This window comes from Schistocerca nitens, chromosome 2, assembly GCF_023898315.1.
Source record: "Schistocerca nitens isolate TAMUIC-IGC-003100 chromosome 2, iqSchNite1.1, whole genome shotgun sequence".
In the NCBI taxonomy this organism is placed as follows: Eukaryota; Metazoa; Arthropoda; class Insecta; order Orthoptera; family Acrididae; genus Schistocerca; species Schistocerca nitens.
Genome location: NC_064615.1, coordinates 1107856385 through 1108144742, shown reverse-complemented (window position 1 = coordinate 1108144742; position 288358 = coordinate 1107856385).

The window sequence follows — 288358 nt, the reverse complement described above, 5'->3', positions numbered from 1 at the left end:
GAATACAGCAATGATGCATAGTCCTTTTTTCTTCATGCGCGTCTAGATTGAAGCCGTAAATAACCACCTTCAGTGCATTAGACTCAGTTATAACTGAAAGACGTCCCAGCAGTATCATCACATGACTTTACTGATGTACAGGCAGAAGGAAACTGAGTTTTTTGTAAACATACAGTCGTTGTAAACAACAGCCTCAGCTTCCTTCCACCTGCACACCAGTAAAGTCGCTTTGTGACATCTACTACTGGGCATAAAAAATGATTGGAACTGTGACTCATTGCTGTATTCCTATTCTTCCTTCAAAGGCCTTGTATCTCTCAGGTCCTCAGTCACCTCGATTAGTGTGGAGTTGACCCTGTGGTGCTCACGAAAACGGCGCTCATATCTGTCATGTAACTTGTAAAATGGGAAAATACTGACTTGATGGTAACCATAACAGGGTTTAAATCTCACGGACAGGTAAAACAAAGCTTATTTTCAGTTGAATGGGATAAACACCTTTCACCAGCGAAAAGTTGAGCACGTCCGCTATGACTGGTAATAATTTATCCGCGATATTCTTTATCATGGTAATGCTGTGCCGATGTCTATCGCTTCAGAAGAGATTTTCATAACTGCTTCTCTTGTTTTTTTATTGTAACATGTTTTAACCAGAATGTATGATAGATATGTAGCCGGGGATTCTTCCTGGTGACGGTTATTTGCAGCATTTATTTCGTCAGGTGAGACTTGAAAAGCAGCTTCTGGATCGTCTGTCTCATATCAAAACTACGGAAAGCTTTAAAGAGAATGACAGGGCTCGTATCTCTGCACGGAATGAACCAACGTGACTGATTTGCCCTGTCTGGCAGCTATCTGTACTCTTGGCAGCGCGCAGGTTTCGAAACTGACATGAAATGTCCGGAGCAGCATCCCTGTCGGTCATTACTTAATGCAATTTAGCTGTCAGCCAAAGAGCAAGGGTTTCTCGCACTCCGATTGTGCGCACGTTTATTTTTGAGGGCCGTGAATCATCGTTAAATTCATGCATTTTGACGTCAGTTGTGGAATCACTGATTATTTGGTGTCATCTCTTACTGACGAGTCTGGTGGTAGATCTTAATGATCTACATGTTTGATGTCCTTGCAGGTTAAGTGACGTGATTTGACGTTTGAGAATTATGAAAAAAAAGGTCATCTGCAACAAATCGTATGCTGAGTGACCTGCAGCCGAAGTATTGCCAATATTTATAACAGGAAACGAAAACTGAATCCCCTCATTGACAGTTTATTCCTAGTCTATAGAAATAACCTAAGTGCGGATATTATTCATTTCTCTAAGTCGTTGCTGTCACGTAAACGAACCGAAGGCTAGCTAGGTGAGTACCGGAAAAAGTTATGTTTTAACTGTTTCCTGTGGGATCTCAATTCTTTTTCGAGTACCAATGATTTTTGCAGCAGCATACAGGGGCTTCTTCTGAGTCCCTAAACATTCTCTCTCAATCATCTCGTGAAGCAAGTCTCGCTTTCACTTTTTTTTCAGCCACCAGCGTTATTAAAGATAATTTGAACTAGGATGTAACGTGCCGATGTTTTTCCAAAACTTCTGAACCGATTTTTGTTGTGACCTTCGCTAGGTAATTTTACTCCCCCCTTTCGTCGTACTTTATAAACTCCAGAAACAATAAGTATGAAGAGTTCTACGTTATGCCTAAGTATGTTTGCACTATATTGACCATTAATTGTGAGATGTAATAAATAATAATAATACGGTTGTAATAATAAAATAGTTTGATCGACATATACTGTACATTATTTCGTTCGCCGGTGTATATCTCTAAACGAAAATCTGACAGTGTCGAAATTGAGTAATGAGGTATTACATCCAAAGACAACACAAATTGATTCCGTTACAAGTGATATTAAAAGATGTGACGTGCCATGGCTTTTTGTGTAACAAAAATTAGAATGTCTACAGCAGGCACGCCTCCTCCAGCTTTAACTTTTCAACACGCTGCACCAATGATTCATTCACAAAAAAAAAAGAAAAATACATTTTCGAATGGTTTCAACGTCTGAACATGTGTTGGTATTCCCCAAGACGAAACAAATCTGCTGTCAAGTAATTTGATTTGTGTTATAGCGCTACCCTTACTGCATCTGGTGTATGCAGCAGAAAGTTCACTTCGAATTTTACCTGAGGTACTGGACTTCGGGTCAATTTATTGTTGCCGATGTGAAGTTTTTAAGTACAGACAGAGCAATTTTTCGCTATTGTGAAGTCGCACATAAATCGACGCACTATTGTCAGACGTTTAATGGATTAAAAATAAAGATGTGTATTAATCTTTATTATTGATTTATGGAAAATAGTAAGATTAGAATATTGATGGACATTATACACATCATTGTCGATTTGTAGCAAACGTCATTACATCCACTGATAGCTATTCTTATGATCCATGCCTATAAGCCGAGATGCTGCGCTAGTTAGTAGTTTGATACATTGATATGTTTCCCGAACTTACAAAGTAGGGGACAAAACGTCGATTGTACACAGATTTTCTTCTTGTTCGATATCATAGACGGGAGGGACTGTAGTGCTGTTACATAAAACTGATTATACAAGTAAAGTAGGGTTTTTTTCCGGTCAGTGCAGGTACAAAAACTACAGAGAGACCCAATAGTTAGTTACAATGATCAGGCTAAACAGGTAGTAAACAGGTGCTCCAACAACTTTTCTGAATATGCCTGTGAGAGCACGCTCCAAATGAAGCCTAGGGCACCACAGATGTATGGTTCACCAAAGCTCCACAAACCAGAAGTGCCAATCTGTTGTGTGGTATCTGCAATACAAGCTCCGGTACACAAGATTGACAGGAGGATCAACACCATCTTGAAGAAGAACTTCAAAGGCGAATATAGCATTAAGAATAGTTTGGATTTAATTAACAAGTTAACAGTTGTTAAGGTTCCAACAAATGGAAAATTAGTCTCTTTTGATGTGTATAGATTGTTCACATATATTTCAGTGAGAGATTGTGTAGATATTGTGTCACAATCATTGTATTCACACAACATTAATCCAGAAGAGCAACTCAACATTGTTAGTACAGTAGAATGTTGTTAAAACCAAATTTGTTTGTTTTCAAGGGAGCTATTATCAGCAAGCAGATGGTCTGGCAATGGTCTCACCTTTAACCCATTACTAGCTGAAATGTTCATGGAAAAGTGGGAGACTGATTTTCGTAAGAGAGAACCACTGGCAAAATACGCTGTGTATTAGTACAGATATGTAGAAGATATTCTTTGTGTGTGGAAAGGTTCCAATAGACAACTCCATAAATTGGTGGAAAATATGAACCAGTGACACACTAGCATAAAGATCAGCATGGAGTTAGGGAGGGGGGCAGTATAAATTTCCTGCACATTAGCTTAAAGATAGAAAGATAGAAGACAGTAACCATAAATTTAAAATTTACCGAAAAGACTCCTTCACTGACACAGTCATTCCAGCTTCTTCCCAACATCCTGCAACCTACAAACACGAAGCATTCTACCACATGATCGACCATCTCCTTTCTATCACTTTGTCCCAAGAAGACTTTGACCAGGAATTTAACACAACAAAAACAATAGTCGCAAATAATGAATTTATACCCAACATCATTGCTAAATTTTTAGGTAAAAATGTGAAGAAGCAAGCCACGTCACTACTATCCCAAATGGTGCAGATTACCTTTTACAAAGAAAACATCAAATAGCATAAGCAACATTTTTAAGGCAAAGGGTTTCACTGTGTTTTGCTATGTCGTTCAGGCAATAGGTAGTTGCTTGCTCAATGCAAAAGACAAACAACCAGCCATCCCAAAAAGTGGGGTTTATAAAATCACATGCTGCGAGTGTCAGTCTTGCTTCATTGGACAGACGGGGGGGTCAATCTGGACCAGGCTCAAAGAACACCACAGAAGCTGGAGGTTGAAGAAGCCTGATTCAGCTTTTGCAGAACATTGCCTGAAAAGTAATCACAAATAACAACAGATGTACGTCTTACAGACAGAGGAAAAGGTGGCTAAACTCCACGAATTAGAAATTTTAGAAATTGAAAGACAAATGTGTACATCCCCACACCTAATATTAAACGAGCAACCCAATTCAATTATTCACCTCTCCTAGATCAGATAAAACCCCAGGATAGAAGCAAAACATTGGTCGCCAGTCCATCGTACTTAAAACGTTCTTGGCCGATGCGTAACTTCAGTCCTGTCATGTTAGTGTAATTGATGAATCGTGTAATTCGTATGTAATTTGTTAAAAAATGGTCATTGACGCAATTTTACATTAAGCTATGGATCGATACCTTAAGAAGTTGAAATGATTATCTGTGTGTTGTCATCATGTTTATCTGTGCTTTATCATCTTTGGGAATCAGTAATGAAAATCCGAAACCTAGGTTGTGCAGCAACATTAACAATAAATTTGGGAAACAAGGCGAAGAACTAATTTACAATGTTTCAACAAGAACCCACAGTTGATTCAATTAAAATATACATAGTTACGGTCTTATTTTATAAATAATCTCCGCATCCGAATTTCGGGTCGCCCCCTTGCTGTCGCGTCGAACGTCATCTCCGCTTCCTACTCGAACAACACTCGCCAACTCCTGATTCATTTAAGATCATCCGACGTGACACAACTCCAAGGTCTTTGGGACGCCGTGCTTGGGAACGCTCGTCCAGTGATTTCAACAGCTAATTGCGGTGAGTGAATATCTCTCTGTAAAAAGAATCTGGTAGACTTAGTGCTCCCACTTAATAAAAGCAGTGCTCTGACGAAAAGGGTGTGTCTCGCCGATCATGATCAGATCGGAACTGGGGAACTGGGCTCACGGTAACAAAAGTGACGTCCCTCCAATGGCTCGGTCTTACTCGCAGTGTCCTGTCCACTTAGGGCTCCGTTCTTTCCAGTGAGTCATCCTGGTATAATACGCACCTTGAGTGTGGACGTTTTGTCCCTGCATTTTTATTCTCTGCGATGAACCACCTCACGCCCCAGAGAGTTGCAGTTACCTCATCGACACATTCAGATGCGCGAAACGGACACATTCAGTCAATAACAGATAGTTATCTGTGATCCGAGACCTTCCCGGCGTATATGCTGCTTTCATGGTTCTCGTGTACTCTACCAGGCCCGACCTTTTATGGTTCTCGAGTGTACTACCAGGCCCGACCTTCGAAATTCCACGATATTTCGGCGAGGAACCGTCCCACCTTCATCAGGTGTTGCTGATGGAAAGGTGTCTTCTGCGGGTTCGTAGTATTTACACCATAAAAATAATCAGCGATTACAGTCCTGAGCTGACACAGATTTTTAGACATGGTGTGACATCGAATTTTTTGTTTTGAGTGGACAACACTATGAGTAGACCGATGGCGCAGCCATGGGAAGCCCTCTTCACCAGTTGCAGCTAATCCGTTCAAGGAGTACTTAGAGGGCAAAGCACTGTGAACTGTTGAACTAAAACCTCTTCGTTTCTTTTGGTATGTTGACATTTTTGTCTCCTGGCCACATGGGCACGAAAAAGCTACAAAATTTCTTAGATCATCTGAATTCTATCCGTGAAAATATCCAGTTTACCGATGCAATAGAAAAAGTAGCAAACGTCCTTTTCTCGATGTCCTAGTTCAGCGTAGGCCTGATTGATATCTCGTCCACACTGTACACCGTAAACCAACGCATACGGATTTTTACCTCTACGCCTCCAGTTGCCACCAACCCTCGTAGCAAAAGAGGATGCTCAGTGCTCTAGAACACAGTGCATGCTCTATCTCAGACGAACAAAGTTTGATTTCAGAGCTGCGGCAGCTGGAATGTATCCTCCGCGAGAGTGGATACAGCTGCCGACAGATTCTCACGAGTCCCAAGAACGACACGGAAGACGAAAATATGCAAAGAACAATAATAAGAATGATTTCATACCGTCTGTATCGTCAGAACTTGTCAGATTACTTCGAAAACACCACATAAAGCCAGTTTTTCGCCCTCCAGACAAAACACGGCCTTTATTAGTGGCAGCGAAAAATAACGTGGGTCTGAAAAAAGCTCGTGTGTAACAAACTCCTCCTAATCGCGGAGAAACGTATATTGAACAAACGATCCGCCTATTTCAAGACTGATGTGTAGGACATGAGCGCCCCACTCGTTTACTGCAGCCCAGGAAATCAGCAATAGCTGAACCTAAAGTGAGTTATCAGCAATCGAAAGCCCTGACTACCACAGATATATTTTGGAACTGCACTTTCAAAGAACCAATTAAAATTTATGTGACGTATTGTCATCAACACGGAAACTGTCTTCCTACCGGGCAAGATATGGGAGGTAATACTACGCTCCACCAAAGCATAAAGTAACACCCAGAAACTTGTGGGTCACCGACGGCGGATGGACGGCAACTGAGATTTCTCCCTCCCTCCGCCCCCCCCCCCCCCCTCCCAATCACCACTGTCGCTCGCACCTCCACAAACGAGCGCAGCGCGGAGCCGGCGAGGCCTGAACTGTCAGCACCACGTAATGATTACGGGACGGTTGTCCGCCAAAATATCGTGGAATTTCGCCGACCCGGCAGTAACACTTGAGAACCATTGAAGCAATATACAGCTGACTTAAACAATGCTGACCCCGATTTGATTGCACTGTACGAACATACTTGTTGGTAAGGCTGCGCGCAGAGAGGAATGCCCACACGGTAAAAGTGTCGCACTTTCGTATGGCGTCCGTCGAGTCTTTTAATCCACTAGTCCGAAAGCCTGCGAAGACAGTTCATGCTAATAGACAGGTGATTTAGGTATATTTGATTCGTCATGAAGCACTGTAATACCTTTTCTGTTTGCAATGTGTGACAAAAGAAAGTAAGGAACGTAGAGCAATGGTTAGAAGCTCAATACTGGCAGCCCCGGGTTACAGTTAATCGAAACGAGAGCGGCTGGAGGTTTAGCCGGCAGTGGCCAATGGAGGGGATGGGAGGGGTTGGAGCGAGTGGCCGCTTAATCCAGGCGGCCATTGTCCGCAGCTCAAGCAGGACCGGGCCGCGGCGGCTATATGAGACGCGAGGTGGCGGGCTGCGGGTGCTTCTGCCGGCTGCAAACTCTGGCCGCCGGACGCGGATACGTACTGCTCGTAAGGGACAACTAACTGTGCCGGAGGCCCGACGTGGTTCACATCACAAAGAGCTATTATGTTCACGTCTCGTTACAAAAGGCGTCCAGAACGCGCTCGGCTGCCGTAAATGGCTGGCTCTGAGCACTATGCGACTTAACTTCTGAGGTCATCAGTCGCCTAGAACTTAGAACTAATTAAACCTACCTAACCTAAGGACATCACACACATCCATGCCCGAGGCAGGATTCGAACCTGTGACCGTAGCGGTCTCGCGGTTCCGGACTGAGCGCCTTAACCGCGAGACCACCGCGGCCGGCGGCTGCCGTAAACTCTTTCATTGTGGCCACGTTAATTCGAGGGCCAAGTGGAAACAAAAGTTTACTGCGACTGAGAACAACAGCTTGGTGATGCGTATCCGAGGATACAGTCGAGAGGAGGGTGCGTTTTTCACGCATAACATTTCGGCGGAACTCCTCCGCAAGCTTATGGTTCGCGTCGCCGCGTTCCAAGCAGAAAGACCGGTCTTTGATTCCTCGTACCTCCTGCGATTTTGATTAGATAGGGAGGTCTCGAACGTCGTCCAGTCGCCAGGAAACCGCACGTTCTTAACATCACCGAGTTCGTAAAATTTATGGTAATTTGGCTAGAAACGTAAAGAGACAAAAATTGAGGCTCCAAAAATAAAATAAAAAAAAGAACGGCATTTTTGTCGAGGAATGGGCAGTTTATGTTAGCTTAGTATTTTGATAACTTTTGGCACAGCGCGAGGCGAACGAAAAGGTTCATTTCTGAATTATCAGAGGCGTTCGAATCTACATCAGTGTGCCTCTCGGAAAATAGTGGAAAGGTGTTGCACCGTCTCATGGGGAAACAACCAGCTGGCGCCTAAGCCGTAGGGCGGGGAGCAGGGAGCAGCTACACATGCATCACATACATGCGAGAATTTACCGTAAGTGACGCAGTACCTTAGTGCTGACCTGATGTTTAGCAAACTGCGACTCCGTTCCGGCCACCTGTTCTGTGCTCAATGCCAGCATTCTCCACAGGCACACTTCCTTTTAGCGTAACGCTTTCGAGGGAATTGCGTGGGGCACGAGAGGGAGAGTCGAGGTGAAAGAAATCGTTATCCTTGAAAGAGAGCAACCGACTTCAAACAGTGCCTAACAGACTACTAAGTAACGATTATTAAAGAGCTACGTTCTGAATACATGAGCGTAAGGGTGGAAAACTTGGAGGCTGAAGAACGCGGAAAAAATACAGTTTTCAAGATGACGTGTTGGAGGATAATGTTGAAGAGACCATCTACTTACAGAATCTAAAACTAAGAAATGCTGAAAAATGCGGGAGAAATAAGGATCTCAGTACACACAAAATGGGAAAATGTAAAATATAATCCTCAGCTGCTCTGGGACACTCTCTCTCACAACCACCCTTCTACAGAACACCAACAGACGTACGGCACAAGGAAGTTTGTGACTGAAATACACAGACCATAACTACACATCTAAACTAGTGTAATAAAACACACCGAGCGAGGTGGCGCAGTGGTTAGCACACTGGACTCGCATTCGGGAGGACGACGGTTCAATCCCGTCTCCGGCCATCCTGATTTAGGTTTTCCGTGATTTCCCTAAATCGCTTCAGGCAAATTCCGGGATGGTTCCTTTGAAAGGGCACGGCCGATTTCCTTCCCCATCCTTCCCTTACCCGAGCTTGCGCTCCGTCTCTAATGACCTCGTTGTCGACGGGACGTTAAACACTAATCTCCTCCTTCTCTGTAATAAAACAACAGTGCCTGGCTGAACGTTCGGGAAATAACAGATGAAGCAGTAAAAGAGGAAATACCGAGTGGATGACAGGAGGAAAAATGTACCAGCGCTCACCTGCAGCCGCTGAATAAAATCGTGGAACCACCGCGAGAAATAGACGCCTGGGCATAAAAGCAGGCGCCAGCAAAGCCTCCAGCTTGCGCTGCAGTATTTGGCCAGCAGCGGCACTTCTTCGTGCACCAGTCGTGGTCAGGACAATGTTCTCTGTAATTGTCAGTGCGTCAAGTAGGAGTTACACTGATTTCGAAAGTGGGTAAATTACCAGTGCTCGTATGGTGCGTGCTTCCGTAACCAAGATAGCCAAAATATTAGGCGTTTCAGGAGGTAAAGTATGTAAAATTAATACTGCATACAGGGAAATCGGAAAATAATCATCCGCTAAGGGATAGCGCGGACGCAAGTGTGTGTTGAATGAAATGATACTGACAGCCGCAGACTGAAAAGGTTTGTGATGACAAATAGGTTGACGATACGTGCAAATGTCGCTGAAGAACAGAATCACCCTCGCGTCCTCTGCCAGCAGTAAAACAACACGAAGGGAGCTATACAAGCTGGGAATTGCTTGGTGAGCAGGAATTCCAAAACTACTCCTCAGTAATGCAGGTGTCTGTAACAAGAAAACGTGTTGCCGAAACCGTAACAGGTGGACTGTGGTGCGGCGGAAGAATGTCATTTGCTCGGATGCATCTTGCTTCCATCTTCTTGTCGATATTGCGTCACATGTGTAAATATGGCAGGGGATCGATGACGATGTAGGCAACTACATCGTGATATTTCATGGCCACCACGGCTACTCTGGAAGGCCGCATTACTATCAAGGATTATGTGACTATTTTGGCTCATCAGCTCCATCCCTGGTACAATATTTGTTGCCCTACGATGAAGATGTGTTCCAAGAAAGGAGCCCTGTTCACGTAACTCCCTAGTTTTGTGAGCATGAGGGTGAATTTTTTGTATCTGCTCTGGCCACCAGTCACCAAATCTAAAATATTATTCAGACTCTGGGTCTGCTTTGGAGAAGGCGTTCCGTGGTTGCTATCAACCACTACCATAGTTACCTGATGTATGGCATAAGTTTCTCCTTAATACGATACCGCACGTGTATTTATCCATTACGACAGGACGGGAAGCTATTTGGAAAGCTAGCGTTTCACACACGGTGAGTAGTGTCTTTATGGTATTTCAATATTTCTGTCCAACCCCTGTACGTACACCGCTTATTCATCCCTGCTGACTAATCTAATCGAGAGAGAAGACAGAACTGAAGAGACAATAGTTCATGGACGAATTTAATCTGGCAAAAGATATGAGGCCATAAAGAGACTGTAATTCAAAAAGCGTCATAATGATCTCTCCTTTGGCAAAAGATTCCGGAATAGTCCCCCATTCAAATCTCCGCGAGGGGAATTTCAAAGGGGAGGTCACCGCGAGAAAAAGACTGAATAACAAACGGAAGGATAACTTTCTACGAGTCAGGGCGTGGAATGTCACAAGCTCCAAAGTGGTACGGAAGCTATAAAAGCTGAAAGGGAAATCCAACGACTCAGTCTAGATAAAGTAGTCAGAGTAGTGACATGGAAAGAAGATAAGGATTTCTATTCAGACAAGTATTGGGTAATATCAACAGCAGCAGAAAATGGTATAACGATAGTAGGATTCCTTATGAATTAGAAGGTAGGGCAGAGAGGGTCTTATTGCGGACACTTCAGTGATGGGGTTGCTCTTATAAGAATCGACACCAAACTAACACCGACAACGATAGTTATGGTATACATGGCGACGTCGCAAGATCAAGGTGAAGAGTTAGAAGAAATATATGAGGATATTGAACGGGTAATACAGTACATAAGTTGAGACGACAGTATAATGCTCATGGGGGACTGGAATGCAGTTGTAGGGGAAGGAGTAGAAGAAAAAGTTACTAGAGAATATGGGCTTGGGACAAGGAATAAAAAGGGTTAAGACTAATTCAGTTCTGTAAAAAATTTCAGTTAGTAATAGCGAATACACTGTTCAAGAATCAAAAGAGGAGTAGGCATACTTGTACCGGGTGATACTGGAAGATTTCACTTAAATTACATCATTGTCCGACAGAGATTGCGAAATCAGATACTGGATTGTAAGGTGTACTCAGGAGTAGATATACCTTAGATACAGATGGCGACTCAGAGGCGATGACTGTGCTGCCTAACAGGAAGCTGGAATCCATGGAGGCCAGGGCGGCTCGTCTCATTCTTTGTCCGCGCAATTTCTGCCACTAACTCTTCACTTGGTTGCTCTTCACTATTCATCTACTTCTGCGGAAGTCCATAGTGAGACAGCGTCCGTATGGATGACTCTTACGTGAATTTGATTTACAATGATCTTTCAACCCTCTTAGTAACAAAAATGGTTCAAATGGCTCTGAGAACTAAGGGACTTAACATCTGAGGTCATCAGTCCCCTAGAACTGAGAACTACTTAAACCTAAGTAACCTAAGGACATCACACACATCCATGCCCGAGGCAGGATTCGAACCTGCGACCGTAGCGATCGCGTGGTTTCAGACTGAAGCGCCTAGAACCGCTCGGCCACACCGGCCGGCCCTCTTAAGTAACACTGTCGTTTATATGACCTCAAGAGCACATTGGATACGAATATACCTCTCTTGTTCCCAGAACAGGTTAGATACTGTCCCTCAAGTGTGGTATAAGTCTCATGAAGACTTTCATTAGAGCTGTTAAAATGGTATTTAACATATAAATCTTCTATATCCGCAACTGCGATAAAAAGAGGCCGAGAAACAAAGAAGACAACATTTATATTATTTCAGAAACATATGATTTTCTTCCCCTAACTCAGTTGTATCCACAAAAGTTTCATTCATTTTTATATGTATACCGCATTAAACCTCTGAGGTCAGTATGACCCCAAATTAAATAGTTTGTTTCTTCCTCAAATGCAACAATTATGAAAATAGAATGATGAATTTTATGTTGAGCAGAAACATCAGCATCAATGAAAATATTATTTCCGTCTTACTTTTGTAACTACCGTTGGGGTTTCATGGATCAGCTGTTGTTGTACGCTTCCTAGTACCACTTGAGGTTATATGACCTACATAAGCACATAGGAAAATCATATCTGCCTTGTTTTAAAAGCTGTCTTTTCAAAATATAGAGTAATTAAAAAAATAATCATTGGATCCTTTTACCGACCTCCCAACTCAGATGATACTTATGTAATTGCAGAATGCTTCGAAGAATACTTGAGTTCAACTTCAAACACGTACCCGACTCATAAAATCATGGCTAATGGTGACTTCAGTTTACCCTCGATATGTTGGCGAAAACATCTGTTTAAATACGGTGGTACGCAGAAAACATCGTCCAAAATTGTGCTAAACGCAATCTCTAAAAAGTATTTCGAGCAGTTACTTCAAGAGGACACTCGAATAGTAAACGGTTGCGAATACATACTTGAACGCTTAACTACAAATAATCCAGAGCCAACAACGAGCATCAAAAGGGATACAGACATTAGTGAACACAGGGTTTCCCTAGAGAGACTGAATATTGTGTCTCCCAAACGTTCCAAAAATAAACGAAAAATATAACTATTCAAAAAAGCAGATAAATATTCACTTGATGCCTTCCTGAGAGACAGTCTCCACTCCTTCAAAAATTAACAATGTACAGGTAAGTGTAGACCAGATGTGGCTTGAAGTTAAAGTAATAGTATCGACAGCAGTTGAGAGATTTATATCAAATACGTTAACGATGGATCTGATCTCCCTTGAAATACAAAACTGGTCGGAACACTGTTACATAAACAACCAAAGAAGCATGCCAAATTTAAACGATTCCGAATCTCCAAGAATGCCGATCTTTGACAGAAGCTCGAAATTTAGCGCGGAGTTCAAAGCGAAATGCTCATAATAGTTTCCACGGCGAAACTTTGTCTTGATATCTGGCAGAAAATACAAAGCCATTCAGGTCGTATATAGAGTATACTAGCGGCAAGAAACAATCAATGTCATCTCTGCGCGACAGCAATGATAATAATATCGATGACAGTGATGTTAAAGCAGAGTGAAACACACCCTCCCGAAATTCCTTCAGCAACAAAGAATGAGTAAATGTTCCAGAATTTGAATCAAGAACAGCTGCCACCATGAGTAACTTGGAAGCAGATATCCTCCGAGTAGTGAATAAACTTAGATCACTTAACAAATGCTATTCTACCGGTCCAGACTGTATACCAATTAGGTTCCTTTCAGAGTATGCTCATGCAATAGCTCCATACTGGACAATCATATACAACCGCATGATCGACGAAAGATCCCTACCTAAAGACTGGAAAGTTCTACAAGTCACGCCGATATCCAAGAAAGGTAATAGGGATAATCCAGTAAATCACAGACCCTTATCATTAATATCGATTTGCAGTAGAATTTTGGAACATACATTGTATTTGAATATTATGAATTACCTCGAATAGAATGGTCTCTTAACACAAAGTAAACACGGATTTAGAGAATTTTGTTCAAGTGAAACTTAAGAGGCTCTTTACTCACACGAAATGTTGAGTGCTATTGACAAGGGATCTAAAATTGATTCCGTACTTCTACATTGCCAGAAGGCTTTTGAAACTGTACCTCACAAGTGGGATCTAATGAAATCGCATGCTTGTGGAAAATCATGTCAGTTATGTGACTGGATTCGTGATTTCGTCTCAGAGAGGTAACTGATGGAAAGTCATCGAGTAAAACGGAAGTGATTTCTGGCGTTCCCCAAGCTAGTGTTGAAGGCGCCCTGCTGTTCCTTATGTACACAAATGATTTAGGAGACAATCCGGGCTGCTGTCTTATGTTGTTCGCGAAAAATATTGTAATTTATCGTCTAGTAGAGTCGTCAGAAGACAAAAACAAACTACAAAACGATTGAGAGAAGATATCTGTACGGTGCGAAAATTGGCAACGAATCCGTTAAACGTCGGTTACACGATAAGTCAGTCAACTCTCAAAGCCCTAAATTCAACTAAATGGCTAGGAATTACTGTTATTACCCACTTAGATGTGTAGAACACATAGACAATTTTGTGGGGAAGGTGAACCAATTATGCGTTTTATTGGCAAGGCACGTAGAAGATGCAACTAATCTGCTAAAGAGAGTGCCCACACTATGCTTGTCCGTCCTCTTTTGGAGTACTGCTGCGGAGTGTGGGGCCCTTAGGATAGGATTAAGGCACGACGTATAGAAAGTTCACAGAAGAATAGCTCGTTTGGTATTATCACGAAATAGGGAAGAGAGTGTCACGGACTGATACAGGATTTCGGGTGGTCACCATTAAAACAAAGGCATTTTTCGTCGCGCCGGAATCTCCTAACGAAATTTCAGTCAGCAGCTTCTCCTCCGAATGTTAAAATATTTTGTTGACGCCAATGTACATAGGGAGAAACGGCGTCATAATAAAATAAGGAAAATCAGAGCTTGCACTGAAAAAATATCTCTTCGCTTTCTTCTGCGCACTGTTAGAGACTGGAATAAAAGAGAATTATTGTTAAGGTGTTTCGATGAACCCTCTTCCAGGAACTTAGTGTGATTTGCAGAGTATTCATCTAGACGTAGATCTTCTCGTTCTGTGCCATTTTTATCATATTATGTTTTGTTCAGTTTTACATTTACAACAGATGGAAATTTACCCTAGGTTTTCTGCACTGGGTACCACTGGTGTCAGTATGACCTCAGTCAAAATTTCTGTTCTTTTCCTGAGCGTAATATTAATGAAAATAGTATGACTGTTATTACTTTGAATAACTGCAGTGAATCCCTTTGTTTTAATTCATCAAGACACTGTCAATGTATACGGTGCAAATTACTTGGTATCTATATGACCCCAGTGGTACTCAGTGAGACAAGAAAATCCTGGTAGTAGGAGGGTTAAGGAACACACTACTACCTTGCCCTCTCGCACGCTGCCTCTCGCCATGCGGCACAGAGATCCACGTGGTCAGCACTCCCACTCGGCTTTGCAGAGTTTGGAGCCTCTACTTCTCTTTCAATTAGCTCATCAGCTGCCAGCAGGGGTCAATCCCGGTACGGCATATTCCTCCTCAGTGCTCCACACAGCACTGACACGCGCTGCCCACCCAGGTACGGAGACAGACATTTTGGTGACTCTTCAGCTGTTGTTCCTCGAGGACGGATTATGATATTTTCGGACCTTGCGGCAGGTAGCTTGCTGTCCGCGCAGCAGAAGAGAGATCCTCTTCGGCGAAGATAAATTACTGGCCGAGGACAAAGAGGAGCCGGCTGAGGTGGACAGGTGGAGTGGGCAGCTGTCGGCTCATGTGAGGAGGCCGCCCTGTGTGCGAATGCCGAGCTCGTCACGCATAATTATTCGCGAGGCGCCGTGGCAGAGCCGCCGCGCCATTCTTCCAGAGCACAAAGACCGGCTCCAGTAATGAGGCACAGCCCGTGCTGATAGGCGGCGTTCCGTCCACCGAACAGGAGGCTGGAGCGCGTCGCCACAGCCTTGAGCACACATTGTAAGGACGGAAATGGGTCTGACGTTAGAGGCACAACGGATCCACCTGCTTCTGGGAGAATGTGGAATATTGTTCACTCCCTCAACCAAATCAAAAGTTAGGAATTACGGAGGCGTTGTTATTTCCTCTCTGTTTCTAATATAATTGTTCATAAATATAAAACGGTAACAATAATGATGAAAAGTCACGCCCAACATTTTCATTGTTGGAGCTGCTGGGATCTACTTTCATTGATATTCATCTAATTGTGCTTGGTGGTGAAAAGCTACCCTAAAAGCAAGAAAAAAAATCTCTATCCAAATTGAGTAAAAACTATGGTGAAAAGCAAAGAAATGACAATAATAAAGCCAGAGAAATGTTATCGAAACTAACCGTTCTCACTATTACTATTTACCAGTGCGATTACGCAGGACCGAGTATGTCGTCGTTATAACTGAAGTGCAGCTACCACGGAGGTCCGGTGCGGCTGTAATTATCGTATGCCAACGAAATTTGCTACATATGGTAATGTGTTATCGTGGAAGGGATTTGCGCTGAAAAAATATTATTTTCAGTTTTGGCCATGAGGTGCAAATTTGGCGCTGTACACTGTTTGTATGGCGGTACGACTTCCGCGCTGTCATTTGACATGCCATAACAGTATCTTTAGTGAGAAAAGAGACTGTGCAGCGTTAATAAAATTGTTTTATGCTAACGACAGCAATTACAGTGCTGCACCGACAGGGCATCGCCAACTGAAAGTTCCGAGAAGAGACCCCATGTCATTAAATGGTTTGAAGAAGATGACAAAGAAATATGTAAAGACGGGTGACCTTGGTCTGGCAAATGGGAGAATAAGGTGTCCGACCCCGTTGGAAGTTATTAACGAGGGTGCTGTGGCAGCATGTGTCTTACGTAGCGCTAGGGCTTGTGCAATATCGCAAGAATTGCCCTTTGTTTGCTCAACAGTACAAACAGTTTCCCGGTGCATTTTTTACTGATACCCGTAAGAGATACGGATGGTGATGCAACTGAACTCTCGTGATCTGCAGCAACTTTCTCATTTTGTTCTCCCGTTTCCGGCACGGTTCGAAGTAGATGACACGTAGACGGGCAATGTTGAATGGAGTGACGTGGCACATTTTACACTGTAGGGTGCATTGTATACACAGAACTGCAGTTTTTGGGGTACTATTAAACCGCTTGTTGTGCACAAAAGCCATTGTATTCGCCGTCTGTGGCTCTGTGTTATGGACTCACAAGCACCTTTATTCTCGGTGCGGGGTAGCCGCGCGGTCTTGGGCGCCTTGTCACGGTCGGCGCGACTCCCCCCGTCGGAGGTTCGAGTCCTGCCTCGGGCCTGGATGTGTGTGTTGTCCTTAGCGTGAGTTACTTTAAGTTAGATTAAGTAGTGCGTAAGTCTAGGGACCGGTGACCTCAGCAGTTTGGTCCCATAAGACCTTACCACAAATTTCCAATTTCCTTTATTCTCGGTCCGTTCTTCTTTCAAGAGAGTACATCGAGTGGGCCCGTCAGGTGTACCGTGACGTCTGCAAGTCAGTGAAACCCTCTTGTACAAAATGATTTTCTTGCCTTGGAAGATCCCAACTGTGTGGGAACTATTGCTTTCATGCAGGATGGGACAATACTTCATAGCGATCACCCAGTGAGCCGGCCGAAGTGGCCGTGCGGTTAAAGGCGCTGCAGTCTGGAACCGCAAGACCGCTACGGTCGCAGGTTCGAATCCTGCCTCGTGCATGGATGTTTGTGATGTCCTTAGGTTAGTTAGGTTTAACTAGTTCTAAGTTCTAGGGGACTAATGACCTCAGCAGTTGAGTCCCATAGTGCTCAGAGCCATTTGAACCATTTGATCACCCAGTGAAAGGTCTGCTTAGTGGAACCTCCACGTATGTAAAATCTCATGAGTATTTTAAGATTCATGGCCTGCAAGATAACCTGATCTGAACCACGTGAGTTTTGGCCCTGGGGATATGGAAAAGAAAGCTTTTACTAGAGATACACTCGGTCCCTACCTAATCTGAAAGCGAGTACACAGAAGCACACTGAAACACACTGCTCGGATTCCACCGGAACCTCTGTGAGCAATTGTTGATCACGTCGTGTTACGGATGCACTACCTCGTCTACGTCTCCTTTGCTCATATTGAATATATTTTACAAGCGGTGGCTAACAATAAAATAAACATAATGCTTTTCTCACTTGTTTGACCTTTTCTTCCCACATCCCGTTCCTAATCCAGTGCATACGCAAACATTTCTGTACGTCCTTCTTGCATTCGCAGCACCAAATTTGCATCAGGTGGCCAAAACTGAAATTTTTTTTTTCAGAGCAGATCTTTCCCAAATTAACGCATTAGAATGTCTACCACGTTTTCTGTCATACGATAATTACACCACTATGAGGAGCTCCACTTCAGATATAACTACCCGGTATACCTTTGCTTGACTCGTGAGAACTTATTTACCAGTGGCGCCACGCCGACTTAAACGGGTGGGTCGCACTCACGGAGCCAGTCGTGCGCTGCAGTCAGTTGGGAGATTTTCACTGGTGATGTGGCAGAGGCGCTACATAGCCATATGATTCCGAGCTGTGGCTGAGTAGGAAAATCCAAGTTAGGGCCTTCGACTTGCGATGCGGTTCCCGCAGTCCAGGCGTGGCTGCTAACTTCGAGAAGCGCTTTACTAAGGGATTTAGCCTAAGAGGATGAAGTGCAAGAGTTGGGCCCACACAATCGCCGGCTAAGAAACCGTTATCCCCTGTAGATCACAAAGGAAAACTATTTGGTGGGAAAGTTATGCGAAAATTATCTACAGGAGCTCACCGGAAAATTACCCGGAACATTCACTTATTGCTGCTTATTAGAATTAACACTTCATGTGTGCATTAATATTATTTACTATGAGTGATTGCGTCCGCAGCTCGTGGTCTTGCGGTAGCGGTCTCGCTTCCCGAGCATGGAGTCTCGGGCTCGATTCCCGGCGGGAGTTAGGGATTTTTACCTGCCCGAGATGACTGGATCATGTTGTGTCGTCTTCATCATCATTATTAATCCCCAATACGATCAGAGGAAGGCAACGGCAAACCACCTCCATTAACACCATGCGTAGTACGGCGGTGCGGGTGTCCCGCATCGTTTCCCTACGCTCTGTGAAGAAGCATTGGACTTCATTTCCATAAGTCATTACATTTACTTTATCTCCCTCTGGGTCGAATGATAATGGCTGAATTCTGCAATGAATATTTTAATTTTCACCTCAGCTGGAGACTTTTGGAACCATTTTTGTTTTTTCTTCACGTATATGACAAAGCAGGATATAGTTTCTACACTATAACTACTCTTTATTTGTATTACGATGCAACCTTTAAATGTTTCAATGTATATAATTGAAATTTCACGTATCTTGGTGCCCAGACCTAATTAGTTGTTTAAACTGGTGTTTCTAACGATATAAATGCTCTTTTATAAATGTGCTTCTCTCTCTCTCTCTCTCTTTTATATTATACTGTTCCGCTATTGAATTGAATAAATATCCTTACTGATTACATGTTGAGACTTGTTTTTCAAGAAATTCTATGTTGTTATTTTGGTAGAAGACTCAGCTAACAAAACTTTGGCCTAATATCCTGGTCAAAATTACCTCTACCACCTTAGCACTTACAATTCGCTGTCACCTACCGATTGACCATCTCGGCCTAAATCCATACTCTGCAAAATGCTGTGAAGTGCGTGACAGAGGACGTTACCCATTTCAACAGTCTCGGGGTTTCTTCCGCTCTATTCACGTACGGAGCTCAAGAGGAATGAATGCTGAAACGCCTCTATGCGGGATGTAAATAGTCTAATCTCGTCCCCATTTTCCCTTTCGTAACGATGTAGATGAGGTTGTGGTATATTATTAGATTCACCTCAAAGATGTTTGTTGATCTTGATCAGTCTTGGTATATTGCGTCATCGAGCGGCTGTTATTTCTGATTTTTCAGCGTCTCCGCGGCATTCTCCCGTCGGTCAAACAAGCCTGTGACTATTAGAACACATTTTTGTACTGTATGTTGTGAGATAATGTACAGTTCCGCTGTCCATCTCTAACGAGTGCTGAAATGTTCTTGGATGAACCGCTTGAACATTGTTGGTGTTTTGGCAAAGGGTGTATAACACAAACATCGTTTAATACTTCCTGTTAGATTTACTTTGATTTACAAATGAAAGTAAGAAGAAGAAGTTACCGAAACCAAACAATTTGTGGTAACTTCACTTAAATTTTGCTTACTTAACAGTGTATGCCACTTTTTGAAGCAGTCTTCTGCTATATTACGCCGCTATCGAATCTGACATACAAATGGACGGTGACTGCCGCCATCCTAGGCTGGTGCTTGTCTTCAAAACGATGAGTGTGCGCGTAGCGCTGCATCAGCCACGACTGCCGAATAGCAGTTTCCAGTTGCAGTAACTGCCCTGATGGTTTCTGGAGGTACTTCAAATGGAAGCGAGGTAGCAGGCCCCTCACAGGTTATGCAACCGGGTGACACGGGACGAATGCCAAGCAGTATGATACACGTGCTGTGTCCACATATACGAGCGACATGCTCGCGCGGAAATTTCTGAACCTCGGCTGAGCATTTTGTGAAGCACATTGCTCGTGAGCAACAGTGCCATCTTGGCTTAACCGGTGCTCGGAGAAAGAACCGGCAACGCGCGGGATGCGCCGAAAAGCTCTTGGACAGCTTGCGACCTAAACACGTACTTGTGAGCAAGCAGAGAGCCGCTAGACTCAAAAGTGTGGCACAGGCTGCCAGTGACGGCATAAAATGCTGGATACGATGGGATGTTGTAATAAGCATGCTATTGTGATGTTGCCTTTACTTTAAAGGTTTTTAAAGGATGACTCTTCAGTCGCCAAACAACTTCGGTGTACGGTTATTATCAAATACTTGCAACGAATACAAGCAAATCTGCCTTTACTGCGACACGGTATGATCTAAGGACATGGGGTAAGGCCATAAAGCAACGATTCTCCTCGCAGATTTGCCGTTGACAATAATTTACCTAGCGAACACAACGCAGTGAAGCTTGTACGTGAGAGGAACGAACTCGTATAACGTTCAAAGAAAACTGACCTTCTTCCAGCGTATTTGTATTCAGGGGAACTGATGGTGGTCAGTGGAGGAACACATAGTTCCAAATACCTACCCCAAGATGTTTTCTCTGAGTTAGTCCATTATCTGTAGAGGAAACTACGCAGTTAAATATGATCGTTAGTGAAAAGAATGGAATTTTTTAATGTGGATTTGCCTCGTGAAAGTCGAAAAAGTCCGTACACACTGGGTTGTCAAGACTTGACGGAAATGTTTATATTTGAAGATCTAATAATTATGGGTGAAGCGTAGTTTATTTCATAGCTGAGTAAACGCGTGCATGAGACATGCAACTTATTGTAAAGCCGTTGTTTGGATGTAACAGATCTAATAACGTAACAGCACAGTAGAAATATCTCTCAACGAACCTCCTTTTCTCTGTGTCTCTGGTCTTTTATATGCTCCTCTACACTTTAGTTCGGTTTTACAACATAATAAACTATTTTAAAATTAACCATCGACGAAATCAGGAGTCCATGAGCAATTCATCAAAGTATACCTCTCTGTTATACAGTTTAATACAAGCCAATGGTCCAATGTCTAGTGGTAAGACATTTGACGTTTTAATCTTTCTTTCTTCCTTTAAGGGCAAATACCAGCCTCGAAAATTTCTTCCTGCAGTACTCGAAGCAGCTGCTACTGAATCGAGCCCCACAGCGCAGACGTGCTGTAGCTACCTCGGCTACGAAGACAGGAATTAAATATATAAAAAAATTGAGTACTATTTTCAAAGGAGTTTTGTTACCACCCCACAAGCGAGGCTAGGGGAAAGCACAGTGAAAGCATATAACTTGAGTTGTCGAAATGGAAAGTGCTATACATTGCAATTTGCTGAAAACAAACACGTATCATCATAAAAGAGTACGTATAGCGAATGATGACTAATCACGTGTGGCAATACGATCCCTAGGAAGTCTTGTCGATGTGGGACACATTAAAAACGAATTAATTGCGTTTTGAGATTCACAACTAAAGAAGGTACGAATATCTCTGAGCACATTCGTTGGAGATGGTACACTCTTATTAATTTGGAGCGCTCTCTTTGTTTCTACTTTATTCCCTCATGCCAGTTTCCTTGACTGTTTCTTAAGTGATTAGGATAAAACAACAAAATCACAGCCCAATAAAACGGTAATCTAATTTCACGTAAAGGAATGAGCACTCATAAGCAAACAGGGGTTAACTTGGTGCAGCGTATACAGCGTTCGGACATGTTACGGATAATTGAATAATGTACAACGTCTGCTACTCTTACTCATTATAGAACTGCGCTGTTTGCAAAATGTTGGGGATGCTCGAAATTATTTTGTATAAACAGAAAATACACTCCGGGAAATTGAAATAAGAACACCGTGAATGCATTGTCCCAAACATGCTCAATGGGGGACAGATCCGGAGATCTTGCTGGCCAGGGTAGTTGACTTACACCTTCTAGAGCACGTTGGGTGGCACGGGATACATGCGGACGTGCATTGTCCTGTTGGAACAGCAAGTTCCCTTGCCGGTCTAGGAATGGTAGAACGATGGGTTCGATGACGGTTTGGATGTACCGTGCACTATTCAGTGTCCCCTCGACGATCACCAGTGGTGTACGGCCAGTGTAGGAGATCGCTCCCCACACCATGATGCCGGGTGTTGGCCCTGTGTGCCTCGGTCGTATGCAGTCCTGATTGTGGCGCTCACCTGCACGGCGCCAAACACGCATACGACCATCATTGGCACCAAGGCAGAAGCGACTCTCATCGCTGAAGACGACACGTCTCCATTCGTCCCTCCATTCACGCCTGTCGCGACACCACTGGAGGCGGGCTGCACGATGTTGGGGCGTGAGCGGAAGACGGCCTAACGGTGTGCGGGACCGTAGCCCAGCTTCATGGAGACGGTTGCGAATGGTCCTCGCCGATACCCCAGGAGCAACAGTGTCCCTAATTTGCTGGGAAGTGGCGGTGCGGTCCCCTACGGCACTGCGCAGGATCCTACGGTCTTGGCGTGCATCCGTGCGTCGCTGCGGTCCGGTCCCAGGTCGACGGGCACGTGCACCTTCCGCCGACCACTGGCGACAACATCGATGTACTGTGGAGACCTCACGCCCCACGTGTTGAGCAATTCGGCGGTACGTCCACCCGGCCTCCCGCATGCCCACTATACGCCCTCGCTCAAAGTCCGTCAACTGCACATACGGTTCACGTCCACGCTGTCGCGGCATGCTACCAGTGTTAAAGACTGCGATGGAGCTCCGTATGCCACGGCAAACTGGCTGACACTGACGGCGGCGGTGAACAAATGCTGCGCAGCTAGCGCCATTCGACGGCCAACACCGCGGTTCCTGGTGTGTCCGCTGTGCCGTGCGTGTGATCATTGCTTGTACAGCCCTCTCGCAGTGTCCGGAGCAAGTATGGTGGGTCTGACACACCGGTGTCAATGTGTTCTTTTTTCCATTTCCAGGAGTGTACTTCCACAATTTACAGTGGCATAGCGTTAATATCTTAGATCAAGATACGATTGTTCAACCCGTATTTATAATCGCATTAAAAACATTTACAGCATTTAGTGGTTCCCTAACATGCAGTAGTTTTAGATTTATATATCAGAAATGCACTAATAGGGGACGAACTGAGGAAATCGTTTGTGGCAAAGAAAAGTTATTGCTCTCTCGCATTCATTGCAGGTATACATAGAAAACATACCTTTCTATTATGTACTGTCACTATGGTAAAACGATGTTGAGCGAATGGGGAAGCAGTACCAAGACCAGACAGACATTCTCCGATGAGCACGTCTGCTCACTTACCCAGTTCAACGAGAAGTGATTAGAAAACAACACCACTAGGCAAACAACCCTTCTGATCTTACGAGCGGGGAAAGAGATTAGTTGAATTTGAAGTGTCCAACGAAAGTCTTTCGATCCCGTCCCTATTCTCATCATTGTCGGAGCTTGTCGTCTCCTGTGTTGCGTCTACCACCGCAGATATCGGAGCCTCTGTTCAAAAAGTAGAGGGGATTGGAATACCCAACCACCTTCTTTGTTCACAGGCAATGTCCTTGCCACAGTGGATACACCGGTTACCGTCAGATTACCGAAATTAAGCGCTGTCGGGCGTGGCCGGCACTTGGACGGGTGACTATCCGGGCCGCCACGCACTGTTGCCATTTTTCGGGGTGCACTCAGCCTCGTGGTGCCAATTGAGGAGCTACTCGACCGAATAGTAGCGACTCCGCTCAAAGAAAACGGGAGAGCGGTGTGCTGACCACACGCCCACGCCTCTCCTACCCGCATCCTCAGCTGAGGATGACAGGGAGGTCGGATAGTCCCGATGGACCACTTGTGACCTGAAGACGGAGTGCTTTTTTCTTTGTTCACGCTTTGTTTCTTTTATCCTTCTCGTGGTCTTTCCCTCCCCTGTCGTATCTAAAACGACGCAGACTTAAGAACGATTACTCTGTTTAAAAATAGTATTCGGGAGTGGGGGAAAAACGATTCGTTGAATTTGAAACTCACAAGCAACTCTCTCGACTTTGCTTGTCATTCATAATTCCTTTATCTGACTCCACGCAACCTGAATTTTTAAAATATACTCGATGATTCAAAGAAAGTCATTCATATTATACAGGACAAAGGAAACTAAAATAACATATACAGAAATAAATTAAATAAAACACCTAGCTTGGTCCAGCCTCAGAGGCTCAATGGAATTTTGTCGAGGTAAAAATTAGCGCGGCGGACTAGATAACAAGGCAATAAGTGGCAAATTAAGGGACGCTACATAAAACGTACCGATGTACTCGTTTACTTTTGGAGGACGGCGTCTACTGTGGACTTGCATCAGGCGCAATGGAGATCATAAACGAGAGTGACAGGTTCCAAAACAGCATCTATTCAGACAACAACATGATGCTCCAGCGAACAGTGCAGATAATAAGTGTGTCTACAGCGAGCAGGGTGTGCTGCTGAGATTAGATACGTTCTGTGTCGAACCACCTTGGACACTGCATCCGCGGACCACTACGTATCATTGTTTAAAAATGCAAAATATTCAAAGTAAATTGTGACAATCTGCCTTTTGCAGCCACAAAAGCATTAACAGACAGATACCGAGGACGAGCAAGACGTGGTTCACGACCAAGCGTAAACGAAGCTGTGGTCTCCAATGACGTTTTGCACATCCGACCGATCACAGAAGTTGAGCTTCGTACGCCACGCCGATAACATTCATCGGCCTTACACCAATATCAAAATCTGACTTCGTTCGTCCTTTATACACTCCTGGAAATTGAAATAAGAACACCGTGAATTCATTGTCCCAGGAAGGGGAAACTTTATTGACACATTCCTGGGGTCAGATACATCACATGATCACACTGACAGAACCACAGGCACATAGACACAGGCAACAGAGCATGCACAATGTCGGCACTAGTACAGTGTATATCCACCTTTCGCAGCAATGCAGGCTGCTATTCTCCCATGGAGACGCTCGTAGAGATGCTGGATGTAGTCCTGTGGAACGGCTTGCCATGCCATTTCCACCTGGCGCCTCAGTTGGACCAGCGTTCGTGCTGGACGTGCAGACCGCGTGAGACGACGCTTCATCCAGTCCCAAACATGCTCAATGGGGGACAGATCCGGACATCTTGCTGGCCAGGGTAGTTGACTTACACCTTCTAGAGCACGTTGGGTGGCACGGGATACATGCGGACGTGCATTGTCCTGTTGGAACAGCAAGTTCCCTTGCCGGTCAAGGAATGGTAGAACGATGGGTTCGATGACGGTTTGGATGTACCGTGCACTATTCAGTGTCCCCTCGACGATCACCAGTGGTGTACGGCCAGTGTAGGAGATCGCTCCCCACACCATGATGCCGGGTGTTGGCCCTGTGTGCCTCGGTCGTATGCAGTCCTGATTGTGGCGCTCACCTGCACGGCGCCAAACACGCATACGACCATCATTGGCACCAAGGCAGAAGCGACTCTCATCGCTGAAGACGACACGTCTCCATTCGTCCCTCCATTCACGCCTGTCGCGACACCACTGGAGGCGGGCTGCACGATGTTGGGGCGTGAGCGGAAGACGGCCTAACGGTGTGCGGGACGGTAGCCCAGCTTCATGGAGACGGTTGCGAATGGTCCTCGCCGATACCCCAGGAGCAATAGTGTCCCTAATTTGCTGGGAAGTGGCGGTGCGGTCTCCTACGGCACTGCGTAGGATCCTACGGTCTTGGCGTGCATCCGTGCGTCGCTGCGGTCCGGTCCCAGGTCGACGGGCACGTGCACCTTCCGCCGACCACTGGCGACAACATCGATGTACTGTGGAGACCTCACGCCCCACGTGTTGAGCAATTCGGCGGTACGTCCACCGGCCTCCCGCATGCCCACTATACGCCCTCGCTCAAAGTCCGTCAGCTGCACATACGGTTCACGTCCACGCTGTCGCGGCATGCTACCAGTGTTAAAGACTGCGATGGAGCTCCGTATGCCACGGCAAACTGGCTGACACTGACGGCGGCGGTGCACAAATGCTGCGCAGCTAGCGCCATTCGACGGCCAACACCGCGGTTCCTGGTGTGTCCGCTGTGCCGTGCGTGTGATCATTGCTTGTACAGCCCTCTCGCAGTGTCCGGAGCAAGTATGGTGGGTCTGACACACCGGTGTCAATGTGTTCTTTTTTCCATTTCCAGGTGGGGATTTTAAATCTTGCAAGGATTCCCGAAGTAATTTCATGTCAGGCGACTAATTCATATTCCAAGAACGTTTTAATTTATATCTGTCATTTCGCAAGACATTTAATTTGAAAAGGTATCTAATTTTTTATGTAGGATAAGCAATGTTGAAGGTCTTGCGACAGGAGTTTAAAATCAGGAGTTTTTTCTTTTCGAGATTTTAAAGAACAAAGTATGTGTTTAGAAGTCGAAATAATTTCTTATATTTTCAGGTAGCTCGGTGGCGCAGACTGCAAATACATGTTACTATGATTCAGTCCGCGTTCCGTCTCAGTATATTTGGTGGCTCTTATCACTTCTTGCAGCTTTAATAGTAGTTTATTAACGTGAAAAGTGCCAAACTGCGTTATCATTCGGAATCCATTTTAAACTGCAAATCCTCCCATAAATGGCTGAAGAGGTAAGTTAAAAGACCCTGCGCAGTGCCTAACAAAACAGTCGTATGTACTTACTCATTGATAATCTTCACTTACTACATTTAGCTAATTTATCCTCATTGTTTGTACACTGGAAGGAAGTCCGTATCTTCCACGTAAATGGGAAAGCTATAGCTAATGAAACGTAAGGAAGAGATAACATTTCTGATATATATATATATATATATATATATATATATATATATATATATATATATATATATATATATATATCAGGAGATAAAGATAGGGAAACTGAAGGAGGAGACCGAAGTACAAACTTAATTATGTACAACGATATTTGACAATAATAGCGGATGTTTCATTGGCCAGTCTTTGTATGGAACACCACTTCGACAACGCCTGTCCCTAACCACCGCAGTTACACAACTAACAAGACTGCACTGACCTACAGTTTAACGTGGAATTCAAACCACTTGTTGTTTCTTGAGACTCCTCACATCGTTGAGAGGTGAACGCTGGGCTGAAATGACGACTGAAAAATCTTTGCTCTGACGGGGATTCGATCGCGCCACCACTCGACAGCCGGACACGTGCTTTACCACACTTTTTTCATACGATGAAAACCGCCAAAATGAAAGTCCACGATGGCTGCCTCCCCCAGATCTCATCGTTAATCGGAGAATCTGTCTCAACCTACGACCGACTCGACTCCTCATATCGAGGAAACGCGCGTGTTCGCGCTTTTTTTTTATTTTTCTCCAAAACTAGAAACCTTACAACTTGATACTCTAAACATAATGTATGAATCGGAGTTAAATCTGCATTGTACTGACACTTTTAAAATAGCCAAACTTAAAAAAAAAAAAGATTTCTTCCCTTTCCAGTCGTTGCCTGCAATTATTTTTTTAATAAATAAGAGAACCAAGACTAACAGGCCACAAAAATGAAACAAATTGTGAAACAATACTCCAGCATTCTGTGACCTCATACTGGTGGAAGCCGGGGGGGGGGGGTTCCTTTCCACCCCCTCCATCTACAATGTAATGAACATAGTGGCCCAACAGCTACTCAGTTTTATGTGATTATACCTTCGGAAAGGATATCGCCGATAAGGCAGTCTCAACAAATCGAGTTCGAAATGTTAATTCTTTATACGCCAGAGCCAGTTCGCTTCGTGACCATTACAGATAAACTTCTGTTGTAACATGTCTGTAGCAGGACAGAGACTGCAGTAATCCGTTACACTGAATCCAATGCGTAATAGGCACCCAATCGTTGAAAGCAGGTTCTGTGTCACTTTATACCACGAGGACGCCCCCACCATTGGTAGAACTGGAAAAGTAAGACGAATCCATATCGTCTTTCAAGAAGTTTGCGGAGATGCCCGTTTGACAGGCGCCGTGTAGACAGTCCCTCCCCTGGGCATTAACAAAAATTTAGTAGTGAGATACAGCTTCTGCAGAATATCAGCTACCTACAAACTGACAGCAATAAACAATTCACGGACAAGTTTTAACTGGAAACTAAATAGACCAACATCGACCGGGTCAGGACTGCGCGGCAGCAGAGCAGACAGGAAAATAACCGATATGTGAATGTGTGGATTGCGTGAGGGACAGTCAGCACGACGCGCCGAACAAATAACGCAGACGCTTTCCTTTGAATATCGGAAAGCCCCAGACCCCCGAGAGAACGCGCACGTTATCGCGGTAAGGAGAAAAATCTGAGCAGTGAAGTACGCTGTGAACAAGACGAAGGTATCCAGGATCCGAACTTTCTGAAGCGGGTTAAGGGAGCGGCCGTTCATGTTTCAGGATAGCACCTTGTCTTCTCCGTAACAGATTTCCAATTAAGTATATGGAGAGAAGAATATCGAGCATCGGCGCTCACGAAATGACAGCATTATCAAAACCCCGTAATTTTATCAACCGACATTTGTCTTCATTGACGTAGGTCGCAGATACAAAACATAAGGCGTTCAACAGAGCCTTGAGCAATAGTATCTCAGTAACACTTTCACATCGTCCGGGTATGCGCTCACCGACCTCGACTCGCCCAAGAGTCTCCATTTTTGTAACTGATCGTCAGTACTTCGAACAAGAGGTTCAAGTGACGACATCCAATGAAGGCTTCTCTGAGGAAAACCAATACGGATGGTTTCGGGGGTTTCAGTTGGACATTGACAGTCACCGAAGCTTGGATATCCTGAAAGGGTACAGTACCGCCCGACATTGAAAATAGGTACAACATTCTTCGTTATTCTTGTCAGAACAACATATTTTTTCTAATAATAACTCAATTTCAATTAATACAGCGAAGCCGGATACCAGTGTAGGAAAGAATGACAATTTATTTATTTATTTGATTACATGTGCACTCCCACAAAATAAATCCATACATCCAATTTATTGAGATCTGCGAAATGAATGAATGTATGGTCGTCTGCTAACCGCAGATAGTGAATGTGCAATATATGATCACCTTTGAGATGGTCCTTTGCTCACCTTTGGTGGAACCAAAGAGATGAAATTTACCTGAGCTTTGAGCGCCTGAAATGTGGCTGACCAATATGGTAGCAAGGTGCTCCCCCACCTTGACGGAGGTGCGAGCTGACCTGAAGAACGGCCATGTTTCAGCACTCTGCCGCTGGATCTAGTGTTGGTAAGACCTGTCTTAGGTGTGCTCCATACAGACAAAAGAGTGGATAGAATGGTATGCATGTGGAATACTTAAGAGTAGTTTGGAGTAATAATTTCTCTATATCAGGAATTTTTGTGGGGAGAATTAAATGTCGGGCAGGTAATATTAAGGGGATAGTAGTAATCTTCGGAAGTGACCAACGGCCACAATGACACCACGTGTAGCAATAAGTTGAAATACTTCAGAGTGCTTAAGTTAAGCTGAATTACTAGCGTGTGTACTATAAGTTGGAAATATTTAAGAAATGACGTGTGCAGGACTTGAAATTAGAGACGAGTACTTCCACGTGGTGAGTACTGTGTGAGTCTCACTCTGTGTATGAGACAAAGGATAAAGAGAAGTACTCGCCCATGGTATCAGTTGAGGACTCGCGTGTGTGATGAATATGTTCTTAATATTACTTTGCGTGATATGTTTCCGTGTGACGCTTGATTAAAACTATAATACTATGAGAGAGAAGCAAGGTGAGTCAGCCGTCTATCCAGCAACGCCACTTGGCTTGCATTGCACAGGAAGACGTGCATATATCCTCCAAAGTTCGTAGTAGGAAAGGAAATCTGCGAAGTGGGGCAGTGTCGTGTGAAACTGGGATGAATTGTAATTGAAGTGGGAAAGCTGAAAGTGATGTGATTATAGCGTTGTGACTATTCCTTGTATTCCATGTTGCCAGTGTGGTGTATTTCATACAATTTAAGTATGTATGGTTTGCATGGGAGAGTAGCAAGATAGGTTAAGAGGCAGTGGGTTATGCATGTTCCTTTTGTACCACTCGGTCTGGAGGAAACTTTCGTGATGATGGGTGTGAGAGTCGAAGTGTGAGATATAGCAAAAGATCCACCATCCTATCCAGAAAGTGCACTGTAGTGTTAGATAATTACGAGACCATAAGATAGAGAATCACCAATGTAAAGCCATGCCCACTGGGCTGAATTTCTCATGTGTTATTGTTGTAGGTTATAGAATTTGTGTGTTTAGGTTATAGAATTTATCGGAATAAATAAGATAGTGAAAAGAAAAAGATTGGTGGCCTTTTCTTTCGAATAGTATGTTGTCATGATGTCCCGAATTTATAATGTGTGCGCCATTCATATTCAGTGCGATGGCCACTATGTTTTTTTTTACTATGTGAAGTTCTGTCACTGAAGCTGCTATTTTCACAGATCCAGCAACATCTACATCTACATCTATACTCCGCGAGCCACCTTACGGTGTGTGGCGGAGGGTACTTATTGTACCACTATCTGATCCCCCCTTCCCTGTTCCATTCACGAATTGTGCGTGGGAAGAACGACTGCTTGTAAGTCTCCGTATTTGCTCTAATTTCTCGGATCTTTTCGTTGTGATCATTACGCGAGATATATGTGGGCGGTAGTAATATGTTGCCCATCTCTTCCCGGAATGTGCTCTCTCGTAATTTCGATAATAAACCTCTCCGTATTGCGTAACGCCTTTCTTGAAGTGTCCGCCACTGGAGCTTGTTCAGCATCTCCGTAACGCTCTCGCGCTGACTAAATGTCCCCATGACGAATCGCGCTGCTTTTCGCTGGATCATGTCTATCTCTTCTATTAATCCAACCTGGTAAGGGTCCCATACTGATGAGCAATACTCAAGAATCGGACGAACAAGCGTTTTGTAAGCTACTTCTTTCGTCGATGAGTCACATTTTCTTAGAATTCTTCCTATGAATCTCAACCTGGCGCCTGCTTTTCCCACTATTTGTTTTATGTGATCATTCCACTTCAGATCGCTCCGGATAGTAACTCCTAAGTATTTTACGGTCGTTACCGCTTCCAATGATTTACCACCTATGGCATAATCGTACTGGAATGGATTTCTGCCCCTATGTATGCGCATTATATTACATTTATCTACGTTTAGGGAAAGCTGCCAGCTGTCGCACCATTCATTAATCCTCTGCAGGTCTTCCTGGAGTACGTACGAGTCTTCTGATGTTGCTACTTTCTTGTAGACAACCGTGTCATCTGCAAATAGCCTCACGGAGCTACCGATGTTGTCAACTAAGTCATTTATGTATATTGTAAACAATAAAGGTCCTATCACGCTTCCTTGCGGTACTCCCGAAATTACCTCTACATCTGCAGATTTTGAACCGTTAAGAATGACATGTTGTGTTCTTTCTTCTAGGAAATCCTGAATCCAATCACAAACCTGGTCCGATATTCCGTAAGCTCGTATTTTTTTCACTAAACGTAAGTGCGGAACCGTATCAAATGCCTTCCTGAAGTCCAGGAATACGGCATCAATCTGCTCGCCAGTGTCTACGGCACTGTGAATTTCTTGGACAAATAGGGCGAGCTGAGTTTCACATGATCTCTGTTTGCGGAATCCATGTTGGTTATGATGAAGGAGATTTGTATTATCTAAGAACGTCATAATACGAGAACATAAAACATGTTCCATTATTCTACAACAGATTGACGTAAGCGAAATAGGCCTATAATTATTCGCATCTGATTTATGACCCTTCTTGAAAATGGGAACGACCTGCGCTTTCTTCCAGTCGCTAGGTACTTTACGTTCTTCCAGAGATCTACGATAAATTGCTGATAGAAAGGGGGCAAGTTCTTTAGCATAATCACTGTAGAATCTTACGGGTATCTCGTCTGGTCCGGATGCTTTTCCGCTACTAAGTGATAGCAGTTGTTTTTCAATTCCGATATCGTTTATTTCAATATTTTCCATTTTGGCGTCCGTGCGACGGCTGAAGTCAGGGACCGTGTTACGATTTTCCGCAGTGAAACAGTTTCGGAACACTGAATTCAGTATTTCTGCCTTTCTTCGGTCGTCCTCTGTTTCGGTGCCATCGTGGTCAACGAGTGACTGAATAGGGGATTTAGATCCGCTTACCGATTTTACATATGACCAAAACTTTTTAGGGTTCTTGTTTAGATTGTTTGCCAATGTTTTATGTTCGAATTCGTTGAATGCTTCTCTCATTGCTCTCTTTACGCTCTTTTTCGCTTCGTTCAGCTTTTCCTTATCAGCTATGATTCGACTACTCTTAAACCTATGATGAAACTTTCTTTGTTTCCGTAGTACCTTTCGTACATGATTGTTATACCACGGTGGATCTTTCCCCTCGCTTTGGACCTTAGTCGGTACGAACTTATCTAAGGCGTACTGGACTATGTTTCTGAATTTTTTCCATTTTTGTTCCACATCCTCTTCCTCAGAAATGAACGTTTGATGGTGGTCACTCAGATATTCTGCGATTTGTGCCCTATCACTCTTGTTAAGCAAATATATTTTCCTTCCTTTCTTGGCATTTCTTATTACACTTGTAGTCATTGATGCAACCACTGACTTATGATCACTGATACCCTCTTCTACATTCACGGAGTCGAAAAGTTCCGGTCTATTTGTTGCTATGAGGTCTAAAACGTTAGCTTCACGAGTTGGTTCTCTAACTATCTGCTCGAAGTAATTCTCGGACAAGGCAGTCAGGATAATGTCACAAGAGTCTCTGTCCCTGGCTCCAGTTCTGATTGTGTGACTATCCCATTCTATACCTGGTAGATTGAAGTCTCCCCCTATTACAATAGTATGATCACGAAACTTCTTCACGACGTTCTGCAGGTTCTCTCTGAGGCGCTCAACTACTACGGTTGCTGATGCAGGTGGTCTATAGAAGCATCCGACTATCATATCTGACCCACCTTTGATACTTAACTTAACCCAGATTATTTCACATTCGCATTCGCTAATAACTTCACTGGATATTATTGAATTCTTTACTGCTATAAATACTCCTCCACCATTGGCGTTTATCCTATCCTTGCGGTATATATTCCATTCTGTGTCTAGGATTTCGTTACTGTTCACTTCCGGTTTTAACCAACTTTCCGTTCCTAATACTATATGCGCACTATTTCCTTCAATAAGCGATACTAATTCAGGAACCTTGCCCTGGATACTCCTGCAGTTTACCAATATTACGTTAACTTTTCCTGTTTTTGGTCTCTGAGGACGGACGTTCTTTATCAACGATGCTGATGTTCTCTCTGGTAAGCCGTCAGGTATTTTATCGTTTCGCCCAAGGGGGGGTCCCTCTAACCTAAAAAACCCCCGTGTGCACGCCACACGTACTCTGCTACCCTAGTAGCTGCTTCCGGTGTGTAGTGCACGCCTGACCTGTCTAGGGGGGCCCTACAGTTCTCCACCCAATAACGGAGGTCGATGAATTTGCAACCATTATAGTCGCAGAGTCGTCTGAGCCTCTGGTTTAGACCCTCCACACGGCTCCAAACCAGAGGACCGCGATCGACTCTGGGCACTATGCTGCAGATATTAAGCTCAGCTTGCACTCCGAGTGCGATGCTGGTTGTCTTCACCAAATCAGCCAGCCGCCGGAAGGAACCAAGGATGGCCTCAGAACCCAAGCGGCAGGCGTCATTCGTTCCGACATGTGCTACTATCTGCAGCCGGTCACACCCAGTGCGTTCAATAGCTGCCGGAAGGGCCTCCTCCACATTACGGACGAGACCCCCCGGCAAGCACACCGAGTGCACACTGGCATTCTTCCCCGACCTACCCGCTATTTTCCTGAGGGGCTCCATAACCCGCCTAACGTTGGAGCTCCCTATAACTAATAGGCCCGCCCTCTGTGACTGTCGGGACCTTGCCGGAGAATCGGCCACTGGCCCAACAGGCGAGGCATCCTGTGGTGGCTCGGAAACGATGTCATCACCACTAGGAAGCACCCCGTACCTGTTGGAAAGGGGTAAGGCAGCTGCCACGCGGCCAGATCCCACCTTCGCCTTTCGGCCAGGCACGCGCGAGCCCACCACTGTCCGCCATTCACCCTGGAGTGATGGCTGACCGGTAAGATGCTCACTGCCGGAAGACGCAGCGACATCAGGGGTTCCATGTGATTCCAAGGCCACCGAAGTAGGCATAGGTCTCACCACAGTTGCCCCAACGCCACTACGAGCCGACGCCTGCGCCTCGAGCTCGATGAGCCTAACAGACAAAGCCTCCACCTGCCCCCGAAGAGTGGCCAATTCTCCTTGCGTCCGCTCACAACAACCACAGTCCCTACACATGACTATGTTTACCCTACTCTATACGGTGACAAATTCCCAAGATAATCTTCTGATGAGCTACTCTGATAATCAAGAAACACTCACTGAAATACGAGACGCGAAAACTACGCTAGGTTTTCCCAGAAAAACTATTTAAAAGCTAAGCGCAGCAAATAAGTACAAAATGTGTTGATCAAAGCCGTTAAATAAGAAAGAAAATGTGGTATTGCCAGTTCGTAGTGAACAGTCAGAGTTGTGTAAATTACTAATAGTCAGATGTGCGTTTCCGTTTCCGTTGCGTAATATTCAAACAGGAGAATAACTTGTAACTTAATTGTGAGTACTAGAGTTCATGTTACTCGATAAATAAGAATGAGTCCACGCGCTTGGCAGACCACTCATCTTGCAGGCCTGACTGCTTGATGCCACAGCATGAGCAAGGCATGTGGGTGCCTCTCAATCCATAAACAAATTAGAGAAGTCAATTGTGAAAGCAACTGCATCGAGTACCTCCAGCAGTAAGCCATGGCTCACCTGGCCGAATAGTAAAAAATTGCGCCCTTACAAGCCTGATGTCTGCAGTCTGTAGCGGAGCCTGATGAACACCTTCATAAAGCTCACGTAAGGGAGAGAAGTATAATTCTTTTGTTCTCCGGAATTAACGTGCCTTATCAGCCTAGAATCATATCAACATTTTTCGGAGCCTCGGCTTGGTTAGTTGAGCCCACCATTCCAAAATGGTGTCGTATCACGCAGTTGAGTGGAGATTACGTTCCCATACTAGGACATTCAAAACGAGAGATTAACCATCCAAGAACGCCAAATTCAGCATCCAAGGCGGTAGAAACAAATTCACTGATTGTCTCGTGTGACTTAAAGTAACAGTCCATGCACAGTGGTCTGTAAAGCTGTCGGGGCCGGCCGGTGTGGCCGAGCGGTTCTAGGTGCTTCAGTCCGGAACCGAACGACCGTTACGGTCGCAGGTTTGAATCCTGCCCCGGGCATGGATGTGTGTGATGTCCTTAGGTTAGTTAGGTTTAAGTAGTTCTAAGTTCTAGGGGACTGATGACCTCAGATGTTAAGTCCCATAGTGCTCACAGCCATTTGAACCATTTGAACCAACCAAAGCTGGCGGGGGGCGACATCACCAGCAAAAACCTTTCACGAGTCCAATCAGGTAAATGAAATCTGTCAAGATTGAAGTACCAATAAAATCTGAGAAGAATGAGATATTTACAGACTGAAACATCTTGCGCTTTCAAGAACTGAACAGAAATTAAAACTTCGAGACTGATCTATAGGAGGCAACGCACAGTTAATATCACCTGCTAACAACATAATCTGTGATAAATTCAGGCTCAGTTCAAAGTGTCTGGTGTCGGATGGTGCAAGAAGCAGAATAAAGATCAGGTGAAGAAAAGTACATCCCGTTCTTGGAAGACACTTGGAGCCCATGTCCGTATTATGAGAGGCCTACGCCGCTGCCAACGGACACACACAACAAACAACGCTACAGACCAAACGACGACGTGGCATACACGGAGACACAAACAGGACTGAGGGAAATCTGTACAGGCGAGCGAAACATTGCGGTGGGGCGCTAAGATAACGGCATTCCCACTTGGCGCTCGAGGTGGAACTACAACAGCTATACCACCAGACCCCGACATACGTATAGGTAGATAATCTTCGGGTTTTAATGAGTGAGTTTGCGAGTATCAACATTAGTGACACATGTGACCGCTTCTTTTGACTGCATTGAGTTACAAGTTTGATGTATTTACATCACCAATGGAGTATAGACTTCAGTATTTGATATTAATTTCAGTTTGTTACGTCTATCTGTTCGTGAGAACAATCTGTCTAAAGTGATGGACAGGCGGACACAAGAACAACAAATGGCAAAAAATAATTTTAGCATGAATCAGTTATACACTGCCAAGGAATCGTGCACCTTAGTTAATTGTAGACTTTAATACGTGCCATAAAATTCAACTGGTTACTTCGATCCGTTCTTCAGAAACAGTAGTCTTAACAGTCGCACAGACAGACAGCTAAGTGATCCTATAAGGTCGTTTTTACCGACTGTAGTAAGGAACCCCAGAAAGGAGGGCGGTAATTATAGTGCAGTTCAAACGTAAATCACTGTTATCCAGACCACCTGTAGCGCATTTTCTTACATCTCATTTCGTTCGTATGTTAATGTCTTAATGGGAGCACAACCATAATTTTCTCCAGTTTCTGACGCGTCAGTAGTGGCAAACCATTGCAGAAACACAGTCGTAATGTTGTACTTGTCTGGCTGTTAGGGTGTTAACAACGGCAGCTCCAGCTTGCCCCAGATGCAGCCGCGATGTAAGTACATCATGCCCCAGGGACTAAAACTGGCTGCCGTCCAGGCACCAGCAAACGGCGGACTCAGGTTCCTGCAGTCTTACAACGGGTCGCATCTGTGATGTTGTCTGTCGGCTTACGGTAAACGGGTTGGGGTTGTTTTGGGGGAAGAGACCAAACTGCGAGGTCATAAGTCTCATCAGATTAGGGAAGGATGGGGAAGGAAGTCGGCCGTTCCCTTTCAAAGGAACCATCCCGGCATGTGCCTGGAGCGATTTAGGGAAATCACGGAAAAGCTAAATCAGGATGGTCGGACGCGGGATTGAACCGTCATCCTCCCGAATGCGAGTCCGTGGTCCTAACCACTGCGCCACCTCACTCGGTTTACGGTAAACCTTGTCACCCAGGGTACATGAACCGTACCACGACAACATATTAATAAAGCGTTCGATGCAGTTTCGTAAAATTTCATAATGAAGAAAATACCAACTGCCGTATTATCGGACCATATTTGTAATTCATAGCAGGCAGAAGTCATCGAATCGCCCTTGACGGATGTAATATTCTAAATTTCTTTAACGTAAGGAGAACATCGAAAGTTGCGTTAAGCTGTTAGTGGACGATTCTGTTGCTTATTGGAATTGGAATGCTTCGCCTGACACATAAGCGAAGCGCTAATCAAAAGATTTGCATACTGTCGATAACTGGTACACAATTGGTCTTCTATCGAAATAAATATGACGTGTGTGCCTAAATAGACGGAAAGACAGTATTGGTGATAAACCTCTTGAGGCTGGTAAAAACCGTAGTTCAGAAAAAGGAGATGCCGGTCTGAGATTCAGTGGCAGATTCCAAATGAATTGATATTCATGCACGAAAGAAAACATGGCTTGCGGAGTATAGACGTAGATGTAGTTTTCGACCCCAAGCGAGATTCTTCCTTGCATCAGCAACACAAGTTTAAAGGGACTATATGGAAAAATAACTTTTGTAGGAAGAGTAACACGTTTGCCTTGACTGATAGTGGCGACCGCATTTCCTACATCTGTCTTTTCCTGTTGTGTGGCGAGATGTCGGCGACAGCAGGTATTTCCACGCATCGGCGTTTAGTGTGTAATCCGCGAGTGCGTAAGCGCGGGCCGGGTGGGATAAACAGCAGGTGTCGTGTCCGCGCGGTAACAGCAAGCCGCTCTGCTGGTGCGCTCTAGTCCAGTATGCTAATGCAGCGCTGTAGGCGGCTATCTCGACAGCGCAGCCAATAATTCTGCCCATCGCTGTAGCCAATTAAGGGGTCGCGATAATGCGGGAAGTCGGCGTTGGGGCGCGTACGCTCCTAAAATAGGTTTTTGTTCTCCTCTGTGGGAAACATCGAGGATTAGCTGAAACGTTGCTCATCGCTCTGCAACCGGCGTTAAAACAGCTGTTTATTCGGGTAATTTCGTCTGTTCTACACAATTAACTATTGTTTTACCACCGTCTTCTCCCCTCGATTTTGTGTAATTTGTAGTAAACCAGTATTCTTTCCATCATACTTGCAGCCAACCGCATTACCTTACAATGGACTACAGACAGTCTTGGCAGCAAAAATTCTTATTTCGATGATAATCGGTTTCGTTTATTATTTGACCATATCATGGTTGCAGTTGAAGTTAGTGCAGTTACAACACCGGCTCCATTCCGCACTTCTGCCTACCGTCGCGGTATAGTGGTATGACCGAAACCGGTTACCGTCCAAATAAATGTTTTTTTGCGGAAGAGGCTGTCTGTAATCCTCTTTTAAAGTACTTTTAGCCAGACCGCTTTTTCTCCACAAGAAATGATCTCAGAAATTTCTAACGACAATACTACTGTCCCGTAAGTAAGTCTAGACTGGTGATTAATACTATTTTCAGTGCATTACTGCCGCTTTCTTCGAAGTGATACACTTAGGAATGCAGAGATTCCTGGGAAGATATAGAATTTACGTTATGTAGATGACAGTTAGATAAAAACAATCTGAGGAAAAGTCTCGAATAATGACGCTGAGAGCTGGAATGGGAACTGGTAACGAATCAAGGAAATAGTTGTGGCAGAGCTGAAATGCTCTGTCTCGTAATAGTTTGATGCTATTCGCGGTGTATTTAATGTGACTTATACAGACGATATAAATTAACCGATTGCAGCTATGCCCGCCAGATCTGTGGAAGGTTGAAGTATTCTGAAAACGGCAAGAACAAAAAAGAAAACTGACTAACATGTAAGAAAAGACAGTACAGCAGAAAACAGAACAAAACTTCCTGGCAGATTAAAACTGTGTGCCGGACCGAGACTCGAACTCGGGAACTTTGCCTTTCGCGGGCAAGTGCTCTACCATCTTCCAGGAAGTTTCATATCAGCGCACACTCCGCTACAGTGTGAAAATCTCATTCTGGAAATATCCCCCAGTCTGGCTAAGCCATGTCTCCGCAATATTCTTTCTTTCAGGATTGCTAGTTCTGTAAGGTTCGCAGAAGAGCTTCTGTAAAGTTTGGAAGGTAGGAGACGAGGTACTGCCACACGTAAAGCTGTGAGGACGGGGCGTGAGTCGTGCTTGGATAGCTCAGTTGGTAGAGCACTTGCCCGCGAAAGGCAAAGGTCACGAGTTCGAGTCTAGGTCCGTCACACAGTTTTAATCGTCCAGGAAGTTTCATATCAGCGCACACTCCGCTGCAGAGTGAAAATCTAATTCAGAAAACAGAACGTCAGTACAATTCGAAAGGGTGGCTAATATGAAAAACATCGACATGTTTGTCGAGTACTGTGAAAACAATAGATTTAAAGCTACAGCCGTAGTATGGAAATAGTTTTCTTCTAAAATTAAAGCTTACATCACTTGCACAAAAGGGTATGCATACAACGATAGTATACACTCCTAAGAAAAGTATCACTTCTTCGAAGTCCCGTAACTGTCTCCCACTGCGAGGCTAAGTTTGAAATTTGGTTCAAAGGTGCCTACAACTGCCCTCAGTAAATGTGCAAAAGCGTGGAGTGCTGTGACGCAACTTCTGGGTCGACGACGCTTCGAACAGCAAGGTATTGACACAGAGCAAGGTCACAGCTCAGTTCACTTGTGGCGTGATGTTCTATTGCCACCAAATATCACCACAGTCCTGTCCAACGCCACTGCGGAGGTGCCACACGATGGCAGGGTCGCCCCACACAATGTTGGCTTTAGGGCAGGAACACATTCGTCACTCCTTTTCAGTGCTTTTCAGTGATCCCCAGTGGTTTCACTGTGTATATCAGAACAAAAGCTTCATTCGCCCTACACTTCATGAAACAGCAATCCATGTATGTATGTGTGTCTGTCTGTATGTTCGTGTTTGTGTGTTTGTGTTTGCGTGTGTGTGTGTGTGTGTGTGTGTGTGTGTGTGCATACGTGTGTATGTGATTGAGCGCGCGCGCGCGTGTGTGTGGTTCAAATGGCTATGAGCACTGTGGGACTTCTAAGGTCACCAATCCCCTAGAACTTAGAACTACTTAAACCTAACTAACCGAAGGACATCACACACATCCATGCCCGAGGCAGGATTCTAACCTGGGACCGTACCGGTCGCGCGGTTCCAGACTGTAGCGCTTAGAACCGCTCGGCCACCACGGCCGGCCGTGTGTGTGTTTTGGTATTTTTGGCACTTAGTGTAACAATTTGGATGAATAGGTAGATACCCTAGGTGGGTTGAGTCTCTGTGTCATTGTTGGATGGTATATATATATAAAAAAATAACAAACCACACCGGCTTATAAAGCAAAATGAGCATATTTCTATGAGTATATTTACATATGTAATATGGAAGAAATACATGCGTTGTCTAAAGCGGCCCCACCTCCTTGTCGAGATAACCCGGGCTGCTTGGCTATCGTGGCCTAAAAAATACGTTACACATAGATGCCTGCATCTAGATCTCAAGCCTTACAAACAACATGTCTTGTGATCATTGACTTGAAATTCAAGGAATGACATGAATGCTGGTACGCTTCCTGAGCATTATTGATTGCTGAAGGGGTGGAATACTGTATTCAAAAAAGATTTAAAAGCATTTTAGTAGTGACAACAATATTTCAATTAATACGGATCAAGAGACTTTATTCTTCATTAGAGCTTTGAAATAACAAATCAACAATTATTCTATAGTGCTAATGGCAAGACAACTTCCAAACTGTATGTAATTTTCTTCTTCTTCTTTTTTTTTTGGTCATCAGTCTACTGACTAGTTTGATGCGGTCAGCCACGAATTCCTTTCCTGTGCCAACCTCTTCATCTCAGAGTAGCACTTGCAACCTACGTCCTCAATTATTTGCTTGACGTATTCCAATCTCTGTCTTCCTCTACAGTTTTTGCCCTCTACAGCTCCCTCTAGTACCATGGAAGTCATTCCCTCATTTCTTAGCAGATGTCCTATCATCCTGGCCCTTCTCCTTATCAGTGTTTTCCACATATTCCTTTCCTATCCGATTCTGCGTAGAACCTCCTCATTCCTTACCTTATCAGCCCACCTAATTTTCAACATTCGTCTATAGCACCACATCTCAAATGCTTCGATTCTCTTCTGTTCCGGTTTTCCCACAGTCCATGTTTCACTACCATACAATGCTGTACTCCAGACGTACACACTCAGAAATTTCTTCCTCAAATTAAGGCCGGTATTTGATATTAGTAGACTTCTCGTGGCCAGAAATGCCTTTTTTGCCATAGCGAGTCTGCTTTTGATGTCCCCCTTGCTCCGTCCGTCATTGGTTATTTTACTGCCTAGGTAGCAGAATTCAAAAAATGGCTCTGAGCACTATGGGACTCAACTGCTGAGGTCATTAGTCCCCTAGAACTTAGAACTAGTTAAACCTAACTAACCTAAGGACATCACACACATCCATGCCCGAGGCAGGATTCGAACCTGCGACCGTAGCGGTCTTGCGGTTCCAGACTGCAGCGCCTTTAACCGCACGGCCACTTCGGCCGGCGGTAGCAGAATTCCTTAACTTCATTGACTTCGTGACCATCAATCCTGATGTTAAGTTTCTCGCACTTCTCATTTCTACTACTTCTCACTACCTTCGTCTTTCTCCGATTTATTCTCAAACCATACTGTGTACTCATTAGACTGTTCATTCCGTTCATCAGATCATTTAATTCTTCCTCACTTTCACTCAGGATAGCAATGTCATCAGCGAATCGTATCACTGATATCCTTTCACCTTGTATTTTAATTCCACTCCTGAACCTTTCTTTTATTTCCATCATTGCTTCCTCGATGTACAGATCGAAGAGTAGGGGCGAAAGGCTACAGCCTTGTCTTACACCCTTCTTAATACGGGCACTTCGTTCTTGATCGTCCACTCTTATTATTCCCTTTTGTTTGTTGTACATACTGTATATGACCCGTCTCTCCCTATAGCTTACCCCTACTTTTTTCAGAATCTCGAACAGCTTGCACCATTTTATATTGTCGAACGCTTTTTCCAGGTCCTATGAAAGTGTCTTGATTTTTCTTTAGCCTTGCTTCCATTATTAGCCGTAACGTCAGAACTGCCTCTCTCGTCCCTTTACTTTTCCTAAAGCCAAACTGATCGTCACCTAGCGCATTCTCAATTTTCTTTTCCATTCTTCTGTCTATTATTCTTGTAAGCAGCTTCGATGCATGAGCTGTTAAGCTGATTGTGCGATAATTCTCGCACTTGTCAGCTCTTGCCGTCTTCGGAATAGTGTGGATGATGCTTTTTCGAAAGTCAGATGGTATGTCGCGAGACTCATATATTCTACACACCAACGTGAATAGTCGTTTTGTTGCCACTTCCCCCAATGATTTTAGAAATTCTGATGGAATGTTATCTATCCCTTCTGCCTTATTTGACCGCAAGTCCTCCAAAGCTCTTTTAAATTTCGATTCTAATACTGGATCCCCTATCTCTTCTAAATCGACTCCTGTTTCTTCTTCTATCACATCAGACAAATCTTCACCCTCATAGAGGCTTTCAATGTGTTCTTTCCACCTATCTGCTCTCTCCTCTGCATTTAACAGTGGAATTCCCGTTGCACTCTTAATGTTACCACCGTTGCTTTTAATGTCACCAAAGGTTGTTTTGACTTTCCTGTATGCTGAGTCTGTCCTTCCGACAATCACATCTTTTTCGAAGTCTTCACATTTTTCCTGCAGCCATTTCGTCTTAGCTTCCCTGCACTTCCTGTTTATTTCATTCCTCAGCGACTTGTATTTCTGTATTCCTGATTTTCCCGGAACATGTTTGTACTTCCTCCTTTCATCAATCAACTGAAGTATTTCTTATGTTACCCATGGTTTCTTCGCAGCTACCTTCTTTGTACCTATGTTTTCCTTCCCAACTTCTGTGATGGCCCTTTTTAGAGATGTCCATTCCTCTTCAACTGTACTGCCTACTGCGCTATTCCTTATTGCTGTATCTATAGCGTTAGTGAACTTCAAACGTATCTCGTCATTCCTTAGTACTTCCGTATCCCACTTCTTTGCGTATTAATTCTTCCTGACTAATGTCTTGAACTTCAACCTACTCTTCATCACTACTATATTGTAATCTGAGTCTATATCTGCTCCTGGGTACGGCTTACAATCCAGTATCTGATTTCGGAATCTCTGTCTGACCATGATGTAATCTAATTGAAATCTTCCCGTATCTCCCGGCCTTTTCCAAGTATACCTCCTCCTCTTGTGATTCTTGAACAGGGTATTCGCTATTACTAGCTGAAACTTGTTACAGAACTCAATTAGTCTTTCTCCTCTTTCATTCCTTGTCCCAAGCCCATATTCTCCTGTAACCTTTTCTTCCACTCCTTCCCCTACAACTGCATTCCAGTCGCCCATGACTATTAGATTTTCGTCCCCCTTTACATACTGCATTACCCTTTCAATATCCTCATACACTTTCTCTATCTGTTCATCTTCAGCTTGCGACGTCGGCATGTATACCTGAACTATCGTTGTCGGTGTTGGTCTGCTGTCGATTCTGATTAGAACAACCCGGTCATTGAGCTGTTCACAGTAACACACCCTCTGCCCTACCTTCCTATTCATAACGAATCCTACACCTGATATACCATTTTATGCTGCTATTTGATATTACCCGATACTCATCTGACCAGAAATCCTTATCTTCCTTCCACTTCGCTTCACTGACCCCTACTATATCTAGATTGAGCCGTTGCATCTCCCTTTTCAGATTTTCTAGTTTCCCTACCACGTTCAAGCTTCCGACATTCCACGCCCCGACTCGTAGAACGTTATCCTTTCGTTGAATATTCAATCTTTTTCTGATGGTAACCTCCCCCTTGGCAGTCCCCTCCCGGAGATCCGAATGGGGGACTATTCCGGAATCTTTTGCCAATGGAGAGATCATCATGATACTTCTTCAATTACAGGCCACATGTCCTGTGGATACACGTTACGTGTCTTTAATGCAGTGGTTTCCATTGCCTTTTGCATCCTCATGTCGTTGATCATTGCCGATTCTTCCGCCTATAGGGGCAATTTCCCACCCCTAGGACAAGAGAGTGCCCTGAACCTCTATCCGCTCCTCCGCCCTCTTTGACAAGGCCGTTGGCAGAATGAGGCTGACTTCTTATTCCGGAAGTCTTCGGCCGCCAATGCTGATTATTCAAAATTTAGGCAGTGGCGGGGATCGAACCCGGGACCGAAGACGTTTTGATTATGAATCAAAGACACTACCACTAGACCCCTTTTCTTTTTATTTGTTATTAATTTTTTTTTTATCTCCTGCTTACATGGCAGACGCTCTATCCATCTTTTTTTTTAAGACCACTATTTTATTGTATTTATTTTTTTTTTTGAAGGAAAGCAAACATTTGCTCCAATTTGTAATGAGAATAGAATGAACAAAGTAAATATCATTTTTAGGCTGCCGTTGCGCAATATAAGAAATGAAATGTCTTCTTGAGTTTTGTTTTGTTTTGTTTTGTTTTGCGCCAAGTAGTAAACAGAAATTTTTATGGTGCACAAAAGACCATCACTTCGTAGTTGAAGGAAAGTTGCTCTGCGAGAGAAGGGAAATGTGAAAAAACGAAAACGGGAAAGAAAAAAATGCCTTCTGCATTGGTGAGCATCTGAATAGTATCGTAAAATTCCGACAAGAACTAAAGTCCCAGGAAGCAAATAGGATTCATACATACAGGTCCTGGCAAACTCTGCTATCCGAAATATTGTATTTGAAGCGTTTAACCGTTAATTATGATTTTCAGCATATTTCCAAATATCCTCCTGTAGTCACAATGTTGTCTCATTTTAAAGTGTTCAATTTCTATTTAAGAATAATAGTCGAGGAAAGCAGCATGCCTATTCTGCATAACAAACGATGCTGTGTGGCCCATGATCCACGTTGCAGCGTTGTTTTTTGCTCGATATCTCAGTTTTTGTGGCTGAATGTTCTCTAAAAGGTCTAAACCACAGGGCGTCGTACGGTCTATCACCGACAATCGTTGACGAAGAAATGTAGTAATTTCTTCTGCAAGTCCGCACGTGAATCTATGAAGAAGCGTATCGACTCTTCCGCATGCGTCACAGTTGGGCGTTAGATGAAGGCCAATTTTATGCAGGTTTTCATTCGTTGCTACTTTATCGTTGACTGTTAGATACCAGTCGGCTATGACGCGTCACGGTAACACGTCGCTGTGCACATTCCGCCATACTATAATCCAATGTGTATGTGGATGTTTTTCTTCGAGACGATTCCTGTGGTTTGTTGTCATGAGAAGGCCATAAAGCTTCCTGTTCGTCAGGCTTCCGTTATCGACGATGTTGTGTCGAATGTAGCTCATTTCCATGTAGTACAGTCGCACATGTCGGTAAGAAAGTGGAATGCCGGCGATATTAACGGGTGGGTCAAGGCTATGAGGCTTCCACCGCTGAATGAGGTTTGCGATGATACTGGTCCTCCGGGTACGGAACTCCTTCCTGATGCGATTTAGGAGCAGGGTGACACATTTTTTGTGTACTTTAATGAGGTTAAGGCCACCTTTGAACAAAGGTAAGGTTAAGGTATCGAATTGAACTTTGAAAATGTGCCCCCTAAAAAGAAACCAACATAAAGCTTGTTGTATACTCTTTGCGGATGGTCGGAGATTGGAAGAATTTGCGCCAAATAATTCATCTTGCTCGTAATGGCGATCTCGATGGTCTTAACTTTCTGTAGTATGTTCAAGTCACGGTCGGAGTGAAGTATCAGAGCAGCACGTAATTTATTAAGCATGTGTGACCAGTTCTTCGTCAGGAATTTGTCTGGTTTGGCCTCAAAGGTAACACCGAGGGTTGTGTGATAATCCTTCACCTTGCACCAGGTAATATGGGATATGTCTCCGATACCGCCACCGATCTGCAAAGCTGTGGTTTTAGTTCTATTTAGTATTGCTCCTGAAAGAAATGTGAATGTTTGTAAAAGAGTTTCCGCTGACAGAAGTTGTTGCGATGATGACACAGTTACGCACATATCGTCAGCATACGCAATGCATGGGATAGTGACAGACTCGACGCTAATCCCGATCCCGCTATGCGCTAAGTTGTTCAGTAGCGGCTCTACTGCAATGGCGTACAAAATCATTGACAGAGGACAGCCTTGGCGGATGGATTGCTCAATGGAAACTTCTTTTGTAAAATGACCATTAATGAGAATCCGTGAAGAGGCGTTTGTAGTAAGTTTGCGAATTAATTCTATGAGATGAGGTCCAAATCCTAGTTTCTTCATGCTTTTAAAGAGGAAGTCATGACGTACACGGTCATAAGCCTTCTCAAAATCTAGAAAGATCAGAGCGCCCTGTCCTTTGGTTTCCGCATATGAACAGATGATGTCCCTCAAATCGCAGGCAGCTGAGATTGCACTTCGGCCTGGCACTGCACTGTACTGGTAACTGCCCAAAACCTTGTACATAACTGTTTGCATCCTTAGCTTAATCGATCTGGTGATGATTTTGAAATCGGCATTCAGGAGTGTGATGGGTCGCATGTTTTCGACCTTCCTGCTGTTCCCTTTTTTCGGTAAGGGCAGGATGATACCTTCCGTAAATGCCTTGGGTATAACGTCCAGGTGCCAGAGTTCATTCGCTATATCGAGGAGTGTCGGACCGAGGAGGTTCCAGTAACGCTGGTAAAACTCAGCGCTGAGACCGTCGGGTCCTGGGGACTTCCCTTTCTTTGCACTGTGGACCGCCAGTCGGATTTCGTCCTCTGTGAAAAGAGATGCCAGATTTGCATTATCCTGTTGTGACGAGCGACAGCTCAAGGTCCTAAGAAAATTGTCGCACGAGTGTTCATCAACGGATTGCTTCTTGTAGAGTTGACTGTAATAGTCGTAGACGTGCGAGATGATGTCGCGTTGCTTCGTGATGGCATTCTCAGCGTCATCAACGACGGCTTCAATCAACATGGCTTTACACCGTTTCGTCGTTCTCAGGATGTGGTACAGAGAGGCCCGTTCTTCGGCAGCAACGTCCTTGGAATGGGCTCGCACGATGATGCCTTGCATTCGTTGGCGTTGTATCGCCGTGATTTTCGCTTTATATCGTTTGATCTTTACGTCGATATCGCGAGAAGGATTGTTAGAGCGACTGTACAGTTCTCTCAAACAGCGATAATAAAACTCAACAGTCTGTTTCTGCCAATAGCTTTTTTGTCGGGCGTAGCTCATGAGGGTGAGGCGTAATTTAGGCTTAGCACACTGAATTCACCACTGGAGAACGCTATCGTAACGACGACGTTGCCGCTGGAGTTGTTTCCACGTTATGTTCACCTCCTCTTCAAGTTGGGCATCCTGCAGAAGGCTGACATTCAATTTCCAGTAGCCTTTCCCGCGGTATATTTGCAGGCGTTGTAGGTTAAGGTAACACTGATACGCACAATGGTCGGAGATGTTGACAGGAGCTATGTCGCAGTTCACAGTGTGTCGCTGGAGGGCATCGGACACATAGATCCTATCCAGCCGACTGGCAGAATGACTGGTTACGAAGGTGTACGCTACCCGTTCAGCGTGCAGTTGTTGCCATGTATCGTGAAGACGCATGCCATGAATTAAATGTTCAAGTTCGATACATCTGTTCGTGTTAGGAGTTTGGTCTCTGTCGTTAAGCACACAATTGAAGTCACCGCCGAGGATGAGATGTGCACGATAAGCGCTAAGAAGAATGGGAACCTCGTTTTCATAAAATTTTGAACGATCTCTCTTATGAGTGCTACCTGAGGGGGCGTACACGTTAACAATCTGCACACCATTCACTCGAAGAGAAATGCCAGGACCACTAGGCAGCCGCTGCACATCCGTAAATGGGATACCGTCGCGCAGAAGTATGACAGTGCCTACAGCACCCTGGAGATTGATGTTATCAATGAGAACGTATCCGGGCACTTCTAAGACTCTGACTACCTCCTGTAGGACGGCAATGTCAACGCTGGTACCATACAAGAAATCAGTTAGCGAACGGAGTTTCACCGCACTTTGAATTCTATTGACGTTAAGTGTGGTAACGTTGTAGGTTTGGCTATCGCACATGATAGTTCAAAGGACAATGAGCTCTGAGTGTTGGATCGTCCTTCTCGACGGCTTTGAACAAAAACTCGTCGGGAACGTCTGGAGTACGAAACGAAATGTCAAAACCAATAACGGGTCAGGGAGTGGACATGTCGCAGCGCGATGGTCATACGTGAGAGCAGCTACTGCTGCATCTCCTCGTTCTGCGGCCACCCCGGCTCATTGCTGTCGGGGTGTTTCGCGGTGCGCGCGCCGCCCTGCCCGCCACCGCCGGCTGAGTCTGTCAACATGGTCGCGTCCGCCTGGCCACCACGCGGGGCTGCGACTGACGTCACCGAGTTCCTGCGGGAGCGCTGCTGCAGCTGCTCGCTACTCTGTTCGCTCTTCCTCTTAGCCGCTACGGTGCTCTGTTCCCTCTCAGCGCTCAGTAGTGCCTTCAGGTGTTTGGTTTGTTCACGGATGCGGTCTTGCCTCGCGGTGTCCTCGCAGCGCACGGAGCAAGAAGATTGAGGTTCAGTCTCGCTGCCACTTTCTGACATGTGTACGGGTCTCAAATCATCCGACTTTTCCTCTTTGCTACTATTCCCTTTGCTTCTCCTTCGGCGGCCTTTCTTCGTTTCTGCTGCAGTCTCTACCGATAGGGGTGGTTCAGGCAAACTGATCTGCACCCGCTCCTGTATCTCACACGGCTCAGTTGCAGAGGTGGCTGGCGCATCGTTGCTATCCAGCGGTAACTGCCCCGGTGAGGATGACGGTGCCGAATTGACGTCCGTCCTACCGCGAATGTCTTTGGCACTGCATTCCACCTGAACTGGCATCTCCGCCTCGCTAACACGTTCCGACTGCCGGGGTGGTTGTACAGTCCCCGCGACTACCTCACTCAATAGCGGAACAAGCTTTTCACTATCGTCTGCAGGACGTTCCCGTGGAAGTTGAAATGGACGTCGAGGTGTACAGGTCATTCACAGATGTTCTGTTGAATGGCAGATCGAACAGGTAGGGGGTTGTCCAATGTAAGTTACCTGTGCACGACAGCCGCCAATGGTAACATACGAAGGTATATGCTTTTTTAAGTCTACACGTACACTTCGCACCCCGCTGTTAACTTGGTAGCGATATGCACTCGACCATTTTTCGTTTGTAACTGACAAAACAGCGCCGTACAGCGACAGAGAACGTGCAATCAGGTCATTAGGGCACTCAGGCGGCACATTACCCTGACGGTTCTCACTCCGTATCCCGAAGGCACGATTTGGACATTACTAATACTGCCATCATTATGACGAAATGGTCTCACACCAGCATGCTCCTCAACGAATTTCTCATAAGTGTCACTCGAAATAAATTTGATAAATAACGAGTACTGCACAAAGTCCAACTGGAACGTGTCGACTATATCCTCAGTCAATTACAGATCCTCAAAGATCCACTCATGAATGTCAAAAGCCGTCGGTCGCAAGGCAGCGCGATCGAAAACACACTGAACGCTGTTCGCTCTGTTAATTGTCGACACCTTACTTACAACAGTTATACAGAAAGAAACGTTAACAGCGCTCGCACTCGCTGCTCAGCTCTCCACCTCAGCACTGCTCGCGACGTAAGCACTGGCCCCGCGCGACCGCCCGTCACCGCGCGATGTGCACTGGCCGAGTGCCGGAAAACGACTGACGGCGAAGCGAGTACGCACGGGCACCTCCTTGTAATTTAACAACGATTATTATGCAGTTTTGGACTGTACAGGAATGATAACCAAATTTACCAATCTCATATCTGAAAGTGGAAATGTCAAATGCTCCTAGAACTGTACCAATGTTAAAATAAAATTTTACCAACAAGTGCAGTTACCGAATAACAGCGGTATCATAGATACAGTAACATGAGAATTGGTGCAAACCACGTTAGCCGCTGTGGTGGTAGTATACCATCACGTTCGGCGCCGAGAGACCAATGGATCCGCCGCCCTGACATTCAGGCTAAGTATGGATGCACAAAAGCTGTATAACGTACAAAGCAGACTCTTACTTACACATAACTACTAAATACCAAATGAGGACCCCAACTGCAAAATCTCTCGAACAAAATCTTAAGCTGAGTATGCTAAGAACGCAATGAGTAATTAGTGTTGAGGTGTTATCTCTCCCTCTTTTTCCGAGCAGAGTAAACGACTCGCGAGGAGCTCCAGCAGGAGCCCAGGGTCAGACTAACGACAAAATTGAACACGGGAGAAGAGAGCGCATAAAAGTAGCAGAAAATGTCAAAAAATTTAAGCAAGCTCGAATTTCTGGTGAAAAGGAAGCAAGTTCTCAACAGGGTTACCCCAAGTAAGTAGGCACAAGTAAGATGCACAAATACAATAAAATCAACGTCCACAGCCTTACACCGAAAATAATTAGCAACGATAATACGACCGGGACCGGCAGCTTAACGGCCAGGTAGGAGGGGCAGTATGATCTACCATACACAAACTACCTCAGAGTGGACCCAAGAATCGCTAAACCGGAAACACTTACAATACAGGGAGGCTGAGCAGAACGACTCTGCAGAATTTGGTCAAATATCGGCTACCGACAGTAGAACTCACGACCATTGTGGTTCTGGCAGGAACCGTTACTGCGGAGCCATGAACTGACCATCGAATTTACCTGAATCGATCACAGCTTAAATACAGCGCAGAACACGGTGTTTCGTGCTGTCTGTGGCGAAATAACTATTTAGTTTTCAGCTGACGTTTCTTATTGTTTCTAATGAAAACGTATCAGTAAAATTTATATTCACTGTTTTAACTTCGTTGAGTATTCCAGTGGCCGCTTGAATTTTTGGTTTTAGCTAATAAATTTTGTGAAGTTTTGTTGGTACCGGTATTTGTTGCGGTTTCGTAGTATTATTAAAAGTTGTTGCTTTCTCAGTAGACAGAGAACTTCGAGACCGCTATTGTTAGTTCTATAAATAGTTGTACAATTGTAACTGAATTTAGGTAACGTAGATGTTTAGTCTTTTTCAGTAACTGTAGAATTTTACCATGAGTGAGAAGTGTGGGCTCTTTCGTAGGTTTGTGAGTAGAGGGTTACAGTGTGGGATTTGTTCAAAGTCTTTTCATTGGGTGGGGGGGGGGGGGGGGCGGTGTGCAGGAGGGAAGCCAGCGGGCATTCTAGCAAGATCCTCTCGTGGGGGTGCAGAGTCAGTAGTACAAATAAGTTGATAGAGGAGCAGGAGCGTAAGATCTGTGCCCCTCATGTGCAGTTAAAATACGCAAAGGATTACTTCGATAGGTTGAGAAGGGTGAATCGTGCTGGGGAATGGGAACTGGCAGTTGGAAAGAAGGCAGCTAGGAGGAAGAGATATTCAGACAGCTGTAATTTGCTTATATGCAATAGATTTGACCAACTGTCAGAGTTGAGCGGAGAGGATCCTCTTGTAGCTGTAGGTGTAGGAAACACGCAGCAGTCCCCAGAAGTTAGCAGGCCTAAGTCAGCTGCGAAGTCCTACAGAAAGAAGAAGGTTCTGCTGCTAGGTGGCTCACACGGTAGAAGTGGCGGTCAGCATTTGCAGGAAGTGTTGGGGAGTGAGTACCAAGTGACCAGCAGTATGAAGCCTAGTGCAGGGTTGGCTCAGATGACTAACAGCATACGGGAGTTATGTAGGAATTTTGCGAAGGAGGATTAGGTAGTGATAGTGGGTGGAGAAGGGCGTAGTCTTGATAGGGGCGGGGAATGTGATGTGGGTGGTGACCTGGTAAAGACAGCTACTCAAACTGCTGGCACTGATGTGCATATCGTGCAACTGTTTCAGCGCCATGGTCGGACTCATCTTAATGCGGCTGTTAGGTGCGTTAACATCGAACTGGAGAAGGTACTGATGGCAGAGGGCATGGGTCACATTGCAGTGGTACCAGTTAAGTCTGTCAGTAGATCAGGTTTCACTAGACATGGCCTGCACCTCAGTGGGTACGGAAAGGGAAGGCTGGCAAAGATTATAGGTGACGGTGTAGTGGGTGGCGGTGGGACCACTCATGGAAAAATTCCTGTTCTAGTTGGTATTAGTGCTGCAGCTTTTGTAGGTTGAAGTCAGCTTGCTTAAAGGAAGTCACTCTAACAAAGTAGAGAAGGAATTACTATATTTCATTAAAATATAAGAGGGGGAGTGACCATGTACGTAAAAAACGGTATTTCATTTGAGTCAATAGACGTATCACGGCACTGCACTGAACAGGTATTTGAATGTTGTGTAGGGTCAGTTCAATTTAGTGAAACAAAATCTCAAACTTTTGTTGTATATAGATCCGCTAACTCTGACTACAGAGCATTTCTGCTCAAGCTAAAGAGCGTTCTTGATTCGGTTTATAGGAAGTACAAGGAATTAGGTACATGTGGTGACTTCAGTATTAATTTTTATATGAGTGTGGAAGACAAGGTATGTTGGCAAAACTCCTAAATTCATATGATCTGATGCAGGCTGTGTTCTTTCCAACTAGGGTGTAGGGGAACAGCAGCACAGCCATAGACAATATTTTTATTCATTATTCATTTGTAGATGGGCATTCTGTTAGTAAAAGGGTGAATGGCTTTTCAGACCATGATGCACAAATTTTAATACTAAAAGGCTTTTGTACTCAAACAAGTGTCACATATAACTACAAACTATGTGAGCTATGGCTGGCTCGTGTTATGCTTTGCAATAAACCTTGGTTGTTATTCTGTGATTAGTCTCCCGAAGCTATGGTGTTCTTCTCTATCTCCGCGAGTGGCAGCAGCAGCGTGTATTGATATTCGCACCCTTGTACTATCTTTGGCCTCGCGCTTGTACGAGGGCAGTTCAATAAGTAATGCAACACATTTTTTTTCTGAAACAGGGGTTGTTTTATTCAGCATTGAAATACACCAGGTTATTCCCCAATCTTTTAGCTACACAACACTATTTTTCAACGTAATCTCCATTCAATGCTACGGCCTTACGCCACCTTGAAATGAGGGCCTGTATGCCTGCACGGTACCATTCCACTGGTTGATGTCGGAGCCAACGTCGTACTGCATCAATAACTTCTTCATCACCCGCGTAGTGCCTCCCACGGATTGCGTCCTTCATTGGGCCAAACATGTGGAAATCCGACGGTGCGAGATCGGGGCTGTAGGGTGCATGAGGAAGAACAGTCCACTGAAGTTTTGTGAGCTCCTCTCGGGTGCGAAGACTTGTGTGAGGTCTTGCGTTGTCATGAAGAAGGAGAAGTTCGTTCAGATTTTTGTGCCTACGAACACGCTGAAGTCGTTTCTTCAATTTCTGAAGAGTAGCACAATACACTTCAGAGTTGATCGTTTGACCATGGGGAAGGACATCGAACAGAATAACCCCCTCAGCGTCCCAGAAGACTGTAACCATGACTTTACCGGCTGAGGGTATGGCTTTAAACTTTTTCTTGGTAGGGGAGTGGGTGTGGCGCCACTCCATTGATTGCCGTTCTGTTTCAGGTTCGAAGTGATGAACCCATGTTTCATCGCCTGTAACAATCTTTGACAAGAAATTGTCACCCTCAGCCACATGACGGGCAAGCAATTCCGCACAGATGGTTCTCCTTTGCTCTTTATGGTGTTCGGTTAGACAACGAGGGACCCAGCGGGAACAAACCTTTGAATATCCCAACTGGTGGACAATTGTGACAGCACTACCAACAGAGATGTCAAGTTGAGCACTGAGTTGTTTGATGGTGATCCGTCGGTCATCTCGAACGAGTGTGTTCGCACGCTCCGCCATTGCAGGAGTCACAGCTGTGAACGGCCGGCCCGCACGCGGGAGATCAGACAGTCTTGCTTGACCTTGCGGCGATGAAGACACACGCTTTGCCCAACGACTCACCGTGCTTTTGTCCACTGCCAGATCACCGTAGACATTCTGCAAGCGCCTATGAATATCTGAGATGCCCTGGTTTTCCGCCAAAAGGAACTCGATCACTGCCCGTTGTTTGCAACGCACATCCGTTACAGACGCCATTTTAACAGCTCCGTACAGCGCTGCCACCTGTAGGAAGTCAATGAAACTATACGAGACGAAGCGGGAATGTTTGAAAATATTCCACAAGAAATTTCCGGTTTTTTCAACCAAAATTGGTCGAGAAAAAAATGTGTTGCATTACTTATTGAACTGCCCTCGTAGTTTCCAGCTGTGCCGTGTGCGGGCAGTTGGTCGGCTGGCATAGAACAGCGAGGAAGTCTCCGTGCCGCGTGTCTGGCAGGGCTCGCTGGCTGCGTCCACGCGCGGCCGGAGTGTGAGGGGCTGTTCCCATTGCTACGAGGTCCGTGGCTCACCGATCCTGGACACGAAAGTTGACTCTTTACTTTATCTGCCAGCCAGTCCTAACTGTTCACATGGTGTCGTTTGAATTTCGTTGTGGACTGTTGGGACATTCCCACGAGCAACAACGTGTGTTTTCAAGTCGGCGAAATTCTAGCTGCCCTCCTGTGGAGTTTAATTTAATTTGATTATTTTGAACTGAAGTGCACCAGCGGAATCTTCGTCCCTGTGGCCGTTAACGGTGCTGTTACCTGCCCTCGCCATTGACGTAAATTCAGTTAGTGTGCTTTCCTCATCATGTTGTGGCTGTCCAACACAGCGTGTAGTTTGACAGCTGAATGTGTAATACGTTGTGAGCACCGATACCTTCTGCGTTGTTCCATTGAACTCCCTGTTGTGTGCTAGTCAGGTGGAGCAGAAATTATCGTGTCGCTTGGTCCATTGAGCGTCTGTCGGTTGTGTTGCCATCGGATTGAGAATTGTTGGGGCGACCGCCTGTCTCACCTAAGCGAGCGTTAGTGTTTGAATTCCAGGCCGACCCTTGGAAACTTCTTAGCGCCGTTTGATGTTCTGCTTTTTCTTATTTTCCTTGTTGTCTGTTTATGTACGGCTTCTAGCCGCTTTTAAATTGAAGTTGTTTGCCCTTAAGGCGTGAGATTGTGTGGGCCTTCAGCCGAATTTAGAGAAATGTTTTTAGATATGACCTCCTGCCTTTTAAATTCAAATTCCTGTTTTTGAGTCTTAAGTGATTGGCTTTCAGCTGGTTTTAAATTAAAGTTTTTTTTGCCATGGATGCGTGATATTGAATGGCGCATTTAGTCGGGAATTAAGTTCTTAAATTAAGTTTGCCTTGCTCTGTTTTTAATGTTTTCTTTACTCTTGTAATGTTTGTCAAATGAATAAAGTAGTATGTTCGAGTGCAACTGACAGCCACTCATTTTGGTCCCTTTCCACAGATTAAACTATCTGTACTGTCCTGCGGGTATAGCAGGGGATTTTACTATTTAGGAAAGTCAACCCAACGGCAATAGAGAGTTTTTTAAATCTCGTCATGGAACAAGAGTGGTGGTATGTTTATAGTGCCGATAACATAAATGACAAATACGAGTACAATGATTTGCTTAACACATTTCTCATGGTCTTTGAGAGATGCCTTCCATTAGAACGTTCTAAACGGGGTATTAGCAGTAAAAGACAGTATGGGTGGCTGACTAATGAGATTAAGATATCATGTAAAACAAAGTGGGAATTATATCAAAATATTAGAAGTAATCACATTTACGCTACAGTTGCCCATATGGTCAGTTGTGAAGGAAGTGCCTGGTTAGCAGCACATGATCGACGATGTAAAGTCAGTTCGTAGTAAAAATATTTCTATTACTGATAAGTCGGAATATGAACAGTATTTAACAATCATTTTTCGAGCATTGCTGGTGCATTAAATAAAAATTTAGTTTCTACATGGAATCATGTAACTCTCTTTGCAAATGCCTTTCCGACATTGATCACTGAAATACTCCTCTGTGATACAGACAAGGGGGAGAATGGGTCAATAATTAAAGCATTTAATTAAATCACTGAAGACTAAGGAGTCTCGTGGATATGATAGACTGCATATCAGAATATTAAAGTACTGTGCTGCACATGTTAGCCCTATATTTAGCCATATTTTTATTTTTTCCTTTAGGTATGGTCAGTTTCCTGAACGATTGAAGTACTCAGTAGTAAAGCCGCTTCATAAAAAGGGAGAAAGCGATAATGTACACAATTTTAGACTTATTTTTGTATGCCACCAGTGGTTTTTGAAGTTATTGAAAACGCTGTTTATGTACGAGTAATTGATCATTTTATATCACACAATTTGCTATCAAATGTAAAGTTCGACTTTAGAAGCCGTTTAACAACTGAAAATGCTATATTATTTTTCTTCTGTGAGGTACTGGATGGGTTAAAAAAAAGTTTCGAAATCTAGGCATAGTTTTCGATTTAACTAAGTCGTTTGATTGTGTTGATCACAAAATATTGCTCCAGCAGTTGGACCATTACGGAATACGGGGAGTAGCTTGCAATTGGTTCACCTCTTACTGTAGCAACTGACAGGTCATTGTTCAGTGTTGAGAATGGATGTGATGTGGGGTCTGAGTGAAGTAAGGTCAAAAGGGGGGTGTTGCCCCATGGATCGGTGTTGGGTCACACCTGTTCCTTATTTATATAAACGATATGTTCTCTAGTTTTACAGGTAACTCTAAAATATTTGTTTGATGATGAGACTAGCTTGGTAGTAAAGGATGTTGTGTGCAACATTGGCCCTGTTTCAAATAGCGCAGTTCATGAGGTAAGTTCAAGGCTTGTAGAAAATAAGCGAACGCTAAATCTCAACAAGACTCAGTTTTTACAGTTTCTAACACACAGTTCAATAAAACCCGAGGTTTAATTTCACTGAATGGGCATATGATTAATGAAACTGAATAGTTCAAATTTCTTGGTGTTCAGATAGATAGTAAACTGTCGTTGAAAGCATACATTCAGGATCTTGTTCGAAGACTTGATGCTGCCATTTTTACTATTGGAATGGTATCTGAAGTAAGTTATCTTTCGATACGAAAATAAATTCTACTTTGCTGATTTTCGTTCGTTCATATCGTATGGTATTATATTTTGGGGTAACTCTTCCCATTCTAAAAGGATATTTTTGGCTCAGTAACGGGCGGTTCGGGCAATAAGTGGTGTAAGTTCACGAACCTCTTGTCGACCCCTGCTCACGAGTCTGGGTATTTTGACATTGGCCTCTCAATGTATATATTCTTTAATGTCATTTCTTGTTAACAATATCAGTTTAATCCAAAGAATAAGCAGCTTTCACTCAGGTAATACTCGGCAGAAATCAAACCTTGAGAATGGCATCTGCTCCATCTCCACCGCTCGCAATTCCAGGCTGTTAACTGACACCGCAGACATTGTACAGTCGTTCCTGATGTTGTTCTGCTTAAACGATAATTACAATGTTGCAGTTCATAGTTCGAGTTTCTTTGATACGACGTTCAGCACCTGCTTTTCTATCGTCAGATTGGCAGTCGCGCTAGACATCGCAGCCCATTCCGCTAGCGTAATTACTGCTTGTTGACGCGATTTACCGTCGTTAGGTGATTCGTTTTGTATTTGCGGATCCCTAATCTGTCTTCCTAGCTCTCCTTGCGAGGGTGAAAGTTATTCTTCCATCCGGTCTTGCCTAACCTCATAACGGGAAGTCACTGAGGCACTCTGCACTGTGCTTCAATTTGATGTTTTCTTTGTTGCGTTTGGGCCATAATTTCATTGTTATTGCTCATGATGTAGTCTAAACGTACAGAAACTCTTGATTATATGGCTTGCCGTGCGAGGTTGCCTTGGGAACGGAAGGACTGGGCCAAAGGGGTACTGAACATCATTCGTAGCACCAACAAGTTTTAAAACATATTTAAAGACCATACAACACCCAAATCATTTAAAACACTAGACATTCCTCTACAATGATTATAAGGATTGACACAATACGTATCTCAAATATAGAATGATTAAAGTATATTCCACACAAAATCATTAAACCCATGCTTCGATTTAAAACAATTATTAAAGGAAAACTATCGTGAAGGTTAACACCTGCGAGAGCAACCAGTTTTCTTGAAATTTGGTACAGGAAAGTCGTTGAAACGTTACTAGTCAAATCAAGTTATTCGACAGATCGCAACAACAGGGAGAAATATGTACATAAGTAAACTCTGCTCGCGAGTAAGCCACCCAGTTGCTGATAACAAGCCCCGATGACGCCCAAACTTTTGGTACGTCTTACAGACAGTAACCCCCAGTGACCAGGAACCACCTCACTTAAACACAAACACCAACAGATCACAAACATGAACATTTACAGCCGTTGCGGGACCCGTCCCAAGGACCATTTAACCTTAAACGACAACAAGCAACGAAAGACCAAAGGTCGGCAAGTTTTCTCAGCTCCAGATCGGAACAAAAAATTTTTTTCCAACCTAATTAAATGTGTCGAAGATTTTTACAACGACTTACTTTTATTCTAAACATTGCGGGACCCCGCAATGACAAAGTTAACGTAACACACGCACATGATAAAGGCAAAACAGAACAGTAACTACTTTGAAATGTAAAAACTCATTAAGCAAAAACCAGCTCAAAGATCGGCGCCACAGGCACCTAAAATGAGAGATCACGGCATTAATAATTAACTGAAGCCCGCAGATGGACCAGTTCCTTTTGAAAATTTCGCAACTGTGAAATGCACTCCAAGCCAGAAATCATTATTGATTCTTGTAAAAGTCTGCAGTCTTAAATGGCGATATAAGCGCTGGCCAGGCTACAAGGCAACACAAGAAAGTAGTTCACTCAAACGTTTGAAGGGACTATTAAGAATTTTCTACAAACGTACATAAGACGGCTCACATAACAACGAAACAGTTTCAAAACCTCGCCTCTGGCACGAGTGAACCGGCCTCGAGTAGCCACACGCAACCCGTAATTAAGACCATATCAAGCTTACCGAAATATAACTGCTGCAAGATCTCACAAGACTGAAAGTACACAGGAAACACTTCCAGAGATCAATCGGCCAAAATACACGATAAACATATAAACGGTTTTCCTCTCCTTTAAAAAAAATCGAAATCGAGAGCTTCAAAATTAAAGGGAACATAGGCGGTGATGATGGTACTGCAAACGTCCACTCGAAAGAATACACACACGTGCATAAAGATGCCGCGTGAGACGCGTTAACGCCAAACATGAACGTTTACAAGGAAAAATGTTCTCAAAGTTGCACACCCGGAATAATGCAGAAAAGTGGCGGCGGAGAGGAAGCACATGAAAGAGGCCAAGCGTGCTCCCATTTGCTCAGGATAAACTGCTTTGCATAGCATTGTGCCAGGGAAGAATTCCGCAGAGAAACGGAGGATGTTTTCCTGCTGACCGGGCGGCTCCAACTCAATCCGTTTACGTTGCCTTCGTTAACCGTTAACGAAACACGCCCCGCTTACTCGGACCGGCACCAGGCAACGAACCCACCAGGCCCACACGGTCACGGCACCGACGCACTCCACCTTTTCTGTCTCCGTTAAGAGGAGGAGGAGGAGATCAGTGTTTAACGTCCCGTCGACAACGAGGTCATTAGAGACGGAGCGCAAGCTCGAGTGAGGGAAGGATGGAGAAGGAAATCGGCCGTGCCCTTTCAAAGGAGCCATCCCGGCATTTGCCTGAAGCGATTTAGGGAAATCACGGAAAACCTAAATCAGGATGGCCGGAGACGGGATTGAACCGTCGTCCTCCCGAATGCGAGTCCAGTGTGCTAACCACTGCGCCACCTCGCTCGGTGTGTCTCCGTTAAGCCACTTCCTCTCCGCGCGCTACGCCGGTCACTACTCAAGCCACCACTTAACGGATACACAGAGAACTGTCAGAAACATTAAACTAAAAAAAGAAAAGGAAAACACAACTCGGCCCATCGGTCACTGAATGACTCTCTTGACTTGCTGTCCGTAGCTGGTGCTTCCCACTGCGGTATGGATTTAGGAGCAGTCAGATAGGAATAGTACGATGCTTCTTTATGTGTACTTAATAACATTTTAATAGAAAAATTTTCTATAGTTAGAAAGCGTTATTATCCATTTTATGTTGCCTGAAAATCTCAGCAAAATAAATGATAAGCCTGATTATGTAGTACCTGAATATTTTATGTAACTGGAATTATTATGACGCTAAAATCAGATAATCCGACTTCTTCTCAGAAAAATAATCCTACTTCAGAGCTGGTAAATACACTTTGTGGTTAGAAGTATGCAGACACACCCAAAAGCCGGCCGAAGTGGCCGTGCGGTTAAAGGCGATGCAGTCTGGAAACGCAAGACCGCTACGGTCGCAGGTTCGAATCCTGCCTCGGGCATGGATGTTTGTGATGTCCTTAGGTTAGTTAGGTTTAAGTAGTTCTAAGTTCTAGGGGACTAATGACCTCAGCAGTTGAGTCCCATAGTGCTCAGAGCCTTTTTTTTGAACACCCCCAAAAACACACGTTTTTCATATTGTGGTGCCACCTACTGCCAGGTCCTCCATTCCAGCGATCTCACTAGTCACTGAGAGAGCAGAGTGGGGTGCTCCGAGGAAATTACGGAATCGAACGTGTTGATTGGGTGCCACTTGTTTCATACGTCTGTACGCAAAATTTTCGCATTCCTAAACATCCCTAGGTCCACTGTTTCCGAAGTGATTTTGAAGTGGAAAAGTGAAGGGACACGTACAGCACAAAAGCGTACAGGCTGACCTCTTCTGCTGACTGACAGAGACCGCCGACAGTTGAAGAGGGTCGTAATGCGTAATAGGCGGACATTTATCCAGACCATCACACGAGAATTTCATACTGCATCAGGATCTACTGCAAGTACTATGACAGGCGGATTTCATGGTTGAGCGGCTGCTCATAAGCCACACATCAAGCCGGTAAATGGGAGACGACGCCTCATTTGGTGTAAGGAGCGTAAACATTGGACGATTCAGGAGTGGGAAAACGTTGTGTGGAGTGAGGAATGATGGTACACAATGTGGCGATCCCATGTCACGGTGTGAGTATGGCGAATGACCGGTGAACGTCATGTGCTAGCGTGTGTAGTGCCAACAGTAAAATTCGGAGGCGATTGTGTTATGGTGCAGTCGTGTTTTTCACGGAGGGGGCTTGCACCCCTTGTGTTTTTGTGTGGCACTATCACAGCACAGGTAGATATTGTGTTTTAAGCACCTTCTTCCTTCCCACAGTTGAAGATCGATTCGGGGATGGTGATTGCATCTTTTAACACAATCGAGCACCTGTTCATAATACACGGCCTGTAGCGGAGTGTTTACACAATAACATTCCTGTAATAGACTGGCCTGCACAGAGTCCTGACCTGAATCCTATAGAACACCTTTGGGATCTTTTAGAACGCCGACTTCGTGCCAGACCTCAACGACCGACATCGATACCTCTCCTCAGTGCAGCACTCCGTGAAGAACGGACTACCATTCCCCAAGAAACCTTCCAGTATATGACTGAACGTCTGCCTGCGAGAGTGGGAGCTGTCATCAGGGCTAAGGGTGGGCCAACACCATACTGAATTCCAGCATTATCGATGGAGGGTGCCACGAACTTCAGCCAGGTGTCCGGATACCTTAGATCACATAGTGTATGCCCATGTCTCTAGGAACACTATTCTCTGTATGAACGTTTAGAAACGAAAGAGCAAAGTGTGGCTGTGTAACTGTCACTCTAATTATAGACTACGCGCACAGTATTTAGAGGGTAGTTCCAACCGGCATTTGCATCTCTTCATTTGTCTTAGGACAGTGGGAAACGGCTTACCAGCAGCTATAGAGTGCCTCAAGGGGACCCGTAATCGACAGTAGAAAATAAATGACAAGAAAAATAAAGATGAAAACGAAATAAGACAATGTGTCTAAATGGACGCTAGGCCGTAAGGGATATGCCGCAGCTGGTGGCTGTGCTGTATAAGGTGAATCAAGACTCCACCGTCAAACTTCCAGAATTCGCTCAGCGATACATTTTTAGTATTCAGGTGTAAAGTCGCATAGTCTCTTGCTGCTCGTTTCAGAGTTATTTCTTTTCGTTTGGTTTCTTTCCCTAATTGGTATCGTATCTGCATTGTACTGCAAGTGATGGGCAGCGGTGCAAACGTCGACGACATGTGGTGTGTGTCTTCTTTGGAAACAAAATTTTTCCATTCGCTCACGGTACCTGCCGTTGACCAGAGCAATGGCCACTTTACGCAACGCCTTCACATTTCAGTTGAGTACTGTTATGTTCTGTCTCGCTTTTTTTCTAGTAACGTTAGTCCTGTGCTAACAGTGATACACAGGTGTATACATAGGTTCAGTGATAAAAGAGTGGGCCGATATGCACCTGGTGAATGGGTTCACTGAATGCGTTGGAAGAGCAGCACAACGCTGATTAGTACCCGCAACGATGGCAGCGATTACGTTATTACTGTAAAGGTTGCCAGAGATTGCGGGTCCCTGATACCAAAATACTCAGAAGGTATTCCTGAAAAACATTTGAAAGTTTGTCGGTGGAGTCATGGTTCACCCTGTGTGTTACAGCTTCGGTACTGTGCACGTCAGTAGCACACGGCGCAACAAGTCGGAACAATTGACTGACGTGTCCTGCATGCCGCAGTGATGAAAGACTCACTACGATTTCTGCGAGACTCATACTGGTTTATGAATTACCCGCCGCGTTGTGCTGACTCAGAGGACTGCAATGCTGACATTTCCAGGAATATCTGCACTTTGTGGTCTCAGTAAGAACCGCGCAGAAACTGTTGACCCATTCTACGACAGTATACATACATGGCTGGTTGGACTTTGCAACTGGACGGCGCATTCACCTGCACGAGGTTAACGTGCATGCAACTGAAACGTCCCGATACCGTCCGTCTGCTTCGTCCCATAATGTAATGGTGTTGTTGTGTGTGTTGTCATACGTAATCAGGTAGAAATATAACTGAACACTCATAATTTTGCAATTTTTTCTTCTGTATTATTTTTAAGAATGCAGGTTATGATAGAAGGATCTGTAGCGTAGCGCTAACTATAGATCCTGTTCAAAACTGACAATTCGGTTGCGAGTTGGCGGAGCCAACGAAAGTGAATATCAAATCTTAATTTTGTTCCTGATCAAGAGAAGTCTACTAGTATCAAACATAGGCCTTAATTTTGAGAAGAAATTTCTGAGAATGTCAGTCTCTAGCGCAGCATTGTATGGTAGTGATCTACTACGAGAAAGCCGAAGAGGAAGCATTTGACATGTGGTTGAGCCGTGACTTCCTGCGATGCTCTTGGCAGTATAGTTTCTCTGTCCAAGTTACGCACTTTGCGGCGTCCTGGTTGGCCAGCGTCCTCTATTTAGGACGGCCGCGACTCGCGAGGTGAGACTCGGTCGGGGGCAGTGACAGAGGGAAGACAGCACACGGAGCATCGCGAGTAGTCAAATGTTCAAATGTGTTTGATATCTTACGGGACTTAACTGCTAAGGTCATCAGTCCCTAAGTTTACACACTACTTAACCTAAATTATCCTAAGAACAAAGCGACACACCCATGGCCGAGGGAGGACTCGAACCCCCACCGTGATCAGCCGCACAGTCCATGACTGCAGCGCCTTAGACCGCTCGGCTTAATCCCGCGCGGCGCGAGTAGTCAGTCGGCGCTTGGTGTACTGCGAGGTTGCAAGGTGTTGACATTCCGGCGCCAGGGTCTGGTGGCGAGCGGAACTGGAGTGTGGAAGCAGTCACCGGTCAACATGGGCTCTGCTTAAGAGTCGTGTCTATCTCTAACCCTGAGGAGAGCGCGGGAGTTTACCCCACTTTAAGTGGTGAGCCATTTTGTGATGGAGCTTTTGGATGTCATTGCTTCGTGTAGCCACTTTTATTTTTCGCTAATCATTCCATAAACAACTTGGACGTGGGTCCGGAATATTTCGTATTGCAAGTGTATGTAACTGCGCTGTGCCCTGGTTCTGTTGCATTACAAGTGTGGCCGATATTCGGCGATTCCTTCTTTATTATTATTGTTAATATTTTAAATGATCAGTTTTATAAATCAAAGTTTATTCTCTGTGTAAAACTTCAGTTGCCAATTTAAATTGGAATTTCCAACTTCTTTTTTGTTGGCAACTATAATAGTAACTATTTTGCACCGTCAAAAGATGTTTTGGTGTTTAACGTTGTGTGCGGTTTGTCTGGTCATTGTCACCTTGAACTAGTTGTGGTTCATAAATTTATCAGCTGAAATTTCACGTCATCGGAGATTGCGTTATGCACTATTGCTTTAATAGTAACTTCGGTTGTCACACTGTAACCTTCAACGTCTCTTCCTGCATTTGCCGCTACCCATTGCTAGGCTGTTGGTTTTAGTATTTCAGTGAACTGTGTATTAATACTGGGTATGTGTGTTCTAGAAGCCGTTATTGGTGTGCGCAGGCCTTCTGTCCTGTTGTTCTCACATGACCTCCCGACCTCGGAATTCAGAAGCACGGCCGATGTGAAGGCCAAATGTCGAGAATGGTCTGATTAATGGGTAGATTTTTCAGGCTATCATAACATCATATTGCCGAATGTTTTCATAATAATTAATTCACGTGTTTAAGAGGTCTTGCTATTTGATTTTTTTAACCTAATAGCTTTTATTTGTTATTTGATAATTGACTAGTGAGCTCAAATCTGTAGTTATTTTAAAGTTATATTTCTGTAAAGTAATTTTTTATAATTAAAATTGGGACCATAAGGATGTTTTTCTTATTTAGAAGTTTTTTGAATTTTCTCATTGCCTTTATATAATTGTATAATCGGTGTAGATCACCGCAATTTGCAAATACTAATTAATCATTATGTTATTACCAGTATTCACTTTTAATTAACGTGGTGAAAATAAATTTTGGTATCCTCAAATGCCCCCTCCCCCCATGAACCATGGACCTTGCCGTTGGTGGGGAGGCTTGCGTGCCTCAACGATACAGATACCCGTACCGTAGGTGCAACCACAACGGAGGGGTATCTGTTTAGAGGCCAGACAAACGTGTGGTTCCTGAAGAGGGGCTGCAGCCTTTTCAGTAGTTGCAGGGGCAACAGTCTGGATGATTGACTGATCTGGCCTTGTAACACCAACCAAAACGGCCTTGCTGGTACTGCGAACGGCTGAAAGCAAGGGGAAACTACGGCCGTAGTTCTTCCCGAGGGCATGCAGCTTTACTGTATGGTTAAATGATGATGGCGTCCTCTTGGGTAAAATATTCCGGAGATAAAATAGTCCCCCATTCTGATCTCCGGGCGGGGACTACTCAAGAAGATGTCGTTATAGGAGAAAGAAAACTGGCGTTCTACGGATCGGGGCGTGGAATGTCAGATCCCTTAATCGGGTAGGTAGGTTAGAAAATTTAAAAAGGGAAATGGATAGGTTGAAGTTAGATATAGTGGGAATTAGTGAAGTTCGGTGGCAGGAGGTACAAGACTTCTGGTCAGGTGACTACAGGGTTATAAACACAAAATCAAATAGGGGTAATGCAGGAGTAGGTTTAATAATGAATAGGAAAATAGGAATGCGGGTAAGCTACTACAAACTGCATAGTGAACGCATTATTGTCACCAAGATAGATACGAAGCCCACGATTACTACAGTAGTACAAGTTATATGCCAACCAGCTCTGCAGATGACGAAGAAATTGAAGAAATGTTCAAGAATCATAAAAGAAGGCTATATACATGAAAGAAGCTTGGAGATACTGACAGGTATCAGATAGATTATATAATGATAAGACAGAGATTTAGGAAGCAGGTTTTAAATTGTAAGACATTTACAGGGGCAGATGTGGACTCTGACCACAATCTATTGGTAATGACCTGTAGATTAAAACTGAAGAAACTGCAAAAAGATGGGAATTTAAGGAGATGGGACCTGGATAAACGGACTAAACCAGAGGTTGTACAGAGTTTCAGGGAGAGCATAAGGGAACAATTGACAGGAATGGGGGAAAGAACTACATTAGAAGAAGAATGGGTAGCCTTGAGGGATGAAGTAGTGAAGGCAGCAGAGGATCAAGTAGGTAAAAAACGAGGGATAATAGAAATCCTTGGGTAACAGAAGAGATACTGAATTTAATTGATGAAAGGAGAAAATATAAAAATGCAGTAAATGAAGCAGGCAAGAAGCAATACAGACGTCTCAAAAATGAGATCGACAGGAAGTGCAAAATGGCTAAGCAGGGATGGCTAGAGGACAAATGTAAGGATGTAGAGAGTTATCTCACTAGGGGTAAGATAGATACTGCCTAGAGGTAAATTAAAGAGACCTTTGGAGAGAAGAGAACCACTTGTATGAATATCAAGAGCTCATATGGAAAACCAGTTGTAAGCAAAGAAGGGAAAGCAAAAAGATGGAAGGAGTATATAGAGGGTCTATACAAGGGTGATGTACTTGAGGACAATATTATGGAAATGGAATAGAATGTAGATGAAGATGAAATGGGAGATACGATACTGCGTGAAGAGTTTGACAGAGCACTGAAAGACCCGAGTCGCAACAACGCCCCCGGAGTAGACAACTTCGGAGAGCCAGTCGTGACAAAACTCTACCATCTGGTGAGCAAGATGTATGAGACAGGCGAAATACCCTCAGGCTTCAAGAAGAATATAATAATTCCAATCCCAAAGAAAGCAGGTGTTGACAGATGTGAAAATTACCGAACTATCAGTTTAATAAGTCACAGCTGCAAAATACTAACGCGAATTCTTTACAGACGAATGGAAAAACTAGTAGAAGCCGACCTCGGGGAAGATCAGTTTGGATTCCGTAGAAATGTTGGAACACGTGAGGCAATACTGACCCTACGACTTATCTTAGAAGCTAGATTAAGGAAGGGCAAACCTACGTTTCTAGCATTTGTAGACTTAGAGAAAGCTTTTGACAATGTTGACTGGAATACTCTCTTTCAAATTCTAAAGGTGATAGGGGTAAAATACAGGGAGCGAAAGGCTATTTACAATTTGTACAGAACCTAGATGGCAGTTATAAGAGTCGAGGGACATGAAAGGGAAGCACTGGTTGGGAAGGGAGTGAGACAGGTTTGTTGTCTCTCCCCGATGCTATTCAATCTGTATATTGAGCAAGCAGTGAAGGAAACAAAAGAAAAATTCGGAGTAGGTATTAAAATCCATGGAGAAGAAATAAAAACTTTGAGGTTCGCCGATGACATTGTAGTTCTGTCAGAGACAGCAAAGAACTTGGAAGAGCAGTTGAACGGAATGGATAGTGTCTTGAAAGGAGGATATAAGATGAACAAAAGCAAAACGACGATAATGGAATGTAGTCGAATTAAGTCGGATGATGCTGAGGGAATTAGATTAGGAAATGAGACACTTAAAGTAGTAAAGTAGTTTTGCTATTTGGGGAGCAAAATAACTGATGATGGTCGAAGTAGAGAGGATATAAAATGTAGACTGGCAATGGCAAGGAAATGTTTTCTGAAGAAGAGAAATTTGTTAACATCGAGTATAGATTTAAGTGTCAGGAAGTCGTTTCTGAAAGTATTTGTATGGAGTGCAGCCATGTATGGAAGTGAAACATGGACGATAAATAAGTGAGACAGGGTTGTTGTCTCTCCCCGATGCTATTCAATCTGTATATTGAGCAAGCAGTGAAGGAAACAAAAGAAAAATTCGGAGTAGGTATTAAAATCCATGGAAAAGAAATAAAAACTTTGAGGTTCGCCGATGACATTGTATTTCTGTCAGAGACAGCAAAGGACTTGGAAGAGCAGTTGAACGGAATGGATAGTGTCTTGAAAGGAGGATATAAGATGAACATCAACAAAAGCAAAACGACGATAATGGAATGTAGTCGAATTAAGTCGGATGATGCCGAGGGAATTAGATTAGGAAATGAGACACTTAAAGTAGTAAAGTAGTTTTGCTATTTGGGGAGCAAAATAACTGATGATGGTCGAAGTAGAGAGGATATAAAATGTAGACTGGCAATGGCAAGGAAAGCGTTTCTGAAGAAGAGAAATTTGTTAACATCGAGTATAGATCCACTAAATAGTATCTTCAGAAACTGTTTTCGCCAGTTTTTGGATTTTGAGAATCGGTGAAACAGACAGCATTCCTAAGTTATAGTTGTATGGGTAGTCCTTGGCCACAGCCTGTAATGCCATTTGTAAACCAGAGCGCCGCAACGAGAACGCTTCCTCATACATCTAGCTATGGTAGTCTGAGTACCAGATTAGTCATCGATATGGAGGCCACTACAGAGTGTAGCTAATACAGCTGTTTCATTGCAGGACACGACTGGTGCCTTTGTACTCGTATAACTAATAGTTAAGCGCAAACTGTGGAGAAATATGTCACGTGGGATGGTGATGGAAATTTTCGGATTCGATCATGGCGGTACAGCCCCACGGTAGTTCTCAGCCGGCGCCTGAACTCTGTTCTTAAAGTTCATCCCAGTTGGAATCGTGATATATCTGGGACGTGTAATTCCGGGAGCTGATCACGGCGCGGAAGACTTTTACTGCAGTTCCGGGCAGCGGCGCAGAAGAAAGAGATCTGGCGACCGTAAAGCCAGGCGGGGAAGTTGTGTGGCTCAAGTTTCCGGTCAGGCGCGCTCACAGCCAGCGTGACCGAGGAACAGCGGCGGAACAAGTTTCCAGGACCGGACCCTAAACACGTCAGACTTACTCTGCGATGCGCATACCGAAATGCTTTGAGGAAATGAGTATCGCGCTAAACATAGCGAACGAAACGGGTTAAGAGAGGAAAAGCTTTTGAAGCGATTGAGACTGTCAATAGTTTAAAATCAAAACATGTCTTAGTACTGCCTTCCTGCTTTCAATGGAATAATTGGTTATATCTATCAGACGTGTAACCGAATAGCTTTCCAGAATTCAATGAATAAATAATTGTGTTCTCCTACTGATTTAAGTTGAGAGATAACGCCGTGCCAACTGGGGTGGTGGCCAAGAAGTATCAGGACTAAAGTTAATTCTACGCGGATGTTGTATCCAGTCATACTGACGGCAATTCTTTTTACATAAAGAATGAAAGACCTATACCTAATCATGCGTCAGCCTCAATCTTTCCACAATGTTGTCGAATGTATGATAAGAGTCGAAATTTGACGACATGAGAAATGTTTTTACAAACTTTAACAAAGTTTGCTTTTCTTAGCAAACTGGGGCGGACAGAAAGCGTGTTCAGAAAATAGCTGCAGTCAGAAAATATCTAATAATTCCCACTTTTTGCCGCTCATCATTTTTTGTGTTAATTGTGAATCTTCTTTTGTAAAACCTTGCAGTTTGGGACAACAGTAACGTAAACTATTGGCTTGAGAGCATTAGCTTTCAGTGGACTGGTTCTTATGCTGAAACTTCGATTGCAAAGTCGATCATCTTAAAATTGTGCAACATTGCGTGTCAAGCACAGAATATATCCAAAATGATTGTGGTAAGATAATCCAAGATTTTAAAATTTTGTGGTTCTATTTTGAGACATGTAGAATCTCCCTTAAAAAAATAAAAATAAAAACTACAAACTGCTCCTCTTGTCTTCTTGTCTTTGAATTTAAAAAGTTATCTGTGGAACAAAAGATGAGCTCTGGTCCGTACAACGTCTTGAAATTTAATCGTCTGCACCCGCACCTGAACTAAGTAACGCTGCTGTCCAATGCAGGGTTTTCAACGGTAAACTGGAAGTGTGGTGTCGTTAGATAATGTGAATGAAAACGTTACTTCTGTATCATGTTTTTATCGAAGCTAGAGAAACAAAAACATGGTTAAACCGCTCCATCTACTCCTTAAGTTTCACATACTTTCATCTGTAGAGAAACTTGCTTGTCATGACCACTTGGAGACAAGTACATTCGTCGAAAGATTTCATCATGAAATACAGTGAACGAACCAAATATTGCGTATTGCATTATTGTCAATACTGGACATATTAGGAAATCAAACTGGTTTTGTTCTGTCAGATACAGTCAGGAATATATATATATATATATATATATATATATATATATATATATATATATATATATATATATGCAAACGATTATATATATAAACATTTCAGTTTGATAAACGCAACCGATAGAACATAAATAGAATCTTACAAAAGATTCCACTACAAACACTACAGTTTCTTCTCACTGCTGTCTTGCGTGACACATCGTTTATTAACCAAATTGCCCTCTTCGTAATTGGAGACACTTTAGTGTGCGTTGAGGCATACTTCTTACCAAATCGTCTAGATAAGCATGTAAGATATTGCCCCATTCCTGAACAGCGGCATCTATGGCACACAGTGAGGTCCCTTGTGGGACATCAGACAGCTCATTTCAAAAAATGGTTCAAATGGCTCTGAGCACTATGGGACTTAACATCTGAGGTCATCAGTCCCCCAGAACTTAGAACTACTTAAACCCAACTAACCTAAGGACATCACACACGTCCATGCCCAAGGCAGGATTCGAACCTGCGACCGTAGCGGTCGCGCGGTTCCAGACTGACGGGCATAGAACTGCTCGGCCACTCCGGCCGGCTCGCTCATTTCAGCATTAACCTTGTTTTCCCAGTGCGGCTGAGATCTGGAGAATATGGAGGCTATTCCACTTCACTGATTCTGTGCTCCACTAGGCAGGTATTCACAAAATGATGACGATGAAGGCGTGCATTGTCGTCCATCAGCGTGAATCGCGTTCCAATAAGTTCACCAAACGGAGCCACAAAGTGGGCAAGAATGTCGTCTCGACACTTCAGATCAGCCATCCTTTTGCGTATGGGGGCAATAGGGGCCCTGCGGCTATACGTTATTACAACCCAAACCATAACACAGCCACTTAGATAAGGGTGGCGGAAAACGATACAGTGATGATGTAAACTTTGTCCCTGCTGTGCCCAACTATGAATATCAGTATAATCAGGGTGGAGAATGATACAGGCCTCATCAGGAAAGAGCGTTGTGCCCCACTGTTGCCTAACTCACAAGGAGTTGTTCTGTGTTCATGAGACAGATCCCCTCGTTGAAGCCAGTTTTGAGGAGGAGGTTTGTGACGTCTTCTTTCTCTTAGTCCCTGCTCATGGAGCCTATTTCGTACATAAGCGCTGAACCTGCCTTCCTTTACCTGACAGAACTGCCGCCATAGAAATGTAGCATTGTGTTGAGGGTTTTTGCTTCCCATTACGCGTATGTATCAATCATACACATCTCTTTCTCTTCTACGGTTAATTCTGTGACGATGCTCAACTTGATCCTGTCCCTAGAAACTTGCTCCAGATTCCTGAGACGCCACGTTGCCTCACAGTGACATTCGCTGCGACGTCTGATCGTACATTACTGTTGTCTGAACTATCCTGAAGCAACACAACTCTCTTAATGAAGCACAGCACAAGTACTATAATGTTTACAGGTGGCACGGTTGCCGTAGGACGCTCATATTGCCCCCTCACAGTAGAAACATGAATTTATTCAGCTATGTTTATAATATAACCAAGCGTGGTGAGAGATCACTGAGCATCAGTTAATTTAGATAACAGTTGGTGGCCACTAAGTGGACACATAAAACCACATTAATGATTGCTTAGAATAAAAGTGTAACTCCATGTAATAATTATAATGGTAAGCTTTCTAGTGAAATTGAGCCATAGGGCGAAATAGACTGATGCAACCTAACGGTGTGGTTCATGTGGCTACCGTGAGGTGGCTGCTGAACAATTATTTTCTGATCATGAATGCGATATCACATTATAAACTTGCAATTTTCTTATTGTACTCTAAGCATACTGCAGAATATTAGAGTTTGCGGCAAGCAGAAAGGCGTCTCTGCACTGCAACACATCCAGCACGCAGAGAGCAAGCAGCTCAGCAGCAGAAGTCAGTCATCTCAAACCGGCGCCCCAGAAGTAAGGGAGTGCTACCAACAAAATCTGCGTCATCTTTGCCGGTAAGCCCTCTAGCTGTAGCTGTTACCATCCCCACCAAGTCTATCACAGAGGCTTTTTTAAACCACGAGGCATTTCGATACAGAACTCTTGCGTTCAGTTATCAGACAATAGTTCATGCGGTATTGGCGAATATGCATTCACGAATAAAACATCACCCACCTCTCACACTATCATTTTTTATAACGTAGTCTCACATGTCGCATTCAGCCATTTAAGGACTGGTCCTGTTTCTACCGCTGTCACCCTCTTTTCGACTACTTCCGAATAAATCAGTACTACAGTGACTGCCACATGCTGTGCTGTTCGCTTCAGTGGGAAGACCGACTGTATGGTTTCCACCCGTGCCGCTGCTCAGAATTGTAGAACTGAAACGCAGAGTGTTATGAAGATGGACGCCAATGTGTACAGTATACAATTTACATTCCAAGTGCCGTCCAACGGTAGCCTCAGTTTGAGATGGGCTTTAGAGTGCCAGTTGCTACTCTTGCTTCAGGTGACATCGTGATCCTGGTGGTGTGGTCTATTCATCTAGCCTGACATATGGTGAAGCGTCAGATGTGCGCTGAGTGATGGAAGGGGAGGTGTTACTCGAGTACCTTTCGGCCTCTAGGGCCCTACCTTATGTCAACATTCCTACTGGTTTGTTTGCGATGGATAGAGATGTTGGCAGTATGATTCAGATGGCTCAAAGCACTATGGGACTTATTATCTAAGGTCATCAGTCCCATAAACTTAGTACTTAAACCTACCATAAGGACATCACACACATCCATGCCCGAGGCAGGATTCGAACCTGCGACCGTAGCAGCAGCGCTGTTCCGAACTGAAGCTCCTAGAACCGCTCGGTCACAGCGGCCGGCTGTTGGCAGTATGACATGGCGCTGAGCATCCCACCCCATCACATAGACGCATCTCTCAAACATAACCGTCAAAAACATCTGCCTCTAGGTAGCAATTCATAATACGTATGTGAAACTGAATGACAGAGTAAGGTGGTCCAGACGCTAGCACACTGGACTCGCATTCCGTAGGACGACGGTTGAAACCCGCGTCCGACCATCCTGATGTAGGATTTCCGTGATTTCTCTGAATCGCTACAGGTAAATGGCAGGACGGTTCCTGTGAAAGGGCACGGCTGACATCCTTCCCCCGCCTTCTCTAATCCCATGGGACCGATGACTTCACTGTTTCGCCAAGATGGCTGCTGGCTCGGTTGTGGATTGATGTGTGCTCCGTGTTGGAACGTAGTTTTCACGTGGTAGAAGTGGATTTCAACAACTGGTGTTCGTTGTCACAAGTGCTGAAAGTGACATTCGTCGTGGTGCGCGATATTTTAAAGAGAAACCAGGTGAAAATTAGACAGTCCGAGCGATAAAAGTTTTGAATTGCGATCGGTAACGCAAGTGTGGAGCGATTGTCGGCCTCCCGCAGTGGTCGTCGCGAGCCGGCTTACGCTACGTCACGCGTCGCATCGTCAGCCGAACCTGAGGGAGCGACACCGCAACGCACGCCGACCTCGGCGTTGCGTCTGACGTTCCCGGCTGCCAGCCACCCAGCCGTTACTGACAGCCGCGGGCCACTCAGCAGACGCCGTTTATAGCTCTACGGTAAGGCGTAGCCTACGAGACCCTGCCTGTAGGTATTCTCACCCAGCGAGCGACTGTTTAACGCCTGTGTATATGCACCAGGGCAGCAACTGTCATAGTGTGGCTCTTACTCAGCGATTTCTGTCTGGTGCGAGCTGTCTTTACGTCACACAGTGAGGTACTAGGACCACAAACATTAGACTCTCCATGAACCAATGTTAAAATAACGCTTATAAATTACATCTTTCCTCACAAAGTATTTGAGGTAGGAAGTTGAACTTTTTACAGATTATTTATTGGAATATGGGCTACAACTTAAAACAGGGATTTTACAAAATTTTAGTTCAGTTATTAAAGATGATTTTTTTTCAATTGTAATGAAAATTCACAACATTTTTTTGCAATTTTTTATTTATATATTCAAAAACATACAGTTTTTTGGAAAAAGGCTGTGTTAAATTATGCAGAAGGTACTGTGTAACATTTACTGAAAGTTTGAAACAAATATGTTTGGAAGATCCTTAGAAAACCTGTAATTAGTATGAGAAAATAAAAGTTTTGGGAATCGAGCGACAAAGATTGGATTAACTTTTTAGTGCATTCCAGGTCCATAGGATGGATTATCTTCATCCTCTGCAAACTCCTCCTCCAGCTTCCTCTTGTTCCTCCTCCTGTTTACTCTTGCTTGTATTTCTAGACTCTTTACAGCCCTGTCTGCAGCCCGAAGGCGTTCCTTGTCTAAAGCAAGCATCGCTCGTACCATGTTAGAACCTATCTTCATTCCCATATTTCTAAATACCTTTGGCTTTCCAACATTTCTCCTTTTCTTAAAAGCCTTCAGAGGATTTCTAATAACTTTACTTTTACTCATTATTATACTTCAACAAAACAGAGACTCAAGAAACAGAATTAATTACGAATATTTTCGAGATAACGACAGAGTAAATAAACATGAAACAATCGACAATCACACCAGCGATATATATTGAACCATCACAGGTTAGCCACAACACATACTTTATCTCACATCACTAAAATGTACCTGATGAACACGGACGTTAATAATAACACCATTTGACAGCAGTTTAACAGCGCCACAGTGGGTCACGCCGATGTAGAACTCATTTCAAAAAAAATTTTTTAAATAGTTGTAGTCTTCGGAATTGAATAAATTATATATCTATTAAAAGGTAATAGTCTGCAGATTCAGAAAACGCAAAAAAGTAAAAATTGAACTTTTCATGATTTTGTGCCTTTCCGGAGCCCCTTAATACGCAGACACTGGAAGGAGGTAAGATAGTATAAGCTGGCCGCAACAGCTGCAAATAGTGATGGCGCGATCTGATCCCCGGGTGTGAACATAACATACAGGTCAGACGGGGAGAACAACACACAGACCGGAACAACTAGCACGGAGGGGGAGGCTATGCCACGACGACCAAGCATGGAGAGAAAATTAATAGAAACTGTTGATGATATTCTCGCAGATCTCCAAGCTGAATTAAAACAAAAAGGCGTTTCCTCAACAACCACAGTGCCTGTTGAACAAAAAAGTTGGTCACTTGCTCTTGGTCAAGCCAAACTCGCAGGTAACAATGAGGAATTAAGAGTGGAAAACGTAAGGCTCAATTGCCGAACTAGAAGCGGAAATCAAGGCACTCAAGGGAGGCAATTACATTCGCCGAACAGAAATGCCAAACATCCCAATGTATGCTACTGTAGCTTTTGCTCCCAGTGTCACGAGACCTAAAAAAGAAATTTTTTGTATGTGCATCCTTTTGGCAGGGGGTCATTGGGACGACGGCCATTTACTATTGTGACAAAATAAAACACCTACAGCCGTCCTTATGATTCTATTTTGTTTTGTTTCAACCAGTCTCAGCTCTTCGCTGCGCCATCTTGAGGCCTGAATGCATAGAAATGTAACGATAGCATTATCAATTTATCAATCAAGCTACATAGAAACAGATTAAAAACATAATGATAAACAATGACAAGACTCTACAAGTGAATTTACACCAAACATTTGATAGATCGATCAGATACATCCACTGTCACATATCTAAAACATACAATAACAAATTTCCAATCAATACATTGTACTATTCATGACTTGTACTGCTCAGTCGGACATACATTATCTGCACAACCCACAAATAACTTGTTGAAACACAAAATGACTGTAGAAGGTGATAAATGGAAGAAAACAATATCTCATAAACAAATAAAGAGAAGTAACATGACCTATGTGTCGTGTCTAAGTATAAAATGCTACGTTATACACGGTTGATGAGCATACATTACGTCATATATATAAAATGAATGCCCAAGATGTGTTATAAGACCGAATATAAGCCCCACCTCAAATCATAACATATGTAGAACGTATTAAATACGCCCACAAGAAACTGTTCATGAGGAAAACATTCATGTGCGAATGCATCTACATATCGTGTGATTGTTTCATGGCAGTAGCTGTTGTATTTTGTCAGAATGAAAAAGAAATGGTTATCAAAACTGAGAAAGTAAAGGAAAACAAAACAGGTGTTATGTTTTTTAAGTCAACAAACTATCAGGACACAAGGGGGATACGAGATACATTAACTAAAATAATTAATCCAAGTCAGGATAAAATCAAAATAAAGGGGATGAGATCAACAACAAACATAGTGACTATCAAAACTGAGACGAAGATGGATGCCATGAAAATCGTAGAGGAAAGATGGCAGCTAAAGAGCATCACATGCAAAGAAACCCGAAAAAAATCGACTACTAATGGCCATATACAACGTCCCCACATCCATTTCCGACAAGGATTTCACGGAGGAACTGTACGAGATTAACCTTAGTGACGACGTCAGCAGAGAAATGTTTGAAGAAACAGTGAACCTTAAGTTTAGAAAAGTACCGAAAAACAAGCGTACGTTGAACAACATTACTGAGATTAGCCCTGGAATATGGTACGACGTTATGCAAAGAGGACGTGTATACATCGATTTCGAAGCACTTACAATAAAATTCATAAGGGTGCAGAAACAGTACCCTGTTGAGCGCTACATGCGAGACGCACCAGTCTGCTACAAATACGCCAAAGAGGGAGACTGAAAAGGCACTTTGTTGCATATCGTGTATGTACAGAAACTCTACTTGCAACAAAGCAGGCGGAATTCCCGAAGTATAAACAGTTACTTGAAAAACTGACACACACAGACTAACACGAACTACAGTAATCAAAACTATACCTACTAAGACCAGGATGTATCAAGAGGACCTTAATTCCATATATCTCGACAGTTCATACGAAGACATTCACCGCCAGAAACACAAGTCTCCAGCTATCTGGGCGAGGTCATGGCACCGTGTAATTGCATGGCGGCAACAAATGGGCTTCTTCCTGGAGACGTTCGATGATACTGAAATCCTCCCGTCATTTCTTGCCAGCGACGTGGTTAATCGTCATTTCTTACAGACAACGGAACACATCGATCTACTGAGTATGCAAGGTGCTATGGATTACGAGATAGCCTGCCACCTATAACGTGAAATGTACCAGTGGGCTACCATGCAGACATGCGTATTGTTAAGAATGGAAGAAGTGGAAATAGAAATATTTAGTTATGATTGTAGAAAGCGTAGACATCACAAACAAGAACAACACGAAATTAACGATAACATTTGCATGAACAACTACACAGTCCACGAAACTTGCACAGACACTCAAGGATACAACCAAAATACAGACACAGAAAACGGCACCGTGACAGGACACAAACACGACACGTGGAAACACATCAGGATATACAACACCGAAAAGTGCAAAACCTACATCAATCCAGTGACGTTCATCTCAGCGGTTCAAAGGTGCTTGCAACGTTCCTCTGTATCGATTAAAAAGCGTGGCGCCGTGTGCTATCAGCCTCGGGCTCGGCGATGCTTCATGCAGCAAGATGTCACCACATGCGGAAAAAAGGCCGCAGACAGAAGTTAATGTGAGGCGTAAGGCGGGTTAACGATGTCGCAACAACATTAAATTTCACAACAAATCTGCCCGAAGCCACCACAAACGTGCCACACGACAAGAAGGTCGTCACAGCCCCACATTTCACCCCTTATTTTTACGCCTCTGTCATGGAGGTGACAACCGCGATGTCCTGCGACCGTTCAAAACCATTCAATATGTACACGATCCTAAACAACAGAGGGTATTTGTATTTTTCCAGCTCTACTGTTCAGCTCCCTTCTGTGCTCCAGTGGCGTAATCATGGAGGGGTGCGAAAGAGACACACAAATGAATTAAATGGTAACAGGTCTCTCTAAGACTACCCCCCCCCCCCTCCCTTCCTCCACCCGCAGTTCGACAACACCACGGTACTACCTGCCTGACTATGTTGAGTACTTTAAAAATGCAGCTGCACGGAGACAAATTGTGACAGAGTCCTTGGCGCCTGCAGGCAGGCAATCCCTTGACAGCCCTCTGATTCTGAATTCCTACTACTAGTAGTGCAGCCTGGCTGCAGGCACCTAGAACACTCATCACTGTACCGGTACATATTTGAGGCACTCAACAAATGTGGGCGGGTGGTACCAAGAGTATGCCGAACTCCATGGTCCTTAAGGGAACCTCTGCCGTTGTATTCAGGTGTGCGGGTGACTTCGTCAGATCACGTCATGGGAGGACGCGAAAAAGTAGGACCCTAAAAGCTTCGATCCCTTTGTGCTTCAGATCACACCAAGATTTCGACGGATGGTTTTCAGAAGACTCTAGTGGTTCCAGTCTGTATATCAGAGCAGAAACTGGGGTTGCAATGCACTCTAAATGGTTCAAATGGCTCTGAGCACTATGGGACTCAACTGCTGTGGTCATAAGTCCCCTAGAACTTAGAACTACTTAAACCTAACTAACCGAAGGACATCACACACATCCATGTCCGAGGCAGGATTCGAACCTGCGACCGTAGCAGTCGCACGGTTCCGGACTGCGCGCCTAGAACCGCGAGACCACCGCGGCCGGCGCAATGCACTCTAAATTGGTACACGTTTCAGCGGCGTTGCTGGCTTGGACCGCAGTGTCCTTAGAAAAGAGTAGGATCGTCGACGATGGTGTGATCAGTTGTCAACAACGCAGTCGTTTCATCACTGCACAGACAACTGTGTGGGAATAGATGCCTCCAGGTAAAGGGTGATTTAATAGACGCCCTTTATGCTAAACGGTGAGGCCTTTTCGTGGTGATTCTGAGCTTCGCGGTTCTGATCTCAAAAAAAAAAAAAAAGTTTCAAATGGCAAATGGCTCTAAGCACTGTGGGACTTAACATCGGAGGTCATCAGTTCCCTAGACTTCTAAAACCTAACTAACCTAAGGGCATCACACACATCAATGCCCGAGGCAGGATCCGAACCTGCGACCGTAGCAACAACGCGGTTCCGCACTGAAGCACCTAGGAGCGCACGGCTCTGATCTCAGAGGCGGCCAAAGAAGTGGTGAATTGTCGGTAATGGGTGGAGAGGGGGGGGGGGAGGACATTCCCATTGTGTGACACATACACGGTGAACGTTGGTCAAATTTGGTGCCAGTGTGACATCATTAAGGTCATATAAGTTTCTGTACCGCAGGGCGCCACGCTGTTGCATCATTACAGAGGAAGTCTGTAGTCAACTTTGAGCCAAAATTTAAACTTCTGCGAGGCAGTGGGGGACAATTATGGCGTTTCTAAAAAGTGATCCCTTAATTTTCTTGCGAAGAGTAATAGAATCAAATTAGGCGATGTTGAAAAAATAAGATTAGGAAATGAAACAGTAAAGGGAGTCGATAGGTTTTGTTGTTTGGACAGTAAAATAAGTTCTGTGGTTGAAGTAGTGAATACATAAAATTGCAATAGCAAGGAAAAGGTTCCTGAAAAAGGAAAATTCCTGAACATATGATGTAAATTTGCATGTTAGGAAGTCTTTTCTCAAGTTATTTATGCGTTGTGTAACCTTGCACCGAATGCTAAGTTAACGTTAATCAGTCAGCTAAGAACTGAATAGAACTTTGGAATACGGTACTTCACAAGAAATGTGAAAATTCAGCGTTGAATCGAATACAAGATCTTTAAGCTGTGTACAAGGTTTTTAGATCTTTAAGCTGTGTACAAGTTTTTTTATTATTCTACTGGTGAGCGGGAATCAAAATTTGACCAAGGATATAATAAAGAAAGTTGATGGTTATGATCACAGTCACTATCTCAGGTGATAAAAGGAAATAATAAAAGTAGACATGTCTTACGCTGCACTAATCACATTCACCCAGGCAGGTGCGCTTGTTAGCGCCGCCGCTTCCGACACGAGAGGAAATGATCGCTGATCGAATAAGCCCGGCGGATTAACAACATGTGGTGGGTAAGCCGGCCAGGTACGAAGTGGTTTTTTGGCGGTTTTCCACATCCCCATAGGTGAATACCAGGCTGTTCCTCATGTTCAACTTCAGATACACGTTACACAAACATTTAGAACACTTTCTCCGACTTGTACACAGAATTTACTCTCTACAAAGACAGAATAGGCACACTGCTTCTGTCTCCTTAAAATCTTACTTAGTCTCATCAGCAGACCTAATCAAACGAACATTGGCATCATGCACGCTATCTAAGAAGTGCCAACGCTACTTTTCTCAGGTGGAAAACGTGATCAATCTAAAAAATAAAAAAAATAAAAATAAAACGTAATGACAACTGAGCATATCTAAGAAATGTAATCGCTTAAAACAAGGCAGTAGAAAATAAATTAATCTAAGAAATGTGATAAAGTAAATACGTCATAACTTGTTAAAATCACAAGGTGGAAAGGTTCCCAGTAGGTAAGTAGAGGATCAACTGTACTGAGTCCATCTATTCTGCGTCTTCGCGGTGGAAGTTGGTGCACCTATAGGCACCAAATGCCTGTCACATGAGAGGAGATTGCCCATAGAAACTACTATGCCATAATTTATATCATGCGATGACATTTGGCGGAAGTGTAGGCTCCAAATCTAACTGAATTCTTAAGCTCTGAGAACACGTTCCATTTCCTAATCTCTTCTCTATCTCTCTCTCTCTCTCTCTCTCTCTCTCTCTCTCTCTCTCTCACACACACACACACACAGAGACGACTAAAAACGTTACATCTCCACTGCCCTCACCCCGTCCCCGACACCCGAGACTGAAGGCCGCCTGGGGATCATCCTAGCGGTGAGGAAATACATTGACGTAAGCAACATTCACAAACGGCAGATTGTTACAGAGGGACAGATTGCTAAAGGGAGCGCCTTGGAATGGGCATCTCGGAAATGTGGAAACTGATAGTATTACTGTATTACTGCGGTGAGCATCTATGGAGAGCGGTTGGATGACGCTGAAGCCACGAGTAGGCGACTACGTGTTGGACGACCACCGATCAATACAGAAAGTGGAGCTCGAAGTACTGACCGCTCCGTAAAGTTGGACAGGCGGCGATGCCTGGTAGATCTGACGGCAAATTAAAATGCTGCTGCAGGTACAAGCGTTTCGCAGCACACCGTTCAGGACACATTGTTGATACTGGCTCTCCTCAGCAGCAAGTTTACATGTTGACGCTGTGGTATCGTCCAGAAATCGCAGTGCCACCTTAATCGATACCTCAGACATTGTTAGCACGGGCACGCTGCAATCCCCAACAACAATTGGGAGACACTCCAGATGACCACACCTCCCTCACGCTGAGGTGTGTACAGAGCATGCGAGCGCTCTGTCTCGTTCGTGACCTCATCTGAACCAGTCAGGTTCATAGTGTAGGATCAACGAGTTTTTTGTATTTCTGATAAAATATACTTTCGTAAATGTTGTTTGTTGTACTGCAGCAAAACAGTTTGCTAATCTGTGCGTCAAGTGATGCTTTCATAGTCAATGAGAATTGCAAATTGGCAAGCAATCCTGTGGCAAAGAACTTTATCGCACTTAAGTATATCACTTATTCATTAATGTAAGAAGGCATACTAACATTTTATGTGTTCTAGTTTGATGAGGCTTCTCCCAGGGCGAGAAAAGAGCCCACAGTTACGGCAGAACGAAAGTATTTTCGCCCAGTAACATCACAGACAACGATGTTGTCAATTAAGATCGTAGTGGGCAGGGAATCATTCAGACTGGACCGTCGATCGTTGGATGGAGACATGTCGCCTGGCAAAATGAATGTTTCCTCTACACCAGGTCGATGGTGGTGTCGGATACGCCGTCATTCAAGCGAACGGCTGCCAAAACATGCACTGCAACGCGGACACATGCCGTTAGGAGCAGTGTTCTACTATCGGCTACATTCGCCAAGGTCTCCCTGGGACCTTTGGCTTTAATTGAACGTATTCTAACAGTCGTGGACCACATAAATATTATTGTTTATCACCTGGTTCCCCAGATGCTTGACTTCTTCTCCAATAGCGATGGCATATTGCAGCAGCATGACTTTCACTCTGCAGCGGAGTGAAAATCTCATTCTGGAAACATCCCCCAGGCTGTGGCTAAGCCATGTCTCCGCAATATCTTTTCTTTCAGGAGTGCTAGTTCTGCAAGGTTCGCAGGAGAGCTTCTGTAAAGTTTGGAAGGTAGGAGACGAGGTACTGGCAGAAGTAAAGCTGTGAGTACCGGACGTGAGTCGTGCTTCGGTAGCTCAGTTGGTCAGTCTGCTTTCGGCTGCGGTGGGGCGAGGACGTCCGCTGCGCCCCGCCGTGCGCGACCGTGAGCGCTTGCTTGTGTTTACCTTCTCGCGGCGCGAGTTGTATTTGTTCCAAGTTCAGTGCGATTATGGCACACACATGGCGCCACGATACGATCAAAATTACTTTCCAACCAGATCACGCGCGTCCTCGAGCCTATGAAATAGAACAGTTCATACGCGACGATCTACGTTTAGATCCGGCGACTGTCGTCGGTATACATTTTTCTATAACGGCGAGCGTGGTTTATGTTAAAATGACCAGTGCAGAGGTCTGCGCGACAGTGGTTTCTAAATACTCGAACTCTCTCCGATTCAAACATTCTGACGGGCATATCGGTGCAGTGACGGTGGATCATGCAGGCATGGGCCTAAGGACTGTAAGAGTTTTTGAGCTCCCCTTCGAGGTCCCAGAGGAAGTTGTCAAGGACGCATTCCGACCATATGGCAATGTTATCAGCCACGTTGCAGAAAAGTGGCAAACTTTCTCGACGTATAAGGTCTACAATGGTGTGCGCCAAATTAAACTTGAGCTCAAGAAACATGTGCCGTCCTATTTGAACATCGGTGGCTGTCGTGCAATCATCATGTACGACGGTCAACCGCGTACCTGTTCCGGATGTGGGCAGGAAGGCCATGTTCGATCAAGCTGCTTACAACGTAGAATTACGCAGATACCAGTGGGAGACTCCGTTTCCCCGACGGGGACGACAATCCTGCCCCTCACGTACGCTCAGACGACGATGCGCACCATAGTCGAGGACGAAACGGGCGATCAGACACATCCATCGACGCCAGAATTACCAAGGGAGGAAGAGGAAGGACCCTCGGTGCCAACCCATATGTCGCCCCCTCCACAGCAACAACAGCAGCAACAGTCCCACGGACTCCAGACGCAACATCACATTCAGAACGCGATGGACGTGAACGCGAACATTGTCCCGACCGCGGCTTTCCTAGCGGAAGGTGATACGACGCTGGATTGCCTCCCACATTCGGATACGGATGTCCACGTTCGAAAGCAACGTTCGCCCCGACGACGCAAGCGACGTCGGCGGACCCCTTCTGACGATTGCCTCCTACACACGGCCGGTCAAGAAGGTGACATCTCATCAGACAGCATGGATGCAGCGCCTGCTGAGGATCTAAGAGGTGTAGACGGTTCACTTGCCCATACTACGAGTGCCCAGTTACTTCTTGCACCACAAACGCGGCAGGTCGCGTCGATGGATGGCGATCCGTCTACCTCCACCAAAGACGACGTACGTGAGAGAGATTTAGGTGCCGATCAGCCACACAGCATCGTGTTGCACCCACTTTGGTCGGACGATGTTGAGGAACTTCCTGAAGAGGGCACGGGTGACAGGGGAGGGGGCGGCATTGGGGAGGATGCCACTACTAGCGTGAAAGACTCATAATTTGTAACGGGTTTGGTGGGTCCGGCATCTCTTGCGGTTAGCTTTTATTGCCAAGGCGTCTACCCTAGGTGAAGAGGCTAGGCAGCACACCTTTCGCCTTGCCACAATCAATATCAACGCGATAAGGGCACCACACAAACTGACAATGCTACAACGCATGCTTGATGCGGCGGACATCGACGTGGCCCTCTTACAGGAAGTATGTGTCGCTAGTTTCCCTGACTTCTACGGATATACCGCCCACATCTCCCACGCCTCTTCTACCGATTGTGGTGTGGCTGTTCTGCTACGGGACAGTTTGGCGGCTACGGACGTACTGTACTTACCGAGTGCAAGAGCCATGGCAGTAACTGTCAACGGTGTACGACTCATCAATGTATATGCCCCTTCAGGATCAGGGAGACGGAGAGATCGGGCCCGCTTTTTTTCGGAAGATATTACGCGTCTGTTTATGGGCCACATAGACGATATGGTGATCGGAGGAGATTTTAACTGTACATTATCTCCATCTGATCAGCAGCCACATCACGTCTCGTGTGCGGAATTGGAAATGCTAGTGCGTGACCTCCACCTGATTGACACGTGGCGCCACATCCATGGCCCAGCTCCTGGTTACACCCATTATACAAGCCATTCATCAAGTCGGTTGGACAGGATTTACGTCACAAGCACCCTTTCGACGGCGACGAGAGGAGCAGAGCTCTGGCCCACTGCATTCACCGACCACACAGCCTATATTTGCACCATTGCCCTCAAACCTGCACGTGTGTGGCGCAGTAGGCCCCCCTGGAAACTGAACGTCGCCCATCTGGAAGAGCCGGCATGTAAAGGTGCTGTCGAAGAGTCGTGGAACGCGTCCTTACGGCGTTGTGGTCGTTACCGATCGACCCTCAGTTGGTGGATTGAATGTGCGAAGCCTGCTCTTAGACGCACCTTCATGGCTTACGGCCGGGAAGCAGCGGCATGGAGGAGGAGCACGGAAAACTTTTATTACACCGTCCTACGGGAATGTCTTGCTATGGAGCCCTCGCCTGACAGGCAGATCACAGTCAATCGCGCGAAAGCGCGGCACGTCTCCTTAGCACGCCATCATTTACAAGGCGCTGTTATACGGTCGCGTGCTCCAGACATGATACAATCAGAAAGGCCATCTATGCACCACGTGCTCATAGAACGCAGGAGGCGCCGTAGGGCACTGGTAACCGACATGATAACCGACGACGGTCGACATGTGGTAGAACAAGCAGATATAGCAGAAGCCTTCTATGGGCATTACGCTCAACTTTATTCAGCAGTGCTCCCTGATATGGCGACGGTAGACACCGTTTCAGCACATGTCCACGGTACAGTTCCACCAGACCTGGTACCGACTTTACTGGGAGAAGTGACAGAAGAGGAAGTGCTGGACGCCATTGGTAAAGGTGCTCCCCATAAATCACCAGGAATCGATGGGTTACCATTAGAGTTCTATCGAGCCTTTAAACAACTGTTGCTACCGTGTTTGATTGAAATTTGCCAGGAATTGATGTCCCCGGGTATAACATTGCCTGCACCATTCTTGGAAGGTCTGATTGTCCCCATCCATAAGCCGAAGGGACGGAATCATGTCCGCGACTATCGTCCCTTAACGTTACTGAACAGCGACTTCAAGATCTTTTCGAGGCTGCTATCGGAACGTATTCGCGGCACACTATTGCACGTCTTGTCCGCCGATCAGACGTCCTTGGGGGGACCCAACAACATCAGAACTGCGTTATGTCGTTAAAGAGATCTCATCTCCCTTGCACGGGTGAGACGTTTGCCGGCAGCCCTCGCGTCTATCGACTTTAGCCAGGCTTTTGACCGTGTGGGCCACACTTTCCTCACGGCCGTTCTACGGCGCATGGAATACCCCGACCCCTTTATCACAGTGTCGACACGCCTACTACATGGTGCAACTTCTCGAGTTCTCGTCAATGGAAGACTGACGGCACCCATGCCGATCCGCCGATCAGTACGACAGGGATGTCCATTATCAACATTGTTATTTGCATTGGCCTTGGAACCCTCGTTGTGTGGTCTCCGAGACAGGCTCACAGGGATACAGTTCGGCGGCTCCATCTATCGCTGCACCGCATATGCGGATGATTTGATGATCGTCATCCGAGGAGCTGACGATATGGCCGCGGCTTTGGACTGGATTGCAACCTACGGTACAGCTTCTGGTAGCCAAATCAACGTTGACAAGTCCGTCGCCTTGAGCATCGGGATTGGGCTACCGCAGGAACATATTGCCCCCTTACGCTTCAGTGATACTGTACGCTGCTTGGGCTTAGATTTCATGAACGACATGCGACGCGCGACGACGCTCAATTATCGACGCCTTCTTAACCAAATTAGGGGCGGAATTGCAAATCAGCGCTTGCGATCCCTCAACATCGTTCAGCGGGCGTATTATGCCAATGTATACCTTGCGTCCCGCATACCGCATGTCGCCCAAACGCTACCCATTCCGAAGCCCTTGGCTCGTAGCATTATGGCAGCGCTGGGATACTTCGTCACCGCTGGTATGTTACTGAAGATCAGATACGTATCTCTTACCCTCCCCAAGGAAAAAGGTGGTCTCGGCCTAGTTAACGTCCATGATAGGTGTGGTGTCACCGCTAGACACCACACTTACTAGGTGGTAACTTAAATCGGCCGCGGTCCTGTAGTACATGTCGGACCCGCGTGTCGCCACTGTGGGATCGCAAACCTAGCGCCACCACAAGGCAGGTCTCGAGAGACTGAGGAGACCTCGTCCCAGTTGTACGGACAACATAGCTAGCGATTGGACGTGCTAAGCCTTGCTCTCATTTGCCGAGAGATAGACAGTAGAATAGCCCTCTGCTAAGTTAAATGGCGACCACCTAGCAAGGCGCCATTTGTATCAGTGCCAATAGCTTACGAGTATGCAGGAGAGATGTATTCCAACAAGAGAATAAAGTTAAGTATTAAAAAAGCTACGTATTTTTCTTTAGTGCATTTATAAGTCTCATGTTCCAGACTTCACGCCCGTCTGCGTTAGCCTTGCGTGCCCTATCGGCTACAGCATTGTGTCTGGGCTGTATGGTCTAGACACAACAATAGGGCCATTGCCCTCTATGTTAGCTCACATTTATGTCTGCTGCGCCGTTGTCCTACGAGCCTCACGAGTCTGCTTCTGACGGCGCTACGTCCTGCTTAACTAAGAGCGCCGGTGCCACTACAGGACATCCCAGCGCCCCTCTTTTATATAGGACGTTTCTATTTAGAACAAAGTTATTGCAGTGTCGCGCTCACGACACCGCAAATGGCCACAACTCGACGCCTATATCATGACATGCTGCAACGCCGCCCCCTAAATGTGGTCGAACTAAAATATCCTGACGTACGGTGGCGCGTGGTGTGGAAGACTGTACACGATGCCATGCTCGATTCCGATGTTGTTTCTCAATGGTACGTCGTCGTTAATGGGAAGCTCGTGACGCAAGAACGTCTCTACAATATCCACATGACAGAATCTCCCAATTGTGTGGGTTGTAATACAGTAGATTCTGACGAGCACCGCCTCAGCTGTGGAGCGGCGGAACCGGTTTGGCACCTAGTGCGGCAGATGCTGGCTTATCTCTTGCGAGTTAGGCCGGAGCATGTATCTGCACGCACGTTATTGTTTCCGGATGAGACATTTTACCCCAAGACTCGAACCAACTCTGTCACCTGGATACGTGGACATGCAGTCCATTACCTCTGTCGTGACGGACACAAGGATTTCCTTGACTTCTGGCTCTATTTGAAAGAAAGACATCATGCTATTTCCGGGCATACCAGATATCGACAGTGCTTCGCAAACTACCTATGGAGTGCCTTTCACAGCCCGCCGTGTAGCTGGAATGTTCCAGGCAGTGGCAGATGAGGTCAGAATGAACTGCAAACGACCATATATTGAACAATCTTATCAGTGGGCGCAGTCGCTGGGAAGCCTCACTACGACGTGGTAGCTTTCTTTTCATGCTATTTATGTTTCATATCTTCGATGGCGTCTTCATTCTGTTTTAGTATTCCAGGCTTGGTTAACTGTGACCATTCGCACATTGATATATATATATATATATATATATATATATATATATATATATATATATATATATATATATATATATATATATAAACAAAAATAAAACGTGGGCAGGAGACCAGCGTTCAAATCCAAATAAATACACAAGAACAAAATAAGAACAAAATGAACAACAAATAAAATTTAATAAAGTATTTATACCCCTTCCATTTTTTTTTTTAATACGAAGTTCAGAGGCATCTTTAATTTTTGTTCGTTGGCGGAACCTGAAGTGGCGGCGAACGGCCGTCCTAGTTAGCTTTAGGATGAAAGTGGCGGTGGCACTAGCTTTGTTTTTGTTTTTAGGCTAGATAGGTTTTCGGGGGTAGTATGGGTGATAGGGGCCAACGCCTGAAGTGGAAGAGGTAATTTTCTTGCTTTATTAAAAAAAAAAAAAAGTTGGTAGAGCACTTGCCCGCGAAAGGCAAAGGTCCCGAGTTCGAGTCTCGGTCGGGCACACAGTTTTAATCTGCCAGGAAGTTTCATATCAGCGCACACTCCGCTGCAGAGTGAAAATCTCATTCTACCAAAGTCTAGTCAAATCTATGCAATTTAGAACCTTGCTGAATTGCACTCCGGAGATACATCAGCACAGTGTTGAGCAATGTATTTGGTGCGAGGCTCAGCATCATCATTTTCTCGGTTTTGTACTTTTCGCTCGTGTAATGACAACTGTACTGGACAGCAGTGGCGAGCGCGGACCACCGCGAGACGGAGCAGCAGTCAGCGCCCTTGGCTTCCGTTCCGAACGCGACACGCGCTGTGCTGTGCAGTGTCCACCGTTACAGGGCAGGCTGTGGGCCGGGCGGAAAGCGCTCGAATTATCGGCAGGCGTTGCAATAACTGCGCACTCGCAAATTGTTTAACAAAATGACGCAATTACTTTGAATTGGATTCCGCACCCGTATAAACTGCTGCGCCGCTGACAGCTGGCGATTGTCAGCGGCTGTGGGGTTCGCGGAAAAGTCCCGCGGCCAGTGCTACCGACACCGCCGCCCGAACACGGCTGCCTGCCTCATCACAAATAAATTAACCGCCATTGTTATTCGGGACAAACGGACGTCCGTATTTCTGCAGCGCTCACGAACTCCGACAGCACATCTGCCTGTACCTGTTGTGAATAACGTTCACGCGCATAGCGCCGTATATGAATGGAGGATGCTCGGCTGTTCTAAAATGTGTACAGCGAATGCGTTTGAAATACCTAACAAGATGTTGCGCGAAGATCGTCCTAAATTTTGTAGTTGTTGTGTAGAGAATTACGTTGAACACGTAGCGGTGATTTCCACCCTTTCAATCACTAGTACCAAATTCTGTTTGCCAAACAATGCATATCACACAAATGGTGACACTGGAGTGATTGATTTGATGCCCATAACGGATGGCTCAATCGGGCAGGTTTTCCTGTGTAGCCTTGGTGGCCGAGCGGTTCTAGGCGCTACAGTCTGGAACCGCACGACCGCTACAGTCACAGGTTCGAATCCTGCCTCGGGCATGGATGTGTGTGATGTCCTTAGATTAGTTAGCTTTAAGTAGTTCTAAGTTCTACGGGACTGAGGACCTCAGAAGTTAAGTCCCATAAGAGCCATTTCAACCATTTTAAAAGTCCGAAATGAGTTTCTCAACCGTCATGAAATAATTACCTTGACAGCTACCACGAAAGTGCCGAAGACAGAAGAACACCCAAAATTATCATTTTTAGACACTTTCCATTCAGTGCAAAGTACTTACATTAGATACTGCATGTTATGGCAGCGACGTGACTAAATTAAATATTTCAGCTCCTTTACGTACTAGCTGACGGCGTGTTACCGGCTATGGCACAACTACTGTACAGTAGATTACTATAGATGCCAACAGTTTCGACCTGTCATCCCACTTTAATCTCGACAGGTCCAAATTATACGTCGTGTTTATTGAGAGTGTTGTCAGATATTTTGATCCCTATAGATTCTTCTGTTATCTTACCACAAAAACGTTCGTCTTCATGATGATGGAGGTGACGCATAATCTAATTATATGTTCATTTTACAACATTCGTCTACCGCAATGAACACGATAAACAAATTTGCACAAGGTGGCCCAGCGATAAGTTCGACAGACGAGGCACATTGGCAACATTTCTTGGGAAAAATGAAGAGAAAACTGATACAGGCTGCAATCGTAACATTACAAGCTGACAGATGTGATAGACTTTCTGATCTATGAATTGTACCGTTAGATTAATTTACTTCAGGTGAGGAACAAAATCAAGTCACCCAACGTTTACACTATCTAATCAAATGCATCTGGACAAGTGTTAGTGACAATAATATTGGGTGTATCCACCCTTCGCGTTTATGGCGGGTTGACCTCTGCTGGGGTCACTTTCAGTAAGTTGTCTGAGTGGGGGCTGGCAGACCATTCTTTCTCAAGAGCTACGCCGTAGATGGTGACGATGTTGGGCTCCGCCATGTTGCGCGAATTCGATGTTCTATAAGCCGTCCCAAAGGATTTCGATTGGGTTCAGGTAATGATTCAAGGCAGATCAGTCATTTCCGGAGTACTGTTGTCCACAAACCGTTGCATCATAGGTGCTGCTTTATTGCAGGGTGCCCTGTCATCCAGTGCAATCAGTCATCGCCTATGAGCTGTTCCTCTAATGTACACAGTGGCCAATGCTTTAAAACATAGCCGCGCGGTTAGAGGCGCCATGTCACTGATTGCGCTGCCCCTCCCCCCGGATGTTCGAGTCGTCCCTCGGGCATGGGTGTGTGTGTTGTTCTTAGCATAAGTGAGTTTAAGTAGTGTGTAAGTCTAGGGACCGATGACCTCAGCAGTTTCGTCCCTTAGGTATTAACATACATTTGAACATTTTAAAAATGCATTCACAACTTTCCGAATGTAGCGTTTTCTTTAAGTGCAATGAGGCGACCAGGAAAACCATTCCCATACCACGTAAGGTGAGAGCTGTGTTTTAGATTTGATTTACGAAAGTAGAACCAGTAATGCCCTGATACGAACGATCTACACCTTATAATTAATTAATTGATGCAATAAGACTGTGAGATGAGCTCCAGAAAAAGTAACGTAAACATAAATTAAGATGACACTCATCTCTAACGTTCCATGAAAAGTGAACGTGTTTTAGCAAATAGCAGTCAGCTGGAGTTCACTGAGGATAAAAATCCAGTGCGGCTGGTCCCGGCGGACGTTCGAGTCCTCCGTCGGGCATGTGTGTGTGTGTGTTTGTCCTTGGGATAATTTAGGTTAATTAGTGTGTAAGCTTAGGGACTGATGACCTTAGAGGTTAAGTCCCATAAGATTTCACACACATTTGATTTTCGAACATAGAAATGCAGTCCACTTTGTGATCCACCAACTGCAACATGGTCACGTATACAAACAGTGATCCAGTACTGTCAAATGTTTTTTATTCCAGTCTTTGATCACAGTATGAAATATTTAGACGATGACCGGTTTCAGTCCGTACTGACTATCCTCAGATCTTTTTTACATCATGTCCCTAAGTGATTATAACACCCAAATACGGTACAGTGAATACTTACACTTCTGTAGAATCACCCATACAATAGAAAAGGAACATACAGTGTTTAGAATATGGAATGCCATCTGCATATGAAACAGTGGTCGAGAAATGCCAAATGCATCAATTATCAGAAACAACGGTTGCGTTTTGCAACAAGTATTCATGTAATAGTGGCACAATAGAAGGTGAAACGAGAGGATATATTTAAATTCTACGTTCTGCAATTAATTAAAAACCAATTGTCAGCGTAACATATGATCTCTTAGTGGCACAGAGACACGAGATAAGTAAACACACAGTATAGACTAAGTTATATACACAGCACAAAGCATTTAATAATAATCGAGGAGCTACTCACTTGACTTCTCTACTCTTCCGATTAAATGTCTAAATTCGGATCCAGTAGCAAGCCTGGTGGCTGCTGACCTCGTAAGATAAGGAACTGGCAGTGGCACCCGGAACATAGTTAATTCAAATCGCAGCATTCAAAGCAGCTGCAATACATAAATCAACGCGAATTTAACCACGAAATGCAAATACCTCGCGATTGCGTTACGAAATCAGTCTGCATATAGGCAGTGCCTACGGATAACCCCAAGAACAAACCGTTACTACGACACCAAGCAGCAGCCTGCCTCAGTGGCCGAGCGGTTCTAGGCGCTTCAGTCTGGAACCGCGCGACCGCTACTGTGGCACGTTCGAATCATCCCTCGGGCATGGATGTGTGTGATGTCCTTAGGTTAGTTCTAAGTTCTAGGGGACTGATGGCCTCAGATGTTAAGTCCATAGTGCTCAGAGCCATTTGAACCATTTGAACCAAGCAGTAAGCGCAGCGATCGGCTGCATTTAACCTGGCAGGTCTCACACGCACGCCGACCAGCACACGACAATCTCAGTCAGATCTCAGCCTAGTGTACCTTGCCCGGCGGATAGCCAAGTAACTGGCACCCTCAACCAGAAACCAAGCACACGATTTCCCGTAAGCTACAAGGACTGCACAAGCTAACCACATAATTTGTGCTATCGTTCTTGGTGCAGAATACCATATTTGGGTTACTTCAGCAATAATTAGTTGGCGACATAGAGTAATAGTGTAATTGCATTGGCTTTGCAGATCACGGCCCTGTTTGCCGAAGCAGTGGAAGAAACACAGGAGCAAATCCTTGATTCAAAGAAACAAGCAGCTAAAATAGACCTTCACATCTCTTTCGAATAAACTAAGATCACGTCAAACAAGAAAAACTCACGTAGCCACCTCAGATTCCAAGAACAAAAGACTGAAATAGTAAAAATGTTTAAATATCTCGGAGAGGGGATTAGTTGGAATGCTAGGAAAGCAAAGCAATGGAATCCAGAACAAATAAACTTCAACTGGCCTTCCTACTAACAAAAGATACATACCAAAAAAATCCCTATCATGGAAATTCAAAATTACACATTACAAGACAGTGTTTAATTTGTATGCAGCAGAAACACTAAACATGAACTTCAGAGACAAAATATAGAAACTTGAGGTAAAGACAATGAAAATTTTAAGGAAAATCATAGCACCAAAATTCCAATATCATAAGACAGTATGCATCAAGAATGACACTTTCTAAAAGAAAATCGAAAAACTTTCACATAAATTACGGAAAAGGAGGACAAACTTTTGTGGGTACTTCTCATATTGAACTCTAACAGATTAACAGCACAAACCTTTGTCTTTTTCTGTAACCGCGAAACAAAACCCAGCTGATTTAAAGAAACTGAGAAAGACCTAGGAGAACTAAAGTTTTTAGAAAAACCACTAATCTATCGAACAGCTAAATTAAATACTGAGGATGTAAGAATAAGGTTCCAAGACAAATCTACAAAAAACCCCATCACGTTTTGTGTACTCGGTTGGCTGAACAAGCAATTCAAAGATGCAGTATTAATGAGTTTTTTACAACAATGAAACTACAATACCTAAATTTGTCAGTGACACAGATGTGTCGCAATCGAAGTGCGACATAGAGAGTACAAGCGAAGTGAAGCTGGTATTGAACTTGGCCTGTCATCATTTTTTTCTTTTTGGATGTTGAAATACAGCTTCACCGGTGGCTCACAGTCTTACTGTCTTGGTGGATAGTAAAACTTTTCCACTCGACAATGATGTCATTCCAAAGACATCACTGGAATGCACGCTGAAGGTGGGGCGGTGGGACTTGAAGTCCAATAACACCTTCCGACGGTGGTTCACGTAGCAAGAAAATATTAACTAACTACGAACTACATTTCGTATCAACAGTGGTGTTTGACGGTGGTCGACACCCATTGAATGGTCAAGTCAACACTAACGCTTCATTAGTGGCCGTAACTGTGCTATCGTTAGCAGTGGTCAGAATCGGAATCCTCAAGGATGGTTACAGGGACAGTGTGTCGGCGCCAGTGCGTTCTGCCAATGTTTTGTCAGCCAGCGACCGTGTCGCGTAGGCCTAGACTTTGGCATAAGAGACGCCTTGACTTCTCTCGCATAGACAACTTGAGGGTGGCCATGTCCGTAGCCTCGTGGAGGATAATTACCCTCGTCATGCAGACTCCACAGAAGCACCTTGTTTTGCAGGCGCTGGAGTCTGCATCCTGGAGGCACCAATCGTAGCCCACGCAGTGGAGACAAAGGTGAGAGAACGGTGAACAACCATCCGGTGCAGCCGGAGCTTAGTGTCCAGGTTCAGTTCCCTGCTGGTGAACATTGGGTACAACACTTTTATCAGCTGGAGTCTTTTTTGGGTTATATATTCTGCATGGCGATGGAAGAGCGGTTTCTTATCCATTCGGACACCTAGGTACTTTGTATCAGGGAACCATGGGACCTGTCGCCTGCCACAGTGATGTTGTGGCGGAGGATGGGGCGCTGTTTAGTGTTTTGGCAGCATTAAGAGCAATCTTGCTGGAATGGCACCAGGTATCTGTCACGTCCAGTTGCCTCTGGAAGCGAGCAATGAGCTGGCCTGTGGTGTAGAGCGCCGTATCATCGGCGTATTGCGCCAGGGGTTGTCACCAGTCGGTCGCGGCGCTTATGTCCTATTCACACAGGGGACGCTGTTGTCTCGTTGTCGTCCTGGAGAGGCGCGGTTAGCGTGCGACTGGCTAACGTCATCTCACAGACATCTCTTCTCTAGCGCTGCCGACTGGCGTGCCGGCGCTTGACATTACGCCGTAACACACATCATCTCGGAAAAAGAGAGGAAAAGAAGATAAGAAAGAATGAGGAAATACTGGGCACTGAGAACAGAACAACACACAAAAATTCGATTGACCGAACTATCCCAAAAAGGATGAAACGAAAGAAGAAGAATATAAATGAAAACTGAAATTGGCTGTTCGGTAAGCAAGTAGGTAACTTCACCTCCTCTCTACTTCAGCGTCGGGACTTCACATTGTGACAGGTACACTCTCGAGGCATTCACAAATCCCAAGCCCTCTCATAGTACACTCACAGGTCATCCTAATTGTGACACTGTGCTGCTTCCTCACGTGCCATGACTTGATTTATGGCCGATGATGCGCGACCGCATTCAGCTGCACAGCTGTGGGAGCTGATGGAAAGAGAGAATATTCGCCGAATGGACAGGTCGGCCATTTCTCCCAGCCTAAATCCCTTCGAGCACATGTGTGATGTGGATGGCTTCAGGACAGTTTCTGATTGAAGAAGAGCGGCAGCAGTCTACACAATCGCCCAGAGAACTCGTCCATTGAGAACTGCTTTGCGGTAGCCGTGCATTGTCCCAAGGAGATTCCAGGATGTAATGAGGCCTGTTTGCGAGTACGTGACCCTGCGAAAGGGAGTAGATGCGTGCTTATTCAGTTCTTTTGTACCGATAGCACGGTCGGCTGCCACTCAGCTATGCGTAGTGAGTTGCAGGGGTGTTGTTCGTCGATGTGGCCCCTGCGTATTGTGGCAACGGCTACCCGCGATGCACCACTGTTATGCTGGAGGGCTACGACCGCCGACATGACCAGAATAGCTCCTTGAATAAGTTAACCATAGCAATATCTACAGATTTTCATGGTTTAACTATTATTAACCGCGTACTTTCTAGGTAGTTAATGATGTGTGAATGCGGTACAGAACCTGAAAATATCTTCCGTAATGTCTACATCGAGATTGGCGAATCTTTGTAAGCACTACTAAAAACATTAAAAAAAATACCAACGTCGTTCATTGTCGTTGAATTTTGTACGCAACTTACTTTATAAAGCTATACAGATGTGTGGGAAGGGTCCTGAACCCGAAAATATAAATACGACATTTGTTGTGAAAAGTCACCTTCAGTTACTAAGACTTAAATTTTGGGATTAGGTTTTACAGAAAAATTTGGAACAGCTACGGAATGTCATGCAGGAAGTCATTAAGGGCAATAAATATTTTTTTTTTAATTTTAAAATGTAAAGTACCGGAATAGATTACGATATTTTCAAACGTGGGTTCCATATTGTTAGGGTTAATACAATAGTGGCCCCCATTCAGCTCGTTGAGCTTTTACTGCTGGCGGGACATAAGTCTACTTACACACGTGCTCTCGCCGGTCTGTTCATCAAGACAGACAAACTTTCATAATAATTTTGTGCATCCCGAACGGAAAGGAGAAACGTAACGAAGTTGATAGAGCTGCACATTACATGTTATCTGTGACTAAACATTATCTGAGGCTGAGCTTTACCACTGAAGTATTACTGTGACATTTTATTAAAAACTTGACGAAAGTTATACCTGCCTACGATAGAATGCGGAAAGCATACGATATGGTTTACTGTACGAATATTTATATTTCCCCGGAAGTTGGTGTTCTGTACATCGAGGTAAATTAATGAGTATATCATGCGTTGCGTCCCAGTACGCCTACTTGCAGGAGGTATACTACCTCAGTTGAAAAATCTATGCCATTCATTTCTTCCAATGACAGCTATGGAACCTCTGGCGTGCGTGTCATTGCACATAGCAACACGTGCCCCGTGGGTTGTTCTGCATGGCGGGCTGCCAGTTTTCCGGGCTGGTGTCTGGTTAGCGCCACCAGTACCCTTTAACAAGCTCTGGACAGGCTTCAGCGACCACCGTGCAGCACGGCGGTGGAATGTTACGTGTCAAATAGCCAATATCACGAGGATTCTACAAACCTCTGTTAAAAAGAGGCATGCAATCTCGTGGTGGGATGAGCGACGATGAGTTTTATGGCTGTTGAGGCGGATCAGTCGTTGACGGGCTACACCTCGGGAACCTGCTGCATCTACATCTACATCACTATTCTGTAACCCAGCTGACGGTACGTGGTGGGTAGTATCACTACCTGATCCCTTTCCATGTTCGATTCTCGATTCGTGCATGGGTAGAATGATGGTCGGTTATCATTTGTATTAGCTCAAATTCACTGAATTGTTTTGTTGTGGTCATTCACGAGACGTATGTGGGAGAAAGTCATATATTGTCCGATCTCTTCCAGGAATTTCAGTGGCAAATCTTTACGTGACACGCAACACCTCTCGTGTAGCGTCTGCCACTGTAGTTTGTTGAGCATCTCTGTAACGCTCTACAGCCGACCAAACGATCCCGTAGTGAAACACGTCGCTCGTCGTTACATCGTCTCCATCTCCTCTGCCACTCCCAACTTGCAAGGGTCTCAGATACACGAACAGTACTCAAGAACATCTCGAAAAAGGGCCTTGTAAGCCTCTCCTTTAATGGATGAATTACATTTTCTATCGATTCTTCCTACGAATCTGAGTATAAAATCTCATTTTCCCAGTGTTTGCTTTATGTTGTCGTTCTACTTAAGGCCGCTCCGGACAAATACTCCTAGATATTTTGCGGTATTTTCTGTTTCAATAAATTTGCCATCAATAATGTTGTTGTAAAATAGTGGATTTCTTTTTCTACGTATGTGCAACATGTTGCGTTTATTTACTTTCAGGGACATCTGCCAGTCAATGCGCCATTCATCAAACTCCTGTGCGTGATTCTGCAAATTGTTGCTGTCTTCAGGCGTTGCACCCTTCTTGCAGTCAACCACCTCATCTTCAGCCTTAAAGAGCTTCGGACATATTCTGCTAGATCATTTCTGAGTAACCAGTTTTGAAACGATGCAGAAAGAGAAAAACTCTTCAGAATGACGTCAAATTTGAACAGCATGTTACTGACAAAGGAGAAAACGTAGTGGAAAAAACATTTAAATTTGAGCAATATAAGGCACTGTAAGCGTCAGACTACGTACAACAAGAGACACGTGGCACGATACTGTTTCTCACTTTGCGTCCAAGACGCCCAACATAGCTCTCTCCATGGAGGACCGCACACATATTCCCCGAACTCTTACGGAACTTGGTAAGAATGTCTTCCACGAGTAATGAGTGTGTTGGGGTGGAACACTACGAATGTAGTGTGTGGACATACAAGGTGAGAATGTGGGTCGCGCGGAAGGCGTGCCCTAGAGAGTCCCTGCAGTCGCGCTATCCACTGTACCCTAAGTGGCTCAGATGGATAGAGCGTCTGCCAAGTAAGCAGGAGATCCCGGCTTCGAGTCCCAGTCGGGGCACACAATTTCACCTGTCCCCGGTGATATATATCAACGCCCGTCTCCAGCTGAACGTATTAATATAATTCTAATTTCGTTCCAGACAGCTACAGGTCATCAATGGTGTCTCTTCTTTCGGACAAGTCCGAAAGGACACCATAGCCATATAAGTATATACTCTGTACAGTATGTCGTTGCGAGAGGGCGCACGCGGTAACATGCAGGCTCTTCTTAAGCCGTGCACAGGATTCTAATAGCTGCAGACCGGAAGAAGAGCGCGGAAGGCTGGTGGCTGGCTGCCGGATGGGACACGGGATGTGGTCTTCGCTGGGCCAGTGAGGAGCCAACATGAGGCAGCGCTGCTTCCGCCGGTAACGAGGGCGTACATCCCACCACACAGCGACCCGAACCTCGACTTTAACATAGGTAGCTGCCGCTGTGTACGCTGTGTCCAGAACATTTGTGTTGGTGGCGCGGTCGACTGTGGTGTGTACCTTTACCTCCTCCCTGCGTAATTGTTGTGGTATAAATTTAGTTATTTCGTGTAAGTTAGTGCTGATTGCTTCGTTTGGTTTGAAATAAACGCTCAGGTGTCGGTCACAACCCACAGCAATGATAATATAACGTAGCAGTTTAAACTCTGAACATTGTTTTTGGAACGCCACGTAAATTCTGAGTGCGAGTAAATGCGTCTTAAATATACGTAGCGTGACGTAATCTCAATACCCCGGCAAAAAGTTATTTATTGTTAATGGATATGTTACGCTCTCTTTTAACAAACGACAACGTAACGTAACCTACAACTAACCCAGAGATAATATAGCGCATGAAATGGTTTCTTTTCCCAGCAAATTAATCTAATGTTCCATAGAAAGAAAGAACGACACAACACCTGCGTATTATTGAAGTAATTGCAAGGAATTTCTTTAACTTTATCTCTTTAAGAATTCAGTTAACTTCCAATCCTTTGAATTAACTGAGAAACCAGTGGCGAAGCGTCACCAAAGTCTTGCAGGGTTAAATCTCTGAATAAGTTTCGTAATCAAAAATATTAACTAACTTTAATATTGAAAACTAACTGTAAAAATTCATAAAAGCGGTTAGAATTATTTTCCTTTGGGAGTGAACGTTGCAAACACTAAAATATTCTTTAGGACACGTAATGGCGGACTCAGCGCCACCGAAACAGTCGAAGCCAGATGGGCAATCGACTGTAGTGTTACCATCTTTAAATAAATTTCACGTGGAGGAAGAAGTATTTTTAAAAGGTAACATAAGATACTTTCAACTAACAATACATTGTGACTTTGAAGCTCATACAATTATACAGACAGCGAGTTATACACTTTTCATTTGGAGGAAGAAGTATTTTTAAAAGGTAACATAAGATACTTGCAATTAACAATACATTGTAACTCACAGGCGAAAAACAGAGAACAAACAAGGGCGAGGAACATGGCTCAGTTCCATGCTTTCATGGAACGTATTGAAATATCGTATTCTTAATCTTTGAGATTAATGGGAAATATTTACAATATTTGTCACAGAATATTATCAGACTCGACAAAATGCCTCATGATACTACAAGTATTATTACATTTATATCAGTTGAATAAATCACTTCATACATTATATAGGCTTCCAGGTCACACCACAGGTGTCACTCAAGTTTAAATCCTTCAAAGAAAGGTAAAAACCTACGCTCACGTCCATAATGTTCTGTTCTATTGACTGATTGCCTGTCTCATCATCGTTTAGCCAGGTATTGGTTCAAATGGCTCTGAGCACTATGGGACTCAACATCTTAGGTCATAAGTCCCCTAGAACTTAGAACTACTTAAACCTAACTAACCTAAGGACATCGCACACACCCATGCCCGAGGCAGGATTCGAACCTGCGACCGTAGCAGTCCCGCGGTTCCGGACTGCAGCGCTTAACCAGGTATTGCGTCCGTGATTTGATTCACTATTAAACTGTACACCATTACTTATGCACATTAGCTAAGATTAAATCTGTTTTCTTATTTATATGTGAGTTCCTGTGAGACACGTTTGAGGGAGTTCCAGATAAACATGATTTGCTTCAGTATTAAGCTGTGTACTATAACCTCCTTACGTTTGCTAAAACTTAATCATTTTGGTGTTTGTGTGCCATTTCTTGTGAGGTACGAAAGAGCAACATTTCGTGAAATGCAAGCTTACTGTGTTTTTTTTTCTCTTTTATAGACTTTGAATTGTATATTGCGTATCGTAAGGCGCCCCGGAGCATTGTGTTCCACACCGATGTGTTTTCTTTACGTACTGGTTACGAAGGTTGACTTCGGAGTGGTACGCCACCTTCATGAGTGACTGCCGCCGCTCCGTTTCTCTTAAAGATTATTGCAGTTATGTCGTGTGTTTAAATTTTGTGTCTAGATCAGGGAAGGTCGCTGAAGTTGTATTTGAACGTTCTCGACAGTACCTTAGTTAAGTTGTCAGTTATGCTTTGACGATATCACATAATTTATTACCTTTTGAATTTTTTACTACACTTATCGGTTGCTTTGAAGGTTTTTAGTCAGTCCACTTACTTTGAATTTAAAATCTGTTATAGTAATGCTCAATTATGATTAAAATTTTTAGTCAGTTTCCATGCCTATAAATTTAAAATAAGTTTATGCGCTACTGCCTTAAGGATTGCTCATTGGATTAAAAACTTCGCGGCTGCAATTACCAGTTTTGCCTTACAGATTTCGAGCTAATTAACATATTCTTTTCTGGAACTGCGTGTATCAGGTAATAATGTACGCAAGCATTTTATATTCAATAAATGGTTGTAAGTGATATATTAATGCAATGCCCAGCGGTTTCTCATCTACGGATCCCTGTTTCAAAGCTTTCCTGTTCAACCGCACTTACCTGGCCAGTAAGGTTTTTTGTGGTCAGTGGACTCACCGTGAAATTATTGTTAGCACGTGGTTTTTGATGAGCACAGGCTGTGTACTAGATTATGGAAAAAAAGGTAGTGCATTTCAGGTTTTGTCCTGGAAAATACACTCCTGGAAATGGAAAAAAGAACACATTGACACCGGTGTGTCAGACCCACCATACTTGCTCCGGACACTGCGAGAGGGCTGTACAAGCAATGATCACACGCACGGCACAGCGGACACACCAGGAACCGCGGTGTTGGCCGTCGAATGGCGCTAGCTGCGCAGCATTTGTGCACCGCCGCCGTCAGTGTCATCCAGTTTGCCGTGGCATACGGAGCTCCATCGCAGTCTTTAACACTGGTAGCATGCCGCGACAGCGTGGACGTGAACCGTATGTGCAGTTGACGGACTTTAAGCGAGGGCGTATAGTGGGCATGCGGGAGGCCGGGTGGACGTACCGCCGAATTGCTCAACACGTGGGGCGTGAGGTCACCACAGTACATCGATGTTGTCGCCAGTGGTCGGCGGAAGGTGCACGTGCCCGTCGACCTGGAACCGGACCGCAGCGACGCACGGATGCACGCCAAGACCGTAGGATCCTACGCAGTGCCGTAGGGGACCGCACCGCCACTTCCCAGCAAATTAGGGACACTGTTGCTCCTGGGGTATCGGCGAGGACCATTCGCAACCGTCTCCATGAAGCTGGGATACGGTCCCGCACACCGTTAGGCCGTCTTCCGCTCACGCCCCAACATCGTGCAGCCCGCCTCCAGTGGTGTCGCGACAGGCGTGAATGGAGGGACGAATGGAGACGTGTCGTCTTCAGCGATGAGAGTCGCTTCTGCCTTGGTGCCAATGATGGTCGTATGCGTGTTTGGCACCGTGCAGGTGAGCGCCACAATCAGGACTGCATACGACCGAGGCACACAGGCCCAACACCCGGCATCATGGTGTGGGGAGCGATCTCCTACACTGGCCGTACACCACTGGTGATCGTCGAGGGGACACTGAATAGTGCACGGTACATCCAAACCGTCATCGAACCCATCGTTCTACCATTCCTAGACCGGCAAGGGAACTTGCTGTTCCAACAGGACAATGCACGTCCGCATGTATCCCGTGCCACCCAACGTGCTCTAGAAGGTGTAAGTCAACTACCCTGGCCAGCAAGATCTCCGGATCTGTCCCCCATTGAGCATGTTTGGGACTGGATGAAGCGTCGTCTCACGCGGTCTGCACGTCCAGCACGAACGCTGGTCCAACTGAGGCGCCAGGTGGAAATGGCATGGCAAGCCGTTCCACAGGACTACATCCAGCATCTCTACGATGGTCTCCATGGGAGAGTAGCAGCCTGCATTGCTGCGAAAGGTGGATATACACTGTACTAGTGCCGACATTGTGCATGCTCTGTTGCCTGTGTCTATGTGCCTGTGGTTCTGTCAGTGTGATCATGTGATGTATCTGACCCCAGGAATGTGTCAATAAAGTTTCCCCTTCCTGGGACAATGAATTCACGGTGTTCTTATTTCAATTTCCAGGAGTGTAGTTTGAGTTTTGCCATCATAAGTCTGAATTCTGTGTGTGTAATGTTCGGGGTACGATGCCGGGCATGTGGACGAACCAGAGCGCTTCCAACTTTTGGAATTATTAGGACAGTTTCCTAAAGTGTTGGGATGTAGGTTGCGGTTTGCGGATGAAAGTCTGTATGAGATTAAGTTAACGGATTCGGTGCCGGTGCGTTAGGCTCCCTAACGTCTCTGGCCCCCTAAGATGAAGGAGAGCAGGAAGATAATGGATCAGTTGTTTAAAGATGGAGAGATAAGGCAGTCCGTTTCTCCGTACGCAGCGACTATCTTTCTCGTGCCAAATCCAACAGCGCGGGACCAAGGCCGGTTGTCGATTACTGAGTGTTAAACCAAAAGGTGGTTTGGGATCGCTCCCTGTGCCCGACCTGCACAACTTTTTTGCCTTGTTCTCCAGTACCGCTTCTTCCCCGTGATCGACATGAACCGCGCTTACTATCAGACACCGCTGCGGAAAGTTCCAGCCCATTAACCACCTTACATACTGGCTACAACCTATTCGTATTTAATAGTGTGTCTCTGGGCTGTCCGCAGCTGCACCTGTCTCATCTCGGCTTCCGTTCCGTTTTCGTGCTGGGTGACTTGAAGTTCAAGCGAGTCTATAACAGCCTGGATGACATAGTTATCTGCAGTGCGAACTATGAAGAACATCTTGAGTACCTCAAGTGGGTCTTACGGCTCTTGAGAAAAGCTGGTTTACCTGTTAAACCTACTAACGTCACGGTGGATCCCTCACAAATATTTTTGGGACATACTGTGTCCGCTAAAGGGGTAGCCATGGACAACTCACGAACCTGTGCTATCTGTAAGTTCCCGTTGTCACGTAATAATAACGACATAGCTGAGTTCGTAGGTGTGGTAATTTTTTATTCTTTAGAAAATTTTTGCCAAAAATTTGCCCAGCTCACTGCGCCTCTAAATCAACTACGGTGGGCCCCTGTGACTGAGCTGTTCTAGGCGCTTCAGTCCGGAACCGCGCTGCTGCTACGGTCGCAGGTTCGAATCCTGCCTCGGGCACGGATGTGTGTGATGTCCTTAGGTTAGTTAGATTTAAGTAGCTCTAAGTGTAGGGCACTGATGGCCTTAGATGTTAAGTCCCAAAGCAAAACTACGGCGAAATGTGGAGATGCTGAAGTGGGGCCCCTCTCAGCAATCAGCCTTGGTGCATTAAAGAGTGCGCCCAGGGCACTCAACCCAGTGTTGAGGATCAGTCCGTGGTCCAGACCGTACGTTGTCCACGGCGTACGCTTTGAGAGTGCTGTCCGGCTCCGTACATTTTTCTCACGAGCCTCAGGGCTTCGCTGTATTGTTTGCTCTACACAAGTCCAGATTCCACCTTGAACGAAGACGCTTTAAATTGGAAACGAGCATTCCCGCCATGAGCTGGATATAGGCTAGGTCACGCAGAACCGACCTCATAGTATGCTGATGTTTGGGGATTTCCGCATTCGAGTGTGATTCAGTATGTATCAGGGGAACAAAGAATCAGGTGACAGATAGGCTTAGCTGTATTTTCAGCGAGGAAGAGGGAGGGAAAAGGAACTGCGAGTGTCGGATTATGCTAAGGAGACAGATGCACCTGGTTCCCAGACGGACTCCGCTGTCGTGGCAGACATTGCCGATATATTTAACGATTTTGAAAAAGAACAGAGAAGGGATAACGAGTTCGGGGCTATCCGAAAGTAGTTGGAGTAAGGCGACCCATAAGAGATTATTTTTTTTGATAAGGGTGTGTTGTGCCACCGTGCTCGGTACGATAGAAGACTGAAATCTAAGGCCTTGTTACAAGCGACCTTCAGGTAGTTCCATCGGGTCTTCGTGCAGTGGGCACTCAGAGTTACAGAAAGCTAAGGCGAAAATCCGCGAACATAAAACCTGGAAGAGCACGAGGATGGAGATACAGGTACCGGTCAAGAGGGGTCAAGAATGGAAACTAGGGAAGGCACATACTGGTGCTAAGAGAGGCTTTGTCTAATCCAAATTCACAAGGGAGTTTCGACCCTCCGACAAGCTCTTTGTGGAATATCTAGGACCCTTACCTCGTACGAGGAGCGGAAATCATCTGTCTTACTAGATTTGTGTGGCTTATCTCAAGTAAGGGAACCATAGGCGCTCTCAGCATTCAACATCTGTCGACCATCTTCACTAGTTTCGGAATCCCAAGGGTAAGGGTTAATGATAATGTGGCCGCATTTACATCGTGTGAGTTCTGGAAATTTTGTTTCAACACTGGCATTAGCACGTTACTACTAGACCCTACCCCCTCCAGCCATCTTCGCTGTGCGTATTAGTAGAAACTTAAAATCTGCCCTTGTAGTCTGTAACTGTTCTATCGGTCTGAGCCACCGAGGGCACATTCTGTAACTCATAGTGTCAAAAAAAGTGGGGTACCTCTCTCGATTGGCTGAATCATCCGTTTAACACTGCGTGTCATTAGTCACATAAAACAACTCCTACCAAACTCATGTTTCACTTGCTATCAACTCTTCCCAAAGTAGTTTCTGATCGCTAAGCGATCTGTGGCCGGAGCGTGTCAGCCCGGGGGAACTGAAGTACAAATCTACATCCATCTACATCTACATGATTACTCTGCAATTCACATTTAAGTGCTTATGCAGATGGTTCATGGAACCACAATCATACTATCTCTCTACCATTCCACTCCCGAACAGCTCGGGGGAAAAACGAACACCTAAACCTTTCTGTTCGAGCTCTGATTTCTCTTATTTAATTTTGATGATCATTCCTACCTATGTAGGTTGGGCTCAAAAAAATATTTTCACATTCGGAAGAGAAAGTTGGTGACTGAAATTTCGTAAATAGATCTCGCAGCGACGAAAAACGTCTTTGCCTTAATGACTTCCATCCCAACTCGCGTATCATATCTGCCACAATCTCTCCCATATTATGTGATAATACAAAACGAGCTGCCCTTTTTTGCACCCTTTCGATGTCCTCCGTTAATCCCACCTGGTAAGGATCCCACACCACGCAGCAATATTCTAACCGAGGACGAACGAGTGTAGTGTAAGCTGTCTCTTTAGTGGACTTGTTGCATCTTCTAAGTGTCCTGCCAATGAAACGCACCCTTTGGCTTGCCTTCCCCACAATATTATCTATGTGCTCTTTCCAACGGAAGTTGTTCGTAATTTTAACACCCAGGTACTTAGTTGAATTGACAGCCTTGAGAATTGTACTATTTATCGAGCAATCGAATTCCAACGGATTTCTTTTGGAACTCATGTGGATCACCTCACACGTTTCGTTATTTAGCGTTAACTGCCACCTGCCATACCATACAGCAATCTTTTCTAAATCGCTTTGCAACTGATACTGGTTTCGGATGACTTTACTAGACGGTAAATTACAGCATCATCTGCGAACAACCTAAGAGAACTGCTCAGATTGTCAGCCAGGTCATTTATCTAGATAAGGAACAGCAGAGGTCCCAGGACGCTTCCCTGGGGAACACCTGATATCACAAGGAGAATCATCGCGCTCGCTCATTAGCGAAAATCCCGGAGCTATAATAAAGGGCGAAGCGCAGTGTCAGCAGCTGTGGGCGACATAGTATAAACAAAGAAACATTTGGAATAAGAGCAGCAGTGTCGAGTGGATTACGGCGAAAACGGCGTCGCTCTTCCTAAGTCCGTACAGAGTCGTTATGTTTCTGACTCCTTTCAGCTTCCTAGTCGAACATATGCAAACACATGGAGATATCCAGGCTAATCTGAGCCATCTTAAATTGAGCAAAGCTGAGATGCAGGTGCAGGGCTAACAGCATATGGTGAAGCCGTGGCGGTTCAGCCGTCCCCCCCCCCCTCCTCCACAACAATTGGGCTTCTAGAGAGGAGGGTTAATATGTTCCTTTTCGATTTATCGATCTTCAGCTTCGCTGAGAGTCTTTGCCTGGTCTGTCGTCGCGAGAGGGCGCGCGTGGCAATATGGAGGCCCTTCTTAAGACGTGCACAAGTCCGGAGTGAGAGATTCTGGTAGCTGCAGTTGTTAAAACGCTATTTGAAATAATGTAATGAACGTAATTTATAAAAATTTCTCTAAGTTTACAGAGAATTTAATGCCTTACGATTGTTAAAGTGGTTCTATGCAATTTGTCTCGGTGTGGTTGAGGAGAATATAATTTGTATGATGATGTGGTAACGATAAGTCGCAGTAGGTAGAGGGAAGTAATATGCTACTTTTGGATGTGTAATGTAGTCGAAGTATCTTTTTGGTTGATAGTAGCTTATTTCTACATATTTTAGGTGAGAAGATTCACTAAAACCACCAACTGTTCTCATCTGAAATGGTGTGTGTTAATGTAGGTTTGTTATATTTGTGTGTACTGCTATATTATTTGGAGCGTTGCATGTCAGGACACTACATTATATTCAGTAGTGGTTTGTTTGTCTAATTAATGGTAGTTGTGGTGTACTCTGTGTGATATTTTGATACATAAACACCTAGTTTTATGCAGATTATATACTGATTGAGAATTTGATTCACATAATCCCGGAATTTCAGCTTTACATAAGAAATAAGCTTATGGTTGTAAATTAATTAGCACAAATAGAATGTGGTTCGTTGCTACTTGAGTGCTGTATTCCTTAAATAAATTAATACATGAAATTTTTAGTTATATAGAAAGTTTATGCAGAAAATACATTTGATATATAAAATACATTGATTGTAGCTTTACATAAAGAAGAGAATAAACTTCTACCAACACATAATAAGACGAAAAATACTGATTGTGTACAGTATACTACAAACATTATACACTGTGCCGCTGGGGAGGAGGAGCCTCGGAATAAAAGTTGTTTCAGCCTTGTCCTCTATCGACGTTACTTTATTAATAGAGTTTTAGTATGTGACGTCACTACTTGTGTCGCTGCTTTGCTTCTTTTATTATCGTTTGTGCTTTTCGTGTTGTTTGTGGCGGCGTTGGTTTCCACCCCTTCCGTGTTGATCCCCTCTGAGTCTTTTCACTTAGCGTGTTGGTTTCTTCCTCAGCTTCGGAATCTGTTATTGCGTCTGTGTTCTCCCTCGTGGTTGGATGCATTATTTGTGTTCGTCTACGCCTCCTTCCATACATATTTTCGCGCTTGTATTCCTCGTGCATTGTGTCAGATACAAAACTGGCTACACTATTTATTGTGTTCCAGGCACCGAAATTGCGCATTATTCTGAGGACGCCATTGTCGTTCTGTATACGTCTCACATTTGATAGCGTGATGCATTGTAGTGTGACGTGTTTTGGTGTCCCAGTTTCTCCGCCAATGCACATTTCACTGTTAGATCCTAGCGGTTTAAGTGTACCACAGACGTGGTTTAGGGGTAGTGTCTTTATGTAATATTCAAATCGTCCTTGGTCACGCGCTCGAAATCCGCCACTGTTTACACTTCCAGCATAAGAAGCCACTTTCATTCTGCCAACTGCTTTGTTAAAGAGGGCGGAGGAGCGGAAAGAGATTCAGGGTATTCTCTTGCCTTTTGGGAAGGAAACTGCCCCTAATGGCGGAATAATCAAAAGTGATCAACAATATGAAGATGCAGAAGACAATGGAAACCACTGCATAACGTGTATCCATTGGACATGTGACCTGTCACTGAGATCTCTTCATTGGCAAAAGATTCCGGAAAAGTCCCCCCATCGGATCTCCAGGAGGGGTCTGCCAAGGGGGAGATCACCGTGGGAAAAAGATTAAACAACTAACGAAAGGATACTCGGGGTGTGCAATTTCAGAAGCTTCAACGTGGTAGGGAAGCTAGAAAATCTGAAAAATGAAATGTTAGTGAAGTGACGTGGAAAGAAGACAAGGATCTCTGGTCACATGAGTAATACAAAGAGCAGCAGTAAATGGTATAATAGGAGTAGGATTCGTTATGAATAGGAAAGCAGGGTAGAGAGTGTGTTACTGCGAATAATTCAGTGGCGGAATTGTTCTTATCAGAATAGACAGCAAACAAACACCCACAACAATAATTTTCGTATATAAGCCGACGTCGCAAGCAGAAGATGAAGAGATAGAGAAAGTATATGAGGATGCTGAAACAGTAATACAGTACGTAAATGGAGATGAATATCGAACAGTCATGGGGCACTGGAATACACTTTAGGGGAAGGAGTAGAAGAAAAGGCTACACCAGTGCTTGGGACAAGGAATGAGAGAGGAGAAAGACTAATTGAGCTATGTAATGGATTTCAGCCGGTCATAGCGAATACTCGATTCAAGAATCACGAGATAATGAGGTATACTTGAAAAAGGCAGGGTGATGGGGAAGATTTCAGCTACAGTAAATCTTGATCAAACAGAGATTCAGAAATCAGATACTGGATTGTAAGGCATACCCAAGAGCACATATAGTCTTAGCTCACAAAGTAGCAGTGATGAAAAGCAAGCTGAAGTGTAAGAGATTATTCAGGAGGAATCAATATGCAAAGAAGTGGGGTAGAGAAGTTCTAAGGAATGACGAGACTCATTTGAAGTTCTCTAATGTTACAGATACAGAATTTACGAATAGCGCAGTGGGCAGTACAACTGAAGAGGAATCACAGAAGTTGGAAAGAAAACATAGGTGCAAAGGAGGTAACTGCGAAGAAACCATGTGTAACACAAGAAATTCTTCAGTTGATCGATGAAAGAAGAAAGTACGAAAACGGAAATTCAGGAATAGAGAAATACAAGTGGCTGAGGAGTAAAATAAATAGGAAGTGCAGGGAAAGGTATGACAAAATTGGACAGAACAAACATGAAGATATTGAAAAAGAAATGATTGTCGAAAGAACTGACTCATCATAAAGGAAAGTCAAAATAACCTTCGGGACCTTAAAAGCAAGCGCTGTAACACTTCCGCTGTTAAATGCGGGGAAATATTTGTCTGATGTGATAGAAGAAGAAACGGGAATTGATTTAGACGAGATAGGGTATCCAATACTAGAATTAGGATTTAGGAGAGATTTGAAGGACTTAAGATCTAATAAGGAAGAAGGGATAGATAACATTCCATGAGAATTTTTTTAATCACTGGGGGAAGTGACAACAAAACGACTATTCACGTTGGTGTGTAGAATGTATGAGTCTGGCGACATTCCATCTGACTTTCAGAAAAATATCATCTACACAATTCTGAAGACTGCAAGAGGTGACAAGTGCGAGAACTGTCTCACAATCAGCTTAAGGGCTCGTGCATCAAAGTTGCTGTCAAGAATAATATACAGAAGAATGAAAGAGAAAATTGAGGAGGTGTTAGATGATGCTCAGTTTGGCTTTAGGAAAGGTAAAGACACCAGAGAGATAATTCCGACGTTGTATTTGATAACAAAAGCAAGACTAAGAAAATATCAAGACACGTTCTTAGGATTTGTCGACCTTGAACAGGCTTTCGACAGTAAAAAGTGGTGCAACATGCTCGAAATTCGGAAAAAAGTGGGTTTAACCTATAGGGAGAGAGTGATAATATACAGTGCGTACGAGAGCCGAGAAGAAGTAAGTGATCTCTGGCTAATTAACTTGTTCTTTCCTGTAGTTATGTTGTTCAAGTAACAACGTACGCAAGTATTTGAAATTCAGTAAACGGTTGTAAGTAAAACCTTAAAGCAAAGACCCAGTGTCCTTTCTCCTACGGGTACAGCTTGAGCTGTTCTGCTCAACAATACTTATTGCACATCAAATGGCATATGATGACCGTTTTTCCAATAAAATGTGATGCGACCTTGCCGAGGTAGATGGGCCACAACTGTTGACTGATGAACTTGTCCAGTAATGCACACTGAACAATGCAGAAGGTGTAATGTGCAACTCAAGCCATAGCCGTCGCATTGCCAGTTATCTGTCATTTGTAGCCGACCCCATTTACGTTCAGGTGCTCACGGTGCATTTCATTGGTACTTTTTTGTATTCTGTGACGTTTCATCTGGGTCAAGAAACTGGTGTTCAAATTTTACTTCATTCTGTGCAGTGATTCTTTTTCTATAGCGTTTTAGAATTGAAACTTTAATTATGGGCACCCTCTGTATCTAAGAGACTATCAAAAGAAAGGTCGTACAGTCCAGAATCGCTACGCCAATCAAAGAAATCGCCGTGAGCATTGAGGCATCATCCCACCTACACACCATGTCGGTAAAAAACCGCGTCCTGCTGCTTGAAGAGGTCCGTAACTGCATGCTGCCCAGCATCGTCCGACAGGAATCGCCCACCCTTCAAGACCTCTTGAGGGACCGAAGGCGTGATAATTCCGCGAGGACAGGTGGAGACTGTAGGGGATGTGCTCGATTGTCTCCCACTTGAGTTCCTTACTGGATGATTATTCCTCCCAGATCGACGGTTGGTGGTTTCCGACGGACGTGCTGCCTCCTACAAGTTCTCCATTTTCCGACTGATGTCTAGCGGTGTTCATCCTTCGGCCGCCAAAAAAGAATAACAGCAGGTTGGTCCTGTTTCGACGCACTGGGAAATGGTTCACGTACCCGCAATTACCGCACACACATCGAAAAGGCATCCACACTAATCTCATGTTTACATGTCGGTGCTTATATAACGGCATCAGAGTCGTGCTACGCTGTATAGACGCTGTAGCAACGCCCTCAAAGGCAAACGTTTCGATTTCCTATTACCCACTGTAAACTTTGATGGCTGTACTACGCTTCCTCGGTGTATTCCCGAAATTACCAGGGCTCTTTGAAAATTGAGGAACGACCGGTCGCGGAATGGAAACCATAATGAAAATCAAACTATTTTATTTGCAACATTTAGATACACCTTCTAAATAGTCGCTACTCCGACTCAAATATCGTCGTAGTGTTGTACCATCTTTCAGTACCCTTGTGATAGAGGACAACCTTCTGCTCTCGACTGCGGCTCGTTTTCTTCTCCTCATAGCCAGCGGTTCATTTGAGCGGAGATAAAAATCAAAGGAAGCCAAGTCTGGGCGATCAAACACTTCCCAACGAAATCGCTGCTGGAGCGTCCTCGTTGTCCGTACAGTGTGCGGCCGAGAACTGTCATTAGGAAGGAAACCAATGACAGTTACGTTTTGTGGGGTTGCACGAGAGCAGCAGTAGGCATGTTTAAGCAATCACTGCGCGCTCAGAACCGAGAAGTGTGACATAACGCTATCTACTGGCGTACTATAAATACAGCCCAACACATCTGTCCAAAGCTAGGTACCAATCATTGCTCCAGCGACCTACGATAAACATTTGTTTGAAGGAGAACAAGTTCTTTCGTAGGACTGTGTGGATTCTTACTTCTATCTCATCTCGTCTTGATGACTTTTCATTACAAAGAGATTGTAGGCCTCAGTATCTGTGGTTTCGAATTTCGTACGACGACTGGAAGGAGGGACCATATTGCAATTTTCCATAGAAAGCAATTTCGAAAGATTCAATTCAGTATTTCGGCCTTCTCTCAGTCATTTTCCGTTCCGCTGCCAATATGATTCAAATGGCTCTAAACACTACGGGACTTAAAATCTGAGGTCATCAGTCGCTTAGAACTATACAAACTAACCTACGGACATCACACACATCCATGCACGAGGCCGGATGCAAACCTGCGACCGTAGGAGGAGCGCGATTCTGATCTGAAGCGCCTAGAACCGCTCGGCACAGCGGCCGGAGCCAGTATGGTCCCGGAGTGACTCATTAGATGATTTAGAACCGCTTACGGATTTTGCGTACGCCCAAAATCTATAAGTTTTTTGAGTTGGATCGGCTGGCAATGTTTTAGTTTCAGAGTATTTGAACGCTTCTCTCATTACTATCCTTTCGCTGATTTTCGCTTCTTTCAGCTTTTGTTTGCAAGTTAGGTTTTGTTTATCTTGGATCTCTTTGTACATGTAGCAGTTTTCTAACCCGGCTACTAAACCATGGTAGGTCTTTCCAGCCCCCTAAGTGCTTACTCGATTCATACTTGATCGACGGTTTTGAATTTTTTCCATTTGTGGCCTATAGCTTCGTCCCCAGCACTGAATAATGATGTTGACTATTAAGATTCTCTGCAATTTCTCTCCTATCACTCTTGCTAAGCAAAAATATTCTCCTACCTTGAACCGCGATTTATTTTCAAAGAATATTCTTAAGAATTTATTTTATTTACTAGCGATCCATCAAGAACATTAACACATTTAATCACACTATGTAAGTATGGAAGTAGTTGCCAGGGAGTAACTGTTGAAATCATAACCAAATCCCTTTTTAACAAATAGGAATTTTATTCACTTTAATAGTGCCTTAAAGCATTTTTTAAAAGAAACAGATTTAAAATTATAATCAGAAAACACCCTCTAAATATCAACGTTACAGTTTATTCAGAGGCAGAAAGAAACAAGTTTTGACTGTATGAGCTTTCGGGCAGAGAACCTTGCCGCTCCATTTTGACACGGCAGTAGTTACGACCGCTCACAACATCCTGAGAAAGACTACACTGGCGCAAATCTGCAACACACCAGATAACTTTAAACTAAGAGTTTTAACAATTTACACAACCACAAAAACTATACCCCCCCACCCCCGGAGGAGGGACAGAAATGGTACAAAACACTAAAAATTAAAATATTAAACTTTGCCACCGAAGGTGCAACTTGATTTTATCTTCTAAGAAAAGTCTTACGGTGAAAGGGTGACAACTTTATATACTAAAATGATCACTTAATTAAAATCCCGTGAAATGCAATCTTATATAAAATTCTACAAGGTTGGCCAAAAAATAGTTAAGATGGTCTACAGTACACAGATACCGCCTCTCAAGATCATAGGCAATAGTATCAAAGTTTCCAAAGATCAAAACATATTTCAGGTACTAGGCCGTTACACTCGAAGCAATAAATACGTTAACACACCAAATCGGACAAACATGACAGAGGCAGCTACTAACGTACGCTAGATTGATAGGGAGATTACCGAACAACCCGAACCGCGGTCGCTCTAACCCGCCCCTATTCCACAAGGGAAAAACGGACCACCCAATTTATAAACAACCAACTTCCCGAGGGTGGGCAAACGGAGAACAGCGGTGGGACGACCCCAAAGCAAAACGTCTGGTGACATCACCAAGAAAACAAGTAGAATTTAACAAGAGTAAATCAAACAACATATCACCAATCACTTAACTTCTAATAAACTGCGATTTCTCGAGAAGACCTGGCGCAGCACCCCCAAATCACTCTCTCGAACCGTCCGCAGCCAGCCGCTTCAACGGAAGCAGGAAGGCGCGCCGATCTCCCGTCTCAAGGCGTCGCAGCTCGCAGCGACCAGACTGATGTCGTGGGGTTGACTCCTGTTGCTCATGTGTCGACCGCGAAGTCACTACCCCTCGCTATACGCCGTGGCCCACTGGACTCACGTGGCGACCTCACATGCGCCGACGCTCAAGACGAACGAGTCATCTTGTGTCTCAGTGCGCGACCGACCAACCGATCGATCCAACAGCCAATGACCATTGCCTGAGCGAACTCGACCAGACTGGCGACCTAACTCGCAGACTCAGATGCAGTAACTTAGCCCCTACAGGGCGACCACTCGCTGAGTTCTCCTACTGGCGGAGTAGAAAGACTCATTTTGCCGGCAGACAGATACTACCTGCCTAACAAATGAGGACGAGAGACTGACCCAGACTGACTCACTGGCGAGCTCATAGCGCCCCTTAAATGCACGTGAGCAGGCAACCTTTCCCCTTTCCCACCAGAGGGAGAAACCAAAGCTGCGATTGCCACAGCGGCGCCACCGCCAGAAACGGAGGGCGACTGCTTCACACTACGAGCTGCGGGGCGCTCTTGAAAACAGCAACTCTTACCACGGCTCAAAATGGTTCAAATGGCTCTGAGCACTATTGGACTCAACTGCTGTGGTCATTAGTCCCCTAGAACTTAGAACTACTTAAACCTAACTAACGTAAGGACATCACACACACCCATGCCCGAGGCAGGATTCGAACCTGCGACCGTAGCAGTACCACGGCTCATACCTATCTTTACGTTGCATGAATACCCGTAGTCACAGATGCTATCACAGCAGTATGATCACTGATACTCTACTTTACGTTAATTGATTCGATAATTTCTGGTCTATTTGTTGCTAGAAAGACTAAGCCGTTACCTTGATGAGTTAGACTGTAATATCTCCTCGAAGTAATTATCAGGAAAGACAGTCAGCATAATGTCACAGGAATTCCTGTCTCTACCATCACTTTTGGTGGAATAACTTTCTCAGTCTATACCTGGTAAGCTGAAGTCACCCCCAATTAAAACAGCATGATCAGGAAACTTACGAAATTCTGTAAGTTCGCTCTGGAGCGCTCTACCACTCCTCACGCAGGTTATCTATAAAAGCATCAGATTACCATTCTGGGTCCACTTTTGAAATTTAACTTCACCCAGATTAATTCACTTTCGGAATCGGTGATAACATCGCTACATACCATCGAATTCCTTTCTGCAACAGATACGACACCGCCATTGCCAAACCATTACCAGATAACATATCGTTACGATAAATATTCCACTCTGAATTTAGAATTTCGTTGCAATCCAATTCCGGTTTCAACAGACTTTCTGTTCCTAATACTATCAATAAGCGAAGCTAATTCTGTAACACTAACATGGAGGCTCCTGCAGTTTACTGATATCATATTAAACTTTTATATTTCCAATCTGGCAGATGTTTTTCTGAATTTGCAGGAAAATTTTCTCTGATCCACTACCCTAGTTGCCACTTCCAGTAGCGGTAGCGACGGACGACATCCAGAGTAGTAAAATTCACCCTACAGCCACGGACTAATATAGGTCCATTTAGTATAACTGCTTGGGCTGTTCCATTTCCTCCAAATTTATTCTCGAGGCTAATAATATGTTTGTAGACAGGCATGCTGTGGCGGTGTTGACGATACACACGTCAAGATGTTCAAATTTGTATGAAATCTTATGGGATTTAGCTGCTAACGTCATCAGTCCATAAGCTTACACAGTACTTAACCGAAATTATCCTAAGGACAAACACACACACCCATGCCCGAGGGAGGACTCGAACCTCCGCCGGGACCAGCCGCACAGTCCATGACTGCAGCGCCTTAAACAGCTCGGTTAATACCGCGCGGCTATACCTCGACGAGGCATAGTGCTTCAACGCTGTTGTTGATAGAGCTCACAGCGGAATGGTTCCGCTGGCGTCCACTGCCCGCTTATATAGAGAGCGAGTGACCTTGATTACGTAAAGCGCTGATAACAGACTCTGCAGGCACCGCCGGCCGCGGTGGCCGAGCGGTTCTAGGCGCTTCAGTCAGGAACCGCTGCTACGGTCGCAGGTTCGAATCTTGCCTCGGGCATAGATGTGTGTGACGCCCTTACGTTAGTTATGTTTAAGTAGTTCTAAGTTCTAGGGGAGTGATAACCTGAGATGTTAAGTCCCATAGTGCTCATAGCTATCTGAACCATTTTTTCTGCAGGCACCAGCCGGAGTATGTTATCCCGTACGCGCGCTGTAGTCGCTCTAGCAGCACGCTCCTGCTGGTGCACTGGCCTGGCGCCGAGCCATGTGTAGCGGGTTGCGTCACCGACGAGCTAGGCGCACAGCGGGCAGTGCGGCACTATGTTTTCGAATTTTTTCCAAACTGTTGCATCCTTGAGCCTCCGGTTCGCGATGTACGGTCTCCGGTTACAGAAGTCCAGGGTCACACTTTATTAATAATTATAGTACAAAGTAATATCTCCAGTTACAGTTACATTCTCAGCAAGTACACCAAGTCCTTTCATCCATACATGAATTTTCTCATCATAACTAACTTTTCTTCACGAGCGGGTATTCAATGTAAATGGAATATTACTATATACATAACAGTGTCTAAGTCCGTTATCAGCGCTTTACGTAATCAAGGTCACTCGCTCTCTATATAAGCGGGCAGTGCACGCCAGCGGAACCATTCATTCCGTTGTGAGCTCTATCAGCAACAGCATTGAAGCGCTATCCCTCGTCGACGTGTGTATCGTCAACGCCGCCACCATATACCTGTTTACAAACATATTATTAGCCTCGGGAATAAACTTGGGGCCGGCCGCGGTGGTCTCGCGGTTCTAGGCGCGCAGTCCGGAACCGTGCGACTGCTACGGTCGCAGGTTCGAATCCTGCCTCGGGCATGGATGTGTGTGATGTCCTTAGGTTAGTTAGGTTTAATTAGTTCTAAGTTCTAGGGGACTGATGACCACAGCAGTTGAGTCCCATAGTGCTCAGAGCCAATAAACTTGGAGGAAATGGAACAGCCCAAGCAGTTATACTAAATGGGCCTATATTCTTCCGTGGCTGTAGGGTGAATTTTACTTTGGATGTTGCCACTGGAAATTCTGGTAGTCGTTGGTGCACGCTAGCCATTTTTCGTTGTGAGAACGCCTCATTTCCTCGGCTTGAATCATTCGCTGATCGAGATGTCATTGCCTACAAGACCAGGCATTGTGGAACAGATCCTAAGTCCCAAAGTAGACATAGTTATGTATATAGTAATATGCCATTTACATTGAATACCCGCTCTTGTAGAAAAGTTGGTAATGATGAGAAAATTCATGTATGGATGAAAGGAGATATTACTTTTTGTACTATCGTTATTAATAAAGTGTGATCCTTGACTTCTGCAACCGGGGAGCGTACATCGCGAACCGGGGGCTCTTGGATACAACAGTTTGAAATTGAAGTATTGACGGAAACCCTACAATTCTCCAGCCTTTAGTTGAGATGGAGACACTCGCATCCGATACCGTCGCAGAATAATCTGAGCCTCTGGTTTATACCTTCCACTCTGTTGCAAACCAAAGGAAAGGGCACGATCCTAGATTTATTCTTTTGTTCTTCATCAGACATCTGACTAGTTTGATGAAGCCCGCCACGAATTCCTCTCCTGTGCCAACCTATTCATCTCAGAGTAGCACACGCAACCCACATCCTCAATTATTTGCTGCATGTAGTCCAATCTCTCCCTTCCTCTACAGTTTTTGCCGTCTACAGCTCCCTCTAGTACCATGGAAGTCATTCCCTCATGTGTTAACAGATGTCCTATCATCCTGTCCCTTCTCCTGATCAGTGTTTCCACATATTCCTTTCCTCACCGATTCTGCGTAGAACCTCCTCATTCCTTACCTTATTAGGCCACCTAATTTTCAACATACGTCTCTAGCACCACATCTCAAATCTATTCTCTTCTGTTCCGGTTTTCCCACAGTCCATGTTTCACTACCATGCAATGCTGTACTCCAGACGTACATTCTCAGAAATTTCTTCCTCAAATTAAGATAGATATCTCATATTAGTAGACTTCTCTTGGCCAGGAATACCCTTTTTGCCATTGCTAATTTGCTTTTGATCTCCTCCTTGCTCCGTCCGTCATTGGATATTTTACTGCATAGGCAGCAGAATTCCTTAACTTCATCTACTTCGTGACCAGCAATCCTGATGTTAAGTTTCTCGCTGTTCTTCTTATTTCTACTACTTCTCATTACCTTCGTCTTTCTTCGATTTGCTCTCAGTCCATACTGTGTACTCATTAGACTTTTCATTCCGTTCAGCAGATCATGTAATTCTACTTCACTTTCACACAGGATAGCAATGTCATCAGCGAATCGTATCATTGATATCTTTTCTCCTTGAATTTTAACTCACTGCTGAACCTTTCTTTTATTTCCATCATTGCTTCCTCGATGTACAGATTAAACAGTAGGGGCGAAAGGCTAGAGCCCTGTCTTACACCCTTTTTAATAAGAGCACTTCGTTTCTACTCATATTATTCCCTCTTGGCTGTTGTACATATTGTATGTGACCCGTCTTCCCCTATAGCTTACATCTACTTTGTTCAGAATTTCGAACATCTTGCGCCATTTTACATTGTCAAACACTTTTTTCAGGTCAACAAATCCTATAAACTTGTCTGGATTTTTCTTTAGTCTTGTTTCCATTATTAACCGCAACGTCAGATTTGCCTCTCCCTTGCATTTACTTTTCGTAAAGCCAAACTGATAGTCATCTAACGCATCCTCAATTTTCTTTTCCATTCTTCTGTATATTATTCTTGTAAGCAACTTCGATGCATGAGCTGTTAAGCTGATTGTCTGATAATTCTGGCACTTGTCAGTTCTTGCCGTGGGTGATGCTTTTCCAAAAGTCAGATGGTATGTAGCCAGACTCATGAATTCTACACACAAACATGAATGGTCGTTTTGTTGCCACTTCCCCCAATGATTTTAGAAATTCTGATGGAATGTTATCTATCCCTTCTGCCTTGTTTGAGCTTAAATCCTTCAAAGCTCTATTAAATTCTGATTCTAATACTGGATCCCATATCTGTTCTAAATCGACTCTTGTTTCTTCTTCTATCGCATCAAACAAATCTTACAGCCATGGAAGCTTTCAATGTATTCTTTCCACATATCCGCTCTCTCCTCTGCATTTAACAGTTGAATTCCCGTTGCACTCTTAATGTTACCACCCTTGTGTTTAATGTCACAGAAGTTTGTCTAGACTTTCATGTGTGCTGATCCTGTCCTTCCGACAATCATTTCTTTTTCGATGTCTTCACATTTTTCCTGCAGCCATTTCGTCTTAGCTACCCTGCACTTCCCGTTTATTTCATTCCTCAGCGACTTCTGTTTCTGTATTCCTGAGTTTCCCGGAACATTTTTGTACTTCCTCTTTTAATCAATCAACTGACGGATTTCTTCTGTTACCTATGGTTTCTTCGCAGTTACCTTCTTTGTACCTATGTTTTCCTTCACAGCTTTTGTAATGACCCTTTTAGAAATTTCTTACTCTTCAACTGTGCTCCCTACTGAGCTATTCCTCATTGCTGTATCTATAGCCTTAGAGAACTTCAAGCGTATCTAGTCATTCCTTAGTTCTTCCGTATCCCACTTCTTAGCGTATTGATTCTTCCTGTCTAATGTCTTACACTTCAGCCTACTCTTCATCACTACTATATTGTGATCTGAGTCTATACCTGCTTCTCGGTACGCCTTACAATCCAGTATCTTATTTCGGAATCTCTGTCTGATCATGATGTACTCTAACTGAAACCTTCCCATATCACCCGACCTTTTCCAAGTAGACCTCCTCCTGTTGTGATTCATGAACAGGGTATTCGTTATTATTAGCTGAAACTTGTTACAGAACTCAATTAGTCTTTCTCCTCTTTCATTCCTTGTTCCAAGCCCATATTCGCCTGTAAACTTTTCTTCTACTCCTTTCCCCGAAACTGCATTCCAGTCCCCCATGACTAAAAGATTTTCATCCCACTTTACATACTGTATTACCCCTTCGATATCCTCAAACACTTTTTCTCTTCATCTTCATCTTGCTACGTCAGCATGTATACCTCAACTATCGTTGTCGGTGTTGGTTTGCTGTCGATTCTGATAAGAACAACCCTGTCACTAAACTGTTCACAGTAACACACTCTCTGCCCTTGTTTCCTATTCATAACGAATCTTACTCTCATTTTACCACTTTTTGCTGCTGTTGATAGTATACTAAACTCATCTGACCAGAAATCCTTGTCTTCTTTTCACTTCACTGACCCCTACAATATCTAGATTGAGCCTTTGCATTTCCCTTTTCAGATTTTGTTGTTTCCGTTCGAGCTTCTGACATTCCACGCCCCGACTCATACCACGTTATCAGTCTTTTTCTCATGGTAACCTCTTCTTTGATAGTCCCCTCCTGGAGATTAGAATGGTGGGGTATTCAGGAATCTTTTGCCGATGGAGGGGTCATCATGACACTTCTTCTATTACAGGCCAAATGTTGTAGATACACGTTACGTGTTTTTAATGCAGTGGTTTCCATTGCCTTCTGCATCCTCATGCCGTTGATTATTGTCGATTCTTCCACCTTTAGGGGCAGTTTACCACCCCTAGGACAATAGAGTGCCCTGAAACTCTGTCTCCTCCTCCGCCCTCTTTGATGAGGCCGTTGGCAGAATGAGGGTGATTTCCTCAGCCGGAAGTCTTCGGTAGTCAATGCTGATTATTAATCAAAATTTAGGCAGCGATGGCATTCGTAACTGGGACTGAAGACTTTTTATTGTGAATCAAAGACGCTACCCCTAGACCACGGGTGTTGCGTCGATCCTAAATACGGTACTATAAATAGCGAACACCGCCTGGACCCCACGTTCTATGCTAGCTGTCTTCACCAAATCAGCCTGTAGGAATTGTGGATCGCCTCATGATTGAGCCATCAGTTGTCTCTCATGCCAACATGAACCCCTGGCAGAGTCTCCTCCACGTCACGGACGAGACCCGTAGGTAAACATACTAAATACGCACAGGAGTTCTTTCCCTGAAGGCCTCCATGACCTCCCAATGTCTAGAAAACATTCCCCTGTACTTGTCCATACTGGGGTGAAAAATCGGATGCTGGCCACGCGGTAGAGACGTCCCGTGATGGCGCAGAAGTACTATGAAAACTAAGTTGCACCTCGTAACAGTTGCTAAGGCGTCAGGGGCCAACTGTTCGGCCAGTTCCCAACTGAGCCTTCTGCCCAGCGACATGTAAACCCACCACTATCCACCGCTCAACATCAAGACAGGCAGGTTATCGGAAGTCGCAATGACAACCAGGTCATCAGGGGAATCCAACAACGGCACCAAACAGTTCGAAGGTCACGTCTACAGTATCCCAACCTCTCGGCAGCTTTGAGTAGTAACCAGAAACTGACTGTGGCCAGAGCAGCTTCAAGCTGTATAACGTCAGTGGCTAATACCCCTTGTGTACACATACAACAAGCTCAGTCAATATCCGCACCTGAGTGTTTAAAAAAAATCTGTATGAAATATCAAGAAACAACATTACAAAAGAAGCAGTCTGGGCTAACTAAGAAAGAAGAAGCAGACCCAGCAAAACAGAAAAATACACGACTGTGACGTTACGTTGGGATGTAAGCAAATCACAATTTTGAGCTGTGGCGGCTTCCGTGAATTCATGTGTGTGATCCTACTTCCGAAAAGTGTGCGCGCGTTACGTCGACTCTGGCCCTCGTCGTACCATCTTTGCTGGGTCACTGATGTCCTTCTCCGTATCTAATTCCATCTCAGCCTCCCTTTCTCCCCTCTTCCTCAACCTCCTCTCTCGCCTCCCTGTACATCTCCTCCTCCCCCTCTCTTTGTCTATCTTTTCCTGCACCCCTCTCTGTCCATATCTTCCTCATCTCTCTGTCAATTTGTCCTCCACACTCTCTCCCTCTGCCTCTTCACCCTATGTTCATCTCCTTCTCCCTATCTGATTCCATCTCCTCTCCTGGTTATGTCAGTCTCCTCCTCTGCCTCTCTGTAAATCTAGACCTTCCCTCTCTCTGTCCATCTGTCCATCTCCCTGTCTATCTCCCCCCCCCCCATTTTCTATATTAATCTGCTCCTCCCCCATCTGTCCAACTACAACTTCCCCTTCTGCTGATATCCTTGTCCCTCTATAATTCCATCTTCTCCTGCGCCTCTCTCTCTCCATCTACTCCCCCCCCCATCTCTCTGTCAATCTTCTCCTCCCCCTCCACGTATCTGCCCCTTCACCCTCTGTTGATCTCCTTTTCCCTATCTATTTCAATCTCCTTCTCCCCCTCAGTCAGTCTCCTCCTCTCTGTATATATCCTCCTCCCCCTCCAACCATTTCCTCATACCTCTCTCTCTGTCCTCCTCCCTCTCTCAATCTGCTCCTCCGCCCACTCTTCCCATTTTCCTTTTATCTCCTTCTCCCTATGTAGTTCAATCTCCTCCCCCCTCTGTTTGTCAGTATTCTTCTCTGCATCTCTGTATATTTCCCACTCCTACTCCCTCTGTCTATCTCCTGTGCCTCTCTTTCTCCAACTCCTCCTCCCCATCTCACTGTCAATTTGCAACTGTCCCTCTGTCCCTTCCCCTCCGCTGATTTACTTCTCCCTATCTAATCCCATCTACTCCTCACCAACTCCCCATGAGTCTCCTCCTCCATGTCCCCTTTGCCCTCACCATCTCCCCCTGCCCCTCTCTCTATCCATGTCTTCCTCTGCAACTCTCTGTCAATCAGTTCCTCCTCCCTCTGTCCATCTGCCCTCTGTTCAACTGTTCAAGAATCACAAGAGGATGAGGTATACTTGAAAAAGACCCAGTGATACGATAAAATTTCGGATAGATTACTTCATGGTCACACAGAGATTCTGAAACTAGATACTGGAGCACATATAGACTCACATGTAAGTTCACAATGTAGTACTGATGAAGAGTAGGCTGAAATTCGAGAGATCTATCAGCAAGAATAAATATGCAATGAAGTGGGATACAGAAGTAATAAGGAAGGACGACATTCGCTTGTTTAACGCTATAGCTAGAGTAGGAATTACCCAGTAGGCAGTACAATTGAAAAAAATTTGAAATATGTAGTAAGGTCTTATAGGTCCCTAAGCCTACACACTGCTTAATCTAACTTAAACTAACACGCACTATGGACAACAAACACAACCATGGCCGAGGGATTACTCGAACCTCCGACGGGCGGAGCCGCACGGACCGTGACAAAACGCCCTAGACCGCGCGGCTACAATTGAAGAGGAATGTACATCTCTAAAAAGAGCAGTCACAGAAGTTGGAAAGAAAAACACAGGTACAAAGAAGGTAACTCTGATGACACCATGGGCAACAGATGAAAAGTCCGCCCCCGGTAGCTGAGTGGTCAGGACGACAGAATGTTAATCCTATGGGCCCGGGTTCGATTCCACTCAGGGACTCGGTGTTGTGTTGTCCTAATCATTTCATCCCCTTCGACGAGCAGGTCACCGAAGTAGCGTCAAATGGAAAGACTTGTACCCGGCGAACGGTCTACCCGACGGGAGTCCCTAGTCACACGACATTTTTTTTAACAGAAGAAATAGTTCAGTTGATCGTTGCGAGGAGGGAGTACAAACACGTTAAGGAAAATTCAGAAGTACAGAAATGCAGGTCGCTGAGGAATGAAATAAACAGGAAGTACAGGGAAGCTAAGACGAAATGGCTGAATGAAAATTGTGTAGAAATCGAAAAGAAATGTGTGTTGGAAGGAGTGACTCAGTACTTAGAAGAGCCTTAGGTGACATCAAAAACAAGGGCAGTAGCATTAGGATTGTAATGAAATTCTACTGTTAAATGTAGAGAAGAGAGAGGATAGATGGAAAGAGTACACTGAAGGCCTGTACGAGGGGGGAGATTCGTCTATTGTGATAGGAGAAGTAACAGAAGTCGATTTAGGAGATCCAGTATTAGAATCAGAACTTAAGAGAGCTTTGGAGGAATTAAGATCAAATAAGGCAGAAGGGATGAATAACATTCCATCAGATTTTCTAAAATCATTGGAGAAAGTAGCAACAAAATGACTGTTCACGTTGGTGTGTAGAATGTCTGAGTCTGACAACGTAACATCTGACTTTCGGAAAAAAAATCATCCACACGATTCCGAAGACTGCAAGGGTCGTAAAGTGCGATAACTATCACACAATCAGGATAACAGCTCACACATCCAAGTTGCTTACAAGAATAAGATACAGAAGATTGGAGAAGGAAACTGAGCATGTGTTAGATGATGATCTACATGGCTTTACGAAAGGCAACGGTACGAGAGAGGCAATTCTGACGTTGCAGTTGATAATGGAAGCTAGACTAAAGAAAAGTCAAGACACATTCATAGGATTTGTCGAGCTGGAGAAAGAGTTCGACAGTGTATATTCCTGGAATATGTTCGAAATTCTGAGAAAAATAGGAGGAAGCTATATGGAGACGACCATGAACAAAGTGCTCATATTAAAATGGATGTAAGAAAGGGATGTAGTCTTTCGTCCCTACTGTTCAATCTGTAGATCACAGAAGCAGCGACTGAAATAAAAGAAAGATTGGGGAGCGGAATTAAAATCCAAATTGAAAGGATTTCAGTGATACTCAGTGATGACTTTACTATCGTGGGTGAAAGTGAAGAAGAATCACTTGATTTTTTGAGTGGAAAAAAGAATCTAATGAGTACAAAATATGGATTGACATTCTATCGAAGAAAGGAGAAAGTGATGAGAAGTAGCAGAAATGAGAACAGCGAGGAACTTAAGGACTGATGATTTCGAAGTAGATGAAGTTAAGGACTACTATTATCTAGGCGGCGAAATAACCAGTTACTGATGGAGCAAGGAGGAGATCAAAAGCAGACTAGCTCTGGCAAAAAGGACATCCCTGACCAAGAGGACTCCACTACTATCAAAAATAGTCCTTGAGGAAGGAGTTTCTGAGAACGTAAGTTGGGAGCACAGCATTGTGTGGTAGTGAAACATGGACTGTGGGAAAACGGAACAGAAGGGAATTGAGGAATTTGAGATGTGGTGCTATAGACGAATGTTGAAAATTAGGTAGACTAGTAGAGTGAGGAATGGGGAGGTTCTGCACAGACTCAGAAAGGGATATGTCGAAAATACTGACAAGGAGATCTTACAGACATCTGATAAGAAATCTGGAAATAACTTCCATAGCATTACAGGGAGCTGTAGAAGGTAAAAACTGTAGAGCATTGCAGGAACAGCTGGCAAAGAACTGAGGATATAGGTTGCAAGTTCTACACTGAGATGAAGATGATGGCACAGGAGATGAATTCCTGCAGGGCGACATCAAATAAATCAGAAGACTAAATACGCAAGAAACCTATCTCCCCCTCCCCCTCCTTTGCAGTCTCCTCTTCCGCCTGTCCATCTCCTTCTCCCCACCTCTTAATCACCCCTCCTACACTGGCAATCTGACCTTTCCCCCTCTGTTGATCTAATCCCACCTCCTCTTCTCCCTCTCTTAGTCAATCTCTTCTTCTGTTGCGAACCGAGCGGTTCTAGGCGCTACAGTCTGGAACCGCGCGACCGCTACGGTCGCAGGTTCGAATCCTGCCGTGGACATGGATGTGTGTGATGTCATTAGGTTAGTTAGGTTTAAGTAGTTCTAAGTTCTAGGGGACTGATGACCTCAGAAGTTGAGTCCCATAGTGCTCAGAGCCATTTGAACCATTTTTTTCTTCTTCTGTCTCTATGTACATTTCCTCGTTGTACTCTGCCAATCCATCTCCTGCTGCCCATCTGTCTGTCAGTCCGCTCCTCCCCATCTGTTTATAAGCCCTTACCTCACCTCTTGACGTCCTTGTCCCTCAGAAATTCCATCACCCGTTTTCAAAGCACATCGTCTTTTATTAGTAATCAGAACGTCCTCGAACCAGGGTTTGAAACCCGCTCCCGCGTAATTTTTTGTTAGTAATCATCATTGGCGGCCTAAGATTTCCAGCTTAAGACGTTACCTTCATTCTGTCAACGGCCTTGTCATAGAAACCGGAGGAGCGGACAGATGTTCAGGGCAGTCTCTTGTCCTTGGGGTGGGAAACTGCTCGTAAAAGTGGAATAATCAGCAGTGATCAATGGCATGACGAAACAGAGGACAATGGAAACCACTGTATTAAAGACACATAACGTGTATCCACAGGGCATGTAGCCTGTAATTGAGGAAGTGTCATCATGATCTCTCCATTAGCGAAAGCTTCCGCAATGGCCCCCATTCCGATCACCGGGATTGCACTGCCAAGCAGGAGGTGACAATGAGGAAAGCATGAATAACCAACGAAAGGATATCGTTCTACGAGTGGGGGTATGGAATGTCAGAAGCTTGTACCTGTAGGGAAGATAGAAAACTTGAAAGAGAAATGTATAGTCTCAGTCTAGAAACAGTAGGTGTCAGTGAAATGTAATGGATGGAAGACAAGAGCTTCTCGTCAGGTTAGTATAGGGCAATAGCAACAGCAGCAGAAAATGGTATAACAGAAGTAGGATATTTTATGAATTGGAAGGTAGGGCAAAAAGTGTATTACCGTGAGCAGTTGAGTGATAGGTTTGTTCTTATCAGAATCAACAGAAAGCCAATACCCAGAACGGTAGTTCTGGTATACACACCGTCGTCGCAAGCAGAAGGTGAAGAGAGAGAGAAAGTATTTAAGGATATTGCAAGGGTAACACAGTACGTAGAGGAGATGAAAATGTGTAGGTATTGAGGACTGGAATGTAGTGTAGGGGAAGGAGAAAAGGTTTCAGGAGAATATGGGCTTGGGACAAGAAATAAGGTAGGACAAAGACTTATTGAATTCTGTAATAAACTCCAGCTAGTCATAGCGGATACTCTTTCCAAGAATCACAAGAGCATGGCGTATACTTGAAAAATGACGAAGGAAAAGGGAAGATCTCAGATTACATCAAGGTCAGACGGAGTTTCCAATACCAGATACTGGATTGTAAGCCACACGCAGTCCATCACCGGTAGCTGAGTGGTCAGGGCGAGAGAATGTCAATCCTAAGGGTCCGGATTCGATTCCCGGCAGAGTCGGAGATTTTCTTCGCTGAGGGACTGGGTGTTGTGTTGTCCTAATCACCATAATTTCGTTCCCATCGACGCACAAGTCGCTGAAGATGCGTCAAATCGAAAGACTTGCACCCGGTGAACGGTCTACGTGACGGGAGGCCCTAGTCACACAAGCAAACGCTTTAGTTATATCGCATGACATTTACATTTAGGCGTACTCAAAAGCTGATATAGCCTCAGATCACAATAAATTATTGATGAAGAGTACCATGAAGTTCAAGAGATAAATCAGGAAGACTCAATGTGCAAACAAGTGGGATGCAGAAGTACTAAGAAATAAGGAGATTAGCATGATGTTCTCTAATGATGTAGATACAGCTATTAAGAATAGCCCAGTGGGCAGTACATTTGAAGAGGAATCACAGACGTTGGAAAGAAAACACACATACCAAGAAAGTAACTGTGAAGAAACTGTGGGTAACAGAAGAAATACTTCAGCTGTCCGATGAAAGAAGGGAGTACAAAAATTTCAGTGGAATTCAGGAATACAGAAATACAAGCACCTGAGAAATGAAATAAATAGGAAGAGCAAGAAAGCTACGACAAAATGGATGCATGAAAAGTGTAAAGATACTAAACAAGAAATGGTTGTTGGAAGGACTTACTCAAGTAAACAGACTTGGGTGAAATTAAAAGCAAGGGTGGTAACATTAAGAGTGCAATGGGAATTCCGTTGTTAAATGCAGAGGAGAGAGCGGATAGGTGGAAAGAGCACATTGAAGGCCCCTTCGTGGGGAAGACTTGTCTGATGTAATAGAGGAAGAAACAGGAGTCGATTTAGAAGAATGATGAAATCCAGTCTTAGAAGCAGAATTTAAGAGCGCTTTGGAGAAATTAAAATCAAATAAGGCAGAAGGGATAGATATTATTCCAGGGAAATAACTAGTAACAGTTGGAACAAGGAGGACATCCAAAGCAGACTAGCACTGTCAAAAAGGGCATTCCTGGCCAAGAAGAGTTCACTGGAGTCAAACATATTCCTTAACTTGAGGATGTAGTTTCTGAGAATGTACGTTTTGAGGACAGCATTGTATGGTAGTGAGACATGGACTGTAGGAAAACCGGAACATAAGAGAATCGAAGCGTTTGAGACGTGGTGCTATAGACGAATGTTGAAAATTAGGTGGACCTACAAGGTGAGGGCTAAGGAGGGTCTGTGTAGAATCGGAAAGCAATATGTGCAAAATACTGATAAGGAGAAGGGACACAATGACAGGTCAGGTGTTAAGACATCAGGGAATAACTTGCATGGCAATAGAGGGAGCTGTAGATGATAAACACTGAAGGAAACGAAGATTGGAATTCATCCTGCAAATAATTGAGGACGTAGGTTGTAGTGCTACCCTAAGACGAAGTGTGTTTCGCAGGAGAGTATTTCGTGCTTGGGGTGGGGGGGAGTGGTTGTATCAAACCAGTCAGAAGACTAATGACTCAAAAAAAAACCCTTACATGTCCTTCTCCTCCACTTTGTCAGTCTCCTCCCACACTTCCCTGTCCATCTCCTCCTCACAATCTCCCTTCCAATCTGCCCTTCACACTCTGTTCATCTTCCCCTTCCCCTTCTGTTGATCTTCTCCATATCTCATTCCATCTCTTCCTCCCCTTCACTTTGTCAACCACCTCCACCACCTCTCTGTAAATCACCTCCTCCATCTCTCTCTGTCCGTCTCCTTATGCCCCTCTCTCTATAAATCTCCTTCTCATCACCTCTGTCACTATGGTCCTCTCCCCTATGTCAATCTGCCCAATTCGGTCTGTCGATCTTTTTCTCCACATATAATGCCATCTAGTCACCTCTCTCTTCGTCACTCTCTTTGTCTGCCTCTCTGTACAGGCCCTCCTTCCCCTCTCCATCTCCTCCTGCACCTATCTCTGTCCATCTCCCCCTCCCCATCTGTCAATCTGCCCCTCCTCCCGCTGCTCTTCTGCCCCTTCCCCCTCTGTTGATCTCCTTGTCCCTGTCTTATTCCCTCTCCTTCTACACTTTCTTTGTCAGTCTCCTCCTCTGCCTCTCTGCACATCTCCTCCTACTGTCTCCCTGTCCATATTCTTCTGCCTCTCTCTTTGTCCATCTCTTTCTACCCATTTCTCTTTCAATCTGCTCCTCACCCTTCTGTCAACCTGCCCCTTCCCTCTCTGCCGATTTCCTTCTCCCAGGCTAAATTCATCTGCCCCCTTCCTTCTCTTTGTATGTCTCCTCCTCTGTGTCTGTGTACATCTCCTCACTCTTTCTCACCATCCACCCCCTCTTGCCCCTATCTCTGTTCATCTCCTCCTCCTCATCACTCTGTCAATCTGATCCTCCCACCCCCTCTGTCCCTTCTCGTTTGTTGATCTCCTTCTCTGTATCTAATTCCATCTCCTCCTCCACCTTTCTGTGTCAGTCTCATCCTCTGCCTCTCTGTGTGTCTCCTCCACCTCATCTGTCCATCCATCTCTTTCTCCCCATCTCTCTATCAATCTGCTCCTCCCCCTTCTGTCCATCTGCCCTGTCCCGCTCTGATGATCTTCTCCATATCTAATTCCATCTCCACCTGCCCCTCTCTTTCTACACCTTCCCTCTCAGTGTCCATCACCTCCTCTTTCCTTTTGTTCACCCCTTTGTCTCCACATCGCTCATATCACTGCCTTTCTCTTGATCCCCTGTCTCAGTCCATCTCCTCTCCCCAATCCTTTCCATCTCCTCCACTCCCCTCTCTTGGTCCACTTACCCCTCCCATACCTCTGTTTATCTCTTCGTCCTCCCTTCTGTCTCCACTGCAGCACATTAACACCAACTGGAGGCTGGTAGTTATTACCACTACAGTATTTCATTCAGGATTGTAACTATCATATGTTCCAAATTTGACTGAAATCGTTAGAGGGGTTTAGGATGACCTTTTACCTGTTGCTTTGTTCGCAAAAGCGCATGCAAAATATATTTCATACATATTAAACATTTCAAGCGTGTTTGTAGGCATATTTCGCCTGTATGTCCAAAGAATTTCGCCCTGTAGCTTTATTTTCACGTAACTTAATGTTTATAATGAACAGCGAAAAAAGAGTATGCGAAATAATTATGTGGCTGTCGTCAACCAGAAAAAGTTTTGTAAACGTTTGGAATTATGTATAAAGCTTGTTGAAAGTTTCTGTCTCATTCTCAAATACTGGATAGTTAAAGTATGGGTACTTTCGTGTCGTGGGCTACACTGGTTTTTCACCCCACCTCCATCCCTTTGATAGTCTTTCCAGACAGGATACCAAATTTGATTTTAAATCTGTCCTGTGATTTAGGAGGATATGTGAGACATCACACATACGAGTAGGTAAATCCATTTTTATGAGCACTATGAGACTTAACTTCTGAGGTTATCAATCCCCAAGAACTTAGAACTACTTAAACCTAACTAACCTACGGACATCATACACATCCATGCCCGAGGCAGGCTTCGAACCTGCGACCGTAGCGGTCGCTTGGTTTTAGACTGTAGCGCCTATGACTGCTCGGCCACTGCGGCCGGCCCCATTTTTATAATTTGTGTAGATTTTTTCAGTCGCGTATCTGCTGCATTTAAACAAATGAATATATGTCAAATTTAGTTAGTGAACTAGAAACGTTAAAGATATTAGGTCTGTATGCAACTTGCTGCACGAAACGGGTATTCAGGTGGATGTTTTGGAGTGGAATGTTCGTTTAAGTGAGGTATTCAAACGAGTGCCGATTTTCCTGAAAGACTTTCAGACGATCTGCGGACGAGATATAAAGTTGCTGGATGAAGTCAATTTTGTTTAGATTGCTGAATGTGTCCTCACATTGTCAAATATAGAACACAGGCTGCAACGAACAAACAAACGAGGTTCTGCCCGCCACAGATAGTGAAGTGGAATAAACATAGTATACATGTCCAATGAGTACTTTGTCATCTTGCTGATCGATGAATCCCGACGCGATACCAATGAGGCAAGCCTGTTACATGCCGTGATAAATACTGGTGTAAGAGCTCATTCAGCCATTAAGCTCTTGCATGATAAACGACAAAAGCCGAGTGGTTCGAAAAGGCCCAGCAGAGAAAGACGAAGACCAGCAAGGAGTGAAGATAGAGAAGTTCTTGTCTAGAAAGCGTATTGAGATGCTGATTCAGGGAAACAGCCACTCATTTGAACACAAGAGTTAAGTGAATATCTTGCAGCCATAACATCCATCTGAGCACAGTTTGGTACAGTATGTTGCGCCCACCCCTACAATTTGGGATACATAACAAGGTTCTGTTTCAAAACTCTGGAAAACAAATAAGCATACTAAATTCATTATTTCTCAGAAAGATCAGCGTTTCCTACGATAACGTATTTCAATAAATATTCCTTTCATTTATCTAAAGCATCCTGTATATTCGAAAGAAATGAGGTTGTGACGACAAAGTGCTACTCTAAAATGAAAATGGCACACACTAAAACAAATGGTGGCCACTGGCCAAGCCATTGAGAAGTCTAATGATTGAAATAAGTTTTTATTCCTCTTAATAATTCAATTATTAGTGATAACTGAAGTCTCGCTTGGACCGTCAGTGAGAGTGCTCCCCGAGTTACTGCTGCTAATAAGGCGAGTACACCGTTCGTTTATTACACATTTGTATGAGCTTCAAACAGGAGCGACTTCAGTAACGGATAGGAACTGTGATTGCTGAGTACGGATGCGAACTGAGCTGTTGACCATTCGCTCACAGCTCCAGGCTGTGTTGGCTTCTGTCACACAGCTTGAGGCTGCTGCCAACGGCCATCACTATGGGGGGTCTGACGTGGGGATGCCAGAGACATCGAGAACGCCCCACGTGTCCCCTGATCGTTCCACTGCTGTGGCTGCCCTAGGTACAGCCTGCACTGAGGTTGATCCCTCACCCGTGGTCGAGTGGGAGATCATTCCAATGTCTCGCAGGCAGCGAATGACTTTCTGAGGGGCCTATCGTAGGGCTCCCCGGTTCGTTTGACGAACAGGTTTCCGGCGTTATATATGGCTGACGAAGTATCTGAACCGGATGCAGTTGTCCATACTGTTCCAGAGGAAACTTCTCGGCTCACAAGGTCTGGACATTCACAAAGCGTGGGTTTGCTGGTAGTTGGGAGCTTCTACGTTAAGCGCGTAATGAGGCCCATTAGGAACATCGCTGCCAAGGAAGGGAATAAGGCCAATGTGCACTCTATGTGCATATCGGGGGGAGGCATTCCGGATTTGGAAAGGGTGCTTCCAGATTACAGGGTGCAGCCAACTGCAGGTGGTTGACCACGTCGGTACCAACGATATGTGTCGTTTTGGACCAGAGCAGATTCTCTCTGGTTTCGAGCTGTTAGCGGAAATGGTAAAGACTACCAGTCTTGGTTGCGAGATTAAGGCGTAGCTCACCATCTGCAGGACTGTGGTCCTTGGTGCAAAGCCGAGTGGAGGGTCTGAATCAGAGGCTCACGCGGTTCTGTGGCCGTGTAGGCTGCAGATCCCTTGACTTGCGCCATCAAGTGGTGCGTTTCCGGGTTCCGCTTAATATGTCTGGGGTCCATTACACACAGCAATCGGCTACACGGTAGATACTGGGCGGTTTCTTAGGTTACAGTGTCTCAGGAAACCACTGAAAGAGCGTCCTTCTAAAAGGGGGTAGGTAAAACACAGTAAAGTAGCTGTAGAAACGATCGATATTGTAAAAGTAATTCTCGTAGCTGTGTTGGGAAAGAACCAGAGCTACAAGCCCTTATATAAAACAGTGAAACGCAGACAGTTATTGGTACGGAAAGCCGACTAAAGCAGGAAATAAGTTCAGGTGAATTTTTTTCAATCGACCTAACAGTGTTCAGAAAGGACAGATTGAATACAGTTGGTGGTCGAGTATTTCTTGTTGTCAGAAGTAGTTTACCTTGTAGATAGTTCCTGCGAAATCATATGGATCGAGGCTATACTTGACAATGAGACTAAACTATTAACTGGATCGTTTTACCGACCCCCCGACTTAAAAGAAATAGTTGCTGCATAGTTCAAAGAAAACTTGAGTCTCATTTCAAATAGGTACCACATTCGTACAATTATAGTCTGTGGTGACTTCAATCTACCCTCGATATGTTGGATTCCTGCGAAATCATATGGATCGAGGCTATACTTGACAATGAGACTAAACTATTAACTGGATCGTTTTACCGACCCCCCGACTTAAAAGAAATAGTTGCTGCATAGTTCAAAGAAAACTTGAGTCTCATTTCAAATAGGTACCACATTCGTACAATTATAGTCTGTGGTGACTTCAATCTACCCTCGATATGTTGGATTCCTGCGAAATCATATGGATCGAGGCTATACTTGACAATGAGACTAAACTATTAACTGGATCGTTTTACCGACCCCCCGACTTAAAAGAAATAGTTGCTGCATAGTTCAAAGAAAACTTGAGTCTCATTTCAAATAGGTACCACATTCGTACAATTATAGTCTGTGGTGACTTCAATCTACCCTCGATATGTTGGAAAAATTATACGTTTAAAGCAGGCGACAGGTATAAAACGTCATCCGAAATTATACTGAATGCTTTTTCAGAAAATTATTTTGAACAATTAGTTCATGAGCCAACTCTAAGCGTAAATGATTTGGAAAGCATACTTAAGCTCTTAGCAACAAAAAATTCTGTACAAATATGGAGTAACATGACCAATACAGGGATTAGCGACCCCAAGGCAGTTGTTGCCAGACTGAATACCGTAACACCAACAACCATCAGAAAGAAACGCGAAGTACATCTGTTTAAAAAAAGCTCACAAAAATGCCCTGAACGACTTTTTAAGACACAGTCTCCACTCCTTCCGATCTGATCACATAAGCGCAGAAAACATGTGGAATGACTTAAAAGAGATAGCATTGACGGCAATTGAGAGAAATATACCACATAAATTAATAAGTAATGGTACTGGTCCCCCATGGTGCATAAAACGGATCAGATCGTTGTTACAAAAGCAACGAAAACAGCATGCCAAATGTAAAAGAACGCAGAATCCCCAAGATTGGCCAAGTTTTGCAGAAGTTCAAAATATAGCGCGTACTTCAATGTGAGATGCTTTTAATAATTTCCACAATGAAACTCTGTCTCGGAATCTGGCAGATAACCCAAAGTGATTGTGGTCATACATAAGGCACATCAGTGGTAAGAAACAATCAATATCTTCCTGAGCGATAGCAACGGTTACTGCCACTAAACCAGTGTTATTAAACACGGTTTTCCGAAACTCTTTCACCAAAGAAGACGAACTAAATATTCCTGAATTCCAATCAAGAACAACTGCCAAGATGAGAAACATAGAAGTAGTTATCCTCGGTATAGCAAACAGCTTAAGTCAATAAAGGGAAGACCTCCGGTCCAGGTTGTATACCAGTCAGATTCCTTTCAGACTGTTCTGATACATTAGCTCGATATTTAGCAATTATATACAACCGCTCGCTCACAGAAAGTTCCGTGTCTAAAGACTGGAAAATTGCTCAAATCACACCAATACCCAAAAAGGGAAGTAGGAGTAATCCGCTGAATTACAGGCCCGCATCACTGACGTCGATTTGCTGTAGGGTTTCGGTACATATACTTTGTTCGAACATTATGAATTACCTCGAAGAAAACGATTTATTGATACATAGTCAGCACGGATTCCGAAAACATCGTTCTGTGAAACACAACTAGTTCTACATACTGATGAAGTAATGAGTGTTATCGACAGGAGATGTCAAATTGTTACCATACTTTTAGATTTCCAGAAGGCTTTCGACACCGTTCCTCACAAGCGTATTCTAACCCAACTGCATGCCTATAGAATATCGCCTCAGCTGAGCTACTGGATTCGTGATTTGCTGTCAGAAAGGTCACAGTTCATAGTAACAGACGGAAAGTCGTCGAGTAAAGCGGAAGTAACATCAGGCGCTCTGAAGGAAGTGTTATAGGCCCTCTATTGTTACTGATCTATATGAACGACATAGGAGACAATCTGAGTAGCCGTCTCAGATTGTTTGCCGGTGACACTGTCATTTACCATCTTGTAAAGTCATCAGATGACCAAAACGAATTGCAAAATGATGTTGTTGTTGTTGTGGTCTTCAGTCGTAAGACTGGTTTGATGCAACTCTCCATGCTACTCTATCCTGTGCAAGCTTTTTCATCTCCCAGTAACTACTGCAACCTACGTCCCTCTGAATCTGCTTAGTGTATTCATCTCTTGGTCTCCCTCTACGATTTTTACCCTCCACGCTGCCCTGCAATACTAAATTGGTGATCCCTTGATGCCTCAGAACATGTCCTACCAACCGGTCCCTTCTAGTCAAGTTGTGCCACAAATTTCTCTTCTCCCCAATCCTATTCTATACCTCCTCATTAGTTATGTGATCTACCCATCTAATCTTCAGCATTCTTCTGTAGCACCACATTTCGAAATCTTCTGTTCTCTTACTGTCCAAACTGTTTATCGTCCATGTTTCACTTCCATACATGGCTACACTCCATACAAATACTTTCAGAAACGACTTCCTGACAAATCTATACTCGATGTTAACAAATTTCTCTTCTTCAGAAACGCTTTCCTTGCCATTACCAGTCTACATTTTATATCCTTTCTACCTCGACCATCATCAGTTATTTTGCTCCCCAAATAGCAAAACTCCTTTACTACTTTAAGTGTCTAATTTCCTAATGTAATTCCCTCAGCATCACCTGACTTAATTCGACTACACTCCATGTTCCTTGTTTTGCTTTTGTTGATGTTCATCTTATATACTCCTTTCAAGACTATCCATTCCGTTCAACTCCTCTTCCAAATCCTTTGCTGTCTCTGACAGAGTTACTATGTCATCGGCGAACCTCAAAGTTTTTATTTCTTCTCCATGGATTTTAATACCTACTCCGAATTTTTCTATCGTTTCCTTCACTGTTTGCTCAATATACAGATTGAATAACATCGGGGAGAGGCTACAAACCTGACCCACTCCCTTCCCAACCACTGCTTCCCTTTCATGTCCCTCGACCCTTGTAACTGCCAGCTGGTTTCTGTACAAATTGTAAATAGCCTTTCGCGCCCTGTATTTTACCCCTGCCACCTTCAGAATTTGAAAGGGAGTATTCCAGTCAACATTGTCAAAAGCTTTCTCTAAGTCTACAAATGCTAGAAACGTAGGTTTGCCTTTTCTTAATCTTTCTTCTAAGATAAGTCGTAAGGTTAGAATTGCCTCACGTGTTCCAACATTTCTACGGATTCCAAACTGATCTTCCCCGAGGTCGGCTTCTACGAGTTTTTCCATTCGTCTGTAAAGAATTCGCGTTAGTATTTTGCAGCCATGACTTATTAAACTGATAGTTCGGTAATTTTCACATCTGTCAACACCTGCTTTCTTTGGGATTGGAATTATTATATTCTTCTTGAAGTCTGAGGGTATTTCGCCTGTCTCATACATCTTGCTCACCAGATGGTAGAGTTTTGTCATGACTGGCTCTCCCAAGGCCATCAGTAGTTCTAATGGAATGTTGTCTACTCCCGGAGCCTTGTTTCGACCCAGGTCTTTCAGTGCTCTGTCAAACTCTTCACGCAGTATCATATCTCCCATTTCATCTTCATCTACATCCTCTTCCATTTCCATAATATTGTCCTCAAGTACATCGCCCTTGTATAGACCCTCTATATACTCCTTCCACCTTTCTGCTTTCCCTTCTTTGCTTAGAACTGGGATCCATCTGTGCTCTTGATATTCATACAAGTGGTTCTCTTTTCTCCAAAGGTCTCTTTCATTTTCCTGTAGGCAGTATCTATCTTACCCCTCGTGAGATAAGCCTCTACATCCTTACATTTGTCCTCTAGCCATCCCTGCTTAGCCATTTTGCACTTCCTGTCGATCTCATTTTTGAGACTTTTGTATTCTTTTTTGCCTGCTTCATATACTGCATTTTTGTATTTTCTCCTTTCATCAATTAAATTCATTATCTCTTCTGTTACCCAAGGATTTCTAGCAGCCCTCGTCTTTCTACCTACTTGATCCTCTGCTGCCGTCACTACTTCATCCCTCAAAGCTACCCATTCTTCTTCTGCTGTATTTCTTTCCCCCATTCCTGTCAATTGTTCCCTTATGCTCTCCTTGAAACTCTGTACAACCTCTGGTTCTTTCAGTTTATCCAGGTCCCATCTCCTTAATTTCCCAGCTTTTTGCAGTTTCTTCAGTTTTAATCTACAGTTCATAACCAGTAGATTGTGGTCAGAGTACACATCTGCCCCTGGAAATGTCTTACAATTTAAATCCTGGTTCCTAAATGTCTCTCTTACCATTATATAATCCATCTGAAACCTGTCAGTATCTCCAGGCTTCTTCCATGTATACAACCTTCTTTTATGATGCAAAATGATTTACACACGATATCTCTATTGAGCGAAAAGTGGCAATTGGCCCTGAATAAAGAAAAGTGTACAATTATTCACATGAGTATTTAAAAGATCCGCTAAATTTCGATTACTTAATAAGTCACACAAATCTGAGGGCTGTAAATTCAACTAAGTACACAGGAATTACAATTGCAAATAACCTAAATTGGAACAATCACATAGGTTATGTTGTGGGTAGAGCAAACCAAAGACTGCGATTCATTGACGGAACACTAAGAAGGTGTAACTGCTCTACTAAGGAGACTCCTTACAACACGCATGTCCACCCCATTCTGGAATACTGTGCCGTGTGGGATCCGCATCAGGTGGGACTGACGGGTGACATCGAAAAAGTTCAAAGAAGGGCGGTTCGTTTTGTGCTGTCCCAAAATAGGGGACATAATGCCACAGACTTGATACGTAAATTGGAGTGGCAATCATTAATACAAAGGCGTTTTTCGTTGCGACGGGATCTTCTCATGAAATTTCAATCGCCAGTTTTCTCCTCGTATTGCGAAAACATTCTTCTGGCACCCACCTACATAAGGAGAAATAATCATCACGATAAAATAGAAGAAATCAGGGCTCGAACACTCATTGAACCCCCTGCCAACATTTTATTTTGAAGAGCAGAGTAATCACGTAGATGTAGAAGGGACAGTCAAATAAAAACGAGAATAGAGAAAAATGTAAGTAAAATGTTCATTATTTAAAAGTAATTGTCACCACGCTTTACAAACTGTCAATGCCTTCATGGAAAAATGTTTGCTGTTGCCTACGGAAACATGATTCTATTTATGCGTGCACCTCTTCGACCGAAGCGAGTAGGTGGTCACGAATGTGTTACTTCAGGGCCCCATAAATAGACATATTGTATGGGTAGACATCGGTGTTAACGCTTGCAGCGGAACCTCTACAGTGTACGGGAAATGATGTTCGCGACATGTGGGCGCACCCACAACCTTCTCTGCCCACGCTGTTTCCATATTTTTGGTGCCCTGAAGAAAGACTTTCATAACCGTCGATTTCCTTTCGGTCAAGGCGTGCACGTCTACGTACAATTTGTGGTTCCGTCGGTAAGCGCAAACATTTTCTCATGAATACCTTGACCGTCTTATCTCAGAGTGGGGTAAATGTGTTATGCCGACAACTTTTGAAATAACAAACAGTTTACTTACTTTTCTTCCACCTGTTTCGTTTTCATTTGACAGCGCCTTATTATTAGGAGTGTCTTACGCTTCTGCTGAGAGAAAGGAGCAGGCTATAAGATAGACCTCTGCGCTTCTTAATTTCGAATCGTATATCGCAGATATACACTCCTGGAAATGGAAAAAAGAACACATTGACACCGGTGTGTCAGACCCACCATACTTGCTCCGGACACTGCGAGAGGGCTGTACATGCAATGATCACACGCACGGCACAGCGGACACACCAGGAACCGCGGTGTTGGCCGTCGAATGGCGCTAGCTGCGCAGCATTTGTGCACCGCCGCCGTCAGTGTCAGCCAGTTTGCCGTGGCATACGGAGCTCCATCGCAGTCTTTAACACTGGTAGCATGCCGCGACAGCGTGGACGTGAACCGTATGTGCAGTTGACGGACTTTGAGCGAGGGCGTATAGTGGGCATGCGGGAGGCCGGGTGGACGTACCGCCGAATTGCTCAACACGTGGGGCGTGAGGTCTCCACAGTACATCGATGTTGTCGCCAGTGGTCGGCGGAAGGTGCACGTGCCCGTCGACCTGGGACCGGACCGCAGCGACGCACGGATGCACGCCAAGACCGTAGGATCCTACGCAGTGCCGTAGGGGACCGCACCGCCACTTCCCCGCAAATTAGGGACACTGTTGCTCCTGGGGTATCGGCGAGGACCATTCGCAACCGTCTCCATGAAGCTGGGCTACGGTCCCGCACACCGTTAGGCCGTCTTCCGCTCACGCCCCAACATCGTGCAGCCCGCCTCCAGTGGTGTCGCGACAGGCGTGAATGGAGGGACGAATGGAGACGTGTCGTCTTCAGCGATGAGAGTCGCTTCTGCCTTGGTGCCAATGATGGTCGTATGCGTGTTTGGCGCCGTGCAGGTGAGCGCCACAATCAGGACTGCATACGACCGAGGCACACAGGGCCAACACCCGGCATCATGGTGTGGGGAGCGATCTCCTACACTGGCCGTACACCACTGGTGATCGTCGAGGGGACACTGAATAGTGCACGGTACATCCAAACCGTCATCGAACCCATCGTTCTACCATTCCTAGACCGGCAAGGGAACTTGCTGTTCCAACAGGACAATGCACGTCCGCATGTATCCCGTGCCACCCAACGTGCTCTAGAAGGTGTAAGTCAACTACCCTGGCCAGCAAGATCTCCGGATCTGTCCCCCATTGAGCATGTTTGGGACTGGATGAAGCGTCGTCTCACGCGGTCTGCACGTCCAGCACGAACGCTGGTCCAACTGAGGCGCCAGGTGGAAATGGCATGGCAAGCCATTCCACAGGACTACATCCAGCATCCCTACGATCGTCTCCATGGGAGAATAGCAGCCTGCATTGCTGCGAAAGGTGGATATACACTGTACTAGTGCCGAAATTGTGCATGCTCTGTTGCCTGTGTCTATGTGCCTGTGGTTCTGTCAGTGTGATCATGTGATGTATCTGACCCCAGGAATGTGTCAATAAAGTTTCCCCTTCCTGGGACAATGAATTCACGGTGTTCTTATTTCAATTTCCAGGAGTGTAGATAGAGTAGCATGGAGAGCTGCATGAAACCAGTCTCATGACCGAAGACCACAACAACAACAACAACATCGCAGGAAAATAATCGGGTATGAAACAGATCTTATACAATATAATTTGAACTGCGGAGTTGACACACGGTGTGGAAATACAGCTTTACATAGGATTACAATGCTCTCTACTACAACAATAAAATATTCAGTATGCCTTTGGTTTTTATTTTCTTTTGAAGCCTCGCACGAAAGTGTTTGAGTATGCAGAGTGTAATATTTTGTATCATTAACATCATCATAAAATGCGTTGGTTATGCTTAATTCGGCAGATTACCACAATGGCCGTTATGGGATTTACTTTTCGTTTTGTGTTATGGTGGAACAGCCCATCAGACGGTCTGCAGATTGACTATTACCAGTCATAGTCTTCCACTACGGACGGGGAAACATAAGAAAGCAGAGCAAGATGTACATTCTGTCGTATCTCAGATTTTACTGCTTTGACATTTTATTACAAATCTTACGATCGTAATTCCTACCTACAATGAAAGGCTGAAAGCGCAAGAAATGTTACAGACGTAACTTAGGATACCATCAAAAACAGTTTGAGTTTCCGTGATCTATGTACAGATATAATAACGATGTTAAGGGTGCATTGGGAGACTTACACGTGTCTCGAAATCTTCTGCTGCATACATCTTGAACTTGACGTTAGAGAATGATAAAAGTTTCAACTTCTCAAAAGGTAATGTATTTATTTATTCTTACATCAGACACATACAAGTTATACACAGTTATGACTCTATTATTTTTGTCCAAAACTTGGCGGCTTCCAGAGCATTTTGCATCTTCTGTGGAGGAGACTGGACGCAGTCGGAATTGAAGCATGTGACGAACAGTCTGGTCTGTTCCACAGTCGCACTGAATATCATCTTGATAGTGTAGCACCACATCACCAAATTAACTTTTGATGTGTCAACTCCAGATCTCAGTCTTGTTTAGCGACTTACGAGTTTTCCATTTCTCATCGTAAGCAGGAGGTACATTTTCTGAAACTCCTTTTCAGTGAGAGGGAAGATAAGTCGTAACTCTCATACTTTTTATTCAGCGTTTCCAAGTGCCGTCGACGTTCTAAGGAAACTCCTCCTTTTTCCGGGTGCAGTTCGTGCCCATACAGAAGATGCGTTCTCTACTGCTCCACTTTCTGTCTTTCCTCATTCGCAGCTATTTCTGTTCGAACATGACGTGGTGCCATTCCTGCGAGATGGTGAAGCCATTTCACTGGAGTGGATTTCAGACTCTGCAGGTGTCATTGAGAGCTATGTCCTCCTGTTTGGCATGTTTTGAATTATGCTAAACACGACAAAATTGTTCAAATGGCTCTAAGTACTATGGTTCTTAACATCTGAGGTCGTCAGTCCGCTAAACGTAGAACTACTTAAACCTAACTAACCGAAGGACATCACATGCCCGAGGCAGGATTCGAACCTGCGACCGTAGCAGCCACGTGGTTCCGGATTGAAGCGCCTAGAACCGTCAAACAGGGAAAGCATAGTATTCTGCCGGCCAATTTCCGTAGAATATTTCTCCCGGTGAAAAGACTTTGATTTGCATTTAATACAGTGCTTCTTGAAAGTAACGGATCTGTCAAGAGTGACTCCTAGATATTTTGGGGTGTCACAGTGTTCCAGTTCGACACCTGACCATACTGTCTTTAATCTTAGACTAGGTTCCCTTGTTTTCAAATGAAATGCACACAATTGTGTTTTGTGGGATTCGGTTTAAGTAGATCAGTGTTGTAGCGTCTGGAAAATTGCTTAAAAGCATTCGTGAGGGTGTTTTGCATTGATTCAAAATCTGTGCCCTGCGTTGCTAGGGCAATATCGTTTTCACACAAGAAGCTCCTGCTACTGGGTGCTATGAGTTGTTCATTCGTGTACGTAGTAACCAGATTTGGAGCTAGCACACTTCCTTGGGGATGGTCGTTTTCCTGTAGCCTTCATCGGCTGTTCTATTCTTGGAAGCCGACGAGGTATAAACCCACATCTGGTAGCTATGAAGTTTTGTAACATGTATGGATCAGTAGAAGGAAATAACTGTGCGACGGATAAGACGGAGTCTTGATAATAATGCGTGTTTGCAAGAATGAAAATCACATTAATTCATCGAAATGTATGTGAGGGTCTTTGAATCAGAGGAATTAAGATCACACAAAGAGATTAGGTTAGCCCCCAGTATGAAGCGTAGAGTCGGCATCGTTCACCGAGGTGGAACCCCTCCACACCCACACCGGCATGATGGCCAACTCAAAAGGTCTACTGCCATCTCTGCGTAAGGGTTAGTGTTCACTAAAGTGAGGTGTCGCAGGATGTGGGTACTGCGACGTTTGCGTACGTCTGGTTGAGGTTAACCATTAATACGCGCTCATCTGGAGATGAACGAAGGGTAGCGGTTTGAAGGGCAGAGGGAAAAATGTGCCAAGGCAAGAGCTAAGGAAAAAAAAAGCTGTGCGATAGTTGGGTCGGATTTTAAGAGCAGTAGCGGTCTTCTTGCTGTATGCGACAGGTCATGCAAGGGTAGGCTTTGTTAGCAGTGGGTATCACGCAGGTTGATATCTTTGACTTGTGCGGTGGTGTTATTAGGCCGCTGCCGCTGGGTGCCGATGGTGATTTCTCGGTCAGCATCAGCATATCCATAACAGTTTGGTTCATCGTCGTTTTGTGTCCGATAGGTCATACAGGTATATCAAATTCACAGTGTTGGGTAATGTTGGCGGTTTGTTTGTGCGTCATTGTCGGTTTCCCTGCTGTAGTCTGTTGGGAGGCTTTAATAGCGGCTGGCATATCCAGTCAACGTTGCTGATATGCAGGGGCTTGCCGACGTTGTCGCTTGTGGGTGTATGTTGGCTTGCCATAGGTGGTCACGCTCTAGCTACTAGTGCCTGCCGGGGCCATCGTCATGGCGGCGGCGACCTCGGCGTCCGTCACGCGGGCTTAGGCCACCGCCCCGGCCTGTTGAGCCGTCGATATTCAGATGACGGCGACGGGGGTGGAGGAGGCTGGCGGCTCGTTAGCATGTGGCAGGGGGTGCTTCCGCCCCGGGGCCGCGCAGACTGACAAACAGCCGGGCTCGCTGCTCGGGGATCCCTCTTGAGCCCTCGCCAGGAGTCACGTGGGAAGAGCGAGCTGAAGGCTTTCGTAGCGATATAAACGCAGCAGATCCTCGACCGTGTGGGAAAGCACGTGCGAATGCAGGAAGGAAGATCGCTATACCTGTTTCTGAAGGAACTTTTATTCCACCAAATCTGTCACCTACCAAGCGGCCTTATTAACATGTAGTAGCACAATCAGCTAATCAGCTTTGGTTCGATGTCTTGCTTAATGTTTAATGTTGTTTCAACCCTGACGATAGTAGTGCAACAAGGAAATGGTAGCCAGGTACAAAAACAAAAGTGTGTCAAACCACGCATGCAGCTGGATACAGTATGAGAAAGAATATGATACACCACTTTATCCATCTTCTTCAATTTTAAGTGATTTGTTGAAAAGGAAACAGCAAACGGTTTTACAAAAAAACTTTCATCTCTTTCCTAGTTTCAGGCACCCAGTGCCCTTCCCCTTAAGACTATACAGAAAATATCACATATAAGTACAAACTACATAAGAGTATTAGAAAATTTACAAAGGAAATTCTAAAAATTTAAAGACAAAGAGATGGTACATACTCAGAATTATAGAATTATTGGCGAGTGTCAAAAATAAGCAAGAGAATGCAGATTAGTACTACTGTTCTATCAAAACACGAGAACACTTTGTAATACAATACAAAAAGCATTAATGCCGACTGAATTCGTGAGTTCTTACGTATGGATCGTAGTACTTGTATAAATATGATATAACGACACCAGACAACAAGTACGTACATCATGCAAGTACTTGCAGTAATCACCTGATGACGTGCTCCCGGAGTTGAAGCGTAAAGTAACATAAAGTAATAAAGCAAAAACTTACGCATCTTTAGTTCCTCTAAAACCTGGACGAAAATTTAAGTGCTCAGAACCATTGTATTAACTAATACACAAAAAGGCTACATATTAACGGTTAGTAAAATAAGTTAGTGTCAACGACTTGTGGGACGATTTTTTTATCTGTAACTGTGGTTTCCCTGAAACAGTAAGTCAAGATATTTTTGCAACTAATATTGTTTGTTACCCTAATTATTCACATCAATATCCTGCCCCCCCCCCCCCCCCACACACACACCAATCCCACCAAACACCTCCTTTCCCCGTTACCCCATACGTAATGTTTTGCTCACTCCCTTTCAGGTTTTTCCCTTACCAACTCCCCCTCCTGCACTCCACTTGTTGTATCATCTAATTTACTATGGCTACAGTGCTTTATAGCCACTTTCTGACCTACTATCAGTTTCAGCCTTACAGATAATTAACTATCAGTTTCGATAGGTAGAACGTTATTAGTCAGTAAGCCACAATCAATGTTATGATCATTTGATTAGAGCTATAATTATAATAAACGATCCCTTCGGAGGCCGTACAGACCATAATCGGTATGCCAACCAGGCGAAATCATTGTTAACATTGAAACAATCATGCTACCGACTTAGCACGTTGAAGATATCCATTTGTTACGAGAAGCAATTCCGTTATTGTCTGCTGCATATCCTCCGTCCAATAGGAATCGTTGGCCCTTCAATGCTTTTCTTAACAGATCTGAGAGGTAATAACTTCATGACAGGACCTCAGAATGAGCACTCGAATGTCTCCAGCTTAAGTTGTCCGTAATGGAACAGACTCGCCTCGTAGATCACTCAGGTCTTGCGTCGAATCGAGACCAGCATGGAACTGGTTCTAGACAGACATGCTGCCCCATAGACAGCCTTCATTCTCCGATCGATATCTACCGGTGTTTGTCATTCAGCAACTAACAAAAGAATAACAGCACGTTTCTCCTCTTTCGATGCCTTTTGCAGTGACTTCGCCGTCGTTTACGTTTCCGCATTAACTACGTGCACGTCGGAAAACTACGAATTTCACACTAGTCACTTGTCCAAAAGTCGGTGCTCGTGTATCCACATAGGAGTTGCGTTGCACTGCTTACACGCTGCAGCAACACCCTCAAACGCAAACCTTCTCATTCCCCCTAAAGTTAGGTTATACTTAGTAAGTTATAGTTAGTACGTTATTATCAATACTTCGTAGAAATATTCAGGTAGTAGCTAATTATCTTAATAGCTTCATATTATCATTCGTAAGAGTCTAGCTGTTACAGGCCAGTTTCCTTTAGTTGTTCTTTTATATCACATCTTACACCTTCCCCTTTCATCACTCCCCCCCCCCTCCCTCACGCTATCCCACTCCACTAACATTAACCCCCCCTGTCCTTTTGGTGCTCTTCTCCCCCCCCCCCCACCCACTCCCCACTTCACCAACTCCCACTCCAAGTCTTTCTCATAGCTGGACTACTACGTGTGCAGCACTTTATAATCAGTTTTTGATATATAAATGGGCATTCTCCCGAAGCTAAAGATGGTTATTGTTTGTTGTGGTCTTCAGTCCTGAGACTGGTTTGATGCAGCTCTCCATGCTACTCTATCCTGAGCAAGCTTCTTCATCTCCCAGTACCTACTGCAACCTACATCCTTCTGAATCTGCTTACTGTATTGATCTCTTGGTCTCCCTCTACGATTTTTACCCTCCACGCTGCCCTCCAATGCTAAATTTGTGATCCCTTGATGCCTCAAAACATGTCCTACCAACCGATCCCTTCTTCTAGTCAAGTTGTGCCACAAACTTCTCTTCTCCCCAATCCTATTCAATACCTCATCATTAGTTACGTGATCTACCCACCTTATCTTCAGCATTCTTCTGTAGCACCACATTTCGAAAGCTTCTATTCTCTTCTTGTCCAAACTGTTTATCGTCCATGTTTCACTCCCATACATGGCTACACTCCATACAAATACTTTCAGAAACGACTTCCTGACACTTAAATCTATACTCGATGTTAACAAATTTCTCTTCTTCAGAAACGATTTCCTTGCCATTGCCAGTCTACATTTTATATCCTCTCTACTTCGACCGTCATCAGTTATTTTACTCCCTAAATAGCAAAACTCCTTTACTACTTTCAGTGTCTCATTTCCTAATCTAATCCCCTCAGCATCACCCGATTTAATTTGACTACATTCCATTATCCTCGTTTTGCTTTTGTTGATGTTCATCTTATATCCTCCTTTCAAGACACTGTCCATTCCGTTCAACTGCTCTTCCAAGTCCTTTGCTGTCTCTGACAGAATTACAATGTCATCGGCGAACCTCAAAGTTTTTACTTCTTCTCCATGAATTTTAATACCTACTCCGAATTTTTCTTTTGTTTCCGTTACTGCTTGCTCAATATACAGATTGAATAACATCGGGGAGAGGCTACAACCCTGTCTCACTCCTTTCCCAACCACTGCTTCCCTTTCATGCCCCTCGACTCTTATAACTGCCATCTGGTTTCTGTACAAATTGTAAATAGCCTTTCGCTCCCTGTATTTTACCCCTGCCACCTTCAGAATTTGAAAGAGAGTATTCCAGTTAACGTTGTCAAAAGCTTTCTCTAAGTCTACAAATGCTAGAAACGTAGGTTTGCCTTTTCTTAATTTTCTTCTAAGATAAGTCGTAAGGTTAGTATTGCCTCACGTGTTCCAACATTTCTACGGAATCCAAACTGATCTTCCCCGAGGTCCGCTTCTACCAGTTTTTCCATTCGTCTGTAAAGAATTCGTGTTAGTATTTTGCAGCTGTGACTTATTAAACTGATAGTTCGGTAATTTTCACATCTGTCAACACCTGCTTTCTTTGGGATTGGAATTATTATATTCTTCTTGAAGTCTGTGGGTATTTCGCCTGTCTCATACATCTTGCTCACCAGATGGTAGAGTTTTGTCATGACTGGCTCTCCCAAGGCCATCAGTAGTTCTAATGGAATGTTGTCTACTCCCGGGGCCTTGTTTCGACTCAGGTCTTTCAGTGCTCTGTCAAACTCTTCACGCAGTATCTTATCTCCCATTTCATCTTCATCTACATCCTCTTCCATTTCCATAATATTGTCCTCAAGTACATCGCCCTTGTATAAACCCTCTATATACTCCTTCCACCTTTCTGCCTTCCCTTCTTTGCTTAGAACTGGGTTGCCATCTGAGCTCTTGATATTCATACAAGTGGTTCTCTTTTCTCCAAAGGTCTCTTTAATTTTCCTGTAGGCAGTATCTATCTTACCCCTAGTGAGACATGCCTCTACATCCTTACATTTGTCCTCTAGCCATCCATGCTTAGCCATTTTGCACTTTCTGTCGATCTCATTTTTGAGACGTTTGTATTCCCTTTTGCCTGCTTCACTTACTGCATTTTTATATTTTCTCCTTTCATCAATTAAATTCAATATTTCTTCTGTTACCCAAGGATTTCTATTAGCCCTCGTCGTCTTACCTACTTGATCCTCAGCTGCCTTCACTACTTCATCCCTCAGAGCTACCCATTCTTCTTCTACTGTATTTCTTTCCCCCATTCCTGTCAATTGTTCCCTTATGCTCTTCCTGAAACTCTCTACAATCTCTGGTTCTTTCAGTTTATCCAGGTCCCATCTCCTTAAATTCCCACCTTTTTGCAGTTTCTTCAGTTTCAATCTGCAGTTCATAACCAATAGATTGCGGTCAGAATCCACATCTGCCCCTGGAAATGTCTTACAATTTAAAACCTGGTTCCTAAATCTCTGTCTTACCATTATATAATCTATCTGATACCTATTAGTATCTCCAGGATTCTTGCAGATATACAACCTTCTTTTATGATTCTTGAACCAAGTGTTAGCTATGATTAAGTTATGCTCTGTGCAAAATTCTACAAGGCGGCTTCCTCTTTCATTTCTTCCCCCCAATCCATATTCACCTACTATGCTTCCTTCTCTCCCTTTTCCTACTGACAAATTCCAGTCACCCATGACTATTAAATTTTCGTCTCCCTTCACTACCTGAATAATTTCTTTTATCTCGTCATACATTTCATCAATTTCTTCATCATCTGCAGAGCTAGTTGGCATATAAACTTGTACTACTGTAGTAGACATGGGCTTTGTGTCTATCTTGGCCACAATAATGCGTTCACTATGCTGTTTGTAGTAGCTAACCCGCACTCCTATTTTTTTATTCATTATTAAACCTACTCCTGCATTACCCCTATTTGATTTTGTATTTATAACCCTGTAATCACCTGACCAAAAGTCTTGTTCCTCCTGCCACCGAACTTCACTAATTCCCACTATATCTAACTTTAACCAATCCATTTCCCTTTTTAAATTTTCTAACCTACCTGCCCGATTAAGGGATCTGACATTCCACGCTCCGATCCGTAGAATGCCAGTTTTCTTCCTCCTGATAACGACGTCCTCTTGAGTAGTCCCCGCCCGGAGATCCGAATGGGGGACTATTTTACCTCCGGAATATTTTACCCAAGAGGACGCCATCATCATTTAATCATACAGTAAAGCTGCATGTCCTCGGGAAAAATTACGGCTGTAGTTTCCCCTTGCTTTCAGCCGTTCGCAGTACCAGCACAGCAAGGCCGTTTTGGTTAATGTTACAAGGCCAAATCAGTCAATCATCCAGACTGTTGCCCCTGCAACTACTGAAAAGGCTGCTGCCCCTCTTCAGGAACCACATGTTTGTCTGGCCTCTCAACAGATACCCCTCCGTTGTGGTTGCACCTACGGTACGGCCATCTGTATCGCTGAAGCACGCAAGCCTCCCCACCGACGGCAAGGTCCATGGTTCATGGGGGAAGTGATGGTTATTAGCAGGAAGCAATGAGTTTTCATAGGAAGAACGTTGTCATTCTGTCATTCGGTATGTCACAGTTAGCACTACAATTATTTTAGTTATGTTCAGTAACTTCCAGTCGGTAGGTTGCAGTCGGTATGTTAGTTTCAGTAGTTTGCCAAAAGTTGCTACAGTCACATTGCCACTAATTTGCTATTTACAGTCAGTAAGTCTTTACACACTACAGGTTGGCCATCTACCGTTGTATTTAATTGCTGTTAGTTAGCCAAACACAGTTACGTCTCAACAGCTCTTCACAGCTACGGTTAGTTAACCTGTTATTGTTTCTTAAATTTGTTACACATGATTAGTTCTTATCTTCGTAACACATTTTCGGTTTAGTTGATCATTTACACCCACATATTGTTAGTCATCTACCGTTTTAAGTACTGATTTAGCTATAAGTCTTTAGCCACGTATTAACAAGTACTTAGTCATTTGCTTTTACAGATACTAAACTATCGACAACTTACAGCCGTTGACACATTTTTCTCCAGGTGGAGCAATGAGCTATAGACATTACATTTTACAGTTGTAGGTCTTTTACCTTGTACTTACATACAGTTAACAAGCAATTTAAGCTATTTATCGTCAGACAGTCAGACCTAATGCACATCTTTCATACAATTATTATTAATGCTACTACTTAGAATTACTTCATGAATCGTATTTATAATTTTGTATGCATTCCCGAACTAGTAATTTCACTATAACCGAAGTATACAATTATACCTATGTTTCCTGTCTTCTATAGCTATTTTTGTTCGCTAATTTTGGTTACTAATTGTTTTTCTACTTGCTCCAGTTATTGTTGTAGCCCCACGGCGCGTCTCGCACGTTTTTTGTGCGGGCGTATTTCCTGCGAGAACGCTAGTGACCTGTCTGCACCAGTTTGTAGGTGTGTTCTGCAACTTAACATACGACTGGGATGATGTCGCTGATCACAGTTGTTTCACGAATAGTATCTGCGACCTTGCGTATGTTCCGACACTAACTATTCCATTGTAATAGAAGTACACTATAGTGTCCACACTTCATTTCCTCTAAAGCCATTTTCATTTCTGTCCATGCTCGATAGTGCATGGTACCAATATTTTCCAGAAAGACGCATGCAAAACTGCGATTTTTCAAACGGCCACATGTCTGATTGTATTGATCACAGTGTTAAGGCGACAAGCGTTTTGGACAGCCCATATCTGTCGGAAGAACGGATACACTGCACACACCCCAAAGAATAGGGCCAAATTAAAAAAAAAAAAATACAAACTACCTCCAGTACATGTAAATGGTGAAAATCGTTTGGTTCTTTGCAGCAGGGTGGATGATAGGCGACTTGTAAAATCGCCATTAGTTCATGGGCGGTTCCTGTGGAAACTCCGAAGAACATGATTTTTGCTTACGAAAAGTACCAATTGCGAGGATGGCCACTTCCGTGATTTCTATTCATGACAGACAGTCAAAATTTTTAACATACGTCATTAAGATGTTATTCTCGTGAAGCTTAGAAACTTTTTCGGTATCATTATTCGTTATCGGTGTCCAGAGATTCAAATTACCGTACCAACTCGAGATTTCACAAAAACCGGTTTTTAGCCAGTTTTGCACTGTGGGCCACAATTACCTAAATAACTAACCATTGACAATGGCTCGAGCGTACAATCTCTAGATATACATCTAGAAACGCCATTGTTTCGTTTTCAAACATTTGTGTCTGTTATCGAGATACACTACAAAACCATGATTTTTAGGTACCATAAGTACCAATTGTAGAGATGGCTGCTTCTATAAAGTCTGTTCATTTCAAACCGTCGAAATTTTCTACTATACGCTTTTATGATATTGTTCTCGGAGAATTTTGAAACTTTTTTCGATATTGCTATAAATTACTGAGACTGCCAGGTTCGAAGTTACCGTACTTACGCACGTATGAGATGCATGAAATATCCAGTCTGAGGCGTAAATTCATAATAACGTAGTAAACATATGCCAGACTTCACGTGTCATCGCAAGGGTTCTGAAGTCACCAAGCCCTATGACGCGCTCTCTCTGCATAACAGGCACTTTACAAAACACATAAGGTTTCTTTCTCTGGAAATTATTGTATGGTGCCCCCTGGCGGCGTAAGCACATTACAGATCCTATTTTGTCACACGAGACTCTTTTTACTTCCAAATTAAAAACCACATTTTTTGGTATACTGCATGTGTCGCCTAAAAATGCTGTATACCTGCATCAAAAATAGTGTAAAGTGAACTTCCGCTGGAGTCCTGAGCTCTTTAATCTAGGGGATCCATCTATTTTGCGGCGTGGCCACTTTACGCTGTACATTCGCAATATCGCTTTAAAACGTTTTGTTTTTATTCCCCAAATGGCGGTTTTATTTATTTATTTATTTTTTATTTAACGTAGGACTCAATGTTTTGTATTTGATCGACGTCGGACTCAATTTTTTGTATTTGATCGAAACGAATGGCGATTCCCATTTGGACAAAGAGAATTCCCGTTCTGCGTTCTGTGCTACTCCTCTATTATGAGTACACATTTGTTGTTTATATTTGTCCAAACATATAAATGTGTCGGGGTACATAAATAAACTTTCAAAACTTTTCTAACTTATGGAATTCGTTCCTTTTAGGTAAGCACTTACAGACTGCTGCAGCAGGGAAATGAAGGGAACCAGCGAAAAAATGCTCCTGTAAGGCCAAAAAAAGGCGAATATGTTCCCCTTTAAAAAACTCAGACAAGAGTGAGGAAACCGTTGCCTTAATCTTCATTCCACCTTCCTCACCAAACATTTTGAGATGAGAAAGTATTAGCGCCTTTTTGTGTTGAAAGAAAGTAGCAGAGGGACAGCAACGGCGGGAGAGACAGGAGACAGTGCCAGTGAGAGGGAAAGAGAGAGCAGTCAGCGTAGGTGGCAGAGAGAAAGTGAAAGAGAGATGGATGCATACAAAGGCAGTGGGAGACAAAGAGAGGGGAGATAGTGAGGGTCAGTGAAAGGCAGTGGTAGTAAATTTGAATACCCACATTTCAATATTTCCCAGGATAGGTGTCAAAAGCCTCCAGCAGACCCTCTACAAGAACATGTGTGAAGTGGAGACAATGAAGGTGGAAAAGAAAGGCAGCAGAGAGTAAACGAGAAAGAAAATAAAATCTGTGGCTGGCAGTGGGATGCAGATACATGAAATTCGTTCCTTTTAGGTAAGCGAAACGAATGTGGAATGAAACGACTAAAATTGTTGTCACACAGAGAGATGAAATCCACTCCCACCTCACTCGCGTTGATCCACACAGTCACTGTATCTCATAGGCCTTAATACAACTGAGAAGTATTATAGGTGCTATAAGTGGGATTAAAACACAAGTGAAACTACAGAAGTGCTAAAAGGAAGGCACAGGGAAATGTGACTGGTCGACCACTTACCAAAAACATTGATGATCCAGTCACCATGCTAGCACGTTAACAACAAAAATGTTCAAATGTGTGTGAAATCTTATGGGACTTAACTGCTAAGGTCATCAGTACCTAAGCTTACATACTACTTAACCTAAATTATCCCAAGAACAAACACACACACCCATGCCCGAGGGAGGACTCGAACCTCCGCCGGGATCGGACGCACAGTCCATGACTGTAGCGCCTTAGACCTATTAACAACATCTTAAAATTTTAGAAAACAAGGCAAACAAATAATTTAACCTTAAAACTCTCACCACATTCGTTGGAACGGAACTTAAAATAAAGAGCAGATTGGTCGGCAAATTCGCCACTACCCTCTGGTCTGAAAATAAAACTTAGCCTAATAAAATGCGGCGCACAGTGATCTGTATGCCACGAGCACCACTCAATGGAGGGTGCTCTCGTTGGAGCAAGATGCCATGTATCATAGGGCTGTGGCCTAAGCGCAGACGAGTAAGGAGAATCTCGTCCCATGCGTTTCTGCAAGAAGGGGCAGGAATGTTGCACTGTAAGCTATAATAGGCGGTGCTTGTTGTCTGTCTTTTCCAGCCACTCACCTTCCCATTGGTGGAGCACTCTGTAACTCAACAGCGTACAGGAAGACATCACACTAAACTCACCAAGGATCACGACACGCCTCCTTGGCTGGTACATTCGCCCTCACTTCCCACACACCCTTCCCCAGCCTCTGCAGTCAGGTGATAGAAACCCGGATATCCTGAACTACTTTATCAGCTTCATACAAGCGATGCAGAGACTGAAGGACGCTCATGGAGTCCAAACAGACGAGAAATTTAGCGTGCACTGCACACCTCACCTGCTCTCACATTCTCAAGATCGTGGGTAGTTCAGCATCGGATACAGTGAACTCTGGAGACAACCAAATCTTGAGGACACGATCCAAAAAAACATTAGAGCAACCAATGGAGTCTCCCGGTTTAGTCTCATCCGTGAAAAATACATTGTTCATGAGCTTTTTTAAAAAGTTGGACAGTATCATCTTAAAAACAGAAGAAGGTCTACAATCTCCCTTGTACTGCACTAAATCTACAATCACTCTCGGCCTCTGCAGCAACCAGCGTGGCAGTCGGTTAAAACCCTGGATTTGAGCCTGTAAGTGCGTAACACCATCGAACTCCAGCACGCACTGCATGCATCCCAAAGAGCCTTGTTACCATTGGCAATGAGACGTTCCAAAACTGGACGAGCAATAGTGTGACATTCTGGGAAGTAGCGCGTAACTGATACACCTCATGCACCAAGAGAAGCTCCCACTAGATGGTATGTGGTATTTCACCAGTGCCAACACGTAAGTTGGGCATGGGGATGGTCCTGTAAGCGCCCATGGCCTGGCTGATACCCTGACAGTATACAATGACGTTCAGGTATGAAGACTACGCTGAGCCATAAACTGTGCGTCGTAGTCCAGCCACGACTGAACAAAATCCCTATAAATCTGGAGCAGAAGGGTCCTATCTGCTCCCCAAGATTTGTGACAGACACTTCAAAATGCTCAGCACACTCTGGCCCTCGCTTACAGGTACTTCGGGTGTGGTAACCACGACAGTTTGGAGTCATAAATGAGGCCCAAAACCCACAAAGAATCTTTCGAAGAATAGTATTTCACATTTCAGATAAATCAAAATTATGACGAGAACTACACAGATTAAAAAACGTTTTGTATCATCCCAGTTCCCAGAATTCCAGAACATAGACGTTGACTGTGTATATTGTACCACAGACACAGTCCCTTTGACTCTTCAGAGATGTCACTAAACCCGCCCAAAGATGTAAACAATCGTGCATGAGCAGTATTAGACGGAGTCCGACAGCCGATCAGCTCCAGTCATTCCACCAGCAAGGAGGTACATAGCGCGTGTTGTCTGTAGTTCAACCATGCCTAGACAGTCAATACCGCGGTTCGATCTCGTCCTCATAGTTACTTTGTGCCAGAAAGGGCTCTCAGCAAGGGAAGTGTCCAGGTGCCTAGGAGTGAACCAAAGCGATGTTGTTCGGACCTGGAGGAGATACAGAGAGAAAGAAACTGTAGATGACAAGCCTCACTCAGGCCGCCCAAGGAATACTACAGCAGTGAATGACCACTACCTAGGATTATGGCTCGGAGGAACCCTGACATATGGCTCGGAGGAACCCTGGCAGTAGCCGAAAGGTTCTAGGCACTTCAGTCCGGAACCGCGCGACTGCTACGCTCGCAGGTTCGAATCCTGCCTCGGGCATGGATGTGTGTGATGTCTTTAGGTTAGTTAGGTTTAAGTAGTTCCAAGTTCTAGGGGATTGATGACCTCAGATGTTAAGTCCCAAGGAGCTCAGAGCCATTTTTTTTTTTTTTTTGAACCCTGACAGCAACGCCTCGATGTTGAATAATCCTTTTCGTGCAGCCACAGGATGACGTGTTACGACTGAAACTGTGCGCAATAAGCTACATGATGCTCAACTTCACTCCCGACGTCCATGGTGAGATCCATCTTTGCGACAACAACATTCAGCGCGGTACAGATGGGCCCAACAACATACCGAATGGACCGCTCAGGATTGGCAACACGTTCTCATCACCGATGAGTGTAGCATATGCCTTCAACCAGAGAATAGTCAGAGAGGTGTTTGGAGGCAACCCGATCAGGTTGAACGCCTTAGACGTGTTGTCCAACGAGTGCAGCAAGGTGGAGGTTACCTGATGTTTGGGGGTGTCATTAAGTGCGGCCGACGTACGCCGCTGGTGGTCATGAGAGTCGCCGTAACGGCTGTACGATACGTGAATGCCATCCCCCGACCGATAGTGCAACCACATTGGCAGCATACTGAAGAGGCATTCGTCTTGATAGACGACAGTTTGCGCCCCTATCGTGGACATCTTGTTAATGACTTCCTTCAGGATAAGGACATCGCTCGACTAGAGTGGCCAGCATGTTCTCCATACATGAACACTATCGAACATGCCTGGGATAGATTGAAAGTGGCTGCCTATGGAAGACGTGTCCCACGGACAACTCTGAGGGATCTACGCCGAATCGCCGTTGAGGAGTGGGACAATCTGGACCAACAGTACCTTGATTAACTTGCGGATAGTATGCCATGACGAATACAGGCATGCATCAGTCCAAGAGGACGTGCGACTGGGTGATAGAGATACTAGTGTGTACAGCAATCTGGACCACCACCTCCTATGGTCTCGCTGTATGGTGGTACAACATGCAATGTGTGGTTTTCATGAGCGATAAAAGGGGCGGAAGTGGTGTTTATGTTGATCTCTAATCCACTTTTATCCACTTTTCTGTACAAGTTCTGGAACTCTCGCAACCGAGTGATGCAAAAGTTTTTTGAAATGTGTATTAGAACTAACACACATATTCTATTCAGAAAGCGTATAAACAGTCTCTGCAGTTCACTCCTCCTATTTTTTTTACTGTAAGTTGCAACTGACGAATTTCTGTTGTACTACTGGAGGAGGAACAGAAAATGGCAAAATCCATCACAAATAAGAATCACTATATGCGACAGTTGACCAAAACCTCCTGAATCCATACTGAGAGCGACTTGGGGGCAGCATGGTCTCTAACATCCAGACCAGATGGCGGTTAACCCTGCACTGCAAGACCTTTCCTACACAGCTTGTTAAGGTAACGGTCCAGTAACATCTGGTACGCATTCAGTCCCTTCCTGGTTTGACGAGAGGTACCAAAATTGCCTCCCTCCACGAGTCTGCCATATCGAATTAAAATACTGGAAGATTTCCTTTGATCCTGGCTGCAGTTTCTGCATCCTTGGGCGCAGACAGTGACAAATCACACATGGAGACTGAACAGTTATGGGAGTATATATTGTTGGATCCAAAGTCCAACTCACACCTTTCCATGGTGGCACCGTAACAATGGAACGCTGCATCCCAGAAGACAGTGGCAGCAGTCAGCGTAAAGTTCTTTCCAATTGTCTTTGTGTGTCTCCACGTGTTGCTTGAAGACACCTGTGATTCAACAACGCTGCCTTTACTGTAAATCCTCCTGATGGGTTCCAATGCTGTAGCAGAAAAAGTGGAACGTTTGATGAAGTCCAGGGACGCTTTCCATGGCCTTTTCTTGCTCTCCTTGACGATGTGTCGAACCTTGGCCCTAGCTAATCGAAAGGCTGTGAGGTTTTCCGCCATTGGACGGACTTAAACGGTCGCAGAGCTGCAATCCTGACCTGGGTGACTAAACGGCAATCATCAGTCAACCAAGACACAGATGCATCCTAGGATGACGAGAGAACGTTGAGATGAAGAAGTTTGTGACATGGTAAATTACACATATGATGCTGTTCACCCTCTCATGCATGTTGTCATGGCACTCACACTCAGGAAGCTGGCTAAAAACCGTTCAATTGGCTCTGCTCATCATCCATCGTGGTTGCATCTTTTCAGAGAGTGGTGCATCCAATAGGTGAATCAACGAATTTCCACTGACCACAGTCTGTAAGGCATAGAGAGCAGAAAGAGAGGTCGATGCTTGGATGACCCAGTAGGCCTGAGTAGGAGTGCCCATGTTGAGAATGCACAGCTTGTGAGAGCTCATGAGCCTCTCTGAAACTCGACCCTGGCGGGAAGTAGAGCTCGAATCCCACAATATATGATGGGCACTGCAGTCTATACGTAGGATATATGGTCAGAGGAGTTGTTTGGTAAGATCCGTTACAGTCTCAGAGTCCATCACATCATGCAGAGGTAAATATAACCATCGAAGAATGGTCCCCTGAATTTCAACTGTTTGCAGATTAGCAGCCAGGTGGAGAACAAAGGAATGGTGCACTTTCATGACAAATAAAGTGACACCTCCCTTGGCCTTTTCCCCAATGAGGGAATCCTTGTGATAGTGTATAGCCCACTAGCCACTAGTACGAGGCACCACATGCCTTAAGATGAGTTTCCTGCAAACTCAAGCACAGGGAGCGTTCCTGTGTTTCAGTTCCTCCACAAGTGTCCTGAAACAGTCAGTGTTCCACTGCGATAAAGGAGCCATCTATTATGGGGGTTCCACTTTCAACCTATCCTTCCATCATGGAGGTTATCCTGTAGTGGGTGGAGGCTCAATGTTGGGCGATATGTATGCTCCAGGCGACATCTAGGTCCATTGACTCTGCAGATAACTCATGCAAGGAATGTTGACATAGTCAGACTACTCGCTTCCTGTCTTCTTTGGCAGGTGGTCTTTCGACATAGACTTCAATTTTTTCTGGGAAGATTTCGGAGGCACGTTCAATATTCCAGTTCCAACCATTGATGGTCAACATTTCGCATTTCGTGCGATCAAAATAATAAATGCAGTTGTATTATGTCCGGTGATCACGGAGGCCAACTGATGGCATATCACACCCGATCAATCTTCCCATTAGGGCTGTGTCCATATAGGCACGAAATGGATGAAACGGCAGATCAGTTATTAAATTTAAATGTAATAGTTTTCAGCGGTGTTTCGTGCTGTTTGTGGCAAAATAACGATTTAATAAACTTTTGGAAGCGTACGCTTTCTGTGTTTTTTAGAGATTTCTGTGCGTTGAAGTCGTTTAGAAAACTTCGTGCTTTAGTTTTCAGCTGACGTTTCTTATTGTTTCTAGTGAAATATTTCAGTATAATTCTCATTCAGTGTTTTAACTTCGTTGAGTGTTACAGTGGCCGCTTGAAGTTTTAGATTTAGCTAGTAATTTTGTCGTGATGGCTGGGTGTTGTGTGCTGTCCTTAGGTTGGTTAGGTTTAAGTAGTTCTAAGTTCTAGGGGACATATGTTCACAGCAGTTGAGTCCCATAGTGCTCATAGCCATTTGAACCATTTAGTAATTTTGTGAAGTTTTCTTGGTATTGGTATTTGCTGTGGTGAAGTAGTGAAATGAAATGAAATGTCGTGTGGCTAGGGCCTCCCGTCGGGTAGACCGTTCGCCTGGTGCAAGTCTTTTCGATTTGACACCACTTCGGCAACTTGCGCGTCGATGGGGATGAAATGATGATGATTAGGACAACACAACACCCAGTCCCTGAGCGGAGAAAATCTCCGACCCAGCCGGGAATCGAACCCGGGCCCTTAGGATTGACAGTCCGTCGCGCTGACCACTCAACTACCGGGGGCGGACGTGGTGAAGTAGTATTAATACAAGTAGTTGCTTTCTCTGTAGGCAGAGAATTTCGATACCGCTATTGTTAGTTCTATAAATAGTTATACTGCTGTAACTGAACATATTAATGTAGACATAGTTTTTTTCAGTGCCTGTAAAATTTTACCATGAGCGAAAGTGTGGCCTCTGTCGTAGGTTTGTGAGTAGTGGGTTACTCTGTGTGATTTGCGCATAGTAATTTAATTGGGAGGAATGCAGTGGGGAATCCAGTGGGCATCCTAGAGAGATCCTCTCCTGGGAATGCAGAATCTGTAGTAGAAATAAGTTGATACAGGATCAGGAGCGTAAGATCTGTGCCCTTCAGATGCAGTTTCAATACGCAAAGGAGGAACTACATAGGTTGAGGAGGGTGAAGGGTGACGAGGAATGGGAACTGGCAGTAGGCAAGAAGGCAGCTAGGTTGAGGAGGTATTCAGACATACTTTGAGTATAAGGCATATATTTGACCAACTGTCAGAGTTGAGTGGAGAGGAGCCTCTTGTAGCTGCAGTTGTAGGAAACATGCAGCAGTCCTCAGCAGTTAGGAGGCCTAGGTCAGTTGCAAAGTCTAAGAGAAACAAGGTTCTGCTGCTAGATAGTTCACACGGTAGAGATGTGGGCCAGCAGTTGCAGGGAGTGTTAGGGAGTGACTCACCAGCATTGTGGAGGATAGTGCAGGTTTGGCTCAGGTGTCGGACAGCATAGGGGAGTTAATAGGAATTTTACGAAGGAGAACTAGGTAGTGTTAGTGGAGCGGAACAGTCTTAATGGGGACGCAAATTATGATGTCGGTGGTGACCTGGTAAAGATAGCTACTCAAACTGGTGGCACTAATGTTCATTTCTTGCAGATGTTTCAACGTCATGATCGACCTTATCTTAATGCTGCTTCAAAAAATGGATCTGAGCACTATGGGACTTAACAGCTGTGGTCATCAGCCCCCTAGAACTTAGAACTACTTAAACCTAACTAGCCTAAGGACATCACACACATCCATGCCCGAGGCAGGATTCGAACCTGCGACCGTAGCAGTCGCGCGGTTCCGGACTGCGCGCCTAGAACCGCGAGACCACCGCGGCCGGCTTTAATGCTGCTGTTAGGTGCGTTAACATAGGGCTGGGGAGGGCGCTGATGGCAGAGGGCATGGGTCACATTTCACTGGTGCCAGTTGGGTCTATCAGTAGACCGGGTTTCACTAAGCCTGCACCTCAATGGGTATAGGAGGGGGAGGCTGGCAAAGCTTACAGGTGACAGTGTAGTGGATAGTGGTGGGATCACTCATGGAAAAAATCCTGCAGTAGTTCGTACTAGAGCTGCACCTTTTATAAACTGAATTCAGCTGATAGGTATACCTGTTTAAAGGATGTCCTCTAACTAAGGGCTCACCCACAGAGGACGTCATGTTTCCAAGTAGAGAAGGAATTAACACATTTCATCAAAATATAAGAGATATTAGAGATAAAGTTAGTGAACTGCTTACAGATGTTGACTCTGAAATTATTAGTATGTCGAAGCACCACTTAAATAATTTGAGAATTCAAAGGCTACCTTTAAAAGGATACAGATTAGCTGGCTGTTTTTGAAGGAGTTCCTTGCGGGGTGGGGGGGTGGCTATTTACGTAAAAAACAGTATTCCATGTGAGTCCATAGACTTATCACGGCACTGCACTGAACAGATTTGAATGCTGTGAAGGGGCAGTTCAACTTAGTGAAACTAAACTTCTAGTTGTTGTTGTTTATAGTTCCCCTAACTCTGACTTCAGAGCATTTCTGCTGAAGCTAGAGAGGGTTCTTAGTTCAATTTGTAGGAAGTATCAAGAATTAGTTATATTTTGTGACTTCAAAATAAATTTTGTATATGATGGAGCAAGAAAAAGATAGATCTCCTAAATTCATATGATCTGATGCAGACTGTTTTTTCCAACTGGGGTGCAGGGGAACAATAGCACAGCCATAGACAATATTTTTGTAGTGGCGTAGCAAGACAGCCACGCCACTCGGAAGTAGCCAAAAGGCACGCGTTCAGCTCACGCAGATTGGCGTGAGGTCTGGAACAGGACAATGTCTTGAGAATTGCAATTAAGTACAAAAATCTTGTAATACTTAACTTTAATCCACATTTGTAGAACATCTCTCGTTACGGTACATGCTTCATAACATTAATTATCAATTGAATACGGCGCCTTGCTAGGTCGTAGCAAATGTAGCTGAAGGCTATGCTAACTATCGTCTCGGCAAATGAGACCGTATTTGTCAGTGAACCTTTCCTTGCAAAGTCGGCTGTACAACTGGGGCGAGTGCTAGTACGTCTCTCTAGACCTGCCGTATGGTGGCGCTCGGTCTGCTATCACTGACAGTGGCGACACGCGGGTCCGGCGTATACTAATGGACCGCTGCCGATTTAAAGGCTACCACCTAGCAAGTGTTGTGTCTGGCGGTGACACCACAATTTTTATTCATTCTTCATTATTAGATGGGCATTTTTTTAGTAAAAGTGTGAATGGCCTTTCAGACCATGATGCACAAATCATATGTACTCAAACAAATATCACATATAACTACAAACTATGTAGGAAAGTTATCCAACAGCACTAGAGAGTTTTTTAAACCTTGTCAAGGAACAAGAGTGTTAGGGTGTTTATAGTGCCAGTTCAAAAATGGTTCAAATGGCTCTGAGCACTATGGGACTCAACTGTTGAGGTCATTAGTCCCCTAGAACTTAGAACTAGTTAAACCTAACTAACCTAAGGACATCACACACAGCCATGCCCGAGGCAGGATTCGAACCTGCGACCGTAGCGGTCTTGCGGTTCCAGACTGCAGCGCCTTTAACCGCACGGCCACTTCGGCCGGCATAGTGCCAGTAATATAGATGATAAATATAATGCTTTCCTTAACACATTTCTCATTCTCTTTGAGAGTTGCTTTCCATTAGAACATTCTAAACGGGGTACTAGCAGTAATAGGCAGCCTGGGTGGCTGACTAGTGGGATAGGACATGGTGTAGAACAAAGTGGAAATTATATTGAAATGTTAGAAGTAGTCACAATCGAGCTGCAGTAGCCCATTACAAACAGTATTGTAAGGTGCTTAAAAATGTTATTAGGAAGGCAAAGAATATGTGGTACGTAAATAGAAAAGCTATTTCACAGGACAAAAATTAAAACCATATGGTCAGTTGTGAAGGAAGTGTCTGGTCAGCAGCACAAGGTCGACGATATAAAGTCAGTTCATAGTAAAAATATTTCTGTTACTGATATGATATATGTATAGTATTTAACAATCATTTTCTGTGCATTGCTGGTGAATTAAATAAAAATTTAGTTTCTGCAGGGAATCATATAAATTTCTTCGCAAATGCCTTTCCGAGACTGACGTCTGAAATACTGCTGTGTAATACAGACAAGGGGGAGATTGAGTCAATATTTAAATTACTGAGACTAAGGACTCTCTTAGTTATGAAAGAGTGCCTAGCAAACTATTAAAGTACTGTGCTGCACATGACAGCCCTATATTTAGCCTATTTGTAATTTTTCCTTTAGGAATGGTCTGTTTCTTGAACTATTTAAGTACTCAGTAGTAAAGCCGCTTCATAATAAGGGAGAAAGGGATGATGTACACAATTTTAGACCTATTTTTCTGTGCCACCAGTGTTTGTTAAAGTTATTGAAAAGGCTTTGTACTTAAGGATAATTGATCATTTTATATCACACGATTTGCTATCAAATGTACATTTCGTCTTTAGAAGTCGTTTAACAACTGAAAATGCTATATTCTCTTTCCTCTGTGAGGCACTGGAAGGTTTCGAACGCTAGGTATAGTTTTCGATTTTACTAAGGCGTTTGATTGTGTTAATCACAAAATATTGCTCCAGAAGTAGAATCATTAAGGAATAGTCGTAGTATAAAAATTGGTTATCTCTCACTGTGGCAATAGACAGCAAAATTTCATTATTGAGTGTTGAGTATGGTATCGCCAAATGGGGGAGTACCATACGGATCAGTGTTGGGTCACACTTGTTCCTTATTTATATAAATGGTATGCCCTCTAGTATTACGAGTAACTCTAAAATATTTCTGTTTGCTGATGACACTAGCTTGGTAGTTAAGGGTGTTGTTTGCAACATAGGCTCGGTTTCAAATAGTGCAGTTCATAACATAAGCTCATGGTTTGCAGAAAATAAACTAAGGCTAAATCACTCTGTTTTTACAGTTTCTAACACACATTTCAACAAAACATATTTAATTTCCAGAACGCGCGTATGATTAGTGAAACCGAACACTTCGATTTATAGGTGTTCAGACAGTAAACTGTCATAAAAAGCCCACGTTCAGGAACTTGTTCAATGACTTAATGCTGCCATTTTTGCTATTCGAACGGTATCTGAAATGAGTGATCGTTCGACACGAAAATTAGTCTACTTTGCTTATTTTCATCCGCTTGTGTCGTATGGTATATTTTGGGGTAACTCTTCCCAGTCTAAAAGGATCAAAAATGGTTCAAATGGCTCTGAGCACTATGCGACTTAACTTCTTAGGTCATCAGTCACCTAGAACTTAGAACTAATTAAACCTAACTAACCTAAGGACATCACACACATCCATGCCCGAGGCAGGATTCGAACCTGCGACCGTAGCGGTCGCTCGGTTCCAGACTGTAGCGCCCAGAACCGCATGGCCACTCCGGCCGGCTCTAAAAGGATATTTTTGGCTCAGAAACGGGCAGTTCGGGCAGTAAGTGGTGTAAGTTCACGAACTTCTTGTCCACCCCTGTTCACAAGTCTGGGTATTTTGACATTGGTCTGTCAATATATATATATATATTCCTTTTGGTCATTTCTTGTTAACGATATTAGCTTATTCCCAGGAACAAGCAAGCTTCACTCAGTTAATACTCGGCAGAAATCAAACCTGGATTTGGATCGGACTTCCATAAATCTTGTGCAGAAAGGTATGCAGACTACTGATGCATCCATTTTCAATAAGCTACCACTCGAATTCAAAAATCTTAGCAGTAATCCACGCACTTTCAAATCGAAACTGATGTGTTTCTATTATGTCGAGGAGTTTCTTGAAAAATTAAGCGGATTCTTGTTGTGTTGTTGATTGCGTTTACTTAAACTTATGAACTGACTTATTTCGGTTTCATAAACATTTCATTTTTATCTGTTATTACTTTTATGCTGTAATTTCATGTACTGACACGTTCCATGGCCTTGGAGATTTGCTCCTCAAGTTGGTCCTACGGAATTTGACGTGTAAATAAATTAAATAAATAAATCCTTGGAAAATTAAGCCCAGAATATCCTGAATCTGTGGCAACAAGTCACTGCATCATACCGAGATAGCTACTGGCTTTGATTGTCATTTCACTGAAGAAAGAAGGTGCTACGATTTTATTGTGCATAAGATCGCTCCCCACCTTCAGCTTAGAGTTGTTTCTGAAGGTCTCGAATGAAGCGTGGAAATTCTCGGACCCCCAGATCCTAGCCTTATATCGGTTGACAACACAGTTCAGATGAAATGTGGCCTCAGATAGTCATCATCTTCCTCATTCTCAGCCAGCACGGCAACAGAAAAGTAAAAAAGAGCATTGTAAACCGTTAGTTGGAGGGACTGAACTATCTGAACTTTGCACACACGGATAGAAGCTGTGCATTGATGACATCGGAATCTGCAACTCACGCGAGGCTCCACAGTCTGACTTCTTGGGGCTTTTCTCGAAGGCGTATTTCACAGTGTGGATAGCCTACGCCCATGACTGTCTGTTGTAGGGAGATCACAGACGCTTCTATTTCCTTGGTCATATAAAGTGGATTTGCATTGTTTAGAATATGTCCAGAATGGGTAAACAGCTTTGCTATTGTGTACTGTGTTTGTTTGATATAACAAGCAACTGTGAGCAATATGTACGATTACATGGACGTAGCCTGTTTGACAAGGTGATTCATGTTTTTAAATATTTTAGAGATAACCGACATTTTATAATGTGCTATTTTTATCTACTTGACATCTTGTGCGTGAGGTCAGCGTAAAACGAATATGTTTTACAACAAGAGATTTTAAGACCTAAAGATGACATCATAGTCTGTTGATACCTGTTTTCTTAAATAAAAAATATTTAGTGCGATATTGGCTGTTGAATGGTTTCCTTAAGCTTCGAGTTCCACATCTTGATGCTTTTAACATCTGGTAGCTCCTTATGGCATGCCGTATGCAATTCGTTGTGGAATGTCTTTGGTGACTGTGTCTCGTGATACCTTAGGACATATTCGGCTTTCTCCCGGTTTGAGAGCATGTTGTTTACAAATGGTGTCCGATTCTGCTGTTCCTACGTCACTGGAACTTGTAACAAATACTGTAACAGTGAGTATGTATCTACACAAAAACTTGAATATGTCACATGAAGTACAATATAAAAAGTATTTATCTGTGTCATGTTTTACGCCTTATGCGAGTGAAAGACTTCTGGCACAGCTAGTTAATGTTCTCGTTATGCGCTCTTACATTATCGTCTGTGCCTTATGGAAACTATAGTTTCATAAGTTTTTTTTCTTACTTTTACCCCCCCCCCCCCACTCTGAGTCCAACCTATAGATATGAAATTCATCTGCGAAATATTTCCAGTTCTTGCAATACGCGTGCACTTGTTGTTTGGTGCCCTTACACCACAGTTGTAGGTGTACTATGATCCTTATGTAAGCACTCACGACATCTTTCTGCACTTATGCGTTTTGTTATTGTGTTACATATTGTTTTTGAATTTTTGCATGACTACAGTAGTAAGCCGCATACATTAACTAATTTTCAACACCAACAATGCGATAATTCTAAGTTATGTACGGCCTTTATCTAAAATTCTACAATTTACTTTTCAAACTTTCGAATATTCTTATCTAGCTTGTATTTATGTTTCTGTACAGTCTTCTGTAGGCCACTAGGTGACTGAAAGCTTTAAATAAATAAAATTTCTTTCGTGCAACAGCTGATTATTTAAAAAAAAAGAGATGTACGGCGGGAATAAGGTCTTCATAAAACAACTGTACTTTTGGTGAAGGTCATGGTGAGATATAATAAGAAATTGTCCACGCCATTTAAGGAATATACGTTCGCAGAGCGTGAGCGAACAGACATGCATCTATACGGGGAACTGGGAGACAGTCAAGAGGAAGCACGTCATCCTGGAGGACAATCATATCAACTGTAGCATAGCGGTGTGTAACAGGAGTGCATGCGTTCTCTAAATACGTGAATGGCATATGCTTCTCCACTTGGTACATTAATTTATGACAAAATATCAAGTAATACGCATTTACATAACAACCAAATACGTGTCTCTTGCAAGGATTGGGAAATTGCCCTCGCAAGGGCATCTCACAGACTGCCCTGCTGGACTTCGGTGATCTGACTGGTGATCTCTTAACCAACATATTCATGAACAATTTAGAGGACAAGAGCGTCTCACACATAACGAAACCAAAAATATTCAAAACTACGGTACGTACAGGTGCCGTTATGTCGACGAAATAAAATGGCTGATCGATGAACCGGATTCACACACAAAACAGATGCACAATGAAATAAACTATTTACGCCCGAAAATTAACTTCAAATTACAAACAGAAAAAGAGAAGACACTAAATTTTCTAGATCTCTCCGTACAAAGAGTAAACAACACTCAGTATTTCACAACATTTTGGAAAGTGACAACCACGAGCAACAAGCACGCCCACCACCAGTCACAATTTTTCAAACCACCCGTTGGCACACAACCGAGCAAGCTTCCAATATCAGCAGGGCACTGTTCAAGCTGTCGGAGCTTCTGTAATGGTGCGGGGCACGTGCAGTTGGAGTGGTCTGAGACTCCTGATACGTCTAGATACGACTCTGAGAGGTGACGCGTACGTAAGCTTCCTGTCTGATCACCTGAATCCATTCACGTCCGTTGTACATTCCGACGGACTTGGGCAACTCCAGTAGAACAATGCGACAAATGACTTCCGCTAGCCACCAAACTCCCCGGACATCAACATTATTGAGCATATCCGCGATGCCTTGAAACGTGCTGTTCAGAAGAGATCTCCAGCCCCCGGTACTCTTAGAGATTTATTGACAGCCCTGTAGGACTGATGGTGTCAATTCCCTTCAGCACAGACACTAGTAGAGTCCATACCACTTCGTGTCGCAGCGCTTCTGCGTGCTCGCGGGTGCCCTACACGATATTAGGCAGGTGTACCAGTTTCTTTGGCTCTTCAGTCCATGAACACACATGCAACACGGGCCAGTCACGAACTTCCGCTTGCTTCAATAATTCCAAGTTAGTAAGCTCTGTTAACCAGTACAACGAAAAACCAGCTAAAGTTGCAATTTTCACTTTTCTTTTTTTACTGGATGACTCGTTTCGAGTCGGGACCCGTTTTCAAATCATCCCACCAGGTAGTCAAAATGGTATTTCCAAAAATACAAAACAATGACAAAAAGATATATGTATTATATAGTGCAAATGAAAAATTATCGCCGGCCGCGGTGGCCATGCGGTTCTAGGCGCTCAGTCCGGAACCGCCCTGCTGCTATCGTCGCAGGTTCGAATCCTGCCTCGGGCATGGATGTGTGTGATGTCCTTAGGTTAGTTAGGTTTCAAGTAGTTCTAAGTTCTAGGGGACTGATGACTTCAGATGTTAAGTCCCATAGTGCTCATAGCTATTTGAACCATTTTAGAAAAATAATCTGTATGCGCTGTAACTGTTCATTTGCGCTTCGTAATACTTACATTCTTTTGACATTGTTTTGTACGTTTGCAAATACGATTTTGATTATCAGGCGCGAAGATCTGAAAATGAGTCCGCACCCGAAAAGAGTCATCGAGTAAATAAAAAAAGAGAAATTTCCTACTTTGGTTCGGTTTTTGTTGTACTTGTCATTCAGTATACGTAGAATAAACATGAAGGCACTTTATAACTAGATATTCAGTATATTTCAAAGCTATAAAACGTTACAACTCCCATAACACATTTGTTGTCCACCTAATAGGCAAAACTACTCGGCAACTAAAACAGAAACGGATTTAAAGTACTAAAATCCAGCCTCAACCTATGCCATAAATTAACAATGGAAGGACACTTCCGCGTACCAGAAGGGAAAAATATTATAGATGAATACACTGCTCTACCGCCACTCCTGTTTGTAATAGTAATGGACAAGATAAAAGAAAATCTATCAATAAAATAGATAGTGATCCAAATGCCTTGGTTTTTGCTGGTGATTTGATAGTGTTGGGAGAGACAGGAGCTGAAACACGGAAGGAACTTAATCATTGGAACAACACATTCAAAAATTTCGGACTAAAAATAAGTATAACAAAGACAGTAGAAATGACCATCAACAGGCAATGAACAACCTCAAATATATTTCTAGAAGGAGTCAAAGTAGAACCTGTTTCGCATTTCAAGTAGTTAGGAAGCATGATCTCGAAAGACAACATCATTAAGCAGGAAGTACTCAGAAGACACAGAAAGCATCCAATTTTTCCAGTCAAATCAGATATCTCCTCTGGGAGATACCCCACGAAAAGTAAAACTGACCATGTACCATACCACTTTCGCATCAGTTCTTACATATGGCTTAGAAACATGTAACCTACTAAACAAAGCCCTTAGCATAATTCAGGCAACACAAATGAAATTCATGAGTCACACAGCTAGAAAGGACAAAATCAGGACTGAGGTGAATAGAAAAGTAGCTATTACTGAGGTTCATGTTACTATTGTCATAAAGAAAGACAGGCTCCATAGAGACTATAATATCAGATGTGGAGGAGGAAGGACATAGATGAGAAGTTGTCCTGGAACAGTAGATGTATCAAGACAGTAGGAGATGGCCACCACTGTACACCATACCCGGCAAACTGGAGCTGGAAAACAACTATGATGAAACTGCACTATGCAGACGCACGTCATTTAGCACATTAACGGAAAAGACGACAGAAACAGCTGAAAGGCAAACACACACACACACACACACACACACACACACACACACACAGAGGGAGCAAGAGAGAGGGAGAGAGAGAGAGAGAGAGTCATAAAAGGTAAACAAAACTTAAATTTCGCTCTAAACTCACTGCAAAATATTAGTAGCATTTGCTTGTGGTTTTCAAGAATTAATAACCAAAGTGAAGAAGAATTTACAAAGCCAAACATCAGCAATAGTAAATATAGGAGCGATATTTCTTGACACAACGAAATTACGTTTAGATATAAAATTGTGTATTTGCCTCGTCAACCAAATACATATTAACAACATATAGCTGCAAATGACAAGCGACCAGAACGTAATAACGTACAGAAGGTGCTGCATAACCGTATAATATAGAAGGAAGGCAATAACAACAATAAACAAAAACTGTCCGTAACTTAATCTTCGTAGATCAGTCAGCACCTAAAATATGTTTGAATTTCGCAGATCTGAATAAAGAAAACCCACTGACGGTAACAGAAAGGGGCTGAAACACGTCTGGGTCACTTCAAAAACAGTGCACTACGTAACAGGTGGACCTATATCCATAATATTTGTTTTAAGTGAACCAGAGTGTGCCACCGCTCCTCAGTTGACAGCCCTTTCGCAGGTGACAGACTCAGCGAGAAGCCCAAAACAAGGGATCCGATTGTCTATAAGACTGACACGGTAACTTAAACATCTACGTTTAATATCAGGGATGAAGGGATATACATATCGCAAAGCACAGCGTAGAAATCAAAGAAAAGAGAGAATTTTCGATATGTATCTAAGCCGAATTTTGCACATTTAGGTTTCGTTTTCCTATAAATTTGTGACCAGTGGCTCGTTAACTCAGTACCAACGGGAGTTTGGGGTGGGGGTACATTATGCCCACCTTTGAAAATATATTATTGTAAAATGAAATTTTCACTCTACAGCGGAGTGTGCGCAGATATTAAACTTCCTGGCAGAACCGTGTGCCGGACCGAGACTCGAACTCGGGATCTTTGCCTTTCGCGGGCAAGTGCTCTACCAAATAAGCTACCTAAGCACGACTCAGACCGCGTCCTCACAGCTTCAATTCTGCCAGTACCTCGTATCCTACCTTCCAAACTTCATAGAAGCTCTCCTGGATAGCTCACTTGCTAGAGCACTTGCCCGCGAAAGGCAAAGGTCCCTAGTTCGATTCTCGATCAGGCACACAGTTTCAATCTGTCAGGAAGTTTTATATTATTATAATCTAGTCCGATACTTTATATTTTGAAATCTTGAAAAAGTATTGTTTTTAACGAATTTTTCTACCAGATTCCATACATTTTCTGTTTTTAAATTAAAGTTAACCCAAAAATTCGACTCTTAGTTGATATCACCTACCCAGTGACTGTCACATTCAAAATTTTCAGCTTCAGTAACTTACACATTAGTATCTTTTTAAACAGTATGTTGTTAGTAAATGTCAACATCAATTAACGAAAATAGAATTTTTTAAATGTTTTGTTGGCGGCAATAAACCATCGTCCCACCCCCTCCCCCCTCATTACCACGTCGATAGTACACGTTACTGAGTGTGTTTTGATGTTGGTAAGAGTGTGCTAAAAGATATTTTCACATTAAATAACGATTTTGTTTCTTGCAGTTTTTTTCTTTGTTTGGCATGAAGACCTCGCCCCCCCCCCCCTTTTATGTAATTTACACTATGGAAAGTGTGTAGGTACCGCTCTGAGCCAGAAAAAACAATTTTATTTTGGAATGCCAGTGCCTTTAGCATGGAACTACCGATGTTGTTGCAAGACAGAGACATCTAGTGGTACAATGAGGTACATTTACGAACAGAGTGCTTTGTAGCGGTTTCTTTTATACTGGCCTTACACGGGAGGTCACTGACGGTGAAAGCTAGTGTAACTTGAGTTACTGTAACGTAAATTCGAGTTCTACGAATTCTTTTACTAAACCTTTCGAAATCAAACCTCTGGGATAGTATGTTGCTTTGATATAGATTCTTTTTTTAAAATTTTAGTCGATTTTTGCTTGTTATTTAGGACTGTAATTTGTTTTAGGCATTTTGTGTTTATCGTATTTTCGAAATGTGGCAATTTGTCTCGGAAAAACACCAATTTGCTTTCAATTGTGTCACAAGAAATGAGGGGTGTTTGAAAGCTATGTGTTGTTCCGAAGTGAAACACCTTCTTAAAACAACAGATTATTTACTTTTTGAAAAAAGCTTAAAGTTTACTTAAAGGGCAGAATTGTGAAAAAAAATTGTAAAATTATATCTTTCTTCTTATTGTTGAGACTCAAATGTTTAAAGAGCAATTACATTTCATTTGATTTCATACATACATGTATCTTTGTATCCACATTGCAATAAACATTTAATCACAGCAATGCAAATGTGTACTGAAGAAAGCTTGTTCGATTAGGCAATCGTTTTTAACAACAGCAATGCCAATTCTACTCTTCCCAAGGTTGCATATACTACTGCTGTGTTCTGCCTGGAGTTTGTTTTACGGCAGTGGCAGTTTGCGGTAACAGCTGTGAAGAAATATGAATATTTGTTAAAATTTAATTTTTGGAGGTTTCCGCAACCTCAGCGAGTTTTGAGAGTGAAAACATGGTCCAAATAGGCTGTAATCTGTTTATTATCTGTGCAATTAGCCAAGTTTAAACTAGGGTCATGAAGTGTGAATCTCAAAACTTGCGCTCGAAAATGTCCCACTGTCTGAATTGGCTAATTCGACGGATAATAAACAGTTTACAACCTACTTGGAGCATGTTTCCGGTCTCATAAATTATGGATATGTTTACTGATAATCTGGCCGATATGCAACGCCTGCATGGGTGCACTGAGTACAATGGAAGGTCAGCATTTCGAAGGTATGTTGAACTGCTCCTGCAGCGGCGGCAACAACAAAAAATGGCTCTGAGCACTATGGGACTTAACATCTGTGGTCATCAGTCCGCTAGAAAATAGAACTACTTAAACCTAACTAACCTAAGGACATCACACAACACCCAGTCATCACGAGACAGAGAAAATCCCTGACCCCGCCAGGAATCGAACGCGGGAACCCGGGCGCCGGAAGCGAGAACGGGCAACAACATTGCTGTAGCTTTGCCTATGTGTGAGAGTTATTGCATCAGCTTTCCGTAGTTGCACATTACACACTTTTCACTGTCGTAAAGGTATTATCACAGGAACAATGGTAACTGAATAAACAGTACTTACATTATTAGTTCGTAACAAGCCACAGGAAACAACGAGTCAGCTATTCCAGAATACTCAGAAAATATCCTCGAACTTATTTCCTTTCCTTTCGCCTTTAATCAGTTCCTATACCTGTTCGGCATTTATATACCGGTACGTCTGTTTTCGCAATGTTACTAGCATTTGGTGGCCAAATAACCTTGCTGACTGCACAACTTCCCCCTTGAAGGAAACTGTATACCCCATCTGTGTTTGCCTAATGCAGATCTCACGGTCAAGTGTGATGACGTTGTAAAAATGCTTGTGCAACGTGTATCTGAGACGGGACGTCGGGACTAGACCGTTATTCACTTAAATGGTTATGGTAAGCCCCGTGAAAACCACGTCCAGCCTGGCCGGTTCACCAGCCGTTAAAGTGCGAGTCAGATTCGATATGGACTGTACGTTTTGGTGGTTTCTGCTATCTGGGGTGGTCAGAAGATAATCCCGAAGAATGTCTCTAGATTTCGAGTTCGGTCCCCATTATAACGACATATAAAAACAAAACTGTGATATTGCAGAAACGTTTACGGGAGACTCCCTTCGTATAAATGGCGAAACGTTTCTAAAACATTAAATGCTTAGCCAGTAGTTAAATTAAGAAGATTTTGTAAATGAATATCAAAACTAAATATCTATCGAAGGAAATATGGTGTGACTAGGAAAGCTTATTACAAGACACTGCTGGGGTGCACGCCATTCGACATCCGTTTAGATCTGTGAATCATGGGAGGATAGCGAAAGAGGCAGGCCATTGAAATTTTTAATCCTCAGCAAAAAATCTGCTCCAGAGTGCGGAATAATTACCTCGTTCACACAGCGGCAGTAAGCTCGGATATTTTAGTGCTTCTTTTTACAGAAACTGGAACGACCTCGATAAGTGGACGGCGGAAAAAAATTTAAAAAAAGTGACCGGGTAAACTTTCGTTAACAGGAAATGGGCGCCGCGCTGACAGTGAGGACGTATCAAGAGACGTGGCCTGGAGTAATTAGGGGGCCGAGGCTTTTCACACGGTTAGGGACAGGGCCGCTCTGGCAGGCGAAAATGGCCGCCCGCTGTGAAAGGAGACACGCTGGGTGCGGACGCGGCCACACAGGCCGGCTTAGGCCGGTGCTGTGCTGTTGGTGCGCTGTGCTGGCCTGGCGGGCCGCGCGGATGGAGGGAGGGGGACTGACTGCGGTGAAGCGCTGCCCCCGCTGTGACCCGACGCCGAAACGTTCTCACGAAATGTTGCCAAAATTATTCTTCCGTGTATTTCTCTGTATGTAATGCTGCGCAAGTGTTTTCATTTTGAACAAAATATGTACCTCTTCTCGAGTGTGTATAAAGCAACTGACCTCTCGCAATAAGTTGAATGCAACCTGCTAGTGACTAGTCAGTTCTACCTATAGCTTCTTTAATAGTGCAGCATCCGTAAGCTACAGCTTTCATTTATCGTCCTTGGTTGCAGATCCGCGACTTCCAATATTGATTGAGGTGAACAAGAAAACAACACTTGCAACCTCCCAACTACGAGGCCTGTTCAGAAAGTAAGCTCCGATTGATTGCCAAATTGAAACCACAGTGAACATCAGAAATGTTTTACTTGTAACAATTAGCTACACCTTTGAGCTACTTCTCTACGTAGTCGCCGTTCTGACTTAGACTTTTGTCATAGCGTTGTACCAACTTTTCAATAGCCTCATCATAGAAGACAGCCGCCAGTGCTTTCCGCCAATTCTCCACGCTGGCCTACACCTCGTTGTCTGTGTCAAAATGTTGTCTTCAAAGACAGCGGTTCGTGTGACCAGAGATGAAACTCAGGGGGAGACAATTGCGGACTGTATTGTGGGTAATCTCACATTTCCATTGGAAAACGATGCAGGAGCATCTTCATTGCCCCTGCAGAATGCGGCTGAGAATTGTCTTGAAGAAGAAACAGCACGACAGTTATGTAATGTTAGCTGCATAGCTTCAGGCGAAATTTCTCACCAGGCCCTCGTACTTGGCGGCAGACACTATTTTCTAGACATCTCTACGCACTCACTGCGAGCTCAGAAATGAGAAGAGCGACGTGATGCTAACTGGGGTTATACTAGAGACACTACCCAACACATCTGTGCAAAGCTTTATCGGATTTTCATAGTCGTTTTGTATAAAATCCAAACAGCTTAATTTGTTAATATGTTAATGTGTGACTCAGAGAAGTCGCGTGGTCTTTGTCTCAGCTCTGCAGGCCGGTATGGCCGAACGGTTCTAGCCGCTTCAGTCAGGAACCGCGTGACCGCTAAGGTCACAGGTTCTAGTCCTACCTCGGGCATGGATTTGTGTGATGTCCTTAGGTTAGCTAGGTTTAAGTAGTTCTAAGTTCTAGGGGACTGATGACCTCAGATGTTAAGTCCCATAGTGTTTAGAGCCATTTAAACCATCCTTCAGCTCTGAACAAATTAACTAGCAGATAATAACCATTCGTAGTTGCGCAGTGCTACAGCTTATCTCAAATTTCTTCTCTTAAAAAATCATACCATTATTCAATTTTTATATCCTTTTCACCTTCCGAAATATAAAATGGTTCAAATGGCTCTGAGCACTATGGGACTTAACAGCTGAGGTCATCAGTCCCCTAGAACATAGAACTACTTAAACCTAACTAACGTAAGGACATCACACACATCCATGACCGAGGCAGGATTCGAACCTGCGACCGTAGAGGTCGCGTGGTTATAGACTGTAGCGCCTAGAACCGCTCGGCCTATCCGGCCGGCTTCCGATAAATACATCGTATTCATCATTGCTGTCCTTTACAATAAATCTTTCTTCATCTAACAGATACCACCACAAGTCAACACGACATCAACTACCACGCTTCAACTAAGAATGTTTCAGGCTGGACTGTGCCGCGACGAGACCAAAGTTTTTTAACAGTACCGTGACTTGCTCCTTCTCTCTGGTGTGTACATCGATGACACACAAAAATGAAAATGAGATAACGACTTTACACACTCAACAACCATTCAGATTATTATAAAAATTGTGACACTTACAACATCGAGAATAATGAACTTTCCCCAAAAGCCGCATAGCTGTATGAATGTGTTTCATTCGCAACTACCGGTCTCACGTCAGTATAGACGCATCTTCAGCTGTATCTCTCTAGAATACAAATAACAGTGTGAAATTTTTGAAATGGTTGAAATGCAGAACCATGGCGTTAGCATTCAACAAAATATATTGACAAGTACTCACAACAGTTATATTTCCATAATGTAGATGAACTATAAGGAGTCCCAGCTTTCGGGAAGTTACGTTAAACAGTCAAACCAGTTTGATTGGTTGTCATAATAAAACTGATACACCGAAAAAATACCTGTCAAAATGTGCAAATCATGACCGGTGAATGAGACAGGCTTAGAAACAATCGGGGGAAAAACCTAATAATGAATGGGACACTATTGGGAACGAGGATAAAATACCTGAATGTGCTATAGGTGCACGGGAAATATCATCCAAAAAATAATACTGTAGAATGGACCCAACGTCAAGAGCGAAGCCCGCATCTCGTGGTCGTGCGGTAGCGTTCTCGCTTCCCACGCCCGGGTTCCCGGGTTCGATTCCCGGCGGGGTCAGGGATTTTCTCTGCCTCGTGATGGCTGGGTGTTGTGTGCTGTCCTTAGGTTAGTTAGGTTTAAGTAGTTCTAAGTTCTAGGGGACTTATGACCACAGCAGTTGAGTCCCATAGTGCTCAGAGCCATCAAGAGCGAAAGGAAGCTGGAAAATGGCTTACCAGGTAAAGCCCAGTAGGATATAAGTTACTGTAGACATCAGCTGTATAAAACATACAGCTGTATAAAACATATGCGGCCTTTGGAAACACCTCATCATTCTTGACTTTTTAATTGTTATCATTTTATGATATTTTGAACAGTTTTTGAGTGTTAAGTGCTGTTACGGTTATTCACAATGTCTTTGAGCTGTGGTTGCCCTTCCCAGAATGTCGTTTGATCGAGGTGTTTGGACTTTAAAACGTGCTCTCACTCGTCAGTCGGAGTATACTGTGTGACAATATATCGCCAGACTTTAATCGCTAATAAACACGAGAATAATAATGCGTAATCAGTGGCTGGGCTCACAACAGTTAGGTCGTGACTGTGTGCCTTAAGCAGGCAATATTTGTTTTCCTAGTGACGTCATAGCAACTTCATATCATGATCGATTCAATGCGAATGGCTATGGCCCACAACCGTGATGTAATCCAGGACAGAAAGAAGGTCAGCATCGGTCATAATGTCATATATTATTTTATTACATTGCTGATCTTATAGACAATTCCGTCAAAGGCCAACATCTATGGACTGTTTTACACAGACTACCTGTAAAATTCTGAAGGTGGCAGGGGTAAAATACATGGAGCGAAAGGCTATTTACAAATTGTACAAAAACCAAATTGCAGTTATAAGAGTCGAGGGGTATGAAGGGGAAGCAGTGATTGGGAAGGGAGTGAGACAGGGTTGTACTTTGTCCCCGATGTTATTCAATCTGTATATTGAGTAATAAATAATATAAACAAAAGAAAAATTTGGAGTTGGAATTATAGTCCATTGAGAAGAAATAAAAACACTGAGATTTGGCGATGACAATGTAATTCTGTCAGAGACAGCAAAGGACCTGGAAGAGCAGTTGAACGGTATGGGCATCGTCTTGAATGGAGGATATAAGATGCACATCAACAAAAGCAAAACGAGGATAATGGATTGTGGTCGCATGAAGACCAGTGATGCTGAGGAAATTAGAATAGGAAATGAGACACTTAAGGTAATAGATGAGTTTTGCTATTTGGAAAGCAAAATAATTGATGACGGTAGAAGTAGTAAGGATATAAAAATAGACTGCCTATGGAAAGGAAAGCGTTTCTGAAGAAGAGAAATTTGTTAACATCAAGTATAGATTTGTGTCAGGAAATCTTTTCTGAAAGTGTTCGTATGGATCGTAGCCACGTATGCAAGTGAATCATGTACGATAAATAGTTTGAACAGGAAGAGAATAGAAGCTTTCGAGATTTTGTGCTACGGAAGAATGCTGATAATTAGGAGGTACTAAACAGAATTGGGGAGAAGAGGAAATTGTGGCACAGCTTGACTAGAAGAAGGGACTGGTTGGTAGGACACGTTCTGAGGCACCAAGGGTTCACAAATTTAGTACTGAAGTCACTCGCGGAGGGTAAAAGCGGTAGACGTAGACCAAGATATGAATACACTGAGCATATTCAGAAGGATGTAGGTTGCAGTAGATACTTGGAGATGAAGAAGTTTGGACAGGATACAATAGCATGGAGAGCTGCATCAAACCAGTCTCTGTACTGAAAACCACAATAACAACCTGTAACAACGATGTTGTGTCTCCAACCATCGACTACCAACTTTCAACGTAGCAAACAATTACGATTTGTCATCGTAGGTTTCAAAATGTAGCTTATCATGGAGCCGGCAGGAGAGCAGATGTTGGTTCTCACGCTTGCGCAGCTGGCTACCCAAGGGGCGAGCTGTGCTCTTGAAAGGCTGAGTGCAATACGTTACACGTACTCTCTGTGAATTGGATGAAGTACTATTATATATTAATTTATCATACTTAGTGTACCAGATTCTGTGGATCAGGAACCATACTGCTAAAATTTCAAATCAGTAACTTCTATGCTTCCGGAGATATAAATTTTTACACAAAATACATCATAACTGTGCTGGTATTGCGAGACCGAGATAGAGGTTGTAATGTATTCATCTGTAGTATCAACTGATAGGTCCATATAATGTAGTTTTCTGGAATTCTCTGCAGTTTCATTGCCACAGATTCCTGGCGTAATTAATAGTACGTTGGAAAGTTATTATTCCATTGTATTTTGGGTCCATGAGGCTTCTGGGGAGACGGAGAGAGTGCATGGAGGATACACGTACAGTGAGAATGTGGTATTTTATAAAAACTGTGTACACGTATGTGTGAGAAATTTGTCGTGTAATAGGAGAATTGTGACGTATGTCCGAGTTAGCTTGAACTTGTAAAGGGCAGCCAGAAGGGGCGTTGAGTATTAAATTAATTAGTAATTTATTTTGCGGAAAGCAATCGTATCTTGTTTTCGTTACATTTTATCTAGGTTCGGAATTATAAATTTCTAGTCTAAACTGGAATGGAAATGAAGTCCCATGCTTCTTTGCAGAGCGGAGGGGAACGATGCGGGAGACCCGCACCGCCGTATTAGGCAAGGTCCTAATGGAGGTGGTTTGCCGTTGCAGTTGCCGTTGCCTTCCTCCGACCGTAATGTGAATGAATGAGAACACAAAACCCAGTCATGTCCCGTGGCAGGTGAAAATTTCCGACCCTGCCGGGAATCGAACCCGGGACCCCGTGCTCGGGAGGCGAGAACGCTACCGCAGACCACGAATTACATGTTGGAATCTGATTGTCTGACATGAGAAATACCGTGAGTATAGAAGTGCTTGAGAAGATATTATTGGTTGCTTAACGTACTAGCCGAATTCAGCAATTTCTCGCGCGTTTGAGCAGGACTTTGTGCCTCAGATCTATGATAGTCGCTCGGGAGCCATCTTGTAAACAGATATGTTAAACCGCGCTGATACAATTTGTATCAAACTGATGAAATCCGAGCGTTTGATCGGTTCTCCTGCAGTTGATGGAAAGCGACGACAGGGCAGAGTATTTTGTGAAATTTTTAGCTCTTTGAGTTATTTATATTAGGGGATTTAGCGTGTGAACGTTTCAGGTTGTACATAAACTCCGCGTGGCGTGTTTCGAGCAAATTACGAGACATTGTAACGAGCACTTCTGTACAAGAAGAGTACTGAGCGGCTGACTGTGTTAACTCGCAAATAGTCTTGGGTCAGTGACTGTTTAGGACATTTAAAGTATGGGGCCGTACTAAATATCTACTGGCTGCTTTTAGTGTAAACCTGTCACAGAGAGAGTAACATTTGGTAAATGATGTTGGGATATTAAATATGGACTGGATAACCATTTTCCTTTTTTTAAAGTCAATAAAACAACTAAAATCAAGCTTTTGACGTTTTTTTAACAAGTAATGCAAGAATCCTGAACGCTAGATAGTGTAACTTCCACATGCTACCCACGGACTGGAGTTATATGCCTTTGAGTAGTAGATATTTAGTCGAATTTTCATCAACGCTGCGTTTGTCGGCTAAACCTGTGGTGGCGTAGCAAGACAGCCAAGCCACTCGGAGGTAGCCGAAAGGCACGCGTTAAGCTCACGCAGATTGGCGTGAGGTCTGGAACAAGGTAAAGTAATTATCCTATAAAGAAAAGAACGTAGTTCTTGGAATACTTAACTTTAATCCACAAGTGGAGAACATCGCTCTCGTTTAGACATTATTACACTGAATATAAACTGGTAATGGCGCCTTGCTAGGTCGTAGCAAATGACGTAGCTGAAGGCTAAGCTAACTATCGTCTCGGCAAATGAGAGCGTATTGGTCAGTGTAGCTTCGCTAGCAAAGTCGGCTGTACAACTGGGGCGAGTGCTAGTAAGTCTCTCTAGGCCTGCCGTGTGGCGGCGCTCGGTCTGCAATCACTGACAGTGGCGACACGCGGGTCCGACGTATACTAATGGACCGCGGCCGATTTAAAGGCTACCACCTAGCAAGTGTGGTGTCTGGCGGTGACACCACAAAACCATTATCTACTATAGCAGAGTGAAAGGGAAGACAATCGTAAGCCTATCCAGGTAGGTGGACATATTGTTTAAAGGACAGTGGGAGAGCAACCGCCCTGCCACAAACTGACTCAGTTTATTTACGGTGGCGTGCTGGAAAGAGCTTTCTCTGAATTTTGTCTGTGAAAATTCGTGACGCTTTATAAAAGGAACAGACGTCACTAACATTCTACATCTGTATTCGTCATGTCTACATATTTCTCTACAGAGTCACCTAAGCGATATTCATGATTTCTACCTCGCCCTGATGGTATTGGGAAGTCCCAGGTGAGACTTCTGTCTTTTGGATCTCCATCCCATGTTCGCGTTATCTGCGACAACCACCCACTTAGCGCCCATGCCATTAATTTCGTGTAGACCGTGGCTCCCTGGTTTCGTAAAATAATTTGCGCATGCTACTGTCTCCTCTCGACTTCCCTCGTTTAATAGCATGGCTTCAATCGGTTTGCAAGTGTGTACTTCCATCTGCTTACTCCTATGCATCTGAACTACCACATAGGGTACATCTACTCCAAGCTCTTGGTACGGTCCTCGGAACTGCGCTTCTAACTTTTTAAAACGGCCCTCTCTTACGGCCTCATCATACAAAAGAATCTTAATCCTGCCCTAAATACTCTTGGATTCTCCATGTTTTTGTAGTCAGTCTCACTAATTTTCTCTGTTTCTTTTATCCTTTCTCGTGCTGCTAACTGTGCTGCTTGCATTTTAGTTCACAACTCATACACACGTGTGTATCTGTAACTATACCCAAACATAATTCTTTTTTCTGGGTCGGAGATTTTCTCCGCTCAGGAACTGGGTGTTGTGTTGTCCTAATCATCATCATTTCATCAACATCGACGCGCAAGTCGCCGAAGTGGCGACAGTGCGAAGGACTTGCACCAGGCGAGCGGTCTACCCGACGGGAGGCCCTCGTCACATGACATTATACACTCCTGGAAATTGAAATAAGAACACCGTGAATTCATTGTCCCAGGAAGGGGAAACTTTATTGACACATTCCTGGGGTCATATACATCACATGATCACACTGACAGAACCACAGGCACATAGACACAGGCAACAGAGCATGCACAATGTCGGCACTAGTACAGTGTATATCCACCTTTCGCAGCACTGCAGGCTGCTATTCTCCCATGGAGACGATCGTAGAGATGCTGGATGTAGTCCTGTGGAACGGCTTGCCATGCCATTTCCACCTGGCGCCTCAGTTGGACCAGCGTTCGTGCTAGACGTGCAGACCGCGTGAGACGACGCTTCATCCAGTCCCAAACATGCTCAATGGGGGACAGATCCGGAGATCTTGCTGGCCAGGGTAGTTGACTTACACCTTCTAGAGCACGTTGGGTGGCACGGGATACATGCGGACGTGCATTGTCCTGTTGGAACAGCAAGTTCCTTTGCCGGTCTAGGAATGGTAGAACGATGGGTTCGATGACGGTTTGGATGTACCGTGCACTATTCAGTGTCCCCTCGATGATCACCAGTGGTGTACGGCCAGTGTAGGAGATCGCTCCCCACACCATGATGCTGGGTGTTGGCCCTGTGTGCCTCGGTCGTATGCAGTCCTGATTGTGGCGCTCACCTGCACGGCGCCAAACACGCATACGACCATCATTGGCACCAAGGCAGAAGCGACTCTCATCGCTGAAGACGACACGTCTCCATTCGTCCCTCCATTCACGCCTGTCGCGACACCACTGGAGGCGGGCTGCACGATGTTGGGGCGTGAGCGGAAGACGGCCTAACGGTGTGCGGGACCGTAGCCCAGCTTCATGGAGACGGTTGCGAATGGTCCTCGCCGATACCCCAGGAGCAACAGTGTCCCTAATTTGCTGGGAAGTGGCGGTGCGGTCCCCTACGGCACTGCGTAGGATCCTACGGTCTTGGCGTGCATCCGTGCGTCGCTGCGGTCCGGTCCCAGGTCGACGGGCACGTGCACCTTCCGCCGACCACTGGCGACAACATCGATGTACTGTGGAGACCTCACGCCCCACGTGTTGAGCAATTCGGCGGTACGTCCACCCGGCCTCCCGCATGCCCACTATACGCCCTCGCTCAAAGTCCGTCAACTGCACATACGGTTCACGTCCACGCTGTCGCGGCATGCTACCAGTGTTAAAGACTGCGATGGAGCTCCGTATGCCACGGCAAACTGGCTGACACTGACGGCGGCGGTGCACAAATGCTGCGCAGCTAGCGCCATTCGACGGCCAACACCGCGGGTCCTGGTGTGTCCGCTGTGCCGTGCGTGTGATCATTGCTTGTACAGCCCTCTCGCAGTGTCCGGAGCAAGTATGGTGGGTCTGACACACCGGTGTCAATGTGTTCTTTTTTCCATTTCCAGGAGTGTATTATTATATCTGCAAGATTAACTGGAAGATTTCCTTTACTCCTAGATATTGACTAAAACGTTGTCCCCAGTGCTAACACGAGGCTCTCTATTAAATATATGAATACTATTTGGTACCCATAGACCCCAATTACTATGGTCTTTATGGAGTGCCGTAAATATTCCACCAGCGCCTTGTGTGTTCTCTCAAGGACCTCATTTATCTGTGCGTGAAATGCTGTGGTCCGCATCTCTTGGACCCTTAATAATTTACATTCCCTCTTGAACACTTCACTTGAAAAATCCGACCCCTAGTCAGTCAACAACAATAACAGAATTCCTGCCTTAACACTGGAAGTGACACACTTCTCCATACCGCTAGAACTACTATGACGGTCATTCTCGACCCGCCGTTTTATTCGTATATGTGTGGTGTTTTGAGTGTTGCCATGTTCACGAAGACTTTAAAGTGTAACAAAATGATAACACTGTTCTACAAAAAAAACCTTTTTTTCTATTTCTGATAAAAATTATTGTGATCCTAGTTGTGATTTGAGTGCTGAATTGAAAACTGTTTTTGGTTTTTTTCTGTCAGGGATAGTTTATGAGTAATCGCAATTTTATTTCTCTTTTCAGTTTCTGATATAGTGTAGCAAACGTGAGGTGAAATTTGACAAACAAATGCACATCTTTATGATGTTATAAGTTCATCACATTAATGGAGGGTGGGATCTAACATATAACACAGTAACCTTTGTGTATACACATTGAAGCATTTATTTGACTTGAGAAATTACAGAAAATTGACAAACAATGAGCCACTGCCTTGTAATGCACATCACTTTTTTCTCTTGTATTGTGAATCTTTTTTCTCTCGAATGATATTCCAGCAATAATCTGCTTACATAGAAGGTACCCACTTCCCTTCATAGTGCCTTTCTATGATAGAAATGTCTTTATGGAATCTTTCCGCATGTTCATCCGATACGTCACTACAACTGTCTGTGAAGTAGTCCAGATGAGAGTCCATCACATATACCTTTCAAAGACATATTGCACCCCAAATCCTGATATGCTTTGATCATATCCTTCACCATTGCTTTGTAGTTAGTAGCTCTTCTTCTTCCGAGGAAGTTTTCCGACATCATCTTGAAACAGTCCCATGCGGTTTTTTATCAGTTAAACATGCTTCAAAATTTGCATCTTTCTGCAGCTCTCTGATTTGTGGGTTCACAAATACACCTTCCTTTATTTTTGCAGCTGAAAGACGGGGTAATTTGGTAGCTAGATATACAAACCCACAGCCTGTTGGATCCATGGCCTTCACGAATTGTTTCATCAGGCCAAGTTTGATGTGAAGCGGTGGAAGTAGTATATATTCAGGAGCTACCAGACTTTCACGTTGTACATTCTTTTCGCCAACTTTCCCTCTTCGCCTAGGCTATTTCTTTTTCACGTAGTGAGAATTTTGGTCTCGACTATCCCACTCGCAAAGAAAACAGGCATACTTTGTGTAGCCTTGTTGCATTCCCAGTTCCACAGCAATTACCTTGAAATCTGCACATATTTTCCATTTGTGTTCATTGTATTTTAATGAATTTAGCATCCTTTGTACGAATTCGTAATTCTCTTTTGTCAAACTAGCGTAAGATACTGGAACAGACGGTATTTTATTTCCGTTCAGACTTGTTTTCGATGCATCTATGAAAAGTCTCCACTCCAGTGAAATATAAGTGAAGTTCAGCACTTTCATCAGGCCAGCAACGTCATTGCAAAATGTTAGTGCTTCGTCAGTTGAAAAATAATAAAGGCATGTTCTCTGTGCCTGAACACACTGATTGTAGTACTTTGGTGCAGTAGATTATACTCTTGTAATCTTGAACCAAGCAGCTGCGCCTTTTGTTTACTTAGTCCTAGATCACGTACTAAATCATTTAAATCTGCCTGTGTTAACAAATGTGGCGATGACTCACTTGTGCAGTGATATAAAGAATCGTCTTCTGTGGTTTCTTCAGTACTACTTATTTCACTGTCACTCAGAATTTGACCTCGAGCTCTTGAAGGTACTGGAAGGTTGTCGGAATGCTGAACTGGCATTTTCGCTGAAGGCAGATTTGGGTAAACAATGTGCCTCTTTGCTTGTAAAACCCTGAATTTTTGTTAGAAATAACAATCAGTAACATGGTCCTTAGGCTCCCTCCACACCATGGGAACAGCAAACAACGCCACATTCTCTTTACCTTTCCACCACTGAATTAGTTTGCAGTAACATGTAGCACAACAGAAATGTGGTGCCCATTCTTTATCTTGGTCTCCTACCTCTACTCAAAAGTAATGTTTGTATGCTTTCTTTATGACTGATGAAATTTTCTTTCTATTTCTGGCAAAAGTGAACTTCCCACAGATGTAGAAGAAGTTTTCCGGCTTATATCGACATCCACGACGACGTGGCATTTGTGCAAATTTAAAAATACCACTCTGGTAATACACCTGTATTAAATTATTAGTAGGGAACTAGAGGAACGCTGATGTGTAAAAACAAGCAGTCGTTTTACCTTCAGCACCAGGCTCAATCGGTTTACACACAGGAACTAAAAAATTCAACAGTGCTCAGAAATATGACAGACAGTCACTTGTCAGCCAAAACACCCACTTGTTAAGACTGACACAAATTGCGGCTAACACCACTGTTGTAAACTCGATGCAACTGCCCCTAGGAGGCGTGAAGCTTTACTGCCGAGGCAGCGACCGGCTGTCGCCGTTCGAGTTAATGAGATCTTTCAGGTGGTCTTAATGGTGTAGGTGTGGCAGCGGTAACCTAATGATGTCTGATTCTTCCCAACTGCTGTTGCACAAGAAATTATCACGTTCTATCACTACTGGATGCGGCAACATAACCGTATTTCTCTATAACGTCTCTGTGTTTGCCATGAATTGTGAATATACATATATATACGTATTACATAAAAAGTATCCCTGACAACGATATTTTGTTTACATATTTGAATTTTCCACGGTAAAATGGTCTAGAAGCACATACTTTAATATCAGAAATAGAACCCATGTCGAACAGTGTAATTTGGTCTCTAAACTGAATAGTACAGCGTCAAACATAAATTTTCAGAAATAAACGCTTTTTTATTTTAAAATTTACGGAACCAATTCGAAAGTCTTTCATCAATCATCGTTAAAATAAGCACGTAAAATAATGTGTTACAATGTTTTTCTTCATGAAAGGTTGAAACCGATTCGAAACATACTGTTTATGTGAGTACTAATAGTACTTTTCTTTTACAGTCAAATAAGATAAGTACTGAGTAGTTTGAAAGATTCTAAAATGCAGCAGGTGACTAAAATTCTCTGTGGATTTTCTTGCTTATTGCAATCAACGAACTAAAATATAAGAACATTTCCAAATATTTACGAACGAAGTCTAAGCTGGGATGGACTCACTCTTCAGACACTCGTCCAGAGTTTCTGCTTGTCAGCTTTGGCCCATATGCCTGTTGCACTTGAATCATACTTTGATGTTTTATTCCCCTCTCGTTGTTTGCAGGAAATCTGAACTTGACAACGCCTTCTATTTCCATGTTGGCCAGCACCGGTATCGAGCGTCTGCAAGGGGAAATGGCTCATATCTGCAGTTTGTAGAGGGTAGCAAGCTGATCTGCTACTGTGCGAATAAAGTCTCGGACTGAAATCTTCTTAGAGGTAACTAACTTAAAAACTGTGTGAGCATTGATCACGCTAAGGGCAAGAATATTGTAAAAGACATGCGTGCCAGCTCAGACATTGTAGTGTCTAGACATTTGATCAACTATGCCGATTCCACCCTTAGTTTCATTATAAAACTTGACAGTCTCTGGAAGCTCTTCTCCGTACTCTCGTTCATCCTACATCCAGCGTGCGCGTTACTCGGAACGAGGATACATTGTTTTTTTCTTTTTCACTTGGTATACTGAGAGAAGATTATCACCTGACCTGTACAAGTACGCTGCATACAATGCGTCGTCTCAACTTCGCGCAGCAGGAGGGACCCCTTCGAGTGATCCCAGAAGAGTTCCAACTAGACTTGATCATTTTTGCTTCAGCTCATCCACCACTTTCATGGAGGTGAAGAAGTTGTGAGTGGTGATGTTGTGACTACAACTGAGGGATGGCTGTGTCAGTTTCATAATGATGTGGTGACCAACATACTTGGTTGGATCACGGGTTTTGCCTTTTCCACAGTTGAGAACATCCATTCAGGGTGTAGCACTTGTCAGTCTCACACAAAGCGCAGTATTTTATCCCATATTTATCAGTTTTATTAGGTGGGTACTGTATGAATGGGCACATGCATGTCCAAAGATACAGTTGCTCGTCGACAGTCATGTTCTCGCCTGGATTGTAGCAGGCAATACAGCTGTCAGTAAGTAGACTCCTTATTTCTGTTGCAAGGCAAAATTTAGCAGTTTCCTTCCGTTGTCTTCTTGGTGACATAGAATCAGACGTAAGACAAATGCAGACTTCTGTAAATCTGTTCCCTGACATGATGCTTCGAAAGAAAGGTGGTCCCCACTTATTGATAAATAAGTCTTTCTATGAAATTTCCCAAGCGCCATACGCTCCACGAGCGTAGGGCACTCCAATGAAAGCGTCTAGTTCTTCCGGGCTTTAGGGAGCGCTTTGTTCAGTCGACTTCTTTATGAGTTTCAGGATCGGGCCGCTGACATGTAGCTGCGACGCAGAGAGTGGTGAGTCGTCTACAAGATGTAGTTTGGCGTGTCGCGCTGGCCAGTCCTCTGTTGCACACTGTCGGCGCTGCACTGCTTACCTGCTGTGTCGGCTGGCCCAGTCCGCGACCACGTGGTGCCACTGGAATTCTCCACTTCCTTCACAGGGAGTGGATGCGGCACGGCGCTTCCTCTCCTTCTTCCGGGAAGAGCTGCTTCATCACATCTCGCAACCAATGTACCGCCACCACGCCCACCTCTCGCCGCTCCGCCAGCTGCACCGAACGCCACGCCATCACCGTCTTGTGAGTCGTCCACAACATCCCGATCATCACAAATGTCAGCTCCAAATTTAATCATAGGTCAACATTATTTGTAACTTGTGAGAGATAGGTAATGACGGCAAAAACCGGCCATGACGCAATTTGACTTACGCTTTTATGTTAGATAATGATATTGCGTTTCGAATAAAGTTTTATTTATCAGTTACTTACCTATTCCATCAGGTAGCTGACAGATAACTCCTCCGCCCCACAATCCTCGACATTGTCGGAGGCCCCGTCCTGCATTGCACACACGTTTGGCTCATCGTTGGGAGTGATGTCCATGCCCTCCGGTAGAATCCGTAAATCCGACACCTAAAGAATAGAAAAAAAAGGCGCGCAGTGGACTGCACGCTCATTGGTTCAAAACCTTTGGTGGAATGGTTCATGATTACATTATGCAAGAGGTAGGTCATGGTCAGACGGATCGGATTCTGCTTGCTGTTCATTTGATGCGTCTGAAACACTTGCGTCAGCAGTTACCATTGGAATAAAATCGTCGTCCTCCTCCGCATTCGTCGCACTACCGGATTCATCACTCGACTGCGTCGGTGAAATGTTCTCCAGATAATAGAAAATCTCGGTCTCGATCGTAGTTACAATGACACTAACTCGTGATAATGAAATGCAAGCTCACTTCGCTGGTGTCAGGACACTTTTAGCCCACTCGTGTTGACCACGGACATACTGACAGAAAACGTCGGTAAGGGCGACACTCCTGACATCTGATGTCATGTAGCAGAACTATTAGCAGTGCCCCAGACAGTGGTGTAGGAAGAGAGCAGAGGGCCTTTCCCACTGTATAAAACGTTACTCTGTGGCTTCCCAGTGTCACTTCGTAGGTCGCCAGTCCATAGAAAAAGGAAAGCTGCGCTGATATAAAGTATCGCTCGATGTCCGTATTCTTCGTATTTCACGTTATTTTTGTGAAACGTGTCATAATATACTCCAACATCTCTTGAACAACGTATAGGTACGCCCAGAAACTGTTTAGTATCTGAAAACCGGTGTTGCTGATATCAAATTGCGTTAAAAAGGGTACGGATGAAAAATGACCCACGTGGTACTACTGGCATAACAGCTAAATTTTTCATATTTGTAGGTGGGACAGAGGGCTGAAATTTTGGTGAGTTGTACAACCCCATAAATGATGAGGAGTCACGGGAGCGTTTGGACCTGCGATGGTCATGGAGGGGGATAGGGCTCTCAGAATCCGCTCCTGGGTCAAAAATTATCCATGTGGACAAGCGTTAACACAATTTCATCTAGAAATTTCTGTGCTATTGCCTCAGGAGCCTGTCTCTCGACTGGTACTAGTACCATGAACTTGCTCCATTCATCTTGAAATGTCAAGATGTATCGATTATCAGTTGTTGTTGCGTCTAACCGCTCTGCAACGTCTGTGTTAAATATCCCGAATACTGTTTTCACGATGTCTGTAATTACTAGAGGCACGTTTGCCCTGCTCTGAATGAACTTATTCATTTGGTATTTGTTACAATTCCTCTAGTGTGTTCTTCATTGTTTGTTCCCATGCATTTCCAGTGCTTATAAGATTCTATGCATTCCTTTATCTCTGCCTAACTGATTAAAATGAATTTCCTGCATAATTTCGGTCATTCTGCATGAAGTTCCTCTGTTCCTGGCTCCTGTTCTTCGTATTTCCTGAGCACTCTTACATGTCCCATAATTTCACTTCTATAGTCTACATCATTAGATTACATTCTACTTAACGCATCTGCATTTGGATTTATGCTCGATGCCATAAGAATACTCATTAATTTCAACCCCCATTTTAATAATCTTCGTAAAGGATCTTTCACTCTGAAAAACCATATCAGTGGCTTGCGATCTGTTGCTATGGTGAAATTTGTCTCGTAGACCTAACGCTTGGATGACTTTCTGGCACTTACAGTTGAAAAACACTGTAAATCAGTTGCAGAATAGTTCCTTTCAGCCTTATTCAATGAAAATGACTCATAGGCGATTGGTACATCTTCTCTTGGGACTGCTCCCAATATATGTCCACTGGCGTCCATCGTAAATATGACGTAGCTAGCTCAATTCAGGAGGACAGCTTCTTGAAATGCCACTTGTTACCGATCTCCCCTTTCATATGGCACTTCAATCTTCAGCAGTTCATGTAATGGATTCGAAATTACACTGAATAAATGGAATGAACGGATGGCAATAAACAGCAATCCATAGATACCATTTTAAATCGTTCATGAATTTCGGAGTGGGAAGTTCTTTACCTTTTTCACAATACACTTGTCTCGTCCTATACCCTTTTCAACTGTTTTCAGACTTAAGTGTAATACCTCTTCTCTCAGTAATTTGCACTTATCTGGTTGTAACTTCAACGTATTGACCTTAATGTATCCAAGACGTCCTGCAGCTACTCACTATGTTCCTTTAATGAACTCCCTTAACACATTATTGGATTCAAAGACGCTAGATAGTTTTTCATTTGCAATCCTGCGAAATCCACATAATTAGACTCTGAAATGAACTTGGCGCAATCATTAGCCATTAAGGTGCACTTTATGTTCAAGCAACATTTTTTTCCTTGTTTTCTAGTTAAAGAACTTTGTATTGTCTCTGCACACATCATGTAGCATTCAGTGAGTAAAGGTGTACTTCAGAACGCACACAGTCGGGAGTAAGATTACAGTTGCCACGCTGGCTGAAGGAGCCGATGGACCATATTATGGTGTTGCCACTGGACGGTGGTGTGAGGCGCCATGGCTAGACGTGAGAACGCCCGTTACGTCAGCATTGAGGTACGTAGGCAAAGCACTATTATTCCGACGCGAAGCAAGTAATCATGCTTAATAAATTTCTGCTAATAAGAGTGGATTATTCCAATACAGGAGAAGCCTACAGGTCATAAGCACTTTCTCTCAACGATAGTACAATGCCAGTAATCAATTATCTTAGGAAATAAGTGAATATGCTTAAGCCAATGTACGAAAGCCTACGAAATATCACGAGTGGAAGTCCGAGGTACAGGCTGTACGCCATAATTGCGACTCACCGATAGGATGACTTCCCATCTAGTTTTGCTTTAAGACCATACCTCCAGGAAGTCATTAGTTTTCAGGTAATTATTATTAACTGTGACAATATTATCAGTTTATTGTCTCTGGTAAATAAATACATCATAATTGCATTCCTCTTGAACGTTATTCTGAATGATATACCTTTCTGCTGCGTTATTTAGAATCTTAGGGAGTACAATTGCTCTTCACAGAGCACCCGACGGCGATGATACCGGTTCTGCGAGGGACATAAACTTCCAGAGCTTCTCGGCAAAACAGTTACAAAGAATACTTCACTACAACTCTCTAAGAGAGTCCAAGGACGGACTGCCTTAATCTCCGCAAAATTCGGATGGAAATGCGCTGTCCACTACAGACTCACTGACTGAACTGAGACATATCCGTAGGTTTAGCACTAGTGGGAGGTTTTTGCATTTCGCATCCGTTGCGTGGGATGAACTAGTCGCATTTGCCTAAGTTGCAGAGAATGCATCAGGTATCTTTTGAGTGTGAAATGCGATCGCAGTTGGATAACTTGTAACTGAAGAAGCCATTTATTATTAACTTGAGCGAGGAAAGGCAAGTGCAGTTCAACAGCCAGTACAGCGGAAAAGGAAGCGGGAAGTGGAACAGTAAATCTGAAAAGTGACTGGAATTTGTAACTTTTAAGTAGTAACATTAAAACTCTGCCAGTCGGAGAGTGCGAAAAGTGTGTCGCAAATCCTAGAAATTCCTCGTAGTGGAAAATACAGATCGCGTGCAAGGATTACGAACACTTCGCGGGTGATACATAGCAAACGATCGTCGAGCAGAAATTGCGGGGGAGAAAAAAGAAGGCTGTGGCAGCAGAAGTAGCGAGGCCAGCCACCAGCCACGCACCAGGAGACACGGCTAGGCGCGCAGCACAGTTAGTCGCGATTGCAGCAGTGTGGGGTGCACTAGCCCACCCGACTAGCCGCACGATCTAACGCGCCGCTTCCCGACCGGGAAGGCGTGCCGGTCCCCGGCACGAATCCGCCCAGCGTAGTAATGTCGAGGTCCGGTGTGCCGGCCAGCCTGTGGATGGTTTTAAGGCGGTTTCCCATCTGCCTCGGCGAATGGGAGCTGCCTCCCCTTATTCCACCTCTGTTACACTATGTCGCCGATTGCTGCGCAAACACTGTCTCCACGTACGCGTACATTATAATTACTCTACCACGCAAACATTTGTGGTTACACTCGTCACGTATGAGACGTTCCCTGGGGGAGGGTGGGGGGAAGGTAGGGGGGAGGGTTTTCCCATGGGGCCGAACTGCACAATGACCCTGGGTTTGATGTGGGACGGCGGGGTGGGGTGGGTGGACTGCTGTGGCCTGTTATGGGGTCGTGAGGCACTGAGGGCGACGGCGGCACGAAGCCTCCCCGTCGTTTCTAGGTCCCTGGTTCAATACACAATACTCGGTGGTGTGCGCTGGATGTGTACGCAGGTACATAGGTCTGGAGTGAGCGCGCCGACGCAATATCGGCACATTCTTCAAGCAGCTCATTCGTCACGGAAACGCACAAGTTTATGTAAACTAAGTCAAGCTTCACTTTAGCGCTAAGGGTGTTTGCAATTCAGTAATTAAATACTGTGATGCATATTCTACTCGAGAAGTGTTGAAATTATGGGAAAAGAAACGCATACGTTTGAAGTCTGTGAGGAGACAGAAAGAAATAAACACATAGATGAATCTAACAGGAATAAGGGAAAAAATTTAATACGCAGAAAATGTTTTCAGTTGTGATGAATAGACTAGATACAATGGACAACTTTACAGAGCATAATACTAGGAATACTATCTAACTGTCCGATACAATTAACAAGGCAACAGAACAAACTGACAGAAATGCTAACCAAGAGCTAATTTAATACTTTTCAAGCAACCGCCAACGATGAGACAGAAGAATGTAACACGACAGTGTGTGATGTAATAAGTAACAGTTAATACTAAATATAAATAATAAGCTAGTGACAGATGAGCATATTCAAAACACACCAGCAGCTGAATTAGATTCTGTTACGAAATTAGATCTTAGTAATGAGTTCAAAAACCATGATGAGTCAATCTCCATTTTAAAACTGAGTCAGCGTTGTCTAATAAATACAATCGGCACAGAATTTTGTAAAAATTAATATTAAACAGATATTTGACATTGTAGCCGGTATCCAGCAGGAAGTCAATGACTTTACTGCTAGAGGCACTGATATCTTCTTTTAAATGGTAGAGAAAAAGCTAGATTCAAAATGAAGAAATCGTATTGCAGTAAATAACAACAGTGGCAATACTAGCAAAGAAGACCACCATGTAAAAACACTTTACTTCTGCAAAATTTTTACTAAGAGATAAATATATAATACAAGTAACCATTGCAAGAGGAATGCAAATGTTGTTAATAACGTTAGGTTACAACAGATTATTGCTAAAAGTACGCCATATCGGGAAATTTCTGAAGCCTTTGTGTGAAGTGAATGCTTTGCAAGTAAGAGCAATGTCGCCGCAAATGAAAATAAAGTATATGATAATGGTTTTCCCAGAAGACGAATAGGTGGAAACGAAGAAGATCACGTTTTTGTGGCGGTAAACCAAATAAAACACACGGAGGATAATTGTCTCATTCTTTATGAGGAAGATGAGAAACTTCATGAATTTGGTACTGGTTTTTCTGTTAAGAACAGGATTATTAATCAGGTTAAGGAATTTCATCCCATTAACAAAAGGATGTTTTACATAACAATCAAACACTAGCGGTATGATATAACATTCATAAATGCCCATGCACCAACTGAAGATTCAGCTGAGGATGGGAAAGATGAGTACTATGAAGAATTAGAGAGAATAGTCGAAAGAATACCAACAATAAATATGAGAATTATCCTAGGGGACTTTAATGTAAAAATAGGTAACGATATGTTCATCCTCACAATATGGAAACATAGTAATCACTCGACCACAAACGAAAATGGATTAAAAATGATCAACTTTGCACTGCCAAAGAATATGAGAATTTGCTCGACACAAAGTTACATGGTGCTCTCCAGATGGCTAAAGAGTAAATCAGATTGACCATGTTATGACAGATCAACGTTGCACTTCACTTATAAGAGATATCAGAACATACGGAGGAGCTGAAATTGGCTCAGATCATTTCGTAGTGGAAGGAAAAATGAAAATCAAGATGATTTGGAATAAACAGCCAAAAGCCACATCAAAGCCTAATTTATGCTAACACAGCTGGAAGATATCCTTGAAAGATGGAAAGAGTATTTCTCTGAAATGTTAAATTGCGCTGATCCGGACATAACCTTCAATAACGCATGGTCTGAGAGTGACAGCATTAATAATGACGAATGTAGAATCACAGTACAGAAAGTGATCCACACCATTTAAAAGCTGAAAAACAACAAGTCAGCAGGCGAGGACAAGATATCAGCAGAGATGTCAAAAGAGGGCGGAAGAAAAATACACAAAGAAAAATATAACCTTATCACAATGATATGGAAAACTAAAACACTGCCTGAAGATTGGAAAACTGCAATAATTTGGTCTATACACAAGAACGGGAATGGAATGTGGAAATTACAGAGGAACCATGTTGCTGAACATAACTATATAATCCTGTCAATGTTTATTCTGGAAAAACTCAAAACTTACACACAAAACATTATCTGAGATTACCAGGCTGGATTCCGAACAAACCGTTCCACAACTGATAATTTGTTTACCATACGACAGATCTTTGAGCAATAATGGGAATTTAACAGAAATATCCACTGTCTCTTCGTTGACTTCCAGCGAGCATAAGACAGCATCCACAGAAGTATCCTCTACAACACGTTACGAGAATTAAGTATACTCAGTAAAATCATTAAGACGATAACAAATGTGCATGGATGGCTCCCAGACAGTAGTGAAGTTCAGAGAAGCCATATCCCCCACCTTTCCAATTAAAACAGGCTTACGACAAGGAGACGATCTTTCATGTCTCCTCTTCAACCTTGCATTAGAGAAAGTCGTTCGGGGAGTAATTTACATCTATACAATGGTTTCCGATTCGAACACAGTGAATTAAAACTCCTGGCTTATGCAGATGATAGAGTGCTGCTGAGTGAAACTGAAGAAGAACTGAAAGACATGTACATATCTCTCAGGCACAGTACCAGCAAAATGGGGCTTTCGATTAACCAAAATACACTCCTGGAAATTGAAATAAGAACACCGTGAATTCATTGTCCCAGGAAGGGGAAACTTTATTGACACATTCCTGGGGTCAGATACATCACATGATCACATTGACAGGCACATAGACACAGGCAACAGAGCATGCACAATGTCGGCACTAGTACAGTGTATATCCACCTTTCGCAGCAATGCAGGCTGCTATTCTCCCATGGAGACGATCGTAGAGATGCTGGATGTAGTCCTGTGGAACGGCTTGCCATGCCATTTCCACCTGGCGCCTCAGTTGGACCAGCGTTCGTGCTGGACGTGCAGACCGCGTGAGACGACGCTTCATCCAGTCCCAAACATGCTCAATGGGGGACAGATCCGGAGATCTTGCTGGCCAGGGTAGTTGACTTACACCTTCTAGAGCACGTTGGGTGGCACGGGATACATGCGGACGTGCATTGTCCTGTTGGAACAGCAAGTTCCCTTGCCGGTCTAGGACTGGTAGAACGATGGGTTCGATGACGGTTTGGATGTACCGTGCACTATTCAGTGTCCCCTCGACGATCACCAGTGGTGTACGGCCAGTGTAGGAGATCGCTCCCCACACCATGATGCCGGGTGTTGGCCCTGTGTGCCTCGGTCGTATGCAGTCCTGATTGTGGCGCTCACCTGCACGGCGCCAAACACGCATACGACCATCATTGGCACCGAGGCAGAAGCGACTCTCATCGCTGAAGACGACACGTCTCCATTCGTCCCTCCATTCACGCCTGTCGCGACACCACTGGAGGCGGGCTGCACGATGTTGGGGCGTGAGCGGAAGACGGCCTAACGGTGTGCGGGACCGTAGCCCAGCTTCATGGAGACGATTGCGAATGGTCCTCGCCGATACCCCAGGAGCAACAGTGTCCCTAATTTGGTGGGAAGTGGCGGTGCGGTCCCCTACGGCACTGCGCAGGATCCTACGGTCTTGGCGTGCATCCGTGCGTCGCTGCGGTCCGGTCCCAGGTCGACGGGCACGTGCACCTTCCGCCGACCACTGGCGACAACATCGATGTACTGTGGAGACCTCACGCCCCACGTGTTGAGCAATTCGGCGGTACGTCCACCCGGCCTCCCGCATGCCCACTATACGCCCTCGCTCAAAGTCCGTCAACTGCACATACGGTTCACGTCCACGCTGTCGCGGCATGCTACCAGTGTTAAAGACTGCGATGGAGCTCCGTATGCCACGGCAAACTGGCTGACACTGACGGCGGCGGTGCACAAATGCTGCGCAGCTAGCGCCATTCGACGGCCAACACCGCGGTTCCTGGTGTGTCGCTGTGCCGTGCGTGTGATCATTGCTTGTACAGCCCTCTCGCAGTGTCCGGAGCAAGTATGGTGGGTCTGACACACCGGTGTCAATGTGTTCTTTTTTCCATTTCCAGGAGTGTAGAACAGAATATATGGAAATAGGTCGAGTCATAAACCCAAATCCTTATTTTGAAATTGACCAACATTCTAAATTCACGAAAGTACTTCAGTTTAAATACACTACTGGGCATTAAAATTGCTACACCAAGAAGAAATGAAGATAATGAAAGGGTATTCATTGGACAAATATATTATACTAGAACTGACATGTGATTACATTTTCACGCAATTTGGGTGCATAGGTCCTGAGAAATCAGTACCCAGAACAACCACCTCTGGCCGTAATAACGGCTTTGATACGCCTGGGCATTGAGTCAAACAGAGCTTGGATGGCGTCTACAGGTACAGCTGCCCATGCAGCTTCAACACGATACCACAGTTCATCAAGAGTAGTGACTGGCGTATTGTGACGAGCCAGTTGCTCGGCCACCATTGTCTAGACGTTTTCAGTTGGTGAGAGATCTTGAGAATGTGCTGGCCAGGGCAGCAGTCGAATATTTTCTGTATCCAGAAAGGCCCGTACAGGAGCTGCAACATGCGGTCGTGCATCATCCTGCTGACATGTAGAGTTTCGCAGGGATCGACTGAAGGGTAGAGCCCCGGTCGTAACACATCTGAAAGGTAACGTCCACTGTTGAAAGTGCTGTCAATGCGAACAAGAGGTGACCAAGATGTGTAACCGATGGCACCCCACACCTTCCCACGCCAGTATGGCGATGACGAATACACGCTTCCAATGTGCGTTTACCGTGATGTCGCGGATGCGACCATCATGATGCTGTAAACAGAACCTGGATTCATCCGAAAAAATGACGTTTTGCTATTCGTGCACCCAAGTTCGTCGTTGAGTACACCATCGCAGGTGCTCCTGTCTGTGATGCAGCGTCAAGGGTAACCGCAACCATGGCCTCCGAACTGATAGTAAATGCTGCTGCAAACGTAGTCGAACTGTTCATGCAGATGGTTGTCTTGCAAACTTTCCCATCTGTTGACTCAGGGATCGAGACGTGGCTGTACGATTCGTTACAGCCATTCGGATATGATGCCTCTCATCTCGACTGCTAGTGATACGAGGCCGTTGGGATCCAGCACGGCGTTCCGTATTACCCTCCTGAACCCACCGATTCCATATTCTGCTAAAAGTCATTGGATCTCGACCAACGCGAGCAGCAATGTCGCGATACGATGAACCGCAATCGCGGTAGGCTACAATCCGACCTCTATCAAAGTCGGAAACGTGATGGTACGCATTTCTCCTCCTTACACGAGGCATCACAACAACGTTTCAGCAGGCAACGCCGGTCACCTGCTGTTTGTGTATGAGCAATCGGTTGGAAACTTTCTCATGTCAGCACTTTGTAGGTGTCGCCAACGGCGCCAACCCTGTGTGAATGCTCTGAAAAGCTGATCTTTTGCATATCACAGCATCTTCTTCCTATCGGTTAAATTTCGCGTCTGTAGCACGTCATCTTTGTGGTGTAGCAATTTTAATGGCCAGTAATGTACCTTGGATCACGTTTCAACGGTAAAATTGGGTACAAACGAAAGAATAGCATCAGGGTCAAGATGTCTGTACTAACTAAGCAACCCACTCAAAAGTTGAACTTTTTCATTGACCACATAGATGATATACAACACTATCATAGGCTGCATAGTATTGTACGGTGCAGAAAGTTGGACGTTTACGCAGAATAAAAGGGAAAACTGAATGTTTTCGAAAGAAAAGTAACGAGAAAAATCTAAGGACCTGTGTTGGAGAATGGCGTATGGAGAATTCGAAAGAACAATGAAATTTATCAGTTAATGAATCAGCCCACTATCACCCAGAAATTAAGAAGTAGGAGACTGCAACCTCGTATAAGGTGGAAAGATGAGATAGAGAAGGACATCGCAGCATTAGGAATTTCCGCAGGGTGGAGAGAGGCTGCAAAAGATAGAAGGCGGCGGAAGCAGATCGTTGATGCAGCGCGTGGTCTACAGGGCCTGTGATCGCTGAGAAGAAGAAAGAGAAACTAAATAATGATTGTGACAGAGGGAATACTATCGAGAACTTACATTTTCATTATTGTTGACAAAATGATGATTTTGACATAATTTCATTATTTCGTATCAATAGACAATTCAATAATAATGGAAAAGGAGATAGGGGTAAGAGGGAAGAGTTAAGGAATGAGAAGAGAATTGTCAGGCATTTGTGAGTGTTGAAATTGAAGGTATTGAAAAAGAAGTTGGGAATAAGATTTCATTTTCCACGCTGGCAGAAGGAGCCGGTGGACCATATCGCGTTGCCAGTGGAGATCGGTGTGAGGCGCTAAAGCTAGACATGAGAACGCTCATTACGTCAGCACCGAGGTACGGGGGCAAATCACAGCTGGTAACGTTACTTAATAAATATTTGCAAATGAAAGTCACTTTTTTCCAATACAGATATAAGGAGAAGCCTACAGGTCATAAGCATTCTCCTATAACAGAATACAAAGCCAGAAAATGATCATATTAACAAGTAAATGAATGATGTTTAAATTAAAGAAAGTGTACGAACGGCGACGAACTATCACGAATGTTATAGATAGGTATGGGCTGTGTGCCATAGTCGCGCATCGGCGATAGTTCTAACGTAAGATCATGCTCTCAGGAAATCGTTGGTTTTCAGTTAATTATTATTAATTGTGTCGATATAGTAGAGAGGACATAAAATGTAGACTGGCAATGGCAAGGAAAGCGTTTGTGAAGAAGAGAAATTTGTTAACATCGAGTATAGACTTAAGTGTCAGGAAGTCGTTTCCGAAAGTATTTGTATGGAGTGTAGCAACGTATGAAAGTGAAACATGGACGATAAATAGTTTGGATAAAAAGAGAATTTAAGCTTTCGAAATTTGTTGCTTCAGAAGAATGCTGAAGATTAGATGGGTAGATCACATAACTAATGAGGAGGTATTGAATGGAATTGGGGTGAAGAGAAATTTGTGTCACAACTTGACTAGAAGAATGGATCGGTTGGTAGGACATATTCTGAGGCATCAAGCGATCACCTAATGCAACCTACATCCTTCTGAATCTTCTTAGTGTATTCATCTCTTGGTCTCCCTCTACGATTTTTACCCTCCACGCTGTCCTACAATACTAAATTGGTAATCCCTTGATGCCTCAAGCATGTAATACCCTCTGTTTCACAGGTGGTTTTGGTTTTTTGTTCAAAATGTGCATTGAAGAGGAGAAATGTTTGGAGCAAATGATTTACAAAGTCCTTGACGAGTCTGCAGATGATCAGAACGAAATATTTGATGACGTGTCAGTACACACGTATGGTATTATTTTCGCTGATTGTTTGTTATTAAGGATTTTCTTGCTGGTAAATCAGTCCGAGTATATGACTCCACTGAAGATAATGTTGGACTATGTATCTGTTCAAGTTTCTATTTACAGTATACTGTACTCCACCATGAATACTAAATTTTATTTGGTTTTTGTATGTTGTGTGTTTCTGTAGATTTAAAAGTAGTGTAAATGAAATTTATACAGAAAGATGAATTATTTGCTTACTGTAATATGTAGCATAACTCCTTTTCAATTATTTTCTAGAATATTTACTATTAAATTGGAGTTTCATGATTAGCAATCACTTCACATTTGTACACACGTGTTTGTGCACACGAGTTCTAACTTCCAAAAAACCACATAGTATTTTAGCCAGTCCAAATGTAATGGCAGCTACGTATAAGACCAGCACCGTAAGTGTTAATGCTGCGCGGAGTACAAGTGTGTGTGAATGCACACTGCACCGAACACTCCTAATGGTGGGTCCCCGCAGCCGAAGACCCGTGTATGTGCCATGTCCGCACCTCGACATCGGCTACTACTACTGAAATGGACACGAGACCATAGCCATTGCACGTTAGCGCGGTGGCGGAACGGTGCTTGGTCTGATGAATCACGATACCTTCTTCACCATGGTGATTGAGGGGGGGGGGGGGGGGCACGAATCCGTCGAATTCTAGGGGAACAGCTCCTTGACACCGGTACTGCGGGACGGAGACAAGCTGGCTGCGGATCCATTATAATCTGACGAATATTCACGTGAGAATCCGTGTCTCCAGTGGAGCTCGAGCAAGTCACCATGACGTCCAAGCAGCATCGTACACTGGTTGTTGAACACGTACATCTCTTCTTGACGATCATATTTTCCGACGGCAGTGAAACTGTTCACGACAAGAGACAAGTGTGAGACAAGGGTTTTCCTCTTTATATTCTGACTTACAAAAAATATTGAATACTACTCGTCGCAACTAAACTCTAATCTGCTTGTTTTTATCTAACAGGCAGATAATTCAAGATAGAAACTATTGCTGGATGCCTATTGGAAACTCAGTTGTCCTAACGCGAAATCGTGCAGACTGCTGCAGCACCATCAGAGTGTCTGTCTGCAGTCTAGAGTGATTCCAATGCCCGGCTGTGACACCGCTCTTAATTGCTTCCTGGTAATGACTGCTCGACTCCCTGCGATAGCAGATTACACGCCGATTTTTCAGGGCTCTCGTAGCGTTGCTTTCCCCTGAGTCTCTCGAAGGTCTTTCGGTGAACTGAGATTTTTCCAGAGCGTTCTAGGAAATTCTGGGTTGTTCGAATGTATAGTGTGTTGTCCTCGAGGGTTTACCGCATGACCGCTTTCTAGGCTGGCCGCCAACATTTCTTACCTCTACACTGGCTATGGCCTGCTTCCTGGTACCCAAGCAACGCCACACCTTTTGTGTTTTAACATTAGTCACAACGAAGTCTTTTTTCCTAGCAGCCATGACACCTCATGCTTGTAGTCTAATATCATGTGTGACAAGAGCTGCAGCGCTAATGTTGGTGTCAAGAGGAGCCGTACACCCAAAACGTTCGAAAAGAACTTCCCCTAGGTGAAAAGAGTACCCCACCTTCCTGAAAATTTGCACGTTTCCAGCTGTCGAAGATTCTCCCCGTTAAACCCGTCGATAGTGAGCTTCGACCGTCCCTAGTACTCCAACTACCACACACCCCCAGCTAATACCACTGCTTTTATTCTAGTGGCTGCTGACGTCACTTCCAAGCCCTCAAAACAGCCCAACCTCAGAATCACAACGTCTCCTATGAATCAGTTTGAATGTAGTGCAATTTTATGTTGATAATCAGCTACTCAAGTAACTGAGTGCAATTTACTTGTCAGTTCTGCCGTCGTGTAAATCGTGTTTAAAATATATGGTTGGAACTTAGTTGGAAGAGATACGGAAGGCCGGAAAAAATACAAAAAAAAAATCACTCTAAAATGTCAAAATCGAAATCAAACAGTGCAGTCGTTATGAAGCTCAAACGAATCTGTTTGATCAGAGAATTACAAAACTGGAATAAGGTTTTGGTAGAAGAAATATTACTAAAGTCGTCTATACATCTGTATCGGCGTTTTAATTACTTAATAGAAATTAAAATACTTAAAAAATTTACTTCAGGGAAAACTAGTTATCAGAATCGATGTATTTTGACTTCCTGCTTAGAGTAAAGTACATCAAAAATGGTTCAAATGGCTCTGAGCACTATGGGACTTCTGAGGTCATCAGTCCCCTAGAGCTTAGAACTACTTAAACCTAACCAACCTAAGGACCGTAACAGTCGCGCGGTTCCAGACTGTGGCGCCTAGAACCGCTCGGCCACTCTGGCCGGAGTAAAGAACATCAATCGACACAAAACACTTTTTTTAAGAAAGTTTCAAATTTGAGATGAGCAGTGCTCTCCTGAGAAGCATTGTAGGACTGCTTCATGGATTTAATCTCTTATATAACTTATGAGGTTACGACGAGTAAGAGATGATTTTCACTTTCAGTAGATGCTCATAACGTTGTAATAATATCCAAAAGGGAAACCAAGTACAAAGACTTGAAGTATAAGAAGGGAAAGTGAATACCAGGAAAAAAACATCTATACATAAAGGGACAGAAAATGTGAAGCAAATTCGTGTCATAGTCTAAAGCGTCTGTAAATCGGAAAAAAGTATTAATTAGAATTTTGTTTTATTCACATTAAAATCCTCCTGAGTACAACGACACGTCATCTTATATAATACTAAAAGTTTTATATGATACTAAAAATATTAAAATAATAATGTGTTGGGTGAGTTTCTGCAGCCTGTGTCCTGACGTTAATCATCTGAAGCAATCATTGCTACAGACACAGTGGTCGCCATCGATCCCGATTTCTGGAAAGAGTGAAGAGTTGAACTGAATTGTATCTCAGACATTTTATAAAAAAAAAGGAACGGAAATAACAGTTCAATGAAAATATTGGCGCTCTATCTTGGAATCTGGATACGAATGACGTTCAGGATGGAAATTCACTTTGCAACGCCGATTCTGAAGCTCTAGGCAGGTTAGAACTGTCCACCGGAACTAAGACTTTTGCCTTACGTTAAGTGCAAATTCATATGCATATAGTGCGTGTGGCGAGGCGCAACGCAGCCCCCAGTTTTGTAACTTCACAGGTTCAAACGGAGCAGCGCAAATTGGGAAGCGACGCGATCTGGACGCGACACGCGCCTGCTCCAGGTCGCCTTGCGTTTCGTGGCATAGTTTGTCGCGCCACGTTCCACGCGTGCGTTGCGTGAAGTGTGAGGCTCGGAGCGGGTAGGCAGTCCTGCATATCCTGACTTCGGCACGGCGTATGTGGGCAATAGTCGTATTGGGCACCCAAAGGATATTGCCTTACTGTATACTGAATTTTGTTGCCGTTGAGTAGTGTTTCGTTTTTCGACATGCTCTGTTTTTTTTCCGGTACGTTATAGTTTTCAATGAAATGAGCGTGTGATATCGTTGGCCGGGAGGTCCTATCCGGGGAATTTTCACCGCCAAGTGCAAGTCTTATTTCAGTCGACGCCACATTGGGCGACTTGCGCGCCGGTGATGATGATGAATTGATGACGAGGACAACACAACAGCCCGTCCACGAGCGGAGAAAATCTCCAGCCCGGTCGGGAATCGAACCTTAGCCCGCTTGCATGGAAGGCAAGCTAAGCTAATCGGGCGGACATTTATACTTTTCAATTATTTATATCTGTCCAGCTATTTTATTATTTTGCCAAGAACAGTGCACAGTTCAGTAACAGTTGGGCCACTGGCCTCTGCGATTATATCATCTGCCCCCATAACGTTTTCAGATCGCAAGAAGTGACAGAGTGCAATGAATAAGGAAGTAAGAACTATTATAAAATCATATTATAAAGAAGCACGGCAGAAAAGTGAAGCAAACTTATCTACCTGCTGCCTATTAGCTGGTGAATCTGTACGATCTGTTACAAAAACTCGAAAAAGGATAATTTCCACAGGTGTGACCCGTTTGTGCTCCCAGTAGAAAGCATCTAAGATCTGAAGAATATAATTTTCACTGTACTTACTTGGATATGGATGTAATAACAGACGTTGTTCTACACGCACGTGGACATCACGTTTCCACTGATAGCTAGAACTAGTCGAGAAACCTCCTCGAATGACAATGTTTTACTTGGCTCGTCGTGACGACGAAAGAATTTCAGTGGTTGGACACAGGGTATCAGCATTAGAGAACTGATGATGCAACAGGCTACACAAATGAAGAAGTGGTCGGTATCGTCTCGAAAGTATGAGTAACCTGAAAGAATGTGGTCATTTGATATATTTAATTTGCTGAAATGTATTGCTGACAAAAGCAGACATACATTCATGACATTTCTCGAGTACATCTTCCACATAGCTATCACTTGTATTATTCTCGATTATTGGCAGTACACAAACCATCGCATTGTGCAGCTGATGAATAGTTTACTTCTCTCAACAGCAAGTTAATGAGAGGACGAAGGGTGCTTTATGATACGTTTTGCGTCATGGGGTTGAAAATAAAATTCCTAGATACTAGGGTGCAACATTTTATAGTTCGTTAAAAAAATATAAATGAATGTCAGTGTTCATCAAGTACCTCAAAATTACTGCTAGATTTTGTCCAATTGGAATTTGATCTTGTCCGTTTGAGTCAATGGTATGCCGTATGATGCCACGTTCTACAGAAAATGAAGTAATTTGTTAAATCAGCATCACTCATTTTGGTCATAGTTTGAAACCGTCCACATCTTTTCCTTTCAAACGAAATACATGTATGTGATGATCTGAATTTTTTATCTTAATGAATAAAACAACACTTCGCCTTCAGCATTAGTGTCCGAATCTGATTCGGAACTCAGCTCTAACAATAATAACTCTTTTATTCACGAACTACTTATTGTCAGTTTGGCATGCAGTAGCTAACCGGCGTCTGGCGTGCAAGCGTCACCCCGACTGAAGGGCAGGCTCGTCATAGACGTGTCTATGTGCGCAGGTCAGCACCGTGGGTGTGGAATGTGCGCGTCCAAATAATGTCACCGTGATATACGCGTCACAATTTGCGCTTAGCCTTGACAGCTCAGACGGTAGAGCATTTGCGCGAGAAAGGTGAAGGTCCCAAGCGAGAGTACTGGTGTCATACCAGGTTTTTATCTGTCAGGTCACTTACGTTTCCTGTATTACATTCGAGAAACCAGGCGCCGTTTACTTGTGATAAATGTCAATACACATAGCACATAAATGCAAGAAACAAGACATAAAGCGTTCATTTACTTACGTGCCCATGATATGTGATGTAATCACGGAACTAGGGGCGCCGACGGACTGGAGCGACCATAGAAGAGAGATGCTAACCTCTAGATGGCACAGAGTCCGTGTGGCAGTTCCGGGAAGCAGGCTCTGTCAATACATTTGTCTTCTTGTTAGGTGGGTGGTTAGACACAATACTGTAGTCACAGTTTGGGAGAAAGGAACTGCATAACAGCTGATAAATTTTGCCACAGTCTGAAAATTAATAGCCAAAAACAAATAACGGAAATACAGAGCATCAGGAGCATGTGCCTGAAACTCTACTATCACTACCGAATGCCAGTCAGTCACGCATCCAGCAGGACCACATCTGTATTCCTGAGAGCCAGGTCGGTACCAGACACTCCCCTGCACTGCCGTGTCTGCACGTCTCTGAGCGATGGCGCAGTCGTTCGTGTGACCGGCGAACCTGTAACAGCAGCAATACCTTGGAAATACAACACTACCGATTAACGACCCAAATGAATCAGGTGAAAGGAATACAAAATTCTCAAAAATGAGATCGACAGGAAGTGCAAAATGGCTAAGTAGGGATGGCTAGAGGACAAATGGAAGGATGAAGCGACATATGTCACTTCGGGTAAGATAGATAGTGCCTAGAGGAAAATTAAAGAGGCCTTTGGAAAAGAGAGAACCACTCGTATGCATATCAAGAGCTCAGTTGGAAAGCCAGTTGTAAGCAAAGTACGGAAAGCAGAAAGGTGGAAGGAGTGTATAGAGGGTCTATACAAGGGCGATGTACTTGAGGACAATATTATGGAAATGGTAGAGCACTTGCCCGTTAAAGGCAAAGGTCCCGAGATCGAGTCTCGGTCGGGAACACAGTTTTAATCTGCTAGGAAGTTTCATATCAGCACACACTCCGCTGCAGAGTGAAAATCTCATTCCGGGAAATGGAAGAGGATGTAGATGAAGATGAAATGGGAGATACGATACTGCGTGAAGAGTTTGACAGAGCACAGAAAGACCTGAGTCGAAACAAGGCCCCGGGAGTAGACAAAAAAAAAATGGTTCAAATGGCTCTGAGCACTATGGGACTGAACATCTATTGTCATCAGTCCCCTAGAACTTGGAACTACTTAAACCGAAGTAACATAAGCACAGCACACAACACCCAGTCATCAGGAGGCAGAGAAAATCCCTGACCCCGCCGGGAATCGAACCCGGGAACCCGGGCGTGGGAAGCGAGAACGCTACCGCACGACCACGAGCTGCGGACAGTAGACAACATTCCATTAGAACTACTGACAGCCTTGGGAGAGCCAGGCCTAACAAAACTCTACCAAATTGTGAGCAAGATGTATGAGAGAGGCGAAATACCCTCAGACTTCAAGAAGAATATAATATTTCCAATCCTAAAGAAAGCAAGTTTTGGCAGACGTGAAATTTACTGAACTATCAGTTTAATGAGTCATGGATGCAAAATAGTAACGCGTATTCTTTACAGACGAATGGAAAAACTCGTAGAAGCCGACTTCGAGGAAGAGCAGTATGAATTCCGTAGAAATGGTGGAACACGTGAGGCAATACTGACCCTATAACTTATCTTAGAAGACAGATTTAGGAAAGGCAAACCTACGTTTCTAGCATTTGTAGACTTAGATAAAGCTTTTGACAATGTTAACTGGAATACTCTCTTTCAAATTCTGAAGGTGCCAGGGGTAATATACAGGGAGTGAAAGGCTATTTAGAACTTGTACAGAAACTATAGGGCAGTTATAAGAGTCGAGTGGCATGAAAGGGAAGCAGTGGTTGGGAAGGGACTAAAACATAGTTTTATCCCATCCCCGATGTTGTTCAGTCTGTATTTTGAGCAAACAGTAAAGGAAACAAAAAAAAAATCGGAGTAGGAATTAAAACACATGGAGAAGAAATAAAAACTTTGAGGTTCACCGGTGACATTGTAATCATCTCAGAGACAGCAAAGGACCGGGAAGAGCAGCTGAACGGAATGGATAATGTCTTGAAAGGAAGCTACAGGATGAACATCAACAAAAACAAAACGAGGACAATGGAATGTAGTCGAATTATGACAGGTGATGCTGAGGGAATTAGATTAGGAAGTGAGGCACTTATAGTAGTAGATGTTTGCTATTTGGGGGGCAAAATAACTGATGATGGTCGAAGTAGAGATGATATAAAATGTAGACTGGCTATGTCAAGGAAAGCGTTTCTGAAGAAGAGAAATTTGTTAACATCGAGTATAGATTTAAGAGCCAGGAAGTCGTTTCTGAATGTATTTGTATGGAGTGTAGCCACGTATGGAAGTGAAACATGGACGATAAATAGTCTGGACAGGAAGAAAATAGAAACTTTCAAAATGTGATGCAACAGAAAAATGCTGAAAATTAGAGGGGTACATCATGTAACTAATGAAGAGGTACTACACAGAATTAGAGGGAGAGGGGTTTATGGCACAACTTGACTAGAAGAAGGGATAGGTTGGTAGGACATGTTCTGGGGCATCAAGGGATCACCAATGTAGTATTAGAAGACAGCGCGAGTCTGGCTTTAGCCGTCGCAGCGGTCGCACGCTCCTCAAGATTGCTCCGTGAACGTTCAGTGTTTACACCAGTGTTTTCGTGTTTCATGCTCGTTTATTGACGTTTTACACGTGTATTAAGTGTTATCAATGGAGCATTTGGTCTTCGTTTGTGTCATCTTTCTACGTAGTGCCGTTGGGATTTCGGCGTTGTCCGAGATTTCTTCGCTGCAGAACACCATGGCAAACTCCGTGAGAAAAAACACCGCGATTTTCACCTTCGACAAGTACACCCGCCGAGTACAGCCCTCTGCACTTGAAATACACGACTGGATTACCGAGGTAATTGGCCTTCATTCTGAATCTGTTCATACCATGCAGCTAGACTCTGATGAATACTGCATTTTTGTAAAGTTTAACGATTCCGTGAGTGCAGACCGCTTTCTGGCAAAATTTGGTTATGAATTGGAATTTATACACCGTGATGGTACTAAAAGTACTGTCAAACTCCGGAATTCCGAGTCTGTAATTAGGAAAGTTAGGGTTTTGAATATTCCCATAGAAGTAGACAACTCGAAAATTAAAGATGTCCTTTCAAAGTATGGGGTTGTCAGGCAAATAGTCAACGAAAGGTGGGCTTCGCATTTCAAGCTGCAGTGCTTTAACGGCATTCGCTCCGTGGAGATGGAAGTGAAGGCAAACATTCCCTCCCACATCTTTGTTGTCGGGCACAAGGCGCATGTTATGTACTCAGGGCAAACCCCTACATGTCATGTATGTAACGAATCTGGTCACCTCCGTCAGGACTGCCCTCGCCGTGTTTTTGTGCTAACAAATAACCTTACGCAACGCCGGAAATTAACACTCAACGATTTGTTGCCAGCCAGTAATACAACAGAGCCGGCGGCTGTCGTGGATCCTGTTTCTACCTCAGAAAATGTTGCACTTAATGTTAATGAATTTCCGTCTTTAAAACCTGCATTAACTGCTGAAATTCCGTCCCGTGACAGCGAGTTTCCCACTAAAAGGCGTCCTCTAGAGGACACTGAAAAAAATGTCGTTGAGGACTCTTCATGTGAAACACCCGTTGCCAGGAGGCCGAATTCCAGTCCTGAAGATCTGTTGGAAGTGGAAAAAGGAGATGGAATGCAGGTCGATGTGGCTCCCACTTCCGCACAAGGACTTATACCGCCACGAACAGATAGTGACGCAGCTGGTAGTGACCTTTCACGGAAATGTGACCCTGAGCCTGAGGTCACGGCTGAAATAACCGCATCAAGTGCACAGCCCATACAGTGCGAACAGTACGAGGAAGTACCAAGTAAACAACCTGCTGACTCCGAAGCGCAACGCCGCGCCGAAGGAGGGAATAAACAAGCATCACCGCCTCGCCAGCAAGACAACACAATAGACACCACGCCGGAACCAAATATTGACGACTCGCAAGCCACCGCCGTTGCCCCATTCAGCCACCGCCGGCGGCAGCGACCGACACCGGGACTTGCAGTCACGCATCATCAAGCGAAAGCCACACCAGAGAAGAAAGACATCAAGAAAAAGAATATTAAATATGAAGTCATCAGGGCCAACACTGACGAGGAGAAAGAGAACGGCCACAGTGACTTATAGCAATGCATTGTCAGGATTTCAGGATACTTTTCTTCTCAAGCTCTTTGTTTAAAAGCAGTGCAAATTTTTCTAGGAAGTTAGTACATGTAATGGGCACACAGCTTGTAAAGATCATGCCTTGTACGGAAGCACGTTGCTGCTATAATCATACCGATCCTCATACCAAATAGCTTCTTCTGGTATGTCTGTGATGCAAGCTTCTAGCATTACTACAATTAACATTAATAAAATACAGTCACCCTTGAAATTGGCAGCACTAAAAGAATTCTTGTACCAGTCCGGGACAGATATCGCGTTGCTACAAGAAGTTGCGATAACGGAATTTCGGATCCCAGGCTTTTTTGAAATTGTTAATGTTTCTACGGAAGTCAATATCGGTACAGCCATTCTTATAAGGGAAGGCATTCCGGTGACTGAAATCGAACGACTAGAATCAGGAAGAGCCATAGGCATCAAAATTTTCGATGTGACAGTGCTTAACCTTTACGCCCCATCAGGAAATTCCCACAAATTGGATCGTGCGAAGTTTTTTCAAGATGAACTGATTTATTTATTGAGGAAAAATCCGTGTTCTCTTATACTAGGTGGAGATTTTAACTGTGTTTTAAACCAGAAAGATCAACAACCCAACTTCAACTACGCGCCACAGTTAAAAAAGTTAGTAAGTGATCTACACCTTAAGGATGTGTGGGAACTTCAGCACCCTACATCAGTCGGGTTCACGTATATAACCATCCACTCCCGCAGCAGACTAGATAGAATTTACGTGTCACCAAATTTGCAAAATTATTTATTAAACGTTGAAACTATTCCCGTGTATTTTAGCGATCACAGTACACTTTTAACTTGCTTTAATTTAAGTGTACAGCCAACCCGTCGTTTCAGAGGCCAATGGAATTTAAATATCTCTGTTTTAACTGACGAAGAACTGGAACATGAAATAAGAGTAGCGTGGACTATGCGCCTCCGCACAGTAGACAAGCACCCAATAGTCATTGACTGGTGGACTAGGAGGGTTAAACCAGGGCTGAGGAAAGTTGTCATGCAGTATAGTGCAGCGAGGCACAGGGAGTTGAGGAATACAATGGAGTTTTATTATAAAGTTTTAAGAGACTTATATCAACAATTGGGGACAAGATCACTTCCATGGCAAATGAGGTCCTGAACGGAAAACCGGTCCCTGCAGAATTTAAGGAAAGTAAAATAGTACTGATTCCTAAGAGTAAACGCAAAACCAACTTAAACAATTTTCGGCCTCTTTCGCTACTAAATTCTGATTACAAAATAATTTCGCGTATTATCAACAAAAGACTCTCTGCCTTCTCCAACAAAATATTGAGTCATCATCAATCTTGTTCTCCGACCAGAACGATATTCGAAAGTCTATCTGCATACAGAGACGTCATTGCAATTACCTCAGTGACAAGTGTAAAATGTGCGTTAATCTTTACAGATTTCAACAAAGCTTTTGACCGCGTTAGTCATAGATACCTCTTTGCGACGCTGTCAAGAATGGCTTTCCACCCCCAGATTGTGAACATGCTAAGGAATATTGCAACAGGTATAAATGCGAAAATAGCAGTCAATGGCCAAACATCTAAACCCATACAGATAAGGCGAGGGGTTCCACAGGGCAGTCCCTTATCTATGTTTTTATTTTCCGTATCTTTAGATCCCTTCCTCCGCACTGTCCACGCAAGATTAACAGGCATAACATTGAGTGGTGAGATAACTGTCATACGGGCTTATGCTGATAACGTGGGAGTTGTAATAAGAAATAAGGAGGAGACAGTTACACTGGAAAGAGAAATCCAAAGGTATTGTCTAGCGTCGGAAGCGACAGCAAATGAAAACAAAAGTCAAATATTGAATCTACGTGGCCTAGATCACCTTCGAGTGGCATGGGCAAAACAAGACAACAAACATAACACTTTGGAAATAACCTTAATGGCATGTCAGATGAGGATGGCTGCTTTGAACTGGACGGAAACTAGGAGGAAAGTTCATGGTGCTGTAATGGAGAACATCCATCAAACTGTGGACCTGGTGCAAAAAGTCAGATTCATTAACTCCTGCGTTTTGTCTAAAGCGTATTTCACTGCGCAGGTATTTCCAATCCCTAAACTAGTAGCGAAAGGGATCATGTCCACCGTTACCAATTATTTATGGCGAGGAGACATATTCAGGGTTGGTGCGACTACCGTTATACTGGATGTCAGAAACGGGGGCCTCGGTTTGGTGGATATTTGCAATAAAGAGTCTGCTCTGTTCCTCAAACGGACTTTCCATATGCTCAGAGAACTTCCACAATGTATAACCGCAAAGCTCTTTGAGGCTGTGACACCCCATAGCCTGGAAGCACCGATTGATGTGCGAAGGATTAATGCCCGTCTGCAGTATCTGAGGAACTTTTTCCTCGAATCAAGTTATCTTAGTGACGAAATTAGAAGCAACACATGTATCACAGCGCGCGACATCATACTTGAAAGGGAGTTAAATGAGGGTAGAAACAAAATTGAAACGAAATTCCCAAATTGTGACTGGAAAGCTGTATGGCGGAACATCAGCTATGCCGGGCTATCTACAGACGCTATTTCCGCATGGTTCAAAACAGTTAATAATGTCATCAGCACCAACGAGAGACTATATGGGATCGGTTTAAACCAGACACACCTTTGTGGAAAATGCAATCTGGTGGATACACTCACCCACAGATTCACCTGTGGTGGCAATGTGCATAACTGGAATTGGATCAGGCAACAAATCGCCTTTATCACCAGATCCTCTACGGAATATATAACGCCATCGCTCCTCCTGAGACCAGACATGACATACTTTCCGAAATTAAAAACCAACGCCATTAGCTGGTTACTGGGAAAATATGTTAGTTATGTCATCCACACACTTGGGTCGGACAACGAGATAGAATTCCGCGTTTACATGAAGTGTGAATATGCAAAAATCAGCACGTATCGCAACCACAAGAAGCACTACGGCAACATGCTGAAGATCATTTTTGAAAGAATGGGTGTTGGTTAAATATGTGGAACCACTACCACACCTTGAACGAGAACGAACAGAAGAAAATTAAAAGTCACTTGGTTAATTATTATTATTTACTATTACCTTGCTTCCGGAACATTTTTTTTTTCTTTTTTCCAAAACATTTTGTACAAAATTACTCGTGTTCGACTTCCAAAGTATTTGTGTGATTCGAGAAGAATTGTTGTTTTTTTATCAGTGTTCAGTTTCTACTCAGAGAAGAGGTTTCTTTGTCTTTCTTACATCGGAGAATGGGAATATTGTGTTAAGATTCTGCACACTTAGTGCTATGACCCAACAGGGAACATGAAAAAGGGGTGGGAGAGGTTTGGGCCTCGACGCCCTGGCAGTGCCTTGAACAGACCCCACTGCTAGTGCGGCGTGAGCAACGCCCTGCCCATCCTAAAATACAAATAAATAAATAAATAAATAAATAAATAATAAAAAAAATAAAAAATAAAAATAAAAATTGGATTGCTGAAAAACTAGATGCGAAAAAAGTGGATAGAGAGAAAAAAAGGGGTAGCGTCTTTGATTCATAATCAAAACGTCCACGGTCCCGGGTTCGATCCCCGCCACTGCCTAAATTTTGATAAATAGTCAGCATTGGCGGCCGAAGATTTCCGGCATAAGAGGTCAGCCTCATTCCGCCAACGGCTTTGTCAAAGAGGGCGGAGGAGCGGATAGAGGTTCAGGGCACTCTCTTGTCCTAGGGGTGGGAAATTGCCCCTAAAGGCGGAAGATTCTGCAATGATCAACGACATGAGGATGCAGAAGGCAATGGAAACCACTGCATTAAAGACACGTAACGTGTATCCACAGGACATGTGGCCTGTAATTGAAGAAGTGTCATGATGATCTCTCCATTGGCAAAAGATTCCGGAATAGTCCCCCATTCGGATCTCCAGGAGGGGACTGCCAAGGGGGAGGTTACCATGAGAAAAAGATTGAATAATCAACGAAAGGATAACGTTCTACGAGTCGGGGAGTGGAATGTCAGAAGCTTGAACGTGGTAGGGAAACTAGTAAATCTGAAAAGGGAAATGCAAAGGCTCAATCTAGATATAGTAGGGGTCAGTGAAGTGAAGTGGTAGGAAGACAAGGATTTCTGGTCAGATGAGTATCGGGTAATATCAACAGCAGCAGAAAATTGAATAACAGGTGTAGGATTCGTTATGAATAGGAAGGTAGGGCAGAGGGTGTGTTACTGTGAACAGTTCAGTGACCGGGTTGTTCTAATCAGAATCGACAGCAGACCAACACCGACAACGATAGTTCAGGTATACATGCCGACGTCGCAAGCTGAAGATGAACAGATAGAGAAAGTGTATGAGGATATTGAAAGGGTAATGCAGTATGTATAGGGGGACGAAAATCTAATAGTCATGGGTGACTGGAATGCAGTTGTAGGGGAAGGAGTAGAAGAAAAGGTTACAGGAGAATATGGGCTTGGGACAAGGAATGAAAGAGGAGAAAGACTAATTGAGTTCTGTAACAAGTTTCAGCTAGTAATAGCGAATACCCTGTTCAAGAATCACAAGAGGAGGAGGTATACTTGGAAAAGGCCGGGAGATACGGGAAGATTTCAATTAGATTACATCATGGTCAGACAGAGATTCCGAAATCAGATACTGGATTGTAAGGCGTACCCAGGAGCAGATATAGACTCAGATCACAATATAGTAGTGATGAAGAGTGGGCTGAAGTTCAAGACATTAGTCAGGAAGAAACAATACGCAAAGAAGCGGGATACGGAAGTAGTAAAGAATGCCGAGATACGTTTGAAGTTCTCTAACGCTATAGATACAGCAATAAGGAATAGCGCAGTAGGCAGTACAGTTGAAGAGGAATGGACATCTCTAAAAAGGGCTATCACAGAAGTTGGGAAGGAAAACATAGGTACAAAGAAGGTAGCTGCGAAGAAACCATGGGTAACAAAATAAATATTTCAGTTGATTGATGAAAGGAGGAAGTACAAACATGTTCCGGGAAAATCAGGAATACAGAAATAGAAGTCGCTGAGGAATGAAATAAATAGGAAGCGCAGGGAGGCTAAGACGAAATGGCTGCAGGAATAATGTGAAGACATCGAAAAAGATATGATTGTCGGAAGGACAGACACAGCATACAGGAAAGTCAAAACAACCTTTGGTGACATTAAAAGCAACGGTGGTAACATTAAGAGTGCAACGGGAATTCCACTGTTAAATGCAGAGGAGAGAGCAGATAGGTGGAAAGAATACATTGAAAGCCTCTATGAGGGTGAAGATTTGTCTGATGTGATAGAAGAAGAAACAGGAGTCGATTTAGAAGAGATAGGGGATCCAGTATTAGAATCGGATTTTAAAAGAGCTTTGGAGGACTTACGGTCAAATAAGGCAGAAGGGATAGATAACATTCCATCAGAATTTCTAAAATCATTGGGGGAAGCGGCAACAAAACGACTATTCACGTTGATGTGTAGAATATATGAGTCTGGCGACATACCATCTGACTTTCGGAAAAGCATCATCCACACAATTCCGAAGACGGCAAGAGCTGACAAGTGCGAGAATTATCGCACAATCAGCTTAACAGCTCATGCATCGAAGCTGCTTACAAGAATAATATACAGAAGAATGGAAAAGAAAATTGAGAATGCGCTAGGTGACGATCAGTTTGGCTTTAGGAAAAGTAAAGGGACGAGAGAGGCAATTCTGACATTACGGCTAATAATGGAAGCAAGGCTAAAGAAAAATCAAGACACTTTCATAGGATTTGTCGACATGGAAAAAGCGTTCGACAATATAAAATGGTGCAAGCTGTTCGAGATTCTGAAAAAAGTAGGGGTAAGCTATAGGGAGAGACGAGTCATATACAATACGTACAACAACCAAGAGGGAATAATAGGAGTGGACGATCAAGAACCGAAGTGCTCATATTAAGAAGCGTGTAAGACAAGGCTGTAGCCTTTCGCCCCTACTCTTCAATCTGTACATCGAGGAAGCAATGATGGAAATAAAAGAAAGGCTCAGGAGTGGAATTAAAATACAAGGTGAAAGGATATCATTGATACGATTCGCTGATGACATTGCTATCCTGAGTGAAAGTGAAGAAGAATTAAATGATCTGCTGAATGGAATGAACAGTCTAATGAGTACACAGTATGGTCTGAGAGTAAATCGGAGAAAGACAAAGGTAATGAGAAGTAGTAGAAATGAGAACAGCGAGAAACTTAACATCAGGGTTGATGGTCACGAAGTCAATGAAGTTAAGGAATTCTGCGACCTAGGCAGTAAAATAACCAATGACGGACGGAGCAAGGAGGACATCAAAAGCAGACTCGCTATGGCAAAAAAGGCATTTCTGGCCAAGAGAAGTCTACTAATATCAAATACCGGCCTTAATTTGAGGAAGAAATTTCTGAGGATGTACGTCTGGAGTACAGCATTGTATGGTAGTGAAACATGGACTGTGGGAAAACCGGAACAGAAGAGAATCGAAGCATTTGAGGTGTGGTGCTATAGACGAATGTTGAAAATTAGGTTGACTGATAAGGTAAGGAATGAGGAGGTTCTACGCAGAATCGGAGAGGAAACGAATATGTGGAAAACACTGATAAGGAGAAGGGACAGGATGATAGGACATCTGCTGAGATATGAGGGAATGACTTCCATGGTACTAGAGGGAGCTGTAGAGGGCAAAAACTGTAGAGGAAGACAGAGATCGGAATACGTCAAAGCAAATAATTGAGGACGTAGGTTGCAAGTGCTACTCTGAGATGAAGAGGTTAGGGCAGGAAAGGAATTCGTGGCGGGCCGCATCAAACCAGTCAGTAGACTGATGACCAAAAAAAAAAAAAAAAAAAAAAAAAACTACCAGTTAATTCCTCAGGAATATTACAGTGAAAGTTGAATGTCATTTTTCCTTCGCATTTCCAATACCATTCTTCAGACCATCATTAATGCAAGGAGGAAAGGGGTTGTCGGTTTGCAGGTTAAGCTTCTTTTTCATGTCATCGGTGTATCTCAAGCACCATACTCTTCAACGCAGAGCAACACTTGTCCCCAAAGACGTGAATTATGTATTGGTATTGTTCCAAACTTTTTTCTCCCAACAATATTTATCCTTTACAGCTCCCTCAAGTACCATAGAAGTTAGTCCCTGACGTCTTAAAACATGTCTTGTTGTCCCGTCTATCATTTTACTCATTGCTTTTTAGATATTTGTCTTCTCGGAGATATTGTGGAGAGCCTCCTCATTCCTTATCAGTTCACCTACTAATTTTCAACAGCCTCCTATAGTATTAAGTCTTAAACATTTCGATGGTTTTGACGTACGGTTTTCCTCGATTTCACGCTGTACTGTACATGCAATGCTGTGCTCTAAATGTGTAATTTTAGAAATTTCTTCCTCGCATTAAGGTGGATATTTCATATTAGTACGCTTATTTCGGACAAAAATGCCTTCATTGGTTTTGCTTCTCGGTGTTGTATGTCGTCCTAGTATGATCAGTCGTGTTAGTTTGCTTTTAAGGTAGAAAAATTTATTGACTTCGTCTAATTCCTAATCCCTAGTTTTGATTTTGAGTTTATTACTAGTTTCATTTATGCTACTGCTCAACTTCCTTCAATTAGGAGTGCAATGTGATGACAAAGTCTTATCACTGACATACTTTCAACCCGCCCTTTAATCCCCTTACTCTTACTTCTGCGATGTCTATACTGAACACTAGGGGCTAAAAGCTATGTCCTAGTCTTATATCTTTTCTAATGCAAATAATTACGTTATCGTCTACCATTCTTGTAATTCCATATTGAGTTCCTGTTTTTAAAAACAAAGAGCGTGTTGTCCGGGCCGTAAAGACCTAAGGCATGTGTACCAGTCGCCTTGTCATCGTCTGCCTTGCAGTATGGAGGGACACGTCTCAGCACACCACGTCTTCCCGGCCGTTCTGCAGTCTTTCCAGACCGCGGTGGAGCTGCTGCTGTTCTGCCCCGCAGCTCCTCAGCTGGCACCGCGAGTCTGACTGCCGCCAGTACCAGGGTGCCTATTCTGTATCTTTCCACCATTGTGCAGATCGTTTCGGTACTCAAGAGCACCGAACGGTCTAGTACTCGAATTAGAGTCCCATCTTTATTCAGTATGCATTTCGGTAGCGTTACCGTTCGGGTCTAGAGAACCGAAGCGCTGTTGTCGGTTCGCGTCGCGCAAGCCAATCAAAAGCAAGCGGCCGCACATCTCTCTAGGTGGCGTTGGCACATCGCCACGAACACAAAGCGGCTAGCAGACGACACAGACACGCTATTCTTCGCAGTATCGAACTTGCGTTTTCGAAGTACGAAGTGTTGCTAAAATACCAGCGGAAATGTCGGACGAAAATGATTCTCAGCAGAAATGCATAGAAATTTTTACAGTTTCCCTGACCGCATGTTTTCATGCATGCATAACAACGATAGTGTTTTTGACTGTATTCTGCAGATTGCCGTAAATTCCGCATTTGTCATCTTATTCTCATTCATACTGACATCGTATTTTGGATTTTACGTTTCGGAAAATGAGTTAGGAATAGTGTGTAATACCACATTGCACTGATACATCTATAAAAACACCCGAAATATTGATTTAGAGTTTCAAAGAATAAGAAGATAGACAGAATGTGGTTGTAACTCGCTCCTAGAGATCCAAATGATTAAGTAGCCCATTTCCCTATATGATACGTCAACGATTTTGGTCTTAAAAACAAAATTGAAAGAACGCATTTTCGAGAGCTCCTGTAGTTCATCGAAGTTTATAACATGCATCTCATGAATGAAAGTGTTTCGTATATGGTGCTACAGTCTAAAAATATTACGGCTGAGATCTTTCATCTCTGTTTATTGTTGTTGAGGATTCGATAGCAGATAAAGACTTGTGACAAGCAAGATTATGAACATGACTGCTGCTAGTTGCATTCCCATTAATTTAAGTAGTGCTCTTAGATTCCTGTCTAACCGCATACTTGGAAATCGCTACATATTCGGAAAAAAATGGTGAATTATTTCTGACAAGAAAAAATATAAAGGTCACTGTCAGTTGTTTCACTCAAAGCAATTTCATCTCCAACAATTTCATATTTCGTATTTTAAACACACAGAAATCACGAAATCATTATTGAGGTAGTGCGCTCTTACAGGTAAGTAATATTGCAGAAAAATCTTAACTTACACGAATAACAATGTCTCGGAACGAGTTGCATGTATGAAGAGGAAAAAAAAAAATTGTATCCATCCGTGCACGCCCCGTGTTCTTACGTGTAGCAATCTCGCGCGCTAACCACTTCGCTATGCTAAGCAGGGCTGAATTAATGTACTATTGCGGAGGAACGTAGGCTGACTTCGTTGCCAAACGATGCTGCGTAAGTCAGAGATGCGTAATACTTTGGAAGGTTTCTAATATCAGGCTTCACGTAATTGCTTTCCATTGTTACTTGAAAGTTGTAAACACGTTTCGACAGTTACTAACTAAACCATTTGTGGGAAAAAGTACAGAAAGTCTCTAGTAACGTCAGTTTACACTCATGTAATATACATAAGCAGAGGCGATGTCTTGCTATTTAATGATCTTTAAACTCTTATTTGCATTAAAATAACACGTATTTTGAGAGAATATTGACCGAAAAATGTTTTCTTTTTGGATGTAATCATTCACAGTAACAACCTAACCTAACCTAACCTAACCATATTTCTAACAAAGGAAAATAGTCTATTATGAACTCACTTTCCAACCGGATGCGTCCTCTGTGGATTCTTTAGTAACACAATCACTAAATCCAAAGCTAAAACCGCTAAATATGTTTAAAGTAACAAATTATAGGTGTACATAAACCACAGCTCACCGATCGAGAGGGCCACACCGAAATCCAAAACCTCTCGGTACATTTGTCGTAAAATCGGTGGGAGGACTGTTCGGTAACAGGTCTCAGAAGCTTACTGAATAGGATACTTCGATGAAGAACCGAAAATGACGTTACTACCGAAACGAACCAACTACACCGATCGATAGGAACGATACAGAATAGGGCCCCAGTCCTCCCACCGAGGAAAAGTCCTCGACGCTACTGGGTATCGAATAGGGATCCTCCGCGCGGCAGCTATCTACCTTGTTCTCTCAACTACGTAGGCGGACATTGGTTTCTTGTACATACTGCTCAGTATCCGTCTTTCCGCATTGTTTACTCCCATTTTCCTGAGAATTTCGCACATTTTGCACCATCTCATATTGTAGGATAGTTTTTTGACTATAAATCCTCGGAATGTGTCTTGGTCTTTCTTAAGCTGTAGTTCCATTATCAACAGCAATGTCAGCATTGTGTGACAATTATATAACAGTTCCTGAAATTTCTTATCCTTTATGCCGTGACGAAGAGCACAGCCAAGTGATTGTGGCTCGTGGAACGTGGGTGCCCCGGCCGTGGCTGTCCTGGGGACTCCGGCGCTTCCAGCCTGGAGGCCAGCGGGGGCAGCGGCCGGCCGGCACGCCTGCTTTTAGCGCCGCCGCCTCCATCTCGCGCCGGTATCGCCTTACGTGGTCGATAGCTGCCCAACGCACAAGCTTCAGCCCCACCTCCACAAAGCACTGTAGTCGGGTGCGCCCCGAGAAAGCGTAATAACTCCTCTAGGTCACTCAGTATATACAAACGATTTACAAATTCGCAGCGTTGATTTACAAGGCATCAGTCGTGCGAAACTCACTTTCCCCAAATCGCGTACGACATCATACGGAGGGCAACAATCAGATTCCATATTTCTAGATTTCCATAATGCGTTTGATACAGTGCCAGACTGAAGAATTCATCCAGGTACGAGTATACGGAACTGATTGTCAGCGTGACGTTGCAGAAGTAAAATGCCCCATGTTGGATGTCAATGTGTAGCGGATGAGAGTGGCTTGTCAGGGTGTGCTCACGTCCTCCGCCGGGACTGCAGTCTTCGTAGATGGTTTGGGAGACAGCTGTCGAGAAGCTGTAGACAAATCTGCAGTAATCACAAAATTACTCTTTATTAATTTATTCAAATTGAGTCCACCACGAAATCGTCAGGAGAGGTTGTGGACAGGCCTGAGAATGAACAAAAATAAGGCCTTCAACGCTTTGACTACCACCAGTCCTCAGAAGCACGTCTGTGATTTTTATTATGTTTTGTATTAGTAGCTATACATTTTACTTTTACACAATTTTAGGACTTTTTGTAATTTGACTTGTTAGTCATAACCTTAGACTGACAAGTCCCTGTAGTTTTTAAACAACCATATGTCTACCTGCGCAGCATCTGTTAGTCATTAGCTTCGCTGACTCGCTTCGTCATTCTTTCAGTGTCCAACAGACCTTCGTGTGACAAGCACATGTTTATTTTGGTGCATTATTTGACATCACTTACCTGATCTAGAAACTGAAAATATTATGGAGCAGAGGACTATCAGATGAGGATATAAGGCAGTTGTTGGAGCAATCTTCTGAATCTGAAAACCAGCATAGTGAATTTCAATTTTCCAGTAATGATGATAATGAAGTATGCATCGCTGAAAACTTAACTCAGCACGAAGATGACGGTGATCATGAATCATCCCATTACGAAGAATGAGGAGAACAATTTGGTGGGCGTTCTGTTATGTGTGATTCATCGTTTACTCGTAATGGGAATCAAATACGGGCTACAGCCTCTCAATCTGGAATTTATGAAAGGCGGAGCAGAAAGGATGTACTGAAAGAAGACAAGGGCCCTACAGGGTACTTGATTATGAACTGAGATAATTAAGAGTCTAGTTTTATTTTCTTCTTTCGTCTGCCCCTAACTGAGAAAGTGTGTACGTGGGCCAACAAGGAAGGGGGCATCGTTTGGATGGGTATGAATTTGCATGAAATGAAAAATTTTGCTGGTGTACTGGTCATTGTTGGTGTTTAAAAGTCAAGAAAAGAAGATATCAGTCAACTTTGAGAGCTGACAATGTCCGACCACTGTTCAATGAAATAATGTCTCGCAAACGCTTCCATGTAGTTGTGCTTTGATAGCGCAGCAGCTCGACGTGAACATAAGTCAAGTGACAAACTGGAAGCGCTCAGAGAAGATTGTGATATGTAGGAAACTACCTTGAAGGATTCGTGAATTCTAGGATGGTGCATGAAATTGGATAAACACGTGCTCACGTTTCCAGGTCGCTATCCATTTCGACAGTACATGCCATCAAAACCCGGCAGACAAGAAAGAAAGTTCTGGGTAATTTGAGACAGTGAAAGTGCTGGAAGACGAAAGTGTATTTGGGCTTGGAGAGAATGCTGTAAAAACGCTGATGAGTCAACTTAAAACTCTGGACGTAATCTCACTCGATTTAGCTAATCTCGATTTAGCTAATTATTTGCTGTCAAAACATCTGATACTATTCGCTAGTACCCGAAAAACAAAGGTGAACTGTCTGCCGATTTTATTACACCTAGAGGACTTGATGTAGATTGAACATTATTAACTTTCCAACCACATGTCATGATAAAGAAGAAAGTAGTTACCATACATGCTCTCTTCACGACCAACAAACGGTATAGCCATCATGAGTAAAGAAGCGGTCACCTGTTGTTCTCATTGACGGCACTTTGAACAGTGGACGTTACATTTCAGATTTCTTACGACCCGTGGCTCTACCCTTCATTCGATCTCTGCGAAACCCTACATTTCAGCAGGATGATGCACGACCGCATGTTTGCCGGCCTTTTCTGGATACAGGAAATGTTCGACTGCTGCCCTGGCCAGTATATTCTCCAGATCTCTCACCAACTGAAAATGTCTGGTCAATGGTGGGCGAGCAACTGGCTCGTCACAATACGCCAGTCACTACTCTTGATGAACTGTGGTATCGTGTTGAAGCTGCATGGGCAGCTGTACCTGTACACGCCATTCAAGCACTGGTTGACTCAATGCCCAGGCGTATCAAGGCCGTTATTACGGCCAGAGGTGGTTGTTCTGGCTATTAATTTCTCAGGGTCTATGCACCCAAATTGCGTTAAAATGTAACCACATGTCAGTTCTAGTATAATATATTTGTCCAACGAATACACGTTTATCATCTTCATTTCTTCTTGGTGTAGCAATTTAAAGGCCAGTAGTGTATAAGTGCCACAAAAGGCTACATTAACGCCATGGACTATAAGACGTGATGGTACAGTGAGAAGGGAGAAAAAAGGCACTGGCCATTGATGTTTTTCTTCAACATTGTCGATGTACTCGTAAGTTTAATGAATGCATACACAGATTTTCCAAAGTCTTTATTTGCCATTTCACCAATATGATATGTGCGATATGCAATAATGTCTCTATCGACGAAACTCTCCAGGCCTCCAACAGCAGGAACACCGCTCCCTCCACGTACAATAGCAACGGTTAACCATCCGTTGCCATGGGTAAAGGAATCGTTGATATCGATGCTAAAGTTTAGTCTGCATCCATGGAACACACATGGTCCCTCGATAAGTTCTGTGGCGGATATGTTCTTCAGGGTGTTCTTTCTCTTGTCAACAGCAGATGTTGTCATTTCAATGTTCTCGATTGTCTTGTAGACAGTTTGACGAGAACGTTGGAGACTGTACTGTGTATTTTCATAAATAAATTGATCTGTAGCGTAGCTTAAAACCGGACAAGGGTACATCTAGAATCTGTCGGCAAAGAGCGAGAACAGCATGTCACGTCATGTTTGTGAGCGCTTGACCTTTGACCCCGTCGATAAGGCGGTTCTACGTCATCTTGGCAGCGCGTCAAACTGTCTACAAGACAATCGAGAACATTGAAATGACAACATCTGCTGTTGACAAGAGAAAGAACACCCTGAAGAACATATCCGCCACAGAACTTATCGAGGGACCATGTGTGTTCCATGGATGCAGACTAAACTTTAGCATCGATATCAACGATTCCTTTACCCATGGCTACCAATAAAATGTCATTCTCCATCAATTTTGGGAAGCAACTAACAGCGGTAAAGAAATCAATGAATTCATTAGTAGTACCGGATGCAGGAATGACAGTGAAATCGCCAGATAAGAAAAGAAGAAGTTGTGCATATTGCATAGAGAAGGAAGATGTAAAAAGTTAAATTACATTTTATATATGTGCCAAACCTGTATGCTCAGAACATTCTGACATTGTCTTTAGACCCTGTGAAAATTTGCAATATGAACTGTAATACGATGAAGAGCCAAAGAAAGTAATACACCTGCCTAACATCGTGTAGTACCCTCGCGAGCACGCCGAAGTACCGCAACACGACGTGGCATGGACTCGACTAATGTCTAAAGTAATGCTGGAGAGAACTGACACCATGAATCCTGCAAGGCTATCAATAAATCCGTAAGAGTACGAGGGCGGGACATCTCTTTTGAAGAACACGTTGCGAGGCATCCCAGATATGCTCGATAATGTTCATGTCTGAGGAGTTTGGTGGCCAGCTGAAGTGCTTAAACTCAGAAGAGTGTTCCTGAAGCCACTCTGCAGCAGTTCTGGCCGTGTGTGGGCGTCGCTTTGCCCTGCTGGAATTACTTTGCCCTGCTGGAATCGCCGAAATTCGTCGGAATGCACAATGGACAATGGACAATGGACAATGGATGCAGGTGATCAGACAGGATGCTTACGTTCGTGTCTCTTTCAGAGTCGTATCTAGACGTATCAGGGGTCCCGTATTACTCCAATTGCACGCACCCCACTCAATTACAGAACCTCCACCAACTTGAACAGGCTCCTGCTGACATGCAGGGCCCATGGATTCTTGAGGTTATCTCCATACCCGTGCACGTCCATCCGTTCGATACAATTTGAAACGACACTCGTCAGAGCAGGTAACGTGTTTCCAGTCATTAACAGTCCAATGTCGGTGTTGACGGGCCCAGGCGAGGCGAAAGCTTTATCTCGTGCAATCATCAAGCGTGCACGAGTAGGCCTTTGGCTCCGAATGGCCATACCGATGATGTTTCGTTGAATGGGTCTCACGCTGGAACCTGTTGTTGGCCCAGCATTGATATCTGCAGAAATTTGCGAAAGGGTTGCACTTCTGTCGCGTTGAATTATTCTCTTCAGTCGTCACTGGTCCCGTTCTTGCAGGATCTTTTTCCGGCCGCATCTGTGACTGAGATTTGATATTTTATCGGATTCCTGATATTCACGGTAAACTCGCGAAATGATCGTACGCGGAAAACCCCACTTGATCTCCACCTCGGTGACGCTGCGTTCCATCGCTCGTGCGCCGACTGTAACACCACGTTCAGACTCACTTAAATGTTGATAACCTAACATCGTATCAGCAGTAAACGATCTAACAACTGCGCCAGGCACTTATTTTATATAGGCGTTGCAGACGCCAGCACCGTATACCGCCTGCTTACGTATCTGTGTGAATACGCATGTCTGTACTTGTTTCTTTGGCGCTTCAGTGTATAAAAACGGTTGATGTGGAATGAGAATAAACTGTATATTCTTGGAAAGCCAACAGTAAACGTAAAGCACATGTTTATTAACCTTGACTTTAAATAAAGAAAATTATTTTAAAAGTGTTTATATGTGAAACGTGGTTGATATCTTAAGTAGTCAGAGTAGTGTCAATTTATGCTAGTTTAAACAACTCAGGCCTGAGAGGCCCGAGTGTTACACAGATGTTGTGGAAAGCGGGGGGTTAATTAATCCAACCAACTTGTATAGTTATTCGAGTGCGTGTCTGTCTCCTTTACGTTGCATTACTTGTCCTCTACGGAAAAAATCCACCCTCCGGGTTTGCTCAGACACTGACATTGCTTTCTTTTCAGTTATTTACACTTCAAATTTTCACCTTCAGTCACAGTACCACCTTGGCCTTTGCATTATTTACACTTTTATCCCTGTCGGTAACACCAGCACTTGGCACACCACTGACTCTCTATGTTCTCAGTTCACCCAGATGTAACGGGGAAGCGACGATGTTGTTCAGATCAGCTGTCTGAACTTTTAATAGTCCCTTAGGACAACGAAATGTGCAAGAATTAAGGCAAGTGATGTCCAGAGAATTGCGGTCAAGTTCTACGCGTCAGTGGTTTACGGGTCTGTTGCCTCTCTAAGCACGAGCTGCCATCGGTCATGTTGTTAACGTTCAGGTTCCGTAATCGGTGGATTGCTGGATGGACCCCGGCTCACCCGTTTTTTAATTAATATCATTTCAGCATTAATAATATTATTTCACATATATTACATTTGAAACGTAATGTGATGAAAACAGACGTCTATTTGCGTGTAATTTTATCGAATTTACAATGTAATTTCGTTGTTTACTAATTTTATGAGCACAACAAATATTATGCTTACAGTCATCGACAAGTAACCGATCAAACGCAAAATTTTTCCTGAAAGTGCAGGCCGCTGTGGCCGAGCGGTTCTAGGCGCCTCAGTCCGGAACGGTGCTTCTGGTACGGTCGCAAGTTCGAATCCTGCCTCGAGCATGGATCTGTGTGATGTCCTAGTAGTTCTAAGTCTAGGGGACTGATGACCTCAGATGTTAAGTCCCATAGTGCTTAGAGCCATTTGAACCATTTTTTTTCTGAAAATGTATGCCAATTATGATTTCCGAAATCCCCTATACCTGCAGTCGAGTAAGGTACCGAGAACTTCTTTGCACCTGGACGCTCCGATCTGCAGATACAGGTTTGAAGGACGAGCGACTGTCTTGGCAACCCCAAGTCAATTCTCGTTAAATGAAGATGTAAATAACTTTATTTAATAATACAGCGAGTTACAATATGCCAGAGTATGAGGATATTGTACGATTAATCTTCGGATGTGCTGTCGACATTACAAGTTGTAGGATATTTTCCATACAGATACGGAAAGCAAATTAAAACGGCACCTGCTTCATCAAATGAGTACAATTCTCCCACATGCAAAAGGAATCTTCGAAGTTTCTACGAAAAAACAAATCTTGCTGACATTTTGAAAAAAAAATCTCTTTCCTCCAGCAAATTGGAAGCAAACCAAGCGTAACTCAGAATTTTAGTACACATCGGCACCGAAAATTGCACGACTAAATTTATTTTAATAACATCCTCACGAGAAGCAATTACTCGTCGTCATATGTCAAATACGAACAGGTTTCAAGGCACTTGATAAAGTTTTTAACTTGTCGGTAGAAATAAAAGTCGCATAACATTGGTTGTTTTAATAAAAGTTAGTAAACTGCTAAATTGAAAATTCAGTTAAGTTCTTGCAAATACATGTGTCCTTTGGTCATATTATCTTTCGAATGTAATATATACTAAATATGACAGCTGTTGAAAGAATTATAAGTTAGAAAAAAGGATGAGCGATATTCGATCCAGCGGTCCCCAGATTACGAAGCTTTTTTTGTTTCTTTTTTTGACGGACCGAGGCTAAATCGGAAACTTTACCTTTCGCGGGCAAGGGCTCTATCAACCCGCCCCCCCCCCTTTTCTTTTTGTAGAGAACTGAAAGAATAAGTACCTACTAGGTACTAGGATGTTGGTAGATCTCCTAAATTCATACGATCTGATGAAAACTGTGTTTTCTCCAACTAGGGTGCAGGGGAACATTAGCACAGCCATAGACAATGCTTTTATTCATTCTTCATTACTAGGTGGGCATCCTGTTAGTAAAAAACGCGAATTGCTTTTCAGACCATGATGTACCAATTATAACACTAAAAGACTTTTGTACTCAAACCAATGTCATGTTTAAGTACAAACTATATAGGAAAGTTAATCCAACATCAATAGAGAGTTTTTCAAACCTTGTCAAGGAACAGGAGTGGCAGGATGTTTATAGTGCCGATAACATAGATGGTAAATACAATGCTTTCTTTAACACATTTCTCATGCTCTTTGAGACTTGCTTTCTATTAGAACATTCTAAGCGGGGTACTAGCCAGGGTGGATGACTAGTGGGATAAGGATATCATGTAGAACGAAGCGGGAATTATATCAAAATGTTAGAAGTAGTCACAATCAAGCTACAGTAGCCCATTACAAACAGTATTCTAACGTGCTTAAAAATGTTATCACGAAGGCAAAGAGTATGTGGTATACAAATAGAGTAGCTAATTCACAGGATAAAATTAAAACCATAAGGTCAGTTTTGAAGGAAGTGTCTGGTCAGCAGCACATGGTCGATGATATAAAGTCAGTTCGCAGTAAAAATATTTCTGTGACTGATAAATCAGATATATGTACAGAATTTAACAATCATTTTCTGTGATATGCAAATAGAAAGCTAATTCACAGGATAAAATTAAAACCTTATGGTCAGTTGTGAAGGAAGTGTCTGGTCAGCAGCACATCGTCGATGATATAAAGTTAGTTTGCAGTAAAAAAATTTCTGTGACTGATAAATCAGATATATGTACAGAATTTAACAATCATTTTCTGAACATTGCTGGTGAATTAAATGAAAATTTTGTTTCTACAGGAAATCATACAACTTTGTTGGCAAATGCCTTTCCGAGATTGATGTCTGATACAGACAAGAGAGAGATTGATAATTAAATCACTGAAGACTAAGGACTCTTATGGTTATGAAAGGGTGCCTAGCAGAATATTAAAGTACTGTGCTGCACATGTTAGCCCTGTATTTAGCCATATTTGTAATTTTTCCTTTAGGAATTGTCAGTTTCCTGAGCGATTAAAGTACTCAGTAGTAAAGCCTCTTTATAAAAAGGGAGAAAGGGATAATGTAGATAATTTCAGACCTATTTCTCTGCCATCAGTGTTTGCAAAAGTTATTGAAAAGGAAAATTGATCATTTTGTATCACACGATTTGCTATCAAATATACAGTTCGGCTTTAGAAGTCGTTTAACAACTGAAAATTCTGTATTCTCTTTTCTCTGTCAGGTACTGGATAGATTAAACAAAAGGTTTCGAACGACAGGCATATTTTTTTTTATTTAACTAAGGAATTTGATTGCGTTGATCACAAAATATTGCACCAGAAGTTGGACCAATACGGAATACTGGGAGTAGCTCACAATTGGTTCACCTGTTTAGCAACGGGCAGCAAAAGGTCATTATTCACAAAGTTGACAACGGCTGTGTTGTAGGGTCTGAGTGGGGGGTGCCCCAGGGATCAGTGTTGGGGCCACAGCTGTTCCTTATTTATATAAATGATATGCCCTTTAGTATTACGAGTAACTCTAAAATATTTCTGTTTGCTGATGACACTAGCTTGGTAGTAAAGGAAGTTGTGTGCAACATTGGCTCGATTTCAAATAGGGCAGTTCATGATCTAAGTTCATGTCTTGTAGAAAATAAACTAACGCTAAATCACAGTAAGACTCAGTTTTTGCAGTTTCCAACACACAATTCAACAAAACCTCAAGTTTTAATTTCACAGAATGGGCATATGATTAGTGAAGCTGAACAGTTCAAATTTCTAGTTGTTCCAATATATAGTAAGCTGTCGTGGAAAGCCCATGTTCAGGATCTTTTTCAAAGACTTAATACTGCCATTTTTACTATTCGAACGGTATCATAAGTGAGTGATCGTTCGACACGAAAATTAGTGTACTTTGCTTATTTTCATTCGTTACTGCCGTATGTTATATTTTGGGGTAACTCTTCTGATTCTAAAAGGATTTTTTTGGCTCAGAAACGGGCAGTTCAGGCAATAAGTTGTGTTAGTTCACGAACCTCTTGTCGACCTCTGTTCACGAGTCTGGGTACTTTGACACTGGCCTCGCAATGCGTATATTCCTTATTGCCGTTTCCTACTACCAATATTAGTTTATTCCCAAGAATAAGTAGCTTTCACTAGGTTAATACTCGGCAGAAGTCAAACCTGCATCTATATCGGACCTCCTTAACTCTTGTACAAAAAGGTGTGTAGTATACTGACTGCTGCATCCATTTTCAATGCTCTGCTACTCGAATTCAAAAATCTTAGCATTAATCCACGCGCTTTCAAATCGAAACTGAAGAGTTTCCTCATTGGTCACTCCTTCTATTCTGTCGAGTTCCTTGAAAAATTAAGCTGATTTTTATTGTATTGCTGATAGCGTTTACGTAAATTTATGGATTGACTTTTTTAAGGTTCATGAACATTTATTTTTATCTGTTAATACGTTTATGTTGTAATTTCATGTACTGACACGTTCCATGACCTTGGAGATTTGCTCCTCAATTTGGTCCTACGCTACGGTCGCAGGTTCGAATCCTGCCTCGGGCATGGATGTTTGTGATGTCCTTAGGTTAGTTAGGTTTAACTAGTTCTAAGTTCTAGGGGACTAATGACCTCAGCAGTTGAGTCCCATAGTGCTCAGAGCCATTTGAACCATTTTTTGGTCCTACGGAACTTGACGAGTAAATAAATAAATAAATATTACATGAGCAAAATGTTGCAGGTAATGAGAAAACAAATAAAAATCTCTATTGGTAGAAAATGAAAGGTGACGTTCTTCATAAAATAAAACAATATTTGCAGAAAACGTAAAACATAAGTACACTTTCTCGACATCTTTCTTTTGTTTTTATAAACGTAAATATGTAAACAGTATCAACATCATTAACGGCGCTACCTTTTTTATATATTTTTTTCTTTGATTTATTTAATTTTTTTATAGGGGAGCACACGAGAATGAAAACAAATAGGCTGCACATACAGAGAAATCCGTAAACAGAATTAACATGTGAAAGGAAAAAAATGAGAAGATCAAGAGGAAAGAGTAGTGAAAGATTTACATTCTGACATTTCATTAGAAAGGGACGTGGGATCGTCGTGGCTGGCACGTTACTATATTCCAGCTCCGAGGCGGGTTGTTAAAAATACTCTGTAAATAGTTCGCGAAAGTGGCCCGATAGTGTCGATGTCGACGAAGGGTGTGCTGGCGTACTTGGAGGCGCGTCCAGACATCCTCCGGATCGACGATGTTGAACCGGAAGAGGTATTTGATAGCCATGCCAGTGATCCATGTGATGGTGCGCCACTTAGACGATCGAAACTAGGTCGTCTCAGGGTATATCAGCATGGTAGGAGAGACGTGATGTGGTGGTACTTGGATGTAGAAAGCCACAATCTTCTGTACGCGGGTCCAGACAGCTGCTGCTGCCCCACACTCAAAACGGTGTAAATCTGTGTCTTCGACATAGCACTTGAGGTGTAGGGCTGAGTCCAACAGTTCGATGCGATGCAGTTTCTGTCTTTTAGTGTATTTGCCGTTGACGAGAAGGTAGCACGTCACGGGGGTGTCAGTGGCGTGTTGTGGTTTCTAGAATCGTTTCCAGAAAGGCATTCCCTAACACATAGACCTCCCACTAAATATTTACATACTAAAATTAGGATCTCCCACATTATTCTATTACATACATCAAATACTTCTAGTAACTGAACAAAAACTCCCTGAGACAAATTCGTGTATCTCGTTAACCCACGTCATGCACTTACAGAAACAATATCTCGCGCTTTCCGACGCTGACACAGAAAAAAACTGATTTTCTCGTGGACCTGTACGTATCTTTTACGTTGCTCTACACAAATACGATCGAGTAGCTTTATCATTGTGATCTAATAAGTTCAAACAATGGATCAAACGGCTCTGAGCACTATGGGACTTAACTGCTGTGGTCATCAGTCCCCTAGAACTTAGAACTACTTAAACCTAACTAACCTAAGGACATCACACACAACCATGCCCGAGGCAGGATTCGAACCTGCGACCGTAGCGGTCGCGCGGTTCCAGACTGTAGCGCCTAGAGCCGGCAGCAGTGGCCGTGCGGTTCTAGGCGCTCCAGTCCGGAGCCGCGCTGCTGCTACGGTCGCAGGTTCGAATCCTGCCTCGGGCATGGTTGTGTGTGATGTCCTTAGGTTAGTTAGGTTTAAGTAGTTCTAAGTTATAGGGGACTGATGACCACAGCAGTTGAGTCCCATAGTGCTCAGAGCCATTTTTGTAGCGCCTAGAACCGCTCGGCCACCTCGGCCGGCATCTAATAAGTAATGAAAACTATTTGCAATAGATAGCGATCAGTGGTAACAATTCCAGTTGCGTTCCCAATCGTATTAACCGGGCAAAACTCTGTAATGTACACAATTCACACACTTCTTCCTTAGAACATGCACGTAACACTTCATCATTGTGTTCCTCACTTACATTCGTAAGGAAACTCAATATTTCAAAACGCAGATTTCTCGCATTCCGAGGGAATACAAGTAGATCTGCGGCCTCGCGTCGTGAGCTCTCCAATACCCCGGACCTACTCCCGGGGTCACAGTCGCTTTGAAGCTACTCTCCTGTTCCTGTAATACATTTTTTCGGCTCTGTATCCCTAGAGACTATTTCCTGGTCAGGAGGGGGAAGGGAGGGGGGTGGCTGTTTGGTTTCCCAGAGCATGTCTTTAATTAACTGAACGATTTAATTAATTAGCAATCATATTTCAGGGAGGAGGATGTGGAGGGGAGCAGAAAGTGGGAGAGTGTGGGGGAACAAAAGTTTAAGGACTTTCAGTGGAAGGGAAGGATTGTCCCTAGGGTTTCATAACCTGTCAATCAAAACTATCTCCAGGGTGTCTTAATCCTCCTAGCAGAACAATAGGTTAAGGACCTGTCAATCAAAGGAGAACAATGTGTTTGCCCCTGAATGTGTACCTGCTCCTTATTTAGGCAACCGGCACTGTCAGGTGATGTTGCCCTTGTCCTACCAGCGACTTCCCGAAGACACATCTGCTGTCATCATGTGAAAGTCTGCATTGCGTAAGTGATGGCTGTACACCCGTCACTGGATGACTCTGGTTTGGTCTAATTACTCTCCTGGCGCTCGATCTCTGTTTCTAAGTCCCTTTTAACTTCTCCCCTTTGCATCAGATACGTGTCTCGTAGACTTTTCAAGTAATAGAACACGCTACTTCGTCCTCGACAACAAGTGTTCATCAAAGACAATGGTGTCATGTGAAGTCGCCCAAAGAGGTTTGATAAGACCACTCTTGTTCTCTGTACACATAAATGATCTGACGGATAGGGTGAACAGCAACCTGTGGCTCTTTGGTGAACATGATTTTGTGGTACATGGTAAATTGTTGTCTTTGAGTGTCCGTAGGAGGATAGAGGGAGGCCTGGACATAAATTCTGTTAGGTGTGATGGTTGGCAGCTTGCTCTAAATAACTATAAACAGGGATGTAAGAGCAGAGGAGTGAGAAAAGCAAACCTGTAATATTCGAATACTGTCTCAATGGCGTGTTGTTTGACGCAGTAACGTTGCAAAGCGACATGAAATGGAATGCGCGCATAAGGTCCGTTATAGGGAAGACAAATGATCGACTTAAGTCCCCTGTGAGAACTGAAGAAAGGCGTAGATCACCTGTAAACTAGGCGACCGTCAGAATACTTGTGAGGTCTTTTCTTCAGTGCCGCTCGAGTGTCTGAGATTCCCACCAGCTCGAGGATATCCATTGACGGCGATACTTGATTTGTTATCAGTAGGTTCGATAAGCATGTGAGTGTTATGGAAATGCTTCGTGAACTCATATGGAAATCGCTGGGTGGTTGAAGATTTTCTTTTCGCGAAACACTGCAGATTATTTACAGAACAATAGCTTGCGACGGACTGAAGAACCATTCAGTTGCCACCATTGCAAAGCTCGTGAAGACAATATTAAATACAGACACTCGTTTCTCATTAAGTTCATTTGTGAGTGGGACAGGAAAGGGAATGTCTAGCAGTTATACAAAATACCCTCCGCCACATGCTGTTTGATGGCCTGCGAAGCCATGAGGAGAGACAGTAAAATACGACTCAGTGCTGTGACACAGGGAGAATAGTCCGCAGTCACCGAGTTGTTTAGATAAGGGACGACATATGTGGTGCGTTCTTCAGTAATGAACCAACTGTGTAATCCATTTCACTCTTTCGTCAGCAATTACAACGAAAATGGTTTGCGTAAGATTGCCCTAACTAAATAAACACAATAGGAAACGTAAAGACAGAACAATAACCTTATGTTCTTCTTTTAATAATTGATCATGTCTTTTGAATGCTGGGATGGGGGCATAAATTACAGAATTATTGTTTCCCCATCATTCGTTTGGACTCCAATCTGTCATTACTGGTCGCTTTTCACTCTCTTAGCTTACGTACTCTAATGTCTGCACCAATATTATGTCTTTGTCACATTACATGTTGACAGTGGCCGCTACCCAAAATACACTGCTGTTTCTGTTGTAGTCTTCAGTCCAGAGACAAGTTTGGTGCAACTTTCCATGCTACTCTATCCTGTACAAGCTTCTTCATTTCCAAGTAACTACAGCAACCTACATCCTTCTGAATCTCCTTAGCGTATTCGTCTCTTGGTCTTCCTCCACGCTGCCCTCCGATACTAAACTGGTGATCCCTTGTGGCCTCAGAACGTGTCCTACCAATAGATCCCTTCTTCCAGTCAAGTTGTGCCATAAATTCTTCTCCCTGATTCGATTCAGTACCTCCTCATTAGTTACATGGTCTACCAATCTACTCTTTAGCATTCTTCTGTAGCACCACATTTCGAAGGCTTCTATTCTCTTGTTGTCTAAATTATTTATCGTCCATGTTTCACTTCCATACAAGACTACACTCCACGCAAGTACTTTCAGAAAAGACTTCCTAACACTTAAATCTGTACTCGATGTTAACAAATTTCTCTTCTACAGTAAAGCTATGCTTGCTTTTGCCAGTCTAAATTTTATATCCTCTGTACTTCGACCGTTATCAGTTATTTTGCTCCCCAAAAAGCAAAACGCATCTACTACTTTAAGTGTCTCATTTCCTAATCTAATTCCCTCAGCATCACCTGATTTAATTCGACTACATTCCATTATTCTCGTTTTGCTTTTGTTGATGTTCATCTTATATCCTCCTTTCAAGACACTGTCCATTCCATTCAACTGCTCTTCCAGGTCCTTTGCTGTCGGCGACAGAATTACAATGTCATCGGTGAACCTCATAGTTTTCATTTCTTCTCCTTGGATTTTAATTCCTACTCCGAATTTTTCTTTTGTTTCCTCTACTGCTTGCTCAATATACAGATTGAATAACATCAGGGATAGTCTACAACTCTGCCTCACTCCCTTCCTAACCACTACTTCCCTATCATGCCCCTCGATTCTTATAACTGCTATCTGGTTTCTGTACAAATTGTAAATAGCCTTTCACTCCCTGTATTTGACCCCTGCCACCTTCAGAATTTGAGAGTATTCCAGTGAACACTGTCAAAAGCTTTCTCCAAGTCTACAAATTCTAGAAACGTAGGTTTGTCTTTCCTCAATCTTTCTTCTAAGATAAGTCGTAGGGTCAGTATTGCCTCAGGTGTTCCAACACTTTACGGAAATCAAACTGCTCTTCCCCGAGGTCAGCTTCCAGCAGTTTCTCCATTCGTCTGTAAAGAATTCGCGTTAGTATTTTGCATCCGTGAAACTGATAGTTCGGTAATTTTCACATCTTTCAACAACTGCTTTCTTTGGGATTGGAATTATTATATTCTTCTTGATGTCTGACGGTATTTCGTCTGTCTCATACATCTTCCTCACCAGATGAGAGAGTTTCGTCAGGGCTGGCTCTCCCAAGGCCATCAGTAGTCCAGATGGAATGTTGTCTACTCCCGGGGCCTTGTATCGACGTAGGTCCTTCAGAGCTCTGTCAAACTCTTTACGCAGTATCATATCTCCCATTTCATCTTCATCTACATCCTCTCCCATTTCCATAATGTTGTCCTCAAGAACATCGCTCTTGTATAGATCCTCTATATACTCCTTCCACCTTTCTGCTTTCTCTTCTTTGCTTAGAACTGGGTTTCCATTTAAGCTCTTGATATTTATACAAGTGGTTCTCTTTTCTCCAAAAGTCTCTTTAATTTTCCTGTAGGCAGTGTCTATCTTACCCCTAGTGAGATATGTCTCTACATCCTTATATTTAGCCATCCTTGCTTAGCCATTTTGCAATTCCTGTCGATCTCATTTTTGAGTCGTTTTTATTCCTTTTTGCCTGCTTCATTTAATGCATTTTATATTTCCTCCAATCATCAATTAAAGTCTACATATCCTCTGTTACCCAAGGATTTCTACTAGCCGTCGTGTTTTTACTTACACGATCTTCTGCTTCCTTCACTATTTCGTCCCTCAAAGCAAACTATTTTACTTCTATTGCATTTCTTTCTCCTATCCCTGTCAATCGTTCTCTCATGCTCTCCCTGAAACTCTTTACAATCTCTGGTTCTTTAAGTTTATCCAGGTCCCATCTCCTTAAATTCTCACCTTCTTGCACTTTCTTCATTTGTAATCTACAGTTCATAACCAATAGATTGTGGTCAGAATCCACATCTACCCTTGTAAATGTCTGAAAATTTAAAACCTGGTTCCTAAATCTCTGTCTTAGCATTATACAATCTATGTGAAACCTTCGAGTGTCTCCAGGCCTCTTCCGTGTATACAACTCATAATGAGTAATAAATGTAATTTTTTCTTATGGAGTTGTTGGTGTTTAGTTGACAATTTTTCCCAAATGGTGGCGGACTATTTATGACATGTTTCTTTATCAAATATTTGTTATGTATTGTGAAGCTGCAGTTAAACTGCCTCACTCCTTAAAAGCGCCTACAAGCTGACTGCAGGTGTACATACCGTACTTTTCTTAGGACTCCTGTTCGCTTATATTTTTATGTCAATGCTTTCTTTCTGTATAATGAAATGAATTTCATAAGATTGAAAGTGGAAGTGTGTTAGGAGACTAAATCATTTACTACCAACACTATCAATTAGGTGAAGAGCAGAAGTAGCTGACCTTAATTCTTTGAATAGCTGAGTAATACACTAAGGTACGAAAAGCGTAGCACCAAAAAATGATTAAGGTGGAGTAATGAAATTTCGTGAATACATTTGTCTAGGTAACACATTTAAGTGTTTAAGACTGCAAGATCACAGTTTAATACAAGCAAGATATAATTCATTGGAAATGTGAAATGCTGGTGCATTGATAATCGGTGTAAACGCCAGAATGTTGCATACAGGCATGCAGACGTGCATGCACTGTGCTGTACAAGTGCTGGATTTCGCTTTGTGGGATGGAGTTCCGTGTGTGGTGCACTTGGTCGGTCCATATAGGGGCGGTTAATGCTGGTTGTAGATAACGCTGTAGTTGTCGTCCGATGATGTCTCATTTCTGATCGAGTGGAGATAGATCTGGTGGTGAAGCAGGCGAAGGCAACATGTAGACACTCTACAAAGCATGTTACGATACGAAGTGGTATGTGAGCAAGCATTATCCTGTTGAAAAGCATTCCTAGGAACCCTGTCCATCAATGACAGAACAAAGGGTCGACGTACAAATCTGCAGTCGGGTGCGTGCGATAACCGCTACAGTGCTCCTGCTGTCGAACGAAATGTCACCGCAGGCCGTAAGTGCTGCTACTGGTCCAGTCTGTCTAGCGCGCACACGGGTTGGCTGGAGGCTCTCAAGCTGTCTACCTTCTAACCAATACACGCTCACCACTGGCACCGAGGAAGAACTAGCTTTCATCAGACAGCACACCACCACCATGCCTGCCTCCAATGAGCTCTCGCTCCATATCATAGAAGTGGCAAATTTCGGTGTTGTGGGTACTGGAGTGCAGTCTGCAGCGTGTCTGCCTCGGAGCTGTGCTTGAGGTGGAGCCAGCTGTTGCTCACTGCGGTGCGCCAGAGCCGTACACCCAACTAGAGATGGGGGATCCGCTCTTGAACTAATTCATAGAGTTCAATCTTTCAAAGGAGTGAACAATCAGTGATTCAGAAAAAAAGAACGGTAGCTCCAAACGTTTCCCAGGCAGAGAGAGAGAGAGAGAGAGAGAGAGAGAGAGAGAGAGAGAGATGGAGCATATCAGCAGCGCCTCTGCTGGTCAGAGCACAGTGCACGCCACACAACACAGCCAGCGCCGGCCTCTGCCCTGCTTCTACCTTGGCTGCCTGCATTGTGCAGTGCCCCATTGGATTTTGTGTTTCACATATGCCGGGCCGTCTCTGTGCGTCGTCTGCCGTGTGCACTGTGCAGTGTCTGGCGCAGCTTAACTTCGCATCGCACTCTGTCGGCGATCGTTTCAGTCGCACGTCCTGCCCTCTGGGCAGTTGATGCCAGCAACAGGACAGAGAGCCACCTAGCGGATAACATAGGAACTACTTGCAAAAACCTGCTCGCAAGGGAGCGGACGATTTGTCTCAGAGCGGGTGAGCTCCCCCCACCCTCGGAACTCGCCCGCTCAACGCTCACCCCACCGTCTCGACTCTAGCCAGAGCGTCGAGCAAAGCGACTCTGGTGTCACTCTGGTCTCTGCGGTCTCAGCTCACGCAGTAATACAGCTCGCGGCTCGACCTGCTCGACTCAGCGCCTCTGCATCGGAGTTTGTCCCCACTGGATATTGTTCTTCATAGTAATACCGCTATGTATATTACATTATTATGTTATGTATACATCAATTGTTTTTATTTTATTTTTATTTGTTTAAACTGATTAGATTAGGTTCCTGATGACTACTCTTACTATAGGATTTTTATTATGGACACTCGAATTTACGCTTTAATTACGAGCGAACCGATAAACGTATCGCAAAATGTGATACACCAATATTTTCCTTGTTTTATTCTGCGTAAGGCTATATGCAGCACTTTCGTTTTACAGTCAAATTTATATTTTTTTTTTCTTATTCTGGTACGGATTTTGCGATTTTAGGCGTCTTCGAAAGGAAAAATATATGGCTTGCGATGTATTTGTTTGAGGTTAATGAAATTTTAATACATTATAGCCAAATATATTGTTAATGTAAATCTCAAGTTACAACATTTTCCGATCACCCAAAAAACCACGCTAGTGCAAAATAAATCAATAATCAAAAACTTTGTCATATCGTGGAAATTTCAATAAACAATACAAAATTCTTACTCATTATCTATGTTACTTCAAAATAGGATCAAATAAGATCAAAATACAGGTATAGTACTGGAATAAACCAAGTTTAAAGGGCAATGTGCCTTTCATTTATTTTCTTTTGTAAATGAGTGGTGAGTCATGAAAAACAGCTAATTCATTTCACGGAGTGAACAGTTCTGATCCAATCTCTGAAAAGAACAGTTTTGCCCATCTCTACACCCAACACGGTGCTCTTCTCTCTCGTTAGTGCCAGGTGGCCGTCCGAAAGCCGGCCATCTTGGGACCGCACATTCTAGTGACAACCGCTGCACGTAGGTCAAGCACAGCTACTACATTCCTGCCAAGACTTTCTGCAGAATCGTAGAAGGAACATCCTGCATCTCGTAGCCCCATTATAAGCCCTCGTTTACCCGTAAAATCAGTGAGCTGCTGATAATGGAACCTTTGTCACCTTGAAGGAATTCTCGACTAACATCAACTCACAACTATAACTTAGGACGTGGGGATGAGGGGTACACTTGGGATGGAAGATCAAGGCCCCTGTAATGTCACTCCTTATACAACAACTATCAAATTCATTGTTTATTCAAAATAGGTGAGAGACAATCAACGTGGGCATCTTTTATAAAATATTACAGATATCTTGCTTCTCAAGCAAGACAGCAGATAACAATTACCAACAGACTTAAAGAGATGACCCACAGAGATTTCAAATAAATTACAGTCTGAAGCTGATTTAAGGGGCTCCGGAACGCCCTATACATGCAATGTTAAAATAACGCTTATAAATTACATCTTTCCTCACAAAGTATTTGAGGTAGGAAGTTGAACTTTTTACAGATTATTTATTGGAATATGGGCTACAACTTAACACAGGGATTTTACAAAATTTTAGTTCAGTTATTAAAGATGATTTTTTTTCAATTGTAATGAAAATTCACAACTTTTTTTGCAATTTTTTATTTATATATTTAAAAATATACAGTTTTTTGGAAAAAGGCTGTGTTAAATTATGCAGAAGGTACTGTGTAACATTTACTGAAAGTTTGAAACAAATACGAGATGTTTGGAAAATCCTTAGAAGACATGTAATTAGTATGAGAAAATAAAAGTTTTGGGAATCGAGCGACAAAGATTGGATTAACTTTTTAGTGCATTCCAGCTCCATAGGATGGATTATCTTCATCCTCTGCAAGCTCCTCCTCAAGCTTCCTCTTGTTCCTCCTCCTGTTTACTCTTGCTTCTATTTCTAGACTCTTTACAGCCCTGTCTGCAGCCCGAAGGCGTTCCTTGTCTAAAGCAAGCATCGCTCTTACCATGTTAGAACCTACCTTCATTCCCATATTTCTAAATACCTTGCACCTTACAATGTTGCCATCATTGAAAGTCGCAACAGCATCATACACACCAAAGTGAAGTGTTTCTATTCCAACAAATACAGTCTTGGGGATTCTCGACCATATAACACTATTTACACTTTCACTGGGGTTTTGAGTTTTTCCGTGAATACACTTTTGCAACAGTTCAGGTGCTGCTAAGTCTCTGAAAATAGGTTTTATCATCTCCATTATTGCATGAGGCAGACTATGCTTATGAGTGTACACTTCACCAGTTAGCAATCCTTTGTTATATTTACACCAACTGTCTTCTTCTTTGGGACACAAGCTATGTTGGGGATTTTCATCGTCTTTATTGTTTACAGTAATAACACATACCTTTGGCTTTCCAACATTTCTCCTTTTCTTAAAAGCCTTCAGAGGATTTTTAATACCTTTACTTTTACTCATTATTATACTTCAACAAAACAGAGACTCAAGAAACAGAATTAATTACGAATATTTTCGAGATAACGACAGAGTAAATAAACATGAAACAATCGACAATCACACCAGCGATATATACTGAACCATCACAGGTTAGCCACAACACATATTTTATCTCACATCACTAAAATGTACCTGATGAACACGGACGTTAATAATAACACCATTTGACAGCAGTTTAACAGCGCCACAGTGGGTCACGTCCATGTATAACACATTCAAAAAAAAATTAAAAATAGTTGTAGTCTTCGGAATTGAATAAATTATATATCTATTAAAAGGTAATAGTCTGCAGATTAAGAAAACGCAAAAAAGTAAAAATTGAACTTTTCATGATTTTGAGCCTTTCCGGAGCCCCTTAAAGAAATGGCACAAATTTAAAAAAAAAATTACAATATGAAGCATCAGTTCGTTTAGAACCCCCAAAAACCCAACCAGCACAACACACGACTATAATTACAATTGATATTCAACAAATTTATAACCTTTTTTTTAAAAAAAAAAACATGAAATAGGTCACGTTTATGAAACGGGCAGTGACCCCACGCTGCCCTGGGCCAAGAACTTAAATGCCGAAAGCAGCAGACCAGCCGTCCAAACAACACCCAAACGCTGGGGGTCAACCGGGAGTCACTTCCCATTAGACGGCACGTCACAGCTTCTGTGCACCGAAGCGGGACGTGGCGCCGCACCCACGCAGCCCAACTCGCAGAAAATGCAACACAAACAGACCGCAGAAGACACGGCAAACACCAAGCAAACATCAATCAGTATACGTTAAGAAATCGATAAACAATAAAATACACAAACCACTTATTGTTGAGTGAGTGGTTCAAATGGTTCAAATGGCTCTGAGCACTATGGGACTTAACCTCTGAGGTCATCAGTCCCCTAGAACTTAGAACTACTTAAACCTAACTAACCTAAGGACATCACACACATCCATGCCCGAGGCAGGATTCGAACGTGCGACCGCAGCGGTCACGCAGTTCCAGTCTATAATCTGTAGCGCCTAGAACCCCTGGACCACACCGGCCGGCATTGAGTGAGTGGATTCAATAAGTGCACGTATATAAGGAAGTACATATAAATGACTAGCTTTACAAAATACAAGTTTTACTAAAAACAGAATAACTGTTTGCTGTAGCAGTGGGTGAAAATTTTTTTCTTTTACAGCAATATACCAGGGACGTCGCTTGATACCAATTACCCGAAATCACACGCACGCATTCGTGCTTCAAAAATGGTTCAAATGGGTCTGAGCACTATGGGACTTAACAGCTAAGGTCATCAGTCCCCTAGAACGTAGAACTACTTAAACCTAACTAACCTTAGGAGATCACACACATCCATGCCCGGAGCAAGATTAGAACCTGTGACCGTAGCGGTCGAGCAGTTCCAGATTGTAGCGCCTAGAACCGCTTGGCCACCCCGGCCGGCGCATTCGTGCTAATCTTCTTCCTAATAGTAATCCAACAAGCGGATTTTAAAGGTAGTAGTACCGAGCGAGGTGGCGCAGTGGTTAGCACACTGGACTCGCATTCGGGTGGACGACGGTTCAATCCCGTCTCCAGCCATCCTGATTTAGGTTTTCCGTGATTTTCCTAAATCGTTTCAGGCAAATGCCGGGATGGTTCCTTTGAAAGGGCACGGCCGATTTCCTTCCCCATCCTTCCCTAACCCGAGCTTGCGCTCCGTCTCTAATGACCTCGTTGTCGACGGGACGTTAAACAACAGTAACCTAACCTTAAAGGTAGTAGTTACTGCTGGGCTCCATAATAAGTTCACGTACACCAAGAGGTACATATAAATGACTATCTTTACCAAATACAAGTTTTACTAATAGCATAATAAGTGGTTGCAATAGAAACGGGCGAAAAATTTTTTTTTTAATACCAAGGACGTCGCTTGGTGGCAATATACCGAAAATCACACGCACGCCTTCGTGCTAATCTGCTTTTTAACAGTCATCCAACCAGAAGATTTTAAAGCAAATAGTAACTGGTCTGCGTAAAGTCACACAGATTCTGACGGCTGCTTTTACTTCGGTAACACGCACATTAGAACCAACCGACCAACAAGGACACTTGCTGCAACGCAAATCGTGTGACGAAACGAAGGCACCAAACCAGTTACACGTACGACGGAGAGCGTTGTTCGATATGGTCTCGAGGGATGGGTCTCTCCGAGAAAACAGGCCCCAAAGCAATGCGACGAGCAGCGCCCGAAGCTGACATCAGACAGGTGCACCACAAACTCTCGACCGTCTCCCAAGGTGGACCGGCCGCGCCACCGCTGGCCAAGCCCCGTGTTTCCTGCGTCGTCGCCTCAAGCACGTCCTGGCGCCTCGTAGCGAGTCCGACGACCAACTTCCCTACTGCAAATACCCGCCGCCAGGTCACAACAGGGGCAAAGATCGTAGTACAGCCGGGTAATCGATACTACTGCCAAAGAGCTGGTGTGCCAGGAAAGGCGCACCACGGCTCAACCATGTCAAGTTTCAAAGGTAACTTATGCTTAAGACCGCTACAGTGTATATTTAAGGAAAACTGAATCGTCGTAGAGGCACTATTGACGTCACACTTTTGCGACTGGCGCGAAATTTACATGGACGTCATCTTCCATATCTAGAAACACGCCTACCAACTTTCGTTTATGTCGCACAGCTGATTCTTGGTGTTGCTATTTTTTACCATCAGCATATGTTTCTTTCAGTTCATGTGTTTATCAGCATGTAAACCCAAAAATTTGGAGCGTTCTACCCTGTTTGTTGACTCCTGTTTATATACTGTAGCAATTGCTGCTATGACACTATTTGTGGGACGTAACTGAGTGAAGAGTATTCTCTCAAAACCGACGAGGAGTTCGTTTTCATCGAACCGTTATGTAACTTGTTACAACACGGATGGCCGTAATGGGTGGCACTTGTCAGAGTATATTCAGACGCAGTACGTGTGTTCACATTCCCGCAGCGCCGCGGCAGCGTGCTGTGTAGTTGGCGGGGCACGGCGGCGCTGGTAGCCCAGCATGCGGCGCGTCAGTTAAGAATTTGTGGAGCCAGCCCGCCGCGCCGGCTGCCGCTGGCCGAACGTTATCGCGCGCTTCCGCAGCGGAAATAGCCGCGCGGTCTCGTAAACCGGTCGCAGGCCGCCGATGCGCGCCGCGCAGCCATTTTTCCCCCCCCTGCAGTATTTTCCCGCGGAATGTGTCTCCGCACAGCCTGATATCCTGGCCGTGCAGCTATTCTAATAACACTGTGTCCTCGGCATTAACATTCCGCGCCCCTAAATATTACATTCCCTTCTCTATTTTTCTTGCTTTTAGATTCCGGGGATAGCACTGGCGAAATGGGGCAACCGTTACGTATTTAAAGCACAAAAAATCGTTTAAACTGATACAGGCAAGCCCAGTTTCAGGGCCCTGTCTGACAGAAATAGTATACTGATCTATCAGTGACTTCTGGAATTATGACTGTTTCTAACTGGAATACCGAGAATATAATATAAAGCGAAATAAGCGTCCGTATGAAATAAATGTACGACATACCTCTGGCGTTATTTACTCACACGCACGTATTTCTTGCGGTAACTGTTCAGACTTTGCAATTGTATTACTGTATATACCAATGAAAACGTCGTCTTCCCTTGAATAATAGCCGAGCGGTCTAGGGCACTGCAGTCATAGACTGTGCGGCTGATCCCGGCGGAGGTACGAGTCCTCCCTCAGGCATGGGTGTGTGTGTTTGTCCTTAGGGTAATTTAGGTTAAGTAGTGTGTAAGCTTAGGGACTGATGACCTTAGCAGTTAAGTCCCATAAGATTTCACACACATTTGAACATTCTGAATAATAATAGTTTTAGTAGGCCCACACATATTTTCCTTCGCATTTCGTACACTATGATTCCGTAGTCTCTATAAACACTGGAATATATTCTCAACTTATGAAGCTGATTTATAATATCTGTACTAAGAACGGGTCAAATGGCTTTGAGCGCTATGGGACTTAACATGTGAGGTCATCAGTCGCCTAGAAGTTAGAACTACTTAAACCTAACCAACGTAAGGACATCACATACATCCATGCCCGAGGCAGGATTCGAACATGCGACCGTAGCGGTTGCGCGATTCCTGACTGAAGCGCATAGAACCGCTCGGTCACTGTACTAAGAATACTTGATTATAAAGTGTGGACCATTGCTGGTGACCGGGCCAAATATCTCACGAAATAAGCAACAAACGAAAAAACAACACAGAACGAAATGCGTCTAGCTTGGAAGGCGAAACCAGTTGGCGCTGTGGTTGACCCGCTAGATGGCGCTGCCATAGGTCAAACGGATATCAACTGCGTTTTTTTTTAAATAGCAACCCCTATTTCTATTACATATTCGTGTAGTACGTAAAGAAATATGAATGTTTTAGTTGGATAACTTTTTTCGCTTTGCGATAGATGGCGCTGTAATAGTCACAAACGTATAAATACGTGGTATCACGTAACATTCCGCCAGTGCGGACGGTATTTGCTTCTTGATACATTACCCGTGTTAAAGTGGACCGTTTACCAACTGTGGAAAAGGTCGATATCGTGTTGATGTACGGCTATTGTTATCAAAATGCCCAACGGGCGTGTGCTATATATGCTGCTCGGTATCCTGGACGACATCATCCAAGTGTCCGGACCGTTCGCCGGATAGTTACGTTATTTAAGGAAATAGGAAGTGTTCAGACACATGTGAAACGTCAACCACGACCTGCAACAAACGACGATGCCCAAGTACGTGCTTTAGGTGCTGTCGCGGCTAATCCGCACATCAGTAACAGACAAACTGCGCGAGGATCGGGAATCTCATAAACGTCGTTGTTGAGAATGCTATATCAACATCGATTGCACCCGTGCCATATTTCTATGCACCAGGAATCGCATGGTGACTGTTGTGTCTAGTTCATACTGTCTAGACACAATGAGGTAGCTAGGTGCACGCTAAACTAACGCAGACGGGCTTGAAGTACTGGAACAGGAGACTTATTAATGCACTAAAGAAAAGTACGTAGTTTTATAATACTTAACTTTATTCTCTTGTTGGAATACATCTCTCTTGAATATTAGTACGCTATAAGCACTGATACAAATGGCGCCTTGCTAGGTAGTAGCTATGGACTAAGCTGAAGGCTATTCAATCTGTCTCTCGGCAAATGAGAGGAAAGCTTCGTACGTCTGGTCGCAAGCTATGTAGTCCGTACAACTGGGGCGAGGTCTAGTCCGTGTCTTGTGACCTGCCATGTGGTGGCGCTAGGATTGCGATTACACAGTGGCGACACGCGGGTCCGACATGTACTACAGGACCGCGGCCGATTTAAGTTACCACCTAGCAAGTGTGGTGTCTAGCGGTGACACCACATTCCTCCCCCGCAAATCGGCGAACGGTCGTGAGATAAGGCTTCCGCCCGCCGTGGGGAGGACCCCATGTTGACGTATGCGATGAGGTGGGGAGCCTAACAACAGGCGAGGCTGTGCCACCCGCACCCGGCCATTCGGTCCGAGGGGAGCTAGGAAACGCCTGCAAACCTAGTCCAGGGTGCACGTCAACATGAGGTGTATGCGCACGTAAGGAGACAAGAGGGGCCGAAGGGTCGACCTCCATGTGGTCGGAGCACCCGACGGGCGAAGACGACAGCTGGTCCGGAGCGGGCAAGAGGTCCATGGCGGAGGACGGCTGGTCACGGGAAGCGAGCGGCGGCGCGTGACCCAGGGAGGCGCCAGGCGGCTGCAGCGAAGCGTCCGCTGCGGGCGGCGCCGGCGGCGGCTGCGGCGGCGGCGGCGCGACGCCATGAGGCAAAATGGAAGGCAGCGTCGGTAACACCTGGGGATGAGGCGAGCCAGTAGATGGGTCCCCAAGGCGCTGACCGGACGGCTCCGTCGCTGAAAGCAGACGGGGAGCGGCAGAACCCAGGCGACGACAGAGGCGCAGCTGATTTAGATGCCGACGCACCTCACCAGAGGCCCCCAAAACCAAATACATCGCGCGGCCGAGGCAGCGAAGAATGCGCCCTGCGAGCCAACGCCGTGAACCGCGATAGGTGCGATAATAGACAACGTCGCCAGGAGCAAAAGCAGGAGTCTGCCGCTGCACAGGAACCTGATGCGGCGGATGCAGCAAAGACATCAGGGTGCGATGAGATCGACCATGGAGCAATTCAGCCGGCGAGCGGCCATCGCGGGGCTGAGAGCGATACGAAGACAAAAAGAGTAACAAAGCGTCCTCCCGAGAATGCGATTCTTTCAATTTCAACATCTGTGACTTGAAAGTCCGGACCAATCGTTCAGCGGCACCGTTTGACTGAGGCGAAAACGGCGCGGACGTCAGATGTTGAATACCATTGGCCGTGCAGAATGACAGATTCTGCAGACATGAATTGTGGGCCATTGTCGGAAACAACCGTCTGCGGAAGACCTTCAATGCAAAAGATAGCAGACAAGGCTTGGATTGTGGCAGAAGACGTCGTGGAAGACATCCGGACAACAAAAGGAAAATTACTGAAAGCATCGACCACAACCAACCATCGAGCATTCCAGAATGGACCAGCAAAATCGATGTGCAAGCGTTGGCAAGGGGAAGTGGCTTTCGGCCATGCAAAGAATTTCCGCGGCGGTGCGGATTGTTGTTCGGCACACGCCACGCAAGAGGAGCACATATTTGTAATCGCAGCATCGATTCCGAACCAAGTACAGTGCTGACGAGCAAGTTGTTTCGTACGCACTATACCCCAATGTCCTTGGTGAAGAAGCTTTAAGACAGAGGACTGCAACGAACGTGGGACCACGACTCGGGATTGATCATTATCGGAACGCAACAACAAAACACCACGTCGTACAAAAAGTCTCTCCTTGTGAGCAAAAAAACGGCGAACCAAAGGATCCTCGATCCGTGACTTTGACAAGGGCCATCGCGTAGCAACAAAACGCAAAACAGTAGCAAGGACAGGGTCAGCAGCTGTGGCTGTAGCTACACGACGAAAATCAATCGGAAACGATTCGACCACGTCATCGGTTTCCGAATCAATGAACATGCAAGCAAGTTCGGAAGAATCGAATGCTTTATCCTCAGCAACAGGAAAACGGGACAACGCATCAGCGTTTCCGTGCTGAGCAGTGGACCGATACAAGATATCGTAGCGGTACTGCGAGAGAAAAAGTGACCAGTGAATGAATTTCTGCGCTGTACGTGGAGGTACAGGCTTGTTCGGATGAAAAAGCGATGTCAACGGTTTGTGGTCCGTGATGATTTTAAAGTGACGACCATACAAGAAGTCATGGAACTTGGTAACACCAAACACGAGAGCTAAAGCTTCTTTCTCTATTTGTGAATAATTTCTTTGCGCAGATGAGAGCAATTTTGACGCAAAGGCAATAGGGCGATCATGCGACCCATCTTTGTGCGCAAGCACAGCACCGATCCCGAAATCCGATGCATCTACCATCAACAAAAGGGGTTTGCGGGGATCGAATGGCGTAAGGCAAGTATTTGAAAGTAACGCCGATTTCAACTGGCGAAAGGCGCGTTCGCATTCCGTCGTCCAGACGAACGGAACACCTGTACGGCGTAAACGATGAAGCGGAGCTGAAATGGAAGAAGCGCGCGGCACAAACCTGTTTGGAAATTTTGCTAAAACAATGCAGGGGCGGATGCACACCCGAACGGCAGTCTTTTGAAGCGATACAAGCCAAGATGCGTGTTTACCACCAAGACGCGCTGAGATTCTTCGTCCACAGGTATTTGCAAGTACGCATCTGCGAGGTCCACTTTGGAAAAATATTTTCCCGGGCACAGTTTGTCAAAAAGATCTTCCGGGCGGGGCAAAGGAAAAGTAGCAGTCACAAGTTGTGGATTCACAGTTGCCTTGAAGTCCACACAAAGTCTCAGTTTTCCGGAAGGTTTTGGCAAAATTACTAAGGGTGAGGCCCAGAGAGAAGCCTGCACACGTTCAATTACACCTTGAGATTCTAAATCGTGCAATGTTCTTGCGACCTCATCACGCAATGCGTGGGGAACATTGCGCGCTCTGAAAAATTTCGGTTGCGCGTTGTCTTTCAATTCCAAATGTGCTTCATAGTTCTTAGCGCAACCAAGGCCCGGTGCAAAAATGTCTGCAAATTCTTCACAAAGACTAGAAACACTGGCGGAAGGCACAGTCGGATTCACTGATAGGACCTGATTTACTATAGACAAATTAAACAATTGAAACAAATCTAAACCAAACAAGTTCACTGCACTAGAAGTAGAACGAAGAACGTAAAATGACACAAGTTTTGTTTGTCCCTTGTATGTGGCAAGAAGGCTGCACTGTCCTAACACAGGGATCTGTTGTCCTGAGTAACTAGTTAACTTAACATTTGCGGCACGCAATGGCGGTTTGCCCAGTTGTTTGTACGTGTCGTGATTGAGCAATGAAACTGCAGCTCCGGTATCGAGCTGGAATGGTATCACTTTGCCTTCAAAGTCCAAGTCCACAAAAAGTTTATTGTCCTGCTGACGACAAGAGCGACTGTCACGTGCAATTTGAACTGATACAGGTACAGAAGCACTTGCGACTTTACGGGATTTCCTGCGACGTCGACACACACTTTTGGTGGGACGAACACAGTCACTGATAGCTAAAGTGTCACTGGACGGGTGGAAATGAACTACATGAATGTCCATGGGCGAAGGTCCACGAGCCTGATTGTCCTGGGTTCGATTCCGGCGCGAAGCAAAAGGCCTGGAATTTGTGTGATTGTCTGATCTAAGCTTTTTCTGGCAAACACTTTGAACATGTACCTTCTTGTGACAGTAAAAGCAAACAGCTTGGCGTGACGGGCAATTTTCACGCGAATGTCTAGTGGCACACCGCGGGCATGATTTCACTGCAGTTGCTTGCTTACGCGGCGCACGTGTTTGCAAGGTAGGCTGCCGCTGCTGCGATGGGCGCGAGGGCCGCTTAGCGTCCCGTGCAGCGGGCCCGGCGGGCCGGTTAATGTGACACACTGCTGGCGAAGTTTCAAAAGATGCCTGAGCAAAGTCAAGTGTGTCTTGCCTATCCAATATGTCTATCACTTGTTGAAGGGAGGGATTAACGAGTTTCAAAATCTGTTCCCTTATGCGAACATCAGAAACGTTCTGTGCTATTGCATCACGCACCATAGTATCTGAATAAGGGAGGCCACAGTCGCATTCAAAGGCACACTCCCTAGTAAGTCCTTGCAAAGTTGCAACCCACTCCCTATTAGTCTGACCGGCCGTACGTTTTGTACGAAAGAACGTATACGGTTTTGCAACTACATTTACTGTTTCTTTGAAATAGGCATCTAAAGCAGACAAAATTTCTTCGTAGGACAGAGTTGCTACGTCGCGTCGGGGAAACAATTTCACTATCACACGGTAGGTAGACACACCTACACAAGAAAGCAAAAACGGCCGCCGCTCTTTACCTTGAATTCCGTATGCTGCGAGGTGAAAGTTGAACTGGCGAGACCACTCGTGCCAGGTTTCGCACTTGGCCTCAAAGGGCCTAAATGGCGGTGCGACAGCGTTGTGTGGCTGCGGTAGCGATGAAGCGGCGGCTGCCGCATTGTTTTGCAGCGCACGTTGACCCTGGACGAGCTGTCCAAGGGCTTCCAATAACGCCCGCGTCTGCTGATTCTGCAAACGAAAAAATTCGGACAGTACATCGGGAGATTGTGGCGAAGCCATGACACAAGCAAATTAATACAAACTCTTTTACTCGTCGCCAAATAATGTTGTGTCTAGTTCATACTGTGTAGACACAATGAGGTAGCTAGGTGCACGCTAAACTAACGCAGACGGGCTTGAAGTACTGGAACAGGAGACTTATTAATGCACTAAAGAAAAGTACGTAGTTTTATAATACTTAACTTTATTCTCTTGTTGGAATACATCTCTCTTGAATATTAGTACGCTATAAGCACTGATACAAATGGCGCCTTGCTAGGTAGTAGCTATGGACTAAGCTGAAGGCTATTCAATCTGTCTCTCGGCAAATGAGAGGAAAGCTTCGTACGTCTGGTCGCAAGCTATGTAGTCCGTACAACTGGGGCGAGGTCTAGTCCGTGTCTTGTGACCTGCCATGTGGTGGCGCTAGGATTGCGATTACACAGTGGCGACACGCGGGTCCGACATGTACTACAGGACCGCGGCCGATTTAAGTTACCACCTAGCAAGTGTGGTGTCTAGCGGTGACACCACAGTGACGACTCTGCCACTGCCACTGGGCACAAGAGAAATTACGAAACGATGGCAGATATTTTGTACGCGTTCTATTTAGCGACGAAGCGTCAAACAGCGGTAACGTAAACCGGCATAATATGTGTTGTGTCGATTCCCTAAGGTCTCGACACAATGAGTGGCTAGGTGCACGCGAAACCAACGCAGACGGGCGTAAATTCTGAAACAGGAGACTGGATGAAAAACTATAAAGAAAAGAAGAGAGATTGTCATATACTTAACTTTTAATGATGTTCTTCTTGTTGAAATACATCTCTTGCATAGTAGTAAGCTATAAGCACTGATACACATGGCGCCTTGCTAGGTAGTAGCTATGGAATAAGCTGAAGGCTATTCTATCAGTCTCTCGGCAAATGAGAGGAAGACTTGGTTGGTATGGTCGCAAGCTATGTCGTCCGTACAACTGGGACGAGGTCATGTCCGTGTCTTGTGACCTGCCATGTGGTGGCGCTACGTTTGCGAATACACAGTGGCGACACGCGGGTCCGACATGTACTACAGGACCGCGGCCGATTTAAGTTACCACCTAGCAAGTGTGGTGTCTAGCGGTGACACCACAATATGCACTATTGGGCAACGGAAAATCCACGATGGCAGCGACAAGTGGACATCAGCGACCTTGGCAGCTTAATGTATGGTGCGGCATTATGCGAGGAAGGATAATTTTCCCCGTCTTATTGACGTCAATGTAAATGGTGCAATGTACGCTGATTACCTACGTAATGTTCTGCCGATTTTACTACAATACGTTTCACTGCATGACAGAATGGCGATGTACTTCCAACTTGATGGATGTCCGGCACATAGCTCGCGTGCGAATGAAGCGGTATGGAATAGCATATTTCATGACGGATGGATTGGTCGTCGTTCATCGGATCTGACGTCCCCGGATATCTTCCTGTGGCGAAAGTTGAAGGATTTTGCTATCGTGATCCACCGACAACGCCTGACAACATGCGTCAGCACATTGTCAATGCATATGCGAACATAACGGAAGGCGAACTACTCGCTGTTGAGAGGAATGTCGTTACACGTATTGCCAAATGCACTGAGGTTGACGACATCATTTTGAGCATTTATTGCATTAATGTGGTATTTATAGGTAACCACGCTGTAACAGCATGCGTTCTCAGAAATGATAAGTTCACAAAGGTACATGTGTCACATTGCCACAACAGAAATAAAATGTTTAAACGTACATACGTTCTGTATTTCAATTTAAAAAATCTACCTGTTACCAACTGTTCGTCTAAAATTGTGAGCCATATGTTTGTGACTATTACAGCGCCTTCTATCACAAAGCGACGAAAGTGGTCCAACTAAGATATTCATATGTCTCTACGTACTACACGAATATTTAATAAAAAATGGGGATTCCTATCTAAAAAAAAACGCAGTTGATATCCGTTTGACCTATGGCAGAGCCATCTAGTGGGCCAACCGTTGCGTTATCTGGTTTCCCCTTTCAAGCTACACAAGTTTCATTCTTTTTAGTTTTTTCGTTTGACGCTTATTTCGTGAGATATTTGGCCCGATCACGATCAGTGGACCACCCTATATTATGTGTTTGACCCTACTATTGGACATACAAAGGAATGTACACATGCTTCTAAAGTTAATTCGTAGGACGTGAATGGCTGGGAGACCCCGAAGGGCAGGATCAACCGGCTAATTGATAAGGTTTCCCCCATCCTTCGCACGCTTAGGCATCTTTCCTGTCAGCTACTGTGGCCGAGCGGTTCTCGGCGCTTCACCCCAAGGATGTTTGAGCTCACATGCGCCGGAAAGTCTTGGCTCAAACTCGTCTAGGTCCGAATGCTGCCTCGGGCATGGATGTGTGATGTCCTTAGGTTAGTTAGGTTCAGGTAGATCTGATTTTAGGGGACTAATGACCTCAGATGTTAAGTCCCATAGTGCTTAGAGCCATTTGAAACCATCTTCCCATTGCCAAGTTTGGGGCAGCGTACGTATCTCTTAAATGTAGGTGACTGTGGTAGATGTATCTGTGTGCGTAGTGTAGTGTTGTGTTCGTGTTGTATGATGTTGAGAAGAAGGAGAGGGTGAAACCCAGTCCTTGCAGGTAACCTCCTCCTCTCGAAGGTCACCAACGGGGCCACCTAGGTTGACGCCACAATCGACGGAAGTATCGCCATCAACAGTGTCGCAAGCCCTCACTTCACGAAACACTGCGAGAGGTTTGGAGTGAATGCAGGACATTTAGCGGAAACACGGTTGATCAGCGACTCCGAGGCATCAACCCTACAGTCCCCTCTGCCGTAAAGGCAAAAGGGGAAATAACAGCGCATGTCGTACCTGGACGGTCACCCATCCAGGTATTGGCCAAGTCTCAATGTCCCAACTTCGGTGTTCGTACGGGAACCGGTGTATCCACCTGGGCATGGCCGTTGACGTACACCTGTTGGTTGCACAGAATTAATGTACGTACACAAGGTAAAAGAGATAGCAAAAGATACACTGAACAACATAACCAGGCACTAATACTGCTCAAATGTTTTACTTTAGTGGCATAAGCGGTTTTGTCTACCAAGCCCATCTTCAGATCACTACTATTGTTCGTTATATAGATATTTTGACAAACAGTATTTCGTCTGCTTCGACACTGCACCAGAATATTTGAGAATTTAGTGGCACTTTATAAGTTGTTTCATGAATAAAAGTACGCTATAGTGCTCGCATTTATTTATATACGATGCTAAATAGTTGTCTTCACTTACACTAGAACTTTTAAAAGTGTACACAACTATATTGGATCATTTATAAATAAATGGAAGCACTATGGCGCATTTTTATTATTGGAACAACTTACGAAGTGCCACTATATACTCAAATATTCTAGTGCAGTGTAGGAGCAGACGAAATACTGTTCGTCAGAACATTTGTGTAACTAAAAATTTTAGATATCTGAAAACAGCCATGGCAGCCCGAAACCGTTTACACCACTGAAATAAAACATTTCATAAGTATTTGTGGCTAGTTGCGTCATTTATCAACCGTCATTAACGGCCGCGGAATTCACAAGATCCTACATAGGTGAAATGACATATAATTAACTAACAACAACACGCCATATTGATCTTTTGTATGTCACAATAACTATTCTAATACAAACCTGATATTAGAAATTGTCAGACTGACAGTGGTATAGGATTATAATCCCAATAGTTCCTGCAACATCCTCTGTGCACTCTCTCAGAATAACTTCGCTTCGTTTATCACCAGCATTAATACAATGTTTGTGATCACAGACAAACAGCCACTATGACCATCTTTCGCAACAACTCCGATTTCACTTTTACCGACTTTAGGAACAGATATCGTATGCCGAAACAGGAAAAAAAGTCCAGCAAACATCGACTCTAAACTTCATACGTCAAGAGCTACGAGCACTTGTTCATCTTCATTAGAGGAAAACACAACGCTTCTTCTGTTTACCCGTCCTCTTGAAGCCCGTCGGTGTGTGTTCTGCTGTTTTAGCAATCAGATAGCTTCCTCGTAAAGCTACAGACACATTCACAATGCATAAGACAGTCATGACAGTGGACCATGTCAGCTGTGCTGTGGCTCGCGTTGGTGCGGTTGCTAGGTTGGCATCGTTTAGTTGGTATAGTTAAGCTTGTCGTCTTTTTCTTGTGTTCATTGGCGCTAATCCGTGTGCATGCGTTGTCTCTCCGCTAGAGGCAGCAGCGGCTGTTATCGATATCTAGTAACAGTGGTACTATCTTTGGGGCGACGTGGTGGTGCTTTCGTGTGGTGTGACTCGGCAGCAGTTCGGTTGGGGACGGACGAGCGGCCAGGTCCGCGCAGCGCGGGAACATGCCGGGACCACTAGCGGCACGCATGCACTGCCGGATGAAAGGGCTGTAGTCGCGAGGGGTACAGCCTCGTTGTCAACCAGACCTAGGAAGTTTGAGTGGGCCTTAATTCAAGTAGTGAAACCTCCACCATTGTGAGATCTCGCCACTTGCTTGCGTGTTGCTGCTCGCAGTGTCGCTGAGACGAAGAGCAGTGAGTGGAGTGTTTGGGGAAGGCGAAACTAATTAGGCATCCTCCATTTCTTATTATTAATTGTTGCATTCTACACTCCTGGAAATTGAAATAAGAACACCGTGAATTCATTGTCCCAGAAAGGGGAAACTTTATTGACACATTCCTGGGGTCAGATACATCACATGATCACACTGACAGAACCACAGGCACATAGACACAGGCAACAGAGCATGCACAATGTCGGCACTAGTACAGTGTATATCCACCTTTCGCAACAATGCAGGCTGCTATTCTCCCATGGAGACGATCGTAGAGATGCTGGATGTAGTCCTGTGGAACGGCTTGCCATGCCATTTCTACCTGACGCCTCAGTTGGACCAGCGTTCGTGCTGGACGTGCAGACCGCGTGAGACGACGCTTCATCGAGTCCCAAACATGCTCAATGGGGGACAGATCCGGAGATCTTGCTGGCCAGGGTAGTTGACTTACACCTTCTAGAGCACGTTGGGTGGCACGGGATACATGCGGACGTGCATTGTCCTGTTGGAACAGCAGTTTCCCTTGCCGGTCTAGGAATGGTAGAACGATGGGTTCGATGACGGTTTGGATGTACCGTGCACTATTCAGTGTCCCCTCGACGATCACCAGTGGTGTACGGCCAGTGTAGGAGATCGCTCCCCACACCATGATGCCGGGTGTTGGCCCTGTGTGCCTCGGTCGTATGCAGTCCTGATTGTGGCGCTCACCTGCACGGCGCCAAACACGCATACGACCATCATTGGCACCAAAGCAGAAGTGACTCTCATCGCTGAAGACGACACGTCTCCATTCGTCCCTCCATTCACGCCTGTCGCGACACCACTGGAGGCGGGCTGCACGATGTTGGGGCGTGAGCGGAAGACGGCCTAACGGTGAGCGGGACCGTAGCCCAGCTTCATGGAGACGGTTGCGAATGGTCCTCGCCGATACCCCAGGAGCAACAGTGTCCCTAATTTGCTGGGAAGTGGCGGTGCGGTCCCCTACGGCACTGCGTAGGATCCTACGGTCTTGGCGTGCATCCGTGCGTCGCTGCGGTCCGGTCCCAGGTCGACGGGCACGTGCACCTTCCGCCGACCACTGGCGACAACATCGATGTACTGTGGAGACCTCACGCCCCACGTGTTGAGCAATTCGGCGGTACGTCCAGCCGGCCTCCCGCATGCCCACTATACGCCCTCGCTCAAAGTCAACTGCACATACGGTTCACGTCCACGCTGTTGCGGCATGCTACCAGTGTTAAAGACTGCGATGGAGCTCCGTATGCCACGGCAAAGTGGCTGACACGGACGGCGGCGGTGCCCAAATGCTGCGCAGCTAGCGCCATTCGACGGCCAACACCGCGGTTCCTGGTGTGTCCGCTGTGCGGTGCGTGTGATCATTGCTTGTACAGCCCTCTCGCAGTGTCCGGAGCAAGTATGGTGGGTCTGACACACCGGTGTCAATGTGTTCTTTTTTCCATTTCCAGGAGTGTATATGTTATTATTTGTGAAGTTCTCAACTGGCTAGTGGCCGCTAACGTCCCAGTTACCTGTCCTGGAACTTAGTGTATGTTACGGTAGTGTACTTTTCCTCGCCTTGCAGCTGCTGTCTGGTAAGGGTAAGGCGTGTAGTTAGACAGCTTCCTTGATTTGTGGGCCAGGTGGTGTGGTTTTTTTTTTCCTACTCTGGTAGTAGTCGTTCCTTTCTGCTTCCGGATGCTCTAAACACCGGAGTCTGAAGACGTAGTGCTTACCGCCAGTTACGGCTGGGGTGTGTTATCCCATCGTTGCATTGGTCATCGGACGTTAGGTAGATTCGGCAAATGATTATTGGTCATGCGTTTAAACTGCCACTAGTCTGAGTTACCATCTCGTGAAGTGAATGCAGCCGGCCGAAGTGAACGAGCGGTTCTGGGCGCTACAATCTGGAACCGCGCGACCGCTACGGTCGCAGGTTCGAATCCTGCCTCGGGCATGGATGTGCGTGATGTCCTTAGGTTAGTTAGGTTTAAGTAGTTCTAAGTTCTAGGGGACTGATGACCTCAGCAATTAAGTCCCATAGTGCTCAGAGCCATTTGAACCATTTTTTGAAGTGAATGCAACTCTTGGATGCCTGTTCACCGCTTGCGAAGTTTTGTGGGACATTCTCAGGTCGATCCTTGGAGCAACGTCTGCAGCCCCCCCCCCCTCCCACCGTCTCCTTGGTTTGGACAGATTTGATGACTTTTTTTTAAATAACTGTAATTTCAAGTTTTTTGGTTTTTAACTGGTTCTTAAAGGATTGCTAGTCAGGCCCTCAGCCGTGAAACAGTTTTTATATTATTAATATTGGAGCCTTCAGCCGAGAAGTAGTTTGTTGTCATTAAGGCTTTCAGCCGTGAGTGTTACTTGTCTTGAAATTTTAATGAGACAATTGTATTCTAGCAGTCAGATGTTGATGATTGTTCTCTTAAATATGTTTTAATAACTTTAATTCCAATTTGAAGTAGTTTAACTGGTTCTTAAGATTGGTATTCAGGCCTTCAGCCGTGAAACAGTTTTAAATTATCACTATTGGTGCCTTCAGCCGAGAAATAGTTTTGAATTTGTTGTTTCCAAATACAGTGTACGTGATTGAAAAATAAACTAACCAACAGCAATTGATTACGGCCCCGTCCACAATCGTAACCCAATCCAGCCTTCCTTGGTACCAGGTCTCACAATGTCGATTTTGTTTACGGCGGATTTCGTCAAACTATTAGAGCAGCGATGCGGTTGTAAGATGAAGAGTATCCATGTAGTGCCTGCAATATGGTAGGGAGCTGGTGTGAATGGAAGAATACTAGGCCACAAATGTATTAATCTATTTGTTGAAAACACTAGCCAATTTATTAAAACACAGAAAATGATGCAAAACAACCTGAGTAGCTACCGGTGGACTCACTTAATTTCCAACAGCTCAAATGTTGCTAGGAAAATCATTCAGGAATGACTGAATGAAATAAAAAAAATTCTTTTTGAGAACAACAACAAGTTAAAAAAAAATAATAGGTGCATAGCATAGGGGTCTAATCAGATCACAAGTCTATAAAGTTAACTTGCATTACCCACGTTACATGTTTCAAACACATATTGAAAATAGCTAATAGGACAATAACATCGACCATCCACTATCACGGGAGTGTTTGCAGATAGAAAGAAGACTACTGGTTCCAAGCAAGCAGAATAACCCGAAAACATTAGATATAAATATGATACAAGTTGGAGTTGCAGGGCCAAGCAATTTCTTTCGTCACTTAAGTGTGGACGGCGATCGTCACTAGAGACAGATGTTCTCAGTAAAGGCGTTTATCGTACTCAGGTCTTCCCAGCTGGGCCCACTATACAAACAATAGGTACATCAAGCTTCCCTGTAACATATAAACCACTAATTATAATTTGCATTTAAAACACAAATAGACACTGTAAATACACTTGACAAATGAGAACGTAGCGCATGAAGCACCTGGTTCCAAAATAAACGACAAATTTTAATTAAAGGTGCAGCCGAACTTAGTCAAACAGCTCGAACAGCATTAGTTTAGTCGCACACGTCCAGGGGAACGTAACTTGCGTGAGGCCATTTAACGTATTCTTGAATGAAGATCTTTATATGTCACGATGGATAACCAGGATGGCCCGTTAGAATACCCACTGCGCGGCACAACATATTGGTGCACACGGTAATGGGATGCTCAGCATAATTTCTAGCAGATCGAAGAGTAATTTCGACAAATGGCTGCTCCAAAAAGGTGTTATGAAGCGTTTGTTAAGAATCAGGAACCAGCTGTTACTGTTCATCACATGCCCCTGCACCCGGTTCTTGAAACTGGACAGGAACCCAACCCAGCCCCACGTTGGACACACACTTCTTGCAAATTCGGATGCCGAGAGCAAGTCATGGTCCGTGCATCGCGCGGCTCTTGCAACGAGTAGTCTTCACGGCCCCCGCCGACACTCGGTCTCACCGAACCCATACTCACCAAAAACGCAACTTTTACGAGGGCAGTTCAATAAGTAATGCAACACATTTTTTTTCTGAAACAGGGGTTGTTTTATTCAGCATTGAAATACACCAGGTTATTCCCCAATCTTTTAGCTACACAACACTATTTTTCAACGTAATCTCCATTCAATGCTACGGCCTTACGCCACCTTGAAATGAGGGCCTGTATGCCTGCACGGTACCATTCCACTGGTCGATGCCGGAGCCAACGTCGTACTGCATCAATAACTTCTTCATCATCCGCGTAGTGCCTCCCACGGATTGCGTCCTTCATTGGGCCAAACATATGGAAATCCGACGGTGCGAGATCGGGGCTGTAGGGTGCATGAGGAAGAACAGTCCACTGAAGTTTTGTGAGCTCCTCTCGGGTGCGAAGACTTGTGTGAGGTCTTGCGTTGTCATGAAGAAGGAGAAGTTCGTTCAGATTTTTGCGCCTACGAACACGCTGAAGTCGTTTCTTCAATTTCTGAAGAGTAGCACAATACACTTCAGAGTTGATCGTTTGACCATGGGGAAGGACATCGAACAGTATAACCCCTTCAGCGTCCCAGAAGACTGTAACCATGACTTTACCAGCTGAGGGTATGGCTTTAAACTTTTTCTTGGTAGGGGAGTGGGTGTGGCGCCACTCCATTGATTGCCATTTTGTTTCAGGTTCGAAGTGATGAACCCATGTTTCATCGCCTGTAACAATCTTTGACAAGAAATTGTCACCCTCAGCCACATGACGAGCAAGCAATTCCGCACAGATGGTTCTCCTTTGCTCTTTATGGTCTTCGGTTAGACAACGAGGGACCCAGCGGGAACAAACCTTTGAATATCCCAACTGGTGAACAATTGTGACAGCACTACCAACAGAGATGTCAAGTTGAGCACTGAGTTGTTTGATGGTGATCCGTCGATCATCTCGAACGAGTGTGTTCGCACGCTCCGCCATTACAGGCGTCACAGCTGTGCACGGCCGGCCCGCACGTGGGAGATCAGACAGTCTTGCTTGACCTTGCGGCGATGATGACACACGCTTTGCCCAACGACTCACCGTGCTTTTGTCCACTGCCAGATCACCGTAGACATTCTGTAAGCGCCTATGAATATCTGAGATGCCCTGGTTTTCCGCCAAAAGAAACTCGATCACTGCCCGTTGTTTGCAACGCACATCCGTTACAGACGCCATTTTAACAGCTCCGTACAGCGCTGCCACCTGTTGGAAGTCAATGAAACTATACGAGACGAAGCGGGAATGTTTGAAAATATTCCACAAGAAATTTCCGGTTTTTTCAACCAAAATTGGCCGAGAAAAAAAATGTGTTGCATTACTTATTGAACTGCCCTCGTAGCAACCGGCCAAGGATACAGTCGGCTATTACGTCACGGTGTTCCATTCGCTGTCAAACACACGGCTCAACCGCCCGTCACTCTGTGAGGGCGTCGTGGCAGCGACAGCGCTTAAATGCCGGTCCACAGATTTGCTCTCTACAGGCGGCAAACCGCCGTTGCGGACAGAGAGACCCTAATAACGCGCGGGAACTCTTGATATCGAAACGTGCCCGCACTGCACAATGCCAAGCACTCGCGATCTGTCTATTCAAACACTATTAAAAAAAATTCTAGAAGCAGTAAGTGTAGAGAACAAAAACGCACCAAGGAAAAGCAACATCAAGTAATGAAAGAAATGAAAGTAACATTTCAGCAGCAGTAACACACAACGCAAATGTCAGTAAGAGGCAGCAGTGACACGCCTTGCAAATATCGGTAAGAGACAGCTCAGAAGAACGATAGGAATGAACCAAACAAGTGATTAGCGAACAGTGCATTCCATCGCATTTCAGCCACTTTACATTTCGCTGCATCCACAGCTTAATGGCTGTGTCTTCCAGAATTGGTTAAAGCTCTCCAACTGTTATCTACGGAAAGTCCTAACTAATACGGCATACCAATGCCAAATTTTGTTTAAGGAAGGAGCATCGTTTACCAAGCATGGGCAAAAGTTCTCAGAATGCACAAATCGTCAGTTGCAAATCCACACTGACTAAAACAGAAGTGGATAAAAACAACGCTCTTGGTTTATAAACGTTTGGTGATTGTTTTTGAAGACACGCATTATTAGTCTGTATTTTATTTATGGCAACCTAAATACACTCAAGTACCTCGAATTCCTAAGACATGCTGCTGCCGCAGATATTTAAAGATATTCCACTTTATACAGGGTGTTCGGAAATTGCCGTTACAAACACACAGGACTTTTAGGGTGAGTACATAACATTTTGTATAGGAAGCCATGTCCAGTAACGTACCGTTCCGTTCTACAACGGTTTCAGTTCAGATCTGTAACCTATCTGTAACGCGTCCACGTCTGCCGAGGGAAAGAGAGAAGTCTCAGAATTGCTACTCCTGGCTTGTAGACTGGATGACGTGCACTACGATGCTTAACGTCTGCCTTGCTGCGAGGGTAATTTACGAGACTGCTATGAAGTGAGAAATACGTGCTGGCACGAGTTCAGGCCGCTGCGCCAGAAACTGAAGAGACACCAGGAGGGATGGAGAGTGAGTACCAGAACATGCTTCGTAGGTACAGTGTCTGTTAACCACTTTGTTGGTCGCCACATCGAGCCGCTGTTGTAATTCGTCAATACTGTTTTGCACGTGTAGTATGCAGGCTTCTTTTTTGTTTCGAAATAATGTAAACTCGTAGTGTTTAAGTTTTCATAAAAACAAATGTACTTATGTGATAAATGGATGTTTCGCTATATTTGGCTTTGCAATTCTCATCTGACAATTGTACTGCTTCACGCCTAATTCATTTCCTCTATCAGAAGTAAATGAGTTAAACATCTGAATCGAAATCGTCACTGAAAGGAAACGATCCGTTTCCTCATATGTGTTCCTACTCCCCTCTTCAAGTCCTGAAATTTCCAAACACCCTGTACAAGCCTCTCACGGTGGTTCCAACATGACGGATGTCCCTTCCATTCTACACATGAAATGACAAACCCTCCTAAGAGAAATTGAAAGAGCACTGAAACGGTAGTTAAGGAAACGCTAAGTGGCCTACACACTCACCAAACTTAACACTCCTATACTTTCACCTGCGACAAAAATTAAAACAACAGATCTAGTAGAAAAAATCGACAAGTCCCGGACCTGTGCTGCAATTAACTACATACGAAATTCTATGTTCAGTATTGTTTCTCCAGAATCACTTCATCGGGTGTGGAAACCCACAAGGTCAACATTTTGGGCACTTGGCGTGACAGCCGTGATAATAGACAAACGAACCGTGCCTGAGTTACGTGTTTGCTTACTTTCGGCGCAAAAGGGCAGACGCTGGTGAGCCTCTTCTCCTGATGTATAGTTATGTTATCTTGAGTCTGTTTGACCAAATTACATTCACGTCAAATCATTGAAGTTCTCTTAGAAGTTTCTTTCAGGTGCAACAGGAAAGAGTCTATAATCCCATTAGAAAAAAATGTCGGTATCGTAATCAAGCGACTATAAACAATAAAATTACTTACGAACGTTAGGAAATTTGTCCCATTGTCCACGATGAACTGGCGAATACCGCTCCTCGATATTTGCATTAATTTCGGACATATACACTCCCCAACGCAAACAAAGAGAAAAAGAAAGCCGCGCGCGGGTTATCCGCGTGGCCTCAGGCGCCTTGTGACGGTTCGCGCTGCTCCCCCCGTCGGAGGTTCGAGACCTCCCTCGGGCGTAGGTGTGTGTGTTGTCCTTAGCGTAACTTAAAGTTAGATTAAGTAGTGTGTAATCCTAGGGACCGATGTCCTCAGCAGTTTGGTCCCATAGAAATTTACCAAAAGTTTCAAATTTTACAAAAAGAAAGAAAATAAGGCAGAAAAACGACCCTTCACGATGGAATTATCCGAATGGGAGAAAATTCGGTAGATGTGATATACACATTCGAACAAACAAATGATTACAATTTCAGAAAAACTGAATGATTCATTCAAGAGAAAGAGCTCAAAATGGCTCTGAGCACTATGGGACTCAACTGCTGAGGTCATTAGTCCCCTAGAACTTAGAACTAGTTAAACCTAACTAACCTAAGGACATCACAAATATCCATGCCCGAGGCAGGATTCGAACCTGCGACCGTAGCGGTCTTGCGGTTCCAGACTGCAGCGCCTTTAACCGCACGGCCACTTCGGCCGGCAGAGAAAGAGCATAACAAATTGAGTAAATAACGCGTCGGTCCATCTCTGACCCTTACCCAAGCAGTTATTCGGCTTGGCGTTGATGGAGTAGTCGCATGCTGGATGCCATCCTGCGGGACATCGTGCCAAATTCTGTCCAGTTGGCGCCTTAGGTCGTCAATATACCGAGCTGGATGGAGGGCACTGACCATAATGCTCCAAACATTCTCAAATGCTGGCCAAGATAGAGTTTGGCAAAAACGAAGACAAGCAATACAATATCTCGCCGTGTGCGGGCGCGCATTATCTTGCTCAAATGTAAACGTCTCTTCCCGTGAAGGGCAACAAAACGGGGCGAAGAATATCGTCGACGTACTCATGTGCTGCAAGATTGTAACGGATGACAACCAAATTGGTCCTGCTATGAAATGAAATAGCACCCCGGACCATCACAACTAGTTGTCGTGCCGTGTGGAGGGTGATTAACAGGTTCCACCAAGGGCCGCGGACGGACCAGACAGAGACGGACGCCGGTAATCGAAACCCGCGCGCGCGACACCGCCCCCCATCCCCCAACCCTCCCCCCAGCACCGGCCTATCCAGGAGCATCGGTCGATTCCGCGGACGCGTGATTGCCCGCCGCGGGAAGCGGAGAGCGGTCTAGTAGAAATATGAGCCCGTGACCGACGATATCCCCCAATCGCTGAATAGCAGTCAAGGGTTGAGCATCGCTCCTCTTACTAGCGCACTGTCAGTCATAGGCCCCCGCTTGTACGGGTGACACACCAGGAGTATCTTCGTCTTTGCTTTTATAAAAGCATCGGCGGGAACTCAGTTGAGATCTGCAGTAAGGAATTACGGCGGGCAGGATAATTTTTGGCGACGCCCGCAGCAGAATTGTCGTGTTTCTTTTCGAATTGCAGGATGTCGAGCTCCAGTGGTGCCTTGGGGTCGAAGCGGTCCACCGCTGTCAACAAGGGGCGCGTCTGTTTGTTGACGCGTGCCGCGTCTCCGGTGATCTCGAGTACTTCGGCTGCCGCAGAGCTAGGCTCTGACCCCCCCCCCCCCCCCCTGCAAGGTTAGGGAAAATGTGGGCCAGGACCTGGAAGCCGGCCGCGGAACCGCAGAGAATGTTCCCGCCGCCGCCGATCAGACCTCCGCATCCACCAGGAAAATAGGGCCAGCAATGCAGCCGGGCCACCTAACGGTGTCAACGATGGCTGTAACTGGCACCCCCTTGGTAGCAGCCCCACATTCCGCTCCCGACATGGCGAGAAATACACCAAATAACGCAGTTATACACATTACGCCGACAGCAAAATACATCGTCAGTACTTGCCATCCCGCCCCTCCTCCCCTTGTCCTACCTCCGATCCTGCTTGCCAACGCCCAAGACAAACTCTCCGAATTCATAGAGTCCCTCAATCAAGGCAAACAGGTCCCGTCAGCCGATCGAAATCCTCCCAAAACCCACCGCCTCAACCCAGCCCTCAACCCAAACCGAATTCCTGAAATCCCCCCACCCCCCCGCCCACTAAACCACTTCCACAAAAAAAAGGTGTGCAAGGAAAGACCGGAAGGATAGGCACTCCAAGAGTAAGAAAACGTCCACCACCCCTACACCAACCACTCCCACACCCTCTGAGGAGCCTGCGCCACCGACAGCACCTGTTGTCGCCCTGGGAGGGGACCAGGAAACAACAGCACTGGAAGGGAACCGCGTAACCGGGCAGGATGCAGATGGTTTCATGCTGGCGAGGAAAACCTTTCACCAGCTGAGGCTTCCACCGGCCCGGGGAGTGGAACCCACCCCAAACAGATTTCAGGCGGTGGCTGATGAGCCAGAGACAACACAAAACAACACAACAGAAACACAGACACAGAATCAAGCCACCCACCACCTCCCCCCGATTGTCGCTGGGTTTTCTCAGAACTATGAAGAGCTCTTCGAGCTGTTGAAAGCAGAAATCGGGGGAGGCAGTTTCCAGGCAAAACCTGCCGGTGGAGACAAAATAAATATCACAGTACATACACTTGAAAACTACACTACCGTCAATACACTTTTAAATAACAAAAACGTACCCCACTATACGTTCCCCACAACAAAAACACGCAACAAAAATATAGTAATAAGAGACCACCCAAGACGAGTGTCCTAGCTGGTTGGCTCTGAGCACTATGGGACTTAACATCTATGGGCATCAGTCCCCTAGAACTTAGAACTACTTAAACCTAACTAACCTAAGGACAGCACTCAACACCCAGCCATCACGAGACGAGTGTCCTCCCAGGCAGTCAAAACAGACTGGTCTGCCCAGGGGTACGTCGTCAAGGCGTCGTCAAGGCGGTCCAGCAGATAGGCAACATTAACAGCAAGTGGCCACTATACCAGGTCACACTCCCGGACATCCCCAAAAACAAAAGGGAGATAAAAATGGTCCTGGCTGTGCCTGTCATCACTGAACCGCTGCGCCGTAAAAACAAGACGGTGCAGTGCTTCAGGTGTGAGGGCCTAACCCATATCGGCGCCTAATGCACCATGCCAATAAGATGCAGGAAGTGCACCGAGGCCCACGACACAAGAACATGCACACTACAACACACGGACCCACAAATAAGGTTGTGAGGTCCACAAACGACACACACAGCAGGCAAAGGGTGCAAAGGCCGCCCCCACACACGCAAACAAAACACCACGAACCCATCCAGACACACGAGAAAACAAAACATGACAACACACACGGACAAGTCGTGGGTAAAAGGCCGGACACACCAAGGGCGACTTATGCAGAAGTGGTTTCACCTCTGAGGAGCCATGAAAGCGTGGCCCGATCACCACAACACCAGACACTATCACAAGAACAACACCGGGAAACACACAGCAACAGCGACTAGGTCCACCATGACAGAGAATGCTCTAGGGAACCCCACACACACTCCCCCCCATGGATCAGTTGTTAGGCATAATGGTGCAGACCGTGAAACTCGTCATGGAAATGATGAAGGAATTCAGGGAAGCCCAGAAGCAGAACACACAGATCCTCGTTGCCCTTCAGGAAACAGTCCAGCAGTCACTCCCCTCTGCGACTTCCTCAGTAATATCAAAACCCCATCATGAATAGACGACCAAATATCCGAGGCCTGACAATGTGCGTCTTTAACGCAGACGGAATTGTTAATCAAGAGGTCGCGTTCAGAGAACTCATGAAGGAGTTCTCCATCGACATATGGGTGATGGGGGAAACCCACCTAAAACCGGAAATAAAAACGACAGTTCCCAACTACGTTAGCTACCATAAAGACAGGCCAACCCAAATGGGAGGAGTGGCCATATACGTAAAAAGAGGGATCCCCCACCACCAGGTATTCTTACCAGCTACCAAAAAAATCGAAGCAGTGGCAGTGGAAGTAACCACTGCCATCGGACCCCTAACAATCGTTGCAGTCTACCGACCCCACATGACCAGATAGATGAGGGAGACATAGCTGCTCTAGCGCAAATTGAAGGCAAACTCATAATAGGGGGAGACTTCAATGTCAAACACCCTGATTGGAATTCTAGAGTAACCTCCAGAGCAGGCGCCAAACTGCAACAACTAGCGCGCACCCACCACTTCGAAACATGGGGTCCAGTCGAGCCCACACATTTTCCAAGAAATGTAGGCCCGTCGTGTTAGACATAGCTCTCACTAGGAGGATCGCAGGGTTTGTGGCCGCAAGGACATTCAACAGAATGTCCTCCGACCACAACCCAGTGATCCTGGAGGTCGATGTGGGAGAATGGGTAGCACTCCCACGGTACCAGACGTCGTACAAACGTACAGACTGGGAGCGATACCAAGAAACTGTCGCCTCTGATATCGCTCGCGCTCCGCCACCTACTGCCGAAACACTAGAACAAGTGCTACAAGACCTAACAGGCACCATCTTGCAGGCAGCGGAAGAGGCCACCCCTCCACAAAGGGATGGCCCACCGCCGCAAATACAGCTCCGGGAACACTTGCTAGCTCAAATTCGACATACGAACAGAGTGGCAAAAGAGTGGAAGATCACCAGAAATCAGGCCACCAGGAGGCTGCTCAATCGTCTACAGAGAGAACTGAAGGTAGCGCTCAATGAGCACAGAAACCAGCAATGGTAAAACCGCCTCACAGCTCTCAAAGTAAACGATCATACAATATGGCAAGCAACGAAACAGTTCACAAAAAGACGCTCTAGGGTGCCGCCACTGCACGACGAGCGGGGACTCGTCTACAGCCATGCTGGGAAGGGCAACGCCCTCGCCGACTCCTTCGAGAAGCAGTTCCAAGCGGCAGAACCCCATGATGAAGAACATGAAGAGGTAGTCAGTCGTCAACTGGCTGTCTTCCTTAATGCCGAGGAGGACCCAGAGGACGAACCCATACTTTTTGCCCCCGAGGACGTGGAAAGAGTAATTAGGTCCCTCCCTACAAAAAAGGCGCCAGGGCACGACAGTGTCACTAATCAGTTAGTCAAAAATCTCCCACCCACAGCAATAAAACACCTCATGAACGTCCTCAACGAGATTACTCGATCCCGCGAGTTCCCAGCATGCTGGAAACATGCGAAAGTGGTCGCGATACACAAATCAGGGAAATACCGTCTATTCCCGCAGCACTACAGGCCGGTTACTCTCTTGCTAACTCTCAGCAAGATCTATGAGCACCTCCTGCTAAAACCCATACAGGAATGTATTACCAGAGAGCAACTCCTGCCGGATTTCCAATTTGGGTTCTGGCAGAATCACTCTGCCCCACAACAGGTCATGAGAGTGGGAGAGTGGTTGAAGCAGCCACAGAGGGCTTCAACCACAGAGGTTACTGCGGGATAGTGCTACTAGATGTAGCCAAAGACTTTGACTATGGCACAGAGGGCTACTATACAAGTTGTACACGCAAGGGTTCCCCGGGAGCATAGTTAAGCTGATCAAAAGCTATCTCACGAATAGGACTTTCTCTGTAAAAGTAGAAACTGCCCACACATTTTCCAAAAAATGGAGGCAGGCTCGTCGTGTTAGACATAGGCGTATTCGTGCTGGGGTGCCACAGGGAACGGTCCTGGGGTGCGTTTTGTACAATCTGTACACTGCGGACACTCCAACGGCCCCCCTGGTGCACACTGTGCAGTACGCAGACGACACAGCCTTCTACACGACAAATGCGAACAAGGACCTGGTCATCCGTAGGCTACAAAGGGGTTTAGATGACACAGAAACTTGGGCCCGTCGCTGGCGCATCACCATCAACTCTGAAAAGACGTAGGCTATGCTGATTACCCGCAGGCTCGGAAGGCGCGAACCTCCTCAACTTCCCCCCCCCCCCTCCATCTTCACCTAAACGGAACCCAACTCCCCTGGCGCAGAACCGCCAAGTACCTTGGCCAACCTTGGACTCTCGTCTCACGTGGAAACCCCACGTAGACGAGGTCCACAGGAAGGTCTGCGCCAGAATGTCCATCCTATACCCAATCCTGAACTCAACCAGCTCCCTTCCCTGCCCAGTAGCAGTAAACGTGTACCTGGCCCTGATCCGGCCAGTCATGGAATATGTGTGCCCTGTCTGAGGATACGCGGCGAAGCAGCACCTGGACAAAATCCAGAGGCTGCAGAAGGGCATTGCATTTACCCCTTGGATTCCACATACACTCCTGGAAATGGAAAAAACAGCACATTGACACCGGTGTGTCAGACCCACCATACTTGCTCCGGACACTGCGAGAGGGCTGTACAAGCAATGATCACACGCACGGCACAGCGGACACACCAGGAACCGCGGTGTTGGCCGTCGAATGGCGCTAGCTGCGCAGCATTTGTGCACCGCCGCCGTCAGTGTCAGCCAGTTTGCCGTGGCATACGGAGCTCCATCGCAGTCTTTAACACTGGTAGCATGCCGCGACAGCGTGGACGTGAACCGTATGTGCAGTTGACGGACTTTGAGCGAGGGCGTATAGTGGGCATGCGGGAGGCCGGGTGGACGTACCGCCGAATTGCTCAACACGTGGGGCGTGAGGTCTCCGCAGTACATCGATGTTGTCGCCAGTGGTCGGCGGAAGGTGCACGTGCCCGTCGACCTGGGACCGGACCGCAGCGACGCACGGATGCACGCTAAGACCGTAGGATCCTACGCAGTGCCGTAGGGGACCGCACCGCCACTTCCCAGCAAATTAGGGACACTGTTGCTCCTGGGGTATCGGCGAGGACCATTCGCAACCGTCTCCATGAAGCTGGGCTACGGTCCCGCACACCGTTAGGCCGTCTTCCGCTCACGCCCCAACATCGTGCAGCCCGCCTCCAGTGGTGTCGCGACAGGCGTGAATGGAGGGACGAATGGAGACGTGTCGTCTTCAGCGATGAGAGTCGCTTCTGCCTTGGTGCCAATGATGGTCGTATGCGTGTTTGGCGCCGTGCAGGTGAGCGCCATAATCAGGACTGCATACGACCGAGGCACACAGGGCCAACACCCGGCATCATGGTGTGGGGAGCGATCTCCTACACTGGCCATACACCACTGGTGATCGTCGAGGGGACACTGAATAGTGCACGGTACATCCAAACCGTCATCGAACCCATCGTTCTACCATTCGTAGTCCGGCAAGGGAACTTGCTGTTCCAACAGGACAATGCACGTCCGCATGTATCCCGTGCCACCCAACGTGCTCTAGAAGGTGTAAGTCAACTACCCTGGCCAGCAAGATCTCCGGATCTGTCCCCCATTGAGGATGTTTGGGACTGGATGAAGCGTCGTCTCACGCGGTCTGCACGTCCAGCACGAACGCTGGTCCAACTGAGGCGCCAGGTGGAAATGGCATGGCAAGCCGTTCCATAGGACTACATCCAGCATCTCTACGATCGTCTCCATGGGAGAATAGCAGCCTGCATTGCTGCGAAAGGTGGATATACACTGTACTAGTGCCGACATTGTGCATGCTCTGTTGCCTGTGTCTATGTGCCTGTGGTTCTGTCAGTGTGATCATGTGATGTATCTGACCCCAGGAATGTGTCAATAAAGTTTCTCCTTCCTGGGACAATGAATTCACGGTGTTCTTATTTCAATTTCCAGGAGTGTAGATGATCTGCACGCCGCAGCTGAAATCCCACTCCTGAGAGAACGTTTCCACGATCTGGCAAGGGCTTACTATGAAGGTTCTTCCAGATTAGGAAACGCCCTCATCCACTCCCTAGGTCGGTATGACATGTCCCGCGACAAGCACAAGTGCCCTATGACGATCTTCGACGATTAAGTCGAAGAGAGAATCCCAACACCCAATCCCTTAATCCTGTTCCTTCCCATATAACACCAAACATCTCGCCTACCTCAGGCAAGTACCAGAGACAAACAATCATCACATATCACAGACACCAAAAAACTATAGAAAAATTACACACACACGTTCACAGGGGAGTAAAAGCCGGAAGGGTACAAACTCCCCCTCACACTTCCCCAAAGAGGGGAAAGTAAAAGATGGGAGCATCAGCGATATCCCGCACGCACTTCGCTGCTCGACTCGCTGGTCGCTCGCGCACTCCAACGCCACTAGCCCAACGCCATGCCTGTACGTAGGAATGGAGGAAGATTGCTGCTGCTGTTGAGCTCCTACTAAACGCAGTCGGCAGCAATGGTTGCGGCAAGAAGAAGAAGAAGCGGAAGCCTGCGGCAAAGTTACAGTGCTATAAGTGCCAAAAGCTGGGACACATAGCCAGGGAATGCGACGGCGTGGTTGCGTGTGTTAAGTGCGGGAAACCGCAGGACACACGGAACTGCACCAAACCGAGAGGTACTGCAGCAGCGTGCGTAAATTGCGGTGGCTCGTACGCCGCAAACGCGCGCAGTTACAGCTATCTGAAGACGTGGAAGCAGCGAAGTTGGCCACCACACACCAAGAGGTGGCACAACAAGAAGAAAAGGTGGGCATCCCGCCCCCCTGCCTTAGTAGGGGAGGCGGGCTGCGTCACAAAGACGACGTCGACGCCTTCCGCCAAGCACTGCGGGAAGCCAACGAGGATGCAATCACCGTGGTCCAATCCGCCATGACGGAGGAGAGAGCGGCCCTGAGAGCGGAACTAGAAGAGGCGCGCCAGGAGGTGACACAACTAAGGGTCGCCTTGTACCTCGCGTCACGCACTACGCCGGACGTAACTCCGACCCCCACCAGTACGGGGCTGGACGCGGCAACACAAACGACCACCTCCCTGGCCGACGCGGCAACGCAGATTGCTAGGGAGGTGGTCATGCAGTCGGGGAAAACCGCCGACAACAAGGAGATGGCCCCCTCGGAAGAAGTCGTCACTCCTGTCTCTGCGGAAACGCAGACGACACAGGAAATGGGAAACCGAGGGAGAAGAGGAAGACGAGCCGTTCGAGTGTACCCCCCCCCCCCCCCTGTCCAACAAGAACTGTGTGAGGGAGGTGCTCACCAAGATCGCAGATTCTCTGCACGACGGTAGCTACCCCCATCATGGCCATCCTTACCCTTTCACAGTAGACAACATCCCTCCCCTACCTCATAAACCTTATCCATTCCACTGGATGTGCGAACCCTTGAACCAGAAGATGCACTGGAGGGAACTCGTCAGGGGCGCAGATCTGGAGCTCATAAACAAGCATCCGATCTTCACCGACGCGGACTGGCGGTACATGACTGACCAAGCAGTCATGTACATCCAGCAACAGAGGCCGCCGGTGGACTTCTCACGCCTGAAGAAAATAGAATTCGGGCAGCCAGGAAGCAGCAAGAAAAAAAAGAACAAGAAGCCGCCGGAATCACCCGGCAGATAAATTCCTTCATCCACACAAACCAGAGACCAATCCAAAACGCGAAGAAAGAACACTCCCAACAGAGAGGATTTCAGGAGGAACAGCTCAACCAGCTTAAACTCCTACACCTCGGGCCAAGGCATCGAAAAGTTAGAGACAACGATTCTACTCGGCTGACAACCCGTGAAGACTTCATATATGATATCCCACCCCTTTCCGGAGCGACGTCAGGCACGTCTTCTGCCTAGAATCTCATTGACTGGAGCAGAATTGTCTTTAGTTATGAGTACCACTCCGAACTGAGCCGCGCTGATCATTTTGTTACGAATCAGGAAAGTTGGTTGTCCGTTGAGGGGTGTTTATTTTTGCTTACTCTTATGATTTGTATGTCAATCTGTATTTAGTATGGCTGGTGTACATCTTCTGCAAAAGTTTAGTGTTTTGGTCTACACTTCCATAGCCTTTGTATCTGGTACTATATATTCTGCTTTGTCGTGGATCTCTTCAATCACATGCATGGCATGGTAGATTTCAGTAATGCTTAATACAGCTAAATGTGTTAAATAGTCTAACTTGCTGAAGTGGAGTGACAGCATCCATAGAGCGTGTCAGTCCGTGGAGTTTAACAATGGGCCAACATCTTATCTGTGTGCTAACGAGTACATCGAGATGTCAACACCGTGTCCGGCATCTGTGCTAGACGTCAAGGAGAAACATCAGACAGTGTGAAGATGACAGCCAGCATCATATCGCTGGACCACTGTTCCCGCACAACCACATTTGGCGAACGCCACTTGTACGCTGGCCACGTCGATTCGACGTGGTTTTCGATGTAGAAAGCCAAAGGACGGGTACACACCAACACCAGATGGTCTGAAACACCTCATTACAGCAACCAAATACGGATATTTTGCGTGAAATGTTACACATTGTGCAACGTGCGTCAGGTACCTCCGGCCTTGATCAAGGTTTCCGGAAATGACTGCGACCAATAGCCTTTCGCGATCGTGGAATGTTTATGGTAAAACGAAAGTTGTACGATTACCAAAGGCCGCTTGTGGCATTTATTCCTGAAAATTTTGTTTGTCGCAATCAGCGAGCCGCACCTCAGTGAAAAACAGAAGTGTCCTCTTCTTACGGTTTCTTGAACAATGTTTTTGCTGGAGCTCAATGATTCTTCTCTCATACCGAGCCGTGGCAGCTTCCGTGAAGGCGGGCGCTTGTTCCTACTGTCGCCACTCGTGTGCATGCACCGTCGACTTTGGCCCTCGTCGTATACTCATTACTGGCTTACGGGTCGTCTGGGGATGTGCGGTAGTGATTGGTGTGTCTGACGCGCAGGTGCACTGGTGAGGCTGAGTACTCGGTGTCGTGGTGATTGCAGCGTGTTAACGCCGTTGACCGTTAGCTTATGGTGGCCCCGCGCTTTCCTGCAGCGTTGACCGTTACTGCCAGATAGTTTAAAGGGCTTGGAGCGGCTCTCGTCGCGTGCAACCTGGCCATGACGTGCTTCAGTCAGTTGTGGTGTGCTAAATACGCAGAGGTGTACTGAATAACATGTTAGCAACCACGAGCAGCAGGGCAGTATTGTCCGGTGCCTACCTGAAGTCCTGAAGCTAACTGTTTAGTAAGTACTGCACTTAAAGATTGTTAATTATGTCCAGTGTGAGCTGGCCAGGAATCCAATGTCTTATGCCTTTCGAAGACCCCCTTGGGGCTATGTGTCTCAGTCTGGAGGTTTCTGTATGCGCCAAGCTAGTATTTTGCAATCTTAATTACTCAGTTTTGATACTACTGACTGTAATTTCTATTTGTTGTACACCTCATCGCCCTCCCTGTGGCGAGTTATTCAATTTTGCCTGTAATTCAGGTTCTGTGTGCTCAGCCTAAAGGTACGCACTCTTAGGTCAAGTGTGTGTGCGCGCTTTTATTTGGACACTCTCTTACTCCGTTTTCAGGAGCCCTTTGGTTATAGGTGTGCAGTTTAACCTTCCATCTGTCATTTGCTGCGAATCCCAATCACAAGGTCTATTAGCCCCTAAGAAGCCCCAGTAAAGGCATACCCTGGTTCATAAAATCTAATTTGAATTATTGTGTAATTATTCTTTTAAATGGTATTGTACATTGTTTCTTGTTGATGCTGGCAAGGTTAACTTGCAATGTTATGTGTGGCCCCCTCCCATACGGAAGTTTAGTAGTGGAACTTGTTTGGCAGTTTGTTGTTTGGTATATGTTGACAGCCTTGTGTGGCAGCTGGTGACGCTTTGGTGTTCAGCTGCCCCGGGGCACAGACGTGTTTTCCTTCTGTTTCGGCGTACTTCCCGTCATCGCACGAGGCCTACTTCTTGGCAGATCTCACTGCGATTCTGCAGATCTCTCGTTCCAGCGTCAAGTTGAATAATTTGTTGTTATTCTCTTGGTACATTGTCACGGCGGGGGTGTCGCCGGATTATGAAATAACTGACTTAGTGTTTTGGTTATTATAAGGCTATTGCGGGCGTGTGATGAAAGCCTTTGGGCAACCTGAGCACTGAGTTTCGTGATTTCTTAAAAAATTAAGAGTTTAATCCTCGTTATCATTTTAACTGTGTTTTAGGGACCCGGTAGTTTAGTGAAGCACTAAATGTATTTTATATGGAATAGCCTCGTGGCCAGTCAAGTCCTACTGTTACTTCAGTTTTACATGTTGGTAGCCTTTGGACAGCATGGCCGCATCTTTCTATACGAGAGCAGTATAGCCAGTGGAGATGTATGCATTTTAATGTTTCTATTTACTGTTCGTTGCACTTACATTGAAGTAATGTCGTGGGATTGCGTTCTGGTATAGTAGCGGGGAGGAGTTCCACCGAAGGTTTATTTAATTATTTAACTGTTCGTAGTTGGGCAAACATAGTGCTGCATAGTTGAAATTTTTGAATACTAATTGCGATGCAGATGCCCTTATACAGTGTAAATTTAATATAAAAAACTTAACTATTTCTATGTATTTCGGAAGAATCTCGGTAACTGTCAGATGACTCATGATTGAATTGTTATTAAATAAAAATATTTGTTTGAGAATGATAAGTGACGCACCGAGTTGGGCCACCCTTCCCCGTGTTTTCCTTAAATTCATCCCGATCCTTGTTCTTGGTCTTACCTAACACCGGGCCAGTATTCCCCGGTAACTCTGCATTCTCTACTGTATCCTTCTATAATATTCCCGTTCTCAATCTTTCATAAAGTCGTTTACATATAGAGTTACCGCTCACCTGCCAAATATATCCTCTCTGTGTCGTAATTTTCTCCATTTTCGATGTTTATATGTGAGATACAGTTGGTGGTCTGGGTTCGGTTTTGATCCTGACAAGAATATTCATAATACTCAAGTGGGCACAGCCCAACTCAGTCTTCCTGTGTCTTCCTATCTGTGATGAATCGTATTCCAGTTATGTCCCTTTCTTATGGTGTTACTACAGTGAAGAGCCAAAGAAACTGGTACACCTGACTAATATCGTATATGGCCCCCGAGAGCAAGCTGAAGTGCCACGACACGACGTGGCATGGACTCGACTGATGTCTGAAGTAGTGTTGGAGGGAACTGACACCGTGAACCCTGCAGGGCTGTCTATAAATTCGTAAGAGTACGAGGGGGTGGAGCTCTCTTCTGAACAGCACGTTGCAAGTCATCCCAAATATGCTCAATAATGTTCATGTCCGGGGAGTTTGGTGGGCAGTGGAGGCGTTTAGAAGAGTGTTCCTAGAGCCACTGTGTAGCAATTCTGGACGTGTGGGGTGGCGCATTGTTTTCTGGAACTATCCAAGACCGTCGGAACGCACAATAGACATGAATGGATTCAGGTGATCAGACAAGATATTTACATACGTCTCACCTGTCAGAATAGTATCAAGACGTATCAGTGGTCCCATATCACTCCAACTACACATCTATCACACCATTACAAAGCCTCCACCACCCTGAACAGTCCCCTGCTCACATAAATGGTCCATGAATTGTCTCCATACCCGTACACGTACGTCCATTTACATCTACATCTACATTTATACTCCGCAAGCCACCCAACGGTGTATGGCGGGGGGCACTTTACGTGCCACTGTCATTACCTTCCTTTCCTGTTCCAGTCGCGTATGGTTCGCGGGAAGATCGACTGTCTGAAAGCCTCCGTGCGCGCTCTAATCTCTCTAATTTTACATTCGTGATCTCCTCGGGAGGTATAAGTAGAGGGAAGCAATATATTCGATACCTCATCCAGAAACGCACCCTCTCGAAACCTGACGAGCAAGCCACACCGCGATGCAGAGCGCCTCTCTTGCAGAGCCTGCCACTTGAGTTTATTAAACATCTCCGTAACGCTATCACGGTTACCAAATAACCCTGTGACGAAACGCGCCGCTCTTCTTTGGATCTTCTCTACCTCCTTCGTCAACCCGATCTGGTACGGATCCCTCACTGATGAGCAATACTCAAGTATAGGTCGAACGAGTGTTCTGTAAGACACCTCCTTTGTTCATGGACTACATTTTCTAAGCACTCTCCCAATGAATCTCAACCTGGTACCCGCCTTACCAACAATTAATTTTATATGATCATTCCACTTCAAATCGTTCCGCACGCAAACTCCCAGATATTTTACAGAAGTAACTGCTACCAGTGTTTGTTCCGCTATCATATAATCATACAATAAAGGATCCTTCTTTCTATGTATTCGCAATATATTACATTTGTCTATGTTAAGGGACAGTTGCCACTCCCTGCACCAAGTGCCTATCCGCTGCAGATCGTCCTGCATTTCGCTACAATTTTCTAATGCTGCAACTTCTCTGTATACTACAGCATCATCCGCGAAAAGCCGCATGGAACTTCCGACACTATCTACTAGGTCATTTATATATATTGTGAAAAACAATGATCCCATGACACTCCCCTGTGGCACGCCAGAGGTTACTTTAACGTCTGTAGACGTCTCTCCATTGATAACAACATGCTGTGTTCTGTTTGCTAAAAACTCTTCAATCCAGCCACACAGCTGGTCTGATATTCCGTAGGCTCTTACTTTGTTTATCAGGCGACAGTGCGGAACTGTATCGAACGCCTTCCGGAAGTCAAGAAAAATAGCATCTACCTGGGAGCCTGTATCTAATATTTTCTGGGTCTCATGAACAAATAAAGCGAGTTGGGTCTCACACGATCGCTGTTTCCGGAATCCATGTTGATTCCTACATAGTAGATTCTGGGTTTCCAAAAACGACATGATACGCGAGCAAAAAACATGTTCTAAAATTCTACAACAGATCGACGTCAGAGATATAGGTCTATAGTTTTGCGCATCTGCTCGACGACCCTTCTTGAAGACTGGGACTACCTGTGCTCTTTTCCAATCATTTGGAACCCTCCGTTCCTCTAGAGACTTGCGGTACACGGCTGTTAGAAGGGGGGCAAGTTCTATCGCGTACTCTGTGTAGAATCGAATTGGTATCCCGTCAGGTCCAGTGGACTTTCCTCTGTTGAGTGATTCCAGTTGCTTTTCTATTCCTTGGACACTTATTTCGATGTCAGCCATTTTTTCATTTTTTCGTTTGTGCGAGGATTTAGAGAAGGAACTGCAGTGCGGTCTTCCTCTGTGAAACAGCTTTGGAAAAAGGTGTTTAGTATTTCAGCTTTACGCGTGTCATCCTCTGTTTCATTGCCATCATCATCCCGGAGTGTCTGGATATGCTGTTTCGAGCCACTTACTGATTTAACATAAGACCAGAACTTCCTAGGATTTTCTGTCAAGTCGGTACATAGAATTTTACTTTCGAATTCACTGAACGCTTCACGCATAGCCCTCCTTACGCTAACTTTGACATCGTTTAGCTTCTGTTTGTCTGAGAGGTTTTGGCTGCGTTTAAACTTGGAGTGAAGCTCTCTTTGCTTTCGCAGTAGTTTCCTAACTTTGTTGTTGTACCACGGTGGGTTTTTCCCGTCCCTCACAGTTTTACTCGGCACGTACCTGTCTAAAACGCATTTCACGATTGCCTTGAACTTTTTCCATAAACACTCAACATTGTCAGTGTCGGAACAGAAATTTTCGTTTTGATCTGTTAGGTAGTCTGAAATCTGCCTTCTATTACTCCTGCTAAACAGATAAACCTTCCTCCCTTTTTTTACATTCCTATTAACTTCCATATTCAGGGATACTGCAACGGCCTTATGATCACTGATTCCTTGTTCTGCACTTACAGAGTCGAAAAGTTCGGGTCTCTTTGTTATCAGTAGGTCCAAGATGCTATCTCCACGAGTCGGTTCTCTGTTTAATTGCTCGAGGTAATTTTCGGATAGTGCACTCAGTATAATGTCACTCGATGCTCTGTCCCTACCACCTGTCCTAAACATCTGAGTGTCCCAGTCTATATCCGGTAAATTGGAATCTCCAACTAAGACTATAACCTGCTGAGAAAATTTATGTGAAATGTATTCCAAATTTTCTCTCAGTTGTTCTGCCACTAATGCTGCTGAGTCGGGAGGTCGGTAAAAGGAGCCAATTATTAACCTAGCTCGGTTGTTGACTGTAACCTCCACCCATAATAATTCACAGGAACTATCCACTTCTACTTCACTACAGGATAAACTACTACTAACAGCGACGAACACTCCACCACCGGTTGCATGCAATCTATCCTTTCTAAACACTGTCTGTACCTTTGTAAAAATTTCGGCAGAATTTATCTCTGGCTTCAGCCAGCTTTCTGTACCTATAACGATTTCAGCTTCGGTGCTTTCTATCAGCGCTTGAAGTTCCGGTACTTTACCAACGCAGCTTCGACAGTTGACAATTACAATACCGATTGCTGCTTGGTCCCCGCATGTCCTGACTTTGCCCCGCACCCGTTGAGGCTGTTGCCCTTTCTGTACTTGCCCAAGGCCATCTAACCTAAAAAACCGCCCAGCCCACGCCACACAACCCCTGCTACCCTTGTAGCCGCTTGTTGCGTGTAGTGGACTCCTGACCTATCCAGCGGAACCCGAAACCCCACCACCCTATGGTGCAAGTCGAGGAATCTGCAGCCCACATGGTCGCAGAACCGTCTCAGCCTCTGATTCAGACCCTCCACTCGGCTCTGTACCAAAGGTCCGCAGTCAATCCTGTCGACGATGCTGCAGATGGTGAGCTCTGCTTTCATCCCGCTAGCGAGACTGGCAGTCTTCACCAAATCAGATAGCCGCCGGAAGCCAGAGAGGATTTCCTCCGATCCATAGCGACACACATCATTGGTGCCGACATGAGCGACCACCTGCAGATGGGTGCACCCTGTACCCTTCATGGCATCCGGAAGGACCCTTTCCACATCTGGAATGACTCCCCCCGGCATGCACACGGAGTGCACATTGGTTTTCTTCCCCTCTCTTGCTGCCATTTCCCTAAGGGGCCCCATTACGCGCCTGACGTTGGAGCTCCCAACTACCAGAAAGCCCACCTTCTGCGACCGCCAGGATCTTGCAGACTGAGGGGCAACCTCTGGAACAGGACAAGCAGCCATGTCAGGCCGAAGGTCAGTATCAGCCTGAGACACAGCCTGAAACCGGTTCGTCAGACAAACTGGAGAGGCCTTCCGTTCAGCCCTCCTCAATGTCTTTCGCCCTCTGCCACACCTCGAGACGACCTCCCACTCTACTACAGGTGAGGGATCAGCCTCAATGCGGGCAGTATCCCGGGTAGCCACAGTCGTAGTCCGATCGGGGGATGCGTGGGACGAGCTGGCCGTCCCCGACAAACCCCCATCCGGACCCCCACAGTGATGCCCATTGGCAACAGCCTCAAGCTGTGTGACCGAAGCCAACACTGCCTGAAGCTGGGAGTGAAGGGATGCCAACTCAGCCTGCATCCGAACACAGCAGTTGCAGTCCCTATCCATGCTGAAAACTGTTGTGCAAAGAACGCCTGAACTAATCTACAGAGAGCGCAAACAAATCGACAAAATTTAAACGGTTATTAAAATAAAAGATTGCCTAGTAAATGCAGTAATGCTGCTACTTGCGCACTGCTGACACACTGCTCGGCGGCGGAAGGAGACTACGCGATTTTACACTATTCAGGTACTAAAACGCGATGCTACAACTCTTAAATACCATAATACGCCCGAAATTTATGAATTAAACAACGCAAGTACCAAAAACACGCAAAGAAATTAAGAATTAGACTATGTAACAATCCGTTCGATACAATTCGAAATGAGATTCGTCAGACCAAGCATCATGTTTCCAATCATCTACAGACCAATGTCGGTGTTGAAGGGCCCAGGTGACACGTAAAGCTTTGTGTCGTGCAGTCATCAAGGGCACACAAGTTGCCCTTCGGCTCCGAAAGCCCATATCGATGATGTTTCGTTGAGTAGTTCGCACACTGACACTTGTTGATGGCCCAGAATTGAAATCTTCAGCAATTCACGGAAGGGTTGTACTTCTGTCACGGTGAAAGATTCTCTTCAGTCGTCGTTGGAGCCGATCTTGTAGGATATTTCATGTTTTACCGGATTCCTGATATTATGGTCGTACGGGAAAATCTCCACTTCATCGCTAACTTGGAGATGCTATGTCCCATCGCTCCTTCGCCGACTATAACACCACGTTCAGATTCACTTAAATCTTCATAACCTGTCAGGAGCAGTAACCGGTCTATCAACTGCGTCAGACACTTGTTGTCTTATATAGGAATTTCCGACTGTAGCACTATTTTCTGCCTGTTTACATATCTCTGTGTTTGAATACGCATGCCTATACGTTTCCTTGGCCCTTCAGTGTATTACACTGTATTCGTCTGATGATCTTTATCTTCGTTCCATCTGATTGCACTAAATGGTATAGAAACCGCTTTCAGTCTTGTATTTCCCATTTCTATTTTCAGATTTTCTAGCTTATCACCTTCAGACTTATGGTATTTTGCACTCCAACTTGTAGTCATAGAATACTGCTTTTCTATTGGTTTTCCAATTTTTATCTGGTGGTCAGGTCCCTCCCGTAATGTTTGCACTAAAACTGTGCATAACATTCCGTCTCTCCTTTGCGTTTTACAGTGAAAAGAGACGCTGCTCTATTCAAAGCATGAGGGTTTTGACCGTGTCACGGTCCATTTACACCCGTGTCTTTCATTTCTCTATGAAATATTAATTAAGAAAGCAAAACTAGTGCAGTGTATTACGAAAGTTTGCTGAGTGGTGGGATAAAAGTGGCAAGTGGGTAGAAAAATTTTATTACTAATTACAATAAGTGCGTGAAAATCTGTTGGGTATTCTCTTCGACTAACAGTTTCAGAGCAACCACAATGCTTCTAGCTGCAGGGAAGTGAGCACCTGGCTGACTGATGCGAGCGTGGTGGAGGCGCCAAGCAATGTGGAAGAGCACGGAGACCATAGGTCGCTACTGCTGGAGGAAGAAAAAGTTCGCGAAGACTGTGACTAGTCAGACAGTCTTTGATTTGTATTTCTTTCCGAATGACGTTTATTTTCTTTGTTAAAGGTATTATTAGTTGAGGTCTTTTGAAAGACAGTTAGACGTTATAATGATAATATTTTAAGAGGAATATAATTTGGTGTTATTTCTATTTTATTGTATTATTTGTATTACTGCGAGAGTCCAGGACCAGTGTTCACTCTTAGTTTTGTGGCGATGTATTCTTTGGTTTTTGATTTAAACTTGGAGTGACAGAAGTCGATTGTCGCAGCTAACTGAATTTTCGTTATGCAACTGGATACTAAATTCAGAGCCCGAGTAATTAATATTGTGCTGGAGCATAGAGGGTGTGAGGGGATTTTTATGTTAGGCCCCTAGTGGCACAGGTTCACCTTAACAAAAACACTTAAGTCTACCTGCTCGTCTGTACTTTCGGAAGCGGACGGTTGACATTCATTCAGTTGAACTCATTGATTCAGTACAGTAGAAGGAGCGCCAGAACCACCACTGTGGGAATAACTGTGTCGGTAAAGTATGCAGTTCACTTTGTATTAACACCGTGCGATTTCTCAGTGTTAAGAGCTCCACGCGAACGCAGGCGTGCGGCCGCTACACATCTACGTTCCCCCGGGCTACCGTCCCCGCCGCCACCCCCGCAGCCTGCTAAGACTGGTCGCGTTGTCCGCACGCCATTAACGGCAGCCATATCGACCCTCCCTCTTCCCGCCAGCTAATCTGATAGCGGCGACATTAATCAAGTCAGCTTACCGTTGTGATAAACACCCGGGCCGGGGACTAGCTGCTGGAGGCCGCAGGGCAAGTTGAGGGGAGCGCCAGGGCTGCCAACCGCTGCGTCCCACGCCTCGAAAACTCGCACTGGGAAACGACGCTGCTGCCGATCGCATACTTATTAAGATTAATGACGTATTTAACGCGACCTGGCCGCTGATGAACATCGGGCTTACGTGCCACTCGCGGGAGTTACTCCAGCGGTGTGGAACTAAGGAGGCGCCGCGCAGGGAGCGATGGGGAGCAGTTTGCGTCGCCGCCGTTGAGCTCCCTGTCTCCGCCACACGTCCAGGGCTCCAGCCATTGTCCTCCTCCGTACCCAGCAATGTCGTGGTAAGCGGCACAGTCGTACACTTTTTCTGCTTCTTACACTCCCTAAAACAATTTTTATGCTCAGAAAAACATCAGTATCACTTTTTAACTTACTTGTCGTACTTGCATTATGCCACCTGTAATGAAGTCTAATTTTTTTTATTTCCATTTTTTAGCACTCGTACCGTACTTCATCATTTATTTGCTGAATGTATTCAAATCGCTGTCTTCGCCTACAATTTTTACCCTCAGCATCTCCCTCTTGTACCATAAAGTTATTTCCTGATATAACACGTGCCCTAAGACCCTATCCATCCTTCCTGAAAATGTTTTCCATATGTTCCTTTCTTCACCGAATCTGTGGAGAAATGCCTTATTCCTCATCTTATCAGTCCATCTAATTTTCAACAGTCTTCTGTAGCACCACGTCTCTGTTCCAGTTTTCCCACTGCTCATAGTTAACTACCATACAATCCTGTACTCCAATGCCACATTCTCAGAAATTTCTTCCTCAAGCTGAGGCCTATTATCGATACCAGTGGAATTTTCTTGGCCAGATATAGCCTCTTTGGCTGTGCTAGTCTCCTTTTTATGCCCCCATTTGATTCATCCGTCATGGGTAATTTTGCTTCCACGGCAGCAGAATTCTTTAACTTCATATACTTCGTAACCACCAATTATGATATTACGATTTTCGCTATTCTCATTTCTGCTAAATATCGTTACATTTGTCATTCTTTCGGTTTACTCTCAATCCATATTCTGTACTCCTTAGACTGTAGCCGCGTGGAGCGGTCGTGAGGTTAGCGGCCACTCCCGCCGGAGGTTCGAGTTCTCCGTCGGGCATGGGCGTGAGTAAGTCTAGAGACCGATGACCTCAGCAGTTTGGTCCCTTGCGAATCTACACACATATTTAAACTGTTCATTCCATCCAACAAATCGTGTAATTCTTTTTCACATTCAGTGGGCATAGCAATGTCATAATTGAATCTGATCATGGATATCCTTCATCGTGAATTTTATTTAATCCTACTCTTCAGCCTTCCTTTTATTTACGTCAATACTTCTTCGATCCATCGATTGAACAGTAGGGACGAGATACTGTATCGCTGTCTTACACCCCTTTTAATCGGGCACTTCGTTCTTGGTCTTCCAGTCTTATTGTTGGTTCTTGTACATATTGTAAGGGTGTTCCGCAAGAGCTTGCAAAAATATAACAGCTCCACAGAACAATCTGAGGTCTGGAACCTGGGGTCGAAGGAGCCAGCTTAAGGGGATATGTAAATAGACTTTTCTGCCGCTTTGTCTAGCATTATTGTTTTCCAGCTTATTTACAACTAACACGGGTACAAGTCTACACGTACCTTGCTGTTTAGTTACAGTACATCCTTTATTTACTGCAAGGAACAAGGAGGACGAGTCCGCTTACTAGGAATTCATGATGAAGGTTTTGTTTACTTTACTTGTCCATAAAGCGGCTCTGTGGTATCGTTCTTTCATTGTCCCATGACAGAAAGAGCAATGAATGAACAACGGACCCATTCAGAGACGTACAGTACAATGTGATGGAGCAGTACCGGTACTGTTTCGCAAAACTCACTGACATGCACCCTGTGTGTGGGGAAGTACGTTGCAGTGATCTCGCTGCTGAAAGGCTGTACAGGGAACGATTTCCTAACCGGCATCGCCCGTCACGACGAGCGTTTATTTCTCTCGATCGTCGAATGCGGGAGACTCGTTCATTGGAAAGAAGAAATAAGGGATATGGCGACATGAGGACCAGTCGCACACCCGATTTCGAAGAGGAGATACTTTTCGTCTTGAGGGGGCACTCGCACAGCCGATTTTGCAGAGGAGATCCCCCTTCTTGCTACTTACATCTATTGTTCACATTAGTTCCACATTAGTCTTTTATGAAGATTTGAGAGGGGCGAAGGTTACAATGAACTTTCTAGTTTACTTAGCTCGTCATGTAGAGTTGGCTTCAGTTCTTCTTCTCTAGGTGTCTGATTCTTGAAACTGAAAATGTCACATTTTAGATCCTCACGGTTGGATTGATCTAAATAAATTTGGAGATGGTTGTTGCAGAAATTTTGTTTTTACCTAATTTTTTTTGCACCTCTTAGTATATCATACAGTCTTTTGCTTTTTCACATTAACAAAGCCGATATTATATTTTTCGTACAAAATACAAAAATACGTTCAATAACATCAGAGGCATGCCTACGACTCCCACACACTGCGGAAATAATCATATTCCAAATGGTTTACAATGATCCTTAACAAATGAATTTCTGGTAGTGTCTGTTACTTTATTACTTCACAAATGAATCCAGAAATAAACGTAGTAACCAGCACAGTATTGCGTAATTAATAACATAATTTTCAAGTGTCAAGAGTTTGTAATGTTTCTAAAAAATGATTTAACTCTACATTCAGAATTAGTACTTATCGATTATATCATCGAGACTAAAACATTTCATAAAGTAATTCTTTTTCATAAATGTCAGCTTAAAATATAGCATGTTGTGTATAAAATTATATAAAAGTTTTCATAAAATGCGAAAAATAATACTGGTACCGACAACTACTGTTGAAGAAAAGTAATGCTATAGGAGGATGGCCCGTTACGTGCTGGAGCGCTTTGCAGCGGACCCCACTACAAGTACTCGTCGTACTGCACGTGAAACGGGCGCTGCACACACTGCTGTGTGGCGACTACTCCACGAGCAACGATTACACACAAATCACCCAACAGTCCATGCAATGGCTTTCACTGACTTTGCACCAACGGTCGCATTGTGTCAATGGTCGCTCCAACAATGGACTGATCGAAAAGATTTTCTCCAAATGGTGCTGCTTACCGACGAGGCCTGATGTGTTCGTGATCGTATTTCTAACAACGGGTATAGCCACGTGTGGAATTAGGAAAACCCTCACGCTGTATTAGAGTCACACAATCAACTACGCTTTGCTGGGCCACCATTGTAGGCGACAATCTCAGTTGGCCATATCTTCCACCTGGCCGTTTCATGGCCATCTGTACTTGAGGTTCGTGCAGAGAGTTCTGTCTGAGTTTTGAAGAACGTATCGTCGGCTCTTCGTGAGAGGAGGTAGGTACAACACGACGGTGCACCGCCTCACTTGAGAGTGGATGTCAACAACCGTAACAACGCTGTATTTCGCGGTCGTTGGATTGGAAGGGGAAGTCGTATTCCATGGCTTGCGATGTCACCTTACGTAAATCCTGTTGATTATTTTCTATGGGGATATCTAAAGTTACCCGTGTGTGAGACCCCAGAGGATGCGGAGATGGAAGTGTTGTCAGAATTGTAGCTGCCTACACACTACACATATTTGTCAGGGTGCATCAGAATCCTGTTCGCCGACGTCATGTTGACATTGAAGTTGATGGTCGTCAGTTTCAGCACATTTTGTAAGCTAAAGTACAACTTGTACGTTTATGGTGTCAGTGATGGTATTTGTAGTTCACTGTAACTACCGTAAATAAAAAGTTCGCAGTAATATGATTTTATTCCTGTTATGTCCTTAAACTGGCTTCTCCGACCACAAGTTCCCTACTGTACATGAGCAGGGAAGAGGAAGTAAGGCTGTTACATACGCCTTATGACGACAGTGTACAGGAGTCGGGCGGACAGGACGTGAGTGGGCATCCAAAGACTGCCGTTAAATGACAGAACAGGAAATTAGGTAAAATAAAGAAAATATACTTCAGTGTACAGTGTACAAGGGATGCTCGTAGGGTTGGAAGTTACCAGGTTTAGGTCAGTCTAGGAGGTCGAACAACTAAATAAGTGGACATCGGAAGGGCATGGTGGTGGTGGTGGTGGTTAGTGTTTAACGTCCCGTCGACAACGAGGTCATTAGAGACGGAGCGCAAGCTCGGGTTAGGGAAGGATTGGGAAGGAAATCGGCCGTGCCCTTTCAAAGGAACCATCCCGGCATTTGCCTGAAACGATTTAGGGAAATCACGGAAAACCTAAATCAGGATGGCTGGAGACGGGATTGAACCGTCGTCCTCCCGAATGCGAGTCCAGTGTGCTAACCACTGCGCCACCTCGCTCGGTATCGGAAGGGCAGGCGGTTCATGTTAAATGATGTCGGTGGCCGTTCATGGAACGCAGAGCCAGAGCCTCTGCCTCCCAAAAAAGACGTCTGGATCACAAGATCAAGAAATGGTGAGAGGAAGCGTAGCATGTCCATTGACGATCACCTCGGATGTCGCACACGGAGTAGTCGCACGACGACAATAACAAACGGTTGCGGGTATCGCATATGTTTGAAGACTGCTTCCATATAGTTGTGGTCCAAGCGATCGAAAGCTTGACTGAAATCGACTGCCGCCAGCGCACCCGTCAGACGAGATGTCCTCGCCAGTGAGATCAAGTCAGGATATTCACTGAGTGCGGTTTGAATATTATTGTCGCCTTCTAGTGACGTTTGATCGGCTGATATAACGTATTGTAAGGGCTAGTGTATCCGCGCCGCCAACAGTCGCAATTCCATAGCGTCAGCGGGCGGCAATCCTGCATCCGTGAGCCACCGGACGGTTTGTGAATGGGAATAATCATCCCATCTAAAAGGGCCGCAGGGAGCGGCACTTCCGAGGATAGTAGTTCGCGACAGATGTCCGTCTATCGGGTGGCTAAAAAATATTGAAAAGTCCAGTAAAATTCCAAGAGGAGGCCATCAGGACCCGAGGATCCGGAGACTTGTTTATAGCTCCTTTTCTAATGGCGTCGATCACTTCTTCTTCCGTAATTTCTTCCATCAAGGCCGCTCCCATAGCCGGGGAGACGGTGCCGTAAATCGTCTGAGAGACGTCCTCCAGTGCTGTCGGAACAGGAGTTTTAGCTGAATAGAGCTGGGAATAATGATCGTAGAACGCATGTCTTGTTGCGTGGTGAGGCGACGACCGTCCTCCGTGTCGATGAAGCGTATCAGCGATCTTTGGCGTCGTTTACGTTCACGAAGTACGTGGAACATAGACGGGCGGTCGCTCCCAATCCTACCCTACGTCCCCTAGCGGATGACCACCCCCCTCTAGGTGGCGTCGCATGTTAGCGGTGATCTGAACCTCAGCACGGTGGACCGCTGTTTGTCGTTCAGGAGACGGCGCCATAGCATCGCAGTCTCGCGGTACCATGAAGTAAAAATCGACTGTATGTCTACGCCAAGCATCGTGGCCGCGATCGTAGGTTATCAACGTTCGCCTCAGTGCCGGTTTGGCGCACTCCAACGGCCGCCGGATCGTTGTGGGATATGCACGGAGGCGATTTTCAAACGAATGCCAGGTATACTCAACGGCTTGGCGGCAGTCCGGTTACGACAGGTGAGCGACGTTTAGTTTCCAGGGGCTGGCGTAGGGTGATGGCACAGATACGTATAAGCTGAGTCGTCCGAGGAAGCTGCAAGCCACAGTTGCCCATCCTGTGTCCCAGCGTCAAGAGAGCGTGAGACGTAACTCCGGTCGATGCGACTAAAGAGTGAATCGTGAAGTGTGTGAATCCTGGTCGGTGGCAGTGAAAATATTCCCAAGTGTCCACCATCTGCAGGTCTCGGATTAGCGTCTCGAGTTCCGGGCACGGATTATGTGGTGGAAGTTAGTTGGTCTATGAGTTCCAGTACGCAATTATAGTCACCTCCAAACACCAGATGGTCTAGGCGGTCTTGGAAAAGCGGGACGGCGTCTTTCGCAAAGAATCGTGAACGTTCGCGACGTTTGTGGGTCCCAGAAGGTGAGTAGATATTGACAATGCGGACATCCAGTACTGTGAGTCCCATTCCTGTCACCCTGGACAGAAAGGGGATATCGTCCGCCACTATCCCTTCCCGAAGATGTACAGCGACGCCGCTACCTGTGGGAGAAGCCGGAGAGACGCATGCGTCATAACCGTACTTGCCTGGGAAACCGTCAACGTACACCTCCTGGTGAAGGGCTATCTCGATGGAAGCAGAATCAGCATCAAGGATAACTTAGTGCGCGTACTTATAGTGTCGATATTTATAGCCGCTACACGACAAGTCTGAGATCTATCTATAGCACCTGTGTTAGCTGTCAACACTCTTGTAAGGGGTGTGTGCACGTAACATCAGGCTGTCTCATCGCTGTCACTGATGGTGGAAAAGGATGAGCACTGGTGGGGTGAATTTCCTCACGTGTCATCCGACACGATGGGCAAGGAGTTTTCCTCACCGTCGTCAGCCCAGTCGCCATGAAATCCCATCGGCTGTTGGTGGCTCCTGGTGGTCGCTGCAGCATTCGGAGCAATCTCCTTCGGCGTTACTGGCTGGAGATCGGCGGCGGTTATCTACATGTGATCTTGCTGTTCAGTGGGCTCAGCGCTGAAGCCGTCACCATGGCGATCTGTTGGATGGCAGCCGGCCGGAGTGGCCGTGCGGTTCTGGGCGCTAGAGTCTGGAACCGAGCGACCGCTACGGTCGCAGGTTCGAATCCTGCCTCGGGCATGGATGTGTGTGATGTCCTTAGGTTAGTTTGGTTTAATTAGTTCTAAGTTCTAGGCGACTGATGACCTCAGAAGTTAAGTCGCATAGTGTTCAGAGCCATTTTTTTGTTGGATGGGATGTTACTGCAGCCTCTGTACCGCCGGTACCGTCGTCGAATTGTCCACAGTCCATGTCAGACGCTCACTGCAAGCACTCGTCCGATGGAACACGCCGCCGTCTCTTGTGTTTCCGCGATGAACGCTGCTTACGGACGTATGTTTCGGTATCCGAATGAGGGTGGATCTCCTCAGTGCTCCGATGACTGCGAGAAATGTCCATCCTGTCAACCGTGCTTTCTTCCAAGGTCGGTCGATGGTTGTCCTCAGGAGGTGGCGCCGTTGTAGTGACTGAATCCAGTACTGCAGAATCCATCGGAAAGGGTGGTCACCAGTGCAACCTCTGCATAATTGAGAGGGACGGTTGTCAGCGTAGAAGGAGTTATAGATTCAATTGTCGGGATTTGAGCAAACCGTCGTCGGAGACAATTCGACCTGACGTGTCCTTCTTGACCACAACCGGAGCAAGTTTATGGTTGTCCTTCATGCATAATAATTGCCCTACATCCGCCGATGACAAGGTAGATTGGTAGATGTTTCATCAGTTCAGTTTTGATCTGTCGTACCCCATTAACAACCAGCTAAATTGTAAACGAGGTCAGTCAGCCGTGAATTTATTTTCAAAACCTTTTCTTAAAGAATTTACTTTATTTACTAGCGATTCATCAAGAACATTAACACATTTAATCACACTATGTGAGCGTGGAAGTAGTTGCCAGTGGGTAACTGATGAAAACAAATTTTTTTCAACAAATGGAAATTTTATTCCTAAAAACCCTTTCTTTAAAAAGAAACCAGATTTAAAAATTATATTCAGAAAGCACCCTCTAAATATCAAGTTACAATTTGTTCAGAGGCAGAAATCACTTTTTTTTTTGACAGTATGAGCTTTCAGGTAAGGTTGCCGCTCCCTTTTAACATGGCTCTGGTCACGACCGCTCACAACAACCTCTGAAAGACTACACTGGTGCAAATCGGCAACGCACCAGATTACTTTAAACTAAA